This window comes from Folsomia candida, unplaced genomic scaffold, assembly GCF_002217175.1.
Source record: "Folsomia candida strain VU population unplaced genomic scaffold, ASM221717v1 Fcan01_Sc002, whole genome shotgun sequence".
In the NCBI taxonomy this organism is placed as follows: domain Eukaryota; kingdom Metazoa; phylum Arthropoda; class Collembola; order Entomobryomorpha; family Isotomidae; genus Folsomia; species Folsomia candida.
The window spans coordinates 10,513,055-10,725,982 of NW_019091194.1; the positions used below are offsets into that span (position 1 = coordinate 10,513,055).

At 40.7% G+C, this 212,928-nt stretch overlaps 60 protein-coding genes and 3 long non-coding RNA genes across 78 annotated transcripts; 29 read left to right on the forward strand and 34 right to left on the reverse strand.

The window, feature by feature from the left end:
- Positions 1-435: 435 nt before the first annotated feature.
- Positions 436-6,845, reverse strand: LOC110843026. Its single transcript, XM_022088929.2, has 15 exons — positions 6,482-6,845; positions 6,328-6,416; positions 6,169-6,270; positions 5,655-6,085; positions 5,430-5,576; positions 5,277-5,357; positions 5,040-5,202; positions 4,826-4,971; positions 4,595-4,759; positions 4,243-4,515; positions 4,106-4,171; positions 3,936-4,044; positions 1,523-3,863; positions 1,323-1,449; positions 436-1,240 (listed from the first exon to the last, which is right to left on the reverse strand). The coding sequence occupies exons 1-15, from the start codon at positions 6,727-6,729 to the stop codon at positions 983-985; spliced, it is 4,746 nt and encodes a 1,581-aa protein (XP_021944621.2). The 5' UTR covers positions 6,730-6,845; the 3' UTR covers positions 436-982.
- Positions 6,846-7,491: 646 nt separating this feature from the next.
- Positions 7,492-9,119, forward strand: LOC110843027 (CD63 antigen). The gene is made up of 5 exons (XM_022088930.2): positions 7,492-7,836; positions 7,916-8,287; positions 8,351-8,524; positions 8,585-8,737; positions 8,810-9,119. The coding sequence occupies exons 1-5, from the start codon at positions 7,756-7,758 to the stop codon at positions 8,975-8,977; spliced, it is 948 nt and encodes a 315-aa protein (XP_021944622.1). The 5' UTR covers positions 7,492-7,755; the 3' UTR covers positions 8,978-9,119.
- Positions 9,096-12,809, reverse strand: LOC110843400 (dynein regulatory complex protein 11). The gene is made up of 8 exons (XM_035847709.1): positions 12,453-12,809; positions 11,580-12,386; positions 10,901-11,481; positions 10,620-10,834; positions 10,463-10,541; positions 10,004-10,389; positions 9,673-9,923; positions 9,096-9,605 (listed from the first exon to the last, which is right to left on the reverse strand). The coding sequence occupies exons 1-8, from the start codon at positions 12,744-12,746 to the stop codon at positions 9,102-9,104; spliced, it is 3,117 nt and encodes a 1,038-aa protein (XP_035703602.1). The 5' UTR covers positions 12,747-12,809; the 3' UTR covers positions 9,096-9,101.
- Positions 12,810-13,299: 490 nt separating this feature from the next.
- Positions 13,300-19,718, forward strand: LOC110843401 (multidrug resistance-associated protein 4). The gene is made up of 26 exons (XM_022089364.2): positions 13,300-13,612; positions 13,742-14,160; positions 14,229-14,397; positions 14,470-14,505; positions 14,576-14,798; positions 14,877-14,985; positions 15,048-15,095; positions 15,167-15,305; positions 15,384-15,494; positions 15,559-15,759; positions 15,828-15,900; positions 15,967-16,233; positions 16,298-16,889; positions 16,954-17,210; positions 17,275-17,339; positions 17,427-17,441; positions 17,516-17,666; positions 17,741-17,971; positions 18,041-18,089; positions 18,173-18,416; positions 18,493-18,520; positions 18,591-18,859; positions 18,944-19,042; positions 19,184-19,336; positions 19,401-19,505; positions 19,569-19,718. The coding sequence occupies exons 2-26, from the start codon at positions 13,832-13,834 to the stop codon at positions 19,611-19,613; spliced, it is 4,008 nt and encodes a 1,335-aa protein (XP_021945056.2). The 5' UTR covers positions 13,300-13,612; positions 13,742-13,831; the 3' UTR covers positions 19,614-19,718.
- A 1,009-nt stretch (positions 19,719-20,727) lies between these two features.
- LOC110844448 (protein SREK1IP1) lies at positions 20,728-21,549 on the reverse strand. Its single transcript, XM_022090655.2, has 2 exons — positions 21,279-21,549; positions 20,728-21,211 (listed from the first exon to the last, which is right to left on the reverse strand). The coding sequence occupies exons 1-2, from the start codon at positions 21,462-21,464 to the stop codon at positions 20,798-20,800; spliced, it is 600 nt and encodes a 199-aa protein (XP_021946347.1). The 5' UTR covers positions 21,465-21,549; the 3' UTR covers positions 20,728-20,797.
- A 60-nt stretch (positions 21,550-21,609) lies between these two features.
- On the reverse strand, positions 21,610-23,709 carry LOC110842980 (COP9 signalosome complex subunit 6). 5 transcript variants are annotated; one of them, XM_022088874.2, is made up of 8 exons: positions 23,366-23,709; positions 23,151-23,282; positions 22,931-23,082; positions 22,695-22,857; positions 22,426-22,619; positions 22,354-22,365; positions 21,861-22,029; positions 21,610-21,764 (listed from the first exon to the last, which is right to left on the reverse strand). In XM_022088874.2, coding segments are annotated over exons 1-8 (1,047 nt in total). In that variant the 5' UTR covers positions 23,589-23,709; the 3' UTR covers positions 21,610-21,762. The 5 variants fall into 5 exon arrangements, with proteins under 5 accessions (XP_021944566.1, XP_021944564.1, XP_021944565.1 ...); XM_022088872.2 differs by having other exon boundaries at positions 22,239-22,365; positions 23,366-23,708; XM_022088873.2 differs by having other exon boundaries at positions 21,610-22,029.
- A 2,184-nt stretch (positions 23,710-25,893) lies between these two features.
- LOC110844532 (activin receptor type-2A) lies at positions 25,894-29,181 on the reverse strand. 2 transcript variants are annotated; one of them, XM_035847950.1, is made up of 8 exons: positions 28,734-29,181; positions 28,398-28,584; positions 27,762-28,340; positions 27,334-27,700; positions 26,971-27,258; positions 26,761-26,831; positions 26,541-26,691; positions 25,894-26,475 (listed from the first exon to the last, which is right to left on the reverse strand). In XM_035847950.1, the coding sequence occupies exons 1-8, from the start codon at positions 28,884-28,886 to the stop codon at positions 26,079-26,081; spliced, it is 2,193 nt and encodes a 730-aa protein (XP_035703843.1). In that variant the 5' UTR covers positions 28,887-29,181; the 3' UTR covers positions 25,894-26,078. The 2 variants fall into 2 exon arrangements, with proteins under 2 accessions (XP_035703843.1, XP_021946445.1); XM_022090753.2 differs by having other exon boundaries at positions 28,398-28,641.
- A 418-nt stretch (positions 29,182-29,599) lies between these two features.
- LOC110843402 lies at positions 29,600-32,807 on the reverse strand. Its single transcript, XM_022089365.2, has 7 exons — positions 31,863-32,807; positions 30,714-31,633; positions 30,448-30,650; positions 30,283-30,382; positions 30,130-30,224; positions 29,857-30,069; positions 29,600-29,799 (listed from the first exon to the last, which is right to left on the reverse strand). The coding sequence occupies exons 2-7, from the start codon at positions 30,850-30,852 to the stop codon at positions 29,626-29,628; spliced, it is 924 nt and encodes a 307-aa protein (XP_021945057.1). The 5' UTR covers positions 30,853-31,633; positions 31,863-32,807; the 3' UTR covers positions 29,600-29,625.
- Positions 32,808-34,462: 1,655 nt separating this feature from the next.
- Positions 34,463-35,801, forward strand: LOC110844065 (splicing factor 3A subunit 2). The gene is made up of 4 exons (XM_022090177.2): positions 34,463-34,647; positions 34,719-35,015; positions 35,136-35,417; positions 35,477-35,801. The coding sequence occupies exons 2-4, from the start codon at positions 34,728-34,730 to the stop codon at positions 35,669-35,671; spliced, it is 765 nt and encodes a 254-aa protein (XP_021945869.1). The 5' UTR covers positions 34,463-34,647; positions 34,719-34,727; the 3' UTR covers positions 35,672-35,801.
- A 36-nt stretch (positions 35,802-35,837) lies between these two features.
- On the reverse strand, positions 35,838-37,132 carry LOC118434294. Its single transcript, XR_004833911.1, has 3 exons — positions 36,992-37,132; positions 36,786-36,908; positions 35,838-36,017 (listed from the first exon to the last, which is right to left on the reverse strand). It is a non-coding gene; the product is annotated as an uncharacterized LOC118434294 (long non-coding RNA).
- On the forward strand, positions 36,946-38,212 carry LOC110844927. The gene is made up of 5 exons (XM_022091258.2): positions 36,946-37,081; positions 37,142-37,297; positions 37,356-37,612; positions 37,673-37,884; positions 37,942-38,212. The coding sequence occupies exons 1-5, from the start codon at positions 36,964-36,966 to the stop codon at positions 38,138-38,140; spliced, it is 942 nt and encodes a 313-aa protein (XP_021946950.2). The 5' UTR covers positions 36,946-36,963; the 3' UTR covers positions 38,141-38,212.
- Positions 38,200-39,439, forward strand: LOC118432957 (carbonyl reductase [NADPH] 2-like). Its single transcript, XM_035847405.1, has 4 exons — positions 38,200-38,365; positions 38,421-38,608; positions 38,702-38,766; positions 38,826-39,439. Exons 1-4 carry the CDS (start codon positions 38,320-38,322, stop codon positions 39,247-39,249), a joined length of 723 nt encoding a protein of 240 aa, XP_035703298.1. The 5' UTR covers positions 38,200-38,319; the 3' UTR covers positions 39,250-39,439.
- LOC110843403 lies at positions 39,396-40,675 on the forward strand. Its single transcript, XM_022089366.2, has 4 exons — positions 39,396-39,817; positions 39,878-40,072; positions 40,125-40,363; positions 40,423-40,675. The coding sequence occupies exons 1-4, from the start codon at positions 39,425-39,427 to the stop codon at positions 40,625-40,627; spliced, it is 1,032 nt and encodes a 343-aa protein (XP_021945058.1). The 5' UTR covers positions 39,396-39,424; the 3' UTR covers positions 40,628-40,675.
- A 45-nt stretch (positions 40,676-40,720) lies between these two features.
- On the reverse strand, positions 40,721-42,692 carry LOC110843404. Its single transcript, XM_035847403.1, has 6 exons — positions 42,336-42,692; positions 42,176-42,269; positions 42,008-42,122; positions 41,663-41,950; positions 40,913-41,600; positions 40,721-40,851 (listed from the first exon to the last, which is right to left on the reverse strand). The coding sequence occupies exons 1-5, from the start codon at positions 42,584-42,586 to the stop codon at positions 41,359-41,361; spliced, it is 990 nt and encodes a 329-aa protein (XP_035703296.1). The 5' UTR covers positions 42,587-42,692; the 3' UTR covers positions 40,721-40,851; positions 40,913-41,358.
- Positions 42,693-42,798: 106 nt separating this feature from the next.
- Positions 42,799-45,154, reverse strand: LOC110843655 (AP2-associated protein kinase 1). The gene is made up of 7 exons (XM_022089660.2): positions 44,721-45,154; positions 44,501-44,664; positions 44,122-44,446; positions 43,555-44,039; positions 43,417-43,492; positions 43,256-43,352; positions 42,799-43,137 (listed from the first exon to the last, which is right to left on the reverse strand). The coding sequence occupies exons 1-7, from the start codon at positions 45,060-45,062 to the stop codon at positions 42,929-42,931; spliced, it is 1,698 nt and encodes a 565-aa protein (XP_021945352.1). The 5' UTR covers positions 45,063-45,154; the 3' UTR covers positions 42,799-42,928.
- Positions 45,155-45,218: 64 nt separating this feature from the next.
- LOC110844252 (zinc finger protein 708) lies at positions 45,219-46,989 on the reverse strand. The gene is made up of 4 exons (XM_022090409.2): positions 46,816-46,989; positions 46,344-46,701; positions 46,152-46,285; positions 45,219-46,097 (listed from the first exon to the last, which is right to left on the reverse strand). Exons 1-4 carry the CDS (start codon positions 46,822-46,824, stop codon positions 45,294-45,296), a joined length of 1,305 nt encoding a protein of 434 aa, XP_021946101.1. The 5' UTR covers positions 46,825-46,989; the 3' UTR covers positions 45,219-45,293.
- A 720-nt stretch (positions 46,990-47,709) lies between these two features.
- LOC110842670 (endoplasmic reticulum chaperone BiP) lies at positions 47,710-50,165 on the forward strand. Its single transcript, XM_022088452.2, has 6 exons — positions 47,710-47,831; positions 47,917-48,353; positions 48,423-48,708; positions 48,782-49,140; positions 49,211-49,632; positions 49,695-50,165. Exons 1-6 carry the CDS (start codon positions 47,710-47,712, stop codon positions 50,034-50,036), a joined length of 1,968 nt encoding a protein of 655 aa, XP_021944144.1. The 3' UTR covers positions 50,037-50,165.
- LOC110842669 (phenoloxidase 3) lies at positions 50,100-54,029 on the reverse strand. Its single transcript, XM_022088451.2, has 12 exons — positions 53,164-54,029; positions 53,022-53,101; positions 52,908-52,961; positions 52,754-52,839; positions 52,559-52,693; positions 52,333-52,503; positions 51,978-52,263; positions 51,668-51,926; positions 51,436-51,603; positions 51,046-51,378; positions 50,838-50,985; positions 50,100-50,777 (listed from the first exon to the last, which is right to left on the reverse strand). The coding sequence occupies exons 1-12, from the start codon at positions 53,461-53,463 to the stop codon at positions 50,305-50,307; spliced, it is 2,493 nt and encodes an 830-aa protein (XP_021944143.1). The 5' UTR covers positions 53,464-54,029; the 3' UTR covers positions 50,100-50,304.
- Positions 54,030-54,625: 596 nt separating this feature from the next.
- On the reverse strand, positions 54,626-57,428 carry LOC110844345 (vesicular inhibitory amino acid transporter). The gene is made up of 7 exons (XM_022090524.2): positions 57,008-57,428; positions 56,775-56,957; positions 56,585-56,724; positions 56,144-56,525; positions 55,041-56,088; positions 54,913-54,963; positions 54,626-54,853 (listed from the first exon to the last, which is right to left on the reverse strand). Exons 1-5 carry the CDS (start codon positions 57,290-57,292, stop codon positions 55,606-55,608), a joined length of 1,473 nt encoding a protein of 490 aa, XP_021946216.2. The 5' UTR covers positions 57,293-57,428; the 3' UTR covers positions 54,626-54,853; positions 54,913-54,963; positions 55,041-55,605.
- Positions 57,429-57,469: 41 nt separating this feature from the next.
- LOC110844845 (glia maturation factor beta) lies at positions 57,470-58,300 on the reverse strand. The gene is made up of 4 exons (XM_022091146.2): positions 58,039-58,300; positions 57,929-57,978; positions 57,718-57,875; positions 57,470-57,658 (listed from the first exon to the last, which is right to left on the reverse strand). Exons 1-4 carry the CDS (start codon positions 58,145-58,147, stop codon positions 57,535-57,537), a joined length of 441 nt encoding a protein of 146 aa, XP_021946838.1. The 5' UTR covers positions 58,148-58,300; the 3' UTR covers positions 57,470-57,534.
- A 56-nt stretch (positions 58,301-58,356) lies between these two features.
- Positions 58,357-59,845, forward strand: LOC110844844. The gene is made up of 4 exons (XM_022091145.2): positions 58,357-58,543; positions 58,638-59,352; positions 59,411-59,522; positions 59,582-59,845. Exons 1-4 carry the CDS (start codon positions 58,388-58,390, stop codon positions 59,823-59,825), a joined length of 1,227 nt encoding a protein of 408 aa, XP_021946837.1. The 5' UTR covers positions 58,357-58,387; the 3' UTR covers positions 59,826-59,845.
- Positions 59,846-59,897: 52 nt separating this feature from the next.
- On the forward strand, positions 59,898-62,721 carry LOC110843405 (putative leucine-rich repeat-containing protein DDB_G0290503). The gene is made up of 7 exons (XM_022089368.2): positions 59,898-60,415; positions 60,475-61,249; positions 61,305-61,711; positions 61,769-61,909; positions 61,969-62,139; positions 62,193-62,330; positions 62,389-62,721. The coding sequence occupies exons 1-7, from the start codon at positions 60,044-60,046 to the stop codon at positions 62,575-62,577; spliced, it is 2,193 nt and encodes a 730-aa protein (XP_021945060.1). The 5' UTR covers positions 59,898-60,043; the 3' UTR covers positions 62,578-62,721.
- A 105-nt stretch (positions 62,722-62,826) lies between these two features.
- Positions 62,827-65,213, forward strand: LOC110845357 (glycogen synthase kinase-3 beta). The gene is made up of 7 exons (XM_022091755.2): positions 62,827-63,096; positions 63,156-63,403; positions 63,475-63,558; positions 63,613-63,961; positions 64,022-64,215; positions 64,456-64,642; positions 64,704-65,213. Exons 1-7 carry the CDS (start codon positions 63,048-63,050, stop codon positions 64,943-64,945), a joined length of 1,353 nt encoding a protein of 450 aa, XP_021947447.1. The 5' UTR covers positions 62,827-63,047; the 3' UTR covers positions 64,946-65,213.
- On the forward strand, positions 65,119-69,598 carry LOC110843407 (1-phosphatidylinositol 4,5-bisphosphate phosphodiesterase classes I and II). Its single transcript, XM_022089369.2, has 13 exons — positions 65,119-65,253; positions 65,331-65,514; positions 65,572-65,649; positions 65,703-65,909; positions 65,966-66,193; positions 66,251-66,662; positions 66,722-67,041; positions 67,102-67,435; positions 67,495-67,859; positions 67,919-67,976; positions 68,045-68,476; positions 68,545-69,041; positions 69,105-69,598. The coding sequence occupies exons 2-13, from the start codon at positions 65,416-65,418 to the stop codon at positions 69,492-69,494; spliced, it is 3,420 nt and encodes a 1,139-aa protein (XP_021945061.1). The 5' UTR covers positions 65,119-65,253; positions 65,331-65,415; the 3' UTR covers positions 69,495-69,598.
- A 1,072-nt stretch (positions 69,599-70,670) lies between these two features.
- LOC110843110 (neurogenic locus protein delta) lies at positions 70,671-75,492 on the reverse strand. The gene is made up of 8 exons (XM_035847401.1): positions 75,358-75,492; positions 74,066-74,638; positions 73,696-73,980; positions 73,312-73,384; positions 72,944-73,195; positions 71,891-72,249; positions 71,159-71,826; positions 70,671-71,093 (listed from the first exon to the last, which is right to left on the reverse strand). The coding sequence occupies exons 2-8, from the start codon at positions 74,123-74,125 to the stop codon at positions 70,865-70,867; spliced, it is 1,926 nt and encodes a 641-aa protein (XP_035703294.1). The 5' UTR covers positions 74,126-74,638; positions 75,358-75,492; the 3' UTR covers positions 70,671-70,864.
- Positions 74,646-76,160, forward strand: LOC118434295. Its single transcript, XR_004833912.1, has 3 exons — positions 74,646-74,760; positions 74,838-75,279; positions 75,367-76,160. It is a non-coding gene; the product is annotated as an uncharacterized LOC118434295 (long non-coding RNA).
- LOC110843111 lies at positions 75,860-78,501 on the reverse strand. The gene is made up of 3 exons (XM_022089038.2): positions 77,227-78,501; positions 76,257-76,869; positions 75,860-76,119 (listed from the first exon to the last, which is right to left on the reverse strand). The coding sequence occupies exons 1-3, from the start codon at positions 77,896-77,898 to the stop codon at positions 75,935-75,937; spliced, it is 1,470 nt and encodes a 489-aa protein (XP_021944730.1). The 5' UTR covers positions 77,899-78,501; the 3' UTR covers positions 75,860-75,934.
- A 294-nt stretch (positions 78,502-78,795) lies between these two features.
- On the reverse strand, positions 78,796-80,153 carry LOC110844515 (elongation of very long chain fatty acids protein 6). Its single transcript, XM_022090733.2, has 4 exons — positions 79,670-80,153; positions 79,493-79,612; positions 79,296-79,422; positions 78,796-79,148 (listed from the first exon to the last, which is right to left on the reverse strand). The coding sequence occupies exons 1-4, from the start codon at positions 80,020-80,022 to the stop codon at positions 78,867-78,869; spliced, it is 882 nt and encodes a 293-aa protein (XP_021946425.1). The 5' UTR covers positions 80,023-80,153; the 3' UTR covers positions 78,796-78,866.
- A 61-nt stretch (positions 80,154-80,214) lies between these two features.
- On the forward strand, positions 80,215-83,525 carry LOC110843069 (tyrosine kinase receptor Cad96Ca). Its single transcript, XM_022088982.2, has 5 exons — positions 80,215-80,651; positions 80,717-81,438; positions 81,515-81,716; positions 81,774-82,240; positions 83,129-83,525. The coding sequence occupies exons 1-5, from the start codon at positions 80,609-80,611 to the stop codon at positions 83,372-83,374; spliced, it is 1,680 nt and encodes a 559-aa protein (XP_021944674.1). The 5' UTR covers positions 80,215-80,608; the 3' UTR covers positions 83,375-83,525.
- LOC110843071 (ubiquitin thioesterase otubain-like) lies at positions 83,475-85,085 on the reverse strand. The gene is made up of 4 exons (XM_022088985.2): positions 84,949-85,085; positions 84,728-84,880; positions 84,343-84,657; positions 83,475-83,993 (listed from the first exon to the last, which is right to left on the reverse strand). Exons 2-4 carry the CDS (start codon positions 84,869-84,871, stop codon positions 83,604-83,606), a joined length of 849 nt encoding a protein of 282 aa, XP_021944677.1. The 5' UTR covers positions 84,872-84,880; positions 84,949-85,085; the 3' UTR covers positions 83,475-83,603.
- LOC110843070 (transcription factor E2F6) lies at positions 85,084-86,744 on the forward strand. Its single transcript, XM_022088983.2, has 5 exons — positions 85,084-85,463; positions 85,633-85,924; positions 85,981-86,254; positions 86,317-86,458; positions 86,519-86,744. The coding sequence occupies exons 1-5, from the start codon at positions 85,229-85,231 to the stop codon at positions 86,674-86,676; spliced, it is 1,101 nt and encodes a 366-aa protein (XP_021944675.1). The 5' UTR covers positions 85,084-85,228; the 3' UTR covers positions 86,677-86,744.
- A 138-nt stretch (positions 86,745-86,882) lies between these two features.
- LOC110843127 (embryonic polarity protein dorsal) lies at positions 86,883-89,525 on the forward strand. Of its 2 annotated transcripts, XM_022089059.2 has the most exons (8): positions 86,902-87,204; positions 87,279-87,564; positions 87,640-87,783; positions 87,836-87,934; positions 87,990-88,132; positions 88,204-88,303; positions 88,992-89,093; positions 89,206-89,525. In XM_022089059.2, exons 1-8 carry the CDS (start codon positions 87,043-87,045, stop codon positions 89,502-89,504), a joined length of 1,335 nt encoding a protein of 444 aa, XP_021944751.1. In that variant the 5' UTR covers positions 86,902-87,042; the 3' UTR covers positions 89,505-89,525. The 2 variants fall into 2 exon arrangements, with proteins under 2 accessions (XP_035703295.1, XP_021944751.1); XM_035847402.1 differs by lacking the exon at positions 89,206-89,525 and having other exon boundaries at positions 86,883-87,204; positions 88,204-89,043.
- A 178-nt stretch (positions 89,526-89,703) lies between these two features.
- LOC110843129 (homeobox protein Nkx-2.2a) lies at positions 89,704-90,920 on the reverse strand. Its single transcript, XM_022089061.2, has 4 exons — positions 90,535-90,920; positions 90,298-90,440; positions 90,189-90,231; positions 89,704-90,130 (listed from the first exon to the last, which is right to left on the reverse strand). Exons 1-4 carry the CDS (start codon positions 90,822-90,824, stop codon positions 89,746-89,748), a joined length of 861 nt encoding a protein of 286 aa, XP_021944753.1. The 5' UTR covers positions 90,825-90,920; the 3' UTR covers positions 89,704-89,745.
- A 150-nt stretch (positions 90,921-91,070) lies between these two features.
- Positions 91,071-92,521, forward strand: LOC110843128 (solute carrier family 35 member E2A). Its single transcript, XM_022089060.2, has 4 exons — positions 91,071-91,283; positions 91,348-91,498; positions 91,577-92,077; positions 92,136-92,521. The coding sequence occupies exons 1-4, from the start codon at positions 91,163-91,165 to the stop codon at positions 92,347-92,349; spliced, it is 987 nt and encodes a 328-aa protein (XP_021944752.1). The 5' UTR covers positions 91,071-91,162; the 3' UTR covers positions 92,350-92,521.
- A 6,118-nt stretch (positions 92,522-98,639) lies between these two features.
- LOC110843006 (NF-kappa-B inhibitor cactus) lies at positions 98,640-100,337 on the forward strand. The gene is made up of 3 exons (XM_022088908.2): positions 98,640-98,798; positions 99,101-99,732; positions 99,948-100,337. Exons 2-3 carry the CDS (start codon positions 99,108-99,110, stop codon positions 100,313-100,315), a joined length of 993 nt encoding a protein of 330 aa, XP_021944600.1. The 5' UTR covers positions 98,640-98,798; positions 99,101-99,107; the 3' UTR covers positions 100,316-100,337.
- Positions 100,338-100,400: 63 nt separating this feature from the next.
- Positions 100,401-101,644, forward strand: LOC110843007 (C-type lectin 37Db). Its single transcript, XM_022088909.2, has 5 exons — positions 100,401-100,605; positions 100,663-100,757; positions 100,822-100,930; positions 101,171-101,278; positions 101,333-101,644. Exons 1-5 carry the CDS (start codon positions 100,542-100,544, stop codon positions 101,464-101,466), a joined length of 510 nt encoding a protein of 169 aa, XP_021944601.1. The 5' UTR covers positions 100,401-100,541; the 3' UTR covers positions 101,467-101,644.
- On the reverse strand, positions 101,545-105,902 carry LOC110843408 (disheveled-associated activator of morphogenesis 1-A). The gene is made up of 10 exons (XM_022089370.2): positions 105,716-105,902; positions 105,522-105,564; positions 105,174-105,452; positions 104,957-105,109; positions 104,479-104,859; positions 103,796-104,180; positions 102,213-103,705; positions 101,981-102,151; positions 101,834-101,918; positions 101,545-101,769 (listed from the first exon to the last, which is right to left on the reverse strand). Exons 2-10 carry the CDS (start codon positions 105,537-105,539, stop codon positions 101,663-101,665), a joined length of 3,072 nt encoding a protein of 1,023 aa, XP_021945062.2. The 5' UTR covers positions 105,540-105,564; positions 105,716-105,902; the 3' UTR covers positions 101,545-101,662.
- Positions 105,903-106,149: 247 nt separating this feature from the next.
- LOC110843005 (etoposide-induced protein 2.4 homolog) lies at positions 106,150-107,875 on the reverse strand. The gene is made up of 9 exons (XM_022088907.2): positions 107,745-107,875; positions 107,588-107,677; positions 107,420-107,517; positions 107,245-107,350; positions 107,040-107,186; positions 106,863-106,982; positions 106,653-106,809; positions 106,349-106,535; positions 106,150-106,271 (listed from the first exon to the last, which is right to left on the reverse strand). Exons 1-9 carry the CDS (start codon positions 107,754-107,756, stop codon positions 106,160-106,162), a joined length of 1,029 nt encoding a protein of 342 aa, XP_021944599.1. The 5' UTR covers positions 107,757-107,875; the 3' UTR covers positions 106,150-106,159.
- Positions 107,876-108,759: 884 nt separating this feature from the next.
- LOC110844727 (amyloid-beta-like protein) lies at positions 108,760-112,350 on the reverse strand. The gene is made up of 9 exons (XM_022091001.2): positions 112,175-112,350; positions 112,056-112,115; positions 111,533-111,833; positions 110,907-111,254; positions 110,410-110,732; positions 110,030-110,298; positions 109,491-109,791; positions 109,267-109,434; positions 108,760-109,191 (listed from the first exon to the last, which is right to left on the reverse strand). Exons 1-9 carry the CDS (start codon positions 112,211-112,213, stop codon positions 109,063-109,065), a joined length of 1,938 nt encoding a protein of 645 aa, XP_021946693.1. The 5' UTR covers positions 112,214-112,350; the 3' UTR covers positions 108,760-109,062.
- A 917-nt stretch (positions 112,351-113,267) lies between these two features.
- LOC110843409 (neurexin-1) lies at positions 113,268-119,558 on the reverse strand. The gene is made up of 16 exons (XM_022089371.2): positions 119,153-119,558; positions 118,761-119,066; positions 118,342-118,525; positions 118,114-118,269; positions 117,894-118,054; positions 117,776-117,802; positions 117,346-117,714; positions 116,944-117,096; positions 116,457-116,871; positions 116,155-116,283; positions 115,209-116,084; positions 114,969-115,136; positions 114,782-114,892; positions 114,306-114,715; positions 114,067-114,246; positions 113,268-113,992 (listed from the first exon to the last, which is right to left on the reverse strand). Exons 1-16 carry the CDS (start codon positions 119,426-119,428, stop codon positions 113,540-113,542), a joined length of 4,374 nt encoding a protein of 1,457 aa, XP_021945063.1. The 5' UTR covers positions 119,429-119,558; the 3' UTR covers positions 113,268-113,539.
- A 128-nt stretch (positions 119,559-119,686) lies between these two features.
- On the reverse strand, positions 119,687-124,615 carry LOC110843184 (signal-induced proliferation-associated 1-like protein 3). Of its 2 annotated transcripts, XM_022089139.2 has the most exons (14): positions 124,253-124,615; positions 123,903-124,194; positions 123,166-123,296; positions 122,865-123,097; positions 122,509-122,785; positions 122,107-122,345; positions 121,807-122,023; positions 121,552-121,716; positions 121,445-121,476; positions 121,315-121,376; positions 120,618-120,705; positions 120,235-120,551; positions 120,024-120,176; positions 119,687-119,969 (listed from the first exon to the last, which is right to left on the reverse strand). In XM_022089139.2, exons 1-14 carry the CDS (start codon positions 124,453-124,455, stop codon positions 119,748-119,750), a joined length of 2,631 nt encoding a protein of 876 aa, XP_021944831.1. In that variant the 5' UTR covers positions 124,456-124,615; the 3' UTR covers positions 119,687-119,747. The 2 variants fall into 2 exon arrangements, with proteins under 2 accessions (XP_021944831.1, XP_021944832.2); XM_022089140.2 differs by lacking the exon at positions 124,253-124,615 and having other exon boundaries at positions 123,890-124,020.
- A 13,367-nt stretch (positions 124,616-137,982) lies between these two features.
- Positions 137,983-140,763, forward strand: LOC110845194 (cleft lip and palate transmembrane protein 1 homolog). The gene is made up of 8 exons (XM_022091561.2): positions 137,983-138,236; positions 138,302-138,514; positions 138,581-138,730; positions 138,813-138,989; positions 139,070-139,278; positions 139,515-139,756; positions 139,834-140,009; positions 140,106-140,763. The coding sequence occupies exons 1-8, from the start codon at positions 138,132-138,134 to the stop codon at positions 140,676-140,678; spliced, it is 1,845 nt and encodes a 614-aa protein (XP_021947253.1). The 5' UTR covers positions 137,983-138,131; the 3' UTR covers positions 140,679-140,763.
- A 240-nt stretch (positions 140,764-141,003) lies between these two features.
- Positions 141,004-155,716, reverse strand: LOC110843410 (spectrin beta chain, non-erythrocytic 1). The gene is made up of 21 exons (XM_035847633.1): positions 155,036-155,716; positions 154,810-154,977; positions 154,640-154,756; positions 154,268-154,544; positions 152,859-154,093; positions 152,109-152,675; positions 151,489-151,797; positions 150,910-151,420; positions 149,335-150,827; positions 149,022-149,275; positions 148,451-148,951; positions 148,035-148,290; positions 144,022-147,952; positions 143,012-143,743; positions 142,902-142,940; positions 142,439-142,829; positions 142,085-142,217; positions 141,853-142,008; positions 141,679-141,772; positions 141,546-141,602; positions 141,004-141,486 (listed from the first exon to the last, which is right to left on the reverse strand). Exons 1-21 carry the CDS (start codon positions 155,186-155,188, stop codon positions 141,272-141,274), a joined length of 11,589 nt encoding a protein of 3,862 aa, XP_035703526.1. The 5' UTR covers positions 155,189-155,716; the 3' UTR covers positions 141,004-141,271.
- A 111-nt stretch (positions 155,717-155,827) lies between these two features.
- On the reverse strand, positions 155,828-157,693 carry LOC110845198 (rab GDP dissociation inhibitor alpha). The gene is made up of 6 exons (XM_022091565.2): positions 157,534-157,693; positions 157,142-157,478; positions 156,745-157,075; positions 156,401-156,675; positions 156,190-156,334; positions 155,828-156,127 (listed from the first exon to the last, which is right to left on the reverse strand). The coding sequence occupies exons 1-6, from the start codon at positions 157,576-157,578 to the stop codon at positions 155,935-155,937; spliced, it is 1,326 nt and encodes a 441-aa protein (XP_021947257.1). The 5' UTR covers positions 157,579-157,693; the 3' UTR covers positions 155,828-155,934.
- A 21-nt stretch (positions 157,694-157,714) lies between these two features.
- On the forward strand, positions 157,715-161,884 carry LOC110845195 (protein kinase C). The gene is made up of 11 exons (XM_022091562.2): positions 157,715-157,981; positions 158,039-158,596; positions 158,658-158,790; positions 158,849-158,963; positions 159,029-159,195; positions 159,258-159,495; positions 160,299-160,423; positions 160,495-160,620; positions 160,675-160,992; positions 161,076-161,411; positions 161,563-161,884. Exons 1-11 carry the CDS (start codon positions 157,833-157,835, stop codon positions 161,731-161,733), a joined length of 2,436 nt encoding a protein of 811 aa, XP_021947254.1. The 5' UTR covers positions 157,715-157,832; the 3' UTR covers positions 161,734-161,884.
- A 234-nt stretch (positions 161,885-162,118) lies between these two features.
- LOC110845196 (serine/threonine-protein kinase Chk1) lies at positions 162,119-164,749 on the forward strand. 2 transcript variants are annotated; one of them, XM_022091564.2, is made up of 6 exons: positions 162,119-162,247; positions 162,818-163,107; positions 163,171-163,497; positions 163,556-163,774; positions 163,993-164,375; positions 164,447-164,749. In XM_022091564.2, exons 2-6 carry the CDS (start codon positions 163,041-163,043, stop codon positions 164,660-164,662), a joined length of 1,212 nt encoding a protein of 403 aa, XP_021947256.1. In that variant the 5' UTR covers positions 162,119-162,247; positions 162,818-163,040; the 3' UTR covers positions 164,663-164,749. The 2 variants fall into 2 exon arrangements, with proteins under 2 accessions (XP_021947256.1, XP_021947255.1); XM_022091563.2 differs by lacking the exon at positions 162,119-162,247 and adding an exon at positions 162,594-162,761.
- LOC110845199 lies at positions 164,692-166,106 on the reverse strand. Its single transcript, XM_022091566.2, has 5 exons — positions 165,908-166,106; positions 165,663-165,847; positions 165,496-165,604; positions 165,213-165,435; positions 164,692-164,909 (listed from the first exon to the last, which is right to left on the reverse strand). Exons 1-5 carry the CDS (start codon positions 165,996-165,998, stop codon positions 164,762-164,764), a joined length of 756 nt encoding a protein of 251 aa, XP_021947258.1. The 5' UTR covers positions 165,999-166,106; the 3' UTR covers positions 164,692-164,761.
- A 118-nt stretch (positions 166,107-166,224) lies between these two features.
- On the forward strand, positions 166,225-167,395 carry LOC118434671 (pollen-specific leucine-rich repeat extensin-like protein 2). The gene is made up of 2 exons (XM_035848722.1): positions 166,225-166,966; positions 167,024-167,395. Exons 1-2 carry the CDS (start codon positions 166,544-166,546, stop codon positions 167,354-167,356), a joined length of 756 nt encoding a protein of 251 aa, XP_035704615.1. The 5' UTR covers positions 166,225-166,543; the 3' UTR covers positions 167,357-167,395.
- On the forward strand, positions 167,395-168,803 carry LOC118434670. Its single transcript, XM_035848721.1, has 3 exons — positions 167,395-167,953; positions 168,010-168,552; positions 168,622-168,803. Exons 1-3 carry the CDS (start codon positions 167,706-167,708, stop codon positions 168,758-168,760), a joined length of 930 nt encoding a protein of 309 aa, XP_035704614.1. The 5' UTR covers positions 167,395-167,705; the 3' UTR covers positions 168,761-168,803.
- A 36-nt stretch (positions 168,804-168,839) lies between these two features.
- LOC110844782 lies at positions 168,840-171,076 on the forward strand. The gene is made up of 8 exons (XM_022091070.2): positions 168,840-169,216; positions 169,281-169,473; positions 169,528-169,607; positions 169,662-169,892; positions 169,947-170,228; positions 170,308-170,412; positions 170,704-170,796; positions 170,863-171,076. The coding sequence occupies exons 1-8, from the start codon at positions 168,965-168,967 to the stop codon at positions 170,962-170,964; spliced, it is 1,338 nt and encodes a 445-aa protein (XP_021946762.1). The 5' UTR covers positions 168,840-168,964; the 3' UTR covers positions 170,965-171,076.
- On the reverse strand, positions 171,057-172,071 carry LOC110844783. The gene is made up of 4 exons (XM_022091071.2): positions 171,953-172,071; positions 171,696-171,897; positions 171,394-171,634; positions 171,057-171,314 (listed from the first exon to the last, which is right to left on the reverse strand). The coding sequence occupies exons 2-4, from the start codon at positions 171,895-171,897 to the stop codon at positions 171,143-171,145; spliced, it is 615 nt and encodes a 204-aa protein (XP_021946763.1). The 5' UTR covers positions 171,953-172,071; the 3' UTR covers positions 171,057-171,142.
- Positions 172,072-172,292: 221 nt separating this feature from the next.
- LOC110843412 (sperm flagellar protein 1) lies at positions 172,293-173,193 on the reverse strand. The gene is made up of 4 exons (XM_022089377.1): positions 173,079-173,193; positions 172,794-173,018; positions 172,518-172,720; positions 172,293-172,460 (listed from the first exon to the last, which is right to left on the reverse strand). Exons 1-4 carry the CDS (start codon positions 173,191-173,193, stop codon positions 172,293-172,295), a joined length of 711 nt encoding a protein of 236 aa, XP_021945069.1.
- A 485-nt stretch (positions 173,194-173,678) lies between these two features.
- On the forward strand, positions 173,679-176,194 carry LOC110843595. The gene is made up of 2 exons (XM_022089568.2): positions 173,679-174,029; positions 174,795-176,194. Exons 1-2 carry the CDS (start codon positions 173,940-173,942, stop codon positions 175,227-175,229), a joined length of 525 nt encoding a protein of 174 aa, XP_021945260.1. The 5' UTR covers positions 173,679-173,939; the 3' UTR covers positions 175,230-176,194.
- Positions 176,195-176,461: 267 nt separating this feature from the next.
- On the reverse strand, positions 176,462-177,809 carry LOC110843596. Its single transcript, XM_022089569.2, has 2 exons — positions 176,815-177,809; positions 176,462-176,755 (listed from the first exon to the last, which is right to left on the reverse strand). Exons 1-2 carry the CDS (start codon positions 177,558-177,560, stop codon positions 176,545-176,547), a joined length of 957 nt encoding a protein of 318 aa, XP_021945261.1. The 5' UTR covers positions 177,561-177,809; the 3' UTR covers positions 176,462-176,544.
- A 256-nt stretch (positions 177,810-178,065) lies between these two features.
- Positions 178,066-179,133, forward strand: LOC118434476. The gene is made up of 2 exons (XR_004834063.1): positions 178,066-178,515; positions 178,686-179,133. It is a non-coding gene; the product is annotated as an uncharacterized LOC118434476 (long non-coding RNA).
- LOC110845061 (cytosolic non-specific dipeptidase) lies at positions 178,894-181,346 on the reverse strand. Its single transcript, XM_022091419.2, has 9 exons — positions 180,915-181,346; positions 180,566-180,860; positions 180,345-180,500; positions 180,059-180,288; positions 179,795-179,993; positions 179,514-179,735; positions 179,299-179,451; positions 179,139-179,240; positions 178,894-179,079 (listed from the first exon to the last, which is right to left on the reverse strand). Exons 1-9 carry the CDS (start codon positions 181,178-181,180, stop codon positions 179,020-179,022), a joined length of 1,683 nt encoding a protein of 560 aa, XP_021947111.2. The 5' UTR covers positions 181,181-181,346; the 3' UTR covers positions 178,894-179,019.
- A 372-nt stretch (positions 181,347-181,718) lies between these two features.
- On the forward strand, positions 181,719-187,816 carry LOC110844014. 4 transcript variants are annotated; one of them, XM_035847228.1, is made up of 5 exons: positions 181,719-182,248; positions 183,204-183,344; positions 183,475-183,883; positions 183,990-186,484; positions 186,546-187,816. In XM_035847228.1, exons 4-5 carry the CDS (start codon positions 186,403-186,405, stop codon positions 187,634-187,636), a joined length of 1,173 nt encoding a protein of 390 aa, XP_035703121.1. In that variant the 5' UTR covers positions 181,719-182,248; positions 183,204-183,344; positions 183,475-183,883; positions 183,990-186,402; the 3' UTR covers positions 187,637-187,816. The 4 variants fall into 4 exon arrangements, with proteins under 4 accessions (XP_035703121.1, XP_021945786.2, XP_035703119.1 ...); XM_022090094.2 differs by having other exon boundaries at positions 181,754-182,248; positions 183,990-186,673; XM_035847226.1 differs by lacking the exon at positions 183,204-183,344 and having other exon boundaries at positions 181,756-182,248; positions 183,990-186,673.
- A 198-nt stretch (positions 187,817-188,014) lies between these two features.
- Positions 188,015-189,654, forward strand: LOC110843109 (inositol 2-dehydrogenase). Its single transcript, XM_022089036.2, has 6 exons — positions 188,015-188,214; positions 188,269-188,431; positions 188,492-188,802; positions 188,865-189,100; positions 189,238-189,391; positions 189,449-189,654. Exons 1-6 carry the CDS (start codon positions 188,091-188,093, stop codon positions 189,562-189,564), a joined length of 1,104 nt encoding a protein of 367 aa, XP_021944728.1. The 5' UTR covers positions 188,015-188,090; the 3' UTR covers positions 189,565-189,654.
- Positions 189,655-189,896: 242 nt separating this feature from the next.
- On the reverse strand, positions 189,897-190,990 carry LOC110843108. The gene is made up of 3 exons (XM_035847634.1): positions 190,532-190,990; positions 190,056-190,474; positions 189,897-189,912 (listed from the first exon to the last, which is right to left on the reverse strand). The coding sequence occupies exons 1-3, from the start codon at positions 190,988-190,990 to the stop codon at positions 189,897-189,899; spliced, it is 894 nt and encodes a 297-aa protein (XP_035703527.1).
- Positions 190,991-192,173: 1,183 nt separating this feature from the next.
- On the reverse strand, positions 192,174-197,755 carry LOC110843413 (clusterin-associated protein 1). Of its 4 annotated transcripts, XM_022091111.2 has the most exons (6): positions 195,488-196,201; positions 195,350-195,426; positions 194,297-195,286; positions 193,724-194,184; positions 192,562-193,666; positions 192,174-192,487 (listed from the first exon to the last, which is right to left on the reverse strand). In XM_022091111.2, exons 4-6 carry the CDS (start codon positions 193,949-193,951, stop codon positions 192,339-192,341), a joined length of 1,482 nt encoding a protein of 493 aa, XP_021946803.1. In that variant the 5' UTR covers positions 193,952-194,184; positions 194,297-195,286; positions 195,350-195,426; positions 195,488-196,201; the 3' UTR covers positions 192,174-192,338. The 4 variants fall into 4 exon arrangements, 3 of the variants coding, with proteins under 3 accessions (XP_021946803.1, XP_035703115.1, XP_021945070.1); XM_035847222.1 differs by having other exon boundaries at positions 193,724-195,286; XM_022089378.2 differs by lacking the exons at positions 192,174-192,487; positions 192,562-193,666 and having other exon boundaries at positions 193,957-194,184.
- A 135-nt stretch (positions 197,756-197,890) lies between these two features.
- On the reverse strand, positions 197,891-199,946 carry LOC110843414 (glycine receptor subunit alphaZ1-like). 2 transcript variants are annotated; one of them, XM_035847225.1, is made up of 8 exons: positions 199,739-199,946; positions 199,617-199,684; positions 199,397-199,532; positions 199,252-199,342; positions 199,109-199,191; positions 198,680-199,043; positions 198,507-198,611; positions 197,891-198,444 (listed from the first exon to the last, which is right to left on the reverse strand). In XM_035847225.1, the coding sequence occupies exons 1-8, from the start codon at positions 199,920-199,922 to the stop codon at positions 198,180-198,182; spliced, it is 1,296 nt and encodes a 431-aa protein (XP_035703118.1). In that variant the 5' UTR covers positions 199,923-199,946; the 3' UTR covers positions 197,891-198,179. The 2 variants fall into 2 exon arrangements, with proteins under 2 accessions (XP_035703118.1, XP_035703117.1); XM_035847224.1 differs by having other exon boundaries at positions 199,109-199,342.
- Positions 199,947-200,254: 308 nt separating this feature from the next.
- Positions 200,255-202,464, forward strand: LOC110843416 (cation channel sperm-associated protein 2). The gene is made up of 11 exons (XM_035847223.1): positions 200,255-200,383; positions 200,448-200,529; positions 200,607-200,692; positions 200,760-200,803; positions 200,883-201,180; positions 201,240-201,427; positions 201,491-201,617; positions 201,678-201,849; positions 201,913-202,015; positions 202,076-202,186; positions 202,269-202,464. Exons 1-11 carry the CDS (start codon positions 200,282-200,284, stop codon positions 202,381-202,383), a joined length of 1,428 nt encoding a protein of 475 aa, XP_035703116.1. The 5' UTR covers positions 200,255-200,281; the 3' UTR covers positions 202,384-202,464.
- On the reverse strand, positions 202,356-206,541 carry LOC110844929. The gene is made up of 3 exons (XM_022091260.2): positions 206,126-206,541; positions 205,803-206,037; positions 202,356-204,924 (listed from the first exon to the last, which is right to left on the reverse strand). Exons 1-3 carry the CDS (start codon positions 206,301-206,303, stop codon positions 202,437-202,439), a joined length of 2,901 nt encoding a protein of 966 aa, XP_021946952.2. The 5' UTR covers positions 206,304-206,541; the 3' UTR covers positions 202,356-202,436.
- Positions 206,542-212,928: the final 6,387 nt, after the last annotated feature.

Genomic DNA, 212,928 nt, shown 5'->3' on the forward strand with positions numbered 1-212,928 from the left:
TTGTACATACGTAGATGAGAGCTGTGAAATTTTTTAACCAATAAATAATAAAGTAAAGAATAAAAACGTACCTCGATGGAGAGAAGTGTAATAGCTTAAAAGTTGAAATCTTAAGGCGACCATTTTCACAGGAAACTGGGATTTATTTTTTAATTTAAAAATATGTAAAAAAAATCACGATCCAAGGCAAATTATCAAATTAATGATATAATGTGGGAGTGTTTAATTTAGAGAATAATTTGTCAAAATACTCCTACAACTTAAAATAATTTCCATACATCACGTACACACAAACAAAGATGATGAGAACTCTGCTCTGCTGCTCACTAACAGCTAACTGACTATTTTTAACTAAATATTAAATTAGCATTATACTGCCATCATTACAATGGAGCTTGTTTGTTAATGGCCTAAAAATAAGTTTGTAACTGATAATTTCCAGTTTTTACTAGTTTTTTATATATTTTATTTCATCAAGTTTACAGGGTATTGTTATGCTAATTATTTAATACTTATTCAATTAGTCACGTGATAATGGAATGTTTTTGTTCATTTAAATAGTTTTGTTGTTTTTCTCAGTCATTTTTTATTAAAATTTTGTTAAAAAAGAAAATGTGGATGCTTTTTGTTCTACTTGTCTTTCATAACCTCTCATATTTTGGTCAAGATAAAAATGTCAATTGTGACTTCACATCTCGTGTGATGCCAATACCCCATGAGCAAAATCTCAACTCATTCACAAATATTCACAATGTTTGATCTTCTGTTTTATCGTCAGTGAGTTGTAAATGATCATGATTTTAATTTTAATGATTTCCATTCAATTTTCAAATTAATGCTGAAAGATAAATTGCTAATATTGTAAAAATTGTTTTAAAAAAATGATGAGAAAAAAGTAGTTTTTTAATCTATTTATGTGTACGCCAAAAAAAGGTGACAGTCCGATTTAAATTAAGTAGTTTTCTAATATTATACATTAAGCTCAGAATTGTTCATCCTCATCGCTCGACTCTTCATTAACGATAATTCTCCTTCTTGCCTTTGACGATGGTTTATTTAAACTAATTTTTTTCGAATTACCAAATTCATAATTATGAGCTCGAGCTTGTCTCCTCGTCCTCCTCCTTTTTGTTGACGATGGCCTTTCGTTTAAAACTTCTTGTCGTGCGACGTTCATGGCTTGTGTAAATACGCCAATATCCGCAAATTCAACGCTGTCGTTATTAACACAGAAGGAATCCTGTCGTTTCAAGGAAATATACTTATTAGAAAAGTATGGTACGTTATAATGAAATGGAGTTATTAATGGAAATTATCATTACGCTGGCATAATTCATATCCCCAATTAGTATGGAATCATTGCCATTGTTTGATTCCAATGGAGCTTCAACTCGTACTCCTGGATTTGGATGAATATCCTTCACAGATTTTAAATAACGGGCTTGTTGACTATTAGAGAAATTATTATATAGAACAAAACAATACAAATAATCTAAATCCAAAATTTAAAAAGTGAACTTACGAATCAGTAAGGACATCCTCATCATCACTGTCAACGAAGGAAGTATCATATCTATCCAATCCATCGTCGTCGTCGTCATCGTCATCGTCGTTCTCGCTAACTTCTGCTTCCAGCTGAAGAAATGAATTAATTTCAATTTTCCTTCGTTTCTTTCTTTGTTTTGTAGAAGCAATAGGTGAAATGTCACAAAATGTTGGGTTTAAATTTCTAGAACTGCTGCTGGGAATAGCTCTGAGGGGCGAACTGGATGCAAATGTATCGGAGTTTGTTGTCATATTTGAAAGTAAAGTTGGAGATGGAGATTTAATTAGATTTCTATTAGTTTGTTTCGTCGCCTTTGACCGATTTCCTGGAATTCGAAAGTCATCATCATCACTCCAATCTGCTTTCTCGTCTTGAAATTGTAGCTTTGATGGTCTGACTTTTAATGGGATTCGTGCTGCTATGGATGGCAGTGGGGATGGACGTAAAAGTGGGTTTTTAATTGTTTGTGATCTCTTTTTTGACTCTGGTTGTGGAAGTTTATTGGTATTTTTTGGTCTATTCGTGTGTGTTAAATCTATCCAATCATTTATTTTGGGAGGATTCGAAGTAGACGAACAGGGTTTGAGAGTTGATTCGCTAGTTGATTTTTTGAAAGTGAATTTTGGAGGATTATTCATTGTTAACTTATAGCTGTCATTAATTGGCAATTTCTCTTGAGATTTTCTATAAGCAGATTGTTCAATCTGTGTCAAATTGAGTAATTCCAATATTTCATCATCACTGTCAGTATTGGAGATGAGGTCAGATTTCGGTACTGGTTTTGACACTAATTTTGTAAAATGTCGATTTTTGGAAAATATGGATGGTGGAGAAGGAGGCGCAATAAAGTTGGTGTTGTAAAATGTTGACTTATTTTCTTGGCGTACTGTCGGTTCTAGTTGACATTTCTGTTGACTAGCGATATTTTCATAAATTGTAGGGGTGAGAGGTCTCTCTTCGAAATCCGGTTCAAAATCATCTTGGACATCATCATCAAATAATAACATGTCATCTTTAAACAATTCTGGATCTATCTGAGACTTAAATTGTTGTGATTGTGAATGTTTAGCAGGCAGTTCCTCTTTCCAGGTATCGTCATTATTCGTCCTCACAGGATTGCATTCGCCATTCGAAGATGGTGGTGGTGAGGTTGGGTGCTTATATTGAAGCGATAACCTTTTCCGCCAGTTTGGACTTTTAAATTCCTCATCATTACTTGTTGTACTGCTGCTTGCCTCTCCGTCAGAAATGGTTATTATTGGTGCGGCTGCTGGCGATGAGTGCTGGATTCCAGTAGAACGAGAGCGAAGAGGACTCTGCAAATTGTGGTTTTCAATAGTTATTGTTTGTTCAATGCTTTCAGGAGGAGGCGGCGTAGGAAGAGGAGTATTATTTTTTATTTTGAATACGAATTTTTTCTTTGGTTCAGTCGAAAATGTCTCCTCATTTTTAACCGGATCAACCTCCTTCGTGTAGTCTTCGCCAACATTCAGCAACCACTGATCGTCGTCATTAAAAAATTGATCCACTTCCTCCTTTTCAACAAGACCTCCATCCTGCAAATCATCAATTTGAGTAGGGAGTGGACTATAAGATGGCGAATCATTATTATTAATCATCTTCCTTCCAACTCCGTCGATATTGATATTCCCACATTCGCATTCATCCAAATAGAACATGATTGATCTAAAAGATTCCATTTTTTGAACAATAAAATCCATTTCATATTCTGGAATGAGTAATGAATCGGGGTCCATTTTGTTATATTCTGGCAGCCATTCAAATTCGGACTCGGGTGGTGTTGGGATATGCAGACATGGTTTAGAAGACATTTCAGATGGATCCAATACATCGAAAATGTCGCATAAAACGAACGAATCAATAGGTTCGTATTGTTGATGGTGATGGGGGATTAGTCCGTCTTCATCCTCTATTAACATCACGTCGTTGTTGGTTATCTCTGGGGAAGGTATGGCTATCGTGGTGGTAGTGATAATAGGAGGAGGGGAGTTGACGAGTTTTGGGGGCGATGGTTTAGATTTCTTAAAAAGGTCGTTGAAACACTGGGTTAATGTAAATGGTTTACTCTCTGGATAAACATTTAAGGAGGATTGTGGGGTTGGCTGTTTTTGTTTCTTTTTTGGTGGAAGCATGGATTTTTTTGTTTGCTTAGATTTTGGTTTTATATTTACTGCAGAGTCTGGATATTCATCAATTTCGACAAAATCTTCATCTTGCTTACAATGGTTACTGATTATTTGATTATCTTGTTCTGAAGTTAAAATAATGTCCATTTTAAAACACTGGGGGTCAACACCTGTTGTAGAAAGGTTGCAATTATGACAAATTCTGAAAGTACAAAAACTATAGTAGAAGGTGAATATTTTACCACGAGGCACCATTCTGGGACTATGTTTGTAGAGAAAAGGATACAACTTGTTCGGATCCGTAATATTTTTACTTATACTGGACTGCAAGCTCAGACTTGCATTGTAATTCTGCAAATAAGGGCAGAGGAATTGATTGAAAGTTTAGAAAACAAGAAAATGGAAACCTTACCTTCTCTTCTTTTCCTTCGGTTAGTAAAAATACAATTTTTCCTTGTCTTTGTCTCCCCGTTCGACCCTACACAAAAATTAAACATTTGTTAACTATAAATAATTAATAATAATACGAATTTCCCACTTAAGACTAACCATCCTTTGAACTAATCTGGTAGGGGATTTACTCGCGTCGAAGCAAATGATCAGGTCCACTTCTCCAATGTCCAACCCTTCTTCACCAACACACGTGGCAACTAAGATATTGTATCCTCCATCTCGAAACTGACTGACAACTTGTACTTGATCTTTTTGTTTTAGCCCTTTGCCACCTGTCCCAGTAGTCGCTTGGCCAATAAACACCATTGGCTTGACTAGAGGGCCCAATCCATTCAACATTAGACCAATTTCTTGCACGCTATCACGATACTATCAAATAAAGACGCATTCATTAACATATATTAGTTACTGTAATACTGTGAAATTATATGAAGTGTTATTTACTTACTTGGCTAAAGATCATGATACGAGTGGTTTCATTTCTGGATTCAAACTTTTTAAAGTGGGATAAAACAATGTCCTTCAATACTCCCATTTTCGGATGGCTTATTAAATAGTTTTCGGGACCGCTTTCGTCGTTAGTTTCATATGTGCTAGACTCGTTTTTTGAGATCTACACAAATGACTTGTTTTGTTAGAGAATGTGGCAAGCAGTAAGTAAAAACTACAAATTACTTACCGTTTTAAAAAAGTTTGAAGTATTTAAACTAGAATTTGGTGAAATATTTAATTTTTCTTTGATTTCGTTGAGGAGATCTTGCAATCTTGTATTTTTACTTAATTCGTACACCACCTGTCCATTCCCTTTCTCCTTATTCAACACTCCTGAAAAATTTCAATGATATGATTATTAGCATAATTAAGCAGCGAGCGTGCGCGATGATGAGGAGAACCTTGTAAAAAGATGTAGAATGATCGAAGTCCATGGGAAGTCAAAAGATCCACAGAATGGGACAAAGTAATTGAAGTAGCAAAATCAGATTCTATATATCCCTTTAGATAATTGGGTACAGTTTGTGCAATTTTTTCCCTGAATGCAGCTCTGGACTTAACGAGCTGCAAAATTATTAGAATTATTTTTAAGTTTAAGATTCGAAATTAAGTAATTAATTAATTGAGTGATGACGAACTTGAAATTGAGTAAAACAATATCCATCACTCCCATAAAGTGCTTTATTTTTTAGCAGCTTCCCTGTGTACACTTGCAGGTACTACAAAATAAAGCAAAAATAAATATAAGTAAACATTAATTAAATGAACATTTAAATACTAATTTCACTTACTTCTAAAACCGTTTGATAAATAGAGCTCAAATAATTATCAAGTGAAACGACAATTGGTTCAACATTTCGATTATGAACGTATGGTAAAACATCGGGTGAGTTTTCAGACCGTAATTCAACTCGAGATATCAACAAATTTTTAAAAACCTAAATACATTCATTATGATTAAAAAACGGGATACAAAAATCAAATGGATATTAAATTACACAGAAATAAATTCTCACCTGTTGTACGGCAATTAAATCACTGCCCGGAGTAGCACTTAAGGCTAAAACTCTGAACAAAGTATTAGTTTGTAAAAGTATTTGTATAGCTTGAGCATATGCATGTTGGCCTAAAGCCTTATGAGCTTCATCCACGACGATGCATCTCACTTTATCGGCTGGACAAAATCCGCGACCCAAGTCACTCGTCATAACTTGTGGGGTTAAGAAGAAAACAGTTTTTGTTTTCCACAATTCTTCTCTCTTCTTTGGTGATATTTGCCCAGTTAATTCAATTGTTTTTGATGGATGGATTCCAACAAGGTTGTGACAAGCTTCCATTTGTTGGGTGACCAATGGTTTAGTTGGAGCCATAAATATTATTAACCCCTGAGGATACCATCTTTGAAAATTGTACATTACAACGGCAGCAATGAATGTTTTCCCAAGGCCTAATGAAGGGAGAATTAAATTGATTTAGTAACGGAGAACGGAGCCTTTGCTAACATAGTCTTTTAAAAATATGCAAGTTTACCGGTGGGCAGGCTGACTAATGTGTTGTGAAATAGAGCAGTTTCCACCATTTCAAATTGATAATCACGAATTGGTTTGTTCGTTGGATAGATCCAGACTTCTCCTACAATAGATAATTCGTCGAAAATGGGAAAATTTACTTATTCTTAATGTTCCATACCTGCAGTTTCATCGAATCCTTCAAGTTGTGATGCCTCCTCTGATTTCTCCAAAGCTTTCGATATTTCACTCGTCTCCAGCTCATATTGCCTGAATTATTATCAACTAGTTTAGTTATAAGTTATAAATCACACATCAAAATTAGTTGACCTTACCCCAAAGCTTGTTGGCATATTTCATCCTCTTCATCTATGTAACTTTGTCCACGAAAACTTGCATTCAATTTCGATTTTCCACGACCGCGACCACCACGTCCCCCTCTAGACCCACGCCCTCTTCGTCCACCAGTAGAAGCAGTGGGGTTGTTCGCCATCGTTATTCGGCTCGATGATGATGCTGACCTGGGTCCTCGACCTCGTCCATCGCCACCCCGACCTCCTCCTCCCAGGCAGTCATTGTCCATTGTAATTTAATTAATTATTATATATCACATTTTCAGGGGTGTGTATTTTTACAAAAGAAAATGACTAGCGGTGGGAACTTGGACGTCGATTGTTGTGTGTGAGAGTAAAAATAAGTGAGTGAATCCCGGCATTAACTTACAATTTGGCAAAACAAAGTGGGGCATTGTGCGATTGGTGAGCAAGTTGGTAACCTCTTCGTGGAGGTAAGATGAGACTGGGGGTTGAGCGTGAACAGAAGTTGAGACGGAGGCAAGATGAGAATAATTTTCCTTATCGCAGTTTGTATGATTCACAAACTGTTCAAAGTAAATGGGGCAAGAAGACTGGAGATAAAATGTCTCTTCTCGTCATTTCTTTCAACTTTTGCCGTCTTCAGTTTGATTGAGTCATATAAATCGGAATAATTATTAGTCAACATGATGAGTAAATGAGAGTTATTGCTAACTACATTTTGATGATGAGCAAGAGGATGTCCTTGCATTTGTTTATGCCTACTTTTCTGTAATGAACTCCACACACTTTTATTTACGTAATGTAATAGCTCCTTCTTATGCTGGATAGTCCAACCAAGTTCACAATAATGAGTGTGGTGAATAGCTCACAGCCAAGTTTTTGTTAGGTGGATGATGATCATCCAAGCAAAAAACGTACTTTATTTCCAAACTATCTCAGCATAGTGTTTCGTATGCGGTTGTTGTTGCTGAGGTATCTCTGCGATATTTGTGATGATGGTGGTAATGCATGCAGTTTATGTTTAGAAGGACCAGTTATTCGACTGACAGAGGGGGGAGAAGAGAGGATGAGAGGTACCACTATCCACCATTTCATTGTATTTCAAGCTGGAAAGCCAAGACCGGATATTCTTTTACTCATTCTCTGAGGATGATTAACAATTCAACAGCGTCGGCCTGAATTTCAGTAAAAAAAAAACAACGAGCGTCTGTTTAGGGCGTGTGTGTGTGTTTTAAGATTTCTTTAATAGAGTTGCAGCTGTTGATTTAAATATTTCTGTAAAATTTTCGAAAATGTGTGGCATCTGTGAATGTGCGTGTTTGGGATGTTTTGGAGTTTGTGCGGGGGCCGTATTCCTGGTCACCTTCTATTTTGTAAGTTAAATAAAATTCGTTTCTTCTAAATTAATTTCATAAAAAAATTAACTAAATTTAATGTTTCATATGTATGCAGTTCTTTGGAATAATTTTCTTGACATTGGCGATGAAAGCGAGAGCAGCGGTCTCATTATACAGTGATTTGATCACTTATGACGTCTCCTTATTTCCAACGTTATGCATCGTCATTGGAATCTTATTTACATTCCTGACTTTCATGGGAGCAATTGGACAGCAAAAGGGACGCAAAACTAGAATTGCATATTCTTTAGCGCAAGTGGCTGTTTTGCTGCTGGGACTCTACATTTACATTGATGCTTATCCAAACGAAGCGAAACTAGAGAAACATTTATTCCAAGGACTCAATTCTACCATTCATGATTATGGGCTGGATGTTGTGGCTGGAGAGAAATCCATCACCGATTCTTGGGACCAAATGCAGCAAAATGTAGATACTTTCTCATTATTTTAATTATTAATTGTTGCTAAATATGTTTGTATCGTTGAGTAGTTGAAATGTTGCGGAGTGAAGAATTACATGGATTGGGAAGATATTCGACCCCACGGACCACAATCACCACCAACGCCACAAAGTTGTTGTCTAGAAGATCATCGAATGACCGGATGTTCATTGCACGTCAGATTCGATCACCCTGCAGAAGCTAATAAAATTATTCATGTTCAGGTATCTAGTAATCATGTTTAATTCGCCATTTCATGACTTAAGTAATCTGTATTTTTGCAGGGTTGTCTCATGGCGGTGAGGGAAGAATTACTTGGCACGATGCAAGCATTACACTGGTTTCTAATCCCAATTTTAATCATGGTTTGTATCGGAATTATCGTCTCAACTTGTTCGAGTGGGGTCAGGAAAAATACGGAAATGGAGGAAAAGAAGGTAAAAATAAAGCAACATTATCACGGCTATAAAGCATGAATGGTGTGTCTAATAATAAGCCAAACATCTCAGGTGGGTCCAATAATAATCAAAATGAAGGTGAGGAAAACTGAGCCTACTTCCTATGATGTCGAAGCTGCAGAGAAAGGTAATTTGGGCGATAACAATGATGAGGAGAAAGACGTCGAAATGCAAAAACTCAACCCAGATGGACGCAATAAAAGCGATGGGGAGGATTGATTGTTTTATATGGAAGACGAGACAAAGAGGATAGAAATTTACTGCCAATTTTGATATTTATTTCCTTTACAAAATTATTACTTGTTACGTTGTATTTATTTTTGAAAATGTCGAAATCAATAAATTATTCATTTCTTCTTTTTTTCTTACTTTTTTTCTTCTCACCCTTCACCGCACCACCCCCACTGCCACTTTGGTTGGCTAGTCTATTCTTCTGCAGTGGTGTCTTATTAAACCAAGTATTCCAAGCCTTTTCTTGCTCAATAAAAACTGGATCATAATTGCTCAATTCTTCCAGAAATTTATCCATGTGAATGAATTTTTTCCCAACTGAGCTAATTTTTGCCCCTTTCGTTGCCATCATTGTGAATGGATCATCTTCATTTTGATATTTTTTATCCGTTTCATCTTTGGCTATCAGTTTCTTGTGGTTTTCAATAGCAGAGTTTACAACTTTTTTAATAACACCGACCGTCCAACCGTCCGATAGTTTGGTGAGAAGAGAAAAATGGACGTCTTGATGAAGAAAGGTCGAGTGTGGGAGGAGAAGATTTCTCCATGTTTGAATCCGAGTGGCATATTCAGGGCGAGGAATATAAATGATCTTTTGATAATCCTTTTTCAGTAACTGAAATAATGGGATAGCATTTTCTTACGATTTTAATTTTTCATGCATATTTTAAAAAAATGTTCACTTTAAAAGGAGCCACCCAAGGTTCAGAACTTAATCCGACTAGTATCGTTTGATCACCAGGTTGAAATGTTTTAAGCATTTTTCCAAGCTGCTTCTTTAATCTCCTTGGTTCGGTTTTGTCCGTTTTGGGAACTTTTTTCATGTACGTCTTTTCACAATTATCTATTTTTAAGACGACTGGAGCCAAAGCATGGCCTACTTTATCAATCAAATGTATCAACATTTTCAGTCCCGGTTTTCCTGGGTATTTTCCTGTTAGAGTACCATTATTATTTTAAATTTCTACTACTTACATGTGCATATATTTATAGTCCACTGTTAGTTAAATTTACCAACGATGTTATCGGCTGTAAGGTCAAATAAAGTGGCATGAAGTTCTGTACAAATTGCGTTGACCAAAGTTTTTTTCCCACAACCCTCCGGACCGCAAATCAGGACAGATTTGGTATGAGGACTCAATTGGTGAACGGTTTGTGACCCCAAGGGTAAAATAATGCAATCTTTTATAGCTCGCTTTACATCGCCAAATGTTGGCAATGGATTAGCATCTCCTGGCATTGGTCGTTCTTCATTTTGTGTGTTGGGATCATGTGGATTTTGACTGAAAAATGATCGAAGCTCGCCATTTATTAGACTACAAGAGCCAATTAAAGAATCCAGACGCGTCGTTGGATAACTTTGAAGGATGTTGTGGTCATAAAGTTCTTTCACAAGGGATCTAAAGGTTCATAATTAAATTTGTAATTTTAGCCAATAAATTATTTCAAAATTGGCAACCCAAATGTAATTACTTTAAATCTCTATCAGGCGTCATGTCTTTGCCCTTTTTTCGTTTCCCTTTTCGTTTCGCTTTGCCCTTCCTACCTTTCCCTGTTAAGTTCATGTTAAAATTACTTAATTACCATATAGTAATTAAATATTAAAACATAAATCGGGATAAAAAATAACCTCTTTTTTTACTCTTAGTTTTTCCCTTTTTCCCCTTTTTCCGTTCCAAAGCTTGTTTCAAAAGTGCGAGTTCTGCTCTGAGTGCAGTGTCCACCTGTTCTCTCACCTCGTCACCAATTAGGCCACGCTTTTCATGAATTATGAAATGTTCTTCATGCTTTTGATCCGGATTTTCAGATTCATTACGACCACGCCATACGCGGTTATACTCAGTGCTGATATTATGATTATGCATAATTAATAAATAGCTAAATAAGAGGATTATTGATGATGCTCCTTACTTGACAGCGACGAGTTCATCTAAATAAGCAGGTTGATCTAATTTCGGAATGGACAAGTCCTGTCCTTTTTTCTTAACCACTTGTTTTTTGTCCTTCTTCTTGTTATCTTTATCTTTTTTACGGTCTTGCTTGCTCTTCTTTGTCTGATCCTTGCCGGTCGCTTCCTTTCCCTTCTCACGAACCTCGTCAGAAAGTTGATCTGGACAAATGAAGAATCGGGATCCACCAAATTCGGCTTTAGGAATTTGTGATGGTAATTTTCCCGTCGTTTCTTTAATATCCAACATCCAAGTTCGTAACTGGAATTTAAACTCTTCTGCCATATCTGGAGCTTCGATCAATCTTAACCTGTTGAGAATAGTAATTTGTGCTTCCTCAAATAATTTTTGATTTCTGCGACGTGTAACTCGACGTCGTTCTTTTGCACGTTCCAACTCTTCCTCGTTTCGTAAGCATTTTAGTTGAGCACGACCTCGGAGTGAAGATTCGTTTGGCGTGGTCCAACGGATTCCTAAAAGTTCCAATTCTTCTTCTCGTTGTCTTCTCACACGAACACGGGCTAAGAACCCACGGATGATTTTCTACAAAATGTTTGCGATAAAATATACGGTGGAAAACTTTTTAATCATTAATCGTACCAAATTTTTTATCATTTTTTTTACAATTTCATAAAGTATACCTGAATGATAACGACGGCTTTCTCGACATCCATGTATTGTTTCTTAGCATTAAGCTTCCTTGTTTTCGCCCTTTCTTCTTCATCATGTAAATATTTAGCCACACGGTATCTCATCCTCCCTTGTCGCGCACGTTCCATTGCTTGAATCATAATGATAGAAGCTTGGTCAATATAAGGAGCTTCTTCCGACCCCCCACCGATAAGAATGTCATCGTCATTGATAACACGGGACGTTTTAGTCCATTTTTCTCCCTCGACAAGCTTGAATTGGATTCTTTTTTCCAGTGCTAATCGGTCAGCTACATCTTTGATATTTTTTTCTTTGATGTTCTCATACCATCGATCTCTTAAAACGAGCTGTTCGGGAGGGTCGTAGTAATAATATGTTGGTATTGGAACATCAAATTCGGATGGGGGAATTTTTTCAGTATATGACAATTCATCAAAATAATAAAATTCTGAACTTTCAGTAGAAACGAGAGCGGCACGGATTTCTAAAAGTCTTGTGATTACTAAATCCAAGCTTTTCCGTACAAGAATTCGTTTTTGCGGATGAACCATTTGATCATAAGTTTCATTCATTTTCTTGTAAACAATGAGATATTTGTAGAATATTTCCGATAAAATGGTAAACATTTGTTTGAGATCGGATCCTGCAATCGTCCCACGAGTTTTCTCCTCTTTTAATAAAGATCGGAGATTTACATGAGCTTCGGCCCACAAGTTGTTGAAATATGTGTGAGACGTGTAATTTAAGTTCTTTGTGGCAAGATTCTGTCGAAGCGGACGAATCAGTCCTCGGCGCATCTGGATTTATTTTATGGAATTATTTCCAACTCGTGCAAATTTCATAATAGTATGTAAACTATGTACCTCTTGGACTCTTATCCATCTCTCGCTATGATTTTTCTTGTCTTCGGCTGGAATTTTTGTTCTCAATTTCCTGTAATCATCAGGCAGAACTGGGGGTCTCCTTTTGAAAGAACGATGCTTGCTCGAGATCGTTTCTGCTTGTGGATGAGGACTAAATGGAATAATGTCCTCGTCCGACATGGAAGGAATATCCGCATTTTGTGGTACAGAAGGTGGTGCTAGTTCAATTTGGTTTGATTTTTCTGGAGAACTTTCTTTCGAGGCTAGGTTTTTTGCACTTGTGATTTTTTTCATCTGCAGCACGAGAGTAGAATTGTACTTGCTAATAACATGACAAATAAATTATTGTTTGGCTTACCTCGGGACAAAAAATTGACAAAATTTATGACAAAAAGGCTATTTTAACAAGCAAATCCAGTTATTCAGTGGTGGCCAGATTTGAGACGAGCATTGTTTTATCGATATTTAGTTCTCATGGTGATTGGATCATGATTCTATTGGGTTGAGTTTCTAATTTTCTAATTAAAATCCATCCGTCAGCAGTGTTTTTAAGTCCATTTTCAAGTCATTGTGGAAAAATTCGAGAAACATTCTGGAATCTGAAGTGAAACAGGTCAGTAACGAGTCATAATAATAAGTGTCAAATTATAACATAAACCTTAGCTTAGGATTAATTTTGTATGGTGTCGAGTTGGGTGCACCTCGCATATTTGCAATGCTGGATCGTTGGTAAAGTAGTTAAATATGAAGAAAAAGATTTGCATTACATACATTTCTAAGAATTTATGCAACTCGAGCATAATTCGAGGATGCACATTATGAAAATATCGTCAGTTCTGCTCAGACAGGGATCACACGAGAGGAGCATGAAAGTCTGTCCACTTTTATTTCTAGTCTTTTATGTTTGATAAATCAATACATTTATTCCTTGTTCCGATCGCCAGTGCATTTCTGCAGATCTTTCACTGATACATACACGCGATGTAGTGCTACTGACTACTGACTACCCGGGTTTTCCCGAAAATTCGGTTTTTTTTTGTCCACATTTATATTTGCACATGTGATAAGTCTAGTCTATTGAATTATAATAACTTTCATATGTTTGTGCACGACAAGTGATGTGTTGTGCTACGTGGGGCTTGCATAGATCGATTAACGAGGTATTTTGGTAATTTGATATCTAATGGCATCCAATGTCCTTCCAATTCGTTACTGTTCCAGATAAATCTAGTAAAATAATCTTTAAATAGGTCAATCCGCCTGCATTATAGATATGTTTTTTTAATTAGATACCACTATGAAGCCCACGCAATGTAGGACCATCAGGGGAGGCCAATTTTTACCATAAAGAAGTTGGAAAACCAATCAACTCTGGGAACATGGCACCAACGAGTCAGAGCCAACTGCCTTCTTCGCCATATTTAAAAGCGAATATAATTTCGAAATTATTTTTCTGGTGGCTGAACGCTTTTTTTGGAAAGGGGAATAAAAAGGCTTTGGACTTGGGAGATTTGTATCAAGCTTTGCCAAATGATCGTTCGAAATTTCTTGGAGATCGGATAGAACAACTTTGGAAGGAAGAAGTCAAACGATGTGAGGAAGGGAAAAAACCAAGAAAACCAAGTTTACGTCGTGTGATTATCAAACAGTTTGGTGCTTATTACATGATGGTAGGAATGCTTGCATTCCTCGAAGAATGTTTTATCAGGTGAGCAATTAGTTAAATCAGTGACGATAAGGACATAAATTGATTGTTGTCTTTTCGTACTGCTGCAGAATCGCCCAGCCAATATGTTTAGGGTTACTCCTTCACTCTTTTTCGCCTGAATATTCAGCTAGTAAAACGGAAAAGTGGTTGTCGGCTGCAGGTGTTGTACTGGGGTCAGCAATGTACACTTTCACCCATCATCCTTACTTTTTTGGAGTTCAGTATGTAGGAATGAAGGTGTGGTTTTAGTGGAAAAAAGTATTTTTTATCAGGTAGAAATGTTTATCTTAAATGTATTCTTGATTGCAGATCAGAATTGCGTGTTGCTCTTTAATTTATCGGAAGGTATCTAAATTATTATGAAAAATAGCTCTAAATTCATGTTATTTTACTGTAGAAGAACTAATTTGCGCAGGCCCTCCGCTTAAGTCAAGCAGCCCTTGGGAAAAGTACGATTGGTGAAATGACGAATTTGATATCGAACGACGTTTCACGATTTGATCAGTCTACAATATTTCTTCACTATTTGTGGATTGGACCTATTCAAACTGCCATTGTAACGGGGATCCTTTGGCACTTTTATGGCGTGGCTTGTCTGGCTGGATTATCCATTCTGGTCTTGTTCGTTCCATTTCAAGGTGCCATTAAATATTTTTATGCAATTATGTAAGGCTTATTACATGTGTAAAGGACAAATTTTGTGTATATCTACTTAGGTTACATGGGAAAACGGTTTTCAACTCTGAGGGAATCTACTGCAATTAAAACGGATCGAAGGATTCGAGTCATGAATGAAATTGTGGGTGGGATGAGGGCAATCAAAATGTGAGCATTTTATAAAATTTCTTGTAAAGTTCGTTGAATCTATAATTTTTATTTTTATGTAGGTATGCCTGGGAAAAGCCTTTCTCAATTTTAGTTGGAGAATCAAGAAAGTAAGTTTACATAAACTAAATAATTAATAAATGCATGAATTTACCCAGAATAATTAAATTTTTCAATTCAGGGATGAAATTAAAGTGATAAAGAAAACAAATACATTACGGGCAGTGAATATGAGTGTGTTTTATACATCTTCGAAAATTATAATATTTTTGACTCTAATCACCTACGTTCTAACGGAAAATTCATTAACTGCCGTGAAGGTATGATTTTCTATTCGATATATATTTATGTAAAACTTTAATCAATATTAAGACTATACTTTCGCTGGTGATTTGCAGGTGTTTGTAACATTTGCACTTTATAATAATGTACGATTAATAATGACGCTTTTCTTCCCGAATGGAGTATCTCAACTTGGTGAGGGTTTAGTGTCAATTAGACGAATTGAAGTGAGTTCCATAAAATGTGCGATGAGATTTTTTCAACTATTTGATAAAATGATAATGATTTTAGAATTTTCTATTGATGGAGGAAAGAATAACGTCATCCAAATCAACATTATCGTCTCATAGTTCAATCGGAGCTACAGGAACAATAAAGTTTACGAATTTTTGTGCCAATTGGACACCAGAGCAAGCAACGCTAAACAATATTAATCTCAATGTGGGAAACAAAGAACTTTTCGCAATCGTGGGTCATGTGGGGTCAGGAAAGGTAAAGATACAAAATTCATTTAAAATCGTTTCTAATACATATCTGCTAAATTCGTCCATTTTATGTAGACCTCCTTGCTCCAATCAATACTTGGTGAGTTGCCAGCAACTTCAGGAAAAATTCGAGCTTCGGGAACATTGGGTTAGGTCAAATAAAAAAAATTGCTGATATCAAATTCGGTTCAAAATTAAAAAATATATTAATTAGGTTATACATCACAAGAACCGTGGGTATTTTCTGGAAGTGTTCGAGAAAACATTTTATTTGGACGGGTGTACGATGACGAAAGATATAACCAAGTTGTCGAAGCCTGTGCCTTAAGCAGAGACCTGGATTTGCTCCCTAATCGAGATAACAGTTTAGTTGGTGAAAAAGGGTCTTCATTAAGCGGTGGGCAAAAAGCCCGAATTACACTTGCCCGAGCCGTTTATGCCAATGCTGATATCTATTTACTCGATGATCCACTAAGTGCTGGTAAATTTTTTAATTATGGAAATTTTTTGTCCACCTGATTAAGTGTATGCTTTCAAATTTATAGTTGATGCAGAAGTCGGACGTCATATCTTTGACCAGTGTATTTGTGGGATTTTGAAAGAGAAAACCCGGATTTTAGTTACTCATCAGCTACACCTACTTCAATCAGTAAATCAAATTGTACTTCTAGAAGATGGATTTATCAGGGCACAAGGAAATTATGAGAAAATATCTTCCTTCAACACCACGGAATCTGTTTTATTAAAAAATCCTATTCGAAATCGTACAACATCGGAAGCATCGTCATCCTCGATTCCATATGTCGCAAGATCGGGCAGTTTTGGCATTGGAATGAATGAAATGGGCGTTGGAAGCACTTATTCCATTAATGTCGAAGAATTTGATGATTATCTGGATACTGGATGTGGAGATGATTTGAAAACTAGATCTGACGGGGTCAGCCCAAGTGATACGCTTTTGAAAAGTAGTATTCCCAAATTAAATGAAGAAATTAGTGCAACGGGTCGTGTAAATTTGGGATTATATGTGAAATATTTTAAATCTGGGTCCAACATTTGCACTCTGACCCTTTTAATTTTTGGGAATATTGCAACACAAGTTCTTTACGCTGGTGCCGATTGGTGGCTTAGCTTTTGGTTAGGAATTTATTTCATTACTTAAAAAGTTAATGATTTTCTTAAACATTGGTATTTCCCATAGGACAAAATCTCAAGAAGGGAAGTCGAAAACTAATGAATCACAACCGATCGTATCGCCATTACCAAAATCCATATATCATGATCGAGATGTCCAAATTGAAATTTATTCTGGATTAATTTGTGGCTTGTTTTTTGCTTCATTGCTACGAACAATGGTATTCTTTAATATTTGTATGACGGCGTCGGTGAATTTACACGAGTCCATGTTTCTTGGAGTGTTAAGAGCCCCAATGAAATTCTTTGAAACAAATCCAATCGGTATGTATTGAAAGATGTTGTGCATTCGATCATAACTTGACAATTTTTAAAAATTTTATTCTAGGGAGGATCTTGAGTAGAATTTCTAAAGATATTGGATGTATCGATGATATATTACCACCAACTATGGTACTGATAGTTAAACATGAATGGATTCTTAAATTTGTAGATCTTTAAATTATTTATTATTCCATTTTTTAATGTCCAACATTTTAGTTTGACACGATGGAGGTAAAAAGTTTTTAAAAAAGGCATAATCTAAATAACTAATAATTTGATCTGAATTAATGTGAATGAATTTACAGATATTTCTCAACGTCGTAGGAATATTGGTCCTTGTGACCATTGTAAACTACTATTTGCTAGTACCAGCATTTGTAATAGTTGTCGTATTTTATTTCCTCCGCAAATTTTATCTGCGAACTGCAAGAAGTGTCAAACGAATTGAAGGAATTAGTAAGAAAAATGAATCTTTCAATTAAATCTAGCCAAACATATCCCAAAAATTTAATTCCACCCTTTTTACCCAGCTCGAAGTCCAGTATTTTCACATTTGAGCACATCTTTAAGCGGTCTGTCCACAATTCGTGCGTTTAAAGTGGAGTCCAATTTCATTAAGCAGTTTGATGATTATCAAGACATGCATACGTCTTCCTGGTACATTTTCCTCGCCGTTTCCAGGTGGTTTGGAATATGGTTGGATTGGATCTCCGTCTCATGGATTGCTTTCGTCACATTTAGCTTCATGTTCTTCAATGATAGTTAGTAAACTGTCGAGTTTGAATATAATTCAATGTTTTTAAATTAAAATATGGTTATTTTTTGGATAGGTGGTGCAAATATAGGTCTCGCTGTATCAAGTGCAATGACATTGACTGGGTGAGATTATTTTGAACATACAACTCTCATCGGTCATCTGTATCATCTCTGGTAGGAATTTTATTTTGCTCTCCATTTTACAGAATGTGTCAGTGGGGTGTTCGACAAAGCGCAGAAGTCGAAAACCAAATGGTATCCGTGGAACGGGTGATGGAGTACACTCAATTAGAACCAGAGGCGTCGTTAGAAACTCCAAAGGGCAAAACTCCTCCTCCAAATGATTGGCCATCCAGTGGAGAAATTATTTTTGAACATGTTCAACTTAAATATGGAAATGAAGAACCCGTTCTTAAGGACATTACTTGCGTTATTAAACCGTCCGAGAAGGTTTGTCTGATTAAACGCTTAATTAACCTAAAATATTTATGTATGTACATGTCATGTTTTTTTAAATTATATACAGATTGGAATAGTCGGTAGAACGGGTGCAGGTTTGTAGTCAAAATTTAACTGTTATCGCATGATGTGACATGCAGTTATTTTAAATTATATACGATTTAGGGAAGAGTTCTTTAATCTCGGCTCTTTTTCGCATCGCTGAACCGACGGGATCAATTCTAATCGATGGATTGGACATACTAAATCTTGGACTACAAGTTTTACGATCGCACATATCAATTATTCCACAAGATCCAGTCTTATTTACGGGAACGCTTCGTGTTAATTTAGATCCATTTAATTCATTTCGTGATTCAGAATTATGGGATGTACTCGAACAAGTACACTTGGCACATGATGTCAAACAATTAGCTTCCGGGTTGGACATGGAGGTGGTTAATTTTATTTATTCGCATTATTAGCAATTCCTATTCCTACATCGATAGTGTTGATATGTGGTACGTGTGTTCATTTAGATATCTGAAGGGGGTGCAAATTTCAGCCTCGGTCAGCGTCAACTTGTATGCTTGGCCAGAGCAATACTTAAAAATAATAAGATTTTAGTTTTAGACGAGGTGAGGCGAATTATAAAATATCGGCTGTGCATTAGATGTTTTTTTAAGAGTTGCTGATCTCTTTTTGAGGGATTTCGCAGAGTCATTCATTGGAACCCAATTAATCAAGTCAAACATTTTATTCGTGTGCTTATTTTATAGGCGACTTCGAACATAGACAATGATACAGACACACTAATCCAGGGAACGATAAGGACAAAATTTGCAAACTGTACCGTGTTGTCTGTAGCGCATAGATTACATACTGTGATGGATTGTGATAAAATTCTAGTCTTGGATGCTGGAAGTATTTTGGTACTACTCATTAATATATGATCAATTTTATTCTGAAATTTAATAACAATTTGAATGGTGATAGGAATTTGATGAACCGTACACGCTTCTTCAAAACAACAAAAGTTCTTTGTATGGCTTGGCTGAGCAGAGTGGAGCATTGGCTGATTTGATCAATATTTCGAAAGAGGTCGGAATGAGACAAAATTTTAAAAAAATGGTCATCGTTTGAATATTATTATTGTTGTTCTAGGCTGCACTTCAGCGAAAACTTGCCAAAGTGGAGTCAATAAATTAGTCACCACTGTCACAAAATAAATGTTTTATTTTATTTTCTCAAATAATTAGAAATTTTGTTAACAAATTGAATGAAAATAAAAATAGTTATTTTGGTAGAGCAGGATTTAATTGGAGTGATGATTATGCTTTCGAATGCCATGATGTTGATGTCTGTGGCGTTCAATGGATCGAGAACCAGATTCAAAGGACTCCGATGATGAGGAGGAATGAGACGAGGATGATCGGGATCGTTTTACAATGTTGTGATGATGATTTAGTTGCAATTTGCCTTGAGTTATCTGATTAGTTAAAGTAATATTTTAGAAATAAGTCAATCTAAAAGTTATTTTTTTACTCACCGTGATGAGAGATAGCATCAAGATAAATAGCAGGAAAGTCTTTAGTGATTCCATTATAGTTTGTTTAGAAAATGTGTATGAATAATTTTTTGGTTGCACGCAAATAAATATTTTAGTTCTTGTTCAAAATAACCTTCAAAATTAACAATCAAATAATTAATTACAGTCGATTAAAAAACAAACAATGACTCGACCTTCAATGTCGTGAATATAACAGTCACCTGCAATACCATTTCTATTTAAAAATTGACAATAATTACCCCAAATTTTAATTCCTTTTATAATGCCGCCTCCTCCCCCTGTGTCTGCTCCCCCTTTCGCTAGATCTCGATCCGGATTCTTCAGAAGATGACTCTGATGAACTACGACGACGATTAGACGATCTCGACTGCCAACCCCACATCCAATCGTTATTATTCCGACTTGAACCTCCTTTCATGAAACGGAAGGCGTCATCCATCATCGATTTTAATGGGTCCATCCATTTAATATCGAATAATTTCTCGTCGCGGTGACGGCGAGAGGAAGACTGTTTGTGGAGTGTATGCATTTTAGAGAGTTTTATATCAAAATGTTAACACCAATTTATTACCTCAACAATTGTGATGACTGATATGACCAAAAGAAGGAGGAAGATTTTGGTCATTGAGATATCTGAGGAAAATATGGCTAAAAATTTGTTTGAGTAGGTTATTAAGTGAATTAGGAAACTCAACTGTGTGAAATTGGCGTTGCTTAATGGATGTTGGGGAAATATTAATTGTTCAATTGCAGTAAATTTTACAGTAAAAGTTTTATTAGATAAAAATCGTAAAAATAACAATACAAAAAATAATTCCATAATCTAACGTCGTTTATTATACTCCTCGCGGCCTCTATTATCACGAGTATCACGATCTCGTGACCTTGACCGCTCAATGTCATCCCTTCTTCTAGCCGTATGCTTCTTCCATTCTTCGATTTTATCTCTGTCATCTCTTTTCCTATCGTTATTTCTCTTATCTTGATCGGACTCTGACGACCTAGACGACGACGACGAGTCTGAAGAATCCTCCCTCTTCCTCCGCTTTTTCTTCTCCTTTTTCTTATCTTTCTTCTTGTTCTTCTTTTGAGCAGCCTCTTTCTTCGCCAATTGTCTCGCTCTCTTCATCTCTTTCAATTTCGCTTTCAGCTCTTGTGCTCGCAATTTGGTCAGCGGCGTTATGGCATCTTCATCAGATTCGGAAGAGGATGTACTCGATACGTCCAACACTACTTCCTATATACACGGAGAGATTATCACATTTGTCTGAAATGATGGTAAAAGTTAAGATAAATTAGTGTACCTTGTTTGGTTGTGTTTTTAAGAAATTTCTGCACTGGAAGGTCAGATGGCCTGAATACCCACATTTCCCACACGCACTTGGCTTATCTGATTTCTTCTTTAAAAACGGATTCGTTGCTCCTGATGCTGCAGCCGCGGAGGCAGATAAATTCGCCGATTGTTTTGCTAATAGTTCTTCCAAATCCATTTTTATTGTATTTAGGAAAATCAAAAAAATATTAATACGTCGTTGAAGTGCTTCAATCTGCTCCCGCTGTCAAGAGCGAACGAGAACGAGACGAATACAATGAAAACCAATGTAAAATGTAAATTTCTTAAATGTTATACAAAATGTCTATTTATTTTCACCTCCAAAGAATTACAACATTTTTTTTACTAATAATTCATTAAAATAAGAAAGCTAATTGTTTATTTTTAAATATTTACAAAATAAATAAGCTAGTGCTTGTTTTTTGTAGCAGGAAACGTTCGAATTAAAGGCGAGATCCTACAAGTTGATCAAAAAAGCAGAAAAAAAATCATTTAAGAAAGCAGAAATTTCAAACAAAAATCAAACAAGCAGTTTCAAACAAAAAGCACTCACAAAAAAATTTCATAACAAGAAAGTATCGTTTTCTATTCGATTCCATTTCCAGAATCTTGAGACGACGGTGTTGAGGGTCGTGGTGGTATTTTCGATGTCGTTGCTTCAGATTGTCGTTTTTGACGTGTTTTGTTAAATAATTCCTCATGGCGGAGGCGTTTCGGGTCAACTAAAGAACCCAGGAACAAGCACAAATTTTAATAAATAAAATTAGGATTTTAGTTGTGCAATTTGTTTGCAGAAAAGTAAAGAAAAAAAGAGGGAAACTAATTAGCAGTGAAAACTAAGTTGGTGAGAGGGGAGAATAATAGAAATTAGTAGAGGCTATTTTTTTCTGCACACAGAAAGATGAAAGAAAAATGGATTAATAAAAAAGACCCCTCATTCTTCGAGAAACGGCATGCTTTTCATGAAGTAGGTTGAACCGTGTAATAAATTGATGAACTTCTTCACATCCTTTCGTTATCATTCCCAAATAAGTGATCAGACTCACATCGCAGCATTGCTACATCCAAAAAAAGTTTAAATTTCTTTTCCAAACAAGTAAATTAATCCTTTATCATACCTGATAAAAGTCATTTTTGAAGCGTTCCGGTTGAAGGGCAGGTAATCTGTGGCAGAGCGAATAAGCGTGACGTAGAGCTTCGTGGGAAATGGGGGCATCACCACGTTGAGCAGCCTTTACATATTCCAGTATCAATTTTACTCGGGAATGTAACATTTTTATAGCAGAATGTTGGGACAATAAGTGTTCAGCCACTAGATAATTAATCAAATATTTTGTTAATTTCCGTAGATTTAGAGTTGATGAGTAGATTGATTATTATTTTATACCCAAAGATGTTTCAGAGTTATCTGCAGCTGACATTCTAGCTACATGATCCACACCGATTCGTTCCGCCTCCTCCGTAGCGAGAACGTAAGGAAGTTGAACGAATAGCATCGTTGTTTCACTATTCACAATGTCAATTATCGATTCATACACTCCAATCGGAAGCTGGAAAAATTATAACAAATATTATTTAAGACTTTTACTTTGATTAATCATTATTTTTAGATAAAGTACGTACATCAGCGTTTTTGACTAATGGATTTAATTTGAGTAGGACAGGGGACTCATAAATTTCAGTGATTTGTTTATGGACGTGAATATCTGAGGGGGTGGGGATGTCGCCAGTCGTATACCACCCAAGAAAATCCATTTCACTAAATACTTGCTTGACTAGAAGAATATTATTTTAGATTAGATGAGCCAATTGATATTAATATTTTTTAGAATCGAGTTCTCACACTGCTCTTCCTTTGTCCTGTAGTAATCTCGATCGATGACGATGAGATCATCAACAATTTGAAAAACCAATTCAAATGAATTCATTATTTCCAAATGTCGTCCTTTATGCTGACCAATTATCGCTCCAATCACTGAAAAATTAGCAAACAGTAAAATATTTACCAAATTTGATCGGCCAGGCGCTGAAATATTGAAATCCACCCAATCTACTCACCTTGTTCCTGTTTCCCATCATTCTGAGCTCTAGTTCGAGTCCAGTGTTCGGAAATGTTCATAATTACGAGAGGATGAAGTGAAACGGTAATGCTGCCAACGGTGGAGGATGGAGCCATCACATTTTCTTCACCACCACAAATAACAATGGAGGGTGGTGCTGAAGAGGTCGAAGGGGGATTTCCATTTTGTTGAGAAGTGGGGGCTGGTTCGTCGACTTCCATTTTCCCAAAAAACGGACAAGCAAAGTGATTCTTGGGGGAATTACTTTTAGAATTATTTTGTCAATCTTTTTTGTCAAGATGAAAAATGTTGGCTGGTTATGATTTCACCGCCGCTAAACAAAAGTGAGCTCTTTAGTCTCCTCACTTTTTGGAAATTGCTCATTGTTCATGAATTCTAACACATGCATCGCATAATTTGAATAATTATTTTATTCCCTAAAAATCTTATAAACTTAAACGTGGAAACTATCCGTGGAATGAATTTTATGCAAATCATCTGCAGGTTCATGTGCATCCGTGTGATTCTTATCCAACAAACCAAGATCCACATTCGTCCCGTGAATCTTTGCAACCGACATTGACATCCTCGCAATAGCTGAAATTTTCCTACTGCTTGGTTTCCCCCCAGCGGTCGTCCCCGCTTTGCTCCGCCATGGAACGGTCTTTTTGGGAATTTTCTTTGATTGACTGCTCGCCAAACTTTGTTGTCTTTTTTCTTCTAATGATTTCATTTTCAATTTATTCGCCTCAATCGCTTCTCGACCTTCTTTTTCCATCCCTTCGTAATAATAGTCCAAATTATCCTCTCCCATCGAAGATGATGGCGAGGAGGACAATGCAATCAAATCTTTCAACTCTTTGGGAACTTCTTCGTCTGGATGACGTCGAAGGATCCAGGGAAGTTTGGCACGGATTTTCGGAATCTTCTTGGCCCACATGTAAATCATCAAAACTTGGCGTCGCTTGCGGATCTCGTTCTACAAGGTTTTGTGGGGAATTAGCAGAAATTGAGTGTATAAGTTGGGAAACATACGTTTGTCCACAATTTTCTGAGCATATTTCTTGTTCGATTATGCGAAATCATGATCCAGATGCAGTGTAGACTTCGAAATAAAATGAATGCAATGAAGGGTGCAAGAATCCCAGTCAGCAACATTGAGGTCATGTACAAAGCGAGAGGGATTAAAAAGGTGCCACTCATATAAATTGGTTCCTTTTCCTGAATCCCTTCCGTGATGTGGGTCCATTTCGTGTATTCTTGTCCATTGTCCCAGTAAAACTCATTCATAAAATCCATCCAGGTACTCACAAAAATATCCGAAGTTTTGTTCACATTGCCTTTGACGGAACGGGTCCGTTTTTGAGGCCTTCTTTGACGGAGGCAATGTTTCGGCGTGGAAAATAATTGACGAGTGGGTTCATTCGTTAGAAATACGGATATCAAATCATCCTCTTCCGCTACCTTCTTGTAGATTTCTCTAATCATAATTTTATGGGGGAGGTAAGTAGAGGTGGTTTGTGTGAGGAAATAAGTGTGGACTTACTCGTGGTAGAGACTTTCAGAAAAGCTTAGAATTGGGTGAATGAGGTTGATGAGGAGGAGAAGGCGAAGGAGTGGTTTTAATGGAGGCATTTTGATTGTTTATTAAATTGTGGGTTTGATTTGTAATTTTTTTGTAATTCTGGCTGTTGGTCGTAAAACAATCAAGATTATTTGACACTTTATCAATCTATAAGGTTACGACAAATGCCCGAGTTACAAATGAATTTTCATTTTTAAATTGTCGTGGGTTACAGTTTATTTTTTTAATATTTTGGCTGGAGAATTGGTTTTTCGTCCATGGGAGAAAAACCAATTTTAAAATAATTTTAAAAATGAATATTTTATTTATAACTCGACCATTTGTCGCAACCGTTAAGGGTAACTAGGCACTAAATGTCAAGCAATCGTGTAAAACAATATCCCTGGTCGTCGTTTTTAAGAATTTTTGAGCAGTTGCTAAGAAATGGTGCATTATTTAGAGGAATAATTTACTGGAATTAGATCGCTTTCAACGTCAGTTTCTCGCCGGTAATTTTTTAGCCTGAGTCAGGGCTTAAGGAACCGTCATAATTTCCGTCCGTCCATCCGTCCCAAAACACGATAGAGCCAAAACGACTGAACCGATTGACTTGAAATTTTTACCATATGCATATTGGACAAAGTTAGGAAACGAGTTTGAAGATTGGCGAAATCGGTCAAGTGGTTGACCACTGGGGGTTATCGGAGTGGTCAGAGACTAAGTCCCTGGCTCGGGCTATATGGGGTCTGCACTGTAAATTATGTAAATTCAAGGAAATTATTCCTCTAAATTTTGCACCATTTCTTAGCAACTGCTCAAAAATTCTTAAAAATGACGACCAGGGATATTGTTTTACGACCAACAGCCAGAATTATTTTTCGTGAAATTAAATTCGAGGGGTAATTAATTTATTTTTCCAAACACACGCTCGTTGCCAAATGAATGAGTGAGCAAATGCAAAATCGCGTAATAATAAATAATTTATTTAACGATTTAAAATTGTTAACAAGCGATTTTTCCTAAATTCTCAGTTAAACCGAGAAAAACTTAATCATAGTTTATATAACATATAATTTTGCAAGTAGTTTAACCAAAAACAGAGTCATTTTATATTAGCATTTTTTTCTTCACCAAAAACAGTGTGAGATTATTTTCGACTAATATTTTGGATTAATTGAATAGGTTTTTGCTGATTAAAATGTGGTTGTGGTTGTAATTGTTGACTGTTTGGTAGTGGAGATGGTTGATGTTGTTGAGACAATAATGCAACATTGTTAATAAATTTATGTTCATGATTTCCATCAGTTGATCCCCCACTGGATAAATTCGTAGCCATTGTAACAACGCTGTTGGTATCCGTTACACTTCCCGACGCATTATCAAATAAATTTCGTTCCATGGTTGGATTTCGATTTATCCAAGCGGGATCTTCAGCCAAAACGACACGCTTCTTTTCCAAGGCTTTCATACTTTTGGTTATGAATTTGTTATTCAAATTCATTTTCAATTCTTGTATTCGCTCTACGATGCAGAGGGATGTTAACCTGTGGGGAAAATTGTTTGAGTATGAGTTTGTGATTTTTGGGTGGAAATTTAGATATTAGCGCACCTCGCATCCGGTTCAGAATCCCAAGATTCATTTAAAGAATCACGTAAAGCACGTGTGAGTCCCATGTCACTCCATGAATGGAAACCAGGACGAATACGATTCTGCACGACGAGGCGGACAACGTCATCAAGGTTTAATATGTCCTTGTTACCTGTTAATAAGGAAATATGCTACAGTTAACATCGGATTATACGTGGACAATTATAATCTTTAATCGTACCAGCTTCCTCATCGTAAGGTAGCGCGTGTAACATGTTGTTAATTTCTATTGAATCCACTGTTTCGGAAATTCTGTAATTAATAACACTAATTTTTAGAAAATCCAAATATTTAACCGTTTCTTATTGAAAATAATTCATGTGAATTATTAATTTATGCAAAAGGCTAACCACATCTCAGATAAATAGTTCAATAGTCTATTTTTACACACCTGAGATCTCGGCATGAATTCGCCACTTCCCACAAAATCAAACTCATAGAATAGACATCCGCTTGTTTGAGTGCATTCTCACAGTCTTTCAAATTTACGGCCCCCTCCAGTAATTCTGGAGCTAAATATCTCAACGTTCCTGCCTCAGCGAGGGAACAGAATTCCGCTTGTCGTTCACGACCACCCCAATAATATTTACTTCCACGGGTCAGCAGGGATAAACCAAAATCCGCAATGCACACACGCTTGGTTCTCATGTCCAACAGGATATTCCGTGAAGTGAGGTCTCTATAATTTATTACAGAAAATATATATAAGATTAATGATTAGGACAAAATATACTTAGCTTAGCTGGTAGCGCACCTGTGAGCTACGGCAGTCGAAGCTTCAGAAACTCCATTGTGAAGATAAGCGACCCCTTTGGATATTCCCAAAAGAATATCGACTAATTCATGGCAAGTAAAAGTTTGAGTCTTTAAAAATTCTCTTAGATTACAATCCACTAAATCGAAAGCTAAAACTAAACTAGTCGGACTTTCAGTCCAGCCGTAATATTTCAAAATATTCTCATTCTCTTGGCCCAAACATTCATACACAAATTTCTCATTGTCAAAAAATTCACGGTGGTCAGGATTATAAATTTTCAATGCTATGCTGTTCATGTTCAAAAATTGATGCTGATTATTCGTCATCTTCTTTGTCGAATAGATTCGTCCCCATCGGCCGTTTGCTAGAGGGAAAAAATTATTTTTAGAATAGTCCTTACAAAAAAAAGCTATATTAAAAATTACCAATTTCTCTGTCCAACACTGATTCCAGATCGATTTTGAGATCGAACGAGTCTGGAGAACTCTTGTTGAATCTTTTTAAATTCATAAAATCATTATTAATCAATCGCTCCTCTTCTTGTGGATCCAATTCCCCATCTCCTCCTGGACCACCAGCCGCACTCCCATTTCTATTCTTGAACAGGCGTTTTCCAAGGAGGACTCTTGCCACGACCAATCCAAGTCCAACCGTACAAATCACCACGAGAAAGATGATGATTGCCATGTACATTGAATTTTTACTGTTTAATGATTCCGGTGGGATCAATGTTTCATAGTAATCTTCCCCTTCGTCATCATCGTCATCAATGGCTTCGAGATACACGTCAGCGTTACAGTAATTCCCCTGACAGCAGCAAAAATGCATATGGTTCGGAGGAAGGACGGGAAGGCCTTCTTTCTTCTTGTAATATGCAGTACAGTTGGGGCGTTGACAGTAACCAGAGTTCTTGGGAACGGATTGTGAAGAAGATTGTGGCGACGATTGTGATGTCGTGGGTGAGGAATCAATCGGATTCGATGGTGGCGAGGCTTCCCAACATCCTATACAAATTTATTCAATTTTAAAATATTCTTTCCTTTACTGCAAATTTATTTTACCTTGTTTAAGGAATTGTGGAATAATGTCTGAAATATTGGCCGTGTTGTTGTTGGTACTATTCGCTCCACCAGCCCCACTCGTTGTCCATAAAGCGTAACAAAATTGTGATTCTCGACCACAAACCATCATTTTCTTGGCAATATCCACATCGGTATCACTTGCATTTTCTGCATTACCACCTTCAGACTGCAAAAATGAATTCAAACTTCCATTTTCCACTCCAACACCACCACCTCCGTCAAACTATAAGATTGGATTTTTTGGAAAATAAACAAAAATAAGCAATCGATGCAAAATAAAAACATTAAAAATTTTACAAGATAAAATGGACTTACGTCATTTAAATTACTATCATAAAATTCACAAAACACTTTTTTTACAAGACCAGATTTGGTCGCCGCACCCTCGCAAGAAGATCCGAACAACAACCCGATCGCAAATAAGGCAATCACCTCCTTTTTATTATTTTTCAGTCGTGAGATTCCCATTGTTTTAAATAATTCGTTATAAATTGGAAATTATCAGAATTCTATCTTTCTTTAATATTCTCTAATTTTTCATCCTGTGCTCGTCATTAGTGGAACAATTAATTTTACATTTTACACCCACTCGATTCGGGGTGTGTACTTTTGGAGGTGAAAGGGGAGGATCAGCCACCATTTGTGAGGGGGGGGTAATAAATATTTAACTTTAATTTATCCTCCTTTAAATGGCTTTTGGTGGCTGCGGAGTAGAAGGTGAATAAAATAAGAAAGAAAGACGAGGAGAATGTAGTCTGTGACTTTCTGTGTGTGTGTCTGTCTCGTCTGGCTGTCTAGTCGTGCTCGCCGAACCCCCGTCCCCATCGTCTCAATTCCTAGTGAGGCTTTTATCTCCATTTGTTACATCGTAATTTAGCGATTTTTAAATTTAAGAGTCACATTTTGAGTCATTTGGCGTTTTTGGAATTGGTGATTTTTTAAAAAAATTCATGAATCAACTTATTAAGAAATCCGCAATTGTCATTGTCTCATCTTTTTGGTGAGTTGGTTGGGTTCGGCGAGCTCCGCAGAGACCATGGCACACAACAGGGCAACGTAATAATAAGAGGGGTACTAATACTGTGTACAAGAAAGTAGGTACCCGGCTCGGGAGAGGACGGCTGCGCCAGCTTCGGGGGAGGGATGAGAATCTCGTTCCGAAAAAAAATTCATGAGCGTTCTGTATGACAGCAAAATTGTTTATTTTTCATGAATTTCCCTCAGTTAACAAATGCTTTAAAGTCTTGTGTAAAAATATAAAATCATTCGCTAATCCTTTCGAATTGGTGATTTCTTTAACCGTGAGGTAGCCTTTTTCTTCCATGAATTTCTTGAGGGCATTTTTCCCTCTGGGGACATGACTAAATTCGACGGATAGCGTCTACGCAAAATTTGTATTTTAATATTGGTTTTTTATATAAATAAATAAAATCCGTACTTTAATGAAAATCTTATCGAATGGGATGTTTTCCAAAAGTTCCATTTCAGTCCCTTCCACATCCAGGCTGAAATAATCCACGGTGGAAATTGATAAAGCGTTTAATAGGGAAAATAATGGGAAACATTGAACGATTTTGTAGCCTTTTTTATTAACAAGGTTTGAATTATTGGCTGTTATTCGACCAGTGTTGAATTGTTGGTGGAACAAGACCTATGGAAAATAAATTGGTTAATAAAATTTTAATTTGGAATTTTTAAGACTATCCAAAACCTTGTGGGGAAATGATTTGGTGGCTAAACAAGTATTTGAAGTCCATGATTTACGATTTTTGTCTAAAACCAATTCGTAGTTGGATGGATCCGCTTCTGCAAAGTGTTTTTTTCATGAATTTTTTTAAGTAATTTAATTTTTAAAATAAATTACCAATTAACAATCCTTGCCATCCGAGATTTTTTTCTAAATATAACGTATTTGATCTGGTCTGTCCATCTAATGCACCGCTTTCAACAAAAAATCCGTCCCTCTAAATATTATAATTTTTTAAATAAATAGTTAAAAGAAATTAGTTTTTGAAAACTTTGTGTAAACCATGTTATTGAAAATCTTCCTAATAAATTGTCCTTGTCCCATTGACGGATCCTCATTCGGAGATGGTTTCAAATTGTATGGTTTTTTTGACGGTTCAATTAAATATCCATGATCCCAAATGAACTTCTTTATCCGGGGATCATCTTGATTCAACTTTATTGGATCGCCAGACATTACATCGATCATTGGAATTAGTATGTGATCTGCAATTTTTATCAGCAATTATATTAAAATTTCAATTTTATATCAGTGTGGATTACAATTACCTGAATCAACTGATTTATTTAATGAAAAGTTTGCCGTATATTTTGGTACAGATTTGAAAATTAAGATTACTAATGTTATAGCTATTAAGGTTAGGAAGAGGTATTTCTGATGGTGGTGGTGGTGAGAGGGTGTGGTCATCTTTGTAGATATTCTGATAATAAAAATATATTTTTATCAAGCTGAATAGATTATATAAATTAAACTTGTTTTTAAAAAATGTGTTTTTAATGGATGTATTTAGGTAGTTTTAGAGAGCTGTAAAATTTGACAATTGACTTTTGTCAGCGTATTCATAAACATTTAATATGATAAAAGACGTATATCCTTTCAACGATTCCAGTCTCATTATTACAGTTGAAACGAGAGTGAATGTGCGTATAGAGAATCGAGTGAAACTTGAGTCTGTCATTTGAGATGAGATTTTATATGCGCATTTCCGTTGTTGATAAATTCTTTGTGACTTTTTATAGTTTTGTTTATTCAAATCGTTGTTATAAAATTCGTTATTTTTTCTGTAGCCTATTTTTAATATTAGCTATCTCTCGTGTAATATTGGCACAATAAAATTATTATTATTTACAACAAACTTTTCTTCTTGCACGTATAAATTAGAGCATAAGTTTCAACTTGAGGCTGATGTCCGGGGTGAGGACGGCATGACCCAAGGTTCCCAAACTTGCATTTACCACACCTGAAATGTTCCCTCCGATGTAAATATCTGGAATGGGGACGATCGTGTACATGATAATCACAGAGAGCAGCATGACGAATAAAATGGCAAAAACCGGGATCACGGTCACGGCGATGATTCCAAGAATGCGAAATCGGATACGTGTCCCTCTCACGACGATGGAATGTTGCGATGAAGATGGGGAGGACGTTGTGGGGGGTGTGGTCGTTGAGTGACGGAGACCTTTTTCTGGTTTTTACAGAAAAATGAGAGTGGAATTTTATTTTTCTTTAAACTTTGCATGATTAAAAGATTTGACTGATAATTGCGTATAAATTGAGATCATGATTTTTTGTGGTTTTATTAACAAGTACATGAAAAATGTACAAAATAACTTCATCTCAAGAAATCATGAGTTAATTTATCGTTGTCGTGAGTTGAAAAACTTATAAAAATTTTAAAAAAAACGAGTACTCACCAACATCGAGATCATTATCGTCTTCCATCACAAAAGGCATCAGCATACGCTCAGCCGATTTATCCATAAAATTTCTTTATAAAATTTTAACTCCGATGATTTTTTGTGTTAAACAATTTTCATATGAAAACTAATTTATACTTCATTTCTCTCACTTTTGTATTTTTTGTTAACTAAAATTTTCTCATTTTTCTCAATATGAAAATTTATATATATAATACAAAAAAAAATCTCAAATTCATTCAATGAAATTTGCAATACGGAAATTTGTTTATAAATTTTTGTGGTAACTTCCTAATTGGAAATTCCCCAAGAAAATCAAACCACAAGTCAACCACTACTGTATTACACGAGCGACGACGACGACGACGTCGAGGACGACGATAACGCGAGGATTGAAGGAGATGCTTGTTTGAACTGAATTGATAGAATAATATGTGAAGACCTTATTTGATGTTTCTAGTGAACCAAAACTGGATTTCATCAACCTCTAAGAAGAACAACTCTTGTAGTCGTATTGTTAAAGAAAAAAGTGGATATTATTTGATGAAGAATGTTGCGTGCATATGTACATGTGTCTTGGCAGATAAAATCATAATCTAATCAGGTGTGGATTCTTCTGTGTGGATTCTGGTTTTTGTACAATTCACTTTGTCAAATATATGTATTATAAGAAATTTGCCAGTTTTCATAATTTTCATCATTATTAATTTCATGGAAATGTTTTACTTCAAATAATTATTTCCAGTTTGAGAAGGTGTGTGTGAAAATTTCAAGTTTACATGTACTCGAACTGGAAATACCAGCATAAATTATACACGTGTACAAATGTTAATACATGTTCCCATACAAATTAGTTGCTTTACAATAAATTATTATTTGGTTTGGTTGTAGCTGAACTTGAACTTTTGTCTCAAATATTACTTTTCTCACACGATATGTAACTCGCTTATACATGAGTAATAAGTATGTGTCTCAAATGTGATGCAATTGTTCAACAGATGAAATAAATATCGATTGATTAGTTCGTTATAGAATAGTTTTAATGGATTTGTTTTTTTTGATGAGTCAGAATTACGTCAGGGGATATGTAAATATTTTGAATGCATTGTTTATGCAAGGAAAAAAGTAATTAAAAGATTTTTGAGATTACATGGTGGGAATGGGAAATGTGTGTGTATGACGTATGTATGTGGAAGGAAGAACAATTCATTTCTTTTTCGTCATGAAAGTGTATAGACAAAATTTTCTACAAAGAAAATGGAAACAGTGACGCATTTTTGTAAACTTTAAACAATGATTTGATGCATAAACCCCTGATTTTGTTGCTGTTGCAATTTTTGAGGTAAATTCTAAGGAGGATTTCTAAATGAATCTAAAGAATCGACAGGCTAGAAGAATGGCGAGCGACTTTTAGCCAATTCTTTCTACTTGGTGTATAAATTTTCAAGGTAGACCAGTTTTCTTTGTCATTTTTGAGACCGTATGAAATTGTTTTATCATTGAACCTTGTTATACGTTGGTTAAAGGGTGTTATGCAATTACTTTATTATAGAGAGATTTGCTATGGGTGGATTTGTTTGAGTGGAATTTGTGACATTAATAATTTTATGAAATGATGGAATTGGTAATTTTTTAAAGAAAATTTGAAAATGCATAGGGAAATAAAATTTTGTAATCCTTTAATCTTGTAATTTTTAAGTGGTTACAAATCATTTTCATGTAATAAGACTTTTTTTTGTGAAGGAAATTATTTGTTGCGCAATTGCTGCTGGATAAATAATTACTTCTCATAAACCAAATAAAGCATGAACTCTGAACATGAGCAGCAACAAATCATGTGAAGTTGAAGGAGGTCACCACTCATTGTCAAACAAAAACACAATAAAGAAATGGTTGGAAATTACGAAGAAGAGATTTGTGTACGTCAAGGTTTTTTACAGTATAATCAGTGGCGTTGGATTACTTTGGAGGGGAGCTTGCGAGGTTGATAATAACAGATCTTGGTGCCCTTTGGATATGTGGTAGGGACCCATGAGTGTACTAAAACCCTGAAGTAGTTTGACTCCATGGCCACATTTGCGCCCGCCACACCCCCTCAAAAATGTCCAAAAAACGCTTTCACCCCAGTTTTCACTCACTCAAATCCACGCCAAAAATCCAATTTTACTCGGATTTTGAAATTTCTTTCACCATTATACTCCCAGATAGTTGCTTTCTTCAATCCAATATCAAACTCAATTTTTTCGAAATTTTTAGTATTTTTAAAATTTAAAATTCTGAATGAGCATTGTTGTAGTCATCAACAAAACAAATTATGTGTGCGAAATAATCATCAATAAAATTGAGTTTGATATTGGATTGAAGAAAGCAACTATCTGGGAGTATAATGGTGAAAGAAATTTCAAAATTCGAGTAAAATTGGATTTTTGGCGTGGATTTGAGTGAGTGAAAACTGGGGTGAAAGCGTTTTTTGGACATTTTTGAGTGGGTGTGGCGGGCGCAAATGTGGCCATGGAGTCAAACTACTTCAGGGTTTTAGTACACTCATGGGTCCCTACCACATATCCAAAGGGCACCAAGATCTGTTATTGATACTTTTGAGAAAAGTGAGACTACAGAGTTCGTCTTATGATGCCTCGTTGGCCTGTTGGCAAGTTTAAAGTTGCGTCTGGTTTGTCGGTGTCTTCAGTTTTAATCTTTGGAGAGAAGAAAGTTTTGATATTTTTACAAAATAATCCAACAAAATATTTTAATTTTGAACAATTTGACGAGTTAACAGAAGGTAAGCGATTTAAGGTTTCATTTAAAATCCAATAACTGTAACTGATTTGCTCTTTAATTAAAAAAAAACAGTGAAACACGATGGATTTTCAAAATCGTGCCGGAGGAAAGACGGGCTCCGGAGGTGTTGCCTCCTGGTCAGAAACGAATCGTGATCGTCGTGAACGTCTTCGTCAATTGGCGTTGGAAACAATTGATTTAGCGAAGGATCCATATTTTATGAAAAACCATTTGGGGACCTATGAATGTAAACTTTGTCTCACTCTTCACAATAACGAAGGATCTTACCTGGCACACACACAAGGAAAAAAACATCAGGCTAATTTAGCTCGAAGGGCGGCGAAAGAGGCGAAAGATGCTCCGTCGCAGGTGAGTTAATTGTTTTGTGCTATGGATGATTTACTTTACTAATGGAAATTCCATTATGGAATAGAAAAGTGCAACAAATAACGCTTTATTTCCGTGTAACAAACATTATAATTTTTCCAGCCCTCATTGGATAAACCGCGTGTTGAGCCGAAACGGTTTGTAAAAATCGGGCGACCAGGATACCGAGTGACGAAACAACGGGATCCGGAAACCTCACAGCAATCGTTACTATTTCAAATTGATTATCCCGAAATTGCTGATAATATTTATCCACGACATCGTTTCATGTCTGCGTATGAACAAAGGATTGAACCACCAGACAGGAAATGGCAATACGTTCTCTTTGCTGCTGAACCATATGAAACGATTGGGTTCAAAGTTCCAAGCAGGGAGGTGGACAAGGTGAGTTGTTCAATAATTTGAGTAAGTGTGACTTTTACATAAATATTCTATTTTTCCAGATGGAGACTAAATTTTGGACACATTGGAATTCGGATACGAAGCAATTTTTCCTCCAATGTACATTTAAATTAGAAAATAAACAAAGGATAATTCCACCACCACCGCCGCCATTAATGGCACAAAATATCCCACCACCTCCTCCTCCCAGTGCGGGTGGGAATAAAATGCCGGCTCCTCCACCACCGAGGAATTGATCAGACTTTTTTCTTTAATCGGCAGTGCGAGTTTAAAAAAATAAACAAATTGTTATTAATAATAATTTTGTATTTAAACAATTCTATGAATTGATTAATATCCGTAAATAAAATAAATTAAAACAAAATATTGTTCCAAATTCAACTCGAATTAAAATGGAAATATTAAAATTTCTTTACATTTTCCTCCAAATAACAATTTCAACATCGAGTCCACCCAATTGTCCTCCTCCTGCACCGTTTTTCATGAAAACGTCTCCGAATTCGAAATATCTGTACACTTCAGTTCCCACTCCCATGCGCTTCCTAGATGCGTTTGATACCTGCATGGCTGTTGGATTGGAACCTGCCGTTATCAAAAATAGCGTGGATTTGTTGCACTTGCAGAATAATTTTCTTGGTGTGTTTTTTTAATAAAATAAAAAATCATGAGAATTATGTTGTAAAATAAATTGCAGATGGACACCGGCGATGGGCACTTGGCATCGTTTTTGATCCTCCACAAAGGACTTTTGTACAATTCATTAGTGGAGGATTGCTAACGTTTCAGAATTTTGACACCAGAAGTGTATGGGTTTTTTGGATTAATTAGTGGAATTATTTTTAAATCTTAAATTTTAACACAGGTAAACGATGAATTTGGATGTGTGGCATTAGAAATGGATGGACATGGATTTTTGATCATGGAAGCTACGTCCTGCACAAGTTTAGCATTTCCTTTGTGCCAATTTAATTCCACCAGCGATTGCTTCAAACTTAGCACGGAAGGTGGGTTTTTATTTATTTGTTTTATTTGTTTTATTAATTTTGTGTGTAAAAATAGAGCTCACGCCACCCCCGGAAGAACTGGTCCCGATCGGAACAATTGGTTGGATTGTAAATAAGCAGATTTTCGCAAGTCAAGTCCAAGGAAATTATAAAGATGCTCTGAATTCATGTTCGAAACATCATACGAAATTATTGGATTTGAATATGAATCGTTATGATGGGGATCGACTGTTCAAAATGATCAAATCTTTTCAAGCCGAGCAGTGTGGGTTTATAAATTTTATTTAAAGTAGAATTATTAATAATTCCCTAAATTAACAGACTACTACGACCCACCAATACTAACCTCTGGTCAATTTATGAATGGCGAAATAACGTGGACATCGAGTGGGAAAGAATTTAACTCATCAATCGAATGGATGTGGGATGCAGATGAGCCGATGGATAATTTTGGACTTGGAATGGAATTCTGTTTAACCATTAATTTAATCAATCGGTTTCAAAATCAAGGATCAAATGTGTTCATGTTTGGCTTGGATAATTGTAAATTACCGTTTTATTTCGCGTGCTATGCGGACTTGGTACCGGGGAAGAAACGGGTCGAGAGTGTTCATAAAACAGAGAAAATCATGGAGAAAATAGGTTTGGAATTAGGGTTTGTTTTTTGGTTGTTTTTATTGATTTTTTATTTTTATTACGCAGTGGCTAAAAAGGAGATTGTAGAAAAACCGTGTTATTACGACGACGTGCCGAAATTGGATTTAAAAATTCCTGGACTTGAACCGAGTATGATTTTAAAATTGCAAGAATTGGTTGTTAAATATTCGCTACAGGATGGAAGATATGCTCCGAAAATGGGTGGGTTTCTCTATTATTTTGGATAAGCATGGGAATTTAATTACAAATTTTTTTGTAGCCCCTCCAAGTTGGCGATACAATTTAATCGACATTTTATCCAAACTAACAAAGAAAATCTGTCCAACGTATCAAGTTTCTCACGAGTTTTTAAACATAATGTGGAACATGATTCACATTTATTGGCATCAAATCAAACCCGATGAAATTAATATAAAAATCGATGAGGATTTCTGGATTAGAAAAATTTCCGAGTTACAAAATTGCTCCCTTGAAATCGTCAATGGAGGGTTTTACATGGAGGGGAGGGGCGATTTTGTGAGTTTTTTCTAAGTAAATAGTGAGTGGATTTGGTTAATTTTATATAAAATAATTTAGGCAATGAGCGTTGAGGGAATGGAGATCCTTGTCCGAGAAGAAATTGTTGATCTTGACATGGATTTGGACATGGTTATGGATTCATTTTGGTTCATGTTCCAAACCAGCGTCGGAGCTTGCTATCCTTTTCAGATTCATAATCAGACCAATTGGATCGTGGAATATTTCACTAAATTCAAAGTGGACGTTTTGTTTCCGCTGATGTTTCGGTGGTATTTGGACTCGGTTTTATTTTTTGGGTGGTGGTGATTAACGCATGATTTTCCTAGGTCGCTGCCAAACGACGTGACTGACGAGTACGGGTTGTTTATCGGTGATGTGGATGTTAAAAGAGCGGTTTACAACTTGAGAGTCTGCTCCACGGCGACGTTTGCATTGAATTCGATTAGTGACAGGCAACTAGCGAGGCCGATGGGGTTTGGGGGTGGGATGGAAAATGAGTTTGCCCATCTGGAGATGGGTGCGTAGAGAGTGCATTTATGTAATTGTTATGTAAATGTTATATAATAATAAACACGTGACAGAGTTGTGTTAGGTGAATGAGCTGATCAAGGTCGATTAAATTGGTTTTGTGTGCGTGTATATAAAAAGGGTTTTATTTCACTTCGGGCAACACACACGGATAATTTATACACACGAAAATAGACATGGCATTTACGGGGAGGCGAGTTTTGATCACCGGTGGTGGAAGGGGTAATTAATTAATTTGTAAAATTTATGTACAACTAATAAAAAACTCCCTCTGCAGGTCTCGGCTACGAAATCGCCAAACAATTCGACATCGTTGGAGCTACAATTATAATCCTCGATAAAGAAGTTGAATTGTTAAATTCAATAAAATCCCAGCATCCGAAATGGACAATGATCCAGTGCGATTTGCTAGATTGGGAGGGGACGAAATCAGCGTTGGAACATCTCGAACCGTGTGATCACGTGGTTAGCTGGAAATTTCAATAAATAAATAATAAATAAGAATAAACGTAAATTAATTTACGTTTATTCTTTTTTTAAAAATCCCAATTTATTAAGGTGAACAACGCTGGTGTCAACTTCCGGCAAGATTTCCTGGACATCACCCCCGAGAAAATTGACTTGTAAGATCATTAACTCTAATTTTTTTAATAAAAATTTAATTACAAAAATCTAATTGCAGCATCTTCGGGGTAAACTACAAATCCATCGTGAACATCAGTCAAATCATGTCGAAAAAGATGATTGCGAGTAAAATCCCTGGAACGATTGTGCACATTTCGTCCTACGCTTCATACGTTCAACTGCCAAGCATCAGCGTTTACTCCGCATCAAAAGCAGCCGTTGTCAATTTAACTAAACACATGAGTGCGGAATTGGGTCCGCATAAAATCAGAGTCAATTGTGTGTGTCCGACTTATATGATTACGGATTTTACCAAGGATTACATTGAAAAAAATCCCGAGAGGTTTGAGAAAATTTTAGATAAGCAAAACTTTAAGGAATTTGTGGATCCGGTGGATGTTGGGAAGCTGGTCGTGTTTCTTTCGGGGGATGGGGCCAAGATGATCAATGGGAGCAAGGTGAAGATCGATGGGGGGTGTTGATTAGTCATTTGTGGAGTGTTAAGTAACAAATGTTAAGTAACTTTGATTCATGTTTATTTCCGGGGTTTGTTTACGATCGTGGATTCTTGTGAATTGTAAATATTTATGTAGTTTTAATTTGGGTCACAAATTACGTGTCAATCAGTGTGGCTAAATTATTTTAAAAGAAATAAAGATGAAATTATTACAATTTATTTCGTTTTATTTCTTAATTATCAGTGTAAATGGGAATAAAAAGGGAAAGTCCACCGCTGCTGAGGGTGGTGGTTCGAGTGGTGGGAGTGGTGGCGACGGAGGAAAGATAGCGAAAATAGAGGAAGCTTTATACACGAAATACCGTGACCAAGTATGCAACGCCGTCCCTGCATTTAAAGGCCAAGCTGGTGGGAAAAACGTCACTTTCTACGACGTCATCACTGAGGATGAAGTGTATGAATTGGCATTTCTTAACTTGGCGTATGGGCTGACGACGGATGCCATTTCACATTTGCCCGTAGACATGGGTTATAAAAAAAGGGTGATGGACTTGATTTCGATAGTGACCAAGATCAGTTGCGATAATTCGGTGGTGAGTGTGGGATTTAGTGGAATCGTTGAAGGAATTACACGTTTTTATGTGTCTTTATAGGTCCCTGAAATCTACCTCAACGCGGCCAAGAACTTATTTCTTTACTACATTTTCAAGCATGACAAGGTCCCTCCGCCCCCTGGATTTAAAAGGAATGAGACTTTTGTGACTGAAACGTGGAGTGAAATCGTCACTCTGCTCGAAACCTGTGCCGAACACGTCACCACGATTCCGATCGAACAGGAGTGCGACGTGGTAGGGTTTTACTAATTTGTTTTAATAAAATAAAAATTAATAAGTAATCTAGGCCACGTTCATCTCGATGCCGGACGGGATGACGCCGATCGCGATGGCCGAGGAGCGTCTGGACATTGAGAAACTCAACGAAGGCCATGAATTTGTCGACGAAGTGATTGATGCCATTTGGTGGATGTTCTCCACGACGTACGCCCGATGCTACACGATGTATTATCCAAGAGAGGACTGGGTCGTACAGTTCTTTAACATTTTCGTGGAGGAGTTTATTGATCCGTTCCTGGGGAGATGGTGGGTTTGTTTTTTATAAGGATTTTGTGGTTAAAATTACTAAGAAATTGTTTCCAAAGGAGAGACCCCCGTCCGATGGCAGAGTTTTTCCCCATAATTTTCGGCCCATTTGATTTCCGGAGGGCACGGGCTAATTTGCGTGCTTGTAACGGGGCGTCGTATCAATGGGAAGGGATTCCAGAGAGGCAGTTGGTTCGACCGTTGCTGGTTTCAGTGGATGGCGTCACGGTGCTTAATTTTAAGACGGGCATTTCTGAGACGTAGTTTGAGCTTTTTTTGTGTGAATAAATAAATAAATTGTTTAAAAAAAGAGTAATTTTTATTGTCCCAAAACCTTAACGGAATCGACAAATCTCGCAAAAGGGTCTAAATTTATTATGTTTTGGTTGGAAATCGTGGCGCACAAAGCCATTTTGTTGTGCATGGATTTTATTCCGTAGCCGCCGAGGAGGTATTTGTACACAGAGTGGAGCTTCCCGGGGGTGGTCCTATGGGATTTTTAGAATATTATTAAAAAATTAGGTCATAATTGATAACAAAAAAAACCACCATTGTTTTCCGACATGGACGAGAAACATTTCTTGGAAAGTGTTGATGAAATTGGGCCAAAACCCGTCGATGAATCCTAATGACGCGTGACACGTGGCGGCGGCGTGGTTCCCAACTAGCCAAACCATTTCTATAATTGGGTCGTAATTTGGGTTCAGTTGGTACATTGGGTCAATCATGTGGTCCACTTCGGTGGGGGATTGGACCAGGGTGTAGGCCGAGAGGGGGGTCTGGAAGAGAGACTTATGAGATTAGAAAAATATTTTAATGATGTTAAGCAACCTGATCATCCACCGCTTCCAAAATGCACCCGTCCAACTGCATATTCAACTCTCTCCAGTCGAAGTCTGAAATTATGGCATTTTTCTGCTGTGTTTTATCCCAAAAGTAAATGAAATATTCGCGAATGTAGTCTAAATAAGTGGGGGAAACGATGGGACACGTTTTCATCGCGACGAGGAAAATGTTCTCCAGCAGGTCCAAATTGAGTCGGGTGAGCGTGGCCAGATGTAGTTTTCTCCAGGGAAGCGGGGGTTTAAGCGGGTTTCCATCAGGGTTTTTATCTCCTTGTCCGTGAGGAGGGAGGGGACCGTGGGGGGGCAGCTGGTGGGTGGAGTGGTGATTGGGGCGGTGGGGAGGAAGGTGGAGGTGGAGTCTTCTTCCTCTTCGATTCCGCGTCCTTGGAGGGCTGCGGTGGTTGGAGTTATGTTATTTTTAGTTAAAAATTATGTAAAAAAAGTAAAACCTCACCGTGAGCGACGTCCAAAACCCTTGTTGATTTCCCATTAAAATAATCCATGCAGAAATGAATGTTGATTTTCTTCGTTTTGGAATCGCATCCGAGTTTGATTTTATAAAAAGATCCGGATTTTATGTTTTTCCCATCGATTAATTTGGAGATGAAGCAGATTGGGAGGCGGAGGGATTTTCCTCCCTGCGGAGAGAGGCAGATGGGTGAAGGGGAGCCCAGGGGGTGGAGGGTCCATTCCTCTGGGCCGTAGATTATTAAGGAGGTGGAGGGCGTGGGGGGGAGCGGTCCTATGGAAATTAATGGGGTGGTGAGATTGTGATTTTTTAGTAGTAGAATTTCGTTACCATTCGATTGATCCATGGCCCAAACGGGTCCGTTAAAGTTCCTCTCAGGGAAAAAGGCGAGCGTTGGTGGGGTCCGGGAAGGGGAGACGCGTTGGATCGAACCCAGGTGGCCGTACTTTTAGAGAAAAATTTAGTTAAGGAATTGTCTGTTTAAAGTATTTTAGTTACATTTTTCAGGTCGACGCAGGTGTCGTCTCCGGAAACGACGCCCACTTCCTGCTTGGTCCTTCCTTGGAAGTCCTTGTTGTCGTAGAGGAGCCAGCTGAATGATAATTTTTAAAGTTTTAATCGACCAATTAAAGGACTGATTAATAAAAAATCAACTCACATCCCTTGAACGCACAACTTGGTGAAATTCCCCATTTTCTTTTTTATTTTCAACTTGCTCAAATCATACCAAAAATCCGTTTCATACGTTATCGGGATGGATTTTGATTTGCTCATTAATTTTGCTGTTGGTTTCTCGTTTTCAGAGGATTGAGTGGTGGGAGGAGGGGTGCCGGGTGGCTGGAGCTGGGCGGTTGTTACGGTGGTTATTATGAGAAGGAGGAGGGAGAGGGTTTTTAGTAGGTGAGGCATTTTTAAATTTTAATGTGGGAGTGAGCGGTGGTTAAAACTGTTAAAAGGTGCTGATTCGGAGTGAGTTAAATTGTTGTTTAAATATTCATTGTTTTGATGTTTATGTTTTGGTTGGTGGGTTTTTTGTGTGTGCCAAATTTCCGTGCCGTTTTTTATGCTGATTTTATGCCAATTTTAGCACACTCCATTTTATGCCAAATTATCCCCACAAATTTCCACCCAATATAATTTATTGCTAAAACTCTTCTCCCTCCTAAATTCGCACCTTTCTTTTAACAACAACGCTAATAAAAAAATCACAAAACGCATCACAAAAAACAGGAATGTAGCACGCATCGCACATTAATCTTCGAACGAGTAATTCGTCACGCCTTTTGGTTTTTTCGTGACGACGACGATATTGTTTTGTTCAAATTCCGCATTATCCATTTTATTACTTAATAAAATAGGTTCAGAAGGGGTGAGGAATGGATTTAGAGACATTCCAGCTACGTCCATTAACAGAGAGTCGTCGCGGCCGTCCCTCCCATCAGGCGCGTACTTAAAGTAGTCTTTAATTGTAAATTATAAAAACCAAAATTAATTTAGGGGAATTTTAAAAATCAGAAGAAGTATCTAGTTGAATTAATTTTTCAGGTTCAGCGGATGCCGGTTGGGGTATGTAATTACCAAATGGGGCGTTCGCAAAGGGGTCGTCGGTGGGGTCAGTAGTAGAATTCGTCGTGGTGGTGGTGGTTGTAGAGGTGAAGGTGTCCGTTTCAAAGGGCTGCACAGAAAAATTTAATGTTACATCACACGTTTAATAAGAAAGCTTAGAAAAAAACGCCTACATTCCACGAGGCCACGACGGGCGGCAGGGAATCATCCGTCGTCGGAAATGGGGATGACGTTTGGGAGGTGGTGGCCCTATTTTTACAAGAAAAATAACCATTAAAAAGACACCACAGGAAGTTAGCAAAAAAACTCACCCCTCATTCTCGTTAATCTTCCTCTCGGGTTTCGGCGATTTCGGAGGCGGAATAATAGCGACGACCTTCGCAGGAATATCCACTGCCGCCACCGCCACCGAAGAGTTATTAGCTTTTGGCCGTTGTCTCGGCGTCACACTCGTTTCCAGCACGACAGCTGCCATTTTTTTATTCCCCCCCGCACCACCCCCACCCGCATCAGGTGGACTAATTTCAGTGGCTAAGTTTTTAAAGTGATCCGAGATTTCTTGGAAATTCCACGGTCTACTCGCCGGTTTACCAAGAGGATTGGGCGTTTCGAGCATGGCGTGAACGAGTTCTGATAACTGGTTGATATCTGGTCGATTAGTTTGATCGGGTAGGAGCATGTAATTTATTAGCAGTTGCAGCTCCAGGGGATACGACGGCTGCAGGGGAAAGTCCAATTTTTTTGCATTTTGAATCGCGAGGATCGAGTCGCCAAAGGGGGTCGTGAAGTAGCACATCTACGGAAATTTTGTTAGTAATTGGGGATAATTTATTAAAGTATTCGAAATTTTGTTAGTAATTTTTTTAAAGTATTCGCACCTTGTAAACCAAGACCCCCAAGGCCCAAATATCACTTTTGGTGGTGATGGGTCCTCTTCCCGAGTAGAGATCCACCATTTCGGGCGCCCGATACGCGAGGGTTGTGTATTTTTCTAAATCTTCTTGGATATTGAGAATGGAATGTACTTCTGGATCCCATATTTTATTCGTTGCGGAACCAAAATCACAAATTATAAACGTGGATCCGCTTTCGAGAATGTTTTCTATTTTTAAATCGCGATGGATTATTTGGTTTGGGGTGAAGTTGTGCATCGTCTCCACGCCGAGGATTATTTGGGAGAGGGTCCGGAGGATTTGGGGGGGTCTGCAGAGTGGAGTTTTATTAGTGGTTATTTTATGGAAAGTATTTAAAACTTACGAGAGTGTCGTTTTCGAAGCGACGGCCTTGTTGAGAACATTTAACAAGCTGGATTTGCAAAATGGGGTGAGTGAAATTATCTCTGTGATGTCCGAGGTGAGTTTGTTTATTTGGTAGTCGAGGAGGGGGAGCAGGTGCGGGTTCTGCTTTGTCGTGAGGGTGGCCTGTGAATACGCTTTTATTTAATTGTTTAATTAATTAAATAGTGTGAGGAATTTACCAAAAACTGAATTTCCTTCTCCGCCACTCCGAAATCCGTTTCATTATTGACGACGATCCTTTTAAAGGCAAACTCTTTCTTCGAGGAGGTATTTTTCGCTAAGAAAACGACGCCGAATCCGCCTTCGGCTATCACTTCGTCGATTGTGACCGTGTGGTTTTGGAGTTTACACGTTTTTCCTATCAAAGAATTCGGTTGGGTGGAGGTGATGGCGGAGGAGTTTTTCGAGTTTGTCAAGGGTTCGGGGGGTTGGGTGGACTTTTGCGGGTTGGAGGAATTTGGGGAGGAGGTGGGAGTGTGGTCCTCGACTAGTTTCGTGGTTTTGTTCAGGAGTTTTTTCATCGTGGTGGGGGGGAGACAAGAGGGGGAGTGGAGTTTGGAGGAAGTTGTGTGAATGGGTGGATTTTTTTGTGTGGATTTAAGGTTTTTTGGTTTGAATTTTACTGGGTTTTGGATGTGGTATGTTGCCCCGGTGGTGGAGTTTTAAAATGGAAATAATTTGTATGGCAAAAAAATTAAATGCTTTATTTAGACTTATAAACTATTATTTAAAAAAATCAGTCGTAAAATAAATTAAATATTTTCCTCATTAACGACGTCGCTTTCTTGAATCATGACTACTTCTTCTGATTGAATCGGTTGATCGATGAGTTTCTCGTCGCTGCTGCTCTCAAGGAAATCCATCTTCATCTTTTCCAGTTCCTCACTCTCTTCCTCCACTACTTCCACTTTCTTCTCACACCCCCCACCGGCCAAATGCCTCTCCCAAGCCTTCTTCCCCCCTTTCCTCGCTGCACCCCCACCAAAAACCACCCCACACTTTTCACACTCCCACTGTTTCCCTAAACATTTCTCTAAATGCTTGTTAAACTTATCCTCACTCTTCCACCGTTGATCGCACCCTGCACAACCCCATTTTTTGACTCCTTCCTCCTTGTGCCACACGCGATGGATTTTGAAATTCTCCTCCACGTAATATTTCTTCCCACACTGACCACAAACGAAATCTTTTTCCTCATCTTCCACATCGTCCTCGTGGGTCCGGAGGTGTTTCGAGAGGTTCTCCGCGGAGGAGACAGATTTCCGACAGTAGCCGCATTTGAAGTGGGAGTTTGTGTGGCGTTTTAGGGTGGACTTGGTGCGGAAGTTTTTTTGGCAGATTTTACAGGGGTGGTTGGGTGGGGGACGAGCGGGTGGTGGTGTGGGTTTTTTTGGAGTTTTCTTTGTGAGTTTCTTTAGGGGGGTTATTTTTAGGGGTTTTGTTTGGGGTGGAGGTTTGGGTTTGGAGGGGCAGTTGTGGGATTCTAGGAGGGATTGGAGGGTGAAGGTGTCGGGGCAGGTGGGGCAGTTGTACGGTTCTGGGTCGATGTTGTGGTGCTGTGAAATATGGGAAGTTGTTAGATTTAGTGGATGCATTGGGTGATTACTTACGTTCATGAGATGCTTCTGGAGGGAGGGGATGACGGAGAAGGTTTTATCGCAGAGATCGCACTTGAAGGGGAGGGCGACCTTGTGGATTTCGTTAATGTGACGCGTGACCATGTTCCGGCGGTTGAACAGGCGCGCTGTAAAATACAATTAATTAATCCAAGCCAATTTATTAATTTAGTAAACTAAACTCACGACAATGAGGACACGGAAAAGTGGGAGCGAGCAAATCCGCCGGGGTCACCGTCACGATGGACGGTTTGATATCGATTAATTGTTCTTGTATCAATTCTTGTTCCATTTGTTGTTCTTCATGAGAGATGATTTCACTGATGTCATGCTGCATTTCATGATGATGTAGTTCTACGACGACCTGTTCGATTTCTTCCACTACCACGACGTTGGTGTAGTCGAGGTCAGAGGTGGTGGTGAGGAGGTGCTCATCTGAGTCAGTGTTATCAGTGGGGTCCGTCGTCGCGGTGGTCGTGGAGGACTGGATCGTGGTCAACAGTTTGTGACGAAGCTTGGGGTTCATCCCGGAGAGTTGGGTGGACTGCAACAACAAAGACGAAAAGAAGTTTTAGTGTGTGTTGGTGAGTGGATAACAAAAACTACACCATTTAATTTTGTTGATAATAAAATTTGTGAAAATTATTGGAGAACTTACCACGTCCATTTTTTGGGTGGGTTGGAAGTGGGGGATGAGTTTTTGGGGGTGGGTTTAGAGTTTTGAGTGGTTTTGAAGTGTTATCAGAGGGGGGTGAGGATGGAGAGTGTGGACAACAAGACGAGTGTGCGGTCCCTCCGGAGGTTGGTGTGTAGTGTGGGGATTGATTTTTTTTGTGGAGGTTGGGATGAGTGAGTGGTGGGTAGGTGGCGTGGGGGTGAGGGGAGTGTGTGTGTGGGGGGGGAGGGTGAGATTTTGAGACGACGACGGTGGGTGTTTATATTTGTGGACAATGACAATAATTGTAGTCAAAATTGCTTGACAATTTACCTTGGATTGTAGTTTTTGGCAGGGTTTGAAATGTTAATAAATATTTATTATGCAATGAAATTGGCATGGCAAAAAAAAAATTGAACTTATTTATTTTATATCATATTTTATTAATATTTGATGAATTTCATCTATTTCTTCCTCATAAATTACCTAAAAAATAATAAAAAGCGACCTCCCACGTAAAAAAAATCCCCCCGCTTATCACCACTAAATTTATAATCCACGTGTAATAAGTCGTCTTATCCAAATCACATAACCACACAGCATCAGCAATTCAGCATCTCTCTTCGAGTGAGAACCTCTCTCCTAAATCCACGTGTCATTTGCCCATTTCTCTCTCCTACAACACGTAGACTAGCCTCCACCACCACCTTCTCAACCGTTCTCGCTGCTTCTGCTCCACTACTCAACAGAACACACCGCTATATTACTTCTCTTCCATCCACCAACCAACCCGTCAGTCAAGTTCAACAAACCCACACGGACAGTCCACTCTTCTTCCAGCCGGATTAATTTTCCAACACTAAAATCCACAACCACCCACAAAATTAAAGTCAAAAAATGAAGCCAAAGATCCTTTTGGCAATTGCGTTGCTGATCCACGCCGCCGCCTCGTCGGAAGACAAGGCCAAACCCGACGTGGGGACGGTGATCGGGATCGATCTGGGGACCACTTATTCTTGGTGAGTTGTTGAGTTATTTAATTTTAGGAAATTTAGTTAACCCATCCACCCACACTGAAAAAAACTAATAATCCTCTCCCTGCAGCGTCGGCGTCTTCAAGAACGGCCGGGTGGAGATAATCGCCAATGACCAAGGAAACCGGATCACCCCCTCCTACGTGGCCTTCACCGCGGAGGGAGAGCGCCTCATCGGTGACGCAGCCAAAAACCAACTGACCACAAACCCAGAAAACACCGTGTTCGACGCTAAACGATTAATAGGTCGCGACTGGTCGGACCACACGGTTCAATCCGACATAAAACTATTCCCCTTTAAGGTTATTGAAAAGAACTCCAAGCCCCACATCAAGGTGGCCACGTCCCAAGGGGACAAGACTTTTGCGCCAGAGGAAATCTCAGCCATGGTTTTGGTCAAGATGAAGGAGACGGCGGAGGCGTATCTCGGGAAGAAGGTGACTCACGCGGTGGTGACCGTGCCGGCGTATTTCAATGATGCGCAGAGGCAGGCCACGAAAGATGCGGGTGGGTTTTTTGACTCTATTTTTCGGTGGTTTTTGGTCGATTTCTTTGTATAAAATTAATTGACCACAGGAGTCATCGCGGGCCTGAACGTGATGAGGATAATCAACGAGCCCACGGCGGCCGCTATTGCTTACGGATTGGATAAGAAAGAGGGGGAGAAGAACGTTCTCGTCTTTGACTTGGGCGGTGGGACCTTTGATGTTTCTCTGTTGACCATTGACAATGGGGTTTTTGAGGTGGTTGCTACGAATGGTGACACGCATTTGGGAGGTGAGGACTTTGACCAGAGGGTCATGGACTATTTCATCAAGCTGTACAAGAAGAAAAAGGGCAAGGATGTGAGGACAGATAATCGGTTAGTTACCTTAATTTTTGTGTAATTTGCATGGTTAACTAACTAATTAACTAAATTAAAATCCTTAAAACAGCGCCGTCCAAAAGCTCCGCCGGGAAGTGGAAAAAGCGAAGCGCGCCCTCTCCTCCGCCCACCAGACCCGCATTGAAATCGAGTCCTTTTTCGACGGTGAGGACTTTTCCGAGACCTTAACCCGAGCGAAATTTGAGGAGCTGAACATGGACTTGTTCCGCTCCACGATGAAACCCGTGCAGAAAGTGCTGGAGGATGCGGACATGAAGAAAAAGGACGTGGATGAAATCGTGCTCGTGGGTGGGTCCACCAGGATTCCAAAGATCCAACAATTGGTCAAGGAGTTCTTTGACGGGAAGGAGCCGAGCAGGGGGATCAACCCGGATGAGGCGGTGGCCTATGGGGCGGCCGTGCAGGCGGGTTAGTTTATTATTTTGTTGCATTATCTTGGGTTGATTTAGTAAATTAACTAATTAAATAATTTAAACAGGAGTCCTCTCAGGGGAGCAAGACACCGGGGACTTGGTCCTCTTGGACGTGAACCCACTGACGATGGGTATTGAAACCGTAGGCGGAGTGATGACGAAACTGATCCCACGAAACACTGTTATCCCTACAAAGAAATCCCAGATTTTCTCCACGGCCGCTGACAACCAGCCCACGGTGACGATCAAGGTTTACGAAGGGGAGCGACCCATGACGAAGGATAACCATTTGCTCGGGAAGTTTGACTTGACGGGGATCCCACCCGCGCCCCGTGGGATGCCGCAGATTGAGGTCACTTTCGAGATTGATGCCAACGGGATTTTACAAGTCAGCGCGGAGGACAAGGGGACGGGCAACAAGGAGAAAATCACGATTACCAATGATCAGAACAGGCTGAGCCCGGAGGACATCGAGAGGATGATCAAGGTGGGTTTCTTAATTATAAAGTTTTTAGGTCACGTGACTAATTGGTTAATATTTCTTAACAGGACGCCGAAAAGTTCGCTGACGACGACAAGAAAGTCAAGGAAAAAGTTGAATCCCGCAACGAACTAGAGTCTTACGTTTACTCATTAAAAACCCAGCTAGCGGATAAGGAAAAGCTCGGTGGGAAACTCTCGGACGAGGACAAGACTAAAATCGAGGAGGCCGTAGAGGAGAAGATAAAATGGTTAGAATCGAATCAGGACGCGGAGGCGGAAGAGTATAAAAAAGAGAAAAAAGAATTTGAGGAATTAGTTCAACCTATTATTGCTAAATTGTATCAACAGAGTGGGCAGAAACCCAGTAGTTCTAGTGATAGCGAGGATAGCGAGAAGGATGAGTTGTAGGTTTTTTTAAGGGGTAGTTTATTTAATGGAATTTATTACGGTGAAATTGTTGGTTTAAAATTCTTGTGATTTTTTTGTATTAATTGAAAGTTATTTAAATAAAAATGTGTGTCTGTTTTTGGTATAAAATTCGGTTTATTTGCATTTTTTGAGCAGTTTAAAGCGTGTTTAAGAGAGAGATCTATATAAAATAAATTAATTTAAATAAATAAATGGCATTAATCTTTGGTTTTTTCTTATCATTCTTTCGAGGTAATTCCACTAATTTTCAGTCCTTCTTCTTGGATTTCTTGTGTAAAACGACGACCTCCACGCTCTCCATGCTCTCACTTGAAGAAACATACTCTTCTAACCACACGACTTTCTTCCCACTGCAAAACTTCCCCCCCAGGAACCCCCCACCACACCCGACCCCCTTGATCGGCCTGTCAAAGGGGAACCCCATGGGTTTCTTATCCGGATAAAACCCATTCGCAATTCCGCAATAGAGCCAGCCTTTCCCGCAGGGGGCGTCTTTCGGCGGTGGGATAAAGTCGTCACCATTGGTTACCATGACGAAGAGGTCGAATTCTTTTCCTTTCTTGGAGCCTTTGGGGAGGAGGAGGTGGTGGGGCCAGCCGCAGCCGCAGTTGGGGGTCGAGGAGGGGTTGGGGGAGTTTAATTGGGTCAGGGTTTGCTGGGGGGGGATCGTCAGGGAGGAGGAGAGGGAGGAACGGGTGATGGTGCTGAAGCCGGGGGGGACTACAAATTGGGTAAGGGAGTTAGAGTGGTTGTCATGGAAATTATTAAATTAGTGCTTACGCTTAACGTTAAAGACGTCCAAGTGAACGAAGAAATTCCTCTGTTCATGAACGGTGAGTTTCCTCCCCGAGTGGGGCTCGTATTTCGGCGCGAGAAACACGCGGAAGGTCGCGGTGTTGGATTTGGACTTGGCGCAGGGGGCGCGGTGCTAGTAGAAAATTTGTTATTTATTTCCATGGCAACCGATACGAAGAATAGCGACACTCACCACATCGAAAAAATACTCAAACTCCTCGTGATTCAAGTGCTTGGCACAAACTTCGACCGCTTCGTGATGGTCATCCGTCCGATTGAAAGCGAGGCCCATGTTCAACTCGTAAGACTTCTTGTCCCAAAACGTTTTCAGCTCATTAACGTTTCCCGATTTGGACACGACGCGGACGGATTTTAGAGTCACGCCAGGCCAGCGGAGGTCTTGGTCCGTGTAAGGTTCGAGAGTGGATTTGTATTTCTCGAAGAGTTCGTTCACGTTGGTATGGAAACGGTAGAATATTGGGTCGCGCATGGCAGTGGCGGGGTCGGCCATCACTCCGGGGGGGAGCTATGGATACGGAAGAGGTTATTTTTGGAGGATTTGAATATTTATGAAGAAACATACCATCTTTTCAAACTCGGGATCCTCGATGTAACCAATGATCCGATGCCCGTCGTTATGGAAACCGTCGCGACCGTAGTACATTGGATTTACGGATATGTCCACCGCTTCGATCGTGTTTCCGAGCATGTCGATCCCGGTTTTGGGGGGGATCGAGCGCTTTCCCTTGGGCTGTGGATTTTTGAGAGAGTTATGCGGTTGTCATGGAAACGGTGATTTTTAAAAATAAACTGACCGTGACGAAATAACCGGATTTGACCGCCTCGACGAGCCTCATTTTCCTCCCCAGCCAGTCCTGGATCCGGATTTCGACACGGTCCGAGGGGTTTTCTCTGTGTAAAATGTCTCTGAAAAAGGCCAAGCGTTCCCTTGGGGTCCAGTCCTGGCCGGCGGTGGCGTCAGTCAAGTGAGGGTGGTAGCCGGGGGTCACGGGGGCCGTGTAATCCAATGGTTGGGCGATTTCCAGGTCGTTGCATTGCCGTTCGATGTTGTATCTATGGAGATTTTTGTTATTTTATGTTTCTATGGAAATTTAAAAAAATCACCTCTGGACAAAGGACCGATGGGCATAATAAAACAGCTCCCCCCTGCGGTCCATTTTTCCTCCCCCACGGGTCATGAGGGGCCAGGACAGGTGCCAGTACCAGTGGTGCGAATTCACCATGACGTCCTCACGGAAGTACCAGAGTTTATTTTCCTCGCCGTTGTCTTTTCCTACGTTGCCATCGAGTTTTATGCACTCGTCGTCATGGTGATGCCCTCGGGATTTGTCGACCAATCCAGGGACGAAGGAGTCCGGCATGGCGTCGAGTGCAGTGGGGAGCGGGAGGCCTGTGGAATTATTTGTAGTGATTTTTTTAGGAGTTAGTGGTTGCCATGGTGATAAAATAAAATAATTACCCAGCATGTCCCCCCTTGAAGAGCAAGCATGCATGAGCCCCGTGTACCACAATTTCGTGTTCATCATGGGTTTGATTTTCATGGCCATGTTGAGCATGAGTTCGGAAGAGGGCATCTGCATAAACATGTCCTTCACCATCATCGCAGCCGTCATGTAGCCGGGGTTCATCCCTGCGAGGGGATTTTTATTATTTCCATGGTTACTTAAAATAAAATATAGAGTTACCATAGAAAAAGGCTGACTGGGGGCACATCTCCCCCACTTTCTGCAATAAATCCATGGGCATTTCGAAATCTTCTTCGGAGGAGTCCTTGGCCTCGAGGAAATTGGAAATTATCTCGGGGGACATTGGGTGGGGGGCTGTAATTATTTTTTCGTTAGTTGTTGCCATGGAAATTTATTTAAAAAATGAGTAATTACGAATGAGAGGAAAGACAGCATTGGCATCGACGATCTGCGCGGCCCCCTCGTCGAAAAATGGGACGTGGTTTCCTCCGCAACTCGAACTGGTTTTCATGACAACCAAGGAATTCTTTTTAACATTCGCTAGTTTACGATAAATGTGTAACCTTACCCAAACAGGTTTCCACCGCTGCTGCCACTCGAGGTTGCCATGACGGCGATTATTCTGTGTATTTAAATCTGTTAAACGTTTTTTACGACTAAAAAAATGGGAGCAGGGACTCACAGGTACCAAAGGGAGATGAAAATCAGTGCCAATTTGAGTCCCGAACCCTCAAAGGAGACTGAGTTCTCAAAGGGGTGCAGCTGTGGAGTTAGGTTTAGGGTCAGTTTCCATGGTGATATAATTTAAATAAATAAAACCATACATGCCCCTCCCCCACTTGTCCGAGGGAGCTATCCCAAGTGAGACTAGTGCCGGGTTCGGTCCACCCCACGGCGACGGCGGCAGGAGGGGCGTCACCCACCACGTGCTGATCAGATTGGTTGTTGTAATAAGTGAGTAAATGGTCGTAGTGGGAGTCGATGTCGGTCACGATGGAGGCCAGGGTTTTGGTGTCCATGGCAACGTTGTCCGTGAGGGTGGAGTATTTTAAAGGTTGGTGCTGTTGGCATTTTAGCAGCGGTAGTGAGACTATTAGGAGGATGGTTTTTATTAGGGGGGTCATTTTTTTGTGTGGTTAATTCATAGGTGGGGAGTTATTTTAATGGAGGGTGGTGGGTGGGGAAAATAATGGGGGCAGGATGACACACACGTTTGACACTGACACGGTAATTGGGATCGCGCACTGCTGCCACACTGAGACTGCAGCACTGTCACTGGTGGTGAGACGACGAGGAAGAAGAAGACTGCGAGGAAATGAGCTAAGGAGAGAGATTTGAGACAAGGATCTGCTCAACTGACAGTGAGACTCGCTTCTGTCAGAGTTTTACCAAGTGCGTGTACAATTGAGACTACTTCAGAGTGAGTGAGATGAGACGTGAGACTCCTCAACCTACACCTTCCTCTCATCCCAACTTACCACCTAAGCAGCTCTATAACCAGAAAAGACCACTTCACTTCATCAAAACGAGTATTTCTCTCGTAACTCACTCGCCCAATTGAATAAAAAGTAGAGCTCTCCTCTAAATCAATTGCACTTTTTAATAACAAAAATTTGGGTTAAATATTTGTTAGTTTATGGAAAAAGTGCATTTGACTCATTGTCCATTCGCTGTAACGTGTAGTGCTTGAACTGATGAGATGAGATTATCTCAAGTTCAAATGATTACTCTATTTCTCGCTTTCCACGCTGCGTAGACACACACGCCTCACACACACACTCCGCTCTTTATAAGAATTCATCATAAAAACATATTAACGCTGTAAAAACACTCCGCGCATAAAAAACTCTAAAAACATGTAAAAAATAGGAAGTTCATACTCACTCTCACTCCAATTACCACGCAGCAATTCCCATCACACTGAAGTAGTCACTAACAAAACCCAACCCATACACTCGTTAGTCATCGCAGCCAACGTACAAGGCGAGATTAATGTGATGTCCTTTTTTTTCTGGGTTAGTAGTTACCGTGAATGATATGCATTTTAAATTAACCGAGTTTGCTCTATGTGTGGATTGAGTAATTGTGATAATGAATGAAATCTTTACGAGAGACGAGAATCAGGGTCAAAATTGATACACAAATTGTAATTCAATCTGGTCAGTGTGGTGACGCGAGTTTTCACTTTCATCAATATTCACCACTTGTAAGATCGCTCTCGATTTTAACGCCCAAAGGTGATCTGCACCAGTTTTAATGATTTCTAGTTTTTTTTGGTTCTTCGTGTTTAATAGAATTTCTAATTTTTTTATTCTGCTAATTTGCATATAATTATTTGTAAAGGAGGGAGCTCCGTCGGCGCTTGTTCATTTCTGGGCTGGGTTTCAGGGGGGGTTCTGCCGTGGGGTCGGTCTCACGCCATTCGCCGGGGACGGATAGGAGGGAGGCGGAGGGGCGCCGGGTGGTGTTAGCAGCAGGGGTTTTTTCCAGGGGGCGGCGGAACAGGTAGTAGATCTGAGGAGGAAGAAGGGTTTAGTTAGGTTTTAATGAGAATGGGGAGTAAGATTTTATACCATGCAGGCTCCAAAGGCTGCTCCGAATATGAAGATCTTCAGGGTTTGGAGCTGTGATTTTATTCCAAATTTATATAAAATGTGATCGAATTAAGACAAAATTAATATTTTTATCCACAAAAACTCACGGCAAACTCCCACCACCCCATCATCGTTGCACCGGATTCTTCACCCATATTTCACTAAATTCTGTGTTGCTCTGAAACCAGCAGTGTCACCAACGGAGCCACCGAAAAGGAAATGATAAAAAATTAAAAATAAATGTGGACCATCTGCTTGGAGAGATGATATTCAGCGGTGCTGGTGATGAGTGGCGGCGGCGAGTGTGGAGCTGGCGTGGGTGGCCGTCAAATGATTCATATTTTATATGCCCAGAATGTGAGGAGGCTATTTTCAGAGAGTTTTTTTTCTGCTCTAGATTTTTGTGGGATGGTGATGAGGGGATTATGCGGTGGTAATGTCGTGCGTCCGTTTGGGTAGAATTTGGGCAGGGTGAGTAGAATTTTGATACTCTGACTCGGGCTAAAGAAAGGTCAATCACGTGACTAGAGTTTTTTTATTCGCTATTTTGGAAGACCAGTTTACATACTTTAATGGAAGACTTGGTTATTTTTCACTAATTTAACTAACTAAATACACATGGAAGACTTGTCGGAAGACTTGATTTCACTTTTACACCCCTAAAATCCCCCCCTAAAAAGGAAGTCCAATGGCATACGCCTCCACCAAGGCCTCCCCCGAGTCATAGATCCCAATGACCCCAAAGGTCACCCCCAAAAAGATAATAAAGCAATCCGCCACGACATTTCTAAGCGGCAGTCCATCACCTTTTAATTTCAAATGGAAATAGCACGGCCAGATAAAACTCAGCATCGTCCCCGTGAAATTCCCGATGAAACCCATGAGAATGGAGAAATGGGGGATCGTCACGGCCATGAGAATCGTGACCAGGACGAGGCCAACGCGGTAGATGCAGCCGATCGTGGTGAGGGTGTGCTCTTTATCGTAGATTTTTATTTTCTTTGTCGATTCCTCAGGGGTGTCGGGAGGGAAGGCGATTTTCTCTATGAGGTCAGCGGCGGCGTAGTAGGGGAGCGGGTAGGAGAGGACTGCTTTGAGGACCAGGATGAAATTGACGAGGGATTTCCAGATCGTGGGGAGGTTGTTGGTTATTACCTGTGGGGTGGTTAATTAGTGGGTCTATAGTTAATTTAAGGTAAATTTATCGCACCTGCAACGTGGACTTCCTCCAGGTAAGAAAAGCGACATAGCCAAACCCGGATTTAAAAGCCGCCGCAGCGACATGGCTCCAATCCAGCATTTTTCCAAACTGTTCCGGTTGCGCCATGTTCCCTTCTAACGTTGGAAGGAAGATATGGCTCGTGTAGGAAAACACGATGATCCCGAGGGAGATGGGGAACGTCTCGAAATCAAGAGCGAAGGTGACCTCGGAGAACCCCCACTGCCCGATGCAGGCGAGGCAATAAGCAATCACGATGACGTTGATGAGGACGTGGGCGATGGTGCAATAAAATGAGAGGGTCGAGACGGAGGAGAGGTTGCGCAGGAAGGCGCAGGGGAGAAGGATCATCCCGCACAACATCATCCAGGATCTGTTGATAGTGGTTTATTGGGGGATATTGTGGGGGGTGGGGATAAAGTGTGTCCTTACCTGGAGTCAATTGGGGAGTCTGGAAAGGTCCCCACCATCAAGTCCCCGCAGAGCACGATGTACAGGATGCAGGTCATGAGTAACTCGATCAACTGCGCGGTGGAGACGATCATCGGGCCGAAGCGCTCCCCAAACCCGACCTGCGGACTCACCATTAAGACTAATTTCCCATATAGTAACTATAAAATACCTTCGCAATGGCCATGTACGAATCCCTGACCCTCGTCCTGATCCCATTGGAGTCATCCTCGTACAAACAATCCACGAGGATTTTTCCAGTGTAACAGCAGATATAGGCGATCCCGATCATGGCGATGATCGCCCAGTAGCCTCCGTGCAGCACGGCGTAGGGGAGAGAGACCAAGAACATGCCCTGAGGATTTTACTGTTAGTTATTAGTTTATTAGTGAGTAAATAATTTACCTGAATGGCATTGGTGACATTCCAGCCCGCCTGCCAATCGGTGATTTTATCCCCGGATTTCAGCCCAAACTCGTCAATTTCATCCTCTTCACCGTCCTTTGAAAAGGTTCCAAAGTCGGTGAGTTCGGTGTTGGATTTTTTTCTGCTGCCAGGGTTTTGGGATAAACGGGTTGATTCTGATTGTTTAGATTGGAGGGTGGTGAGGCAGTCGGTTAGGGTGGTTTTGGCCAGGGTGAGGCAGGAGGTGAAGAGGGTGGAGAGGGGGGGGCGGGGGAGGGAGGTCATTTTGAAGTGTAAAGTGGGGGGGGGGTGCAGTTGGTCAGTTAGTCAGTGGGGTGGTGCGTGCGTGTGGTTTAGATTGGCAGGCGGGTTGGTGGGATCCAGAGTAGCGATCGGAGCAGAGTGAAAGCAACGAGTGAAAGTTTCTTGGTGATGAAAAGGAGTGGCAACGAGAGAGAAAAATCAATAATATATACACGCTTTATTCCCATGTACAAAACTCCACATACAAAAACACACAAACTAAATCACGTCGCCAGGAGCTTCCCCTTGAGCCAGTCTTCACTCAATTCCTCCAACTCCCTGATCTCGAACACCTTCCCCCCACAGTCAACGACCCGTTGGAGACACAACTTGCTCCCGGCGTACATCCTGCGAATTTTACTTTATTAATAATAGCCATAAATTAAGTAAATAAAGTCCCCCATTACATCTGCAACTCTGGATTGGCATCCCTTGGGCTGATGAAGATGAACACGAGAGGAAATGACGTTCGGGACTCTGAATCGATGCGTAATTCGTATGATAAGAGGACGAAGCGGGGTTGGTGGTCGGGGAGGGAGTCCAGGAGAGAGGCCATCGTGGTGTCCTGTGGAGTTACTATTATTTTATGGATTTATGAAATGGTTAAGGAAAAGTCACCTCCAACTCCTCGTCGAGGATTATTTCACGGGTTTCCTTGTTCACTTTCACTGTGGGTTTATATTATAATTAGCAAATTTTACATTAAAAATTAGTGAAAAGAAACTAACTGATCACGGCGTCGAGCTTGTTTCCGGATTTCCGGAAGCGAAAGTCCTTGAGCAGGGTTTGTAACTCGGTGGATATCTCGCAGACGGTGAAGGGGTGCGACGTCGTCATTTTTGCGGATTTATTTTTGTGGATATTTTGTGGAATGTTTTGACAGCCAGTTTCTCAAGAGTGAGAGTCTCAACACCACCACCGGATAGGATTAGTCATTGCTCTCAGCTGGTCGTAATACGCACGCTCCGTAAAAAAATCACGTCATTTGCACACACACTATTTTTCTGCTTATTCTCTAAATAAATAAATAAAACCACCCCCTCCACATGGCTCTGCTACTCACTCAAAAAGAAAAGAATGCACTGCGCTACTGCCCCTCGCATGGGTAGAAGCAGCTGCTGTGTGTCGAAACAAGTGCCTCAAACGCCGGAGTACTCGCTAGAGGAGAGACCTTTTCCTGGAGCCACTGGAGTAGTAGGTCCAGCTACAGGAAAGTCGCTGAATAAGAGGAGGGTGAGTTGGGGTTTTTTTTAACTATTGTGCAAGTTACCAAGAAGTAAATGCACCTTTTATAGATCGTTTAACTAATCAAAATTACAAATTCTAGACCCTTCCCACCTTCCTCACATCAATTTTCACTCGACGACGACTTACCCCATCCACATCGAATAAAACCCATCCAACTCCGCCACCGCTGGTCAAATCACAACATCCGGTTCTTACTTTACTGAAGAAATCGCCTCCTTGTCCGGATTTGAAGGAGTTGTCGGTCGCACCGAGATTGTTATCTCCTCAGTCGTCGCCATCCCCTCAGTCATCGCCACCACGAATAACCCGGCTGGACCTGATAAACATGCGTCGCCAGTTCTTCAACGATTCCTCTACTCAACCCACTTTCAAGTCAAACATTCCCGTGCCAACTACAACGATGCCATTGAAGATGGGACCGTCTCCAGTCGTTAAAACTATACCATCTTCCTCCATTGGAGTTATGGTCGGCCAGAGCCGAATCCCCATCAGAACTAGTCAACCACCACCAATCGTCCAAAAACCACAGCCATCAAAACCATTTTACACGAATTTTCTGTACAAACCTAGCCCTCCGCCAGCAGTGGTTAAATTAGAGCTGAAAAAAGAGCTACTTCCACTTTATACTAATCACAAATTGAGTATCAGCACGACCTCGTCACATGAAAAGATTGATCCCCCGGAGAAGTATCCCACATCGTCGACGGAGGAGATTTATCTGATCGATGATGAAATCAGTGATCAACCGCTGTTGACGTTTTGCGGTGGTCAGAAAAATGGAGACAGTTTTCAGGGTGCGTTTATTTTATTAATTGATTGTACGCATTTATTTATTTTATGACGTAATTGCAGACCACACCCATCAGCACCACCACCAAAACACGGCCCAGTACTCATCTCTTAGCTCCATTGCTTCGTTAATTAGCGAGACCGAGTCCGCTCAGGATGATCACGTTGATAATGAGTATGAGCTTTTTTACTCTCTCATCATTGCATAAATTTACATTTATTCCCATTTTGCAGGCACCTCCGTCACCCTCCAGAAGAAGAACTCGACCCCCCCTGCATCCCCAGCCCCTGCTGCACCTGCACCTGCTGCAAATCTAGTCACACTAACCTCACCACCGAACTCACCACGATGAGAACCTCCCTGGAAATCCTAAAGAAACTTTTAATAGAGCAAGAAAAACGCGAGCGAGCCAAAGATCTAATAATTCAAGGTTTATTAAATAACAATTCGAATGTGAATAAATTGTGGAAACAATAAAAAACTCATACCAAAAAGCGCCACCTCTGTGGAATGCCCCGTAATTTATACACCAACATCGGTTCATTCACTCTCTCAGAGTCCCCGATCCCATCCGATTATTTATCTGTACACACTCTCTGCGATGATGAGAAAAATGTGAGTTCTTTTCAAGAAAATTACTCGAGACTTCATCGTGAATTAATTTATTAAATTAATCCTCGTAACTCCAAATAAAAATGGAAACCACGACCCTTTTTGATTTCGAGATGCTCCTCTTGATCCTCTTTATCTGTGTCATCACGGCGATCGGGGTTTATTTCCTATCAATTTTTGGCGTTAAAGAAAAGTCCTATGAAGAAGCTATAGCAGAGCAGAAGAAACGTTCGGAAGAGTTGTTGGGAAAGCCGCCACAGAAGAAGATTAAGTTAAATAAGGATAAGGTTGTTAAATCAGCGAAGAAAGTGGGGAAGAATCAACAGAGGAAGGTTGTTAAAGATTTGGAGGTGGTGGAAGGGTTGGTGGAGGATGTTCTTGGTGAGGAGGTGACAGAGGAGAAGTTGGTCAGTAAGAAACACATTGAAATCGTGGAGGAGCCGGAGGTGTTGGAGGTCAGCCTGCTTTATTTCATTTTTTTTGGTACAATATTTAATACGATTTAATTCCACAGCTCCCCCAGGAGAACCTCCGCCGGCCCTCCCTCTGCACCGCAACGCCGAAGAAATCAATCCTCTCAAAATCCGATCCTTCCCCTTCGCCGCCGCCTCCTGCACCCACGACGGAAAATACAGAAGACGAACCCCTGAACCACTTTGAAACGATTCACCCAAAAGACGACGTAGAACTCAAATTGGAAAAATTGCCAAGGAAAATTCCCAAAAAATCTACTCCACCATCACAAAACACCACCTCCCCTCCTCCCACCACCCTCCTGCAACAAATAACGACGACCCCGCTGACCCCCACAGAACTCCAATCCCTAATCGAAGCCTTGTTAAACAAACAAACTCCAAACTGGACCCCGACATCCCCCACGTCGAAAGACTCTCTAAAAAAGCAACTCCAAATAAAAGACGGTCAAATCTCGGAATTAGAATCAAACTTATCCAGTTTGACCCAAAAACTGGGTCAAATCCGTTTGGAATCGAGTGGGGAGAAATCAAAACTGCTCCAAATGAAGAAACAACTCGAGGAAATATTGAATTCGAAACAGTTGGAAATTCAAAATCTGCAGCAAAGATTTCGCCAATTGTCGGAAGTCTCGATTTCCAAGGAGAATGATTTACAGAAAAGTTTGCTGATTTATAAACAGCGCTGCGTGGAGGTTGGGGATGAGAGCGAGAGGATCAAGGGGGAGGTCGGGAGGAGGGATGTGGAGTGGAGGGGGAAGGTCGAGAGTTTAGAGAGGGAGGTGGGTGCCTTGAAGGCGCAGTATGGCAAGCAGGGTGAGTATTACTTTATTTTTGTGGGATTATTGACTAATTTCCCGTGTCTCTCCAGGAAACCAGCTCGCCTCGGCCTTCCAATCGAACGAGGACCTCACCGGCCAACTCCGCGGGATGACATTAAAACTGACGAATCTAGAGGGACAAATCCACTCGATGGATTTAATAATTCAGGAAAAAGATATGGAAATTCGAGAAATTTCTAAAAAAATGGACACGGAAAACGATAAGGAGCACGCTCGATTGATTTTAAATTTAGCCACGATGGAGAAAAACTTAGAAGATTTACAGAGAAAATACGACGATGGGATTAAAAATGAAATGAATTTAAAGAAAATTATCGATAATTTAAATCAAGATTTAATTAAGGAGAAGATTTTAGAGGGGGAAATTAGGGAGGAGGGAGGGAGGAGGGTGGGGGGCTTGGAGGTGGAGTTGGAGGGGGTTAATAGGAAGAATGAGGTGGGTTGGTAGTTATATTTTTGTGGTGGAATTATTAAAATTGGGTGTTTTTCGTAGGAACTCCGTGAGAAGAACGTGAAACTATTGGAATCCTTAAAGATGAGTGAGAAGCAGTTGGAGGAGAAGTTGGGGGTTGTCGTGGAGGAGAGGAAGCAATTGGTGAGGATGGTCAGTGATTTGGTGGGGTTGGACGTGGAGGTGAGACTACAATTACTGTTTTTTGATTTTTTTTGCTAATTATTTAATAAACTTTGCAGTCCCCCACCTTCCCAACGGACTTTGTTGAAAAATACCCCACCCAGCCACCACCCGAACAGACTCCAGATCCAAAACTGACTGAAATTACACAAAAATTAAGCGAAGCAGAGGAAAAATCTAAAAAATTAGGGGATGAAGTTGAGCATTATCAGAGGGTTTTGGCGAGCACGGTGAGTTATTTATTTACTTTTGGTGAGTTATAAACTAATAATAAAATGTGTAGGAGCACCTCCTGGCCTCGCTCCAGTCGTCCATCGAGACGGAGGAGACCAAGTGGTTGGCGAAGTTGGCGGAAAAGGATGCAAAATTAGAACAAGTCTTAGCCAAAGTTAATAATCTCAATAATGGACTCAATGGGGGGGTTAGTTATTTACTCGTTTTAATTATTTATTTATTTGCTAATAAATAAATCCACACAGGGAGAACCCCATCCCTCCACGGAATCCTTGGACAATGACACCCCCGCGACACCGTCATCTCCACCGAGTGTAGAAATAGATTCCTCCTCTTCCCCCTCACCATCGACGAAATCTCAACAACAACAAAACGACAATTCCCTGATTGAAAAGAAGAAAAAGAAAAAAGTCCTTGGGTTTTTTTCTAAATAGTTTTTTTTTTAAATTTATTTATTATTTTAGGTGCTCTGTTTTTAATAATTAAATTGTGCAGCATTCCAATTCCTAAATAAATAAAGAATATTTCATGTAAAAAGAAATCAGTTTGAGAATAAATCGATGGAGTGGAGAGAGAGAGAAGGAAAAACTTCAAATTTCCCGCCAGTAGACATCACACCTTCTCCAACTTACTCTACTACACCTTCATATCCACTCTGACTTTTCTCTTCACGTCGTCGTCTCTGAGCTCACACTGAACTCCGTCGTCGTCTAAATTTCTCTGGTCCACACCCCCAACATAAAAGAGTGACACGCACCTGACCATGGTGTAAGAGAGAGAGTGGGAGAGAGAAATTGGGGGGTGGGTCGTGTGTGTGTCAAGGTTTTCTCTCCTGCAGTGGATAACCAGTTTTAATCGTAATAATTAATTCAGTGGGAAGTAAAAAAAAATTTTGTGTGTGAAAATGAGCAGCCGACAAAGGACGAATTCTACGGAGCAGAGGGGGTCCAGTGGTGAGTTCTTTTTAATAGTTTATTAATTATGGATGGAAATTAATAGTTAATAAATGTAGAAACCACCCCCGCGGGCTCCACCTCTGGCGGCGGCGGCGGCGGAGGAGGAACACCCTCCGGTTTGGGAGGTAAGATAACGACGGTAATTGCAACCCCGGGAGCAGGACCAGATCGTCCACAAGAGATCCGCTACACGGACACGAAACCCATTGGGAATGGGAGTTTCGGGGTGGTTTACCAAGCTAAACTGTGCGACTCGGGGGAGCTCGTCGCTATTAAGAAGGTTCTCCAGGACAAGAGGTTTAAGGTAAATAAAGAGAGAGAGTTGGGGGACATGGAGCGGACGTAGTGGAATTTATTTAATTATTTATAAAACAGAACCGAGAACTGCAGATAATGCGACGCTTGGAGCACTGCAACATTGTAAAATTAAAGTACTTTTTCTACTCGAGTGGAGAGAAGGTAGGACCATTCTACCTAATTATTTACAATAAAACTAACAAAAATCCACTGTAGAAAGACGAAGTATATCTGAACCTCGTATTGGAGTACATCCCGGAAACCGTCTACAAAGTAGCCCGTCACTATTCCAAGAACAAGCAGACGATCCCGGTCTCTTACATAAAGCTGTACATGTACCAGTTGTTCCGCTCCCTGGCGTACATCCACTCCCTTGGAATCTGTCACCGGGACATCAAGCCCCAAAACCTCCTCCTCGACCCATCCACTGGAATTCTCAAACTCTGCGACTTTGGCTCCGCCAAACACCTCGTCCGGGGCGAACCCAATGTCAGCTACATTTGCTCACGATACTATCGTGCACCTGAACTCATCTTTGGAGCCATCGACTACACCACCAAAATTGGTGGGTCTCACTTATCGGGTGGTTTTTTAGTATAATTAATTGGTGATTATTTCCCTGTAGACGTCTGGTCAGCGGGCTGCGTCCTTGCCGAGTTGCTCTTGGGTCAGCCGATATTTCCGGGTGATTCGGGTGTGGATCAATTGGTGGAGATTATCAAGGTTTTGGGGACACCCACGAGGGAGCAGATTCGAGAAATGAATCCCAACTACACGGAATTCAGATTCCCTCAAATCACGGCGCATCCTTGGACGAAGGTATTTCACCATTTTTTTTATTTACTTAGGTGGAACTATTTGTAATGTGAGAACTTTCAGCACCGCCTCCAACAAATAATTCCAACAAAAAAAGTACAAAATAAACTCCGAGTAAGTGTCCAATAAAAATCACCACTTTAACTAATTTCTTAATTAGTGTGTGTGCTTTATTGGACTACTAAACTTTGGGGTTGCTTTTTGAGAGGCGATTTCTAATGATTTTTATTAAAAACTCTGCAGGTATTCCGCCCCCGCACTCCCCCGGAAGCGATAGAGTTGGTGTCTCGCCTTCTGGAGTACACTCCATCCTCGCGGATCACTCCCTTGGAGGCTTGTGCACACAACTTCTTTGACGAACTCAGAGACCCCTCGACACGGCTCCCCAGCGGGAGGGAACTTCCTCCCTTGTTTAACTACACTGATCAGGGTATAGTTACTCTAATTTTAATTAATAATTACCAATAAATAATTTGTGTATAATCTTCTAGAGCTCACGATCCAACCGCATTTGAACCAAGTCCTGATCCCTTCCCACTACTCCGCCTCCAACATCGCCTCCAACAACACGACCTCCAACACCACCACCAACCAATCCGGACAACAACCCTCACAACAACAACCAACTACATCTCCATCACCTGTATCAACGAGCGTAGTAGCACAACAGCAACAACAAATTAATCAAGAATCAACATCTGATCATAGTCAAGAGAATAACACTTCTCAATAAGTTTATCTCTCTCTCTTTTTTTTGTCCGTCTCTGCGTCGTCGAGTCTTTTTTATCATTATTACATTAGCACACACACACTTCTAAATTTTACGTGTGGAGAGAGAGAGAGTTTTTAATTTGCGCAATATTTCCGTGTGTGTAAAAATGTCTGTCTGGTGAGTGTGTGGTAGGTGTTTAGAGAGAGAGAGTGAGTTTGGCTGTACAAAAAAAAATGTGTCGCTTTGTTTGACTTTTAAGTAAAAAAAACAGGATTTAAAAGAGAAAAAATGATGAAAATAAAATTTTGTGTAGCTTATTTTCTTGAGAGGTGAGTCGCATTTCGCCCCAGGGGTAAGGGTGGCAAGTTGAGATTAACTACACCCTTTTTTGATATTACTCCAAAAGGAAATTCTGTGTCTGGAGTGAGGAATTTCCATAAAAATCATGGATTTGTACTAGTTTTTGGGGAGATTATTAATTTAAAAAAAAAATGGCCTCTGCGAAACCGGGCGTGCACATTGTGCAGCTCAAACCCGTGAGTGTCCCCAAGTACATGATCGATGGGGAAAAGTTCATCAAGTGGGAGGAGGTATGGTTATTTTAGAAGTGTTTTTTTGTAGGTTTTTATATTAATTTTTCTAAATAGGAAACCTCCACCCGAGAGGCCGTGACGCTGAAGGTGGACGAGAATGGATTTTTCCTCTACTGGGTCTCTCCCGTGAAGGTGAGTTAATTTATTTGATTGGTGGTTGGAGATTAAAAAGTAAGTTTAAATAGGAGACGGACCTGGTGGACATTGCCACGATCCGCGACACCCGGACGGGCCGATCAACCCGGCTTCCTCGAGATTTAAAATTTCGCCAACAGATCAATTATGGATCTTTAGATAGCTTAGAAGACAAGACTTTAACCGTCGTCACTGGACCCGACTTTGTCAACCTCACCTTTTTTACCTTCTCCTGCGAAAATAAGACTCTTGCGAAGGTAGTTTTATCACAATTATTATTTGGGATTAAACTAATCGATTTGAAACTATCCAGCAATGGTCCACGGACCTCCTGAAACTATCCACGAACCTGCTCCAGCTAAACTCCCCCGTGATGTCCTTTCTCAAGAAAATCCACACCAAGTTAATCCTACTCTCGGATAAAGAAGGGAAAATCCAGTTGAAATCTATCGTCAAAACGTTTACTTCGAATAAGGAGGATAAAAAAAGGGTGGAGAAGGCAGTGGTGGATGCGTTGGTCACGGGAGGGGGTCTCGATAAGGTGAATTAATATTCTCTAAAAATAATTAACAAAAAACTAATCCAAATCCCCCCTTAGGAAACAATCCCGGTGGAGCATTTCCCCTTCCACCCCGTCTTTTTCAACCTCTACATCAACCTCACCTCCCGTTCTGAAGTAGAAATAATATTTTCCAAACTGGGCTCCAACCCGACACATCTAACCGCGGAGGAATTTATGGAATTTATAAACCGTGAACAGCGTGATCCACGATTAAACGAGATTTTGTACCCCTACGCCACGCCGGATAAAGCGAAGGAATTAATTGATAATTACGAACCTCTGGAGGATCATAAGATGAAAGGGTGGCTCAGTTTTGGGGGGTTTTTGCGGTACATACTCTCCGAGGATAATGCGGTGGTTTCCTATGAGAAATATGATCTTTCCGATGACATGGATCAGCCATTGTGTCACTACTTTATCAACTCTAGTCATAACACTTATCTCACCGGTGAGTGGTAGTTATTAGTGGGTTTTATGGTAATTAACGTACTATTTACTATCCCTTAGGCCACCAGCTCACGGGAAAATCCTCCATCGAGATGTACCGCCAAGCCCTCCTGGCTGGGTGTCGTTGTGTGGAATTAGATTTCTGGAACGGTGGGAGGACAGAAGAACCCGTCATCGTGCATGGCTACACTTTGGTCCCGGACATCCCTGCCAAAGACGTGATTGAGGCCATCGCAGAGTCTGCTTTTAAAACTAGCGATTATCCTGTTATTTTGTCCTTTGAGAACCATTGCAATCCTAAGCAGCAGGCGAAGATTGCCAATTACTGTAGGGAGTTCTTTGGGGATATGTTGTTGGAGGGGGTTCTGGAGGGGTTTGAAGTGAGGATCTTAATTAATTTTAGTGTAATTATTCTACTAAACAATTACTTATTTTCCTAGTTAACGACCGGAACGCCCCTCCCCCCGCCCTCCCTCCTAAAACACAAGATAATAATAAAGAACAAAAAGAAGCACCATCACCACCACCATCAGAAGAAACCTGCATCCGCCGCCGCTCCCACCGTGGTGGAAACTCCCGCAGCAGCAGTGGAAGACTATTCAGACAGCGAATCGGAATCGTCATCATCGGAGGACTCGTTATTAGAACTGAATAAGGAAACGCCCAGTTCGGACTCTGGCACGGCGGGGAAGGAGTCCGAGGCTGGGGCGGAAATCTCCGCGCTGGTGAATTATGTCCAGCCCGTGCATTTTTACTCTTTTGAAGCGAGTTTGGGTGGGTTTACTCTCTTTAATCCGTTGATTACTAAAAATTAATAATAAATTAATCCATAGCCCGCAACAAATCCTACGAGATGTCCTCCTTCGACGAGCGTCAAGCGATGACCCTGCTAAAAGAACGCCCCACAGAATTCGTCAACTACAACAAGCACCAGCTCTCTCGGGTCTATCCCCGCGGGACCCGGGTGGACTCGGCCAATTTCATGCCCCAATTGTTCTGGAACGCGGGGTGTCAGCTCGTTGCTCTCAATTATCAGACTTTGGATTTAGCCATGCAGTTGAACATGGGGATTTTCGAACTTAATCGCAAGTGTGGGTTTTTACTCAAGCCGGAGTTCATGCGGAGGAAGGATCGCCAGTTGGATCCTTTTGCTGAAAGTACCGTGGATGGGATCATCGCGGGGTGTGTGGGGATTAGGGTGAGATTTTTTTAGTGGGATGGTGGGGATTTTGTGCTGATTTTGTGTGTGTTTCAAAGGTAATATCTGCTCAATTCTTGACTACCAAGACGAGGACGGGGAGCTATGTGGAGGCTGGTGGGTATTTATATTTATAAAATTTACCACTAATCCCCACTAAATTCCCCACTATTCTCTAAATGCAGAAATGTACGGCCTGCCCACGGACACGATCCGCAAAAAATTCCGCACCCGGCTCTCCACCCCCTCCCCCCCACCCTTGACCACGACCTCGTCCATCACCTTCGACGACGACGAGTTCCTCTTTAAAAAAATCGTCCTCCCAGAGCTCGCCCTGATCCGGATCGTCGCTTACGAAGACGGAGGGAAGCCCATCGGTCACCGCGTCATCCCCGTGCTCGGACTCCGCCCAGGATATCGTCACATCGTCCTGAGGAACGAGTCCGGGCAACCGCTTAGTCTCCCCAGCGCCGTGTTTGTGCATATTTCTGTTAAGGACTATGTGCCGGATGGGCTTTGTGACTTTGCGGAGGCCTTGGCGAATCCGATCAAGTATCAGAATGAGCTGGATAAGAGGAGTCGACAGTTGGAGGTGCTGATCGGGGGGGAGACGGGAGGTGGGTCTTAATTACTATTTGGTGAGGGCATGGTGTTTGGGGTGACTAATAATTCTGTTAATTTATAGATGACGACTCCCCTCTCCACACTAATACAAACACCACCAACAACCAATCACATTCCATGGATGATCCACAACCCCAACTCCCCCCCATCCCCTCCTCCCCCCTCTACACCAACCAAGCCACCACCTCTTCTAGCGCCTCGCTCCCCCCACCCCCACCTCATCTCCAATCCCGAACAATGTCAATAAAGAAAAAAGACACGGCGGATTCGGTGTGTGTATCCAACCCACCGCCGCCCCTGCTCCTCGCCACTTATGGGGTGGGAGGGGGGTCCACGACATTCCAGGTGGAGACGCTGGAGGGGGTTCTCAATGGGAAGAGTGTCAAAGAGAAGATGGATGGGTTAAAGAAGAAGTTGGAGGGGTTGAGGAAGAGGGGATCCAGTGGTGGATCGACGAGTGGGTCAGCGGGTGGGTCGAGGATTCTGGTGAAGAAACTGTCTAAAATAGAGCTGAATGAGAACCAGGAGAGGGACTTTGTGGAGAAGCAGGTGGAGGAGGTGCGGATTTACTTTAACGTGATTATTTTACAGGTGAAATAACTAAAATATAATTAACTTTAGATCCACAAATCCCTTCAAAAACACCTAACAACCACCCAACAGAAGCAGCAACGCCTCCTCGCGACCCTCCGTGACCGTCAGAAAAACGAGATAATGAAGTGGATCTACAGCTGGCGGAAGGACGAGTACCGTCGCCTCTCAAAACAAACCAGGGACAAGAACGAACTCGACCGTATGAAACGTGAGGTGAACAACGTTCTCGTCGCGAAAGGCGTCGCTGAGAGGGAACGCGTGGAGATTGAATTTAATGAAATTGAAGGGAAATTAGCGAAAGATTGGGAGGCGCTGTTTAAAAATGTGGAGGTCTGGAGGGGGAGGGTGGCTGGGGAGTTAATGATGGGTGGGGGAGTGCTGCGGGTGGGAGTTGCGGGAGTGGTGCAGTTTTGCTAAGTTATATTGAGAAATGATGAGCTGGTCTTATGTATTTTGAGGTTTTTTTAAATGTATTAATTTTGGTGGAGAATAAAAATTGCGTGTTTAGAAGAGTGAGTAAATTGGGGTTTGAATTTAATGAATTCATGGGCACGCGTGGTGGATGGAGACATTTCCGTTGTGGGGATATTTCTTTACCGTGTGGACGAGACTAATATCCCGTTTGTTAATAAGACGTAGAGACGTAGAGCCTCTCGCTTAATAAAATAAAATCTCACCTTTCTAAACTCCACGCACTCGCTCATTCGCTTCCACAAATATAGCGAGTGAGTGAGTGTGAGTTTAACAAAAAGCAGCGAAAAATGGACAATGTCAACTTTTCTTTGTATACACAAGAGAGAGAGAGAGATCATTAAAAAAGGTAGAAAAATTCCTGTCTCTCTCACTTGACAGTAATAATCTCTTGAAGCCAATTAAGCGTTTGACCCAAAACTCTGTCTTAAACTGAGAGCTTAAAAGCGGTGGCTTCTTAAAATTATCTACTTTTTAAAGTATAATCACCAATAATCACCTGAAATAACTACGAAACGAGAGCTTAAAGAATTTACAAAAAAAGGATGACTTTACGAAAAGAGCGAAGCATAAAAAAATGACAATAATTGGGTTTTATGCATGGCTGAATTTTGGGTATTTTTCAGATTTATTCTCCTTGTGCAATGGAGACCACCCTGACTCTGTCTCAATCCATTGTTTCTCTCGTCGTCGTGGTTACGCAAATTCTTCGAGGGGGGGTTTTATTAAATTTTTGGTAGCACCAATACTAAGGGTGTGGTACAGCTATTTCTGTGGTATAATACAAGTAGTGAGTGTGTATCTCCACCAAAAATAGCCTGAGGCCAAATTGAGTGAGCATACAAAATCCAGTCTTACACACACGGTATAAAAAGAAGCAGCGTTATTACAGAGTGGTAGCCAAAGTCTTATTATGTGAATAAGAGTTTTTAAAAAATGTTCACCCCTTTTCTTCTTCTTCTTGCTCGCTCGCTTCACTCTCTGTCCAACTCCTTATAATATTCTCTGAGCTTTTTAAATTAATTATCCAACCACCGGAAATCCTCCACTCTTAGAAATAGTGTGTGAAGGAGTGCTTCTCTCGCATTGAATGAATGTGCATGCTTTTTTAACGCGATGATATTTCTTACTCTTCACATCTTTATTTTATTCCACACGTTTTTAACTCGATTTTCTTTCTCAAAATATTTCACATTTTTTTCTTAACCCACACAATAAATATATCTGTACAAAAAACAGGAACAAAGTCTTTTGATAAGAGATCAATTCAAATAAAAATCTAACTAAATTAACTTAAATTTAATATTTAAAAAAAGTCAAACTTCCGTGGCTAAATTTAAGTCGTAAACTAGATCGAATTTATTTAAAATCACAGCAGGCGTAGGTGGTGCTAAAGGGGAATTTTGCTGCTTTGTAGAATTATTTGGGGGAGGGTTATAAGGGTCGAGTAATAGGGGGGAGTGGGGCGGGAGGAGGTTGGTGGTGTAGGATGTTGCTGTGGTGGTGGGTGTGGGGGAGGAGGGGGAGGGGTAACTGCAGAGCGGGCTGTAATTTAATAGGATTAATTAGTTATTTTGTTAATACTGAGCATATAAAATAGTAAAACTTACCCCTTTGAAAACTGCTGCTGATTGAACCTCGAAAGATCCAAATTGCTCAATTTCTTGTTATTATTTAGACTATTAACTATCCCGTACTTTTCCCCCGACCCACCATTTCCACCTCCACCACTATTCCCAAAATCCCTGGCAGCATTCCTCTCATTCTGCACCCTCGCAACCTGATCATTCCTCCTCCTCTCCTCCTCCTTCTTCTTTTTGAGCAGAATAACCACGGCCACGGCGATCAAAATCATCAACGGCGTGCTCACACTCACAACGATGACAAAGACCACGTGTTGGGTGGATAACTCTTGTTTTAATTCCTCCGTTTCTATGAGCAGACCGCACGTGGCGTCGCATTTTTCGGAGCAGTCCGAGCCGGTGAAGCCCGGTCGGCATTTGCAGGTGAACTCGTGTGGAGTGGTGGTGGAGGTGCAGGTGGCTCCGTTGGCGCAGGGGGCCGTGGCGCAGATGTTGAAGTTGAGAGGAGTGGGGTCCAGGATGGAACAGAGCGGGCCGTGGGTCTGGGGTGGACACAAACATGCGGGTGGAGAGGTGGATGTGCACGTCCCGTTGTTCAGGCAGGGGCACTGCGCCAGCGTGGACTGTGGGGTTGAGCGACAATTCGGGCCGGTGAAGGGCTCCGGGCAGTCGCAGATTAGGCCGAGAGTGGTGGTCTGGTGAGTTAATTAATTAGCGATTAGTATAACCGTAGGAAATTAATAAAAAATAATAACCCACCTTGCAAACCCCCCCATTCTCGCACCAGCAAGTGTTATTCCTCAAATCCTTCACCACCTCGCAATCCGCCCCCCCAAACCCCCCCAAACACTCGCAAGTATAGCTCCCTTGCCCCGTGTTGAAGCAGGTCCCTCCGTTTAAACACGGCCTGTGATTGGTGCAGTAGTTGAGGTCTTGGTTGCAGAACAGGCCGCCCCAGCCCTCGTCGCATTCGCAAGAGTAGGGTTTCGTGCAACGGCCGTGCTTGCAGCCCGGGTATCGGGTGCAGGAGGAACAGGTAGACCCTTCCCAGCCAGAGTGGCAGTCGCAGGTAGATGGGGTGCTGCAGGAGCCGTGGAGGCAGCCCGGAGTGCAGATTGCTATGGAGAATAATAAGGGTTTGAGTTTTTAGTTGGGTAGTTTGGAGGGGTAGTAGCAGTAGTAGGGTAGTAGTCGGATGGTGAGTAAGAGAGGGGTGGTGGTTATTGTGTGTAAAAAATAGAAAACCCAGCCATCTGCATGCAACAGATCCTGATGGAGAGACGGAGAGTAAAGGGCACGTGCCAGATGTGGACCCTCTCTCTCTCTCCCCGTCGATGGAGAGAGAGGAACATCTGCCACACTGGAAATTTGGTCATATATTTTTGCAGTTGTTGCTGTTGAATAAAAGAGCAGATGGGGAGTGGAAATGGTGGACCGATGGAGAGAGAGTGAATGAGTCAATGTGACGACGATTGGTGTGGATTAGAAAATTTTCGGATCCAAATTTTATGAAAATATTTTAAGAAATACTCTGCTTAAAACGCCTCCCTGAAATTAATATCCACGACCAAGCACCAACCATCAAAAAATTCCTCTGCCCACTTTTAATAAAATGTGAAAAAAAACCGTCGTCACGACCGTGAAGATCTCAAGCTACTTTTTATCTCTCTCTCTCTCTTAGAATTCCACCCTCCACACAAACTCCTTCTATAACCACCACCACTCTCTTTACTAACTCACTCTTACGCTGAAAATAATCTCACTCTTCTACTCACTAAAAAATCTCACAACGTAAAAATAAGAAATACTCACCCACTTCGCAGTACTCCCCCCTCCACCCTTCGAGACACCTCCTCTCCCCATCCTGATCGCACGTATAGTGACCAAACTTATCATCCCTCGGTCTGCAAGTCTTGTCGCAGGCTTCTCCGTAGTAATCGGGTAGGCAGCGGACGCGGTAGTCGTATTTCAAGGTGTTGTTCAGGGTGGAATTCCATTCTCGGGATTTCCAGGACTCGGAGATGTCCAAGTATTGCTGGATGGCCATGCGGGTCAGGAGGCGGTCTATTGAGAGACGATAGAGATGGATTAATTGAAGAATAGAATGGAGTGGAGATTAATAGAAGCAGGAAATAAATGTCCTGTTTCCTCGAGAGATAAGATTACGGAGTTGGACTTACGAGTTGAGTTGCTGCTGCTGCTAGTGGATGGTGGGTTGGGTTGGAAGGCCTCGATTATTAGCGAGAAGGTGCCCTTTTGGTTTAATAATAATAATACAAAGATTAGTTTTAGGGTTTTAAGGTAGCGAAGAGAGAGAGAAGAGATCGTGGGAATGGACCCTTTTTCTCTCTCTCCAAACTCAAAGATGAAGGAGCTCGCGTTTTTTGTGTGTTTTCAGAGAGAGAGAGAGAAGAAGGGTCTAAAGGCTTCCGTTTTTTCTACTCTCTCTCTCTCAGAATTTTTAAAAACCCGTCCCATAAATATTAACTCGGACTAATCAAAAATCACTCCGTGGAGTCTCAAGAAATTAAGAATATTAAAAAATCGTGACTCCTCCAACTAACCGGCCATCGAAAGTTGAAGGGGAAATGGAACAGATTTGATGATTTTCCAGCACTTCCACCACCACTATTAAACTGGAGCACCTCCGTAAGGGTCTCCCCAAAGAAGCACCCACCACTGGGGTCAATCGTCACTTGGTAGTTTTTCACACAAATTCTAAACTTTGGAGTGCACTTTGTCCTACAGTCGGACTCGTTCAGGGAACAACACAATCCGTCTATGTCACGGTTCAGAGGGGTGGTGAAGGAGCGGAGGCGCAGCTCGAAGACGCCGCCCAGGGGGGTTACCTATTGGACAGGGAAAATTGTTTATTAGGAATTGCGGTGGTTAAGGGGTAAAATTTAAGTAATTTTATTAAGAAATAAAGCTCACCTCTCTGAAAACTCCAGCAGCGGCGAAGAGTAGAATGGTCAAAACTTTCCAACTTTTCATCGTGTCGATTTTGTATTAAAAATTACTAAACAAACTTTACAACTTCACATGATGAATGAAGAAATCACTGAACTCTCTGCAGAGCGTCACTATCCACTGCGTACATCCACTGTATCACTGTATAAGCCACGATCCTGTGAGAGTGAGAGAGACGACGTGTTCCCCTTGGATCACCCTGATGAGAACTAACTCTCTTCTCCTCTCTTCAGCGGATGTTATAATAATCGGCTTCTCCTTCTGGTGCTCCTTCTCTCTAGCGATCCTGCTGCGGTCCTTTCGCCGCGAGCGGTTTGGGTAGTTGTTGCTGCTGTTGTGTGGAAGCTCTCTAGCACCGGTCCCTCTTCTGTCTCGAGAGAGAAAATATGGTCGAACACCGGGCTCTCCTGTTGATTGTTGCTGCAGTTGTTGCTTGAAGAAATGTTAGTAGGAGAGAATATGGTGGGAGCTTGGATAGAGAAGAAGGATGGGGATCGGTAGGTTATTATACCCGCGGGGTTGGTGCAGCAGAGTTACCTGTAATATAAAGAGAAGAGTGTGTTAATCTAGAGCAGTGGTAATTCAGATAGGGTGTTATCTTGTGGAGTTTGATAAGCGGTGGCCTAGTTTTTGGATGGAGTAGAGTCGAGTGTGCATGGGTATTTGGTTATCATTTTTGAGTATCCGGTGAGAGAGACGGAGACCAAGGCATATGGCACGCTTCATATTTTTGCAGGCACGGGTCGGATAGTGATGCAGCTGCGGATGGAGCAAGGAGGATACGAGGGGATCAACGCAAGGACTCTCTCTCTCTGAAAAGGCGACCCTGTTGCTTCCTTTTTTCAGCACCTGGTGTTTTTCTCTCTCTCTGTAGAAAATCAGAGTGTGGGAAAGACGACTCTGCAGATGTGTAGGAATCAACAAGTTCTGAGGACACGCTTCTTCTTCTGCTGACCACCAACTTCCGGTTTTGGAGATGGGAAAAGATGTGGAGTGGTGACCATGTGGAACCAGCAAGACTTTTGGAAAGAGAGGAGATGGAAGCGTGCCTTCTTCTTTGGAGATATTTTGTGACCCATTTGAGAGAGATTCAACCACCCACAGCATTTGATAGAATTGCACCCATTGAAAATTGTCACATTTACGATCGTGTCACCTTTTCTCTCCGTGTCCATCAGGTGGGTCAGTCGATCATAAACCGCCCGGGGTGTTTATTACTGCACAGGGATTTTATATAGGTGATATAAATCAATTACCTTTGTCAGGTGGGACGTGGGGGAGCGAGTGGAGCGAGGGGTCCATTTTTGATCTCCAACGACTTTGGTGGTGGTAATTAGCGAAAATTGGTAATTAAGATATTATATAGGATACAGACTGCCTGTCGCCTTTGATTTGAGAGTGTGTGTGGTGTGGAGAAGCAGGCGGCGGCGGCCCGCCCTTTGAGTTCTGGAGGTGAGAAATAATGGGAATTGAGAAATGTGGTGATTGAGATGGGAATTAACTACCCGGTGGGGTTTTATCCGTGAAGGGGTGATGGTCACGAGTAAAATCGGCGGAGAGTAGTGGTAGAAGCACATTTTGATTAGTATAGTGGGTGGATAGCTAATTATTGCGGTAATTTGATTGTCTCTCTCTCTCTGATAATTGAGTGGTTTGAGACGATTGTGTGGAGTGACACAGAGCCTGCACACCGCACACCCAGCGCCGGCTGCTGGTCGTCATGACAATTTATTTAACTCTCTCCACTATAGATGGCTCTCTCGTTTAATAAACAATTTTTATTTTCGTAATTTCTCAGACATATAATTTATTGCACAATAATATTAACTATAATTAACCCAACTTCCCCCCGCCCTGCCGTTTATAACTCTGCTCCACCTGTTTAAACAGCTCATCAAACTCCTCCCTAAGATATTTATTAATCCTGTTTATCGCCTCCTGATCCGGAACAATGTCTTTGTTCGCATACAGCGTTATCGTAGCCGTGGACTGGTGGGTGTACACTGCGGTGGCGATCGCTAAAAAAATTTTTAAAAAAATTTAAATTTCCCTCCACAAATTTAACCTAATCACCGCGAAATTTAAATTTATTGCTATGGGGATTTTTTAATTAATTTTTGAATTTATTGCCATGGAAATGAATAAATAAACTCACCCGTCTGCCCCCACTGGAAGCCAAAGACCTTGCCCATTTTTAGCACTTCCACGTCCCCCCACTTGACCCCTGCCTCCACGGCGGGGACGCTCGTGAAGCCCATCGAAGTCCCAAAATTCAAGTTAAAAAACCGCTTTAATAACCAAGAGGGGAACCACCCAAGAATCGGCATGTGCAGGTGGAGTAACTCGTCATACCCTAAATTTAGATAGTTTACGAAATTCTCCTCCGTTTTTACTAGTCGCTCGAGGGGGTCCCCTATTGAAATCGGGATTTTGAACAGGCCCACCCCCCAGTGGTTCACTAATTTCGTGAGGGGATGGTTCGGTTTGGGGAGGGAGTGCATGATTCCGACGGTGGGGGGGAGGGTGTGAGGGGGGTGGGTTTCCGTATAGTAACGTCGGAGGGCCCCACACATCAAGGACATTCCGATGGAGGCAAAGTGGGTGGAGGTCTTGCGGCGGATTTGCTTGTATCGGGGGAGGTCCAGGGTTGTTATGGAGATTACCCCGGTGGTGGAGGTTTTCTTCTGGGTGTAGTGGTTCGGGGGGGACGTGAGGGCGTCGCGGTAGAGGGAGGTCAGCATCCGGGGGGCGCGGAGGAGGAGGGGGAGCTGTTGAGTAAGAAATTGGGTTAATTAGTTTCCATGGGAATTTTGGTGAGTTTTACTTGGGAATTAATTGTTTCCATGGGGAAGTTGTTTTTTCCATGGAGATAAATTAATAGTTTCCATGGATTTTTTAGTAATGAAGGTTTCCATGGAAAATAATTATTGTTTCTATGGAAAAAAATAATTTCTATGGCGAAAATGGATCTCGTTTCTCCATGGAAATAATTGTGGATTTTTTTAAGAATAATAGTTTCCATGGGGAAATAAAATAAAATCGTTGCCATGGAAAAATAAATAATCACCATGGAAAAACAACTCGTTTCCATGGAAAAAAATAAAATAAAAATAAAAAAAACATACCAACCGCCCCCTGCCCCCCACTTTTTCCTTGACAAAATACCCACTCCTGACCCCAAAGAGCTCATCCACGAGAAAATTCTGACTGTACCCATCCGCATAAGTATGATGAATCCTAATTACAAGCACGCTCTGCCCCCCCTTGAACCCCCCCACGACCCCCACATCCCAAAGGGGGTCCCCCTCTGGGAATTTCTCCACCATCTTCCCCGCTAAATAATTAAATAAAATCGAGTCGTGGTCCTCCTCTTCGAGTAACCATGGAAATAAATTATCCACACTTTTCACATGCTTGGCAACGTTAAAATCCGTGCACTTTTTCCAATAAAAATAACCATGGAAATTAATGATGATTTGTTGTAATTTTATAAAATTGGGTTTTTTGAGTAACTGTGTAAATTTAGCTAAAACTTGTTCTCGGGTGAGGTTGCCATCGAGATAAATTAGCGTAATGTTGGCGGCGTGGGGGTGGTCGAGGTTGTCGATGGCGAATATGGAGTCGTAGGGGGTGAGTTGGGAGAGGAGGGTGGGGTAAAGCAAGGGGCGGAGGAGGGTCACCAGGGTGTGGTACAGTTTTAGGGGGATGGATATAAATAGGGTTAGGGTCAGGAGGAAGAGGGTCAGGAGGGGGGTGGTGAGGAAGGGGGGGAGAAGGGGGGGTTTGGTTTCTGGCATTTTTTTGTGGGGAGAGGGTTTTAGGTTGCTATGGAAACTATGGAGTTGGGATTTTAGAAAGTAGTTTTTATTTTTAGATTTTTGTCACGTGGTTTTTCGTTTCTATGGAGGTTTTTAGGTTGCTATGGGATTATTATTTTCAAGTTGCTATGGTATTAAGTTGCTATGGTATTAAAATTATAAATAATATATTTTTAGTTTCCATGGAAAAAAAATTAAATATAATAATTAAATAATTATATAACACTACACACAAGGACCACTCACACACACTCAATCACTGGTTGCCATGGTGATAAAATTAAAATTGCACATGTCCTTGTGTGAAGAAGATCTCTTGTAATCGCCTTAACAACGCTTTGTAACAAAGATGTGCACACCTCGAGTGGTGAGGTAATTAATCGTTTCCATGTGAACGGTCGCCATGGAAATTATTATTACGAGACGAGGAAGTGTCCAGAAGGACGAGGAGAGACGACTTCCTTTTGGTCATATTTCGCTAAACTATAAAGTGGTTGCAAAATTGTGTGCCAAAAAATATTGGGCAATGCGTTGTTAAGGGGTTGCTATGGTGACGCTACCTGCGTCTTCTTGGGGGTTGGGTGCACAGTGAGTGAGTGGTTGTGATCTTTGCAGTCATGGTGATGCTTTAAGAGTTGTTATGGAAATTAGGTTTTTTGTTTGTTATTATTATTCCAAGAATAGGTGGGTTTTAGGTGTTTCCATGGAAAAATTATGCTTTTTTAGGGAGCAGACTTTGGACTTATGTAACCGGAATAAATGTCATTGTGTCCGTCCGTCGGTGGATACTCGGATATGATCATGATCGAGGATATGATACTTATCATGTAACCATGGAAATAATTCCAAAAACAATACTAATTTTTTACACACAAATTTCCATGGAAACAATAGCAATTTCTTTATTATTACAATAACGATTAACCTCTAAAACACCAATAAATAACTCACTCTGATTTACTTAATTTAACCTCCTTTTGACTCCTCCCCCCAGCACTCCTCCTCTTGCCATAGGCCCCCCAGAAAAACTTGGCAAACAGTGCGAAATAACTCGCATACATGACCAGCGCCAGGGTCAAGTGCTCCTCCTTAACCACGCAATCCCGGTCGGTAAACTTCAGCACCCACACGGCGTAGCAGTTGACGACGACGCCGAGGACCATTTGCGAGAGCTGTAAGAGCGTGATCAGCATGGAGATCGGACGGGGGATGCGGAGCAGGCGGAGCGACTATAGGGATTTATTAGGTTAATTGGTTGTCATGGAAATATATTTTTAATTATTTAGTTGCCATGGAAATGTTTTATAAAAATATTTCGTTGCCATGGAAATATTTTTAAAAAATATAAATAAATAGTTGTCATGGAAATTAATTACTTTGAGTCCATAATAAGAGTACATGAGGGCGTGGACGGGGTAGTTCATGACCATGAACCATCTGGAGGTGGCGTCGTAGGTGGGGTACGTGTACCACGTGTAGGTCAGCACCGTGATGTGGTGGTACCTGCGGAGTCACGTGGTGTTATAAGGTCACGTGGTTACAGGCGGGAACGTTTAAAAATTTCGAAACTCACCAATGAAGAAAGATAAGTGGCTGCTTCCTTAAAACAATAAACACGGTGTCCCCCAATTCAACGGCTTTGGACAAGGTGAAGAGCAGCCCCCAAAAAGCCGCACCCACGTTGTGGTGGTTTCTATGGTTTTACTCTAATTAATTAACTAGTCACCACACCTAATAATAATTGACTCACCTGGAACAGCAGCTCCCCCACCACCCCCCGCCCCCCTCCCCCCACAGGATAAACCCCATCTCGGGCCAGGTCCTTAAGGTCCCCCCGAGGGAAAAAAGGGCCAAAGCAAAGTTCCAAACGGTTAAAAACTTCCTTAATTCAAAGGGACGCCGATTCTTCATCAGAATTTGGATCGTGAAGATAAGCACGACGTAGATAACGGAGATGAGGATGGAGTAAGTCCAGTGGGTGGTGAACCAGGTGCGCCAAGTGGGGAGGGAATAAGTGGATTCCACTGGGGTCAGGGGGAGGAGGAGGGGGTATGAGAGGGGGGTTGAGTGGGGGTTGAGGGGGGTGTAGGTGTCAATGTCCATTTTGTGGGGAGGCGATTTCCAAAGGGGGGATGAAGATGTAGGTCAGTAGTAAAATAGTGAATGAAGTGAAGAAGTGAGAGGATGAAGAGGAGAGTCAGCCGGTGGACTAGAATTTTTTAGCAGTGAAGAGAAGTGAGTAGAGAGTTAGTTGGTTGGGAGAAAAAGTGGGTGAGCGAGTATATGACTAGTTTTGGTGGTAGTCATAGTATTTTTGGTAGTTTTTTGGGGGGTATTTTTTGGGGATACCATGGAAATTATGCCATTATTTTAAAATTACGTTGCCATGGCAATTATCGAAATGGATTTCCATGGAAACATATGCGTATGCAAAATCATGAAAATAAAAGCTTTAATAAAAAAACCCCATGGTAACCATGGCAACCTATGCACGTCTTAGGATTAGAGAGACGCCCTGAGGCATGCCCACCACACACACAAGATTGTGGACGTCTTTTCTTAACTTTCTGAAGTAACCATAGTGACGCATGTTTTATGCGGATGTTCAAAATTAAAATCCACCTGTGATTAATCGCCATGGAGATAATTAAATATTAATTTTATATACACAAATTTTGTAAAATAAAAAATGTTCCCATGGATACTCATCTTTTTTCTAATTAACCTCAAAGGTATGGAATTTATTATTTTTAAGAAAATCCGCAATTTCACCTAAAATATATCTCCATTTCCACAGTAACCACCCCCCAACAACAACTCCTCCTCCCCCTCACCCTCTCCTCCCCCCGGACCTTCCACCTGGCGACCCCCACGACCACTCCCCCAGGGACGAAAATAACCCAAATCAAGCTCTCCCCGGAATCCTCCCACTTATCCCCGAACGTAACCTACGGATTGGAGCCCAGTTTCCATGGCGACGTTTCCACCCTGTTCAAAGTGGGCGTGGACGACGGGGGGATTTATTGGGTGGGTCATAATGGGACGTATCCAAAAGTGGGGTTTTTACAACTGACCGCCCATCTCCATGGCTCCAATGTCGTGAGTAAAATGGAGGTCAGGGTCGAGTTTGGGGATACCAAAAGATTATCTCCGGCGGTGGGTGTGGTTACTAAAAAAGGGGCGGAGCTCGTGACCACGCCCCTCGCTGTTGTTACTACGCCCACAACGACTATACCAACAACGACGGAGGCCCCTCCCCCTACTTCCAAGCCCCTCCTCCTCTACATTTCCATTGGCTGCGTGATAGTCATAGTATTTTCGCTCCTCCTCTTTTTAACCTTTCGCTACCGGAACAAGAAAAGTGCTATAGTTTTGACCAAATCGTCCAATCACCATGGCGACACGACTACGACGCAGATAAGGGCCTTATCCAACCGGTATGAAGATTGTCCGAAATCTCCTGCGGGGGACCAGTGGGAGGTCCAACGGCATCGGGTCAAAATTCAGTCCATCCTGGGGGTGGGTCTTATTTTTTATTTATCCATGGGGACTTAAATTTTTATTAACTCCCCCCTGTTCCTAATTTTAAAAACAGGAAGGCTGCTTCGGCCAAGTCTGGAAGGCAAGCCTGACCACCCCGGAGGACACAATTCAAATAATAGCGGTGAAAACGTTAAAAACCACGGCCTCCCCGGGGGACAAGGACGATTTATTATCCGAATTAGCCGTATTAAAATCATTAGAGCCCTCCCATCCTAACGTTTTACGGCTCGTGGGCTGCTGCACCAGCGGAGATGGTTAATTAACCTCTTAATGACCAATATACACAAAACTAACCTTAATTTTATTTACAGCCCCCCCACTACTCCTCCTGGAGTACATCCCCCTCGGAAAACTCCAATCCTATCTCCGCTCCTCCCGTTCCGCAAACTCCACCCCTTACAACAACATCCACCCGCCCTCCACCACATTAACCTCTTCAACATTAACCTCTTACTCCCTCCAAATCTCCAAGGGGATGGACTATCTCTCGACTAAAGGAATTATCCATCGGGATTTAGCGGCGCGCAACATTCTATTACACGAAGACGGGATAACGTGTAAAATCGCGGATTTCGGGTTTGCGCGCGACGTCGCGGGGGTCGAGGGGGAGGTCTATGAGAGGAAAAGTGGGGATGGCCGGTTGCCCATTAGGTGGATGGCCCCGGAGAGTCTGTTTGACTCGGTTTTTACGAGCAAATCGGACGTTTGGAGCTTTGGGGTGCTGATGTGGGAGATTGTCACGTTGGGGTCTACGCCGTATCCTGGGATGGCTCCGGCGGTGAGGGGTTTTTTTATAGGCTTTTTAGCCCGAGTCAGGGCTTATGGAACCGTCATGTCCGTCCGTCTGTCTGTCCGGCACGATAGAGCCAAAACGGCTGAACCGATTGACTTGAAATTTTTACCATATGCATATTGGACAAAGTTAGGAAACGAGTTCGAAGATGGGCGAAATCGGTCCAGTTGTTGACCGGTGGGGGTCATCGGAGTGGGTGGGGTCTTATGCACCAAAATTTCAAAATTGTTGTAGAGAGCTGAAATTTGGTACAGAGGTTGCTAATGGCTCCTAATAGAAAAAAATAACTTCAGGTTGGAAAAATTTTCATCATGAGTGACCCTATGGGGTGACCCATACCGATTTTTAGAAATTGTTTTAAAAACATGAAATCCGGCACAATGATACTTAATGACTGCTAATTAAAGAATATGAAGTTAAAAGTGAACAAAGTGCAACCAGACCAAAGTGAACAGAGTGCAATCAGTATGGGGTGACCCATACTGATTTTTAAAAATCGTTATATCGAGCTGAAATTTGATTAGGAGGCTGAATAGCACATACATACAGCTTAGAACTTCAGGATGTTAAAGAAGCCACTGGTCATGGTGGTCAAGGCACATGATTTGTAACTAATTCAAGAATTTGGTACCAAATAATAGAAACTATCTAACAAACTTTTAACCATCCACAACACGGAAGATGATGATATTATGTCGGTCAGTTCGGAAAAGAATTTAGAAGCGGGCTCTGACTTATTGATTGACTATGTCCCTGACTCGGGCTATATGGAGTCTGCACTGTAGGTTTTTTAGACTATAAATACAAAATTTTACTATTTTAGGCTAAATTTATAGTATTTTAGACTAAAATACTAAATATGCTAATTAATAGGCGGTGATCTCCTCCCTCCGCTCTGGCCACCGCCTGGAAAAACCGCCCCACTGCAAGCGAGAGTTATACAACATAATGTTTTACTGTTGGAACGATGACCCTTCGGCGCGGCCGAGTTTTTCTAACCTGACCGCGTTTCTGTCCGAGCTGATCGAGGAGGACATGGAGTACATCCAGATGGACTTGTTTCCAGAACATTCTTATGTTAATGTCACTTCGGGGGAGGCGGGGGAGGAGAGGGTGTGAGTTTTTTTATGGTTTTTATGGGGAGAGAGGTTAATAAAGTGAGAAAAATTGAAAAAATAATAACGAGAGGGAGGGGTTAATTAACCTGTTTTTGACTGTGTATTTTTTTATATTATGAGAAAAATTTATTAAACAAAATTTTGTATTACAATCACTTTACCATCTCGAGAGGTTAATATTAACCATCATTTTCATACCAAAATTTTGAAATATTACCCACTAGAAAAGGTTAATAAATCAAATCATAGTGCCCCGGCCTATAAAGCAAAACAATAGGATATTCCCCCTCCCCCTCTGGAAACAGGTGCTCCACGAGCTCCTCACTATCCTCCCCCCTGTCCATGTAGATGATTTTGATCCCCACTCCTAACACCGCAGCCAGTGCGGAGATTTGTAAATGGTCCGCCTCCTTCCCCATGGGTTCCACTTCGAGTTTGGTGAATTCCTCCATCGTGGGGGCCGTGGTGAGGAAATTGGAGTAAAAGGAAGAGTTCCGAGTGAGTTCGGCAGCGGTGAGGATGCGGAGGAAGACCGTGAGGTAGTCGCACGTCGCGGGGGAGGTGAAGTAGAGAGAGGGGAGGTCCAGTGGTGGGGTTGAGGTGGTGAGGGTGGAGAGGGACTAGGGAGAGAGAAGATGTTAGAAAATTTGAGTAATGGGGGTGTTCACGTTGGGTGGTGAGGTGGGGTTTTTGTGGGGAAATTTAGGCGTGAACACCCCTAATATAGTTTTAAAATGTGGGGAGAGAAAAATGGTGGGATTGTGAGTAATGGGGGTGTTCACGTCGGTTTGTAGGGTAGTTTTTCGATGGGTTTTTGCACTAAAATCTCGGCGTGAACACCCCTAATATTTTCGATAAATAAGTTTAACAATGGGGGTGTTCACGACGCTTCCCAACGAATATTTCCACTGTGACCCACCTCTAACTCAATGACGTGAACACCCCCAATATAAAACCAACCAAACCTACCTCCCCAAAGTGGTCATAGAAATCCTCCACGGTGAACTGGGTATACCCCGCTTCCACCAAGACCCCCTTCCACGACTTCCACTTGTCCTCCAATTTCTTGTGGAACTCCTCCCCCTCGCAGCCCACCTCAAACAGCCTAAAAAGCACGGCCCTGTAGAAGCAGTTCCCGTCCGGCCGGGTCCTCCTGATTTTCGTGAAGGTCTTGCAGATCGTGTGCACTTTGGAGGTGTAAATCGGGTCGGAGGTGTAGAGCGGGAGGAGGGTCGGACCCAGGGGGAGTGGGTGGGGGGTGATGAGGGGCGTGGTGGTTGTTATCTAAGGAATTTATTAAGTGATTTATTGTTGGCATGGAAATAAGTTTATAATGAGAAATGAGTAAATTTACTTCGAGTTCAATTTCCTGGGTCTGTTTGATTGTGAGGTCGTCCTGTTCGGAGGGGGTCAGCGAGGTGGTTACCATAGAAGAGGGGGTGGTAGGATCGTCGTGTGTGGGGGGGGATGGCGGTGGGGTCGTAGTGGGGGGATCCATTTTTAATTACTATTCAAAGTGGAGAAAGTTAATGTGAAAAAACTATGGAAAAATTGAATTTTGCGGTGGAAATCTACCCGAAAGTAGGACCAAAGTGGTGATTTTTCAAAGGGGCTGAGAGGAAGAGTGAGATGATCCGATTTGTTGATTTGACCCAAAAAAGTGGTCCTCATCCCTTCAGCCGTGTGTTTGAACTACTGTGAACCTTCCTCTGTCTCTAAACTTTTCCCTCCAACACACCACCACCACCATTCATCCTTCTTCTCTCTCTTCCATCACCACAACCATCCACAAATCCACCCTTCTACATTTCATTCACTGACTTTTCTCTCTCAATTTCCAAATAAAAAAACAACCATGCCCCGCTTGAAACAGCCGATAATCCCGAAGCAGATTTACCCCTCTGACCCTCCACCCCCTTCCACCACCCCACTAACCACCGACCTGCTCCCCCACACCTTCACCACCCCGACGAAAACGACGGTGGAGTTCTTCGAAGCAGGCGAGGCTCTGTTGTTATTGGGATCCGCCAAAGGGTCCTCCGCAGGGAAACAGCAAGAAGAAAGGGAGGTCAACTCCAGGACCCCAGTTGGTATGACTACAGTAATTACCATCAGTGGCCGCGGAACAATGTCCCCAGGGGTATTCGGTGTCCCTGTTATACAAACCCCTGCCTATCCTACAATGTCCCCACACCATCCGCGGCCACTGATTACCACCACCACCACCACCAGAATTAATAACCTTAATTCTCCCCGTAGGCCAAGGAATCCTGCGCCGCACCCCAAAGAAACCCGACGCCAAGCGGAAACTCGACCTCGACTCCCATCCCTCCTCCACCACTAATTCCAGCAAAAAAACCCGGATCGACTCCTCCCTCTCCGCACTGACAAAACGCTTCGTGACTCTAATCCCCGAGGGCGGCGGAAGCCTCGACCTAAACTCTGCCGCAAAGTCCCTGCAGGTCCAGAAAAGGAGAATCTACGACATCACCAACGTCCTCGAGGGGATTGGTGTACTCACGAAAAAGAGCAAAAATAACATTCAGTGGAGGTATTTACACTAATTTATTCACCATTTTTCACTAAATTAACGACTGGTTTCCATAGCGACAAATTATCTACTCCCACTACGCACCCCTCCACCCGAGCCTCCGAACTCCGCCGGCTCCAGGAGTCCATCTCTGTCCTCGAACAGCACGAGGACAAACTCGATAATTGGTTGTTGACCCTGGAGAACAATTTAAAGTCCTTTTCGGATGATAAGCGATGGGGGTACTTGACCCATGCGGATATCCGGTCGATCCCGCAGTATAAGGAGATGACGTTGTTGCTTATCAAGGCACCGCCGAGCACGAGCTTGACCGTGCCCCCGAAGGAGGAGGTATGGACACGATTTAGTGGGTTGTGGGAAAGGGGGTGATTTATTTTGTGTGTGATTTCCAGGGCCTGCAGATGCACCTGAAATCCGAGGGTGGGGAGATTGGGGTGTATCTCTGTCCGGAGGGGAGGGAGATGGAGTTGGAGGCGGTGGGGAGTAGTAATAGTGAGATCGCGACGACGAGTTCCGCCACGTCCGATCAGTTTGGTAATTGTCACGTAGTTTATTATTTATTAGAAAAAAACGCTAAATAAATGTATTTCATAGACCTCTCCCTCTCCAAATTCCTGGAACTCGAAGAGCTCGACGAGAACCTAGAGAACCATCCCCAACCAAACTCCACTTCCTCCTCCGCAGCCGGGACGTCCTTGTACCCCTTCGCCTACGCCAACGACGAGGGGTTGTCCAATCTGTTTATTTATTGAGTTTTTTCTATTTTTATTGTAATTTTTGTGAGTAAGGAGTGCATGAAATATATATTTAATTGTTTGGATATGGTAAAATTCTTCGTTATTCTCACCTAAGAAAAAGCAGAGCACACACATGTTCACAAAAAACCCGCACAAACCTGCTATCGCTGAAATCCTTGGGAAATACAGCACTTCCTTATATAATACGAGTAGTGTACAGCTCATCTGCTGGCTCTCTGGGAATCTCCAAAAAAAAACTCACCACAGAGGAGAGAGTCGTAATACACGGTAGTAGTAAGTTAGGCAGTCTCCGTGGTGACGCAATTCCTCGCTCCACACACACAAATTGTGTAATTATTTTGGTGCTATTATATTACAACCATGACCCACCACGGTCAACAACTGCACCTCCCCATCGTAAAAATCCTCGAGGAACCCGCCGCCAAAGCCCTCCGATTCCGTTACGAGTGCGAAGGGCGGTCCGCGGGGTCGCTGCCTGGTGCGACGAGCACCCATGAGAAGAAGACCTTCCCAAGGATTCAGGTGAGGTTACTAATATTTTTCTTGGTTTTTAGTTTCCACAACAATTATCCACCTTCTCTCTCTTCTCTCTTCAGGTGCTCCCCCCCACCACTCAAAATTCTCCCCACCTTCACCCACCCCTCACCAAAGGCGTGGTGGTGGTCTCCTGCGTGACAGTGGAGCCCCCCCACCGCCCCCACCCCCACAACCTCGTGGGAAAGGAGGGCTGCAAAAAAGGCGTGTGCACGATGGAGCTCTCAACTTCAGAGAGTGGAGAAATGATCACGGAGTTCTCTAATTTGGGGATCCAGTGCGTGAAGAAAAAGGACATCGAGGAGAGTCTCAGGGTCAGGGAGGAGATCAGGGTGGATCCCTTCAGGAGTTAGTTAATTACTCTTTTTTTTAGGTGGAATTTCCTCAATTTACAACTAATTTACAATTAATAATCCCCCACAGCCGGCTTCACCCACAAAACGCAACCGGGCTCCATCGACCTCAACGCCCTCCGGCTCTGTTTCCAAGTGTTCCTCGAAGGGCCGGAGCGGGGCCAGTTTAAAATTCCCCTCAAACCCGTCGTTTCCGAGGCGATCTACGATAAAAGTATGCTATTTTATTAATTACCGTGAATAATACTAAACTATAATTTCTGCAGAGGCGATAAACGACCTCACGATAATGAAGCTGTCCGAGTGCACCTCGCCCGTCCTGGGAAACAAGGAGATCATCATGCTGTGTGATAAGGTGTCCAAAGGTGGGTCCTAAATTAACCTCTTCGCTACCAATAACTAAATAAATCGTATCCTTAGACGACATCGAAATCCGATTTTACGAGACGACCCCCACCGCCCCCCACACCACTTTGTGGGAAGCCTTTGCGGACTTCCAACCCTCGGATGTTCACAAGCAGTACGCCATCACTTTTAGAACACCGGCGTATCGGGATTTGGAGGTTAATCACTTAAAAATCACTTACAACTCTCATATTAACCTCTCCTTGACCAAATTTTTCTAAAATTCTAGATAACCACCCCCACGACCTCCACCTATATCCAACTGCGCTGCCCCTCCAAGGACACCACCTCCCTCCCGCGAATGTTTGAGTTCACCCCGATCGCTTCAGGTATACACTTCTGGCCCCACAATAATTTGGGTAAACGTCGAAAGGTTAATTTAGAAGAGGCGATAGACTCGGAAGACTATGGTTTGTTGGGGGACGTTCTGCAAGAGCCAATCAGCGGCCAGGATGAGACAGAGGGCGTGTACGATTTAGATTTGGAATTAGTTAGGCAGTTGGCGATTGGCGGTGGGTTGGGTGGAGGGGAGGGGCTAGACCTACAGCAAGAACAGCAATTGGCTGTTGAATATTTGGATAAAACTGATCAGCCAATGGACACGTCTGATGATCTGGAAGCTCCTCCTAATCCACCGCCACGCCCTCCAAAATCACCTACGGCCCCTCCATTAACCTCTCCACCGCCGAATTTGCCTCCTAAGAAATCCACGACTCCCGTTAAAAATAAAAATTTTTTCAAGTCCCTATTTTCAAAATCCCCTAAAAAAGTGGGTGTAACTACTAACCCCCCAGAAATCACGGAATCCCAGCAGATCCTGGAGGATTTAGACTCCATCCTAGCCATAGAATCCGTAGAGCAGTATGCTTTATACACGGATCACAACGTTCCCAAGGCAACGTTGTCTGAATGCGATGATTTTAGTTTGAGGGGGCGTAACAATAATTAACCTTTTTTTATTTAAATTATTATTTGCTAATTTTTTTTGTGTGGGTGTGGTTTTGTTTAAAAATCCAGACCTCTCGGACGGTTTGCAGCAACAGACTAAAAGAAAACGTTGGGTTAATAATTCACAAAGGATTGAAAATCATTTATTGGGTGCTGGAGCGGTTAATAAGTGTGAGTTTTATTTTATTTTCACGCTTTTTTTTGTTTTTTTTTCGCTTTTTTGGGTGAAAGTGGGTGTGGTTTTTGCTTGAAATGAGATAAATAAATCCATATGTTTTTTCAGTCCAAACTCCTCCCCCTCCAGCTCCTCCCCCTTTGTTGTCCCCCCTTTTAATCCCTGCTTTACCAAATATACCTCCAAATTTTGCCTACCCTCAGCAACAGTATTACCATCAGTCGTCGTCGTCACCACAGCAACAGCAGCAGCAACAGCCGATTAAACAAGAATATTACGATTATTATGATGATAAACCCATGTTAGATTTTAGCAATATTTCGTTGCCTAATTTATCTGATGTTAATTTGTCGTTGTTAGAGTCGCATTTGAGCGAGAATTTCAGCGAGAGGTTGGATTTGGGGTAATAAATTTTTTGTGCTTTTTTATGGGAGTGGGAAGTGTGGGTGGAATTATTTGGGTGGAATTGGCATAAAAATTGGCGTGCTGAAAATTGGCATGAAAATTGGCATGAAATTGACACACGATTAGCATATGCGAAATTAGCGTGCTAAAATTGGCACAAATTTTGGCACAGAAATTGGCACACGCCAAAATCAGCACAACTCATTCTCGAAAACAAATTTATTCCCTTTAATCTCAATAAAATCACCCCTGTTTAGTTTTATACCGATGATTCTGGAACCAAATTTTGACCTGCGTGGGGCTTAATTTAACCTCCATGGCGAGTGCCTCTCTCTCCGCCGCGCTCAAATACCGCTGCGTCCTAAACCTGGATTCCAACGAGTGAATTTGACTTTTGGTGAATAAAATCCTCCGTTTCCTTGGCGACTTTTTCTTTGAACATGTCGAATTCGTGGAGGAATTTGAATCCTGTCGTGGAAGGTGATGTGACGATAGGGATGAAGAAGAAGAGGGGGTGTGGTTCGCCGTACGGGGTAAATAATCATCTTTTAGGATTATATGCTGGGGGTAGAGGTGGTGATGGGGGGTGGTGGGGGTAGAAGTGGGGTCGTGGTGTGGGGGGGTTAACCTATGGATTTTATAATTTGGTTGTCATGGTGATTTAAAAAAATTAATAAAAAAATTACCTATTAAAATCCAATGGCAACTCGTCTTGTAGAATTTCCCCGTCTTAAAATTAAAATAAAACGCACCTAAGAATTTTATTTTATTTAAAATTAAAATAATAAAACATACCCCATCCGTTGCCATGCCGATTATTATCAAAATTATGCTGTTGCCATGACAACTTATTATCAGGTAAATCGAGTATATCTCGAACATTGAATCCTGTTGTCGTATGATTTCGATTGTAATTGTTCGGACGCAGCTCGATTATTCTACGTTATCAGAAATAAAAGATAAGCGCTTATCCTTGAACTTGTCCCATGGCAACATTAATTTTTTATTATTTTTTATTTAAAAAAAAAATACCTCAACTGCTGAACGTCCTCCTGGACCACCCCCACCGGATCCGCACCCCCACCCCCACCATTATTATTATCGTAAATGCTCCCCCCGCCACTCCCACTCTCCCCCCCGCTGGAGTTGCCATGGATACTGGACTCTTCTAAAACCTCTCTTTTTAACTCTGCATAAGTGATGGGTGGAGGGATTTCCTGACCTCGAGAGTAATAATAATAGTCGTCATAGTAATAATCCTCGGATATTTGCGGATAAAATAAATTGGCGGATTGGCTTTGGTACTGCTGGAAAATGGACATTTTTAAATCGCAGTAAATTTGGTGGGCACTCAAACTAACTGCGATTTCTCTGTGACGGTGACGAGTGGAGAGTGGCGAGTCCGGGGGGGTGACCACCGTTGTCATGGAAAAAGAGTTGAGTAATTATTTAATTGGTTTTTGATTAGATTAGATATGTTGGGCAATTTAGTGATTAAATTAAAAAGATTGTTGCCATGGTTACGGATTTCATACGTTTTTTTGTCTTTGTCTCCATGGTGTCTCATCACCCCGTGGATTTAAATTTCCACCGTGGGAATTACACATCACCAGTTTTTTTAATCACCATGTGAACCGAGTTTTTTAAAATAAAATAAAAAATGCCCCCCACGACGACACGCCCCCTGATATTTCTACTTTTATGGTACGCATTCTCCGCCCTGACCCTGTTTTTAAACAAGTACATCCTCTCGGAAAAGGGGGGCGACCCCACGTTGCTAGGTGATTTTTTTATTAATTGGTAATTATTTAATTGCTATTATTTAATCGGTAATTATTAATAAAGGGACGACCCAAATGCTGATGACCCTCACGTGCGGCTACGTCCAGATGCACTATCCCCTCGGGATGACCACCAGCTCGTCGACGACTGGTCTCCATGGAAACGTGAGACCCTCGAAATTCAGGAGGCACATGCTCCTCGTGGGGACCATGCGGTGGGTTAATCGTTGTTTTTAATTAGTAATTTTTAATCGGTATAATCACCAATTAAACCAATTAAAACCAACCCACAGCTTCCTCACGGTCCTCCTCGGCCTAATCTCCCTCCGATGGATCCCCCCCTCATTCACGGAAACAATCAAATCCTCCGCCCCCCTCTTCACCGTCATGATCTCCTATTTACTATTAGGTGAAAAGACCTCCCTCTTGGTCGGCCTTAGCCTCGTCCCCGTCATGTCCGGCCTCGCTTTGTGCTCATTCTACGAAATAGAGTTTAACCTCACGGGCTTCCTCGCCGCCATGGGCGCAAACTTCACCGAGTGCTTGCAGAACGTGTATAGTAAATTACTCATAAGCGGCGGTTCAGCGGGTCAATCGGGGCGCTGCACCCCCGCCCAACTCCAATTTTACACCTCCCTCGCTTCTATGATAATACAAATCCCCACGGCGTGGATTCTAGTCGAAAATTTGGACTTTCACCTGTTTCCATGGTTTGTGCTGAACGGGGTGTTTTTCCATTTTCAATCCATAACTGCGTACGTGCTGATGGATTATATCTCCCCGGTGACTCATAGGTGATTATTTTTAATTGGGATTATTTTTTGGTGATTAATTGTGGTGATTATTTTGCAGCGTTGCCAACACGACGAAGCGCGCCCTTCTAATATTGCTATCTTTATATTTATACAATAAACAATTGACGCTGACAAGTTCCGTGGGGTTGGTCGTGCTGTTTATGGGCGTGGTCCTTTATAATGAGGCCAAAAAGGTGCACCTCGTGGGGGGTGGGGGGGAGCAGGAGGTGCCATTGGTGGGGATGGAATATGGTGATAAAAATTGTGCATAGTAGTGAGTTGTCATGGGGATTGGATTTTTGTGGAAATTGTATATTGTCATGGAAACAGTATTATAGGAATAAAATGTTTTATTTTTTATGAGGGAATATTGTAATGGGGTTGCCATGGAGATTTTATTTTGTGAATTTGTGATCGAAAATAAAAAGTTTAATAATGAACAAAGCTTTAAAAAATCTAAATACATTTTTAGCACGCCAAATCTGTGTGCCAAAATGTTTGCCAATTTTAGCATTTTCTTTTAGCGTGCCAATATTAGTGCCAATTTAACCGCTTTCTGTGTGGGTTTCTGATTTTTTTCGCATTATTGTTTACAAACAATAATTCGTCTAATAAGACGTCCCCGGTTCCCTGTTCCGCAAAAAAACACGTTGCTATGGAAATTTGAATATTGCATCGGAATTTTAACTTGAACATGTTAACTTGACATTTAACTTGAACATTTGCTTGTCGACTGGCATGAGTTTCCGAGATATCACGCTCACTTCAAGCCCTACTCAGTTAAAAGTTATTTCCCTCGCGAGGAAATTGTATAAATTGTCATGGAAACAGTATTATAGGAATAAATGTTTTATTTTTTTGAGTGAATGGGGTTGCCGTGGAGATTCGTTTTTTTTCTGCGATCGAAAAGACAAAAGTTTTAATGACAAATTCTCTGAATAAACTAATTCTTAAAAAAAACTTAGGCGAGGCTTGCTGAAAAGAAGAAAACAAGGTTTTATCATCTAAAATAATATGCCAAATCAATGTTCATCTCAAAATGAATTTTTATGTTTTCAGGGTTGTAATTCTGAAGACAAATTGGGTTTAATTTTTGAAATCGGGTTAAAATTCGAAAAGTTACAGCGTTTTTCTAAGGCGAGACCCAAACGTAACCATGCACCCAAAAAAAATACGTGCATGGTTACGGCGAAGCCATAGTATGCAGTTAAGTGCCCACCTCAAAACAGTCAGATAAGATTGTGAGAGAACCATACGTCGTAGAGACATGCGGTTTCGACAAATGGGTAGTAAATTCTGTGTAGTATTGTTTATAGATCTCTGGGCTTAATCGGTTCATAACTTCATGGTGTAATTCTCGTTTTAGTGACTTTTTTTTCTGTATCTCAAAATATTCCGCTGAAAGTGAAAAATCGGCAAAGGGGAATCGAAAGGGCTTAAAAAATTATTAAGATCATTCTTTATGGTCATGAAAATCGGATGTAAAATGACGAAGTTATGGAGGTTTGAAATTTTTAAAATTCAGTTGTTACATGCATAGCAACTTAGGGAAAGAAATTATTTACATGTAAATGATGTGTAAATGATTATATAAGCCCGAGCCAGGGCTTCTATAATCTAATAAAAAAGATACATTTTTATAATTGCCAAAATTTAATTTAGTTAAAATATAAGGTTGGATGGAAAAATTGGTGAAGGAGGCGAAATTATTAGTATTAAATAAAGTTAATTAGGGTAAATAATCAAATTTAGAGAAAAACAAGTGAAATTATGGAAATATTGGAAAAATTATGGAAATTCCTTAAGAAATATGGAGAAAATCTTACCCCCTCCTATTACTTACCTTAGATTAATCGTGAAAACACTTTTACAAATTATTTTAGTAATAATCTTGAAACTTGAAAAAATAACTTCCTCACGAAAGGAAATTCAATCGTCGACTGGAGCAGCCCGTGAGCTGAACGTGATCCGGGAAGATGGCGGCGGTCAGCAGACAGGACAGCAAGCAGGCAATCAGTGTCGCTTGCCTGACGTCTTTCCCGGATCACGCTCAGCCTTCTGCTCAGTCGACGAACAGGAACAGGAACTTTTCAATCCCGGAATTTGCCAACGCCAATGTAAGGACTTCGATGCGTTTCATTTCAACCAGACGCTATAAAATACGGTCAAAAATGAAATTAATTTCGCGATGAGAATTATTTCAAACTTAATTTATACAAATGGTTCGATATAAATCTAGTGAATTTTATGGAATTTAACGCTAGAAATTAAATATTTATAGCCGCCTTCTGGTAGGGCTGAGAGTGCCACCAGAAAAGCTGCATCCAAACCTAATATTTTTCATTAATTAAAATCCCATTCTCAGAACATCCGTGTTGCAATCGGTCGTGTCACTCCGCTATAGAAGAATTCACCACGTATGTATATAGTGAAATTGATAAAAAGAATGGGAAGGTTGGAGCTATATTTATTGATTTAAAAGACGCTTTCTCCAGCATTTCTCATGACAAACTAACTAGGAAGCTGGCTCAACAATTTAAATTAAGCAAGCAATTAGTAAATTTAATTTTTAACAACTTAGACTCGAGAACTTTTAAATTTAATAATGATGACGAATACTACTGTACGAATAAGGGTGTAGGACAGGGTAGTATTTTGGGCTCAATCTGCTTCTCGGCTTTTTTCTTAGGTGAGGCAAAAGTAACAATGGGTGCCCGCAAAAAAGTGTCACCATGGTTACGGCGAAGCCTAAGTATGCTTTCGTATACACCCTTTGAAACTGTCAGCGAGGCTTGAGCCTAAACGGTTAATCCTACGCAAATGGTGTAAAGAGCAATCGTGCAGAGGAGAATTAGGAGATTTGGTTTTTCAATATGTCCGATAGAAAAGTTTTATTCTTCGCTCTCAAATTTGAATTTGAAACTTTAAAATCAAAATTTGAGATACTTGTGCTACAGGACTATATGCATAAAACCTGATTTTATCATGCAGAAATCGGTTGTGCGTCATTTAAAACAAATCCGACTGAGATCGGTCCAAAACTGAAAAAGTTTTGATGGAAGCATCTGAAACCATTCATGTTGCTAACCAAAAATTACAATATTCCTAGTTGGTTGCTACTAGCTATCAATATAACAATTTTCCAAATACAAGTAGTTGTGTTAGGCAATTTTAATTTGCCAAATTAATTGGTCAATTGTAAAGGTGCGTTTATGCTTCACGTCACCGTCCCGTCCTCCTCCAAATCCGATTTTTTGATTGGCTGATTGAAATTATCACTACGACAATTAAAAATTTTAACCAATCAAAAAATCGGATTTGGAGGAGGACGGGACGGTGACGTGAAGCATAAACACCACTTAATTTCCATTTTTGGCCAATCGCACAAAAACTTTCCTCCTGATCAGTGTTGGGCACGATTATTAATCCATATTAATTACAAATTCTTTTGCAAACTCAAATTTCAATAATTTTATATTTAAGTACTGTGTCAAATTTACAAATTTTAAATTTGAACATCCTATATGCATATATTTTGGATTTAAATGTTTATAAGTTCATTTTGTAATTTATTAATCTAATCCAGATTAAATAATCTTCCTCCCTAATCCAGATTGTTCTCGTGAAATAAATAATCCTCGTAAAACCTAATATCTGAAAAATTATTATCTGCTAAATTAATTAAAAAATTTGGATTATTTGAGCCTTAATTTTGCGACCCCTTGTACATATTTTCAACTAATTTTGTAATGAAAAAGATTCAAGACATTCGGTCTTCATTTAAAAAAGTTTAACAATTTTGAGGTGTAATTAATTGTCTGAAAATGTGCATCACCTAAAATTCATGAAATAAAATAATTTTAAAAAAGCTTGCTTAGGCGAGGCGCTGCTAAAAGTGAAAAACAAGGCCTCTGGCATATCTTTTAAATATCTCGTACCTTTATCATTGTGACAGGAGTTGGTGGCTTTGCATCACCGCGAGGCCAAACATTTTACGCCAAGCCTCTAGCAATTAAGAATATATTCTCAAGAATTCGCAAGAACCTAATCTGGGTTCACGTCAAAATTATCATTTATCACTTTTTAATTCGTACTGAAAACTAGTTGTGTTAATATGTAAATAAAATTAGGAAATACCCTCGCGTTGTTATTCGTGCGTCGGCATCTTAATTTTTTGCATAACACCTATTTAAAATTGTGCACATCCATCAAATTTTTTTAGCTACCTGAATTACTGGTTAACTATCGAATTTAATTATGAGCTAAATAAACATTATTGATCATATTGGTCCTCTGCATAATAATTTTACAAAATCCACGCAATTTATTACCCTTTCGAAGCAATAAGTTTGTTTAAGCGTTCACACATATAGATACAATTTTAATTAGCAATAATTGAATTTCTTAGAAGAAAATGTAAGTAATAAACGTCGTGGTATGGTAAACGGTAAAAATGTTTGGCCTCGCGGTGAGACAAAGCCACCAACTCCTGTTATCCAATGATAAAGGTACGAGATATTTAAAAGATATGCCAGAGGCCTTGTTTTTCACTTTTAGCAGCGCCTCGCCTAAGCAAGCTTTTTTAAAATTATTTTATTAAATGATGTAAAATTAGCCATTGTTATTAACTTTTTATGCTATGCAGATGACGTCATAATTTATGTAGGATCGGATAACATTGTACAAGAACTACAAAACTGCTTTAACAAATTTAGTGAGTGGTGTATTGAAAATTATCTGAATATTAATTATGACAAAACTAAGTGTATGTACTTCCTCAATGAAAGAGTACCGATAAAGGGCGATCACATTATAGAGCGAGTTATGTCGTTTAAATATCTAGGAATAACTCTTGACCCTAGTTTAAATTTTAAATTACATTATGAAACTGTATTTTCAAAAGTCTGTCAACGGATAAAAATCCTGCATGGTCTTAAACGCTCAATTAGTGAGCAGGCAATGCGTGTAATAATTAACACTCAGGTACATTCGGTTATTGATTACTGTATTGACATATGGACGGTACAGACATCTAAGTGACAGGGATGATCCCTGTCACTTAGCAAGATTCAGGATGTCATTTACAACTTCCTCTTAAGTTATTATTATCCTAAGCTTGCGAAATTACGATCAACAAAGAAAATCACTTTAAAGAGTCTGCGAAAAAATATCGATCTTCAAAAAATCAGTAATGATAACAAAATGCTTACGGTTGAACAGAGATCGAAATACGTACTATTAAAGAACGCGTATAAGATGTACAAAAGTAACAAATTAATTTTCTCCGAGAGAACGTTGAACAACAAGCGCCCGAATATGTGCGCCCCGACCCATAGAACAGAAGTATTTAAGCGTTCAACATTGTTTAGAAGATACTGTTTATGGAATACTTTACCTAAAGACTGGGAATTATGCAACATGTCCTACGGATTGTTTCAATCAAATGCACGTGAGTTTGTAACTGGTCAAATAAATCACAATGGACCAGATGTTAGCAATTTATAATTATAATATGATGACAACAAACTTATATATAGTTATATTGTAGATTAGTACAAATTTTTATTATTGTGTCTTGATCTGAAAAGCAGTGTATAACTGATGATTCGCGACACTTGAATAAACTACAGTAAACAGTAAACTGCACCCCTCGTGAAAGTTCGATATCGGTTGCCCTCCTGTAATTTTTGCCATGGATACTCCCGCATCAAGTCCACTGCCGGCTGCTCCTCCTTCTCCTCAATCCGTCATGGAGCGTAACGACGACGCACATCAGGAGGACGAGGACAACGCGTTGCTTCACGATGAGGAGGACCACGGGCTGTTCCATCAGGACCACGACATGGGGGTGATGGAAGGATGAAATGTTTTTTGAAAAATTAAAAGTTCGGGAATTGCATGCAATTTTTCCATGAACTTGGTTGATAAAATCGGTCAAGTGGTTGACCAGTGGGGGTCATATGAGTCGTTGGGACAGAATACTATAATTTGTAATATTTGGTTGACAACCAAATTACCAAATTGGCTGTAAAATCCGCTCCTTCCTTTCCATAAACCACAATAATTAATGCTCACACCATTGAGTTAGAAGTACGAGTTAGAAGTCAAAAAGATGGAACATGATCGTGAAATTCGTCTTGGAGGCGTAGGATTTGTCCCGGCTGTAAAATCCGCTCCTTCCATAAACCACCATAATCAGTGCTGACACCAGTCAGTTGATGATTGTGGATCATGAAAATTTGTCTCATTGTCCAAAGCATCCATTGCGATTCAGGCACATGATTTCCCTGGCAAAACACCCATTGGAAATTAAGATGTGCATCATTTCTATAGCAATTTGTCATTCCCATGGAAACGGAATTAATTTTTAAAAAAACACAAATATAGAAGAAAACCATCTATTTTTAAACAAAAAACCCAAACAAACCGGGTGCCATGGATATTTTTAACTCTCAGAGTGATCCTTACATGGATCGAGAATCTCATAAACTATAGGGAATCCCAAGATCCTCACCATTTCTGACGTCACAAACCACCACCACTCTCCTCGCACAAAATCCACCCTCTGAAGGCGAAGCACACACCAGTCGAAAATTGTGCTTCATCAGAGACACACACACTCTTGAAATAATTATCTCCATTTAATTGTTGTCATAGTTACGGAAAAAAACCTGCTGTTTTTGGTTGCTATAGAAAAATAACAAAAAATTTCCAAATAAAGGTAAGTAATTTCACCCATAGTTTCCGAGCAAAATTTCAAAAAATACGATAGAATTAACTCTTGGAATTCCCATGGCAACTTTACACTTCTGGGTTTTTCCCAGCTTGTTGGGAAGAACGACATTCTATCTACACACACTTGTTCAAGTGCTTTTGTGGGTTTTTTTCCGTTGTCATAGCAACGATATTATTCAAATGTCATGATTATTGTTGTGGAAATTTTATTACGTTGCCGTGGAAATTGTTTAATATAATATTTTATAAATTATTAATCAAGTAACAAAAAAATAAATATTCCCTTAGAAAACCCATGGAAACGACGGACTTAAAAAACCCCACCCCCGCAGAAACCTCCGATTCCGGTTACATCTCCCAACCTCTGGACTCCACAGATTTGGAAGAACCACACCCCCACCAACTAACAAACTCCACCCACTCTGCCTCCCACTTAAAAACCGCCTCCACGACGTCCTCCGGATACTACTCTCGTTTAGATTCAACAGACCACTCCACCCACTCCACACTATCCTCCCAGACCCACCCCTGGCAGTTCTATGTCACACCCACCCCCAACTCGGACCACACCCCTCTTCACGAGGCGATAGTTACCAAGGACACGCAGTTATTGTCAAAAATCCTCCCCCTGCTGCCACACCCCTCGGTCCTTAATGTGCAAACTGATACGACGCGGCAGGCCCCGCTGCATTTTGCTGTCTTAACTAATCAAGTGGAGGTTGTGAGGTTGCTGGTGGTGAGTGGGGCCAGTGTGGAGGTTCGAGATGCCAATGGGGACAGTCCGGTGCATTTGGCGTGCAGGTGGGGGTTCGGGGGGTGTCTGGAGGCTTTGGTGAGGGCGGTGGAGGGAAGTGGGGGGAATGGGGTGGTGGGGGGGAGTTTTTGTCTCGGGAGGGTTCTGGAGGGGAGGAATTATGAGGGTGAGTTTTTTTGGGGTGTTGTTATGGAGATTAATTATTTTTTTTTCGTGGAAACGTGTTTTATTGTCATGGAAATTATTTTTTTGTCATGGAAACGTGTTTATTAGCATTTTTTCCATGACAACTATTTTTTCCATGGAAACGCATTTTTAATACCCATGGAAACTAAAAAAAACATAAACCATGGAAACTAAATAATTTATTTAAATCCACAGGCCTCTCCCCACTCCATCTCGCCACGTTGAGTTACACCCCCTCTAGCCCCACCCACTCCCCCACCTCCACCCCACCCTCCCCACTCACCCCCCTACACACCCTCCTCTTCCTGGGCACACCCACCTCCACGACGGACGGCAAATCCGGCCGGACCTCGCTCCATTTCGCTGTGGAAAAACGTGACCTGGCCGCCTTAAAACTATTATTGGAATATTCCACCAGGGAAACCATGGAAATTGAGAATTACGCCGGAATGTCGGCCTACACGCTCGCCAGCTGCAATTTATTAAACGATTTTTGCCATGTTTTAAAACAGTTTGGAGCCGAAGTGGTGGATTACTTTAGCGACGAGAGCGATGAGGAATAAAAAGTATTTATTTTATATATAAGAGTCTGTTTCCATGGTTACTTTATTATAATGAAAATGCATGAGGTTACTTGCATAAGAAATGCGCATAGTTGCCACCATAGAAACTTAATATTACGTTGCCACGCAACAAGACAACTTTCTAAAAATCATATATTATTATATCGCTAAAAGGTTGCTATAGTAGCGCTGACCAGTAGTCACACAACAGCCAAACTTTCAAGTCATGACTACCAATTTATTGTTCCTTTCTCTCCTCTTGACGAGTATTTTTCAGTGGTGTAGTCCAGGTAACGGGTTTCTTATTTATTTTAGTTTTTTTAAAATAAAAGTATAAATCTCCATAGAAACGTGCACTTCTCCGAGTGCGTCGTCGTCGTCATGGAGCATGCCATTCGTTAAATTAGGTCAAAAGAGATATTATGTGGGGCACTTTTTTAAGGTATTTAAAAAAAAATTGGATTATTTGTTAGCATGGGGATTTTTTAAATTAATTTTTTTTGCAGGCCAACTGGTACAAATCGCAGCAGTATTGTCGCTACCATGGAATGCAATTAGCGAGCATCGAGTCAAAGGAGGAAAATGATGTGCTTGAGAAATACGTGAATGAAATTGGTGGGTTTTTTTAAGGGGGAGTTTTGGCGTGCTGATTTTTGTGCCAATTTTTGTGCCAAAATTGGCAATTTTTTTAGCACGCCAACTGCCACGTGCTAATTTTTGTGCTAATTTCTGTGCTAAATTTTGGCATGCCAATTTCTGTGCCAATTTTTTAGCACGCCAAATTTTTTGCCAAAACTTATGCCAATTTCCTTGCCAAAATCTCTCTGCTAAAATGCCAAAATTATTTAAACGCAGGCCTCGGCTCAGACCACTTCTGGACCTCCGGGACAGACCAAGGCGAAGAAGGGAACTTCATCTGGTTTTCCACTGGGAAACCAATCACGTTCACAAATTGGAATGCAGGTTAGCCCATAAATTCCCACGACAACCATAAAAAAACCTTAAAAAAAACCTTAGGTGAGCCGAACAACTTCAAGTACGAGAACGGCGAGGAAGAGCACTGTTTGGAACTCTGGAACAGGGACGCGAAAGGCCTCAAATGGAACGACACGCCCTGCTCTTTCGAAACTTTCTTCGTTTGTGAAGCGTGATTTTTTTTACAAATTTTTGTTCCTCACCTAAGAATTTATTTTTTTATGTGTGTCCTTCGCGCAGCCCGAGCCATACAACTAGCCAAATAAATCGCCATATTTTTTTTCGTTAAGAAATTTATTAAAAAACTTTAAAAAAATTACAAAAATAAATGGCACATGTGTTTTTAAAAAAAAGTCTCGATCGTTTCCATGACTACTGAATTCTTTCCCTTGATTGGTTTGATTCTTTTTTCCCATTGTTTCGAGCAATTCGGGAATTTGTCCGCTTCTTTAAATGGTGTTCTTCACTGAAGACGTCGCCTGGGGAGATTTTTTATTATTTTATTTTCCATGGAAACTGATTTAAAATAAAATAAATTTTTACCCGTTCTTAAAGCAGAGATTAAATCGTCAAATTCGCCATTTTCATTTTTTCCCAGGTTTATATTTTCCGTGGATTTTTTTCGTGGCTACAAAAAAATAGAATTTAAATTAATTTCCATGGAAACTATAAAATTTTAAAATTCATCACCTGCGGCTTCTCCTTGATTTTCAACGTCGCGTAATCATTCTCGATCTCTTTTTTAACCTTTTTGAGCTTAATTTCATTCAATGTTTCCACGAAACTCGTCAAAAACTCGTCAAAAATGATGAAAAAATCCTCAAAATCCGTTTCTCCAAAGAATCGAGCCACCTTTTTGAGCTGAAAAAAATTTAAAAATTTAAAAAAATCCCCATGGAAACAAATAAAAAACCAAACTAACCTCCCCCCAAACAACTTGAAACTCCCTTTCCACCCCCCTCACGACCCCCTCGACCTCCTCACAAATCTCCCCCCCATCAGAATAAACCCCCTTGACCCACCCCACCCCCTCCACCAACCATTTAACATCAAATTCCAAATCTTTCAAATTAATCTTCGCAGCAAACTTCAAATTCTCTCCAAAATCCAGCTCTAAATCGGCGATTTTAGGAAATTTATCATAAATTTCCATGACTAAAAAGTTTAGCAAGCTGACCCCGCCGAGTCCTTTCGTGTCTTTTAATTTATTTAAAGAAGTGAGTCTGAAACCATAGCAATTGCCACGTGACCCTCGATTTAAATAGTTTCCAACGGCCAGGACTAATTTTAAAAACTCTTTTAATTTCGGGGAATTTGTAAAGTTTTCCAAGGTTTTTTTAATCTGGATTAATTTTTGATTTAATTCTTCTGTTGTTGGATTTAATTTTTTGAGGAAAATAATCGCCATTAGTTTTTGTTCGTAGTTTGGGATTTTTAAGAGTCCAAAAAGGAATAGGTCTGCTCGGTTTATTGAATTTTCCATGGAAACCGAGGTTAAAAGTTGGATTTCCTCTTTTGTTGGGAGGAATTTGACGAGTTGTTCGAGCATATCGACGGAAATGTTGGTTTCCATGGTAGCAATTCCATGGGTGATCAATTCGTTGGATTGTTTGAGGCGGGAGAGGAGGATCGTGAGGTTCTGGGATTTGCGGGGGTCCAAGATCGTGCTGGAGTGGAGGTGGGTGTGGGTGGAGTGGTGGGTGGGGTTATGGTGGGAGGAGTTTTGGTGGTGGGTGTGGCTTGCGAATAGGGTTTGGATCAGGGGGAGGTCCAAAGTTTGATAGATTGTGGATTCGTCTATTTCTTCCCAAATTGTGTTTTGGATTTGGGGGAGGAGCGTCCAATTAAGGGATTTTAGGGGGTGTGGCGGGGTGGGGGTGGTTTTTTTCGAGAGGGTTTCGTGGAGGGTTGGTGGTGGGGGAGGGGGAGGGGGTGGTGGAGGAGGAGGTGGGGGTGGGGGCGGTCCTGGAGGTGGGATTGTAGGCGGGGTTATTTGATTTGTAGGCGGGGTTATGGTAGGGGCGATTATCCCATTGGTTAGTGGGGGAGGAGCTAAGGTAGTAACTCCGCCCCTCGGCTCTTCTGATTGGTTGATGGGTGGGATTTTTTTATTTCTGGGCGGTGGTTTGAGTTTAAGCTCCTCCCATTTCCGTTTCCACTCCTCCCCTTGAACTAGGTTTTTCTTAAATTCAATTTGTAGCTCCTCCCACTCGTGTTCTTTGTCTTTTAGCAATTTTTTCATTAAATCAATTTCCATTCGGTATTTTTCACACTTTTCCGTGGTTTCCAATTTTTGAAATATCGTTTCCATGGAAATGTTTATTTTTGATAACGAGTAATTCTCCAAATCCTCGTGCAGAGTGATTTCCATGAGCAAAATGGAGATTAGCTGGAGGCAGCGGTGGGGGTGGGGGGCTGCAATAATTAAAAGAAGTATTATTTCCATGGAAACTTAAAAAAATATATCCATAGAAACCATAAAATTCTCCATGGAAACCCGCTCACCTCTCACAAGCCCATGTAAAATCCTCTCTAAATACTTCCACTCGAAGGAATGACAGCACTTTTCCTTTAAATATTTCCACATTTCATCCAGATTCCCATGGTTACAAACCGTGGAATTATTTGACAATTCCAAATCCGAGGCCCACACGGCTTCGAAAAAATCCAAGTGTTTATCCAGAATTTCGTTGTCTAATTTCCGTAATTTTTTCAAAATTGGTTCGATTCCGAGCTGCAAAAGTTCGAAGCGGAGGTGGAGCCGGAATTCCAAGCTTTCTTCGCCTGGGCCGTAATTCAAAAGGGCGTTCAGGAAGGACATGATTGCGGTTTTTAGGTGGAGCGAGGTTCGGTAGTTGCCCGTGGAGCGGTCCAGGTCGTTCAGGATGGTCTACGGGATTTATTAGTTATTTCCATGGTGATTTATAATAATTATGGGGGCGTTCATATGTTATGCGGTGGAAATGTGGGATTTTATTTGGTGGTTACGTGAGGGTGGAGAAAAAGTGACTTTTTTTCGACGTGATATATGAGGGGCCCCTTAAAAATTAAGAATTTAGGAATTATTATGGGGGCGTCCATGCACGACGCCATCAAAAACACACCCTCCCTCGCTCAACACCTCCTTAAAAACCCCCCATAACATATGAACGCCCCCTCGCCCCCCCAAAAAAATCCTCGATCCTCACCAAAAACCTAGCCCTCTCCTCCCCCCACTGCTCCAACCAATCCACGGCGTCGAGCACCATTTTCCAACCCCCCGGCACCAAACACAGCGCTCCCAAAATCTCAAACACGTCCACTTTCGTTTTGACACAGTCGAAAGCGACCATTTCGATGATTTTATTGATGAATTTCTGGTCCGTGAGGAAGTACTGGCGACCCTTCGAGTTGTTCATCAAGGATTTTATGCACTTGAGGATGTGGGAGGAGGAGGGGGGGGTCAGCCGAGAAAGTAGTAATTCCAGGCCGGAAAGGGAGAGGAACTTGGTCACAAACTTGTTGGGCTGGGTGCGGAGGGAGAGGTGGAGCGAGGTGTAGAGGTGGTGGGTGTGGGTCTCCTCCGGGGCCTGCAATTTTGTTTTAATTAAGTTGCCATGGAAATTATATTAACAGTTTCCATGGAAATAAAATCACAGTTTCCATGGAATTTAAAAAATAAGTTACCATGACATTCCCCAGTCGGTCAATGTAATATTCCGGACTCAGCGTGACCTTCCCCTCCAGAGGAAGTTCTTTACTCGAGAAAATCTGCCATTTTTTCTGGAGGTCCAAACTGAGGATCGTGGATTTACAGGGCCCCGTGAGGTCCAAATCTTCCTGCAGAGAGAGAAACACGCCGGTTACACAAGTCCAAAAAAAAATCTCCATGGAAAAACATTACCACAAATTCCAAGAAAGCCACTTCAAACTCCTCTAAATTATCCGGCATGACTTCTTGAATTATTGGGCTCGTTGCTATGACGACGGATTCTGATTTATTCTCATTGTTGTTGCCAAAGCAACAGGAAAATAATTCCATTGACGACATGTTGTTTAAAACTTGTGTGGATCTTGTTACCAAGGAATTTAATGAGGTTGTCATGGAAATGTTTTGATGAGGTTTTTTAGTGGAAAATCGGTTTCCAAGGGAACGGGTCGCCCGGCGCAGGCGGGTCGTTATCTGTGGATTTTTTTAAATAGAAAATTTTGGTTGTCATGGAAATTTTTAAAAAATTTAAAAAAAACTCACATTTGACAATTTCCCCATGGTTTCTTAATAAATTAAAATTAAGCTATGTAAAAAAAAAATTTGGCACAATTATAAAATTACAAAAAATGGCACACACACATACACAAACGACTAAATGAAAAGTTCTATGGCAACTAAAATCCAAATTACCAATGGCAACAACAAGAAAATGAAAGAGAAATCATGTAACCTACTTTTTAGACGGCTTCTTCTTCGTTGTTATAGGATTGTTATATAGAAACGAGTTGTTATGGTGATTGTTTCGTTGTTATGACGACGCATTAATTTATTTTTTTTACCAACTCGTTGTTATGTTGGTGTTAAAAAGGGGTGAATATTATTTTCAGCTGTCAGCGTTGTTGTTGGGGTTGCGGGATATGTAGGAAATCGATATTGTTTCCATGGGGATCCGGGAAATATAGGATGCATGGAAACGCATGGGATTTTATTTTCCATGGAAATGGGTCAATTATAGAATAAAAAAATTAGGTTGCCATAGAAATTAAAATTTTAAAAATACTGGCGTTGACCTAGTTACGCATATTTCCTTTATATTTGCAAGTGTGTAGGTGTGTGTGTAAATGTGGGTGAACCGGTTTTTTTTCATATAAATAAAATAATCACCATGGAAATAAAAATCATCTTTTTTTATTAACAATTTTTTTCTCTGGCAACGACGTCTCGCGACCAATTCCTTTAAAAATTCCGTTAGATATCCAGACCACCAAGGAAAATAGTTTTAGGCGGATTCTGTAAATATAATTGGATTTTAGTTGTTATGGAAATGGAAATAAATAAATTTGGTTGTCATGGCAACAAAAAATTACCCCTCCTGATGACCACCCCCACTTGGACTAGCCTCCCCCCATTTCCGGACCTCCCCCTCATTCCCTGCGATGATAAAGACGGGGAAACTGACGGCAAAGATGCACCCACTCACCACCCAGTCGCCATAGTAACCGGTCAGGATGCTCAGGGGAAGCCCGAAACCGATGAAGTAGGGCCAGTTGGATTCTAGGGAATTTAGAATTTTTTTTAGTTTCCATGGCAACAATTTTGGAAAAAAAACATGACAACGAATTAATTAAAAGAAAACAACGATATAAATCACCATGACAACTCAACTCATACCCAAATAATTGAGCCTCTGATGAAGGGGCATCCCCATCTGGACCCATTTATACTCGAAAGAATACAGCGAATACAGCAACGAAGTGTGGGTGTGGAAAATCAGCGCGGAAATCCAGCCCCCCAGGAGATGCGGCAGCGTGTAGTTCAGAAGGAGGGCCTGCCCGGAAATTAAAATTAGTTTCCATGGCAACCAAAAAAAACCCCACAAACCTGCACTAAAAACAAGGCCTGGATAATCAGCGAAAAGAGGTTATCCGCGATGAGGGTTGACAAGGACTGGGTCGTTTTCGGACGGCCAAGGGAGTAGCGGTACGCAAGGGAGCCGATGTCCTGTGGGTATTAATTTTTAGCATGGTTGCCATGGAAACAAACGCTATAGCAACGAACCTGAAACCACAGGGCGTTAACGATCCTGGAGAGAAGAAACAGCGGCAACACCCACAACCCGTCGAACGTCAAATGGAGTAAAAATTGGAGCCAGGACCAGAACGTGGAGGTCGTCGAGTTGGTCGTGCTCAGGAGAGAGAGGAGGGTCTGGAATTTATTTTTAATTATTCGGTTGTCATGGTAACAATTTTTAATTAAAACACACCTCCAAAACAGGCAAGAGCACACTTTTGAAGAGGACGATTGAAAGACCAAACACGATTCCGTTGAGGGTGCAGCATTGCATCACGCGGTTCAGCAGGCGGGGTTCCCTGTTATTTAATTGTTGCCATGGTTACTTAGTTTTCCATGGAAATTACTAATTTTTTTATATAAATTACTCTTTGCCATGGTGATGCCTCGGGCTGGGTTTATTCTGCTGTTTTTGTTGCTGCCGTTGTTTCCCTGACAACTCTTGAAATTCTTGGCGTTCCTGTTGCTGTGGAGTTTAAATAATTTTAGGTAATTACAGTTTCCAAGGTGATTAATTAAATAATTCAAATCCTCACCGCCCTCCTCTGGACGTTGTCAAGGGAATAGAGCCAATAAATTCCTTTTAAACTGTCGCCAAGGCCTTTTCCTGCGCATATAAATATTTCCTAGGAAACAATGGAATTTTAGTTTTTCTGCTGCTTGTTAATACCAATTTTTTTTTTTAAATGTTACCTTTAAGCTCATAATTTTTTTTACTCTTAATTTTAAAAATGGGTTATTGCGAATTTTGCGACTGCGAAATGCGTGATGAGTTTGGGTTTATTTTTGTGACTACTGAATGTGGTTCGCGGGGTGTGTGTGAGAGTGATCGAGGGGGCAAGGTGAGATTTTGTTTGTGGACTTTGATCTGCTTATTCTTAGTGGGGGGGGGGTTATTTTGGAAAATCAACAGGAAAGGAGGCTGGAAAGTGGGGTTGGGTGGGTAATAAATGTTTTTTGCTTCGGATTAGGGATTAGATTAGGATTAGAATTTGTCGCTTTTTGGTAAAAATTTTAGAGTTTCATGGATTACTGTTCAGCCAATATTAATAGTCTGAAAAAAATCTGAGAGGTTTCCTGGCAGATATTTCATAATATTTTGAAAAAGCCAAATAACCTCTCAGAAAAGTTTCCAAGGAATTGATACTATTAATATCGGCAGTAGTATTTTAGGGAACAGAGACTGCCGGATTAAAGATATTGGGATTAGGGATTAATTTTTCAAATTTTGGAATTAAGGATTGGGATTAGGGATTGATTTTAATCTGGGATTGGGATTAACAGGATTAGAATTTGTCGTTTTTTTGTGGGATTTTAGAGTTTCATGGATTAATATTTGAGGGAAGAAAAGTCTAGATTAAGGAGTAAAATTAAATAATCCGGATTACTTTTGTGAATAATTTCCTCAGCATTTCCTCTGTTAACGGAAGCTTATAGGCAGCTATCGGCTATCCCGAGTTAAAAAGTAGTTTAAAAATAGTAGTAACTCGTACTACTATTTTTATGGGATTAAGGATTAATGTTATTTCGGGATTAGATTAATCCAGGATTAATTACATAATTCAATTTGCTGGGATTAAGGATTAAGGATTAATTCACAATGCTTTTGGATTCGGGATTAAGGATTAATTAAGCTTATTGCCGATAAGTTATTTATGATATATGATTTAAATAACTATGCAAATAACTCCCCCCCAACACACCCATAATTAAAAAAACCACACGCACACTCACATTTTATTTTATTTTTAATACACCCATAGCAACGGAATTAATACTGAATAACATAATATGGCACAATAATAATAAAAAAAGGAGATTCTATGGTAACCGAGAAAATCGTGATTAAAATTTTAAATCCCGTCTTTTTTATAAAATATTCCAAAAAAAAACGGAATTTAAAATTTTCCAAGCTTTTTTTTTAATTTTCCTATTTTTTTCCTTTAAAAAAAGAGAAAAATAAAAACGTGGCATTTTTTTAATGATAAAATTTCCATGGGAATGTGATGATTTAATTTTGTTCGAAATATTTGTAAGTAGGATTTTCGTATCCGTTAATTTGCATGTTTGCAACGTGCTTTTCTTCCGGGGATTTCAATAAAGTGTGGCTCGAGAGCTGCTGGTTCACCTCCAGGAAGCCCTATGGAAACAGGATTATTTTTATTTTTTTTAGTTTCCATGGCAACCAAAAAAAAGAATAAATCAAGAAACGCACGTGATTCCTTGGGTGATCGATGACCCTCCTCTTGACGAGAATCAGAACCCCCACGAGGAACGCCCCCAGCACGGTGATCCCCGCAAAAGTGAGTGTGAAATACAAGGGACGCGTTGATATGGGGAGGTTGCTATGCAACGTGTACACCTCCCGGCGGACAGATATTATCTACAATTTACTTTTAATTAGTTTCCATGGCAACCAAAATTATTCCTAAACATTACCTGATCCTTGAAATCTTTATCCTCCGTTTCCATGGTTTCCATCATCGTGGTTGTTGTTGTCATGGTGGGTGTGGAACTACTCCCCGTAGTAACGAAGGTGGTTGTTGAGGATGGTGGTGATGGTGACGGTGTGGTTGTCATGGAAACGGTCACGTGTTGCTGGGTGAGTTTTTCGAGGAGGTCCTTTTCCGTCTCGTGCGTGGCCGTGAGGAGGGACTCGCCGATGGGGTCGTCACGGCCTTGGAGGGACAGCACGTAGTCCTCGATCAGGGGGCGGAGTTTCGTGGAGAGCGGGGGGTATCTGTGGATATAATGGGATTGTTTTTTAGTTCGTCTGGCCCGAGTTGTGTGGTTTTTTTAAAATCAATGACTTCGTCGAGCCCGAGTGAGTCTAGCGATTTTTAAATTTCAGACGGACAGACGCGCTGGTCACATCATGAAACACATGAGTTCCACCGCAAAATACTTCCCCTGGCCCGAGTCAAAGCAAAACCTAAAAAACCCACACACTGGCCACATAATCCCCCCCTACAACTCACCTCTCGAGCATGACCAAGCCCTGCCTGGCGGTGAGGCTGATTTGAGTCAACCTCTGCAGCGTGTAATCCTTCTCAATCTCCGCCTGTTTCGGATTGCTCTTTAACAAGTGCTTGTAATGGGTCAGAGTGTGGTGGCGATCCTTGTGCAGAATCCGCATCAGCTTCTCCAAGCACTTCCGAACCTTGTTCGGGTTCTGCTCGGAGGAGGTCAGAGATGTCGTGAAGCACTCCATGGACTCTTTCTTTCGCTCGTTTAGGTGGGATAATACCTAATTTTAGAATTATTTCCATGGTTACATTAAAAAAAATGTTATCTGCATGGTTACATTTTTTATAAAAATATTTCCATGGTTACAAAAAAAATCCCCAATTAAACCCACCCTCTGCTGATGAACAGCGAGCAGCTGCCTCTTCTCTGCATTTCCCTCATCCTCCAGATTTTTAATGGTTTTCTGAAACCTCAAAGTGACGCTTTTTTTGAACGTTTCCGCCTCCTCCCCGTTCCCGCCATTTTTCATCAGCTGATACTTTTTCTCGAGGTCCTCCCAGTCGCGCATCACTTTGGACATGCGCAGTCGGTGGAGGTTCTCTAATCGGATCTCCGCCTGCTTAAAGTTGAGGTGCTCGTTCGCCTCGCTGTTTTGGGTGAAGTAGGGGTCCACGGAGGGAGGGGGGGTGGTTGTCGTGGTTGTCGTGGTGGTTGCTATGGAGATTTTTTTAAATTATTAGTTGGCATGGAAATTATTTTAATTGCCATGGAAATGGTTTTTTAAAATAAGTTTCCATGGCGATTTTTATAAATTAATATTTTAAATCGCCATGGAAATTAAAAAAACTCCCCATGGAAACATTAAAAAATCCCCATGGAAACCCTCACCTTCATCAAAATAATAATCATCATCCTCCTCCTCATCCTCATCTTCCTCATCCTCCTCCTCATTATCCTGATAGTCCTCGTAATTATCCAATTTCGTATCCAATTTTTTATTCGTGGTTTCCATGGCAACGTGTTCCGGGGGGCAGCAGACAAACTCCACGCCTGTAAATAATCCAACCCCGCACGGCAACAGCACGGCGAAGGATTTGAGTTTAAAGTTTCTATGGGAACAGGAATTGAAGGCGGTGGAGTTCCATCGGGAAGAGTCCCAGCAGGAGGTCGAGTTGTGGATGTGGTCGAATATGCAGGGGGAGGGGACCAACAGGGCGTCCGATTGGAAGGGAGATTCTATGGATTATTTTTTTAATTATTAGTTGGCATGTTTATTTATTTTTTCCATGGAAACTTGGATTTTGCGAATAATTTCCATGGAAACTAGGCATTTTTATAAATTTTTCCATGGAAACTAATAAAAAAATATACCACTGACCCAAACACCTATAAAAAACCACCTATTTTTGCTAGTAATTTCCATGGAAACTAGGCATTTCTTATCAATAAATTTCCATGGAAACCACCCATATAAATAATTTCCATGGAAACTCTAAATATTTTATACCACTCACCCAAACACCTATAAACCACGGTGTCCACATTCCCCACGGGTCCTCCGCACTTCTTTTTCGAACCCACTTTTTTGCAGACACTTCCCAATTTCTTGGCGTTATTTTCGACAATGTTGGTGATGTCCTTGGTGGGGTAGAGTTTCTGACACTGTTTGAGGATCTCGAGCTTGTCCGTGATGCAGCCAGGGGTGGAGTCCGGGGTGGGCAGGAAGGTCGTGGAATCTGGGGTGTACTGGAGGAGGTAGGTGGAGGTGGGGTCCTGGGGGGAGGTGGGAGTGGGGAGGGGGCAGGTGGTGGCGATCTGTGGGGGAGAGAGGTTTTTTTTAGTGTTTTTTAGGATTTATAGTATTTTATAGCTTATTTTAGTCTATTTTTAGCTTTTTTAGACTATTTTTTCTATACTATTTTTAGGCGTTTTTAGCCTATTTAATAGTCCTTTCTACCCATTTTATAGTCTATTCTACCCAATTTTAGCCTATTCATACCCAATTTCTCTCTATAAAATCCTATAAAAAAAACTCACCATGGGCTCCGAGATTTTTCCACCCTTCACGTTGTTATTGTTGTCACAGGAACAAGTTCCCTACGAAAATAAAAATTTAGTATCCTAACAACCAAAAAAATAATAAAAAAAACCGTTACCATGACAACCACGAGGACGACCGCAGTTAGCAGCTTCATAATTATTTCAAAATTTTTCTTCGAGAAAAAGCGAGAAGAGCGATTTCACATCGCGACGATCTCGTTGGTTTTATGCGCAATTGTTGGTTTTGGTGTTTTAGGTGTGTCTCACGTCGTCTCTCTGAAGAATGAAGAAAGGAAGAAGGGCGCATGTTGTGTGTGCGGAGGTGTAGTGGAGATCGATCGTGTGGGTGACGTCATCAGAGTGAGTGTGAGTGAGTGAGGATTGTTGCCATGGTTACTGTTTGATGTAGGGGTGGTTTTTTTGAGGATTTTGGGGGTGTTTTTTTTAATTTCCATGGAAATTGTTTTAATTTTTTTAAATTTTTTCCGTGGTAACGAATATGCAAAGAGATACTAGCTATATGGATATAAAATTATCTTTTTATTTGGATTTTTAAAAAAATTTCTATGGGAACTGTTATTTTAAAAAATTCATTTCCATTGAAATTATTAATTTATTATTCACATGGAAATTAATTAACATTCGCATGGAAACCTTAACCCTCAACCGCATTTTTCTCCATGGCAATACAAAACCGTAGTTTAAGTAGAGAAACTCTTAATTCTTCGAGTTTTATCGTGGTAACGAATATGCAAAAAAACTAGTACTCATGGATTAAAAACACCGTTGGATTTTTTGAAGTTTCTACGGAAACTAATATTTTTTAAATTCATTTCCATGGAAATCATGATTTTTATTATTTCCATGGAAATTAATCAGGGAAATTAAAAGTAATATTAAGTTTCTATGAAATTAATTAACCATTTCCATAGAGACGCTCATTTTCCCCACGCCAATAAAAAACCCCTATCGTTATGGATACAAAAAACCTTTTTATTTATTAATTAATTTCCATAACAACTTTACACACAATAAAAAATTGGAATGTCTTTAATAATTATTCATTTGGCGGACGATTTTTTAAACATACCATTCTTTGACTGCCCCCATTTTCCTCTGCCCACCCCCACCCCCTACCCCACCCCCCACTTGAACCCCACCCCCAGCACCCCCACCCCCACCCAACTGCTGTTGCCTAAGAAACTGCTCCTGTTGCATCATCTGCTGTTGATTAAACTTAACCTCCGCAACTTTATAAATCGGGTCATCCCTCCTCTTACACATGAAGAAAATGATCAAAATCGACACGATAATGATCATCAGCACGGCAATAATTATAATTATGACTAAAGTACTATCGCCCGCCGTGTCCGCTAAATATATAGTCGTTTGATCCGTCGTCGTCGTTATGGTTGTCATGGTAGTTAATTGATTATTATTATCAAAATCAAAATCTCTCCCTTTAGGAAATGGAATAGGTGTTAGGGAGGGGGGTGCGGGGGGATAAACAAAGTAGAAGTAGGTGTTGGTATTGTTGTAGTCGTTGTAGTACTCGTGGTAGTTATAGTACTCGGGATAGTAACTAACTCTGTGCTGGTTGCTATGGGGATTATTTTTTTAATAGTCGTCGTTGTTATAGTATCGCCGCTCCCCTGGAAACAATCCTCGTCGTCATCGTTACAGATTTTATTATTATTTTGTGTCGTTGTGGTTGTCGTGGCAACGGAGGTTGTTGTTTTGGGTTTGGGGGATGGGATGTAAACGGGGGTGATTAAATCATCGGAAGATGTGGACATTCCGGAGGATTGGAGGATCTCGCAGTCCTCGTCGTCGCTATGGTAACTCGAACATTTTATCGTGTCCCCGGAGGTGATTAGGAGGTCGTCGTTGAGGGAGGACGAGTGGGGGGAGGAGGAGGAGTGCGAGGCCGTGGTCTGCAAATTTGTTAATTGGTAATTAGGGGGTAATTTGAGATTTAATTATAATTATAATTAGATTAATTACCAACCTTCTGCATGTAGGCCAACTCCTCCTCGTCGTTATTGACGACTTTATTGCTATGGAAATTAACTGAGCTAATGGACGCCACGGGATGAACACTGTTGCCATGGATACGAATTCGCGGATCTCGATCGATAGCCATGTCCAGCAAGCGGTGCGTGTTGTACACCAAGCCGGATATTATTCCCTGGAAATTTTAATTTTTAGTTTCCATGGCAACAATTTTTAAAAAAACTATTAAAATACCTTAAACTGCCTCTTGTCCCCACCCCCACTGGGAACATTCCCGACTAGGACCACACCCCCATTCAAATTCCCCACCCCCCTTTTCCGCACCTCCTCCCCGTCAACAACCAAACTCAAACCATGGAAACTCGTTAAAATCTTGACAACGTGGAGATTACGATCCGCAATTTTTTTATCCATGCTCAGGACGTGGTCCGATTTCCCATCGAAATTGAATTTTAATTTAATTTTCCCGTTGCTTAGCAACAGTTCTAAATAATCCGTGGTTGTTGGGGACTCGATTTTTAGGATGAGGGAGTCCGTTTTTGTGGTTGCCAGGAGGAGGGCGAGCGAGTGGGTGGGGGGAGAGGTGGGTGGGGCGGGGCTGCGGTAAATTAGGTGGCCACTCGTGAATTGGTAGGTGGTGGATTCTATGGGGATTTAATTTTTGGTGTTATTTCCATGGTAACGGAATAATTTTTTTTTAAATTAGTTACCAAGGGAACAGTCCACCCCCGTGTACCCGGTCAAATCGCAATCGCAAATGATTTTTCCTGGGGAGCAAATCCCCCCGTTTTGACACGTGTCCGTGGTGCAAAAGTCGGTTGCTATGGGGATTTTTTATTAGTTTTTTTATTTTTATAAACCACGTTGCTATGGAAATTAAATTAAATAACAACTCACATTTGACGTCCAGCTGGTTGCACCCCCCTTGGGCCCCACCCCCGTTGACCAGCGCGTCCGTCAAGGGGTTCAAATATTCCCCCCCAAATTCCAACCCCCCCACGCAACCATGGAAACCTTTCGTTGTCTTGGTTTTTATCGAGGTTTGCATCGAGGGTGGGACGCCGCCTGTTGTCATGGAGATTTTTTTATTATTTCCATGGAAACTAAATTTAAATAAACATTTCCCTATCAACTCACCCAAATAAAGCACCCCATTGAGCTCGAGAAAGTCCCCCCCGCCACTCGTCCCATTCCCACCCGCCCCACCCACAAACTCCACCCACACCCCGTCCACACCCATTCTCACCCCACCTGCCCCACCCCCACCACTTGCACCCACAAAATCCATGGAAACCTCTACGAAATGCCACCTCCCATCATTTAACCCCACATTTTTACTCTTCAACACCCTCCCCCCACCCCCATTTTCCCAAGAAAATACCACACCCCCATCCCCCCCAATCTCCATAGCAACGAAATCAACATTAATCCCCCCGTTGTAAAAAACCACCCCCGTCTCCACGGATTTAAAACTAAAAAACACGTCTCCATGGGAATAAATCCTCATTTGAGGCAATCCAACGAAATCCAATAAATGCGACGCGTCGCTAGGCAACGATTTTTTCCAGTTTTTCATGAAATTTATCCCATTAATTTTTAATTGTAGGATTTTCCCAGAAAATGGCGTTGTCATGGAGCCGAGGGTTAATTTAGTTAAAAGCATGGACCAATTTCTTGTTAGGATTTCCATGGAAACCGGTGGGATGTCGTTTAATTTTAAGTTTAGCAGGTTGCCATGGCGATTAAATACTAGGAAATGTTCTTGGTTGTTGTTAAGGTCCCGGCCGGTTACCATGGTTTTTTCACGGTCTGCGATTTTTATTCGGAGTTTGAGGCGGGTGTGTTCGAGGGAAATTTCGATGAAATCCGTGGGGCCGGTGTGGGTTAGGAGGATCCCGTTGGCTCGGGGGGTTGTGAAACGGAGGGTCACGTGGTGGGATTCCTGGGGGGTGGGGGGTGACGGTAATGGGAGGGTCAGGGGGGTGGAGCCGTCCAGGGTCAGGGGGGTGGATTCTGCGGAGATTTATAAGGAAATTTTGTTATTTCCATGGTGATTATATTTTTAAAAAATAATAAATTTTACCCCTCTGACAAACGACGCCATGGAAACTGCCCCCGCATTCGCAAATGAACCGCCCCCATCCGTCCCGACAACGGCCAGAGTTTTGACAGGGGTTGGAGGCGCAGTAGCCAGCGGAGCCCACGTGGCAACCTTTAAATATTTCCATGGTTACTTTTAATTAATTTCCATGGTAACGTATTAAAATAAATTTCCATGCCAACAAAAACGTAATAAATTATAATTAAATTTTCATGGCAACCTTTAAATAAAATAAATTCCATGGCAATTTAAAATAAATTTCCATAACAACCACAAAAACTCACCCCCCCTCACGCTCCCCAAATCCTGGACCAACGCCACACCCCCCAAATCCACCATTTGCTCCCCAACGACCAAGCCCCGCATGCACCCCACAAACCCATTCTTCAGATTAATCGACCAAACTTGTTCTTGATTGATATCCATGGTAACGCCCCCCACGAAAAAATCCCCCAATTCCAGCTCCGTCCATTTCGTGTTGAAATCCGTGGCGACGTCGTCCACGGAAACGGAGCCGGACCGTAAACCGTTGCGTTGGAAACGGATTTGGTGCCACTCCCCGTCGTCGATGGGGTCCGTGGTGGCGGGGATCCGGAGGTGGTGCGCGGGAGGGAGTGTGCCCGTGGTGGGGGTCAAAGTGGGCGTGGTCGAGATGTGGGCGTAAATGTGGCCAGAGATCATTTCCAGGGAGAAGAAGGTCTGTTGGATACAAGTCGGAAATTATTTGGTTGCCATGGTGATTAAATTGAGTTGCCATGGTGATTTAATTACCCTTCCGGATTTGGAGTAAATTAATAATCCGTTGGGTTCCGTGGTCCTAATTTTCAGGGAAACGGAAAACGTTTTCGAACTGTTCCACGTTTTGGGGATGATCAGGAAGGACTCCGGAGTTGTGAAGGTCACCGTTGCTCCGCTCATGTGTTTCTATGGAGATTTTTTTTTAATTTTATTATTTCCGTGGAAACATTTATTTTATCATTTTCCATGGAAACTCTCAACTTTTCCATGTGTTTCTATAGAAATATATTATCATTTTCCATGGAAACTCTCAACTTTTCCATGTGTTTCTATAGAAATATATTATCATTTTCCATGGAAACTCTCAACTTTTCCATGTGTTTCTATAGAAATATATTATCATTTTCCATGGAAACTAATAAAAAAAACACTCACCACGACATTCTCCGCGCTGCCCACCCCACCCACCGCCCCACCCACGGAACTCGTCACCACCCCCCCTCCACCACTGAACAACTCCACCCCCACGGGATTATTATTGTCATGGCAACCAAACCGATTAGCCCCACTAATCGACACCAATTTATTCCCATTTTTGGCCAATTCCAGCAAATTCAGCCTCAAGGTATCCGCACGATACTCGACTTTCCGCATGCATCCGATGAAATTGGTGACGCCTTTGATGCCGGGCAAGGGGCGGATCATGTCGTAGCCGCCGATCGTCAGGCGGTTGGAGGAGAGGAGCGTGAAGGACCCAGCCAGGGTCCAGCGGTCGAAATGGGTTCCATCGACGGAGGCCGTTATCTGTGGGGTTGGTTGTCATGGTGATTTAATTCGAATTTTTTAAAAAAAGTTACAAACTCACGTGACAGAGGGACGTCGTCATGGACATCTTTTTTTAAGACACACGGATTAATAAATTAGTAACCACGCGGACACACACGAAAAAAAATTAGGTAACCATGGCAACAATAAATAAATACCTCCTGAATCTTCCTGTGGATCCTCACGAGATGCCAGACCCCATCATCGAACCTCAATTGATCCGGGTGAATTTTGGCATCCAGCGGACCGCTCCCCAAATTTATCGAGATCGTGATCCGGCCGTCGCGCAGGGTGACCGCGAGGTAGTCAACGCCGTCGCCTTGGTGATTTTTTAAAAAATAGTAACCATGGCAACAATTTCTTTATAAAAACGCATACCCGAGTAAAACAACAACCCGTGGAACTTCTGCCTTTGTGTTTTGAACCCAAAGGAAATTTCATCCAGCGTGGAAACGATGGGTTCTCCGCCGGATTCCCGGAAATCGTATCCAACGTGTTCCGAACCGTGGAAGGTGAAGGAGATTGGGGGTTTTTCTACAGTTTCCATAGTGATTTTTTTTGTTGCCATGGTGATATTATTAAAAAATTGTTGCCATGGAAACCTACCCGTCTCGCAGTGGTTGCCTTGGAAATCGATATGTTTGCAGTCGCAGAGTGGTCCGTTGTCGGTGGAAATGCAGAATCCGCCGTGTAAACAAGGGTCGTGCCGCTCACAGGCGTCAACCCCCGAGGAAAGGGAGGAGTGGGGGGCGTTGTGGGGGGAGGAGGAGCTGGTTGTGGAGATGAGGCCCTGTGGGGGTTAAATTATTATTTTAATTATGGTTTCCAAGGAAAATTATACGAAAAATTATGGTCTCCATGGGAAATATAAAATATTGGTTTCCATGGATAACATAAGAAATCCATGGTTTCTATGGAAATCTGTTAAAATATAGTTTCCAGGGAAATGCAAATTAATAAAATCACAATTCCCAAAGAAAAAAGGTTCCCATGGAAACGAAAAAAAAATTCCCATGCCAACCCACCTTCCACTCCACCTCCGTCTGGCTCCTGACCCCACCCCCGCTGTCAAACACGACGTTTCTCACGCTGCCCCGATATCTCGGTTCGAAAACGACGCTCGGAAGGCTCAAATCCCCCAATTTCTCATTGTACTCCGTGGGCAGCCCCCCTACAAACACGCCCCCCGCCTTGGCATTGTTCCAGCCACCCCCGCTCTCCTTCCCAAGAAGCTTTTCCTTGGTTACGAATCCATCCACGGTCAGACCCACACCGTTTCGAACAGAGATCTCCACGCGGTGCCACAAGCCGTCGTTCAGGTGGCGGCCGACCTACACGGTTTCCATGGTGATTAATTTTTAAATTGCGTTTCCATGGTGATTAATTTTAATGTTTCCATGCCAAAAAACCTCCTTACCTGCAAAATCTCCGTGCCCCCATCCCCCAAGTTGAACCTCAACCTCAACCCCCCCTCGACCAACTTCAACTCGAAAAAGTCCACATCCCCCGAGTCGTCCGTGTAAAGCAGTAAACCATCCGGTTGATTAGTAGAGAAATCCAAAAGCAGTGAATTATTTTGCTGCGTATGTTGCCATGGCGAATATTTTATGTAAGATCGGGAGGAGCCTTCGAGGGTGAGGGGGGAAATCTCCGTTGCTATGGTTACCAAAATTATAAAGGTTTTTATTGACATGGTTGCTATAGTGGGGGTGGTTTTTTGGTTGCCATGGTTTTTTTTTATTGTGGGAATTTTAGTGTTTTACAAGAGTTTTAGGTTGGGTTTTGGTGTGGTTTTATGTTATTGGTGCGCATGGCGATTTGGATCCACGATTTTGCGATGGAATCCGGGTAAACTTCGGGATATGCGTAGAGGGCATGCGTTTTGGACGAGTGTTTTTTTGTGAGAATTTTTCCATGGAAACGGAATTTTTAAATTTCCATGGAAATAAACTACATTTTTAATATTAATCCTTTATTTTTTCCATAGAAACATAAAAAAGTACAAAAAAATCCTAAAGCAACAACAATTTCAACCTCTCCACATCCCTTTTGTTGCCATGGTAATCCTCGGCTAATTTTTTATTTTGTCGCTGCAGAATCTCCAGGCTGTTTTTGAGCTCGTATTTTATAGCGCGTTCCTCCGCCAATTGCGATTCCAACAGGGCCACCCGGGTTTCCAAGGCGACCTCCTTTTGTACTTTTATTTGTGGGGGTGAGGAAGAGTAGCTGGGGGGCTGTGGATTTATTTTATTATTAAAACAATTCCGTTGCCATGGTGATTAAACTACCTGCTGATGCAGCTGCTCCTGGTGATCAATGTCGATCAACTTAAGTAAATCCTGCTCGAAGAAGGACGATTTTTTCTCAATTTTTGTGTCCTTTTTCTTAGGCGTGAGGTACGCACTTTTTAAAGCTGCCACGCGCTGGTTTAGGTTTGACTCCTAAAAATTACTAAATTGTTATCATCACCTAAGGAAAAAAATAATAATAAAAACGCACCCTGTTTCCATAGCAATTATCCAAATAACTATGTCGATACGAGAGGTTTTTCTGGAGTAAAAAAATATTTTCCGAGCTCTTCGAGTTGTTATATAATCTCCTAGGCAACGGTGGGGGTGGTGTGTTGCCATGGTTACTGAAAACTGAAAAGCTGCTTGAGCCGGTGCCGTAACCAGAGGAAGAGTAGTTGTCATGGTAATTATTTAAAAGAGGAGAGAAATGCTGGGTCCTCCCCTCTCCATAGCAGTTTAAATGGTTGTGTTGGTGTGGTTGGTGTTGGGTGGTTGCGGGGGGAAGGTGGCGGACCACTTCGGGAGCTATGGTAACGGGATTTTGGTAATTTATTTTAATTTTTATATTAATTTTTAATTAATTTCGGTTACCAATGACGACGATTTCCACGGAGGGGTTGGATTTTAGCAAGTCAATCATCTGTTCGGAATTGAGGTCCGAGGTTCGCGTGGAGTTTATCTAAGGGTTGGAATAGTGGACAATTATAGTTTCCATGGAAATTGTGGTAATAAAATAATTTAATAAATTAGAAGTATCGGGAGACATGATTGTTTTAAGGATGACGAACTTGGCAACAAATTTTTACCCCAACTTCCAATATGCTGAACAAAGTGATACAACTTTTCTGATTTCATGTACTTAAGGGCCCGGTGCTTAGAAATCACGTCAACTTTGACGATAAAATTCAGCAATGCACAAAAGAGGACACATTTTTCAAGTTATGTTTAATTTGTTAATCATGTCTTTAGATTTTACTTAATTTTTTTGACAATGTGCCCTCTTGTGGAGATATCTGGTCATAAAGAGAGCACAAATTGGCTTAGAATTGCAAAATTGATGGCATTGCTTTTCGAGTATCCATGGAACAAAAGAAAGCAATTTTTTCAAAAACTTGAGGGCAAAGTGATCAAATCAAAGTTTTTGAACGTGAGTTGTGAATGAAATACAATTATTGTTGCTAACATAAATTTTCTAAAAAGTAAATCTTCCCCCGGGCCCTTAATGGCAAATTATTTGGCTTCATATGCTAAATTGGTAGAATTTTTTTAATTTAACAAAATTAATTACCTTGACAACCCGGGAGAAGCAGGATAAGCCCGCGATGGCGGCCGGGCTTTGCTTTTCCACGTCTGTAATTAAGGAATTTAATAATTTAATTGTCTAAAATTATTTTAGAGATTTCTAAATAATTTCGTACCGGTCACAAGTCCATCGTTCTGGATATGAAAACTTGAAAAATTGAAATTTTAATTGATTATTCAATTAATTAGTACAATTTAATTATTAATTAATTGCTTAGCATACCCCAAGTTCGCCTTTTTCCTAATAAAATATTGCAACGTTTCCATGGCGATTTTATTTATAGATTTTAATTTAGTAACTAATCGAAAAGATTGCTCCGTTGTCATAGAAATTGGTCTTGTGGATTGGATTTGGGGATTATTTTGGGTCACGTGGTAGAGGGTTAGCCTGGAATTTTTTTAATTAAAAAAAATTATTTAGTTGTCATGGAAATTATGAAAAATTTGTTCCCATGGAAAGATTTTTTAAAAGCCTCACCCAAATTTATTAATTTCCCAGGAAACGATGTTCCCAACTTTTATATAAAAATCCAGTCCATTTTCGTTACAAACGATGAAATAATATTTCGATAAAGCTGCATAGCAACCATTTTCTAGTTTCCATGACAACCCTCCCGGAATCCCATTGTTGCCATGGGAGGAGGATGTGGGGCTTAATTGGGGCGGGGTTTTCTTCTTTATCAGATTTAACATTGCTATGGGAATTTAATAAAAATGAAAATTAGTATCCATGGAAATAAAAATCAGTTGCTATGAAAATAAAAATAAAAAAACTCACAAAACCTCCCCCTCAACTCGGCCACGCCCCCCGAAGTAAAGTTTAAATACAAGTCTTTAAGATACTCGTTTCTCGTCCGGATCGCCATCGTCGTGAATTTCTCGCTTTTGTACGTCGCGTTCTCCGCGTTGATGATTTTCGAGAGGAGGAAGTTTAAAAAGAAGGAATCACGGGAGAATGTGGGCGTGGTCAAAGGGGGGCCGAATTCCGGGACCTCACAGGAACGGGAGATGGCCAGGCTGGAAGAGTTTTAATTTTAGTTGGCATGGAAATTTAGAATATAATTCACATGGAAACAAAGTTTAGTTGCCACGGGAATAAAAAATTTAAAGAGTTGTCAAGGAAATAAAAATTTTGTTGCCATGGAAATCAAAAAAAAATCTCCATAGAAACCCCACCCACCTGTAAACCGGCTGCCCACCCCCACCCCCCTCAAAATCCACCAACCGCACCACGACAAAGACATGTTGGAACTGGCTCCTGACCGATTTCGGAGTGAAGGCCCTGCTGCCCGGCTCTTGAAACACGATGGTCACCATGTCATTCCCAATGTGCCTTTTCCTCATCAGTTGCTGTCGATTATTGGGCGTGAAAGGCAGCAAAGTCGACACGTGGAACATGAGCGATAAATTTGGGTCGAATTTGTCGTTGTAGATCGAGTGCGTTCCGGTGGTGTCGTCTGGAATTTTTATTAAATTTAGTTGCCATGGAAACGAAAAATAAAAAATCTCCATGGAAACTCCAAATTAAAAAAATACCTTTAACATCCAACCCCCCATTATACCCCGTGAACCCTTTTAATTTAATCCTATCTCCAAGGAAACTGAGGAAATCATCAAAATTAGCCGATCCAAACTCGTTATTGTACATTTCCTCTTCCGTCGTTTGTCCTTGACGACAGTATAAAACCCCGATTTTGTGCTTGGTTGTTAGGGATTGTTCGTCTAGTTTTAGGAGAATTGGGGGCGCCGTGGGGAGGCCCAGGCGGAGGCTGCAAAATTAAAAATTAAAAATTTTGGTTGCCATGGAAATAAATTTCTAAATTTAAAATCAACTCACGGTTGCTGGGACACCGTCAAAAAAGGAAATAAACATTCCACGACGTCTTTTGAACTATTGTGATTTTGATTAATTTTCTTTGTCGTCGTCATGACAACGTCGTCGGATATGGAGCCGCGGATTGGGAGGAGCTGTATTTTAAAATAAACCGTTGCAAACGAAATGTAGCAAAGGGGTGAAAACACACGGAATTGTCTTTGTGGCACGCCCACAACGTCTTTCTGCACTTTCCCGTCATTGTCTCACATTACCCCACGTCTCATTTTACCCCATTTTGACACCCCCACCCGCGTACTTCAAACGTACACGACAATACCTTTCAATAGACACCCCACATGACAAAAGTCATTTTTCGACATTCGACACCTCCCACACGGTCATGGAGTCGTCGCACGTCGAAATGATGGCGATTTCTGAAATCCTCATCCAAAAATACGTCTAAAACGGTGGAAACGAAAAATTCGACACCTTTGACCGTTGGCGTCATCGCCGTGGCGCCGTGACCTTATGACCTACGACGCCCATCTTCGAACTCATCCATATTTCAAAAATTAGAAACACGTTGACGAATGCCGAAATACGAAACCATTCTAAAGTTATCGTGGATACAGACGGACGGACGGACGGACGGACGGACAGACGGACGGACGGACGGACAAGACATTTCCATAAAGGGGTTTTCACCCCTTAATAATGTTGTTACCAAGGAAATAAAAAAAGTAACCATGGAAACCCACATCGCTGGTCCTGAAAACGACCCTGTGAAACCACGCGTCCTCCTCTTCGGATTTTTCCTTGACAACGGAAATCGCCACTGGACCCAATAATTCATCCACGCAAAACCAGTTGTCATGGTTACGGCCGTAAAAATATTTTCTATAGTAACCAGCCCCACTGTTTACGTTGTTGTCAAGGAAATTAAGTTTGTCAAAATTCTCTGGAAATTCCTCGTCCAAAATTTCGATCCGACGCAGGGTGGGGAATTTTCCGAGCGTGGGGTTCGGAATCTCGTTCCGGAAGTGGGGGCATCTAATTTTTAATTGGAATTAGTTAATTGGAATTAGTTAAAAATAGAATTCAAACTCACGTCAAAACCAGTTCGTTCTGGACGAAATCGCCAAAATCTTCTGTTGTTCCATTTTTGCTGGCTTTGCTCGCACCCGTCGTCGTGTTTTTCCGGTTGCTTAGCAACTTTGAAATTGATAGTTTATTAATTTCCAAGGTAACCGAAGTCACATCGTGATAATGAAAAACGGATCGAAATAATTGAGAATTTATAAGTTCACTCATTTTTTTGAAGCATTTCAGAGGGTTTCCTTTTTCTTGGAATGTTTGTTTTTTAAAAATTAAAATCGTTTCCCTGGAGATTTAAAAATAAAAATAAAAATAAAAACAAAATAAAAAAATTGAGAGTTGTTGTTGATGCTTTTTTGGAGTTCGCTCCAGGGTTTTTGGGGCGATGTGGGTGTGTGTGTTGGGGGTGTTGGGGTTTTGTGGAGAGGGAGTTGGTGCCTGGCGCCTCTGTGCTCTGCGCCTTGGAAAAATTTGAAAAACTTTGGACTCAAATATCTCGAAATGGCGCAGGTGAAATTACATAGTTGCTAATATAAAAATAAACTAGATTTTCGGAGCTATATTTTGGTACAGAAATTGGAGATGAACTCGTTACCCCCCCCCTTTCCTTTATCCAGGCCGACACGATCATAACACACGGTGTGACGGTGAAAACCATTGTAAGTGGTGTGAAATTTATCCTCAAATGATCACCCTGTGCATCTAACTAAATATATTGAGTTATTTAATTTTCAATTTATAATCAACTCTAATAAAGCGTTAGTGTTAGGCTTGGGAGTTGGTGCCTGGCGCCTCTGCGAACTCGTCGTTAGCTTGGTTGCTTGACTTTCGGTGTCTTGAATAAGCCCGTCTTACACCGGGCGGTGAGTGTCACACTCTGAATGCCTAGCCGCAACGGAAGTAAATTAAAATTACCATAGCACATTTAGAAAGGATCATTATGGTGGTGGTAAATTATTGCATATTCAAAGGACCTTTTACACAATCCCATTTACTGTACCATCCTAGTAAACACATCAGCCCAGTTAGTTCAGCAGGGTAGTAAACGCTCCAGCCCAGCGTTGAATTTCCTGTCGTATTGCAAGTCTTACTGCAAGTTGTCTGGCAAAACGATTATAGGAATACGTAGTAAATCTAAGTATCGATCCCCATGCTGTTAGTTTTTGAATAGCTCGTGAAACCAAATAATGTCCAAAGATTGTGCTGCTATCTCATGTTAGGCGGTGGCTTGAAGCACCAAGATCCGTTGGCTGGACAAAATTCCAACAGATCGCCAAAGACTGTTTATTCCGTCGAGATCATTATTCTTAACATCGCATAGGCGAAAGTTCTGAGTGACTAGATCGATATTTCAACAATTATAATTCATTCAACATTCTCAAGTAAGTCACGAATTTCTTCAAGTGAACGACTATTTAGTACAGAGTATGGTGGAATTCGTCCTCTTTGAACAGGGAGTTTAAGTACTCTAATAGTTCACTATTAATAGTGCACTCATTCCAGTAAGTGCTGCCTTCAGCAAAGTGTTAGGCTTACTTGGAGATTCTTGAAGAAGCTCTCCAAGAAGATGCTTAGAAGCTCGAAACCAATGCTGCCGAAGAATCGATAAGGTAAATCTGACTTTGTTAAAAAAAGGTCTTTGTGCCCAATGTTGGAGAATGATATGGTTCAATGAGATTTCCTACATGTTGCAGAAACATTTCTCCTTGATCGGGAATATTGTCTTCTTCCTCGTCAAAGTTATTTTGTACAACATCGCCATCAATGAACCCTGGATGAGGGTTATCACAAAAATAAATTCTTGTTAGGGCTTTATCAATTTTTAATGTTAGCTCTGGTCGTCTAATTCTGCTGCTAAACGGAATCTGGAGCAAAGATCTCTGAATGCTTCGGCATTGCCTGCATAACCATTTATCAAATTTGTCTCACCTTCAAACGGAAGGTAACAACAACCTGCCGAAGTAACAAGCCTCATTTTCTTTGATGATATCAAAATTCGGTCGTTTAACTACTACGGAACGTTCGTACATCATTTGTTACTCTTCAAGGAAATGAGTAATCTTCATTGCCCTGATGCTCGTTGCCTGACAGGTTTCTACCTTAAGTGGTGTTTATGCTTCACGCCATCGTCACGTCCTCCTTCAAATCCGATTTTTTTAATTGGCTGAACGAAATTATCACTACGACAATTAAAAATTTTAACCAATCAAAAAATCGAATTTGGAGAAGGACGTGACGATGATGTGAAGCATAAACGCACCTTTAGCCTATTTAGCTCGCCAAAAGCATCCTCATCACAAGCGAGTACCAGCGTCAGAAATTACTTCTCTTTTAGTCCAAGAGTACGAAATCCGTCTAGCCTTTTTAACTCTATTAAGCGCAACATCCGACATGGCTATGGCTAAATGCCGCTTTGATACTGAATATTCTGCTTGCCATGTTCACAGTCCAGGCCTGGGATATCTGGAAATAGAGCCCAGCAAAGCACACTTGTAATTTTGTGTCCCGACTCGCGAAGCAAAAGTTTCGAGTATGCAGCAGAGCAGCAATGGCAACATGCAACATTCTCCTCTTGAACAGAGTTTGTCGATTTCCTATTAATTAATATTTACTATCAGCTTTGTCCATAACATATAAGTTGGAATTTGAGGCTATTATGTCCTAACTAACAAACTCCACTGCATGGCGAGCTTCAACTGAGTTTCAAAACAAATTTTTAAAATTTCATTCTTCAGCGAGGGTGCCTCTGAAAACTTTAAAACAGGACCATATTTATTGAAACATTAATAACGCGTATGTTTTGACTTAATAATTCAATATTTACAAACTTTCCTCAAAGTGGGCCCAACTGTTTTCGATGGATTTATTTTATATAACATTGAGGGCATTGAGGGAACTCACGTCACAGTTTGTATACGTCGGTTACAAACTGGGTAAGGTTTGTAAGCCTACAAACTTTTACTATTTTAATTTGATAATTTCTAAGGAAATTGACTTACTACCTTTTACGAAACTTCCGCAGTTGAAAAGCATGTTTTTGGTTCACTTGAATTATTTACGAACTTTTGTTCGTAAATAAGACGAAACAAAAGTTCGTAAATAATTCGTAAGTGTTTGATATTACGGCAGCCGCCCAACATGGGGGAGAGCAGGGCACAAATTTACGGTCGAGTACACGGGGGATTGGATGAGGTGTTGCACTCTGTTCAAAAAAAACCATGTGGCAATCCCTGAAAGAAGTCTCTGATCAACCTGCCAGTTGTGCCGGGGTGCGTATATCCCAAGGTGAGTTCGAAAACCACACCCCCATGGGCGGTGTCGTCGGAGGAAAATGATATTTTTATTGATATTGAATCTATAGATGAAATGAAGTGTTCCCGCGCTATCGTAGGCGTAGCGGTGGTGAAGTGAGACCAGGCAATAGAATTACTAGCACGATAGTCCTTCCCTTCCCTCAACCAATTATCTCAATAGGGCCTCTCAAGAAGCCTATCCCGAATGGGATCAAAGTAAAATTATGCCATCGACTCGAAATTCAGAAGTTTAGGGTCTAATGACTTCAAAAATTGGTTCCTATTATTTCACCGCCATGATTTGACCTGACTTGTTAAAATTAGGCGATCGACTTTAAATTCAAAATCTAAGGGTTCAGTGACCTTAAATATTTATGTTAAAGAACGTCCTCTAACGTCTCGGACTGACGCAATAAAATGCTCAGAACTTTATACACAGCATGGTTAATGCAATTTTTTTGAAATTGCATTAACCAAAGGGGTTGGATTGCCATACAGTTAAAATTTTAATGATTCAATTCCGCTATCTGCTACAGACTGTATTTTCTTCTTCAGATTTCACATTAAATTCCCCTCAGAGACTGCACCTACTTCTAAGCTCATTTTCGTCCGTCTGTTTTTAAATTTTCTAAAGGTGTCTAGCGTTTCCGAAAGCTTAGAATATTTGGATATAGTCAGCGCCCAGAATTTCTCAATTGGTCGCAGTTGAGGAACATTTGGTGAACATTTCATTTTTTGGCACAAATTCAATTTTTCATATGTAGGTACTCCGTGACCTTTTTAGCGTAATGGGACGTTGCGAGGTCAGGCGAAAACAAAACTTTGTATTTTTTTGATATTTGTTAACAAACGATTCCAAGCCCCCTTGAATGCATGGTTTAAGATAAACCTCCTGGTTTACAGTGCCCTCCAAAATGACATCGGCAACATGGCCGGCGCTGGAGATGCATTGCAAAATTAGATATTTTTGGGGAATTTGTCCTTCTTCCGGATTTTGTCTTCGTATTTTACTTCGGAGGGGTCCGAGGAATGGTAAAAGTGTGTTCCCGGAAGATTTGGAGGGTCCACGGTGACGTAGGTCTCATCGTCCATGATGACCACTTTTCCCCGAATCTTCTTCAACAATTTCTTGCAGCATTCTTGAATCCTTTCCTTTTGGGTTGATTTGTAATTTGGTGCTGGTTTTTTTGTCCTTGCTGTAGTCCCTAGTTTATGGACTTTGATTTTGCTCAGATAGCTTTTAGAAATCTTGACCTTACTTGCCGCTGCAGCCGTTGTCGAGGATGGATGATTTTGGAAGATTTTTTTGTCCGATTTTTGACTCGTATCGTCGCTAGCTTTGCAGGTCGACCAGTAGGGACCTTGGATTTGACGTCATTGGATTACTTGCACTTTTTTATGTATTTGTAGACGGTGGATTTACAAATACCTTCTTGTTTAAAAAAGTGCCTCGTAGTCTTGGCTTGGAATCACTGTTTGCTTTATTTTGTGAAACTCAATTACTCTTTTTCCCAACTCTTGCCTTTCAACCCAAGTTTTTCGAGTTTTAGCCATGACTGGATAATTGGTGACATACAGGGTGGTTCAAATGTCAAGCTACAATGGAAAATCTTTCAATGGGAAAAATTCGTAAATTTCCATTAGTTACCCAAATTTTATGTCTGAAATTCAATATTTTAAGAATTTTGCCATCAGTTTTGATGATAATTAATGAAAATCTCAATTCCAAATCTTGCAACTATTGGAGATTTAGGGGTTTTTCCCCTTGAAAAAATTTCCATTGTAGCGTGACATTTAAACCACCCTGTATATCAATGGAAAGCTTAAACTTTGGTCGATTCAAAAATATTTTTCTCGAAAAATAATTTCGCTGTGTTCCCGCCTAGCGCGCCCTTTTACGGGGCAGTCCGCGACGTTAGGGGACGTTCTTTATATGTATGCACTTTGTCGTCGATTAGAATAATTATTATTTTATGAATATTGACTAGATTATGATGATAATAATTTATGAATTTGACATCATGATTCTATGCATTTGTCATGATAATCTATCTATGTATGTACATGCAAGGTGAATTGTGCAAGCAGGGAGGAAAATTCAAATGAGATGCCAGGTCTGTATTTAAGTGGAAATTGACCACATCTTATCTTATTTTTTGTGCTCCCTTGTGTGAAGTTCCGTTTATGGGGGGTTGACTGCAGTGATGTTGGTGATGAGGAAGATGAGACGATCGTCGTCGTTTGTGGTGTGTGCGTAATAATTGGGAGGCGAGATGAGACTTGGTTGCACTTTTCTTAGAGAGGTTTTATTTATTACTTGTACAAACAGGCAGAACTCTGCCTCTCCCAATAATATTGGGAGAGGTAACCTGCAGTAGCACAAAATACTTCCTCGACCGTCCTCCACCGTTCCCCCATTGCTGTCGTGTACTGCCGTGACTGCTGTTTATATATGGTTGATATACCTATTTCTAACCTACATATTGAAAGAGAGAGTGAGAGAGATAACAATGAGATGACTTGCAATAATTGCCTCACTGCCCAGAGGCGATCACGATATAAAACTAGAATGTGACAAATGTATCTGATTAAGATTGCACATAAGGAAACCTTCTCCTTGATTGTGTTGCACTCAATGTGCAACAATCACTTTCACAAAATAAACCTGTTCTTTACACTTGAACCTTGTGAACCTTGGTCACCTTCTCCCTCATTGGTTTAAAATTTTAGTTGTGCCCTCCCTCCGTGTCTCCTATTCTCTCGCCCATTGGAAGTGGGTGTAATTTTGTGGCAGTTCCTTGCCAAATATATTTGTGAACTTTTGTGAATCGCGTGAATAGTAAATTCTGAACCCGTAGGATTTTGGTTTTCATTGTTAGATTCCCCAAAACATAAGACCTAGTCACGCTTCCCACTTTGGTTATGATATCAAACCAATATTTTCTTCAATAGAAATTAAAATTCTGAAAATTTAGCAATGGTTCGCTAAGAATTAAACAAAATACATTTAACTTGTTTATATAGTTTGTTTTAGTTATGGGAACACAATTTGTAATAATAATTAACTTCAACCCGTTGTTAATTTTGCAAAGTACGCACTTATGTACAGACATAAATGATTTTTTTGCAAACCTTATCAACTTATATGCATGTACAGAATCAAGCTAGTTATTTCCTTTGTTTATAAAATTTCACAATTTGTTTTCCCCAGTATGTATGTATGTATGTGGCTGGACATTTGTTTACGGACCGCACATAAAGCGTGTTATCGAGGTTTGGAAGAAAAAGGGTGAAAATCTTTTGAACAAATGTTGTGAGCCTGGTTCCGAGCAGAAATCACTGCCTAAAATTTTTCCGCAATCGATAAAAGCTTGATGCATATTGTAACTGCTTTTTATATTTTTTACATTGTCGTTCTGAAAATTCTGTTGGTTTTACTATGCAGAACAAACAGCGTGTGGATAATTTTGCGTATATAGTTTTTTATCGAGTTTTAGGACAAATCGCTCGGCGCAAAGTTTTTCTTCAAATAATTTGGAGGATTTCTACAGAAATATGGTTCAAATTTTCAGTTCTGCATGATAATGATTTATTTAGCTCGTATTCACGATCACACACCTTATGCACGGTCCTTCACTTATATGCATTTATTTATGTAGATTTAGTTTCCGTTTCAACCAAGTTGCGCATAAACTGAGTAGTTGCATATATACATATGTATGTATCTAACATGGGGGAGTCGTGGCAGGCATCCATACTTTTTTTTCTGAGGTGGTGATCACAGCAAGAGGAAGTATGGATGCCGTGTAAATGTTGTCGAGGTGATAAGCAAGGCATGAGTAAATCATGGAGTCTGGGGCCAGCTTTACACTCTCAAACTATTGGCCTTTGTGTGACTAATAAATACGACACCGAAAAATAACTATTTTGTGACCACGTCCCCCTCATTTACATAGTTTTTACGATCACAACCATGAGTTACACACAATCACACATACACATCGCATCGCCAAAACTTTACACACTTTGTAGGGTGACCATACTACTCATCAATAGAGATATCCAAGCGAGCCGAGAAGCGGAGTGCGGCATCTCACAGGTTAAGTTGAGTGGCGGAAAGGGGTTACCCACAAGTTGTCATACTTTCTCCCCTGTGCACAAACCACAACAAGCGTAAATCAAGCTGGCAGGACCAGTCTGTAGATCAAAATAATCAGTCTGTAATAAAGTGCTACCCTGTATCCGACCCCTGACCGCATAAGCGGCAAGGGGACGACACCAGGTTCAAATTATGTGAGTTCAAAGTATTATACCCCGTTATTACCTCAAATGTCTGGCGCAGAGGATTACGGTTTAAGTTTATGATATTTCCCAAGTTTGCATGATATAGCTCCTTAAGTTTCATGTGCCTTCATAGATGAGCGCCCTGGCACCTAGATTTGTGGGTTTGTTCAGCCCACTCAGGCTTTTGACAGTCCGATTTCCCGGGCCCGCAAACGGTTACTTCATCAGAGAGGTTATTGCAAAAGCCCATGTGCGACATAGTTAGTTTGACATAGGACTGTCAAAAGGGCACGTTTCACAAAAGTTCACAAATATATTTGGCAAGGAACTGCCACAAAATTACACCCACTTCCAATGGGCGAGAGAATAGGAGACACGGAGGGAGGGCACAACTAAAATTTTAAACCAATGAGGAAGAAGGTGACCAAGGTTCACAAGGTTCAAGGGAGCACAAAAAATAAGATAAGATGTGGTCAATTTCCACTTAAATACAGACCTGGCATCTCATTTGAATTTTCCTCCCTGCTTGCACAATTCACCTTGCATGTACATACATAGATAGATTATCATGACAAATGCATAGAATCATGATGTCAAATTCATAAATTATTATCATCATAATCTAGTCAATATTCATAAAATAATAATTATTCTAATCGACGACAAAGTGCATACATATAAAGAACGTCCCCTAACGTCGCGGACTGCCCCGTAAAAGGGCGCGCTAGGCGGGAACACAGCGAAATTATTTTTCGAGAAAAATATTTTTGAATCGACCAAAGTTTAAGCTTTCCATTGATATACAGGGTGGTTTAAATGTCACGCTACAATGGAAATTTTTTCAAGGGGAAAAACCCCTAAATCTCCAATAGTTGCAAGATTTGGAATTGAGATTTTCATTAATTATCATCAAAACTGATGGCAAAATTCTTAAAATATTGAATTTCAGACATAAAATTTGGGTAACTAATGGAAATTTACGAATTTTTCCCATTGAAAGATTTTCCATTGTAGCTTGACATTTGAACCACCCTGTATGTCACCAATTATCCAGTCATGGCTAAAACTCGAAAAACTTGGGTTGAAAGGCAAGAGTTGGGAAAAAGAGTAATTGAGTTTCACAAAATAAAGCAAACAGTGATTCCAAGCCAAGACTACGAGGCACTTTTTTAAACAAGAAGGTATTTGTAAATCCACCGTCTACAAATACATAAAAAAGTGCAAGTAATCCAATGACGTCAAATCCAAGGTCCCTACTGGTCGACCTGCAAAGCTAGCGACGATACGAGTCAAAAATCGGACAAAAAAATCTTCCAAAATCATCCATCCTCGACAACGGCTGCAGCGGCAAGTAAGGTCAAGATTTCTAAAAGCTATCTGAGCAAAATCAAAGTCCATAAACTAGGGACTACAGCAAGGACAAAAAAACCAGCACCAAATTACAAATCAACCCAAAAGGAAAGGATTCAAGAATGCTGCAAGAAATTGTTGAAGAAGATTCGGGGAAAAGTGGTCATCATGGACGATGAGACCTACGTCACCGTGGACCCTCCAAATCTTCCGGGAACACACTTTTACCATTCCTCGGACCCCTCCGAAGTAAAATACGAAGACAAAATCCGGAAGAAGGACAAATTCCCCAAAAATATCTAATTTTGCAATGCATCTCCAGCGCCGGCCATGTTGCCGATGTCATTTTGGAGGGCACTGTAAACCAGGAGGTTTATCTTAAACCATGCATTCAAGGGGGCTTGGAATCGTTTGTTAACAAATATCAAAAAAATACAAAGTTTTGTTTTCGCCTGACCTCGCAACGTCCCATTACGCTAAAAAGGTCACGGAGTACCTACATATGAAAAATTGAATTTGTGCCAAAAAATGAAATGTTCACCAAATGTTCCTCAACTGCGACCAATTGAGAAATTCTGGGCGCTGACTATATCCAAATATTCTAAGCTTTCGGAAACGCTAGACACCTTTAGAAAATTTAAAAACAGACGGACGAAAATGAGCTTAGAAGTAGGTGCAGTCTCTGAGGGGAATTTAATGTGAAATCTGAAGAAGAAAATACAGTCTGTAGCAGATAGCGGAATTGAATCATTAAAATTTTAACTGTATGGCAATCCAACCCCTTTGGTTAATGCAATTTCAAAAAAATTGCATTAACCATGCTGTGTATAAAGTTCTGAGCATTTTATTGCGTCAGTCCGAGACGTTAGAGGACGTTCTTTAACATAAATATTTAAGGTCACTGAACCCTTAGATTTTGAATTTAAAGTCGATCGCCTAATTTTAACAAGTCAGGTCAAATCATGGCGGTGAAATAATAGGAACCAATTTTTGAAGTCATTAGACCCTAAACTTCTGAATTTCGAGTCGATGGCATAATTTTACTTTGATCCCATTCGGGATAGGCTTCTTGAGAGGCCCTATTGAGATAATTGGTTGAGGGAAGGGAAGGACTATCGTGCTAGTAATTCTATTGCCTGGTCTCACTTCACCACCGCTACGCCTACGATAGCGCGGGAACACTTCATTTCATCTATAGATTCAATATCAATAAAAATATCATTTTCCTCCGACGACACCGCCCATGGGGGTGTGGTTTTCGAACTCACCTTGGGATATACGCACCCCGGCACAACTGGCAGGTTGATCAGAGACTTCTTTCAGGGATTGCCACATGGTTTTTTTTGAACAGAGTGCAACACCTCATCCAATCCCCCGTGTACTCGACCGTAAATTTGTGCCCTGCTCTCCCCCATGTTGGGCGGCTGCCGTAATATCAAACACTTACGAATTATTTACGAACTTTTGTTTCGTCTTATTTACGAACAAAAGTTCGTAAATAATTCAAGTGAACCAAAAACATGCTTTTCAACTGCGGAAGTTTCGTAAAAGGTAGTAAGTCAATTTCCTTAGAAATTATCAAATTAAAATAGTAAAAGTTTGTAGGCTTACAAACCTTACCCAGTTTGTAACCGACGTATACAAACTGTGACGTGAGTTCCCTCAATGCCCTCAATGTTATATAAAATAAATCCATCGAAAACAGTTGGGCCCACTTTGAGGAAAGTTTGTAAATATTGAATTATTAAGTCAAAACATACGCGTTATTAATGTTTCAATAAATATGGTCCTGTTTTAAAGTTTTCAGAGGCACCCTCGCTGAAGAATGAAATTTTAAAAATTTGTTTTGAAACTCAGTTGAAGCTCGCCATGCAGTGGAGTTTGTTAGTTAGGACATAATAGCCTCAAATTCCAACTTATATGTTATGGACAAAGCTGATAGTAAATATTAATTAATAGGAAATCGACAAACTCTGTTCAAGAGGAGAATGTTGCATGTTGCCATTGCTGCTCTGCTGCATACTCGAAACTTTTGCTTCGCGAGTCGGGACACAAAATTACAAGTGTGCTTTGCTGGGCTCTATTTCCAGATATCCCAGGCCTGGACTGTGAACATGGCAAGCAGAATATTCAGTATCAAAGCGGCATTTAGCCATAGCCATGTCGGATGTTGCGCTTAATAGAGTTAAAAAGGCTAGACGGATTTCGTACTCTTGGACTAAAAGAGAAGTAATTTCTGACGCTGGTACTCGCTTGTGATGAGGATGCTTTTGGCGAGCTAAATAGGCTAAAGGTGCGTTTATGCTTCACATCATCGTCACGTCCTTCTCCAAATTCGATTTTTTGATTGGTTAAAATTTTTAATTGTCGTAGTGATAATTTCGTTCAGCCAATTAAAAAAATCGGATTTGAAGGAGGACGTGACGATGGCGTGAAGCATAAACACCACTTAAGGTAGAAACCTGTCAGGCAACGAGCATCAGGGCAATGAAGATTACTCATTTCCTTGAAGAGTAACAAATGATGTACGAACGTTCCGTAGTAGTTAAACGACCGAATTTTGATATCATCAAAGAAAATGAGGCTTGTTACTTCGGCAGGTTGTTGTTACCTTCCGTTTGAAGGTGAGACAAATTTGATAAATGGTTATGCAGGCAATGCCGAAGCATTCAGAGATCTTTGCTCCAGATTCCGTTTAGCAGCAGAATTAGACGACCAGAGCTAACATTAAAAATTGATAAAGCCCTAACAAGAATTTATTTTTGTGATAACCCTCATCCAGGGTTCATTGATGGCGATGTTGTACAAAATAACTTTGACGAGGAAGAAGACAATATTCCCGATCAAGGAGAAATGTTTCTGCAACATGTAGGAAATCTCATTGAACCATATCATTCTCCAACATTGGGCACAAAGACCTTTTTTTAACAAAGTCAGATTTACCTTATCGATTCTTCGGCAGCATTGGTTTCGAGCTTCTAAGCATCTTCTTGGAGAGCTTCTTCAAGAATCTCCAAGTAAGCCTAACACTTTGCTGAAGGCAGCACTTACTGGAATGAGTGCACTATTAATAGTGAACTATTAGAGTACTTAAACTCCCTGTTCAAAGAGGACGAATTCCACCATACTCTGTACTAAATAGTCGTTCACTTGAAGAAATTCGTGACTTACTTGAGAATGTTGAATGAATTATAATTGTTGAAATATCGATCTAGTCACTCAGAACTTTCGCCTATGCGATGTTAAGAATAATGATCTCGACGGAATAAACAGTCTTTGGCGATCTGTTGGAATTTTGTCCAGCCAACGGATCTTGGTGCTTCAAGCCACCGCCTAACATGAGATAGCAGCACAATCTTTGGACATTATTTGGTTTCACGAGCTATTCAAAAACTAACAGCATGGGGATCGATACTTAGATTTACTAAGCCGGATTAGATTTTGAAACACTTCTTCAAGAACCATGGGGACAAACGTGGGACACCTATCTCACAATGCCTCGTAGTGTTATGCTTCTATGATTTTATTTGATTGCAAATGCAAGGTTAATAGTTGTACCGCAGTGGATACGTATTCGGAAGTCAATATTTTATTTCTTTTTACAGTTGTTTGTTTTTTGTTATTTTATTTCTTATTTCTTCCCCTGGGCCCTTAATCCCAGCAAACGGAATCTTTTAATTAATCCTCGATTGTTCTAATCTAGGATTCTAATAAAAATTGATCTAATAATAAACAATGGCATCGAGCATACGGAAGTAGGTTCATTAGCTTCAGTTTCACTCCAGTCCAAATACACCTTCACGAACACTTAATTTCACTGTAGACGTATTGCTTCAATTTCACTGAAAATCTCATTTTTCCCCGACCAGGTGCGAGGAGGAATCTAATCCCAGCAAATTGAATCATTTAAGTAATCCTAGATTAATTTAATCCCGGAATAAAGTCTTAAATAATTATACTCCCACAGAAAAATTCAATAATCATGGATATCTGAAAACTGCCTAATTCGAAATTGTGTGGCCGATTTATGTCCACTGGTCGTTAACATTAGCAATTACATTTTTCTGTCATTTTATTATTATTTTAGGAACTACAGGCACTCGGTACGGACGGATAAGACGCAAAGCACCAAAACCCACTTTCTATTCGGAGATTTAGTTTTATAAAATTAATCAGAGTAATATAATATCCATCACTCATGGATATTATTATGCATACTCTTGTCATAATATTTGTGGAACCTTCATAAAATATGTAACTCACTACTTAAGAGGTTGTAGGATTCGGTCGCCAATTTCAACCATGTTAAAATTTCTATCCTATTTCTATAGGGGAAGGATCCATAAATAGTTAAAATTTGTTATGAACGTTCCCTAAATGACATAAGTTATTTTAAATGTTTAAAACAGCATTGATAAATGTTTATAAAAAAAATTGTTGAGACTTAAACCCTATTATTCAATTTTGAATCGGGTTTTCGGATCATCCAAAAGTAAATCCGATAACAATCGGATACAAGAAACCTGACAACCCGAAGCCGTTGAGAAACTCTACTCACGAAGATTTCCATGCTTTTGGTACCTTATTGTGCCGAGCGATAAGACGCAAGGCACCAAACCCCACGGCACGAGGCACTTCCCCCGTTCATGAATGCAAAGTACACTGAATTTTATGGTAACGAGTGGGTGTGGATTATTCAACCCACACATCCCTCCAAGTTCCCATGGAAACAATTACCTAAAAAAAACCACCCCCCTCCCCCATCATTTCAAAAAAAAAATCATGACAAAACCCCAACAACGCCACCTCTCCCAAACAATTCTCAAAATCTCCATGGAAACATTTTTAAGGAGTTCCTACCCGCGACTTTTATTCACACTAGTCATTCACACACACGCACACGAGTTTTTTTAATTCTCAAAAAAAAATTAAAACACCAAATTTCCATAGAAACTAGTCAAAAAAATGGTGCGTATCCAAGAATTGGATAACCTTGACGACGACGATAACAACGTGGCAACAACGGAAACGGAAACCATGGCAACGAATAATGCGGACCCGGATTTTAACGTAAAATTTATTTTCACTATTTAAAAAAAATCTCCATGGAAACATAAAAATCCCTAAAAATTCAGGCCTCCGTTGACGCTGCCCGAGCGGCCATGCAGCCGACGCCAATTGAGAAATTTATGGCAATTTGTAAATCTCTAATTCTTCGTGCCATGGTGATTTATTTCGTCATGAGTTTCATTCGTGGAGGGGGGAATAAAATCGCTCCTGCCACTCCTTCCACTGGGGGAATAAAACCTGTCGCCATGGAAAATTCGTTTCCAAACGGGACCGTCTTTGTAAGGTTTTTTTAAAATTAATAATTATCTAATTGCAATTAACTAATTGAAATATTTAAAATCCAGGACATGTACGTATATGTAAATGAGCACGCCTCATCTCTTGATTACATTAATGACCAATTGCTATGGAAACAGGAAGGCATGATCTATGGCGACTGGCTCGAAAATGAAAATGGCTACGTTTCCATGACTACACAATTTACATTGGGAGAGGTCTTAATAAATAAATTTTTTTGGAGTTGCCATGGAAAAAAATCACGACGATTTTATTTATTCTCTGTGTGTGTATCCATAGAAATCGAGGAGGAACGGGTCTCTGTTTTTGCACACGGTGATTGTCCCGATTGGAGATGATCCAAGTAATGATGCCAACACAAAGCGGATTTATTTAAATAAAATGCTCAACAAGTTTAAGAAGAAGAAGATTGTCAAGTTAAGAAATTTACTCAGTTCCGGGGATGAGGTTGCCGAGGTGATTTTTTATTGTTTCCATGGAGAGGATTTTATTGTTTCCATGGAGAGGATTTTTTAAAATTAAATTTATTTCCATAGAAACCGACCGTAGCGGAAATCGTGTCGCATTACCACCCGAATTTGACTATAAACTTGGTGACGGATTGGACGTTGTGGACGCCGGGGGCCGTTCCCGCCCCGCTTAACCAATTTGTGAATTTCGTTGGGGACAAGTACCAGCCGGTGGTGTTTTACAATGATTATTGGAATTTGGCCAAAGATTATCATCCCGTGGGGGTGGAGAACAGGTGCGTGGTTATTGATAATGGGGTGCTAAATGGCGTGCTAAAAATTGGCAGAGAAATTTGGCACATGCTAAAAAAATGCCAAAATATTGGCATAAATTTTGGCACATGCTAAGAAAATGGCAGAGAAATTAGGCACAAAATTTAGCACGCCAAAAAAAATGCCAAATTTGGCCCAACGCCAATTTTTAGCACAAAAAAAATCACCCACAAAAACCTAAAACTTCCCCCCATTGCAGAACCCTCCAAATCACGCTGACCTACCAGCCCCTCTCGCTCTTCAAGTGGCAGCTCTACGCGGCCCAGCAGATGAAAAGCCAGTGGTCCGTCTCCACGGCATTCGGCGGAGAAGAAGATCTCGACGATTCCGAGCAGGACACTTTAAAGGAAGCCATGATCGACACTAATCCAATCCTCCTCGTTCTCACATTCGTCGTCAGCCTGCTCCACTCCGTTTTCGAGTTTCTCGCTTTTAAAAATGGTATGAAACACGAATCATTTCTGCGGAATTATGATAAAACACACTAAAAAATTATACAAAAAAATACTAAAATTTAGACATCCAATTCTGGAACAACCGCAAGGACCTCGAGGGCTTGTCCGTCCGCTCCGTCTTTTTCAACGTGTTTCAATCCACGATCGTCCTGCTCTACGTTCTTGACAATGAAACGAATTGGGTCATCCGGATCTCGTGCTTCGTCGGGTTGGGGATCGAGATTTGGAAGATTCACAAGGTACGCACTCACTTAAGAAAAATTATTAATTTTAATATCACCTCACCTAAGAAAAATCACATCACCTAAGAAAAAAAAAAAAAAAATCCTCCACAGGTAACGGACATCACCTTCTCCCCCACGGACCGCATAATATTCGGCCTCTTCCCCCGCCCAATTTTATTAGAAAAACCCTCCTACTCCACCACGGTAACCAAATCCTACGACAAACTGGCCTTCCACTACTTAGGAATCCTCTGTTTCCCCCTCCTAATCCTCTACGGAATCTACTCCCTAATCTACCAAGAGCACAAAGGAATCTACTCCTTCATCCTGAGTCTCGCCTATGGATTTCTACTCACTTTTGGCTTCATTATGATGACGCCGCAGCTGTTTATCAACTATAAATTGAAATCAGTGGCGCATTTACCCTGGAGAATGCTCACTTACAAGTTTTTAAACACTTTTATCGACGATATCTTTGCGTTTGTTATTAAAATGCCGTGGATGTATCGGATCGGGTGTTTGAGGGATGACGTGGTTTTTTTCGTGTTTCTATGGCAACGCTGGGTTTACAAGACGGATTTCGAGAGGGTCAATGAGTTTGGGTACAGGGAGAGGAGGGAAGAAAGTGGGGTGGAGGGTGGGGAGGAGGTTAAGGAGATTACAGAGGGGAAAAAGGATCAGTGATTTTTTTTATTTAGCGTGTGTTGCTAGGGGACCAATGTAAATTTTTGTGTGTAAAAATTGTGAATAAAAATTATTTATTAAGGGAGTTTTGTGTGGTGATGATTTTTTACAAGGTTTTGCATGGATTTTTTTGAGGCGAGGATGGTTTTTTTTGGCGTGTTGATTTTTTTGTGCTAATTTTTGGCATGCCAATTTTCGTGCTAATTTTTTGGCATGCTAATTTCTCTGCCAATTTCCCTGCCAATTTCCCTGCCAATTTTTTAGCACATATGCCAAATGCCATTTTTGCCATAAAATAAATAAATAAAGTGTAAAAACCATCATAAAAAACAGTTAATAAACTTATAATTTATTATAAGAAATTGGCACACATTGGAATTATTAATTATTGCACTGGACCCTTTGTAATTTGGAATTCCCGATTTTTTATTACACCATTTTTCCCGTTGGACAAGTGGAATTTACGGGAAAAATCAGCATAAAATCGGACTTTTTCTAAACCTAAAATCCTAAATAAATACTTTTTTAAATACCGATTTTTTTAATTTCACACATTTTCCTATAAACAATTTCAAAATCCCCTCCACAAAAAACTAGAGCTGCGTGGCCTTTTTCCTTTTGAAGAGCCCCATGAGGCCGGTGCCGGCTTTTTTCTGGGCTTTTTTGTCTCCATGGTGATGATGACTTTTGGGGGTGTCGCTCTCGGAACTGCTGTCGTGCTTTACTGGCGTCGGCAAGGAGCCCGAACTTCGCGGTTGGAGGTCTCCAGCGTTGCCATGGGGACCGGGTAAAGTTCCCGCTTGGTAGACTGCAATTTTCGTTTTATTAGTTTATGTTGCCATGGAAATTAATTTAAAAAAAACAAACCAGAATGATAAGGATTATTTGTGATTAGGTTGCCATGGCGACCACGAGGACGATAAGCTTTATAAAACAGAAACACACATGCAAAGCGGGTGCACAGACACATAAAAAAATAAAAATTTCCATGGCAACTCACCATCGTCACCATGGTGATCCCCATTTTTAGCTGCCGCCCCCACGATGGACGAGGATCTCGGTGGAATTGGTGGTTTCGCTCGGTGGATTTGTTCCTATAACAACGGATAATTTTAATTAAAATAATTTATGGTTGTCATGGCAACGAAAAATAAAAAAGACAACGAAAAGCGACCTCGACAAACAAGCCAGACGAGACATTAGCGTAGAGCGGTTCTCTGGAGCGTGGTTTGTTTCTGAGCATGCGCACCTCGTCCTCAGAGGAGGACTGGTCCCCGTCGTTGCTGTTGTCATGGTGACGGTGGGTGTGGGTTTCCTGGGGGGTGAGTGGCTGTTGTCATGGCAACGGGAAATTACAATAAAAAAAACGATACGACACGGGACAATAAAAAATGGCTGAAATTTACCTGCGACAACTGTTCCCTTGGTTCCAGTTTTCCCACTAAAGTTAGTTTTTCGACCCATAAATTCACCATTTCTTCGGACTCGCAGGCAAAGAGGTACTCGCTCCCGTCAAAGAGGCGAACCCGGAAGACGTGTCTGGAAAATTTGTTGCCATGGTGATCATTTTATTATGTTGTCATGGTTATTTTTTTATAGTTTCCATGGATAAATTAATTTTTAGTTGCCATGGTGACAATTTTTTTGTATAAAGTTTCCATGGCAATAAAAAATCAATTTTAAAATTATCCAGCAACAACATTTTTACACCATGATAACAAAAAAAAATTCACGGTAACCATGGCAATAAAACCCCCTACCTCTTCTTCAAATAATCCCCCGCAACTTCCACTTGACACCCAAAAATATTGACCGGCGAGCCACTCCCACTTTTGCTCTCGACAAAGTCCTCTTGATCCTTAAAAAAGCACAGCAGCTGCCCGCAGAGCACGGTGTAAAACGTTTTCCAGCTCCGGTTCGTGGCCCGTTTCCCAGGCGACAAAAACTCGTGTTTCCGCTCCAAGTACCCGTCGATCGTGATGGGCGGGAGGTGGGAGGAGTCCACTTGTTTCAACTTTCGGAAGGATGTTGTTCGGCGACGGGTAGTGAACGAGGGGGTCCGTTTTGGTTTCTTCTCCGTGGTTACCATGGTGACGGAGGGGTTGGTCCCAGTGGGCGTGGTCCGGAAGGAGGAGGAGCGGGGGAGGAGTTCTGCAAAGTTAAAAAATAATAATTTTTATTGTTGCCATGGAAATTAATTTTTATAAAATAAAAAAAAATTACCATCCACAGAGAGGTTCTTGGTCTTGCTGGGATCCGACCCTTGGAAACAGAAAAATAAATTTTATAAAAAACCGTTCCCATGGCAACCACGAAAAAAAACCCTCACTCACCCCTCCTAACCTCCTGCCTCTCCCCCTTGATCCTCTCGATTTCCCTTTGCCTCACCCCCTCCAAGACCCTCCTCTTTTCCTCCTCAATCTCCCTTAATTTCCTCTCCATGGCAACTTCCTCAATTAACGTAACCCTCTCAACGACCTCTAATTTCCCGCCAATTAGCTCCAAATACATTTCCAAATCTTCAAATTCCCGCAAATTCGACTCGATTTTACTTAGCGACTCGCTTTCTTCGGTTTCCTCAATTTCGGCCATTTTCGATTTTAAATTGGCGTCGAAATTGTTCAAATCGAACAAAAATTTCTGCAAGTCTAAATTCTGCTCCAGTAATTTCTTTTTCGTTTCCATGGTTACCACGAGATTTCGCTGTTTTTCCTGTAACGTCGTTATTTTAACATTGATTTCCTCTGATAAGAAATGGGAATTCCGGATAAATTCCGTTCCCTTGGCGACGAAATTTGTGAATTTTCCAAGTTTTGAATTGTATTCGGAGGTGATTTCAACGAGTTTTTGGAGGTTTTGCTCGGATTGTTCGACGCCGTGGGTGAGGAGAGCCGAGGTGGCGACACGGGTGTGGAATTCCACGAGGGTGTGGGTCAGGGTTTCATAGAGGGTGAAATATTCGGATATAGTTTCCATGGCGATTAGTTTTTGTTGGTGGGTGTGGAGGGCGGTGAGGTAGGCGGTCCAGTGGTCCAGGGTTTCGGTGAGTTTTGACTCGACGTGTTCTGTGGGGAAGGGGAAATTTTTGTTAGTTTCCATAGGAATGAGATTAATGTTTCCATGGAGATTTTTTCAAATGCGTGGCAACGAAATGATTTCTTAAAAAAATCCATGGAAATAAAAAAAATAGTTTCCATGGAATTTTTTTTAATCAACGAAAATTTAAAAAAAATTTTGTTGTCATGGAAATTTTTTTAATTTTCGTTGATATGTCAACGAAAATACTTTCTTAAAAAATCCATGGAAATAAAAAAATAATTCCCATTAACAAAAAAAAACTCACCCTCCGCATCTGGAAACTCCCTGCCCAGCTCCCTCCCCTCCTTCACAACCTTCTCAACGGCCTCCCTCAGGATCTTCTCCTCCACTTCCCCCCCACTGAACCCCCCCACCAATTTCTCCCCCATCCAGCCCACCGTTTCATCCGCCATCCTATCAAAAACATGGACCCGCTTGGCCCCCTCCAACGCCTCCGTCCTCGCTCCAGCCAGTTCCTTAAATTCCTCCCACGTACGACCTATTTCGTCCACTTTCTCTGAAATAAAATCCTCATCGGGATGCTTCAATTCGATCAATTGCTTTCCACCACTGGAAAATCCACCCACCCGGTTTTCACCGTTGTTCAATATCGATTTTAGATAGGTGTCAAATTTCTGGATCAAAATCTCCACGTGCTCCACGTCCCTCCCGTAATCCTCGCTGGAGGCGGTTTGGATTTGTAATTCTATCCAATCGGTTAATTCCGTGGATTCCCTTTTAAATCTATAAAGCTTTTCAGCGTCCAATAATTTCTGCTTTCGAGTATCCGCGAGTTTTTGCAAATTGCTAAAATGCGTTTTGAACTGGTCCAAAATGGCTTTTATATTTTGACAGTCGTAATTATCCTCCAATTCCCCCGCGAAATTCAAAATCTCCTCATAACTCGATTTAAACGATTGTAAATTCTGATAATTCCCGTGAAACTTCTTAATAAGTTTATCACACGACTCCTCATCCGACCCAAAATCCGCCGAATTAAAAACCGTGGATTTCTCTTTAATGTAAAAATTCGCCTCCCCAATCTTAGCTTGAAAAACCTGCGATTTCAACGATTCTCCGAGTAATTTCTTTTTTAAATCGTGATTTAAACGTAATTTTTCGTATTTCCCGGTTAGTTCCGCGTCGTTTAGTTCTTTTATCTTGGTTTCCATGGATTCGATCTCCTGGTTAATCGACTCTAAAATCTTCCCCAACTTCCCAACTTGCTCGACAGAGTTTCCCAACTCCAAATTTTCAATGGATTGATTTTTTTCCGTGATAAAATCCGTGATTTCTTTTAAATCTCTGGAATACAAGAATTTATCGTAGGAAATTTGCAATTCCACGATTTTAGAATCGATTCTATCCGAGAATGAGTCGAATTTTTCTATTAACTCGGTGACTTTTCGGTCGATCTCGCGGTGCATGAAGTGACCAGCGGATTTGAACCCCCGATTAGTCATTTTAATCCCCTCGACAATTTCAAATTTTCCATGGTAACTCTCTTTTAGGAGGGACCACTTTTTGAGTAAATTCCCTGCGTGCTGCAAGTCACTCGGCTCGTCTTCGAAATTTCCTTCCTCTAAAAAGACGTCCAAGTCTTCTAAATTGTTGAAAAAGAGTAACGCGGAATAGGATTCGTAGAGCTTATTTCTCTTTTCGTTAGAGTTTTTTATCAATTTTTCACTTAGTGATTCCACTTCTTTTAATTTTTCTAAAATTTCATCTCCATGGAGATTTTCTTCGCTGATTAAATTCTGCCCTTCGGAATTTAATTGAACAACTTTTGTTTCTAAATAAACGCCAATTTCCTTTTGAAACGTTTCATGTTTCTGAATTTTAGACTGTAAATTCGTCATATCCGAGTAATTATCATCCGTTGCTATGGTGTTTTTCTCATTTAAATACAAATTCACTATGGAAACGGAGTTTAAGAATTTCTTAAAATCCCTACCATCGATTAAGAATCTCGTTTTTTCGTCGTAATTTATTTTTAATTGGTTGAATTTTGAGTTTAATTCTTTTATTTTTTGCTTAATCTCTTCGCTTGAATAGTGTCCCTCGGTTAATAATTCCTCTCCGTAGTTACACGTTTCCATGGTTTTTAACTCGCATTTTTTCAGTAGATCTACCGAGTCCTCATGGAATTTAAGCATTTTCAAAAATAATCCCAATTCATCACCAAGGAAATACTTGCAAACAGAGTCCAACTCATTTTGCAACTCTTCCGTTTCCTTGGTTACAGTATAGAAATTTTGTAATTTAACTCCTTGGTTTAATTTTAGGTCTCTCGTTTCTATGGCGCCGATTAATTTATTTTTCAAATCAGTGATTAATTCCAGGCAGTTGTTTAATTCGTTGAAATATTGGTTATTTTCGATGATTTTCGATATTTCCGCGTGTAATTGGTCGAATTGGGTGAGTTTCGCGTGTAATTCGTTTTTTATGGTGGTTTGCGTTTCTAATAACTCTTTTGATTCCTTTAAATTTACGGGTAATTTGGAATTCCTCAATTTACTTATAGAAATTTCGGTGAATTTTTCTAATTCCGAGGTTTTTCTCAGATATTTCTGATACTCCAGGGAATCTTGTAAATTCGTCCGTCGACTTGCACTCAAATCCCTCAAAATTTCAAAAGAATTAACGACTTTCTCCATGGAAATACTCGGATCCTTTTTGATCAGCTCTTTCTCTAACCCACGCATTTCTCTAATTTTCCCCTGAATAATCCCCATTTCCACCTCGATCTGGTCCAATTTCCTCAACAATCCCTCAACGGACTCGAGATCTTTCCCTAAATCTTCAACCTTCAAACTGGGTATTTTATCGGAAATCCGAAGGTCTAACTCGTCAATTTTGAAATTAAAATGGTGAATCTCCAAGGAATCCTCTAATCTCGATTTGTATTTTGATAAATTAGATTTCAACTCGGTCCAGCGGGTGTGCAGTCTTTTTATCACGTCGTCTTGACCTAGTTTCTTTCCGATGGAGTTAATTTCCTCGATCCTCGAATCGTCGAGCTTATCCAAATCCAACCGTTTAATCAAATCCTCGCAGTGCTCGAAATCCCTCCCCAAATCGTTTGACAATATTAAATTCTCCCTGATTCTAATCCACTCTTCTAATTTATCGATCTTATTTTGGAATTCGAGGATGTCGTGGGCTTCTTCGAGGCCTCTCCCGACGATTCTCGATTTTTCCAGAAGGTTCTCGTATTTTGAGTGGAGATTTTTGTGCAATTCTGGGTCTAAAATTTCCGCTTGAATAATAACATTCGGAACATTCCCCCTGAGCAACTCCGCCTCAAAAGCTTGGTGTTTTTTGAGTTTCTTAACTTTCTCCTCGAGTGATAAACTCTCTTTATTGAGATTTTCCAAGATTTTCTCCTTTTCCTGGAGGTAAATTAACGATTCCTCAACGTCCCTGAGGAATTTTAGGTAGGTTAATTTTTCTTCTAATTTCGATTTCTTTACGCTGCAAAGGGTTAATATTTTTGAGCGTTTTTCCGTAATTTCTTGGATGATTTCCGAGACTTGGACTTTGTCAAAGTGGTTTTGCTCGATTAGTTTTTTTCCCTCGAGCATTTGGAATTTGGGTTCTTGAGTAGAAATCAAGTGTTCGAGATTGAGGTGTTTTTTTAAGAGTTTTTCGAGTTCTTCTACCGTTGTTGCGGAGGTGTCGCTAAGCAACTGGATTTCCTGGGAGGTTAGGACGCTCGAGAGGGTTTTGCTGTCACGGAGGAAGATTTGTAGATCGATTAGTTGGTCGAGATAGATCTTTTTGGAGGCCCATTTGGATTCTAGTGAGGGGAGTTGTTTGGTTAATTCCGTGAGTTTTTCAGCAACGGTTTCCATGGATTTTATGCTGTTTCCTAGTTCTAAAACTTGTGAATATTTCTCTTTTCTTGAGTCAATCTCTAGTTTTAGTTGTTCATGTTCCGTCATTAGCAACGTGGCGTCACGTGACTTGTCTTGGGAGTCGAGTTGTCGTAGCAACGTGTTAAACCAGGAGGTTAGGTCGCGGTGGTGGGATTTAAACTTGTAAAAATCGAGGTTGGTTTGGAGCGTGGACTTTTTGTGGTCCGTGAGGGACTGGAGTTTTTGCCAGTTTTGGAGGACTAATTGTTGCTCCTCGTGGATGTTGGGGGCGTTGGTGGGGTAGAGGGTGGAGAGCCGGGTGGAGTCGTCGAGGAGGACCTGCAATTATTTTTTTAAGGGTTAGTTTCTATGGTGATTTTTTGTTGTCATGGAAACGAAAATAATAACTATGGAAACCCACCTGCAACTGCGCCTCCAAAGGAACCAGATCATTCTCGAAATTTTCCATGTTCCTAAGCAACAATTCGCAGGAATTGTAGTCTTTTCCGGTTTCTTCAGGGATTTCATTAATTTTCTCGTGGATCCGCTCCAGCGCGTCCGCGACGTCGCGATTAAATCGGTGGATTTCTCCCGCGGCGATTAATTTTAGCTCGCGCGCCTCCATCGCGGTCAGTAAATAGTTCCAGCGGTCGCTATGGAAATATATCACGATATTAATTTTTTATACACACATAATTAAATAAAAAATTACCATAGCAACCCATGCACTTGCAAAATAGAACTAAACCGTCACCATAGAAATAATAGATTTTTTTTAAATCAAGAAAATTAGTAACCATGCCAACCAAAAAAAATAAATAAAACTCAAGTCCTTACCCCACCCCTCCCACCTCCTCCCCCAAAACCCCCTCCCCTCCCGCTGAATCCGGTATCCTAGCAACCAATGCATCCAAATTCTTCAACTTCCCCTCCCCCTGTTTAACCCCATTTTTAACGATAAAAAACTTGTTTTTAATCCTTTCTAAATGCTCGTGATCCACGCCGTAATCCTCGCTCGAGAAAAACGCAATCATTTCCTCGATCCAGGCTCGGAACTCGGCGGATTCGATGAAAAATTCGTGTTTGTTCATCGTCTCGATGAGTTTCGAACGTTTTTCATTCGCTAAATTCTTTAGAGTAAGGATTTCTTTTTCGATTTCCTGTTGCTTAGCAACCATGGCGTGGTAGTCAGGGTTGGATTTGGAGATTAGGTGGCCCATTTCCTGGATTATCGAGGTGTAGGAATCGATTTCGAGTTCCGTCGTTTTGTGTTTTGTTAAGAGGGAGACGGTGGAGGACTTGTCTATTGAGGGGGGAAGGGGGGTCGTGAGGAGGTTCCTATAGGATATTAATTATTTATTAGTTGTCATGGAAATAATAAATAAGTTTCTATGGAAACACAACTCACACTTTCTCCTGGATCCAGGCCTCCACCTCCGCCGCGTCGTTGTAATATTGGTGAGTTTTCAAGCAAAACTCCAACCTCGTCTGCTTTTCACTCGTCAAATTAAGCAATTTGGACCAAGCGGATCTTAATTCTTCACAATTTTTCTCAATTTTCTTCTTTTCCGGGTGGTTCTGCTCGATTAGCGTCCCTCCCGTGGCGAGGACTTTTTCAATCACAGGGGCGTGATTCACTAACTCTTGGTGGTGTTTTTGGACCTACATAAAAAATTTTAAATTAAGATCGGCTAAAAAAATCATAATTAATAAATCCGCACCTTCTTAACCTTCACCCCCGCCTCATGGATCCCCCCTGGCAGGCCCATCCCCACGACAACCCCTTCTTTATCCTTGATATAACCCATTTCATTATCCAAATCCCAAAGGAAATCGTAAAATCTCAATAATTCCTCCAGAGCTTCCCTCCTTTTCCTCGCGGGATCTTTCAATTTATCCAATTTTACTTTCAATTCCTTCGCCACTTGCAAAATCCTCTCCCCATCGAAGTGTCCCTCTTTAACTAAAAGCTCTCCGAGCTCCACCAACTCATCAATTTTCTTCCCTAAATTATTCAACTCGCTCTCGTTGAATTCGTGCTTTTTCAACAATTCCTTACACGCCCGGCGGTCTTTTCCCAAATCTTTAGAATTCAGCTCCTTTTCTAGTTCCGAGATTTTCTCATCACACTGATCCACGTTTTTAAGATAGTCAACGGATATTTCTGCCTGTTTTAAATTCTTGTACTTCTCCGTGCACAAATCCTTTAGTGAATTCCACTCCTGGTTCAGATTTTTCAATAATTTTTCCACTTTTTCTTCATTGTTTTTTGATTTTACGAGTTTCTCACCAATTTTATTCAAAGAGTTTAATTTAACCTCATTCGCACGCAATTCCCCCGAAAAAACGGCGTGTTTTTTCAATTTCTTCTCTAAATTGGCCAAATCTTTAAAATCTTCTGAATTAGCAACGGATTTTTTCTCTCCGATCCACTGGAGCATGTCCTGGATCTCTGTTTCAAACTCGTGGAAGTTTAATGATTTCTGGAGTAATTTCCTCGTTTCCATGGCTTCCGTTTTTAAATTGTTTCGTTTTTCTAAGACCTCATTTTTCCTCTGGTTAATAAAATCACCATGGTTATGGATTTTCTCTAATTTCTCCGCCATGGCAACGAAAATCCTGACCCTTTCGTCCATCGCGAGTAAACTATTCTCGTAGTTATCATGCTGTTTTATTAAATATTCAATTTCCTCGAGAGAGTTGCCATGGTGATTTAATTTCGGTGATTTTATCTGTCTGTCGATGGAATCCGCTTCCTTTTCGAACATTTTGAGGTCCAGAATTTGGGAGAGTAAATCCTGCTTTTGTTGCCATTTTTTTGGCAGTTCTTCTTTGTAATTTTTCAATTCCGTTACCATGGAAACTATTTTTGGGTCATCAAGCTTGACTCCTAATTCAATAACCTGGTGAAATTCGTCGGATTTATTTTTCAGCTCGTCCAAGAGTTGCTCGTGGGATTTTAGGAGGTCCTCCGCCGTGGAGACGTCCTTTATTTTTTTCGTGTCCGGGGGGAGGAATTCCGTTTCCATGGTGATGGAGAATTGTTTTAGGGATTTGTAAGAATTTTGGAATATTTCCATGCCAACGGCGGCGTCGAGATTAGAGCGGCGCGTGTTTGCGGAAGTCAATAGATTTTGCCATTTGGATTGGGATTTTGCCAGCGCGGCCGTGATGGATTTTTCCTCGCGGGGGTACTCGCGGAGCGCCGAGGTTCCTGTGGATACATAATTTATTGCCATGGAAATTAAAATTAAGTAACCATGGAAATTATAACAAAAATCGCCATGGAAACCCACCCAAATCCCTGACCCTCTCGACCTTCTCCCTCACGGGCACCAGCTCCCTCTCGATATTCAGATGTTTCCTCTGCAAGCCCTGCACCGTTTTCAAATCATTCACAATTATCACCCCCCCCTCGATCTGCTCCCTTTTCTCATCGATCCACTCGTTCAATTCCGAACAGTTCCGGTGAAAAAGCTCAACAATGCTCGCTCCTTCCAGCGATTTCTCCTTTTCATTTTTCAATTTATTCAATTCCTCGTATAATTTATGGATCTGTTTCTGACGGGGCTGGACTTGCGGATAGGTTTTTAGCGTGGTTGCCATGGCGTCGATGTTTTCGAGTCTTTTTGTACAAGCGCTTAAATCCGTGAAGAGTTTGTCGAATTTCTTCTTTTCCGTTTCTATGGATTCCGTGGTTTCCATTGTTAATTGGCGGTGTTTCTCTAGCAACCACTTTTCAAAATCGTCGCACTCGGAGAGGTAGTGATGGAGATGGATCGAGGAGTGGAGGGAGGCCAGGCGGGTCTGTGGATTTATGAAAATTTAATTTAAATTGGTTGCCATGGCAACAAAAAATAACTATGGTAACATACCTCCCCCAGCTGAACCACCTCCCTGTAACCATTGACGACCTGGGAAATCCGGGCCTCGAGGTTTTTCTTATTTTCTTTTTGTCCGATGGGTTTTTCCGTCGCCTTTTTCTTCACATTAAACGTTTCCATGACCATTTTGGTCTTTTTTATTCGTTTGGTTTCTTTGATAAGTTCGGGTTTCCGAACCTGGACCATGACGACTTTTGGCTCGATTTCTTTGACGTAGTTCGCGGGGACGAAGCCGTCAACGCCAGAGGACTTTCGAACGTTCCACCAGTCCGTGTTGGTTTTTGATAAGAGGAACATTACCTGATTTAATAAATGGAAATTAGCTGAAATTCATGTGATTTGTATCTTATAAATTTTTCTTAGGTGAGGGAAATTTTTTAAATGGAAATAAGCAGAAATTCTTAGGTGAGGAAATTAATTACAAAAAAATTTGCCTTAGGCGACTCCCTCAAATAATCAAAAAATTCTTAAATAACTTCCCAATTCTTTCTTAGGTGAAAAATTAAATGAAAATAATCAGAAATTCTTAGGTGGGATCAGAAAAAATATCCTTAGGTGAGGAAAATAACTACAAAAAATTCTTAGGTGAGTCAAAAAAAAAACCCTCATACCTCCCCCTTCCCCACCTCCAACCCATCCTGCCCATTAAACGGATACAACGCCTTCACCTGCGCCACCGGCCTCTCTTCCGTCACCGTTTTATACTCTGTCCTCTCCTCCACCTCTTCTTCATAATAATCCTGCGGAACTAGTCTCTGCTCCTGCGTATAAACCACTTCCTCCTCCTCCTCCTCCTCCCCCCCACTAATCTCTCCATTCCCCATTTTTTTCCTATTTTCCAAGGCAACCACATCCCCCCGGAAACTCTCAATTTCATTAATCAAACCTTTATGTCTCTGTAACAAGGCGGTCGCCGTGGCAACGTCGTTTCCGAAATCCAAGGACTCGACGAGTGGTTTTTTCTCGTTGATCCAGTCCCCGATTTCGTTGCAGTCTTGGAAAGTTTGGAACGTTTTCTCGAGGTTCGAGAGTTTCTGGTGCTTTTCGAGGATCTCTTTTTTTAAAGAGTGGATTTTTTCGGTTAGGTGAGTGGTTTCTATGGAAAGTTCCGAGCAGGTTTCCAAGAGTTTTTGGTGCAGTTCCGATCGGGCTTTTGTTTCTTCCTGGAGGGTTTTTAGCTGTGGGGATATATTTAGGTGGTTATTAGGGGTATGCAAAATTAGAATTTACAATGGGGGTGTTCACGATAATTTCGCGAGAATACCCCCAATGAAAAACTGAATTTTTAAATAATCTTGGGAGTAATAGGGGTATTCACCCTCACAACCCACGTGAATACCCCCACTACCTCCACCACTCACCTTCCCCCTCACCCTCACCACTCCCCTCAAATCCTTCAATTTACTCCCCACCCCCCTCACGATCCTCCTCTTGTCCTCCACCCACTCCAGCTCCTCATCCAGATCCTGACACGCCTTAAAGTAACTCAACTCCTCCTCCAACCTGACCCTATAGCCCCTCACCTCCCCCTGTAACTCCCCAAACTCCCTGACCATCCCCTCCACCTCCCCCTTAAGCTCCCCCCCCAAATCCACCCTCTTCAACTTCTCAATATACTCCCCCAAGTTCCCAATGGCAACCTCCTCCAACCCCAACCCGCTAAGTAACTCCTCCGCTTCAATCAAATTCCGCGGCTTTTTCCCCTGAATTTTCCCGCGAAAATTCAAAATTTCCTCCATAACATTCGCAACATCCAATTTCTTCGAATTAACAAAGTTAAACTTATCGAAATTAACCCTGTGTTTGTTAAGCAATTGGATCAACTCATTCCACGTTTCCAAGACTAAATCCGCCTTTTTCTTCACTTCCCCGGCGTCATGGTAACACTCCCTCGAGAGAAATTCGCTCATCTCTCGTAGCTGCATGCAGCGCTCCTCCCTCGCCAGGATGTCCGCCGAAATAGCTTCATGCTTCTTGAGAGTAGCCTCAATCTGCCCCAAGTTAATCCCGTATCTGACATCGCTCAAAACTTGGATCATGTCTTTTAAATAACCCGATCGTAATTGGGCCTTTTTCCAAAATTTCACCGCAATTTCCTCCAATTTCATCTGTCTCAATAGCTCCGATTTCAATTTAGCCTCGAGTTTATTCTCTGATTTTTCTAGTAATTCCCAGTGTTTTTCAATGTCTTTGAGGTATTTCCCGTCCGGTGGGGAGTAGGAATTTTGGTTTAGTTCTTTCAAGCGGATGTTGATGTTGTGGTAATTCGCTTCTATTTCGGACTTTTCCACGTATTTTGGGGGTTTTTCTGTGGTGCGGTAGTTTTTGAAGGTGGAGAGTTCGGTTTTTATTAGTTGGACCGTTGGTGGGGTGGGGAGGTCGTTGAATTTCTTCGTAGTGAGGATGATCCAGTTGAGTAAATCTGTAGTTTGTAATTCGTAACTATGCTGAAGGTTCTCGGCCTCCATGATTTGGTTGATGATGTTGGCGATGCGGCGGCCGCCTTTTAGTTCGGATTTCATCCGGGCGAAGGTGTGGTAGTAGGAGGCCACGTAAGTTAGGATGGACTTTTCGTCCGGCCGGGTGGTGTCGATGTCTAGGGAGAGGGAATTGTGGTTTTTAGGATTTTATCGTATTTTTATAGTATTTCTTAGGTGTTTTTTAGTAATGGGGGTGTTCACGTCACCGAATAGAAGCGTAGAAACACCGCCAGAAAATTATTAACAGCCACCGTGAACACCCCCAATATCCAAAAAAAATAAAACCCTACCCTCCGCATCGAGCAACCGTGGAATCCCCAAACCCCTCTCCGCCGTGTCAAAAGCATTGTTCAAATTGTCAATATGCTTGGAGGGAACCAAGGACGAATAATTAATCAAATCCGGTCGGTGGGCATGGATCAACGCGTTGAACCCGAGGCCGGACCTCCAGGAACCCGTAAAGTCATTAATAGCTACGTTTGGGTAGCCAGAGGTTTTCCGCTGGCACCAAAGTAATAAAGCGTCCTTGGCGGATTTCTTCTCCGTGCTCTCGTGGTTGTCCTCGTCCTAGGGGAGAGTTATTAGTGGGTTATTATTGGGGGGCTTCACGGCATCATCGTAAAAACTAGTGACGTTAATACCCCCAATAAAACTCTACTCACCACGTCAATCTCAATCTCCTGGATCTGAAACCTCAAGATAATCGTCCAAATCAGCCCCAGAATTAGACGTGGATTCCCGTCGACAATGTCCTCCGCGCCGATCGACTCCAGCCGGACCTGTTGAATTTCTATTAGTATTTTTCCCATAAATAAATAAACCGAGTCCCCACCTTTGTATGGAGAAAAGCCAACGATTTATTGACGTTCTCGACGTGGTGGACCCTCATTTTTCCGCTGTTCGGCTTGCCCAGTTTTTCACCGGAGATTATCTCGAGGAGTTTTAAGAGTTTTCTCCCGTCCGCGAGGTCCTTGAAGAGGTCCTCCACCTCCATTCGGGCCTATGGGTTTTATTTTTAGGAATTAGTCGTCATGGCAACGGATTTAGTAAATACAAACCTTTAGTAAAAAAGAGTTCATCCATTTCGTGAAGGTTTTTTTTTGAATTGTTAAACGTTCGTCTTGGAGCTGTTTTATCCGGCCCTTTTCAAAGTTTACGAGGTCGTCTCCATGGAGACCCCCCGTGGAGGTGGGTTTGGGTTTGGTGGTCATTTTGGTTATTTCGTGGGGGTGGGCATCGCTGGAGGGTTTTTTGTGGTAGGACTTTTTTGAGTGCAAATTGTGTGTGAATCAGTTAACAAAAACAGAGTGTGTAAATTAGTGGAATGAAGAATCTCTGGGCGTGAAATACCGTGAAACAAGGGATTTAGGAATGTAATCTTATCTTTAGTATTTGCACAATCATGCGGTCATCACCACTTTTATAACTTTAATCACCATGACAATTTTATTATTATGCAAATTTTTGTCACTACAAACTACGTTCTGTGTCTGCTCCTCTGCTGTCAAATGCTCTGTTTACCGTGGGTACACAAGGGTTAGGTTCGTACTTAGGTTAAGGCAGTTCGCACCCAGTGCGATGTATTTTTTTTCGTTTCCATGGTTTCTCAGTGGGTTTTTATATTTCCATGGAAATTAAATGATTAATTGGTTAAAATTAAAAATTACTTACAAAATTTCCATGGCAACTAATTTTTTAAAGTAAAACCATAATTCCTGTGTGCAAACTACCCACACCACCACAAAACACATACACACCGGTTCTTTCCCCACGACGCAGGCGCCCTTTACAAAAACCGGGGGCAATATGACACAAAAATGGGCGTGGTTTAATAAATAAAATCACCATGGTTACACCAGAAAAAAAACATTTTATTCAATTTAATTAATCCCCACACACGCGGAATGTTTTATTAAATAAACAATTTAAGAAATATCAAATAATCAACATGGAAACCTTATTCCTCATCCCCCAGATTATGTTTCACCTTTGAAAAGTCAAAGTCCTCCCCCGTCCCCCGTTTGAAAATGTCCAAAACGTCCAAACACGTGGTCTCGAAATGGGTCGTGGCGTCGTACGAGGTTGAAATGAAGAGTTGCGTGGACTGACCCGGGTCCAGGGCTTCGTAGTAGTCAGAGACGGTCACGAACCTGTTGGCATGGGAATTTTTTAGTGGTTGCCATGGAAATATAATTGCTATGACAACACAAACTTTTGTCGAATGGGTCCCAATAGCGCGAGTCCGGGCCGGATCTCCTCCTCCGGCGTGGCCGTCTCCACGGTCGTGGAAACCATGGCAACGAACCAGCCCTTGGCAGCCACCTGGTGCGTGTACGACACCACAGAGACGTAGATATCTACAATTCATTAAATACAATTTCAGTAACCATGGTAACCAAAAACCGTAACCATGGAAACCGCACCACTCCTCCTCCCCACTTGCTTCTGAGGTATGATAATCTGCGTGCTGAGGGCATCCTTGGTGTTCGGAACGGGATGGTCCATCAGACAAATGCACCGGATCACCTGCCCCGTTTTCCGAACCCGTTCGGGAACGTAGGTAGGGTCGCAATAGACTTGTTTACACTTGGCGATTTCACCACCGCTCCGAATCCCGCAGACTTTTCCTTCCGCGTCCATGACGATCTCGTCGACTTGCTTGTCCAGCATGTAGGTCCCGCCGTAGATGGCGGATAGTCTGTGGAAACCATGTTATTTTTTTAATTTGTTGCCATGACAACTGAAAAATAAAAATAAATAGACTCACCTAGCAAACCCCTGTGGCAACTCCCCCAGCCCATACATTGGATAAAGATAAGGGCTCTTCCCATATCTCGCCAGCGACTCCGAATAAAGTTTAATCCGCTTCATCGCATCTCCGGCGGGCTTCGCGAGGTACTCATCGTCCCGATACAGCGCGATGGCATGCCCCGTAAAGTCTTGTGTATTCGCGTCCAAGCCAAATTTCTCGTACAGCTGCTGCGTCGTTTGTGTTCGAGAGTCGAAATCCTTCCAGGTTTTCGGGTCCGCCGGGTCGTACTCTTGAACAAAAACGAGAAAGTTCTTGAACCGGCGCTTCTCGAACAGCCCCATCAGATCTGTGGACACATTTATTATTCAGTTTCCATGGCAACCAAAAAAAATACTAAAAAAAATTTACTGACCACTCCCCAGTGCCTCCCTCTCATCGGCGGGAACTTTTGAAATCTTCCCGCCCTTATAAACATATGACCCTTCGCAGGATTTAAACTCCAGATAGCGCGTGACCCCGGTGTGAATCAAGAGTTTAACTAGTTGACCATTGGCCATGAGGAATTTGGGGATGAGATCCACGTTCCAGTCCCGACCACGACCGTACGCGGGGTCCACGGGGGTGGAGTACTTTTCAAAGAGTTCTTCTAATGGAGTGATGGAGGCGGATTCACCTCCGTAGTATTTGTTGCGGTCAATGTGGAGGACTTTTTTTCCGCTGACGGACAACATCCCGGAGAGGATGCATTCCTGTGAGAATAGTGTGTTATTTGGTTGTCATGGCAACGGAAAATAGTAAAATAACCTTCAATCCCGTCCCCAAAACGATGGCGTCGTACTCCTCGTCCATTTTTTACAATTTTCGAAAAAGTAGAATTATTTCCTTGACAACTGGCTGTCTGACTTTTAGAGAAAAAAATATCCTCCCAACAACCCTACAAACCCACTCAACAGATGGCGTGGGCATCCACTCACACAACTCTCGACCAGTCTCACACCGCCCCACACCACACCCCACACACACCACAGCACCAACACTCTCAGTCACTCATTTCACTCTCCACTAAATTCATCCCCCAATTGTAAAAAAAAAAAAATGCAAAAATGTTCTCAGGAAACTTGAAACTGCGGATAATCGAGGCGGTGGAGTTAAAACCGACGGCGTTCCAGGGCCGGCTCTCGACCACTTTCTCAGAGAACATCTCCATCGACCCCTACGTTTCCATTGATCTCGATGAAGTTACCATTCACAGGTTGGTTACTTTATTATTTTGTTACCATGACAACCGATAACACTTGTCTCTCCATAGAACCACCCCCCGTGTGAAAACCTACAACCCGAAATGGGACGAGTCCTTCGTGACCATGGCAACCAACCTGTCCTCCATCGGTCTCACCGTGTTCCACGACGCGGCCATCCCACCCGACGATTTTATCGCCAATTCCACTATACTAATAGAGGATTTGCTAGAAAAACTCGAAGCGACGCCAGCGCCCTTATCCGATGCGCTATCCGCGGAGAGCGCTTCGAGCGCCTCCGTCGCGCTGGGCGCTTCTTCATCAGAAAAGAAATCCTACGACATTTGGGTGGATCTCGAACCCCACGGGCGATTGCACATCGCGATGGATTTCAACTACGAGGAAGAGGAGGAGCACGAGGAGGCCAATTCCGAATCCATAGTGAAAAGTGGGGGTGGTCAACAAGGGGGGGAGTCCGATGGGGGGAAGGAGTTTAAGGAAAGGGGGGGTGGTTTCAACCGGAGGAGGGGGGCCATGCGGAGGAGGGTCCATCAAGTCAACGGGCACAAGTTCATGGCCACGTATCTACGGCAACCCACGTTTTGTAGTCACTGCAAGGAGTTTATTTGGTATGTCACGTGGTTTTTATGGTTTCCATGGTTACTAAATTTTAAAAAATTGTGTAACTAGGGGTCTGGGGAAGCAAGGCTACCAGTGTCAAGTCTGCACGTGCGTGGTGCACAAGCGCTGCCATGGCCTCGTCGTCACCAAGTGTCCGGGGATGGCCATGGGGGGCGCCGTGGGGGGCGAGGAGCTCGAGGCGGTAATTTTTTTTTTAATTATTTTTTTCCATGGCAACTAAAAATTTTTTTAAAAAAAAGGTCGGGGGGCAGCGCTTCTCGGTGAACCTCCCCCATCGCTTTTCCATCCACACCTACAAGCGCCCCACGTTCTGCGAGCACTGCGGGTCGCTCATTTTCGGGGTCATCCGGCAGGGTAATAAAATATATAAAAATTAATAAAAATGGTTGCCATGGCAACTAAAAAAAATAAATAAACAGGCCTCCAATGCGAAGCGTGCGGGATGAACGTGCACAAGCGCTGTCAAAAAAACGTCGCGAACAACTGCGGCATAAACACGAAGCAGCTCGCGGAAATCCTCTCCGCGATCGGAATCAGCACACAAAATCTCAGCGTCGCGAGTTCCCAGGCGCAGAGGAAAAAGAAGGTTCGTTGCCACGGAAATATATTTTTCGGTTGCCATGGAAACTAAAAAATAAAACTCCACAGGTCTCCATAAGTGAAACGCGGCCGTGCTCCTCCTCCACGTCCTCTTCGATGATTTCTAACGTTTCCACGGGGACGATGGAGAGCACGTTCAGCGCGAAAGAAGCCGAGCACACGCAGGAGATCCGCATGAGGATTGAGGCGCAAAAAGCGATGGAGGCGCGGATGAAGGATAAGCTACCCGTGGACTCGAAACCGGTCGCTGTAGCGACTGCGGCCGTTGCCAAGGAGACCAAAAAAGGTGGGACACAAATGTTGTGTGGGGAATTTATGAGGCAATTCACGCCCTCCTTCGTAACTACGTAAACAGCGTAAAATCCGTAAACTTACAAACGTTTACAAACTTTTACAAAAATTGTCAAGGAAAATCAGTTTACAAACTTTTGTAAACTTACGCAGCTCACAGGCGTCTTTTAATTTTGTAAAGTATTTTGTAAACTCAATTTGCGGAAGAAAAAAATTTGTTCGATACAGAAATTTGGCATAGAGGTTGCTAATGGCTCCTAATGAAAGAATATGAAGTGAAATTGGTAAAAAATCACATCCGGGACCCGTTGGGGTGACCCATACCGATTTTCATAACTTGTCTCAAAAAGCTGAAATTCGGAACGGTGATAGCTTCTCATGAACGAATATGAAGTCAAAGATGAACAAAAAATAACCAGATGGGCAATAAGGGAGGGGCACCGATACCGATTTCTAAGAAGTTATATATTCAGCTAAGATTTAGTGTGATTTAGGATTAGAATTTAGGAGGGTTGAATTTCGAAATTTTTATAGGAACAGCCTTCACTGTTCATGGTATTTATTATATCAATAAATGCAGCTCCACAAATTTCTTCCATTAATTTCCGTTTTCTGGAAATGATCGGCATTTTGTTTCAATTATCAGATAAATTTTTACGAAAATAATTGCGAAAGTGAATTCACGGGAAGCTGTTTGTAAACGTTTGTAAGTTTACGGATTTTACGCTGTTTACGTAGTTACCAAGGGTGCGTGAATACCCTCAATATTTTTTTAAAATAAAAAATCCGTTTCCATAGAAATCTCCACCCGTCGAAAAATAGGGCTGGAGGACTTTAATTTTATAAAAGTGCTGGGGAAGGGCTCCTTCGGGAAAGTCATGCTCGGGGAGTTGAAGGGCACCGAGGAGGTCTACGCCGTCAAGGTGCGTTGCCATGGAAACAATTCATGGTTGCCATGGAAATAATAATTTTGACTTTCCATGGAAATACATAGGTCCTAAAAAAAGACGTGATTCTCCAAGACGACGACGTGGACTGCACGATGACGGAGAAGCGGATTCTCGCCCTCGCCGCGTCGCACCCCTTCCTCACCGCGCTCCACTCCTGCTTTCAAACCAAGGTCAGTATTTCCATAGTTGCCATGACAACTGAATAACAAATCCCGTAACCATAGGACCGCCTCTTCTTCGTGATGGAGTACGTGAACGGCGGCGACCTAATGTTCCAAATCCAGCGCGCGCGTAAATTTGACGAGCCGCGGGCGCGCTTTTACGCGGCTGAAGTGACCCTCGCGCTGCAATTCCTCCACCGCCACGCGGTCATCTATCGAGATTTGAAACTGGATAATATTCTCCTAGACCAAGAGGGACACTGCAAATTAGCGGATTTCGGGATGTGCAAAGAGTTTGGGATTTGCACCAGTGGGGAAAATGCTACGGGGGACAACACCACGTCGACTTTTTGTGGGACGCCGGATTATATCGCACCGGAGGTATTTTTTTATGTTGCCATGGAAATTAATAATAATAAGGTTGCCATGGAAACAAAAAGTAACCATGGAAACTCTCTCCACAGATCCTCCAAGAGCAAGACTACAACTCCTCGGTGGACTGGTGGGCCCTGGGGGTTCTAATGTACGAGATGATGGCGGGGCAGCCCCCTTTTGAAGCAGATAACGAGGAAGACCTATTCCAATCCATTCTCCATGACGACGTGCTCTACCCGGTCTGGTTGTCACGTGACGCCGTGTCGATTCTAAAGGGCTTCATGACTAAGAATCCGACGCGGCGGTTGGGGTGCGTGGGGGCGAACGGGGGGGAGGCCGCGATTAGGTCACATGCTTTTTTTAAGGAGATTCACTGGGAGGCGCTGGAAATGCGGAGGGTGAAACCCCCTTTTAGGCCGAAGATTGTGAGTGTGGATTTTAAATAATTGGGGGGCGTTCATTAATTGCGTGATGGGAAAGGGGCTGAAATTTCAATGGTATTTTTTGCGTCACGCAATGAGTGAACGTCCCCCTTGACATTTAAAATTCTATAAATTAATAAAATAATTCCCATAGAAATCCAAAAAGGACGCCCTGAATTTCGACGCCGAGTTCACCAAGGAAGAGCCGGTGCTGACCCCGCTGATGGCGGAGGTGGTGAAATCCATCAGCCAGGAGGAGTTCAAGGGCTTCACCTTCGTCAACCCAGACTTCGATCCGATGAGATTTTCTCATGAGAAAAAATGAATACTCAATTGTTTTCTAGTCTTTTTTTTACGTTGTTGCCATGGAAACGCGCACATGTTTTTCGTGGAGTGGAGATGGTGGAGTTTATTTATTGTGCTTTTGTCATGGGAGGAGAGGAGGAGGGGTTAATAAAAAATTTGTTGAAAAATTGGTTGTCATGGTGATATTGGAGTTTTTATTTGGAGAGGTGAGAAGAGGGGAGGGTGATGGTGATGGAGTTTGCGTGGCTAGTGTGGCTCTTCCGGCGAGTGGACACAGAGTTGTTGTTGTGGAGAGAGTGGTGGAGTGAGCGTTGTTTTGAGGAGACTGACTGGTAGAGAGAGAAGACGGAGAGTTGTTGTGGTGATAATGGGGGTTTTATTTTTTTTTTGTGGGGGGAAGTGGGGGGAAGTGGGGGGGGGTTTGTCAGTGGGTGGGGTGGTGTGTGATTAAGGGGGGGTTAGTTAAAATCCACCGATGATGAGATAATAACGGCGTCGCTAGGACAACGGAGCTGGAGACCCTGTCATTTATGGTGAGCGTTATTTTCCTAATTTTAAAAATTCCACGGATCTACTGTTCATCCAATATTAATAGTAATATCGATATTAAAATTTCTAATATCAATATTAATATTTCTAATATCGCAATTTCTTGGAAAATTTTCTGAGAGGTTATTTGGTTGCTAATTGAAAAATAAATAATCTGCCAGGTAACCTATCAGAATTTTTTGCGACTAATGATACTGGACGAACAGTAATTCCACGAAAAATCCGCCCATCAAAAAATCCCAAAAAAACATTTCAAAAAATTCCAAAAACTACTCGTATCCTATCACCATGGCAACCACCAATCTCACTTTCCCCCCCTGCTCCCGCTGGACAATCCCGCCTCTTCTCCTTTCTTTTCACTCTCTTGTCCAGTGTGCAGTGGAGAAACTCCACTCTTCCTCCTCTCCAATTAATTTAAATTAAAACACCCAACGAGATGGTGGAGTTCATGACCAACTGGTACATCACGGCCACGCTGGGCGAGGGGGCCTTCGGAGAGTGAGTCCATCCCCCCACTAATAATTTCATCACTAATTCTAATAATTCCCACACAGGGTGAAGCTCCTCCACAACACGGTCACCAACGAGTCCGTCGCCCTGAAGATTTTGCACTTTCACGAGGATGCCACCGCGGAAACTGCGACCACAACTTCCCCCACGGAAACAACAACGACCACCTCTCTCCAAAAACAGGAAGCCGAAAAACTGATAAAAAAAGAAGTCTCCATCCACCAGAAACTCTCCCACGAGAACATCGTGAAATTCCACGGGTCCCGGATGGAGAACAACGTGTGGTTCCTGTTTCTCGAGTACTGCGACGGTGGGGAGTTGTATGATCGCATTGGTGAGTTTTTCTCTCTCTCTAAATCACCATGTCAACAAATAACCCACTTATTCCCCCTCACAGACCCCGACGTTGGCCTCATCCCCCACACCCTGGCGCACTCCTTCTTCTCCCAGATAATCTCCGGAGCGACGTATCTCCACTCCCTGGGAATCTGCCACCGGGACCTCAAACCCGAAAACATCCTCCTCTCGGGGGAAAGGATTAAAATCTCGGATTTCGGGTTCAGCACCATGTACAGGAATGAGGAGGGGGTGGAACGGTTGCTGGATACAAAGTGCGGCACCGCGCCGTACCTCGCCCCGGAGGTTTTTTACAATTCTAAATACAAGGCCATGCCCGTGGATGTGTGGAGCGTGGGGATCGTGCTGGTGGCCATGTTGGGGGGTGGTGAGTTACTTTACTGATTTTGTTGCCATGACAACCCACTAATAATAACTATTTTTAGAACTCCCCTGGGACCGTGCCGACCCCGCGACCTCCCCGGAATACCGCTCCTGGCGAGAATCCACCCCAACCTCGACTTCCCCATGGAATAAATTCGACCTGGCGACTCTATCATTTTTTAAGAGATTGCTCTGCCCGTTGCCAGGGAAACGGATCACTTTCGAACAGATTGCGGACCACGCGTGGATGAAGAAGCGGTTGGCTAACAAGAGGAAGAAGGGTGAGATTATTAGTTACAATGGGTAATTTCCAGGTCACCATGGCAACCATCACCCGCTCAGGTACTTCTGTGACTCAGATTTGAATTAAAAACTATCTGAGCATTGGAGTAGCTGGGTGGGTGGGTTGCCGGGGCAACAGAGGTTTTTTTATAATTATTTTTATAAAGTTTGCGAAATTACGAAAAAATAATTACAAAAATTAAAAAAAAATCCACAGACTTCCACATCCCCCCGCCCCCACTGACCCTAAAACGCTCCAAACCCAACACCATCTCCACGACACATCAAACCCTGCAGCACTCTCCAATCTGCTGCCTCTCCCAACCCGACCCGATCCTCATGAACTCCAACCCCGAATCTCTATCACCCCAAAAACCCCATGGCAACCAGATTGACATGACGAAATTCTCCTTCAGCCAACCCGCAGCGAATGAAATATTATCCGAAGAAGTCGCCCCGTTGTCAAGGCGACTCGTCCACCGGATGACACGGTTTTTCGTAAAGAATAATTCGAAAGAGTGCGTGAAAATCGTGACGGGGGTGTTGGACGAGTTTTGCTACCAGTGGAAGGTCTTTCAAGAGGGGAGGACTGTGCATGTGGTGAGTAGAATTTCCATGGCAACAATTTCTTAGAATCAAATAACTCCCTAAAAATAAATATTAAATCCCAGATCACCATAACAACGGTGGACCGCCGGAAGACCCCGCTGGTCTTCAAGTGCACGGTGATTGAGGTTCAGGACAAGGGTGACGCGGTGCTGTTGGATTTCCGTCTCTCCCGCGGGGATGGCCTCGAGTTTAAGCGGCATTTCCTGAGGATTAAGGACTCGCTGAGGGACATTGAGCTCAAAATCGGAGCCCCTCTCAATTGGCTCATCCCGTTTTAATTATTTTCTTTTTGAGACTGATTTTTTGATAAATTTTGTAATGAAATTAATTATTTTTAATGGAAGTAAATTATTTATAAAAAAAAATTAAGCGTGTTATTAATCAATTTCCACTTCATTTCTGGCATCGCTCGCTCCTTGTTCGGCCTGGGTGAGTTTTTCGTGGATTTTCTGAGCCATTTCCTGGTCGTAGATCAAGTGGTCCATCCGGAGGTACTGCTTGTTCGGGCAGCCCGCGTAGGGACATCTGGAAATTTATTTATTGAGTGGTGAAAGTTTTGGACTTCGTTTGGCCCGAGTCAGGGGGGGAGGGGAGGGTTGTAGTAGGTTTTAGCTTTGTATGATAATTTTGAAATTTTAATCCCCCATCGACGACCCCCAAGGGTCAACTAGTTGACAAAATTTTCGAATTTTCTTAATTATGCCCAATATGCGGTTCAAAAATTTTAAGTCGCTTTCGAAGCTGGACAAACAAACAGACCGACACGATGACGACTACATAATCCCGCCTTCCCTCCCCTCAGACTAAAAAAAACTCCCACATACAAACCTGGCCCTCAAGTTCTTGGAAATGATCTCCTTGATGCTCTTCTTCCCATAAAAGTGATTGCAGTACATGTTTTTCCACGGGTCGAGCAGGGGTCCTTTCGAAATCGGGTCAACAATCGGGATAAACGAGCCTCCGCCTCCGCCACTCTCCTTCGATTTCTCTGCTGACCGAGCCGTGAATTTCGATTTCGATGGCTGGAAAGTAGCTGCTCCAGCGATGGAATCTGCAATAAAATTATTATTATTTGTTGACCGAAAAACCCACTTCTTAAAAATAAACTCACCCCTGCAAACCTCCTCCACCTGCTCCATGAAGACCCCAAAGAGTTCCTCCTCCTTCACCACTTTATCCGTCAGAGTCGATAAATATTCGTCCTCCGCCGCGTCCCCGACCTGGTTTTCACTCAAAAATTAACTAAAAATACTAAATAATTAAATAAAACCCACGCACCTCCCGCATGTCATCCAACAACTTCAAAACCTTCTCATCACTCGTCGAGCTTTTCCCGATTTTCGCCTCAATCTCGGCCAGCGCTTTGGAAATCACTCCGTCCCGATTTTTAGTGAGGAGAAAGGCTCGGAAGAGTTTTATGGAACAGGTCGTGATGCGTTTTTTGAGTTTTTGACGGCTGGGCTCTGCAGGGAGGGGAAATTATTGTTAAATTGGGGAAAATATGGGAATGAGTGTTTTTTTACCGTCGGGTGCGATGGGGAGGAGGTTTTGCAGGAGGTCAGTCTGCTGTTTTAAATATAATTTCACCTCTTCCCAGGTCAGTTGGTGGTCCATTTTTGGGGATTTAATTAGTGATTGGTGAGTGAGTGGACGGAGGGATGAAGAGCAGCAGAATTGTTGACTCGGTGAAGGCTGGTGCGGGTCTGTCGTGTGTTTGGCTGGGTTTCTGCCTGTTGAGAGAGAGAAAAGTGAGAATTTTTCTCTCGGTTGCTTGGGGGATGCTGCGGGGCAATGAGGTATTTTCTCAATTTTCTCCCTTTTTTAACGGGGTCTTATGTGGTTTTGTGTTTGTCCGTCTGTTTGTGTGTTTGTTTGGGTAATATTTATAAATAGGTGAGTAGGATTTTAGCTCTAGGGATATTGTTGACTTGTTATGATCAAATTTACTAGAAACAATTAGAAATAAGTTCCAAAATAGGTTCGAGAGCTTGATAATAAAAATAAACCACTGGAAATCATTCAAGTGAAACACCTTGGCTCGGGCTATGCACTAAAAAAACTTTCTAACCATGCCAACGTAAAATTGCTAAGCATAAAATTCAAGACAAACAATTCCCAGACAGTGAAAAAAAAATTGATTCCAAATCTTCCATAAAAAAATGGACGACTCATCTCCACCGCCGCCACTGGAAGAATCTCCACCCCCAGAACCACCTCCAATCATGGAGAACGACCCACCGCCCCCACTACCAACTGAACCCCCACCACCACCGGAAGAAGAAGACTACGAAGACGAAGAACAAGAATTCGACCCCAATCCCCTCGAAGAAGAAGAAGAATTCTACTTTTCCACCTTTGAAAACCAGTACAACCTCGAATACTACCTCCAACCCGAAGTCCAAACATTATTCCAATCCCAAAACTATGCCGAACCCTCACTCGCACCCGCACCCGCAGAAACGCCCGAGGAATATTACAACTACGTCAAAACCACGATGGAAGAACAAGGCTACGATTTCCAAGAATGGGTTCAAGAAATGAAGGGAGAGCCCGAGTTTTGGTGGTTGGATCAACAGCAGCAGGTCAGTTTTCTACTCATTTTTCTCCACATTTTATTAAAATTTCCATTATTTTTCCAGCCCCCCACCAGCAATGACTCCTCCCTGGCCTCCGCCGAAGAAACCTCCTCCACCCCAGAAATCGACTACACCTTCCCACCCCCGCCACCACCCAAAAAACTGATGGGGATGAAATCCTTCCGCTATTTGGAAACACGCGTGTTGGCGAATTTCCTCAAAGACTCGGAGGACGAACGGATGGACAAAATCAAAGCCCGGCTCGGGTTCATGAAGAAGGTGAAGCCACCCAAAAACCCTTCGGTCTCGGTGTTATTCACGGATAAGAACTATCCAAGAGGGAATAGTAAACAGGAGGTGGTGGGGGTCGAGGTAATTATTTTTAAAAAACCATAAATTATAGACTTAAAATAACCATAATTAACCATAGCCCCACCTCGCGACCCACACCCCCTGGGACTCCGCCTTAAAGCACGCCATCTCCTTCCTCCAAAAATCCGGCTGTCGCTCCCCCGACGTTTCCTTCACCTCCCTCAAACTCCCCGAAGCCAGCAAACCCGTGGAACTCCAAGTCTTCCTCAACCAAGTGGGAAAGAAACGTCGCGGAGGGATCGGCTCCGCCTTTGAAATCGACATCCCATTCATCCGCCGAGCCGAACGGGCAGTATTACGCTTCCTCCTGAACAACTCCAAACCGAGATACCCCCTCCCGAGATTCATCCTCCCAAAGTATTTGAATAGCAAGATGACGGACCGTGAACTGATCGGGCCGGGAACTTATGACCACGAATATTTCGAAAACCAACGGTTGAAAAGGCTGAATAGGATGCCGTCTTTGTGGGGTTCTTGCTCGGAGAGGTTTCCAAAGGAGAAAGTCGCTTGTCCTGCTTCGAGTTTTATAGCGGATCCGTTTTTTCAGTGGGATCGGGCCTGTCAGAGGAAGAAGTATCCGGGGAAGGTTCCGCTGTTTCAGTCGACCCCGTGTAATTTTAGGTAATATTTTCGTTATACAATATTTCACCATTTTTCACTAATTCTAAATTCCACAGGTACAAAAACTTCTACCTGGGCTGCGGCCTTCCCCCCGGCCACTACAACATCCAATCCCCCCTGGAATCGTATATAAACGAAAAGAAATCCCTCCGTGGAATATACACCGAAGGATCCGGATTGGATAAATTTTGTCCAAAGACTTGCAAAGAATTTAGACGAGGGAAAATCGTAGAAAAATCAAAAAAACTCGGCCCCGGCTCGTACAACATTAATGAAAACATAACCACGCGACTAAACGACAAGTACAACCACTTCAAGGGAAAATTGTCAAAGACGGAGCGCACGAAAATGTGTGGTTTCCGTGCTGCGTATGACAAGCCATTGTGGCCGGAGGATAAGGGTTATCCTGGTCCCACGACGTATAATCCGTATGAAAATGAGGATTGGATCGAGTCGGATTGGGTTGGGTTCAAGGTTCAGGAGGGGAGGAAGATGGGTGTGGGTGGGAGTGGGGGGAATAAATTGTCCAGTCCGGATTTCTATTTCTATCAGGAGGAGGGGTTCGTGGAGAGTAAGGTTATTCTTGGAAATGGGATGAGGTGGGTCTTTAATTATTAGTTTTTTAAGTCTAATCATAAAAACTAACACCCCCCATTGTATTATAAAAGGTCCAACTTCCTCTCCAAATCCCCCATGACTGCCCCCCAATCCATGCACGTCGTGATTAAAGAAAGGAACAAGGCGACGCATAAAAAATTCGATCAGCAACAAGAACCAATTATCCTTAGAGAAGATGATATTTGTTAATTCTCTAAATGAAACTACTGGAATAATAAAGATTATGACACACCAAACGCCACCTCTCCGCGATGGGTTCATTCTTCTAAAAAACTCGCTCACTCACACAGTCGGCACTTCTCTCTTCACTCCACTCCATCCAATTTTCACCACTGTTTATTACTCTTTTTCCATTTTAAAACTAATTAGAACCCACTTTTAAAACTTCAAAAAATGTCCTCTCTCACCGGAAGTGGTGGTTCGACCGACAACTTCCTCACCGACATGGAATCTCGCCTGAGTTTCCTTCGTGTATCCGACGAGAAATCATCCCCATCCCAATCGAAATCCACCGCACTGGTCACGACGGACCAACCACTAGTTCGAAAACCCAACCTCCCAGTGGAACCATTCTATGTTCAGTTGAGGGCCTTCTCTGGCAATGGCCACTTGGCACAGGTCGTCCTCATCGAGGAGACCACTTGGGTAGGAAACTCACTATTTTTATTTTCTTTTTAATTAATTCCTAACAATTCTCCCAACTTTCCAGGCGCTGTTCGGCTTCGTCATGCGCTACCTCCGGAACGAGTACAAGGAGGGGAAGCTCTCCCCGATCGAAGTGATCGAAGACTTGCCAGTGGGCTTCATCGTTCTTGGAATTAAAGGAGATAAAATCATCCGTGGGATCGTGTTGAAAGTCGGTTACGATGACGTCAAAGGGGCCGTGGTGGACTTGAGGGATCGTGAGTTTTTTTGTTATTTATCCTTTGCAATTGATTTATAATTCGTAATTTTAGTGGATGAAATCCGCGACTACACTCTGGAGGCTAAACACATTTACAAGATGCCCACGGCCGGGTTGGATGTGCCGTTCAAGGTGGGGTCTCCTAATTTCTACTTTAATCACCCAAACTAATAATTATCTGCGCAGGCCCTCGAAGTGGAAATCGACAAGCTCCAGCTCTTCACGGGGACGGACATTGCCGCGCGGGCCTTTGACGCAGCGGACTTCCCGGAATTTGCCATTTTCAAGGCCCGAGTGATGAGGAGTTTCAAGACTGAAGGAAGTTTCACCTTGGAATTGACGACCTCCGCTCGTGAAGACGTTGGATTAATCATGTTGAAGCAATTGGAGTTTGTCTGTGGAGTTCCGGTCCCGGAGGTTGGTTTATTACTTTATTTATTAAGAAAACCCACTGAAAAATCCTAACAACAGCCCGGGAAATCGATCCCCATCACGGTCTCGCACTACACCCCCGAAGGGGAAATATACTACCAATGTCCCTCCCGAAAGAACAAGCTGATGCGGATTATTAATGATTTCGATGCAATCATCCGACGTGAACTGAGCGGGGTTCGCGTCGTGGATCCGAATTATTCCAGCCCGGAATTGATTAAAGAACGGCTTCGGGTGGAGGATCAGGTTTTCGCTGTGAAGTTCTCCGATGACGACAAGTTTTACAGGGCGAGGTTTTTGGAGTATACGGATGTTGGGAAGGTCTGTGGGATGTTTTTTTTAAATTGTGGTCCGCGTGTGATTTTTGGGATAATTTATTAAAATTTATGTGGTAAATTAGGTCCGAATGCACTTTATCGACTATGGGAATGACGACCAGGTCCCGCTCGGTGACATTTTGCTGATGGACGCCTTTGACGAGGGTTTGAAGTTCATTCCTCCAATGGTGATTTTTTTATTATAGAGATTTTTCTTTACGTTTTGTGAATTGATAATTTGATGGGCTACAGCTTATACTGTATGCAAAAGTGTTGTTAATATTTTGCGTACATATTGTGTCAGGTTGAATGAAGTAATTTAGCCCCTAGTTGTTTAATTATTTGATGTAATTTATTTATTCCTGTGTGTAAGCTCATGAAAATAGGCTAAATTTAATAGCTAAATTATGCTATGCTACACAACTACATGTGCATTAGTAATAGTAATTGATAATAAACGCTTCTTATTATTATAACAGGCCCGCCGGGTGAAACTGAATAAAATCGAAAAATTGGACGTGGATCGGATGGACCAGATTTTGGAGAAATATCCAAATCTTAAAATTCAAATTGTGAGTTTGCCTTTATAATATTCAGATTTTTTAACACTTTTTTTAAAATCATGCACAATTAATTAGTTCGAAAAGGACCCGGTTTGGATTGGAAAAATCTTTGTCAACGTGGCTGGAGGAAAGGAACCGGAACATTTGGTCCCGCTCAAGAAATTACTCGTTGGTTAATTTTGTTTTTTGGAATTTTATATGAGGATTTTGGTTAATAAAAGTTGTTAGAAAATGCCCATTTTTAAGTAGATTTTGTGGTGAATAAAGACTTGATTTTCTGACTAGTAAATTTTATTATTATTAAAACAAACCCATTCACACCCAATTTGTACACTAATTTAACAGAAAAAACCAACTAATTCCCCCTGATGGCCTCCATAATTTCGCTCTTATCGTACGGACAATTGGCATAAACCTTGCCACACGCGGAGGAGTCCTTCGCATTCTCACCGAGCAGCGAGGCGTAAGAGTAGCTCAATTTTCCACGCGATGATTTCGTGTGGTTTGGTGGCGTTTTTCCGTCGCGCCTGAAATAATTGCAGTTTTTTAGTGTTTATAATTTGTCAATCTATTAAAGGTATAATTTTTTTAAATAATTAAACTCACCCAAACAACTCCAAGATCAGCTTGCCATCATCCTTCAACTCCTGCGCTGGGGTGGCAGCCAATTCGCAAACTAATCTTAACCCACATCCTAACTGGTCATAGCTTAAAACTTGATCCAGAGACGGTTCTTCTTCCTCAGTGGTGGACCTCCTCTTCCGACTCCAACCCCACCCACCTCCACCGTGATGAGGTTCGTTAAAATGAGGAGCCCCATGGCCAACGCGGAAGTGGAAACCGCTCTCTGCAAGTTACATCGACCTTAGTAAAATAAACACTAATTTCAATATAATAACAAAGCTAACCGGAGATCCCAGCCAACGCGGCCAGCGCCGTTGCGACTTTCAGCTTCATCAGCGCCGCGGAAGTGAATGAACTCGCGTACAATCCCCCGTGTCCGGTGATGGCGGCCAACGGGAGGAGCAGCCCACCACCGCCTTCCGTTGGGGAAGTGAGTAAAATAACGCTCAGGATTGGGACCAAGAGAATCGTGTGGATATTCGCCATCTGAAAATTTGGTTTTATTTTTTGGATGTTATTTTTAAAGATTTTTTCAACGTACCTTTTCGTTATTTAAAGTTTTGTTTGACAGCAACTTCAATCTTCTCAAAAGGAGACAATGAAATCAAGTGTCAGTCTCTGTTATGCAATGCTTTTTATACCAACCACCACCAGACACACACACGACACACCAAACACTACCTAAAAGAGCAGTAGTGACGCAAAAAAGTGGTTCATATTTCTGGTCAAACAGGAAATTTCCTTCCTCTCATCCTTGTTTTGACCCATTGCTAATCAAATTAACAAACCCCCACCAAAAGTATATAAACAAATTTACTTCCTGTCTTGAGACACATTAAAATTATTATAAAAATTCAGGTCAATAATGTATACGACTCGAATTAAAATGATCCTAAAAACTGATGTAAATCGCCACCTCCTTTATTACAGGAATCTTCCGTTGTAGAAAACCCATCCGCAGAATTCTGCATTCGAATCTGATGGATTTGTCGGGTGAGGTCCCCCAAATGCGTCTCCTTCAGGTTTATCAGCGTTTCCAGCCGTTGGACCTGCAATTTATTAATTAACATCAAGAAATCACCGCATAAAATAAGTAAAACCCGCACCTTCTGAGCCAACTCCCTGACCCTCCCCCTCATCTCCGCATTGGATTTCTCCTTTTCCACCAGCAAATCCTGTGGGATGAATTTGACCCCCTTGTAAATGACGAATTCTGGAACGGCGGCGGAGGGCAAAATGTGGACGAGGCAGGTTTCGGATTGTAAAATGGGTTCTTCATCGCTGGACTCTGGTTTTTTTGCAAGGAAATCTTGTTCACTTTTTTTGATGATTAATTTTTGGATTTGACAGAGGACCTGGAAAATGGGAATAAATTAAAATACAAAAAAATACGCGTTCCCCAACGATTACCGTTTCGATGAGTCCACTTTTGGCTTGGCAAACCCCGTCGATCGTCTCGCTCAGGAGTTTGATGCCCAATTTTGGGAGGACTTTCCGGTTGAGCAACTCCCAATTGTTCCGCTTCAAATTGGCTCCGAAAGCGGGGGTGTAGTTGTGGAGCTCGATTAATTTGGGGAAAAAGTGCGAGATTAGTTCGGCCAGGAGGACTGCGGGAGAGGGGAATTAGCGAGATTTTAGAGAAATCTGTGGAAAATATTGACCCAAACCTCCGTCTGAGAAATCCCGAGGGACGTTTTTCCATGATTTTGAAAAGGGGATCGTCTCCAGCCAGGTGGTGAGGTGGGTGGGGTCCGTGGGGGTGGTGGGGGTGGGGGTGGCCATTTTTGGGGGTGATTTAAATTATGGAATTTAATTTTACCAAATTATTGAATTATTTTCCCGATCGAGTAAATTCCCCGGAATCATAACAATCTCATCGTAAAACACTCTCCCAAATAACAATCCCCATGACGACACTATAGAGAGAGTGCTAAAATTATTGAATTACACCAAACCACACGACCATCATCACCAATAATTACTCCAATAAATAAATTCCTCCTGTGATTCCACTTGACATCTCATTACGATTATCGATTCCCGTAATTGCACCACGCTGACGTCGTTGACAATTTCTCTGCGTGATTAAATGAGGCAATTAATGGTAATTATTTTCGTTATATGAACGCCCACGGTGGAGTCGTTTATGATTTTTCTGGGGTGGGGTGAGACATAAAAACGATATTTTTTTAACAATTTTAGTAGAATAAAAAGTTAGTCATCCACCCACACAAGAAAGTGACGACGACGCGACGCGACGACGATTATACCCGCATGTCCTCCATGAAACTATCGCGAGAGAAAGCAAGGCAACCTGTAACACCACTCTTTGACATTTCAGAGACTTTGAGACTTTCACTGGAATAAAACCCAGCGTTCATCTTTCGGATTTAGTTCACTCATCCAATTGAGCTGCCACCGAGAGGAAGTCGCTCTCGCTCTCTTTCTCACTTTAAGAAATAAAGAGTATTTTCGTGATATTGATAAAAAGAGTGTAAGTTTTTTTAACAAAGGAAAAAGGAATAAAAATGAAAACTTTATCCTTTTTGATCGTCACACTTTTCGTCCTTTCTTCCGATTTCAACTCTTGTTGCGAGGCGCAGAAAGTTTACAAATTGGTGAGTTTTACGTGTGTTAATTGGGTGTTTTTTATAAGGGGGGAGAGAGGTTAGGGCGTGGGTGGGTTTTGTTAGTTTAAATTCAATTTTATTTTTTTTAAGATTTTGCAATTTTGCATGTACTTTAAGGTAAACTTTTACGGGCGTCAGTGTGTTAGACTCGCCATTTCACCCCAATAATAACCCATCTGAGGCAACTTGAGACGACCCCCTCTTTCTCAATCCACTTAATTACACAGTGTGTTATGCAATTAATTTGCATTTATATTCCTCTAATCAAATCATCTCTGGCTGCATTCTCCTCGCTATGAATAGCCACTTGATTAAACAGTCACCCAAAGAACTACACAGATTTCCAAGAGATCCCCGTCGTCTCATTAAAAATATATTCACCCAAACACAATTCACAAAAACTTTCCTGCTCCACACATATCGCATGACCTCACAAATTCACATGCCAATTTATTCACCAGCACCAACGAAATGCTTTTTTTATGCCCACAAATTCGTCACGTCGTCGCGACCTCCCGCAGTTTATTTCTTTACATACACACCTTTCTCTCTTTTGGTCTTTTGTGAGGTTGACACCTAAAACCTCACCACACATGAAACTGGACGTGATCCACTTTCACTGATGGAAAACTGATACTTTTATTACGGAGAAATGTGTATATAAAAAAACTCTACTCAATCGTCAGACTTTGACTTTTTCCTCGAAGAAAAACTCTTTTTACACAAAAAAACTTAAAAAAATCTGTTCCACAGGACCCCGAAACAATGTCGGATGACGACTACTCACCTGAGATGGACCTCGTTGGACCCTCGTCCCCCCCACAATCCTCCGAAGAAATGAATATAAAGCCCAACTTCCCCTCTCGATTTACATCTCTAGCATCATCTCCCCAATCCTACAACTACTTCACCCCCGGTGGCAAACGGTATCTCCTCTCAAACACTCAGCTCTCGACATTAAACGGACACTCACCGAAATACATTCTCCAACCGTCGACTCGACAATCAGGTTTCATACCGCAGCAGAAATCTTACTACGGACGAATGAGTGGGTTTGGAATGGGTGGATTCGGAGGTGTGGTCGGTGGGGGTGGGAGACATTCATCCGCATTCATGCCACCTGTTTCACCAAGGAAAAGACAAATTCTTTTTCGACAGTGTTTCTTTAATCCCATTTCTTGCTTTTAGATTTTATTTTCTTTATTAAAACACAAAAAAAATCTGATTAAAAAACCCACTGCATGCTTTGGAAATTAGTAATAAAAAATATAGAAATTTGTTTGGAAAATTAATAAAAACTTGAATTGGAAAATACGAAATATTCTCTCTCTGAATACGCATTAAAGATAAACTAATTTGGACATAATTAAAAGTTTATAAATACTCAGTACACAATGTGTCCCACTTTTAGTCTCGCACACACGTCAATAAATCGATATCAAATGATTATAATACAAAATAATTTAGTAGACTGAAAGAAAAGCTGAATGAAAGGTTTCCTTAATTAACACAATTGATTATCATCGTTTTGTAGATTTGTGACGGTCGTCGTTCGTCGTCGTCTGACGTATTCATCAGAGACACAGCGGAAATTGCTCTTCTTCTTATTTCCTTTTATAAGGATTCCTAGTTTTTTGGGGGGGCGGCTGACGTTTAGAGCAAAATTGTCATGTGAAAATACACGTTTATTTATAATTTATTTGACATTTCTCGAATGATGATTAGATTGCCCCATAATGTGTCAGTTCCATTTCTTTCTTCTGTTCTTGTCACATTTTTCTTTTAAGTAAAACGCAGCATGATATTGATACATTTTATGTGTTGGATTAAATTGATATTTTTTGTTTAAATGGTAAATCTCACTTTCAGCAAAATCCACTTAATCAGACATTTTCAATCATTTATAAAAATAAATCAAATTACAACTTTTTTCTTAAAAACTTTGATCTCACCTTTATTTAACAAAATGATGATTAAATTAAAAAAGCTACTCAAACTTTGCAATAATTTCTCTCGATTAAAAAAATCAATTGTGTGCGTCATCGTGAGTAACCCGATCTCCAAAAAACTCTCATTCTGAGAAGCTCTCCTAAATTTCCCCGAGAAAACAAAATTAAAGAAAAGTTTCTAGAAGAAAAAAAAAATCCTGTAAATTACAATCATCATCTTCCTCCAGATCTACCAGTTGCACAACTCTCTCTTCGTTATTGTTGTCGCATAATCTCTCACCTTCCTCACCTCTTCTTCCAACGCCTACTAAAAAAGTCCAGCAGTGGAAATAAAGACGGCTCAGCGAATCTTATTTCTTTTTTTTATGAAGGCAATTTAATGGGAATTTATATCCAAAAGTAATGGTCCTTATGAGAGCAGCTCACCAACCACACAAACACAAATAAATGACACTCTCACACGTACACAGCTTTTTTGCCTTTACCCTCGTGTGGAAATTCATATTTTCTTTTATTTAATTAAATAACGACTAATTCCACGTGGAAATTGTAACTTAAAATTCGGAAAACTCTTTCCCATTTCTAAAACTTTGAAAGAATCCTCCATTATAATTATTGAAATAGTAGACTAATTGATCCTCTGAAAATGGACACGATCTGAATTTCTCTGCACATTCGGATGCTCGTCTCACTTGATGGCCTTCCTTCATTCCTTTCACGTATGGATAGAGGGACCAGTCTCGGAGCTGCATCACGTCAAGGAATCTGCAAAAAATTTCTTTACTATTTTATTCGCATTAATATTTTTTTTAAAAAAAACCCACTTGACAAACTGATCCAAAGCGCCATCCATCCCATCAATTTTAATAAATCTGCCGCCCCTTTGTTTCTTCTGTTTTACGCTTTTTTCCGTCGTGGTCGTCGTCGTAGTGGTAGTAGTCAGACCATCTTCAATCCTCTTGGCCACCATTTGACAAATCATTCTAGGAATGCATTGTAATTTATCGAATCGATTAACTCTGCCAATCATTCCTTCAATGGATCCGAAATTAATTATACTTGATAAATCTACATCTTCTGGTGCACCCAGTTTTGATATCATTGAGAGCAAGCCACCAACACCACCACCACCACTATTGATTGGTGAATTTAATAAATTGGTACTAGATTGTCCATTATTTGTCGTAGGGAGCAGTTCTTCCCTTTGTTGTAGATTGTTGTAGAGTGGGACCGAGCTGTGTTGTTGCGTTTGATAGTTGAGCATTGGATATTGATGCTGAAATTCAGGATTGATATTTGCAGAGTGAATCTTTTGCTCTATTCCTCCACCTCCGGGATATTGACTTGTCGCATAATACGGGGTTTCCTCCTGTCCTCCTGTTGCTGCTGCTGCTGGTTGTTGTACTTTTAGAATATTTTTCAATAAAGTGAACAATTGACGTGAATCCCTTTGATTAGAATTGGTTTCATTAAGGTCACTCCCACTGATGGATTTTAGTGCAAATAAAACTAGAACGATGTAGAAATGGGGATTCTGCAGGAGGGACATTTTCAGAGACAGAGAGGACATGAGAGGAAAAAAAAGTATATAAATTTAAACTTTAATGAAGAATTTCCTATTCACGTCATGACTTTTTTCTTTTGTGGGTAAATCCTTTCGTGTGTTTTTTTTATATGTAAACTTGATCCGATTGATCTTTGACTGAGATTTTATCGATTTTTTTTTCTACTCAAGTTTTTATTCTTCGTTATACAACTACGCGGTTGATGAGACGGAGAGATGCTCAACGGAATATGTAAACTAAAACTTTCATTTAATTTTGCTAACCCCTTTTGAAAGAAACATGCACCACCACCAGGACGAGCACTGTATAAACTGACTAATAACAGGATCTTCATCATCATCCTCTCTTCTTCTACATATAACCGCGTTGTTGACTAAAATTTCACTTTCAATTATGTGACTAACCTGTGCGTATCCGTTTTCACAATATGCATCCACTCAATAGGCGGATTTTATTATTATTACATAGAAACTTCACTCACAAGGAAGATGATGAAAATATTCTGACTAATAAATCTTGAACTAAATCCTTATTCCCATTCGCAGCATTATTGGCTTCAATTTTCTTGACATTTTTCATTTTACTCTTTCCAACTGTCAATTTGTTGAGTAGAAGCAGAATAAAATCAGTTTTTAGTTTTCCAACGACATTTTCCAAGCGTTCCAAATCGTCTTTGGATTCTTTGGAGTGGGCGTGAGACTCTTGGTTCCGAATCATTGAACAATTGTTAAATTTTGGTGGAATATTTGGTGATTTCTTCCAGATTGGGATTGATTTGTTAGTTTGTTGGTGGTGGTCTGAGTCATCGTGGATAAAAAGTTTTCCATCCGATTCTTCATCCCATTTGAATTTACAATTTGACATGTACTTTGCGCAATGTTGGTTTATCCGGTCGGGCAAGGAATTCATCATTTTGTTCAATTTTGACTCCAATTGTTCCACGCGGATTTGAAGGGCTTGGTTTGGAACTGAAAAATATAATATTTTTTTAAGTTACCATTTTTTCAGGGTCTGATTAATATGTTTTTACCCGATTTTCCACGTTGTCCTCTTAATTTCTCTTCCCTTTTCCTCACGAGATCCTTAATGACCGATTCTTGATCTGAAATAATCTTTGTTTTAATTTCCAGCAATTTCTCCAGCTTTTCAATCCTGATTTCTAAATCATCTTGATTTGGTTTTTGATGGAGGATTTGAGCAGATTTTGATAATCGAGGAGTTTCTTGTTTTTGAGAAGTAGTTGCGAGTTTAGCTGACACTGGTTGAATATTTTCACTAAAAGAAGACGCAATTTTGAGCCAACGCTGCTCTGGATCCATTTTTGTAGTGTTTTTTTTCTATAAAATTTTTCTATGTGGACTATTAAAAACTTTGAAAATTGTGTATTTCTATAGTGTTTATTTTAAATTATAGTTTACACGTTCTAATTTTGAGGTACAAATTTTCAAAAATAATTGCTAAAATTTAGAGATCCGCCTTTTCCAATTTTCCGATTTCTTGTAAAAATGCAGCAAATACTTTTGTCTATAGAAAAAAAATCACAGTCCAAAATAAATAAATTAAAATCCATCAAAATAACTCACCCCTTGGATGTAATTAGTTTTGTTGATTTTTTCATTGGGTGCATGAGCACGATCGTCGCTTGCGCCCATTGGCAAAAGCACAATGTTTTTCCCAGTCGATTCCTATAATTAATTTTGGTTTAGTAAATAATTTTATATAAAAAGTTCAGCGATTTTATACCTGAAAAGACATTAATTTGTCCACGCTGCCTCCTTCTCGGATCATGTCTGGGATTTGAGAATACGTCCAACCAATTGCTTGTCGTGCTGCTTTAAACGATGGGTGAAATGGATTAGCACACCATGGCTTCAATCCCTCGTCGGCCATGTAGATCTGTTTTTTTCGATAATTAAAAAGTGCTAAACTAATAATGGAGGAAATCATAAGATACGTGCCAGCATTTTATTTGGAGATCCTCTTTCTTCCCATTTCGCTTTGATAAAAGTTTTAACCAACTGTTCAATTGATTCGGGGTCTTGATTTGGTACGAGTCGAATTGAAAATTTCCCAATGACTTTACGCGGAATCACAACTCGTGCACCGGGTCGATCAAATGCCCCTTGAATTCCGTGGATTGTAAGGGAAGGAAATCGCCATCGGTTCATTAGCGTTGCGGTCTATGGGAAAAATTCTTGCATTAAAAAAACGTTTGGAAACATCACATTTTGTATTTTACCTTATTCCCTGGAAATCTTAAAGCTCGGAATCCCGCATCTTGTTGATACTCTTCAAGATCAAAATCGATATTTTTGTACAGTTCTTCTTCTTCGGGTAACATTGGGCAAACTTTATCCAAAATTCCAGGGATCAAAATTGTCCCATCCGCAGCGGATAATTGACTCATCAACCAAATCAAATCGGGCATTGCCTCGTAGCTACAATGATAAATTAAAATTAGTAAATAATTAAAACATTTAAGGTAAATAAGTGATGAGCATACACAGTCCCCCCATAAACTCCGCTGTGCAAATCTTTCGTTCCGCATTCCACCTCGCAGAAAAAGTAGCAAAGTCCACGAAGTCCATACGTGAGACAGGGTTTAGTTTTTCCCAGCCAAAAATTATCCGACATTACAACGACGTCAACATTGGTTAGAAATGCGTCTTTTTGTTGCAACAAGAGTTTGTCGAGTCCATCCGAACCGCATTCTTCCATCGATTCCAAGAGGATCTTTTACAAAATGTAAAGTTAATAATTTCGTTGGTGAAAAATCAATTAAAACAAACCTTCAAGTTGACGGGGAGTCGAATGGAATTTTTGACATATGCTTCGATAGCATGGAACCATCCCATGACTGGACCTTTGTCATCTGATGATCCCCTTCCATACAGACAATTCCCTTCCTCCGTCAAGTAAAATGGTTCACAGTACCAACCGTCGCTCTAATTTTGGGGTTTTTTAAAAATAGAAATTCAATAAAAACTCCAAATATCGTACAAATTCCTACCCTCTCCGCCGGCTGAACGTCCAAGTGGCCATAAATGAGAACAGTTTTCTTTTTGGGATCATTCCCCCGTGTTCCCAAGATGACAGGGGGGAGCGCCACCTCATCCGCGCCCTTGAGTGGTTTGCTTCCAACTTTTCGTAATTCAAGTTCAAAGCCTAAATCTTTCAGTCGATCCGCTGCAAATTGAACCATTCGATAACATTCAATCCGTGCTGTGGGCCAGGAAGATATCGATTGAATCCCAACGGCTTCTCGCAAATTCTGAACGAATCGGTTCTCGTTGTCGTCAATGTACCTGGGATTAAATTGTTATTTAAATATTATTATTTTTATTTGAAAAAAAACTCACTTGAAAATCTTGACCAAAGATTCCGGTCGTTGTTCAGGATCCAGAATGATGTTTTCATCCGCAACCCTTTTGAAAACGGGAGCAGTTTCTTCTGTGGATTGTTCAACTTGTTCATTTTCTTGTGGGGGTGGTGGTGCGAGTGCAGGTTTCTCGTCCAAAACTTGTCCGTCCAAAGTGTGAACCGTTGGTCCGCCAATCACCTCGTCGTCTTCGTCCTCATCAAACTCGTTCTTCTCAAAGGATTCAGCCTCCTTCAGGCGAGACATTTTATTAGTTTTGGTGGTTTGAGGGGGGATTTATGGACAAAATGGGGCTACAAAAAATGGGGATTTTAGAAATAATTTTTTGGGAAATAATAAATATGCGGAAATAATTTTCAGGAAAAGTTTGAGGTTTTTGTCATCTGGTTTTCTGTGGCGTTGACATGGCAAAATCTGCAGACTTTTTGTGTTTAAATAAATCATGAAATTATTTGTATGCAAAAACAGACGCTATGAAAATATGCGATTCCATGAAAAATGGAATTTCATAGAGTTTTAATAACCAATTTATTAATTCATCCATTTTTTTCTGGCACAAAAATACTTACCACTAATTTCTGCATCACATTTCATAATCTGCAGACGTATTAGTAAACAAAGCAAGTGAAGTGTAGGAAGATGCAGATGAAAATCACTAAGAAAAGATAGGTCCGTGTTGAAAGACATTGCAGAGAGGTAGAGTTGGACTAACCTTATATAAAAATAAGGTCACTGCAACGTAACAAAGTTATGCAACGCGTGCAATTTGTATAGGAAATGGTATTCCCCTTCACCTTATAAATGCACACATTTCATCACCCTCAGCACCTTATTTGAGCCTGTTTCGCCAATTTCTTATATATACAAATCCAGAGCATTGTGTTTTGATAAACATCCCAATAAATTTAATGTCCAGATATTTCGCAAAGAAGAGTATTTCACACGAATGTCCATCCACCCACTCACTAATCCTTTTATAATATTCCCCACACGCATGTTCAAATGTCATTCATTCCACTCTTGACCATTTTACGCTAATCATCTCATTTTATTTTATTTTTCATACAAGAATGCTTCTCCGCCTCTCGATCCTCTTAACCCTGACGATCGTGCTGTTGATAAAAGTAGACGACTGTGATTCGATATATGCTTACGCAATAAAAGGAATAGTAAAAGACGTGAGATTGCGCCCAACAAAGTTCATCGGTGGGTGGTTCTTCAAAAAAGCGTTTATTCTTAAGAAATTAAAGCTGAAATGGAAACTCAAGAAGAAATTAATCCTCAAGAAATTGCTGAAAAAGCTGCTACTCATTGGTAAGTGGACGTTTTGTTTGTTTTGTTTCCGGATTTATAGTGGTTGCAGTGGAACTGTTGCTTCCGAAAAGTTTCATTTGGATAAATGAGGAAAAGTTGAGATTTTATAATGAGCAAACAAAGCAAGGAAAGTTTTGTTGACTCTTCTCCAGCAGCAGCAAGAGGAGGAAGAAAGTAGTGCAAATGGTGTGGGTGCATAAGTTCACCCACTTTTTAGCCCGAGCCAGGGCTTATGTACCCGTTATGTCTGTCTGTCTGTCCGTCCGTCCGTCTGTCTTCGCGATAACTCTCTTCAAACTCAACCGATCGACTTGAAATTTTTACCACATCTATATCTACCCAAAAGACAAATCAAGTTCGAAGATGAGCCGAATCGGTCAAGTGGTTGGCCGGTGGGGGCCATATGGGTGGTGGGGTTATTATGCATCAAATTTTCAAAATTGTTGTAGAAAGCTGAAATTTGGTAAATATGTAACTAATGGCTTCTAATGAAAAGATATGAAGTGAATTTGCGAAAATTTTTATCTGGAGGGACCCTATGGGGTCACTCAAACTGATTTTTCAAAATCGTCCAATTAAGCTGAAATTTGGTATGGAAGTCGATAGCAGCTTATAATGGGAGTTTATGATGTACAATTTTGAAAATTTTGACCCAGAGGAACCCGGTGGGGTGACCCATACTGATTTTGCAAAATCACTCAATTAAGCTGAATTTTGGCGTAAAGATTGGTAAACAAATTCTAGTTGTACCCACCCTGGCTCGGGCTAAGCAAAGCTGCACTGTAGGTTTTTTCCCTTCTTCTTTAATGTAATTTGTGGGAAAAAAGTTTATGCTTAATTAGACAATCTTTTGTATTAGCGAGAGAGAGGGCGAGTCCCCAACTAATTGCGGATTGCCATTAATATTAATTAACTAAAACCACGCGCGCTATGAAGTAAATGGAATGTTGTGCAGGTGGTGGAGTGGCGATAGGGAAGCTGAAGGGAGGAGTCAAGATAATTGCCCCCAAAATAATTCTACCATTTCCACCACCACGTTTTGCACATGGATGGGGCCCACTCGCTTTTTGGACGCATGCAAATATTAACCATTTTCGTAAGATTTATTTACTAATTTATTTATGCAGAAATTCTGTCTCTGTCAAATTGCATACGACATAACCACTCAAAACTCCAATAAAAACATGGTACAAAACATAATCCACACTATAAAAAATCTTCTCTAGGCCGCCGTCGCCGCCGCGCCGTCCTCTTCCCAGACGACAAACAACCCTCTGATCAATACCATTCTCACCCCACCTCCCACCACTCTTCATCGTCACATTCCTCATCCTTCCATCCCACCACGGGTGAAGACTATTTCCAGCGATATCAAATTAGTTCATTAGGATTGAGTTCAACCGATTTGGAGCAATTGCGTGCGTTGCCGGACTCTTTAAAGAATGAGTACGGTCATGAAATGGAGGTGTTGGAGGCCTCCGCATCCGAGCCAAAAGAGGAAGAAATCCAAGATTATCTCAGCGTTGCGAGTGAGTTTGATAATCGTGGGTGCATACCGAAAAGTATTTGCGAAATCATGTCAAGAGGAAATCAGACGACAAATCTCTTTGAAAATCAGATTCTAGAATATTACAGGTATTTGCTAATATTTACTCGTGAATATTCAAGATTAGCTAAATGTTAATCCAATTCCAAGCTCAAAATACACTCTTTTAAATTGAATTATAAAATTAACTTTCAGTGACGACTCGTTATTGGAAAGACGAGGAGTAAACAGTCCGACTCACATTTACGACTATGCAGCCAATTTGGGAAAGACGTCGAGAGGAGACGTGAGGCTTTGTGCTCAGCACTTTTCAACCTGTGCAGACCCTCCACAAGCACTCAACGAATTCATGAATGAAGTCTTCACTCCGGAAATGTGCGACTTTTCTGCCAATCATAAGTTATCGTTGAGTTAATTTGTTATAAATTCCTGGCCAGTCATCGAATAAACGTCACTAAGACGATCGAAAATGATATGACGTTTCACAATTTTTTATTTTTTGTCCCAGATAAATAAACAAATAACACACAAAAAATAAACTCACTACCAAAACCCCCACCGATTAAAAGTCTGTTAAAAAATGCAAAGCACATCCAAAACATCCCTTCAATTATTCGGTCCACGTGACCAATTCCTATCCCGACACTCCAGCAACGACCCTCTGGAAGAGTACATTCTCCGAGAAAGTAAACGAGACTCTCATGGATCGGATTCCTCAAGTCTGCTACTTCGCCTTCCGAGAAAAGTATGCTTTTTTCACTCTGCAAATTTCTGGTATTTATTTTAACACTTAAAAAAATCTATCCAAAACAGTTACGATTGGAAATATGGAAAAGGGTAAACACACATAAATCTTACTAAAAACGCTGTGAATTTCCCCAAAAAAAAACTCATCCCACTTCCACTCAGGTCCACTACAAACACTATCGCGAACTCCGCTCAACTTGTAAATTAATATCCACCGATATCGATTATCATCTCGGGATAAGCGCACTGATAGACGAGCGAGAACGAGAGTTTGATGATCATTTTGAATCCCTAGCAATTCGACATGCCACGATTTTAAACTTGTCCAGTCAGAGAATAATAGCGCATCTCCTTCATCCCGAATTATTACTAGAACTCACAATAAAAGGATCAATCTCATCAATTTATTTCAATTATTTTATGGAATCATGCGGAAATATTTCAAGATTAACAATTAATTTCAACAAATTTCTATTTAAATCAAGACCACAATTTTTCCCACAAGGATCAAAATCCGTTTTACAAAACTTGAAAACCTTGAAAATCACATCCCACACGAAAAAAGAAAAGGAATTGATTTACGTTTGTGAGAATTTGGTCTTTCTGATCGATGCCTTAGCTCAAAATCGGATGAAAATGGTAGAACTCAATTTCAACTTGAGTAACAAAGGACCTTCGAGATATTTGGATTTAATAATTCTTCACGCGTTGATGTTGGCGCATAAAAATTGTGAAACCCTCTCGGAACTTCACATTCAAGGCAGGGAGACTTATTTCGGCGGAAGTGCGAATGAAGATGCGAATGAAGAGGATACATCTTCTTCTGGAGGGACGCGTCGGGCAACGGAAATGGTCAAATCCAAAAAAAGCATCGCCGCTGCCACGGAATCCTCATCCTCATCATCGTCTTTCACAAATTTCAAATCGGACAGGAAAAATTCGGCCACTTTAGAATCGACAGAGAAATATTTATCCAGGTGTAAATGGCCAATGTTTCCTCATTTGAAGACGACGGTGATAACTTTATCGAGCCATTTATTTACTTATGTCCAAGAAATGATGACCCGTGTGGATAACGTTCGTCATCTCAAACTAGAAGTGTGCAGCGGAGTAATGCTAAATTGTTGGATGACGTTTGAAAGCATTATCCAAACGACGAGCCACACCTTGTGCGTCATAAAACTGCATAACATTGCATTTGAAGATTATTTAAACACCTCGTTGGACTTAGATTTCAACATTTTCAAATCCTGTTTTCCACTCCAACATTTACACGTGTCAGGGATCAAAAGGGAAAATCGCCATTTACCGAAAATCAAGAACATTACAGATTTACCCAAAAATTTATCCCACATTGAACTCTCGTGGATGACTCTGAACACGTGGCAATGGTTTCGACTATTGAGAAAATACAAGAAACTGAATTCAGTAACTGTATCGTATGCGAGTGCGAGTGAAAAATCATTTGGATATTTTCTATTCGTCCTTCGATGGCTGATTTTATTGAAAATGACCAAGGTTTCGATTTTAAGGATGACTGATTTTAAGATCAAATTTAGGAATAAAAGAACCGCACTGAAGAAATTAAGGAACGCCGTTTCAGTTCAAATCCAATATTTGGACAGAGAAGAAACGCTGTTGCTTTTGGATCGTGGGGAAGAAAAAACGAGTTTGCATTCCATTCCATCAATTGACAGTGGGGAGTGAGTTTATTTTTTTAATGAATGATGACTTTATTAATAAACAATAGACAATGGATTTTGAAAGAAGGACGATTATAAATTAATTATTTCAAGGTTATTAATTTATCAATTTAATTAAGTAATTTAATAAAGAATGCAATGGGAATTGTCTAACAGAAATGATGTCCTCTTTTTTTGTGTATTCAATTTTAATACTTTTCGTGGTAATTTTAGTAGACTTTTCAGATACCATTATTTCAGGTGAGTTTTTTTTAATATTTTACAAATTATAAAATTTTGATAAGATTTTTATAAATTTAAGTACGTGGCAAAAATGGAGAAAAAACGCCCTACACCAACTGCAAAGGAAAGACCAATCAAAATTTGACGCATCCAAACAATTGTACGAAATACTTGACATGCAAAAAAGGCGAAGCGTTTGAATGGAGTTGTCCGTCTTGTCCCTACAAAAACTGTTCTTCTGGAATGCTGTTCCATTTTAACGAAAAAACAAATGCGTGCGATTGGCCAGAGAGGGTTGAGTGCAAATTGAATAAATTGGAAGGAGCCGTGAAAGTGGAAAGAAAAGGAAGAAAAGTACAAACAATTAGGATTAAAAAGGGATCATACTATCCGACCTATGCTCCAATTAAGCCAACCCCACGAATTGATCCGACGGAGCCTACTTCTCCATTTACCACTCCTTTTTCGACGACGGAATTTACGACGACGCCACTCAGCACGAATTCCACTGATGACCCAACTGACAACCCATGCAATTCAGTAACAACGACGTCCACGGACTGTGATTACGAGACTACGGAACCGTACGACACGACCACCACTGAAGAGACCCCAACCCAATCTGAGGAGACGCCAACAACCGACGGTGATGAGGAGACCACTACTCCAATAAATATTCAGACAACTGAAGACACCTCGATAACAGATGACACGGAAAACCCTCTACCGCCCGATGGGACGACCACATCCTCCCCGATTGCTGAAGATTGTGACCCCGAGACCTGTAAATTAGAAGGCTATTGTAGAACTTATAAAAAGTGCAACTTGACCACCCGAAAGTGGACTCTGCATAAATGTGGAATAGGTTTGTTTTGGAATTCAGAGTGGAATTTTGCAGAGATTGGTGGCAGTTGTGATCAGTGGGATAATTTGAGCACGGAATTACAGGGAAAATATCGTGCTGATCTGGATTGTTTTCCCATCGATTGTTTTTTTGAAGGCAAAGATCAATGTTCAGGATCTTATGTGTTTCATCCAAATGGAACGGATCTTCGGTTTCGAATCGAATTAAAATGCCCACCCGACTTAATTTGGGATGACGAACAGAAAACTTGTAATTTTTGCGAAAATGTCAAAAATTCTTTAACTTTGGAATTGTGCAAATGTTGAGATTTTTTTTAAAGATTTTTTTATGTGTAATAAAATACGTTTTACGAATATTGTCGTTGGACATAACACCATTTTTATCGTTACAACTTTTAACGGCCCTTTTAACAGAATTTTTTTGGAGTAATATTTTTAACTGCAATAAAGATACGACTATCGTCATCATTTGCGTTAATGGTTACTTTTCCACAAGTCTTAAATGGAATAATACTCTCTCTCTCTGGGTCTCTCGTGGAATGGAATTATATCGAAAAATTCCAGTTTAAACCAACTTGAGGATTACTTATTTTTAGGTGCGGTTTATCACTCAAAGCATTTCTCACTTCTCCGTCTAATAACATTTTTTTATGACCAGAATCCAGATAAAAAGAGCAGTGAACCAATTCCACACTTCAGTTCCACTCACATCTCAACTCGAACAAGTTCCATATTTTCTTGTAATTTGTACTAAATTAAAATGTCAGTTGCACCGGTTGCACCTCCCGCGGAGGATTATAAATACGTCAATTTCTTGGAAACATTCAATTGTACAACAATCAATGGGAAAATTGGAATCGCGTTATTCGGCGTCGGGAGAGCTGGTAAAAATTACTTGATAATTCAAGTTAATTAAATTAAAGATTAAAAATTTCCAGGGATGATCCACCTGAACAATTTGTCTCAAAACAAGCGAGTGAACCTCCTCTACGTCGTTGAACAAGATAACGAAAGGAACAAAAAAGTAGAGGCAACCTCCGGATTGGAAACGACGAAATTTGTCAATTCCTCAAAGATGGATCTCGTTTTGGATGATCCAAAGTTGGTTTTTTACCATTTAAAAAACATTTCTTGCTAAAAATTCCTCTAAAAATATTCCAGAGTGCAAGGCGTGGTGATAACGACGCCCACGCAAACGCATCACGCAATCGTGGTGGAGTCCTTAAACAAGGGAAAAGCCGTATTTTGTGAGAAACCAATCGCTAACCGGATAAAAGAGATTAAAGATTGTTACAATTTGGCGAAAGAGAAAAATCTGCCCTTGCTTTGTGCATTCAATCGAAGATTCGACCCCTCATTCCTCAATGTTCGAGATCGTGTACGAAAGGGGGAATTGGGAGATAAAGTCCACATCATCAAATCCACGAGTAGAGATTCACCTCTGCCTTCAATCGACTATCTTAAAACGTCAAGTAAGTTATTGATCTAATGGAATTTTATATAACAAATTAACAAATTTATAATTTAAAAATAGACGGGATTTTCCACGACTGTGCGGTCCACGATATAGATTTGTTGTGTTGGATAATGGGTGAATATCCGACAAAAGTCTTTTCCACCGCCACTGCACACATGCCTCACATCAAAGCAATAAATGATCACGATACCGTCACAATTAGCTTAACTTTTCCTTCCGGGGGTATGGGAAATATCGATTTGAGTCGCTTTGCAAATTATGGATATGACCAACGGTTGGAGGTGTTTGGACCGGTTAGTTTGTCCAATGTCTACATTAACGCAGATTAGTTTATAAATCTAAATAAACATACATTAATATACATACATACATTAGAAATACATTAATGTTAATGTATTTGAAATACTTTAAATGTATTTAATACTTTAAGGGTGGGATGCTCCAATGTGGGAATCAAAACACTCTCGGAGTGCAATCTTATACGTCGGGAAACGTGAGGGAGCCGCCGATCTGGTACTCGTTCGCTTCCAGATATGATGAAGCGTATAAAAAAGAATTGGAGCATTTCTTGGACGTCATCGATGGTAGGTGTATTTTTTTGTTAATTTTTGTATGTTGTTTATAAATACTTTTTAAAAAAGGAAAGGAAAAGCTGTCGATTTTGTCCACTGAGACCTTGTCCGTTTGTCAAGTGGCTTCTTCTTGTGAGGAATCTGTGCGAACGGGAAAACCGGTCGAAATGGTTTACGACTTTTGAGGAACAAGTTTATGATTTCAAATTTTATTGGGTTTCTTTAAAAAAAATAAAGTAAAAATTCTGCTTAATAAATAAATCTTTTTGTACGCATTTTTATCCCCCCCATTTTCTACCCAAGTGGTGAAATAGCTCTAAACAGGAAATGATAAATTCTAGAAAACCAAGAATCTGCTGCTCTACTTTCATGATTACTAGAATTTCTAAAAGGAAGTGAGATTAAAACTCGGCTTTTTTTCACTCCACGAAATCGATGGTGAATTGGTGAAATTGTTACAATTTCTTCTTCCGAACTTTCAATAGAATTCGATTCAGAATTTGATTCAAAGCTTTTTTCATGAATTTTTCTCACTTGAATTTTCGGATTATTAATTTTAGAATTTAATCGTTTTTTTGAAAAATTATTTTTAGGAAATGATTTTGGTATTTCTTGTAATATTCGTGAGGCTTGGTTTAATTTTGGCTTGTAATCCTCGCGTATGAAATCGACGTACTTGTTCGTTTTATTCATTTTAATAGTTTGTGAGAGTGATTTGGGAGGCGGTTTAGGAGGACTTTGTGTAGTGGTGGGTATTGTCGTTGGTGAAGGTTGGGGCCATTCTGTGGTTGACTGTACATGATCCATGATCCCATTCACTGGACCACCTCCACCAATATTCAATACAACTTTAACATCCGTGAGTCCTTGGGTGTTATAAAGCCCAGCGTCTTTTATCAACTTTGCAACATCCAACTCATTAACTTTTTCCTTCTTTCTGTCACTCGAAACAATGTTCTTTAAACTGTCGACCAAACCCTTAATTTTTGAATTATCCATTGAACAGGGGTTGAACAAAGCACGACATTGCCTTGAATTTCGAGTACGCTCACCAATCTGGGCCGCAATTCCGATGCGATCCATCACGTTCGTTGTCTATTAACATTTCAATTATTATAAAATTATGTAAATTTTTAAAAATGATAAACTCACCTCTTTCAATTCCTTTGCCTTCCTCGTAACAAAATCCGCTAAATCACTGGTTTTTAAATCCCTTCGAACTCGCCGATCATTAAATTTACTGGCAATTTTTTCCTGTAATTTGAATTTTCTTTTAACATCAGCCAAAGCAAATGCAAGATGATCCGGATCTCCTCCATTAACCAAATCTGCGATTGCTGTATTTTCAATTTCATCCTCTTCTTCCAATTCCATGAGTTCGGCCACACCGCGATTTGATTTCTTTTCGGGAGAAACGTCTTCTTCGGAGGACGAGGAAGTAGATGCAGAATTATCTTTTCTGTTTGATCTCAACTTGTTTGGTTTTGGTTCTTCTGGTTCAATTCGCTCAGAGCTGTCTGATTTTAAAAAGTATTCTTTAATCAGATATTTGTAATCGTTCAGGGTATCAGTTCGAGGTCCGGGTTCGTTCGCAGAGATTAGTTCACACATCACTTGTGGGGCACAATTCAAGGTGTCGGAATTGAATAGGCTGGATAAGAAGCGGGGTGACCGGGTTGCTCCATTTTCCAATGAAACCACTGCAAATTTAACACAAATTTTGGGGATTTTTTTACATTTAAAACTTTTGTTTATTAAAATCTCACCGTTTTTAAAAATGATGAAAATAAGATAAGCAAATATTTTATAAGAACGTGGACCCAACATCTTCACTCTTCAATAATAATGCAAAACTGAAACTCACTCAATTCCACAACCACTCCCTTAACCCACACGCAAATACCCAAGCAAACCATTGGCTTCTGATGAATTGCATATGCAATTAAATCTGGGCTGTGTAAGAATTGTAGAATTTTTAAACTATAATTGTAAAAATGTGTATCCACTGAATTGCGTTTAAAAAAGTGTGTCATCCAAATGGTTGGGGTATATTTGCTGTCGGCAGACGGTGTTACTGAATTCAAATTTATGTAAAAATTGGACTGGTTGTGGTGAAAGGATGCTGATTGCAGACAATTGTACGTACAAATAGTGTACAACAAAAATAATAAGAGCCACAAAGTAAATCATGAAATTGAGAGAGAAATGTAGCCAGTTTAAACCAAATCATTTGTACGATTTAAATTGGGTGTCATTTTGTGTGGTATAAGACGGCGTGCATGATTAGCGGATCGGATTCAAGTTCATTACAGTTTATACGTCTTAATCAACTCGACTTTATAATAACATGTCAAAACAAAACATCAAATTAAACACGTTTCTTGGTATTATTTTATGTCTAATTATTTATCTCGGGGCAAAGTTTTTAAAATTGGATTTTATGCATTGATTCAGAATTTTGAACTCATTTTTAAAAAATTGTTTAATACAAGATTCTAGCCAGAAAATAAAACTGCAGAAAACCACTTAAATTCCACTTAATCGAAATACAGAAAACGCAGACACGCTTATTGAGCTCCTGTATAATTACATTTAAAATCGCACACGCAAATCAAGTGTTGATTGAATTCTTTATCAATTTTCTCAAGTATATATGAAAACTGGTTGTGCGAGTTGGTCAATTTGCATCATTTAATTTGACAAATATCTTATTTAAAGTAAAGATTTCAAATAAACAAATTATTTTAAATGTGCTTTGTAAATAAATCATATATATTTCATCAGTCATCTTAAATTATAATTGAGAAATATTCCCCGATTTTTTTATTAAAATTAAAATAATAGTTATTTAATTGACTACTCATTTTCAAGTATTCAAAAAAAATCACTGAAATTGATGTTTATAAATTTTGACTTGTTTTGGATCCTTAATAAGTTGGTCGTAATTTAATATTTTGCATCAGAAGTCGTCATCATCGTCATCGTCGGATGTGGGTGGAGGCTTACGACCCCCAGTTGTTGGTCGTTTAATTGTAGACCGACTTCTACCACCACCATTGTCGATGGGATATCCTTTCCCTCCATTCGCCGCCCCATTCGACATGGATTCTATAAAAAAATAATGAAATTTTATCAACAACTATTCCTTCAAAAAATCTTAAATCTTGGAAAAAAAACCTCACCATTATTGTTATTATTAACTCCATTGTAATTCTTCAAATCTGATTTCCCATGTTTTGCAGTCATACCTTTACCCCCGACCAATTGATTTTTTTGAATATTGATCAATTCTTCCTCATCCTCGTCCTCCGAAGCTAATTCTGAATTATCCCCATCGACTAAAATCATATCCGACCCATCATCCGAATCCTGATCAGCCGCCCCCATCATGCTCCCATAAACGCGTCTCTGCCCATTCTTCATCAGATCCCCAGCATCGCTATTACCGATCAACCTTGGTTTTAAATTACTAGCACCACTCCTGCTACTACTATTTCCCGTATTATTAGGAATAATGGCAGTCTTATTCGCTCCGATGCTCATTTCATCGCTGGAATCTTCATCTCCGGATGAAATTAAAAACGCTCCACCCTTTCCATTTCCATACGAAAGCAAATCATCGCCACCGGCACGAGTCTGTTCAGTCTTGATCAATCTTTCCTCAATTTTCCGCTCCTGTTCGAGCCGATCCTTGTCCTGGATTTGGTTCTGGAGGTAGGCGAGGCTTCGGAACCGATTGACGTAGGCGGCGTAGGCGAGGCCGAGATCCTGCTGCAACTCTTCGTATTCGTCCATAAATGCGGGTCGGACTTTTTTGAGTGTTAACAACCGTTTCTGACTTCGATCCAGTTCCATTCTTTTCTTTTCAATTTTACCATCAATTGCAGCACAGTTATTTTGAACGGTTTCAATTATTGAGGTCAGTTTCTTGGCTTCTCCGCCACCGGTTTCTATTGCTGATTTTATCAGTCGTTCCACGTCCCCGTGTTCGTGCGCCTTTGACAAAGCCTGTTGACGGGCCTCTCTCAGACTTACTTCTTTGCTTAGCATGTCGTATAAGCCGACGCCCTTTTGAACGAGGTGACTCGTGAGGGAGCGAGTTTCCTTGAGATCTTTGATGTCAATTCTTGGAGCATTTTCCGTTTCGCTTGGGATTTTTGTAGGATATTTTGAATTTACTTCCGCGTCTCGAACTGCATTGTACAAAACTGAGGCCACTTTTAGTATTTCCTTCACGGCGTATCCATCCGATTGGTAGAGCCGTTTCGTATTTAGCTTTACTTGGACCTAGAAAGAAATTCAGTTTTTTAATTCAATAATAAAACTAAGCATAAATAATCTCACATTAATTAGCATAAATTCTGCAAAGGCCCGAATTAAGGTGACACGATCCAGCTCTGTGTCGCAGGAGGAGGGGATGTCCGCTTTTGGTTCGTACTGCAGCACCAGCCATCGACTAATGTCCGCCACCAATGGGAAATTTGGATTTCTAAAGTTTTCCACCGACACCAATCTTGGATATCCAACTGCGCGGAGGATTTCACACAAATTCCGCAAATCCCTGTACGACATTTTTATGTTATTTCTGCTTTAGGCAGTGATTGTTATTGACGATGACAAGAGGGGGGAATATAAATATTGATGTGAGGATCAACACGTCAGCAGAGTGAGTGAGTTTGATGGGGGAGGAGGAGGAGAGTTCTTTGATGGTGTGAATGATGGGAAATGTTTGTTGTGCTGAATCTCCATGGAGACCATGCTTTCTCCTCATGCTACCACTTTCTCCACTCTATGCGACGATGGTGCTGTTTATTAGAACGTAGAAATTATTGATAACAGATTAACCCACTGAATGAATGATTAATAAAACACAATTTCCACATTTTCTCAATACTTTTATTCAATAAATATCAATACCTCCTCCGCCTATTCAACGAGGACTTTCTGCCCGAAGAACCGTAAACTGGAGGCAGTGGAATATCCTTAATCTCGGTCGATTCCCCTCCACTGTTGTCAGATTCATTTTCATCGTATTCTTCATCTTTATTTTCTTTATTATCAAAAAGTTCTTGCTCTTTTTCTCCCGAATCTTCCACCTTTTTAATCGTGTTAAAAATCTTGTTTCTCGAAATAACCGGATTATTAAGAGCATAATCAAACTCGTCATCTTCGTAAATATGAGAACTCGCTGGAGCGTCAATTTTAGTTTCCACGAGATGTAAACCATTTCCTCCAAATTCGCCACGAACGATTTCATCATAAATATATTTAAATTCGAATGGAAGATTATTGTGGTTTTTAGTGAGAGTTATGTTGTTAATTCTTTCCAATGCAAAAAATGTAGATTTCATGGTTTGTGTTAAACTGCGTGATTTTAATAAATATCCAACCATGGGTAAAATCCGATTCGACGTGTAAGACATCACTTTCTGTCTTTCCAACACGCCGGACATCAAAATTAGCAATTCACTGTATTTAAATGGACACGTGTGGTCTAAAATTCCGTACATGCATTGGGCGTCGCTGCGGAGTTTGGTTTTTATGTCTTGCTCATCTTTTAATTCTTCTAATTGACTGCGTGGACGGGGTGTGGTTTTGGTTTTGGGGTTTTTCTTGGTCTTTTTTTGTGAGACTTTTTTTGATGTTATTTTCCTCGCTTCTCTGACGAAATTAAATATTCCCAACGGAGGGTACACCTTTTTCAGCTCTACTAAATCTCCGTATTGGTCTTTGCTGTGTTTTAACAATTTTTTCCTATGTTTCTCTGCCGTTGTATTTTCCTCTGATTCTTCCGATCCTTCGTCGTCTTCTTCTTCGTCCAATGGAGCGGGTGTGGTTGTGCTGGTTGTGCTGGTTGATGGCGGAGTGGGTGGTTGAGTGGGGTCGGGTCTTTGTTTCTTTAATCGCCTGTAAATTGGTTATATAATTTTAAAAATCATGGAAATCGTATAATAAGAAAATATCACCTACAAAATGACATGTTGTAAGAGATAAGCATAGTCATTTGCTGAGGATGTCCTCGGGGAGGGCACGTGAGGTGGGAATGTCTGCAAATTAGCGTAGAAATTAGCTGGTAAATATACCACTCAAAAAAATTGAGCAACTCACATTGAGCCCACAAATCAATTGAGATAAGCAATCCAACGGATCGGATAAAAATATTTCCTGCACGGCTCGCGAATTTCTAAAATTTGTTGACTCACTGGACAAAGCTACGCACGATAAAATTAATAATATTACGGAGTTACTTTCCGACTGCATGATAAATGCAGTTTTCAAATGAATTACTAGATTATGCAAATAATTCCACGTGAAAGACCAGTAGCGTACAGTGCATACCAAAATTGACTAATCACTAACTGTGTGAATCATAATGCAACTGCCATTTTCTGGTGACGTTAAAAAGTGAAATTAACAGCAAACAAATTGTAGTCAAGTTCAATTAGGTTTGTTTTTTCTAAATAATTTGTAAATTTTGTAATGGAAAGCTCAATGCAAAGAAAGGCGCAAGTGTGCTCGTGGAGTAAAACTAGTTTTGGCTAATCCATAAATTATCAAGAAAATTATGATCAATTTAACCAATAGAATTCAAGAATGAATGAAAATCAATGAAAGTTTAGTATGCAAAAGGTGCTCATGCAGTTTATGTAAGTGATGAAAATGCATTTAGAGAAATCTCGTCAACAACCTTTTATGAAAATCGAAAGTGGATTTAAACAGGAATTTTTGTGATGCTGTTGTAAATCGTTTCATTTATTTTAGAAATAAAAAAAAAGTGTAAAATATTTTATAAATTAACGAAAATCATGTTGAGCAACTTAAAAATTGTACTTGTACACAACTAAATAATAAAAATATTTAAATATTTTGGTCCATTTGATTAACTTACAAATTTTTAAATACGTCACAAAAGAAACTACCAATCAATGGTTAGCGGAACATCTCCTTCGTATTCTTTGGTAGGTTTCCCATAATTATTCTTCTTATATTGTGAATAAGTTTGAAAAGCTCTGTCCCAAAATGATCCCTTAAATAATTTAGTAATTAGTTTCTCTCCGCCCGTGTGAAGCGAGGTGGCCAGGTCGGGTTTTTCCTTCTCACTCCCCCAACCCCATCCACTCTCCCCTTTGTTATCATTTTGTGAATGATAATACGATAAAACTCTCTCCCACGTTGATCCCTTTACTAATTGTTCTAATAAACCGTCATGTTTCTTCCAGCCCCAACCTTCATCTTTGGGTGCTTCGATTGGGATCACGATCGGTTTCTTCCAACCCCACCCACCGCCTCCCTTCTTTTTCCCCTTCTTCTTCTTCTTCTTTTTCTTCTTCTTCTTATCTTTTTTCCCATGTCCGTCGTCATCGTTTTGTTCCTCACCCTTTTTCTTGGTCTCAATATCCGCTTGCACCTCGTCTTCCTCACTGTCTTCTTCCACTTTATCCGCCGGAACTACTACGTCAGTCGATGGATTGTCATACTGTTTCTGTGCATCCGTAAATATTTTATCAATTATGGCCTGTTTTTCGTCATGTGAGAGATTTTCCAAGCCTTGAATATCGGAATATTCCGCACCTCCGTCTTCCTCTTCTTCTTCGTCGCCTTCTTCGTCCTCCTCGTCACTCGTCTCTTCCACCACTTTCTTTTTCTTTTTGTAAACATTTTGCTGTTTTTGTAAGAAATCCTTCTCGTCATCATCGGAATTTTGCTGGCCGTAAAATGCTTGTGGAAGTTTTGGCTCTTCATCTTCTTCTTCCTCTTCCTCTTCAGCAGATTGTTCTTCGTCAGAATTCTCTGCACCACTTTGTCTGCGATTTTTATTTTCATGGAATTTTTTATACAATTCCCACTCTTGCTTTAAACTCGTCCATGGAACGGCTTGTTCACTTGGTAGGCTGTCAGTTTGTACTAGTTTAGCCTCTGGTTTTGCAAATACGGTGGAAACCTCGGCATACTCGTCCGTCACACTTCCGTCGCGATCTTTCTCTGGAGGAGGCGATTCTGGGATCCAAACGTTCGCTGTTTGGGATTCTGAAATGGAATAAATGATTAAATTATTGGTTAAAATTGTATGAAAAATTATACGATTTTTAAAAAAAAAAACTCACCTTTAACGACCAAAAATAAAGCGAATGGTAATTTAGTGATAAAGTTGACTCTTCCCAAGCTATCCGTCGCGAGGGAGGGTGTTGCGAAATACGTGGTAAAAACGGCCAAGAAGGCAATCGGAAATAAACGTCGTCTCATCTTAAAAAAACAGATTAAAAAAGACGATTGCGTGAGATTGTAAGAAACACACGCCGAGATTTACACACGACGAGCCCAGTTGAGTCGTTTCTCATGGGATCACTTTGCAGGACTGAAAGTTTGATGAGAATCAACTCATTACAACTTTGCTAGAAATTAGTAGTATTTAGCTTTACGTGTAGCAGACGGGGTCAAGTTCAATGTCGAGACCCAATCGTCAAGATAACTCCGTTGAGTATGCAGTCGTGGAATTAAAGAGAGAAAGTGAAAACAGGTTGGTTGGGCAATGTATTACATGAAAACTGCTCTCTGACATCTTATTCCACAGGGGAAATCAATATATACGTTCTTTTATTTCGAATATTCTAATTGTTCTTTGTAACAGCGAGGGTAATTTTTAACAGAGAGCCATGAACTTTAAATGTGACGATAATCTATGAATTTCTATCAATTTTGAATTTAAAAATGGAAATTACCTCATTCCTCGCATCTAGCAGAACTAGTATTTATTTTGTGCACACACCTGCGCCACATATTTTTATGCACATACATTTCATTATACCGACATAATTTTGACATAAATGATAACTGACCAGTATCCAATATTGAAAATAAGGAAAAGCAAAGGAATAATTAACGACAAATATAAATTAGCTTTTTTGGCAATTTTTTGATAAATTGTTGTATGCGTTTTTTTCCCATTGTCATTCGATTTTGTAACAGCATCACTGGTTGTGAATGATGTCTCGTTTTCGCCACAGTTTCTTCGCTTCTTTGCATTCGCACGACTCATTTTTACTCTAATCTTGGTCCTTCGTACTCTTAAAAAAACAGTGAAAATAATTTTTATTTTACCCATTCAGTTGTAAATCGATTAATTTACTTGCTGATGATTGCATGTTGAACGAGTGTAAGGAATACAAAGAAAATGCACATGATCATCCAAATGTCTAATATTTTCCCATAGCTCACGATGGGCGTGCTCTGTCTGTTTTTGTAAAAAAAATCATAAAATCAAAAACCCTCAATTAGCAAAATATTCATAAAGGGAAATACCTGACGGCACTGAAAGTGCTCGTTAAGGTGAACAAGCAGGTGACGCAGTAGCCCATTCTTTCACTGGCAGATTCCAAGGGGAGGATAAAACTCAGCCAACTGACCAGCATATAAATAATGCTTGGCAAATAAGTTTGTAATAAATGGTAGCTAATATTCCTGCGAAGTACGATTGTAAATCTTAATCCGCTATATTGCGAGACTTGTCCCTGTGGCCCAGAAGTCGAATGCAGGGCAAATTTGTTATCGCCCAGCATATCCAATTCAAAATTAGAGACATAAACCATGTCGGAAAGTCTAGCTGCGTATTCATAGCCGTTCGTTTTATCCCATTCTAACCGAAGTTGGTGCGTTTGATAGCCATCTGCAAATAAAAATATTTTTTGTAAAATGTTGGGTAATGAAAATATTGAATTCGGAAATAATTACATGTTTGCATATCAATATCACACAGCTGCGTATCGGCTGGGTAATATTTGAAATTCATTGGACAAGCTACGGTCACCGTCATTCTACAAATAGTTTTTTTAGTAATTAATTTCCCTTCTGCATAATTAAGCAGTGTTAAATACCTGGCTGAATATCGAAGTCTTCCATCTGGATATAATCTTAGTGAAGCCGGTTTTGTTAATATTTCAGGCGATTCAATCGATTTAACGTGTTCTGTAAATAAAATTTCATATTATTTAATTCATAAAATGCGAGTAAATAAATTACCAATATAAATATCCGGTTTCCAAATTTCCTTCAATACGGTTAAGCTTAAAACAGTAAATCCTTCTTCCGGTTTGGTTAAATTTTGTAATCGTAAATCTTGCCAAAATAGCTTTAATTTGTATTCCATGCTGATGTACTGTGGAAATATAAATAAAATTTTGATTTATATTTTTAAAGTATTTTTTATCAGACTTGAAACAAGTTTTATCTGTAAACGCACCTCATGCATTTCGTCGATGTCTCGAATGTCGAGTACCAAAACGGAGACGTTTACATAAACCACGGATCCTGTAAAGAAAAAGTTGATTATGTTTATATTAAATATTTAATTTTATATGATACCATCCAAAGTTGGTGGTGGCTCGTTGACATCGTATTCATCGGGAATAAGACGATTATTATTTTGGTTAAAATCAGTATCTCTTCGTACTCGATTTCCTCCTACTAAATTTTCGATATGATTCGAAATAACAAATGGAACCGTAGAAAAACATAAAATGGAAAAGTTGAGGAACTTGGACGACATTGTGAATAAATTTTACTAAATAAAAATATGTAAAATGTTACAAATCCAAATAAATATGCAAATCCGTGGTCCGTAAATAGTTTTTTTGCAACACGCAATCTTTACATCCGGTTGATTATTATTACAGTAATCATAATACTTCCCCAAACCCGTAAATCCTGCAACAAAGTGACCTTGATTTGTCAACACTTCTGTTTTAACTGCCAATTACAGCTCTCGAATTCATATCCATAGAATTCATTTCTAATTATTTACTTTGATTACATGATGCGTTATGAAAAAATTAATTATCCGACAAGAAAAATTGAGATGCAAAAAATACACCGACGCCCCAACTTTGACATAAATATCTACAAAAAATGAGTGAATCCGATGTCCTAACATCCCGACGAGGGTACAAGAAAGCTTTGGAAAAAGAAGTCCCATTCCGACGTTCGGAACAATTTCACAAGGAATTGATGGTAAAATTTCTATTAAATTCAAAATAGAACTATTTTGTATTAAAACATCAAAACTTGTTTACAGGAAGACTTTCGTTTTATGGAAGCAGCTCGTATGCATTCTGGTGAATACGGAGCAGCAAATCTCAACACGGGACTTTTACAACGTCTGTGAAATTATTAATTTTGTACTTATCTAGTTGGAAAATCATTTAAAAATCATTGCAATTTTCTGCCCTTGTAGCCCACCAGCGATTTAAAGAATTGATGATCTCAACTCCACAAGGACTAATTAATTTCGCTGCATATGCTCACAAGATTAACAATGAAGTGAGTTTTATTTACAAGTTTTACAGTAAAAAACAAATTGAAAAATGTGTAAAAACAAATATTCTAGAAATCGGACAAACGTGTAGTTGAAGCAGATATGAGATCATTACGGTAACTGCAAAAATACATTTGAGAATTAAATAGGAATTTAATCCAACCAAATTTCAACATTATTTTTATGTGTATATAGTTTTGGAACCCGAATGGCAACCTCTCCACCGCTTGACATATTTGCACATTGGCTTTTAAACACTTATGCATTCACAGTGCTGATGGTTTTGGTGATATCGGTGAATTCAATCCTTATCGCAGTGGATATGGAAATTGACCAAGGATCGAAAACCGAAGATTTTCGGTCAGCTTTGGAAGCATTGGATTTTTTCTTCCTAATGTTGTTCGTCGTTGAAATTGGGCTGAAATGGGTGGATGACTTTCGAGCGTTCTGGAAAGAAGGATGGAACGTCTTTGATTTTCTCATCACTGCTGTGGTAAATTATTTGTGTATTATTGTGAAGGATGTAGACTAAAAAATTACCCAATTATTTAGTCGCTCGTCGCACCTCTCCTCGATTTAATGTTTGATCAAGAAACGTTTAAAGACAAGGAGGAAGAGTTTGAAGGATTATTTCTCACTGTGAAATATTTACGAATTATTCGGATATTCAGATCACTTAACGTTGTGACTAGAATCCATAAAATTCGTCTCATTTGGGAAGCCGTGGTCAAGACTTTTAGGTGAATTTTTCCAGCCATTTTTTATTTTAACTACAAATAACTGGGAACTATTGTGCATCGCAGGGAGCTCTTTTTCATCACGGCCCTGATGGCAATTTTCTTTTACATTTTTGCCATTGTTGGAATCAAATTGTTTGACAGATACACGTTGTCGCATGACCCAAGTTTACAATACAGGGAATCTTTTAAGGTTGGTTCGGATTTTTATATTCCATTTCTACTTTTATTGCTAACTTTTAATCTTTTGTAGAACCTTCCGAATGCATTCGTCACTTTATTTCAATTATTTACGCTGGATCACTACTCACAGCTTTTGGATGAAATGATAAGCGTATTGGGATGGCCATCACCCTGCATTTATGTTCTACTTTGGATTTTCTTGGGCTCATTCATTTTCATGAACATTTTCACCGGTGTCATGGGTAGGTCAATTATTAATACTTCTTTATTCTCGCATGCTTATTAAGCATCATTCATGAATTTAGTCAACAACTTTCAAAACATCCGTCAAAGTCTGTTGGAAGAAGATTCATCGGTTGAGCAACACAAAAAATTAGCATTGGAGCTAAACGTTTTCGGAGAAGACGAGTATGCGAAATATTTAAATAACCAAAATTTACAGTGTAATAAAGCAATCTGAAAATATAGGGACGCAGTAAAAAACGAGGATCCGCACATTAGTTGGGAAGATGAAGTGTTTCATAATTTACAAATTATTTCCGCCCTGGGTAACAATCTTTCGCCAACTATTTGGCCAAGGTATGGCATCCACTTAAATAAATCCATTTACACGCAGCCCTAAAGATAGTAAATAATATTTATTATTAACATCCTTATGTAGGGACACCCTTTTCCAGTACTACGTGCTCTTGGAAGCCTTGGCGAGTAATGTGGAAGAGAAGAATTATATTTTAAGACTACTCGATAATTCACTCTTACGACATTTCGATCAGTAATTCGGTTTATTAATACTCTCCTCTCTTGTAAATGAATAAATAAATAAATAAAACTAATCAATAGGTTCCAAAGGGAAATAATGTGATGCTGCAGGTCTCCTATTATAGTAATTCAACGGTGGGGGAGGTTTTCTCCTCGGCGGTTTTGAATCATTGCCACCACTTTCTCCAGACTCGTCACTTTCATTCCCACTTTCCTTATTTTTCTGATTATTTTTCTGCTTCTTTAATTCATCGTACATAAATTCCCACGTGGTAGGAAGGCCATAGACGTATCGATCACTGTTGGGATTATGAAGCCCAGGTCGTTTAACTTTATCCACAATCTCAGAATATTCCGTTTGTATTCCTTGACCAGGTCCGAAATCAATCCCTTCGCCAGAATTTGTAGTTTCCACACTTTCATCGTAATCATACTTTTCTGGTTTATTTTTCACCTTATTTTTTGTTTTTGGCTCGAAAAACTCTTCTTCGTCTTGTGCCTTTTCCCAGGCTTCCTTTCCTTCTAAATAAATTGGAACGGCGACTATTCGTGGTGGCATTTTGACTGGAACGAGTGGTGGAATCGTCGGCGTGGGTTTAGTTTCTATCGATTCGTCAGATTCCTCGTCCTCATCGTCCTCTTCTTCATCGTCACCTTGATCGTGTTGTGGGCGGGGTCTCTTTGGTCGTGGTCGTCGATGACGTTTTGGTCCTTTCTTTCGTCGTCGTCGTGGTGGAGGTGGCGGCGGCGGAGCATTTTCATGTGGATGGACTTCATCTTGTTTAGAACCATAAAACATTGAGGTGATTGTGGACAATGTACGCATTCCATGTGGGCTTAAAACGTGTCGCAGTAATCCTGTGGAATTTTTACTGGGTGAATATTTCGTTGGTGGAGGCCTTTGTGTGGTTGTGGTTGTAGTCGTAGTTTTTGACCGTAAAATTGACGGTAAATTAAATGATAACAGGGGACGACGAGTTGTTGGTTTTGATTGTTTTTGACTTTGACTTTCATATTTCTGAGGAATTATCTCCTCATTGGAATCATCATCAGAATATTTTTGTTGAGTTTGGATACTTGATCTTTCTTCTTCTTCTTCTTCCTCCCCTTCGGAATCTTCATCATCGTCATCATAATTCTGTTTCGGAGGAATCGGTGGTGGTGGATCCAATGGTTTCTTTTTAGAAACAAAAAATTCTGGTGCTTTCTGATCAACAATTTTGTCTTGAAATTCTAAATTAGTTTTAAAAACTAATTGTTTTTCATGATTAAAATTCGTTTGCCGTTTGGTTTCTCGCCTTTCGATCGGAGATTCGTCTGAATTATCATCGACTGGATTTGGCAATGGAATATTCAAAGGTTTTTGTACATCTTTTCTAAAGTTGGCCGCAATTCCACGAATGGATGGAATTGAAATGTGAATTTTACTGGGAATTCGGATTCTTATTCTGGAACTTTGACCAACAGTTGAAGCCATGTACCTCATTCCTCCTCCTTTGTTGTTGTGGCCGTGTGGGTTGGGATGTGTTTGTACGTGTTCTTCAAAGTCATTGTTTTCTTCAACAGAATCGTCAATATCATCTTCTTCCTCTTCTTCTTCACTGGTTAATACGGGTTTCGGAGTCGTCGTTGTCGTCGTTGTTGTTGTGGCGTTGAGCACTTTTTTTGGCGCTTGGGTAGATTGATAATTGGCAGATGCATCATCCGAATTTAAATAAAAATTGCCATATTTCTCGTCCTGTTGCTCTTTGGGTGGTGCATATTCCGGAGGAAGGAGTGAATAAAATGGATCTTTAATTAACTCCAAATCCGGATCAGATTCACCATAAACTGAAATTGGGATGGGAGTAGTCTTTATGGAAGCCTTTGGAAAAATTTGATACGCTGGTTTTGGATGGTATTTTGGTAGTGGAACAATTTTCGTAATTTGATTTTGAACATTGTTGGTAATTTGTTCTTCATTTTTAACATTTTGTGGACTAGCGACTGGACCAATCATGGCTTGTAATTCACTAACAGTAAATGGACACATTGAATTAACGGTACTTTGTGAAACTGATGGTTCATTTGACGTTGTCGTAATTGTGGTGGTCGTCGTGTAACTTGGACGGAACCAGCTCAAAAGACGACATTGCCTTGGATTTTGTAATTTATTTGCAACTTCGCCGGCAATTTGTAATTTTTCTTGATCACTTTGGGCCTGTTGAATTTGTAATTGCTTCTTATTTAAAAATGCTGTTTTATCAAATCGTGGATTTCCTAAAAATCCTCTCGTCATTCGATCCAATTTCGAATTTGTGAGGTTTTCCACTGCAGTTAAATTATATTGTCTTCCTCTCCTTTTAAAGAAGCCATCGCGTTCTTTAAGCAAATCCTCCAAATCTTTTGAATACGTGTCTTCAATGTCAGGCTCGCCACCAAAGTTACTTGAAAATCGTTTCTTTGAATTTTTACGTCGAGATCCAGATAAAGATTCAATGTCATCTTCTTCTTCTTCATCACTTTCTGGACTTTCATCATCTTGGTTGCCGTTTTTCTTTTTACCTCGGCCACCAAGTCTGTGAATATTTTCAAAATCATGTTAAATTAGACGCTTTTGCTTCTGAATTAATGATCCATATCAATATATTTTCTATTTCCACTGACACATATTACTTTTGACCTTATTTTACCCAAATTATTGCATGAAATAGAGCCGCACTTCTCTTGGGGTGGCAAATCAGTGCGTTGACTCGTTCTAGGAACTCGCGTAGACAGAGCGCAAAAAACCGTCAAAAAGAAACTCGGTCATGGTCTTTAAAGATGCTTCATAAAACTTCGTAATTCTGTTTTAATTCCATCTTTCATGTTTTTAATAAGCCCAACAATTGAATACTAATATCGCTTGTATGCACACATTCAAGCCAATGACATCACGGATGTCATTAGAGTAACATGTTGGAGTTGCGGGTACAAAATGTACTCGAATGATAAACCTGTCTGCACTACAATGTTTATATAAAAACGAGTTCGTGGCAGATACCTCAAGACGGTTGTAAAATTAAAATAAGCTCACGATCTTTCCAATTGAAGTACGGAAATTACAAAAATGATTGATTTTAAGGAGGGAATCCCAAATATGTACATGCATACCTCGCTAAGAGGAGGATGCAAATGATGAGATGCTTTCTATTTAGGAACAAAAAAGAGTAATTTCTCTTAATCTTGTGCGTGCGCGTTAGCTAAACAACTATTCATGTTAATAATCCGAATATCATGCCATTTATGAAAGTGATTACAACTTTTTGCTACTGCGGTTGAGAAGTGAAAAATTTAGTAAATTGTGCCCCCTCGAGCTTTGTTCATATGAAATAAAATAGGGATAATTGTTCTTAGTATAATTTAATTCTGGCAGTTAAACTAATGTGTGAAATTTAAAAAAAAGATAAATACTTACGACAAAACGTCAAAGAAACTTTTGACTATGAAAGCATAATCATTCATGGTTGACGAAGAGGACGATGGAGGTTTGGCAACTTCCACACCGCACAAAATTTTGGATAAACAGCTCTGGCGATTGAGCATAGTCAATTCTTTAATGATTTTGGGCTGTCTTTGTTGTTGGACGGCTTTTTCTTGTTGTGAGGCGAATGCCCTCATCTCTTTCGCAGGATCCACTATCGTACATTGCACTGGAATTTGGGAAATTGATTATGCATAAAATTACCATAAAATTTAGTTGCATACTTTTTGATATGTAAAACAAGAAAAAATACAAACCTGACGTAACAAACTGCCATATTGTCAATGTAGGAATTAAAATAGCACCAAAACTGCCAACCCACTGATTATTATATAACAATGAATGACCTACAGGTTCATAGGTCAACGTCTCTCCTACCAAATGTGCAATAATTAAAAGCACACCGGCGAACGGAAAATCCAATCTCACTTTCATAATGTCACAGAAATATTAAACTAAAGTATTAAATCCATTTTTTTGATACTATTTATCTAATTTCGTCACAATTATTTTCCGCCTGAAATGGAATCCCCGAGCAGAATGAAGTATAGAATGAACAACTCCGAGAGATCTGTCTCGTCGAACTGCTTCTTCGGTTTGAAGAAGACAACGAGTGCAACTCTTATTACTCCTTCAACCTCAGGCAATTCTTGATTGTCTAAATTGTTACTCTCCTTCGTTTGTTACACCGAACGGTTGGTAACAACGAATGTCAAAAGTACCTCAACAATCCGTATCGAATGCATGCATAAGTTTTGAGCCAAGTATCAAATGCAGCAAACGAGCTTTTTAAAAAGTGACTTTGACTTTGAAAAAGGGGTTTACCAAATCAAACAATGTCCTAGAAAGCATACACACACACGATGTAATTTTGCAACAAAAACTTGGTTTATGAGAACTTAGCCTACTGACAAAGATATCCGAACAACCTTCGCTACTGAAGTGAGCGGCTTACAATGTTGAAACAAATGCCATGTATTACGTTTATAAAATTGCGAGAGAAATTGCATGCAAAAAGATAATTTGCATGATATGCGGTTGGCTTCAATAATCCCACCTGTACATTTTAAATTCTAAATAAAATAAAAATTAGATGAATTTAAAACTAAACAAATTGATTGACATTTCATACAAATTAATATTTCACACGCGTCGTAAAGGTTTTTTTATCAAAACAATTTAAAAAAATGAACGAGACTTGACCTGTGTGGTAAGTTATTTTTTGCACATCGAATGCAGCAGGTGCCATAATGAATGTTCTAGTCAGTGCCAAACTACAAAAATGTTGGATTGCCTTCGATGAATATCAAAAGTGGGAGGAAATGACGAATGGGAAGTTCCACCTCTTTTTTTGCTAATTTCCCTTTAATTTACATCGATTAAACTTTCTTGTGAATCGAAATGTCAGTGATTAGTTTATCTGCGTCGTTGCGATATTGGCGAACTTTACAACTGAGTTATTAAATTTTATGATAAAATAATTCACATTTAATAAGGAGTAAATCGACACTTTTATTGCACAGCTTCATTCACACTTTAACATAAACAATAAATACATAAATAAAATAAATTATAGAATACCGAATTACAAAAATTAAATGTCGCAAAATATGTAATGAAAATTATTTTTTGAAAACTTATTCATGTGGAAATAAATAACCAAAATTGTGAATTGGAATTTCATATGGTTTGGTTTCACATCAGGTAATAATACTCCTTTGCCAGAAATAATCCACACTTTTTCGTTATTGCAAAGTTATGAGGTTGTCCATATGCTAAATTAAAATATCGTTTTTGGAGCATATCCTGCTGAAATGTAAAGACTTTGTAAGTTCAATCCTAGCATTCAAATAAATCACAAGTGCAACATGATTTTTTGCTAACAGAGCAGAAATAAATAAGAACAACTAAAAACTACCCATTGGTTGACATGTACTGACCAAATGATGTGTATAAATGTTTAAAATAGTCTGAAAATATTGGAGAGTTCATGATGGAGGATGTTATCTTGGAATCATCCTCAACCTTATCCAAATGATGCTGATGATGATGAGGTCTTTTAGTTTTTTTGTGTTTCGTCCTTGCTCTCGTCCCTCCCCTCATTTCTTCCGGATTGCCAATTATACTTGCTGTATGAAGTGGTCGGCTTGGTTTTGGTGTCACAATTAAAACAGGTGGACGTGACTTTGATGATTTTTCGTCTTCTTGACTCGTACGACGATCAATTCCATAAGGATACGTTCCAAAAGGTGGGGTTGGTCTTTTTATCCCGGCCCTAAATTTCTCCTCTGGACGATCATCATCCTCCACGTCAGTTAGCATATCTTCGGACTGGATGTGAAAGGCGTCAATTGGGACAGGAAGCCGTCCTCTCACATTCATTCCGTTGGGTCCAGGCTGGAAAAAATGAGACGGAGGCTCAACCTCGTCATCCTCCACCCTTGTCTTGATCATATCCGGCGGAAATGACTTCAAACTCGATGTGGAGGGTTTTATCGTGGTGGTAATGAAATGAGTCGCTCCATGTAAAGTGGTAACCCTTTTTGGGGGAGGTTTATAAATAACTCTACGTTTCGGTGGTTTTGTGGTGATAATTGGTTGCAAGGGATCCTGTGTAGTGGTTGAAGGTGCTGGTTCTTCCGTGCTGGTGACAAAAAGCATAATTGGCGGTCCAATTGTAGAACTTGATAAGGTTTGGTTTTGTTTCTTGCGTTTATTTTTTATTTTAAGTTGTTGGCGATTTACTGTGTATTTGGGAGGTTTCGGTGCTATCGTAGTTTTCTGGGTGGTCGTGGGCGGTGTGGGCGAAGTGGGCGCTTGTGTGATTGGGGGTAGAAATAATAACGGTGAAAAACTTGTGTCGTTATTTGATGCTCCAATTGTGGCATTCGAGTAAGTTTTCTTAGAGGATGGTTCCTCTACGATATCTTCGTTGGAATCGTCACCACTTTCATCATAATCAATGCCTTCATATTCAGCAGATGAAACGGGGGCAGAATTTTCAGGATCAAACTCCGGACGTTTTTTAGAAGGCGGTGGTGGACGACGACGACGAGGAGGAGGCCGATTCCCAATGTCGTCCTCTTCCTCTTCACTGTCCTCATCACTATCATCTCCATAACTGTGGTGGTAAGGTTCAGACGGCGGTGCAGAGTGTTGCCCGTCACCAATCACTGCGTGAGGTCCTCCGTCGAGTGGATCACTCTCGGAAAATCCCACGTGAACTAAGGACACAAAAATGTATTTCGAATGCTACTACTCATCGATGAAAAGAATAGTGAGCAACTTACTGAACGGCATCTCTCCAGCGCCCTGTTGAGTACTTGCTAAAGCATCGACAAAGACTTTAATTTTTTCCCACAGATTAGGTTCCGCGTGATGCTCTCCTGGATGAACGTGTTGATGGAATTGCATTGCATAACTTTTAATTTTATATATATTTTTATTACTTTTATTACAATTATTTGTATAATTCGATGTGAAATTAATTTATGAATAAATTACCCAGAAGATTCACCCTTTTTGCTCTTTTCATGCTTTTTCCCCTTCTTCTTTTTCTTCTTCTTTTTATCTTTTTTCTTTTTATCCTTTTTCTTCTTGTCTTTCTTCTTTTTGTCCTTCTTTTTCTTGTCCTTTTTTTTCTTATCCTTCTTTTTTTTGCATTCTTTACTTTCTTTACTTTCTTTACTGTGATCATCATCGTCATCCTCATCATCGGCCAGGTCACCTTTGACGTTTTTTGGCGTCGTCGTCGTCGTCGTCGTGGAGGTTGTAGTACTAGGTGCATCCGTTCCAATCACGTCCGCCAGTCCATCCCTGCCCATCATATCAAAGCCCAACGGGATAGAAATTCCAATTTTCGGCTGAGCTACTAAATGATTTTTTGTGAATGAATTTTCAGAAGGAGACAATAATTGAGGTGCTGATTTAATTTCCTTAGATCCATATCCATATTGCGATTGTATTGATTGTTGTTGTTCTTGAAGACTGGTAATTTCTTTCCCCACGGGCCTCATTCCCATCAAGTTCATGAGGTTGTGATAAATTTGCGATGATTGTTGTGAAGAGCTTTGAGGAAATCGAGGAATAGAAATTAGTGGTCCATTTTTAGACTTTGTACCATTGTTATAAAATTCATCAGAATTTAAATCACCGCGATTCCGATGAGGATAATCATCATCTGCCTCGTCAGAACTATCATCCGTCGATATCGAATCTTGTTGAGTTTCAGGATCCGGAGATTGAAACAATGGTTTCCTCAACGGTGATCGCCTCCTGTTTTGATACCTGAGTTTCTGCTGGGATCCTTTCTTCTTTTTCTTCTTGGGGAATTTTGGACTTTTCCCACTGTCATCCGCAAATTCGTCAATATTGATTTCACTTTTCACAATTTTTGACACAGATTGGAAAACGTTGAGGACGGGTTTCGCCGTTGGAATTAGTATCTCTTCCATAATATCCTGAACTGGTTTTCTATTTGGTGTTGACGATTGGGTGTCTGCGACGGGGGGCAAGAGTGCGTTTGACAGTGCGATTAGTTTGGATTTTTCTTTCGCTGACATTTCCTCGGGATCTTTCTCGGCAGGGATTGGTTCAAATTTGAGCAAAATACTTGGTGGTCTTGGTGAATTACGTTCCACGGATTTTTGTTGAACATCGCCATTTTCATCATCCCTAGAAACTAATGGAGAATTTTCTGAATTTTCAGAGGAATCGTCTTGATTCTCGTCATCCTCTGCTGAAGCTGAAGCGTATTCTGGTTCGTATTCATCGTCTTCTTTGTCATCGGTATTTTCATCGTCTCTGCCAAATTGTTTTTCTGAATTGTCCTCGGTGTCTTCATCAAATAGCAGTTCTTCCTTTGGAGGTCTTATCGTCGTGGTTGAAAATAAGGTAGGTTCCAAAGTTGGAAATGCAATTAATGTCAGTGGTGGCGGTTTTGTTGTAGTTTCCGTTAGGTTATTGACTATCGAATCTTCCTGTTGACTATTTTCGTCAGATTCGTCATCATCACCATTACTGTCTTCACCGTTTCTAATTTCATCACTGGTTTCAGGTAACAAGACCCCAAAATCATCTTGGGATGAGTTATCTTCTTCGGATGATTTTTCCCCCACGACTGGACTCGTCTGGTCAGCCAAAAGTGTGATGTTGCTCATCTGCGAAAACCCTTTTAGCGTTTCCTTCAATGATTTAATATAAGATTTCAGCTCATCTTCTTCACTAGATTTAGATCTTGAGTCATCATCGTCATTTTCACGATCACGAATTTTCAATTGGTGTTCTACATCGTCCAATTTGTCCAAAGCTGAATTAGCAACGGACCAATATGGGTTTGAAGATTGAGGATTCTGTTGTTTCACTTCGGGGGTTGGAGCAGCAGGATTAGATTCGGATTCATTAAAATTTACTACTCCGTAGAGAAAATCCAAAAGCTGTTCTTCCCCTGCAGAACGTACCGTCGTTGTTGTTGGTTCTGTGGTGGTTGTGGTGGTGGTAGTTGGTGGCGTTGTATAATATGAATAGCCCATCCCGTTGTTTGGATATCGAGGGTCAGAGGAACCACCACCGAGTTGTAGCTGTGGCCAGGGTGGGAGTGGAGGTGCTAAAGTAACCGTTGACGATGATCCTGATGGACGAGGTTGCGAGGTACTTGCTGGGATAGTGAATTGTTGTGTGCTTGGCATCTGTGGGTATTGCATTGGATGATAACCGCCCTGCGTTAATTTGAGAAATTATCAGTTAACAATACGCAAAATATTATGTGAAAAAAACATACGTATGGCATTCCATTTTGGTTGAGATGTAAAATTATTTCAACTTTGCTTCCTCCTCCTCCCGGTTGCGATATTGCTTTCACTTGACCATCGGCAGCACCGTTGGCAGTCACCGTGGTCGTGGTTTTAGACACAGAGCTGGATACTTGTCCTTGGCCGGTTAGCATTTTCCGGAGATTTGATATAATTTCATTCATTTGAATATCGTCAAATGGACAGCGATCACGAAGAAATGTTCGAAATTTGCGGCATTGCCGACGAGTACTAAATGTCTTGCCTTTTCTGATCGATGTCGCCATTTTTCTAGCCAGACGGAGTGTCTACGATATATAATATTGACATCATTAAATGATATTAAGATTAAGTAATTAAAGTATTTTATATTTTTCCTACCGATTTTGGTGGCAATTGAAGTTGGATGGGATTTTCATTGTCTAAATTACGGCTCTTATTTCTCGAATTTTCTTGATCCATCCGTTTTAGCAAAATATCGTTTGGCAATTGATCTTTGTATTGACGACGTTTTTCCTCTAATTGAACATATTTAAGAACTTGAGGATCTTCTTGGGCGAGGGACGAATCGGCCAAAAAATTCCAATCCGTCAACTTGTCATCAATATCTTCTTGTGGTTTCTTTTCCTCTGATTTCGATTGTGAGCTGTCGGAGTCATCCTCTTTTTTAGTATGGACTTTTTTATGCTTTTTATCCTTTCCCCATTTTTTCCCTTTTCCTTTAGCTTTTGGCTTTGTTTTTTCAGCTTCGTCGTCATCATCGTCACTATTAATTGCATAGATTAAAACTCTTGCATAACTCAAATTTATAAAAAAATTGAGAAAAATGATTTATCAACTTACACCACCAATTCCTCCATGAGATAAACATAATCATTGAATATGTCAGTTTTGGTAGTTGGCTCCCTGGCGCCCAAGCCACACAAGACTTTGGCGAAACAATTTTGTCGATTTAATGATCCTAATAAAAGTCTAGCTCTGTTCATGGCTGATTCTGGGGCTTTTCTCATCTTTCGTTCATAAAGTTTTGAATGACCATTCGGCAATTTCGTCAGTCTTCTTGGATGCGTAGTATTGCTATTTGTATTATTTGGTTGTACAAATTCTATGAAATATGGTTCACTTTTATTGTTAGACTCGATTTTTGTAATGGCGACACTGCTGCTGGAAGGAATTTGTTGTGAAATTGGGATCAGGGATGCTGAGGTGGAGGGTAGATTTGTAACTGCAATTTGGTTAATTTCGAAAATATTAGTTTACATACAAGGATA

Coding starts and splice junctions, on each gene's coding strand:
- LOC110843026 (XM_022088929.2), bottom strand. CDS start 6,729: ATGGACAATGACTGCCTGGGAGGAGGAGGTCGGGGTGGCGATGGACGA. Junction 5,358..5,429: donor TTTATCAAACGGTTTTAGAA/GTAAGTGAAATT, acceptor TTTATTTTGTAG/TACCTGCAAGTGTACACAGG. Junction 1,241..1,322: donor GGGATATGAATTATGCCAGC/GTAATGATAATT, acceptor TTGAAACGACAG/GATTCCTTCTGTGTTAATAA.
- LOC110843027 (XM_022088930.2), top strand. CDS start 7,756: ATGTGTGGCATCTGTGAATGTGCGTGTTTGGGATGTTTTGGAGTTTGT. Junction 7,837..7,915: donor TCCTGGTCACCTTCTATTTT/GTAAGTTAAATA, acceptor ATATGTATGCAG/TTCTTTGGAATAATTTTCTT. Junction 8,738..8,809: donor CGGAAATGGAGGAAAAGAAG/GTAAAAATAAAG, acceptor CAAACATCTCAG/GTGGGTCCAATAATAATCAA.
- LOC110843400 (XM_035847709.1), bottom strand. CDS start 12,746: ATGAAAAAAATCACAAGTGCAAAAAACCTAGCCTCGAAAGAAAGTTCT. Junction 9,924..10,003: donor TACAGCCGATAACATCGTTG/GTAAATTTAACT, acceptor GTACTCTAACAG/GAAAATACCCAGGAAAACCG. Junction 9,606..9,672: donor CTTGGGTGGCTCCTTTTAAA/GTGAACATTTTT, acceptor CCATTATTTCAG/TTACTGAAAAAGGATTATCA.
- LOC110843401 (XM_022089364.2), top strand. CDS start 13,832: ATGGCACCAACGAGTCAGAGCCAACTGCCTTCTTCGCCATATTTAAAA. Junction 14,799..14,876: donor CTTGTTCGTTCCATTTCAAG/GTGCCATTAAAT, acceptor ATATCTACTTAG/GTTACATGGGAAAACGGTTT. Junction 19,043..19,183: donor AGATTTTAGTTTTAGACGAG/GTGAGGCGAATT, acceptor CTTATTTTATAG/GCGACTTCGAACATAGACAA.
- LOC110844448 (XM_022090655.2), bottom strand. CDS start 21,464: ATGGATTTGGAAGAACTATTAGCAAAACAATCGGCGAATTTATCTGCC. Junction 21,212..21,278: donor TAAAAACACAACCAAACAAG/GTACACTAATTT, acceptor CCGTGTATATAG/GAAGTAGTGTTGGACGTATC.
- LOC110842980 (XM_022088872.2), bottom strand. CDS start 23,588: ATGGAAGTCGACGAACCAGCCCCCACTTCTCAACAAAATGGAAATCCC. Junction 22,620..22,694: donor TAACTCTGAAACATCTTTGG/GTATAAAATAAT, acceptor TTAATTATCTAG/TGGCTGAACACTTATTGTCC. Junction 22,366..22,425: donor TCAAAAATGACTTTTATCAG/GTATGATAAAGG, acceptor TTTTGGATGTAG/CAATGCTGCGATGTGAGTCT.
- LOC110844532 (XM_022090753.2), bottom strand. CDS start 28,886: ATGGGAATCTCACGACTGAAAAATAATAAAAAGGAGGTGATTGCCTTA. Junction 27,701..27,761: donor AGTGTTGGACAGAGAAATTG/GTAATTTTTAAT, acceptor TTTTCCCTCTAG/CAAACGGCCGATGGGGACGA. Junction 26,476..26,540: donor GATTCTGAACCGGATGCGAG/GTGCGCTAATAT, acceptor TTTTCCCCACAG/GTTAACATCCCTCTGCATCG.
- LOC110843402 (XM_022089365.2), bottom strand. CDS start 30,852: ATGACCACACCCTCTCACCACCACCACCATCAGAAATACCTCTTCCTA. Junction 30,383..30,447: donor GGAAGATTTTCAATAACATG/GTTTACACAAAG, acceptor TATAATATTTAG/AGGGACGGATTTTTTGTTGA. Junction 29,800..29,856: donor TCGATAAGATTTTCATTAAA/GTACGGATTTTA, acceptor AATTTTGCGTAG/ACGCTATCCGTCGAATTTAG.
- LOC110844065 (XM_022090177.2), top strand. CDS start 34,728: ATGGATTTTCAAAATCGTGCCGGAGGAAAGACGGGCTCCGGAGGTGTT. Junction 35,016..35,135: donor CGAAAGATGCTCCGTCGCAG/GTGAGTTAATTG, acceptor TAATTTTTCCAG/CCCTCATTGGATAAACCGCG. Junction 35,418..35,476: donor CAAGCAGGGAGGTGGACAAG/GTGAGTTGTTCA, acceptor CTATTTTTCCAG/ATGGAGACTAAATTTTGGAC.
- LOC110844927 (XM_022091258.2), top strand. CDS start 36,964: ATGTTTGGCTTGGATAATTGTAAATTACCGTTTTATTTCGCGTGCTAT. Junction 37,298..37,355: donor AAGATATGCTCCGAAAATGG/GTGGGTTTCTCT, acceptor ATTTTTTTGTAG/CCCCTCCAAGTTGGCGATAC. Junction 37,885..37,941: donor TTTCCGCTGATGTTTCGGTG/GTATTTGGACTC, acceptor TGATTTTCCTAG/GTCGCTGCCAAACGACGTGA.
- LOC118432957 (XM_035847405.1), top strand. CDS start 38,320: ATGGCATTTACGGGGAGGCGAGTTTTGATCACCGGTGGTGGAAGGG. Junction 38,609..38,701: donor TCGAACCGTGTGATCACGTG/GTTAGCTGGAAA, acceptor CAATTTATTAAG/GTGAACAACGCTGGTGTCAA. Junction 38,767..38,825: donor ACCCCCGAGAAAATTGACTT/GTAAGATCATTA, acceptor ATCTAATTGCAG/CATCTTCGGGGTAAACTACA.
- LOC110843403 (XM_022089366.2), top strand. CDS start 39,425: ATGAAATTATTACAATTTATTTCGTTTTATTTCTTAATTATCAGTGTA. Junction 39,818..39,877: donor TCAGTTGCGATAATTCGGTG/GTGAGTGTGGGA, acceptor GTGTCTTTATAG/GTCCCTGAAATCTACCTCAA. Junction 40,073..40,124: donor TCGAACAGGAGTGCGACGTG/GTAGGGTTTTAC, acceptor TAAGTAATCTAG/GCCACGTTCATCTCGATGCC.
- LOC110843404 (XM_035847403.1), bottom strand. CDS start 42,586: ATGCCTCACCTACTAAAAACCCTCTCCCTCCTCCTTCTCATAATAACC. Junction 42,270..42,335: donor AAGTTGTGCGTTCAAGGGAT/GTGAGTTGATTT, acceptor ATTATCATTCAG/CTGGCTCCTCTACGACAACA. Junction 41,951..42,007: donor GGCCATGGATCAATCGAATG/GTAACGAAATTC, acceptor TAATTTCCATAG/GACCGCTCCCCCCCACGCCC.
- LOC110843655 (XM_022089660.2), bottom strand. CDS start 45,062: ATGAAAAAACTCCTGAACAAAACCACGAAACTAGTCGAGGACCACACT. Junction 44,040..44,121: donor TGGGGGTCTTGGTTTACAAG/GTGCGAATACTT, acceptor AAATTTCCGTAG/ATGTGCTACTTCACGACCCC. Junction 43,353..43,416: donor CCGTCGTGGCCTCGTGGAAT/GTAGGCGTTTTT, acceptor TTTTCTGTGCAG/CCCTTTGAAACGGACACCTT.
- LOC110844252 (XM_022090409.2), bottom strand. Junction 46,286..46,343: donor TTTTCCGTGTCCTCATTGTC/GTGAGTTTAGTT, acceptor TGTATTTTACAG/CGCGCCTGTTCAACCGCCGG. Junction 46,098..46,151: donor TCCAGAAGCATCTCATGAAC/GTAAGTAATCAC, acceptor CATATTTCACAG/CACCACAACATCGACCCAGA.
- LOC110842670 (XM_022088452.2), top strand. CDS start 47,710: ATGAAGCCAAAGATCCTTTTGGCAATTGCGTTGCTGATCCACGCCGCC. Junction 48,354..48,422: donor GCAGGCCACGAAAGATGCGG/GTGGGTTTTTTG, acceptor AATTGACCACAG/GAGTCATCGCGGGCCTGAAC. Junction 49,633..49,694: donor ACATCGAGAGGATGATCAAG/GTGGGTTTCTTA, acceptor ATTTCTTAACAG/GACGCCGAAAAGTTCGCTGA.
- LOC110842669 (XM_022088451.2), bottom strand. CDS start 53,463: ATGACCCCCCTAATAAAAACCATCCTCCTAATAGTCTCACTACCGCTG. Junction 52,694..52,753: donor TGCTGTCTTTCCTCTCATTC/GTAATTACTCAT, acceptor AAATAATTACAG/CCCCCCACCCAATGTCCCCC. Junction 51,604..51,667: donor AATCCGGTTATTTCGTCACG/GTCAGTTTATTT, acceptor AAAAATCCACAG/CCCAAGGGAAAGCGCTCGAT.
- LOC110844345 (XM_022090524.2), bottom strand. CDS start 57,292: ATGACCTCCCTCCCCCGCCCCCCCCTCTCCACCCTCTTCACCTCCTGC. Junction 56,526..56,584: donor GACTCCCCAATTGACTCCAG/GTAAGGACACAC, acceptor CACTATCAACAG/ATCCTGGATGATGTTGTGCG. Junction 56,089..56,143: donor GGAGGAAGTCCACGTTGCAG/GTGCGATAAATT, acceptor ACCACCCCACAG/GTAATAACCAACAACCTCCC.
- LOC110844845 (XM_022091146.2), bottom strand. CDS start 58,147: ATGACGACGTCGCACCCCTTCACCGTCTGCGAGATATCCACCGAGTTA. Junction 57,979..58,038: donor CAAGCTCGACGCCGTGATCA/GTTAGTTTCTTT, acceptor ATAAACCCACAG/TGAAAGTGAACAAGGAAACC. Junction 57,659..57,717: donor GCCAATCCAGAGTTGCAGAT/GTAATGGGGGAC, acceptor TAAAATTCGCAG/GATGTACGCCGGGAGCAAGT.
- LOC110844844 (XM_022091145.2), top strand. CDS start 58,388: ATGCACTGCGCTACTGCCCCTCGCATGGGTAGAAGCAGCTGCTGTGTG. Junction 58,544..58,637: donor AGTCGCTGAATAAGAGGAGG/GTGAGTTGGGGT, acceptor TACAAATTCTAG/ACCCTTCCCACCTTCCTCAC. Junction 59,353..59,410: donor AAATGGAGACAGTTTTCAGG/GTGCGTTTATTT, acceptor ACGTAATTGCAG/ACCACACCCATCAGCACCAC.
- LOC110843405 (XM_022089368.2), top strand. CDS start 60,044: ATGGAAACCACGACCCTTTTTGATTTCGAGATGCTCCTCTTGATCCTC. Junction 61,250..61,304: donor GGCGCAGTATGGCAAGCAGG/GTGAGTATTACT, acceptor GTGTCTCTCCAG/GAAACCAGCTCGCCTCGGCC. Junction 62,140..62,192: donor AGAGGGTTTTGGCGAGCACG/GTGAGTTATTTA, acceptor TAAAATGTGTAG/GAGCACCTCCTGGCCTCGCT.
- LOC110845357 (XM_022091755.2), top strand. CDS start 63,048: ATGAGCAGCCGACAAAGGACGAATTCTACGGAGCAGAGGGGGTCCAGT. Junction 63,559..63,612: donor TCTACTCGAGTGGAGAGAAG/GTAGGACCATTC, acceptor AATCCACTGTAG/AAAGACGAAGTATATCTGAA. Junction 64,643..64,703: donor GTTTAACTACACTGATCAGG/GTATAGTTACTC, acceptor ATAATCTTCTAG/AGCTCACGATCCAACCGCAT.
- LOC110843407 (XM_022089369.2), top strand. CDS start 65,416: ATGGCCTCTGCGAAACCGGGCGTGCACATTGTGCAGCTCAAACCCGTG. Junction 68,477..68,544: donor GATCGGGGGGGAGACGGGAG/GTGGGTCTTAAT, acceptor GTTAATTTATAG/ATGACGACTCCCCTCTCCAC. Junction 69,042..69,104: donor TGGAGAAGCAGGTGGAGGAG/GTGCGGATTTAC, acceptor AATTAACTTTAG/ATCCACAAATCCCTTCAAAA.
- LOC110843110 (XM_035847401.1), bottom strand. CDS start 74,125: ATGAAAAGTTGGAAAGTTTTGACCATTCTACTCTTCGCCGCTGCTGGA. Junction 73,385..73,695: donor CCTTCAACTTTCGATGGCCG/GTTAGTTGGAGG, acceptor TTAAACCAAAAG/GGCACCTTCTCGCTAATAAT. Junction 73,196..73,311: donor CAGCAGCAGCAACTCAACTC/GTAAGTCCAACT, acceptor GTCTCTCAATAG/ACCGCCTCCTGACCCGCATG.
- LOC110843111 (XM_022089038.2), bottom strand. CDS start 77,898: ATGCCAGAAACCAAACCCCCCCTTCTCCCCCCCTTCCTCACCACCCCC. Junction 76,870..77,226: donor TGGGGGGCAGGGGGCGGTTG/GTATGTTTTTTT, acceptor CTTACTCAACAG/CTCCCCCTCCTCCTCCGCGC. Junction 76,120..76,256: donor CTTCCAGTGGGGGCAGACGG/GTGAGTTTATTT, acceptor AAATTTTTTTAG/CGATCGCCACCGCAGTGTAC.
- LOC110844515 (XM_022090733.2), bottom strand. CDS start 80,022: ATGGACATTGACACCTACACCCCCCTCAACCCCCACTCAACCCCCCTC. Junction 79,613..79,669: donor TGGGGGAGCTGCTGTTCCAG/GTGAGTCAATTA, acceptor GTAAAACCATAG/AAACCACCACAACGTGGGTG. Junction 79,423..79,492: donor CCACTTATCTTTCTTCATTG/GTGAGTTTCGAA, acceptor GTGACTCCGCAG/GTACCACCACATCACGGTGC.
- LOC110843069 (XM_022088982.2), top strand. CDS start 80,609: ATGTTCCCATGGATACTCATCTTTTTTCTAATTAACCTCAAAG. Junction 81,439..81,514: donor AAATTCAGTCCATCCTGGGG/GTGGGTCTTATT, acceptor TTTTAAAAACAG/GAAGGCTGCTTCGGCCAAGT. Junction 81,717..81,773: donor CTGCTGCACCAGCGGAGATG/GTTAATTAACCT, acceptor TTTTATTTACAG/CCCCCCCACTACTCCTCCTG.
- LOC110843071 (XM_022088985.2), bottom strand. CDS start 84,871: ATGGATCCCCCCACTACGACCCCACCGCCATCCCCCCCCACACACGAC. Junction 84,658..84,727: donor CCCAGGAAATTGAACTCGAA/GTAAATTTACTC, acceptor TAAATTCCTTAG/ATAACAACCACCACGCCCCT. Junction 83,994..84,342: donor TCTATGACCACTTTGGGGAG/GTAGGTTTGGTT, acceptor CTCTCTCCCTAG/TCCCTCTCCACCCTCACCAC.
- LOC110843070 (XM_022088983.2), top strand. CDS start 85,229: ATGCCCCGCTTGAAACAGCCGATAATCCCGAAGCAGATTTACCCCTCT. Junction 85,464..85,632: donor CAACTCCAGGACCCCAGTTG/GTATGACTACAG, acceptor TTCTCCCCGTAG/GCCAAGGAATCCTGCGCCGC. Junction 86,255..86,316: donor CCGTGCCCCCGAAGGAGGAG/GTATGGACACGA, acceptor TGTGATTTCCAG/GGCCTGCAGATGCACCTGAA.
- LOC110843127 (XM_035847402.1), top strand. CDS start 87,043: ATGACCCACCACGGTCAACAACTGCACCTCCCCATCGTAAAAATCCTC. Junction 87,784..87,835: donor CGAGGCGATCTACGATAAAA/GTATGCTATTTT, acceptor TAATTTCTGCAG/AGGCGATAAACGACCTCACG. Junction 88,133..88,203: donor CGGCGTATCGGGATTTGGAG/GTTAATCACTTA, acceptor CTAAAATTCTAG/ATAACCACCCCCACGACCTC.
- LOC110843129 (XM_022089061.2), bottom strand. CDS start 90,824: ATGTCCATTTTCCAGCAGTACCAAAGCCAATCCGCCAATTTATTTTAT. Junction 90,232..90,297: donor TCGGCATGGCAACGGATGGG/GTATGTTTTATT, acceptor TTTAATTTTAAG/ACGGGGAAATTCTACAAGAC. Junction 90,131..90,188: donor TTGCCATTGGATTTTAATAG/GTAATTTTTTTA, acceptor TAAAATCCATAG/GTTAACCCCCCCACACCACG.
- LOC110843128 (XM_022089060.2), top strand. CDS start 91,163: ATGCCCCCCACGACGACACGCCCCCTGATATTTCTACTTTTATGGTAC. Junction 91,284..91,347: donor GGGCGACCCCACGTTGCTAG/GTGATTTTTTTA, acceptor TTATTAATAAAG/GGACGACCCAAATGCTGATG. Junction 92,078..92,135: donor ATCTCCCCGGTGACTCATAG/GTGATTATTTTT, acceptor ATTATTTTGCAG/CGTTGCCAACACGACGAAGC.
- LOC110843006 (XM_022088908.2), top strand. CDS start 99,108: ATGGAAACGACGGACTTAAAAAACCCCACCCCCGCAGAAACCTCCGAT. Junction 99,733..99,947: donor GGAGGGGAGGAATTATGAGG/GTGAGTTTTTTT, acceptor TTAAATCCACAG/GCCTCTCCCCACTCCATCTC.
- LOC110843007 (XM_022088909.2), top strand. CDS start 100,542: ATGACTACCAATTTATTGTTCCTTTCTCTCCTCTTGACGAGTATTTTT. Junction 100,606..100,662: donor TTTTCAGTGGTGTAGTCCAG/GTAACGGGTTTC, acceptor AAATCTCCATAG/AAACGTGCACTTCTCCGAGT. Junction 100,931..101,170: donor GAAATACGTGAATGAAATTG/GTGGGTTTTTTT, acceptor ATTTAAACGCAG/GCCTCGGCTCAGACCACTTC.
- LOC110843408 (XM_022089370.2), bottom strand. Junction 103,706..103,795: donor TTTACATGGGCTTGTGAGAG/GTGAGCGGGTTT, acceptor TAATTATTGCAG/CCCCCCACCCCCACCGCTGC. Junction 101,919..101,980: donor AAATCAAGGAGAAGCCGCAG/GTGATGAATTTT, acceptor ATTTTTTTGTAG/CCACGAAAAAAATCCACGGA.
- LOC110843005 (XM_022088907.2), bottom strand. Junction 106,536..106,652: donor TCAGAGGCTCAATTATTTGG/GTATGAGTTGAG, acceptor TAAATTCCCTAG/AATCCAACTGGCCCTACTTC. Junction 106,272..106,348: donor GGGGGTGGTCATCAGGAGGG/GTAATTTTTTGT, acceptor TTATATTTACAG/AATCCGCCTAAAACTATTTT.
- LOC110844727 (XM_022091001.2), bottom strand. CDS start 112,213: ATGAAGCTGCTAACTGCGGTCGTCCTCGTGGTTGTCATG. Junction 109,792..110,029: donor GGCTTGGTCATGCTCGAGAG/GTGAGTTGTAGG, acceptor TTATATCCACAG/ATACCCCCCGCTCTCCACGA. Junction 109,192..109,266: donor TCGATCACCCAAGGAATCAC/GTGCGTTTCTTG, acceptor CTGTTTCCATAG/GGCTTCCTGGAGGTGAACCA.
- LOC110843409 (XM_022089371.2), bottom strand. CDS start 119,428: ATGTCAATAAAAACCTTTATAATTTTGGTAACCATAGCAACGGAGATT. Junction 118,270..118,341: donor AGGCAACCACTGCGAGACGG/GTAGGTTTCCAT, acceptor TGGAAACTGTAG/AAAAACCCCCAATCTCCTTC. Junction 116,872..116,943: donor TTTACTCCAAATCCGGAAGG/GTAATTAAATCA, acceptor TGTATCCAACAG/ACCTTCTTCTCCCTGGAAAT.
- LOC110843184 (XM_022089139.2), bottom strand. CDS start 124,455: ATGAGTGAACTTATAAATTCTCAATTATTTCGATCCGTTTTTCATTAT. Junction 123,297..123,902: donor TCGTTTTCAGGACCAGCGAT/GTGGGTTTCCAT, acceptor TTTAAAATACAG/CTCCTCCCAATCCGCGGCTC. Junction 121,377..121,444: donor GAACGATGGACTTGTGACCG/GTACGAAATTAT, acceptor CCTTAATTACAG/ACGTGGAAAAGCAAAGCCCG.
- LOC110845194 (XM_022091561.2), top strand. CDS start 138,132: ATGGTGCGTATCCAAGAATTGGATAACCTTGACGACGACGATAACAAC. Junction 138,237..138,301: donor ATGCGGACCCGGATTTTAAC/GTAAAATTTATT, acceptor CTAAAAATTCAG/GCCTCCGTTGACGCTGCCCG. Junction 140,010..140,105: donor AGATTTGGAAGATTCACAAG/GTACGCACTCAC, acceptor AATCCTCCACAG/GTAACGGACATCACCTTCTC.
- LOC110843410 (XM_035847633.1), bottom strand. CDS start 155,188: ATGACCACCAAACCCAAACCCACCTCCACGGGGGGTCTCCATGGAGAC. Junction 151,421..151,488: donor AGGTGGTTCAGCTGGGGGAG/GTATGTTACCAT, acceptor ATAAATCCACAG/ACCCGCCTGGCCTCCCTCCA. Junction 150,828..150,909: donor CGAGAGGGTCAGGGATTTGG/GTGGGTTTCCAT, acceptor ATGTATCCACAG/GAACCTCGGCGCTCCGCGAG.
- LOC110845198 (XM_022091565.2), bottom strand. CDS start 157,578: ATGGACGAGGAGTACGACGCCATCGTTTTGGGGACGGGATTGAAG. Junction 157,479..157,533: donor TTTTGGGGACGGGATTGAAG/GTTATTTTACTA, acceptor CTATTCTCACAG/GAATGCATCCTCTCCGGGAT. Junction 156,676..156,744: donor TTGCCACAGGGGTTTGCTAG/GTGAGTCTATTT, acceptor TGGTTTCCACAG/ACTATCCGCCATCTACGGCG.
- LOC110845195 (XM_022091562.2), top strand. CDS start 157,833: ATGTTCTCAGGAAACTTGAAACTGCGGATAATCGAGGCGGTGGAGTTA. Junction 158,964..159,028: donor TTTCGGGGTCATCCGGCAGG/GTAATAAAATAT, acceptor ATAAATAAACAG/GCCTCCAATGCGAAGCGTGC. Junction 160,621..160,674: donor ACTCCTGCTTTCAAACCAAG/GTCAGTATTTCC, acceptor CCGTAACCATAG/GACCGCCTCTTCTTCGTGAT.
- LOC110845196 (XM_022091563.2), top strand. CDS start 162,700: ATGGTGGAGTTCATGACCAACTGGTACATCACGGCCACGCTGGGCGAG. Junction 162,762..162,817: donor GGCGAGGGGGCCTTCGGAGA/GTGAGTCCATCC, acceptor ATTCCCACACAG/GGTGAAGCTCCTCCACAACA. Junction 163,498..163,555: donor GGTGGCCATGTTGGGGGGTG/GTGAGTTACTTT, acceptor AACTATTTTTAG/AACTCCCCTGGGACCGTGCC.
- LOC110845199 (XM_022091566.2), bottom strand. CDS start 165,998: ATGGACCACCAACTGACCTGGGAAGAGGTGAAATTATATTTAAAACAG. Junction 165,848..165,907: donor CCTCCCCATCGCACCCGACG/GTAAAAAAACAC, acceptor CCCTCCCTGCAG/AGCCCAGCCGTCAAAAACTC. Junction 165,436..165,495: donor GGTGGAGGAGGTTTGCAGGG/GTGAGTTTATTT, acceptor ATTTTATTGCAG/ATTCCATCGCTGGAGCAGCT.
- LOC118434671 (XM_035848722.1), top strand. CDS start 166,544: ATGGACGACTCATCTCCACCGCCGCCACTGGAAGAATCTCCACCCCCA. Junction 166,967..167,023: donor GGTTGGATCAACAGCAGCAG/GTCAGTTTTCTA, acceptor TTATTTTTCCAG/CCCCCCACCAGCAATGACTC.
- LOC118434670 (XM_035848721.1), top strand. CDS start 167,706: ATGACGGACCGTGAACTGATCGGGCCGGGAACTTATGACCACGAATAT. Junction 167,954..168,009: donor TCGACCCCGTGTAATTTTAG/GTAATATTTTCG, acceptor TAAATTCCACAG/GTACAAAAACTTCTACCTGG. Junction 168,553..168,621: donor ATTCTTGGAAATGGGATGAG/GTGGGTCTTTAA, acceptor GTATTATAAAAG/GTCCAACTTCCTCTCCAAAT.
- LOC110844782 (XM_022091070.2), top strand. CDS start 168,965: ATGTCCTCTCTCACCGGAAGTGGTGGTTCGACCGACAACTTCCTCACC. Junction 169,217..169,280: donor TCATCGAGGAGACCACTTGG/GTAGGAAACTCA, acceptor CCAACTTTCCAG/GCGCTGTTCGGCTTCGTCAT. Junction 170,413..170,703: donor TGAAGTTCATTCCTCCAATG/GTGATTTTTTTA, acceptor TTATTATAACAG/GCCCGCCGGGTGAAACTGAA.
- LOC110844783 (XM_022091071.2), bottom strand. CDS start 171,897: ATGGCGAATATCCACACGATTCTCTTGGTCCCAATCCTGAGCGTTATT. Junction 171,635..171,695: donor CGCGTTGGCTGGGATCTCCG/GTTAGCTTTGTT, acceptor TGTAACTTGCAG/AGAGCGGTTTCCACTTCCGC. Junction 171,315..171,393: donor CTGATCTTGGAGTTGTTTGG/GTGAGTTTAATT, acceptor CAATTATTTCAG/GCGCGACGGAAAAACGCCAC.
- LOC110843412 (XM_022089377.1), bottom strand. CDS start 173,193: ATGGCCACCCCCACCCCCACCACCCCCACGGACCCCACCCACCTCACC. Junction 173,019..173,078: donor TCGGGATTTCTCAGACGGAG/GTTTGGGTCAAT, acceptor CCTCTCCCGCAG/TCCTCCTGGCCGAACTAATC. Junction 172,461..172,517: donor TCAGGGAGTTGGCTCAGAAG/GTGCGGGTTTTA, acceptor AATAAATTGCAG/GTCCAACGGCTGGAAACGCT.
- LOC110843595 (XM_022089568.2), top strand. CDS start 173,940: ATGAAAACTTTATCCTTTTTGATCGTCACACTTTTCGTCCTTTCTTCC. Junction 174,030..174,794: donor CGCAGAAAGTTTACAAATTG/GTGAGTTTTACG, acceptor TCTGTTCCACAG/GACCCCGAAACAATGTCGGA.
- LOC110843596 (XM_022089569.2), bottom strand. CDS start 177,560: ATGTCCTCTCTGTCTCTGAAAATGTCCCTCCTGCAGAATCCCCATTTC. Junction 176,756..176,814: donor GCTTTGGATCAGTTTGTCAA/GTGGGTTTTTTT, acceptor AATTTTTTGCAG/ATTCCTTGACGTGATGCAGC.
- LOC110845061 (XM_022091419.2), bottom strand. CDS start 181,180: ATGTCTCGCCTGAAGGAGGCTGAATCCTTTGAGAAGAACGAGTTTGAT. Junction 179,736..179,794: donor TAAGATTTCCAGGGAATAAG/GTAAAATACAAA, acceptor TTTTTCCCATAG/ACCGCAACGCTAATGAACCG. Junction 179,080..179,138: donor AAACTAATTACATCCAAGGG/GTGAGTTATTTT, acceptor TTTTTTCTATAG/ACAAAAGTATTTGCTGCATT.
- LOC110844014 (XM_022090094.2), top strand. CDS start 184,962: ATGGAATCATGCGGAAATATTTCAAGATTAACAATTAATTTCAACAAA.
- LOC110843109 (XM_022089036.2), top strand. CDS start 188,091: ATGTCAGTTGCACCGGTTGCACCTCCCGCGGAGGATTATAAATACGTC. Junction 189,101..189,237: donor GGTTGGAGGTGTTTGGACCG/GTTAGTTTGTCC, acceptor TAATACTTTAAG/GGTGGGATGCTCCAATGTGG. Junction 189,392..189,448: donor TTTCTTGGACGTCATCGATG/GTAGGTGTATTT, acceptor TTTTTAAAAAAG/GAAAGGAAAAGCTGTCGATT.
- LOC110843108 (XM_035847634.1), bottom strand. CDS start 190,990: ATGTGTGAACTAATCTCTGCGAACGAACCCGGACCTCGAACTGATACC. Junction 190,475..190,531: donor AGGCAAAGGAATTGAAAGAG/GTGAGTTTATCA, acceptor AAATGTTAATAG/ACAACGAACGTGATGGATCG.
- LOC110843413 (XM_022091111.2), bottom strand. CDS start 193,951: ATGTCGTACAGGGATTTGCGGAATTTGTGTGAAATCCTCCGCGCAGTT. Junction 193,667..193,723: donor CAGAATTTATGCTAATTAAT/GTGAGATTATTT, acceptor ATTTCTTTCTAG/GTCCAAGTAAAGCTAAATAC. Junction 192,488..192,561: donor AGTTAATAATAACAATAATG/GTGAGGTTTTTT, acceptor ATTTTTTTATAG/AATCCATGTCGAATGGGGCG.
- LOC110843414 (XM_035847224.1), bottom strand. CDS start 199,922: ATGTCGTCCAAGTTCCTCAACTTTTCCATTTTATGTTTTTCTACGGTT. Junction 199,685..199,738: donor GCCACCACCAACTTTGGATG/GTATCATATAAA, acceptor TTTTCTTTACAG/GATCCGTGGTTTATGTAAAC. Junction 198,612..198,679: donor AGCACTTTCAGTGCCGTCAG/GTATTTCCCTTT, acceptor TTACAAAAACAG/ACAGAGCACGCCCATCGTGA.
- LOC110843416 (XM_035847223.1), top strand. CDS start 200,282: ATGAGTGAATCCGATGTCCTAACATCCCGACGAGGGTACAAGAAAGCT. Junction 200,530..200,606: donor CAACACGGGACTTTTACAAC/GTCTGTGAAATT, acceptor CTGCCCTTGTAG/CCCACCAGCGATTTAAAGAA. Junction 201,428..201,490: donor GCCGTGGTCAAGACTTTTAG/GTGAATTTTTCC, acceptor TGTGCATCGCAG/GGAGCTCTTTTTCATCACGG.
- LOC110844929 (XM_022091260.2), bottom strand. CDS start 206,303: ATGAAAGTGAGATTGGATTTTCCGTTCGCCGGTGTGCTTTTAATTATT. Junction 206,038..206,125: donor ATGGCAGTTTGTTACGTCAG/GTTTGTATTTTT, acceptor CCCAAATTCCAG/TGCAATGTACGATAGTGGAT. Junction 204,925..205,802: donor AGTTTCTTTGACGTTTTGTC/GTAAGTATTTAT, acceptor AAATATTCACAG/ACTTGGTGGCCGAGGTAAAA.